Raw genomic sequence first — 288,358 nt, forward strand, 5'->3', positions numbered from 1 at the left:
CGTCAGACCGTCCGAGCGTGAGCGTCAGAGCGTGAGCGTCCGAGCGTGAGCGTGAGCATCCGAGCGAGAGCGTCCGAGCATGAGCGTCAGAGCGTGAGCGTCAGAGCGTGAGCGTGAGCGTCAGAGCGTTAGCATCCGAGCGTGAGCGTCAGAGCGTGAGCGTCCGAGCGTCAGAGCGTGAGAGCATGAGCGTCCGAGCGTGAGGGTGAGCGTCTGAGGGTGAGAGTCTGAGGGTGTGAGGGTAAGCTTGTGAGGGTGAGCGGGTGAGGGTGAGCGTGTACGGGTGAGCGTGTGAGGGTGAGCCGCTAACGGCCGCCATGTTTTTCTGAAATCCCGCGTCGCTGATTGGCCGCGGCCTGACCAGATTTCCTGGACAGACAGACATACAGACAGACAGACGGGATAAGACAATTATATATAGTAGATCGTCAGAGCGTGAGCATCAGAGTGTGAGCATCCGAGCGCGAGCGTGAGCGTGAGAGCGTGAGCGTGAGAGCGTGAGCGTCAGAGCGTGAGTGTCAGAGCGTGAGCACGAGCGTCTGAGCGTGAGCGTCTGAGCGTCAGAGCGTGAGCGTCAGAGCGTGAGCGTGAGAGCGTGAGCGTCAGAGCGTGAGCGTCAGAGCGTGAGGGTGAGCGTCTGAGGGTGAGCGTCTGAGGGTGAGCGTCTGAGGGTGTGAGGGTGAGCGTGTACGGGTGAGGGTGAGCCGCTAACGGCCGCCATCTTTTTCTGAAATCCCGCGTCGCTGATTGTCCGCGGCCTGACCAATCAGCGACGTGGGATTTCCTGGACAGACAGACAGACAGACCGAGCGTCAGAGCGTGAGCGTTAGAATGAGCGTCAGAGCGTGAGCATGAGCGTCAGAGTGAGCGTTAGAGCGTGAGCATGAGCGTCCGAGCGTGAGCGTCAGAGCGTGAGCGTCCGAGCGTGAGCGTCAGAGCGTGTGAGCGTGAGCGTCAGAGCCTGAGCGTCAGAGCATGAGCGCCAGAGCCTGAGCGTCAGAGCGTGAGCGTCAGAGCGTGAGCGTGAGAGCGTGAACGTCAGAGCGTGAGCGTCAGAGCGTGAGGGTGAGCGTCTGAGGGTGAGCGTCTGAGGGTGAGCGTGTACGGGTGAGGGTGAGCCACTAACGGCCGCCATCTTTTTCTGAAATCCCGCGTCCTGACCAATCAGCGACGTGGGATTTCCTGGACAGACAGACAGACAGACAGACCGAGCGTCCGAGCGTGAGCGTCAGAGCGTGAGCGTCTGAGCGTGAGCGTCAGAGCGTGAGCATGAGCGTCCGAGCGTGAGCGTCCGAGCGTGAGCGTGAGCGTCAGAGCGTGAGCGTGAGAGTCAGAGCGTGAGCGTCCGAGCGTCAGAGCGTGAGCGTCAGAGCATGAGCGTGAGCATCCGAGCGTGAGCGTCCGAGCGTGAGCGTCAGAGCATCCGAGCGTGAGCATCCGAGCGTCAGAGCGTGAGCGTCCGAGCGTCAGAGCGTGAGTGTCTGAGCGTCAGAGCGTGAGCGTCCGAGCGTCAGAGCATGAGCGTGAGCGTCAGAGCGTGAGCGTGAGCGTCCGAGCGTGAGCGTCCGAGCGTGAGCGTCAGACCGTCCGAGCGTGAGCGTCAGAGCGTGAGCGTCCGAGCGTGAGCGTGAGCATCCGAGCGAGAGCGTCCAAGCATGAGCGTCAGAGCGTCAGAGCGTGAGCGTGAGCGTCAGAGCGTTAGCATCCGAGCGTGAGCGTCAGAGCGTGAGCGTCCGAGCGTCAGAGCGTGAGAGCATGAGCGTCCGAGCGTGAGGGTGAGCGTCTGAGGGTGAGCGTCTGAGGGTGTGAGGGTAAGCTTGTGAGGGTGAGCGGGTGAGGGTGAGCGTGTACGGGTGAGCGTGTGAGGGTGAGCCGCTAACGGCCGCCATGTTTTTCTGAGATCCCGCGTCGCTGATTGGCCGCGGCCTGACCAGATTTCCTGGACAGACAGACATACAGACAGACAGACGGGATAAGACAATTATATATAGTAGATAGCTCTTTCAAAGACAAGTCCAGCAATAGCTTTACAAGGCCAGTCCATTCCTCTATTACTGAGCAATCTGCTTTTGCATTGCTATACAGTTCTATTCCCCACCCAGAGCTGCCTCCTTCTTGACTGTCGGCTTCTTTCCCTGAAGTCAGAAAGCATAGAGTCTGTCAGTCAAGCAAGAGGAGGCAGTGCAGGGAAGTGAATAGAGCTGGAGTGACAGAGGCTTCAGATTTTCAGCCTCATTTGCATATCAATTCCCACGCTGATTTTCAGTAACAAAGGAATTGACTGGTCATGTAAAGGTATTGCTGGACTTGTCTTTGAAAGAGCTACATGCGCATGTCAATAGTTTAATGTGAATGCACACCTATGCATTGCACTTATACCAACATATGTTTGATTTTTTTGTTTTTGTTTTAGTTTTTTGTGCTTTGTACAAACAGTGGTGTGGCTTCCCCTTTTTGATCTGCTTTTTTTTGGTTTATATAGCTTTCCACAGACAGGTGTCCGAACAGTCGGGACCCAATCCTTCTCTGCCGTTATCTACTTTTACATCTGCTGACAAGTAGTGAAGTGAACTACAAAAGCTAGAGACCATCCCGATTGCGTACACCTTGTCACGGTGGGATGGCTTTTAGGCTTTTTTGATCAAAACAGTGTTAACTAAGTAAGTACGCTATGTTATTTACATGTACTATTACTATTTATTCATTTACTTATTACAGGGTGTTTGCTCATTTTGTTTTTATCTTGGGTTCTAAATAGTTTGGGGGTGAAACCCTTCTGCAGATTTCCTTTGTCTGGCCACTTTCCGATAGGTCATGCCCCTTGTCGAAAATGTTGAAAATGTGTCTAAAACACATAATAAATGTAGAGCAAATAATGAAAGGCAATTTTTCAGAACAAATTAAACCAGAATTCTGGTGCATGTAGCTTAGTAAGGTATATATATATCTATATAAATCACTCTCTCTCTTTCTATGTATATACAGTGCCTACAAGTAGTATTCAACCCCCTGCAGATTTAGCTGGTTGACACATGCGGAATTAACTTGGCATTGTGACATTTGTACTGTAGATCAGCCTGGAAGTGGGAAATGCACTGCAGCAAATTTTTTTTTTTTTTTTTTTTAAAAACGTTAAAAGTTAATTCAGAGTGTCATTTATTATTCAACCCCTCAAGCCACAAGAATTCTGTTTGGTCCCCCTAAAGTATTAAGAAGTAGTTCAGGCACCAAGAATAATGAGCTTCACATGTGTGGATTAAAGATCTCTTTTGCCAGCCTTTTCTGACTATTTAAGACCCTCCCCAAACTTGTGAACAGCACTCAGACATGGTCAACATGGGAAAGACAAAGGAGCATTCCAAGGCCATCAGGGACAAGATCGTGGAGGGTCACAAGGCTGGCAAGGGATACAAAACCCTTTCCAAGGAGTTGGGCCTACCTGTCTCCACTGTTGGGAGCATCATCCGTAAGTGGAAGGCTTATGGAACTACTGTTAGCCTTCCACGGCCTGGACAGCCTTTGAAAGTGTCCTCCCGTGCCGAGGCCAGGCTTGTCCGAAGAGTCAAGGCTAACCCAAGGACAACAAGGAAGGAGCTCCGGGAAGATCTCATGGCAGTGGGGACATTGGTTTCAGTCAATACCATAAGTAACGTACTCCACCGCAATGGTCTCCGTTCAAGACGAGCCTGTATGGTACCTTTACTTTCAAAGCGTCATGTCAAGGCTCGTCTACAGTTTGCTCATGATCACTTGGAGGACTCTGAGACAGACTGGTTCAAGGTTCTATGGTCTGATGAGACCAAGATCGAGATCTTTGGTGCCAACCACACACGTGACGTTTGGAGACTGGATGGCACTGGATACGACCCCAAGAATACCATCCCTACAGTCAAGCATGGTGGTGGCAGCATCATGCTGTGGGGCTGTTTCTCAGCCAAGGGGCCTGGCCATCTGGTCCGCATCCATGGGAAGATGGATAGCACGGCCTACCTGGAGATTTTGGCCAAGAACCTCCGCTCCTCCATCAAGGATCTTAAGATGGGTCGTAGTTTCATCTTCCAACAAGACAACAACCCAAAGCACACAGCCAAGAAAACCAAGGCCTGGTTCAAGAGGGAAAAAGTCAAGGTGTTGGAGTGGCCTAGTCAGTCTCCTGACCTTAACCCAATTGAAAACTTGTGGAAGGAGCTCAAGAATAAAGTCCACATGAGACACCCAAAGAACCTAGATAACTTGGAGAAGATCTGCATGGAGGAGTGGGCCAAGATAACTCCACAGACCTGTGCCGGCCTGATCAGGTCTTATAAAAGACGATTATTAGCTGTAATTGCAAACAAGGGTTATTCCACAAAATATTAAACATAGGGGTTGTATAATAATTGACCCACACTTTTATGTTTAAAATTTAATAAAATTCAACTGAGCAACATAACTTTTTGGTTTGTAAGATTTATGCTTCTGTTCATAAAACCTACTCTCGTTTGCAGTTTGAAGGCTCTAACTTATTTGCATCTTATCAAACCAGCTAAATCTGCAGGGGGTTGAATACTACTTGTAGGCACTGTACATACAGTGTATGGACAAAAATAGTAGGACACATCTCTTAATCATTATATTCATTACATGGCCAGAGGTCTATAACATGCAGCCCATCGCCATGCAGTCTGCCTTTACTAACATTTGAGAAGGAATACCTCATTCTAAAGAGCTCATGGTCCTATAATAGGAGCTACCACAAGTCAGTTAGTGAAATTTCTTCCCTCGTAAATTTTCTATTATCAACTGTGACTGGTATTGTTGGAAATTTGTGTTTAGGAACCATAACAATTCAGCCATTAGGTGGAGACCACATAAAGTTACAGAGAGGGGTCTCCAAGTGCTGAGGTGCATGGTGTGTAGAAGTCACCAATGCTCTGCTGACTCAATAACTGCAGAGTTCAGACCTCTTCTGGTATTAAAGGGGTGGTCCACTACTTGGATAACCCCTTCTTGATCTAAATGTTTGGCCCCGATAAAATAAAAAAGCGCATACTCACCTCCCGTGCTGGCGCCACTCCAAAGGTGTCAGCACTCGCCGGGGCTCTGGTGCGGTTGTTGTGACACGTGACCCCGGCGCCCAATCAGCACTGGCGTCACTGCCCTCGCCTTCGGACAAATTGAACATGAAGGGGAAGTCCGGGCTGCAGCTGATTTCGGGCTTCCTCTTCATGTTCAATTCGACAGGAGGCGGGGACAGTGACGCCAGTGCTGATTGGGCGCCGGGGTCATGTGTCACAACAGCATGGGAGCGAGTGCTGACATAGTGGGAATGGTGCCGGTATGGGAGGTGAGTGTAAGCTTTTTTATTTTTTTCGGGGTCAAGCGTGGAGTATGAGAAGGAGTTGTCCAAGTAGTGGACAACTTCTTTAACTTTAGCACAAAAACTGTATACTGGAAACTTCATGGCATGGGTTTCCATGGCAGAGCAGCTTCATGCAAGCCTTATATCACAAGGCACAATGCCAAGTGTCAGAGTAATATAAAGCAAGCACTGGACTCTAGAGCAGTTGAAACATGTTCTGTGGAGTCTGATGGATGAGTCTGACATTGCAGTGGAGGAGTGTGGATTTTGACAAATCGCAGGAGAACATTACATGCTTGATTGCATTGTGCCAACTTTAAAATTTGGTAGAGGAGAGATATTGATATAGGTTTGTTTTTCAAGAATTGGTTTAGGCCCCTTAGGCTGTATTCACACATCTGTGTGACATGTCCATTTGCTTACTGTTTATTGATGGCCAGCACATGGACCCTTAGGGTGAGTGCCCATGATGTGTCCAGGCCTGCGGCCCAGGCGTTGCGGAGGAGCCACTGGTGGCTTCCGCTCATTTTATGCAAGCGGACTTTCCTCATAGAGGTTAGGTCTATGGGGAAAGCCCACATGCGGACCTGCAAGAGAAATTTACATGCTGCGGTCTGGAAAGATGCGCCACATGTCAGTTTTCGCGGGTAAGCCGCAGATGCATAGTGGACATGGGATATCTAGAAATCCCATGCACTGTGCTGTAACATCTGGCCGCTGCGGGTTTGAGGCAGCAAAAGTCCTCAGCATCAAACCCGCAGCGGCTCCGGATCGTGGGCACACATCCTTATCCCATGTTTCCATGATGAGCTTTTGGCGAGTTTTTGATGTTGCAGATTTTCTGGACCTATTAAGTAAAATAGGTTACTTGCATTCTTTTACAAATACGCAGCATAAAAAACGCAGCAAAAGCTGATCGTGGGAATGTAGCCTAAGTTAGAGTTTCATTGATCCATACACACATCTAATTTAAAAATGTATCTGTGGTTACACTCCATCCTTTTCTCATCTATTTTGTGGATTTTTAAACATAAAAGGAGTGAAACATGGAAGATATACTTTGTACTTCAGAGTTCCATCCAAGTGTCATCTGTTTTTAATATGCAAATTGCCTCTTCAGAGAGGAAGAGGACTTGAATTCTATAGCGCCACCTGTTGGAAGCAGCAATCCTACAAATCACTATTGACCCTTTAACGAGCCGTGCAATATGACTTAGGATAAAAGCTAAATCACAATCCCAATTTGCAGACACGGTGTTTCGGGCTGTTGGACCTCATCAGTGCAAAGTATGAGAACTGATTTGGCTAGGTGAGAGGCTCTGTACTGAGGTCTACGTTGTTTCTCTTTGTGGACAGTGACATACCGGCTCTGGCATACCAAGGTAAGGAGGCTTATTCGCCGTGCAATGCTCCTCTGGGAAATTGAACATGCAAGAGAGAGGGAGAGGAATAGAACTCTATAGCGCCATTTGTTTTTAACTAATTTATTGCTAAGAGTTAATGGATAAGTAAAAGCTCAGACAATCTACATGCTTCAGTGAAAAGAAAAAGCAGATGAAAAAAAAATCAGATACAAGTAAAATGACATCTGAGAAAATTTGGGCAGTTTCTCTCAGATGGTAACACTCGCATGGATGTGTGAATGAAGCCTTAGCTCCAGTTAAGGGAAATCGAAATTGTGGACAATTGTTTGCTTCAAACTTTTTGGGAACAGTTTGGGGAAAGACCTTTTCTGTTCCAACATGATGACTGTGCCCCAGTGCACAAAGTAAGGTCCATAAAGGCATGGTTTGGAAGAACTTATCTAGCAGCCCAGAGTTCTGAGCTCAACCCCATCCAACACCTTTGGGATGACCTAGAATGGAGATAACAAGCCACGCTCTCTCCTCCTACATTAGTGTCTGGCTTTACAAATGCTCTTGTGAATGAATAGGCAAAAGTTCCCAGAGACACACTTTAAAAGCTGCAAATGAAGGACCAACTCCATATTGATGCCAATGGATTTAAAAGGGGATGCAATGAAAGCTCCTGTAGGTATCTTTGGGCACTGGCACTTGGAATTGTTACCATTCGAGCCGTCACTATTGCTTCAGTACCGTTACTGTCAAACTTGTATGGCTGCTGCTGGAACTTGTGCTCCTCTTTAGGCACTTACACATGGTTAGCACTATTTTATAGGCACCACACTAGCAGCAAAAACTATGTGCCCTTGAAAATAATCAGGACTTTTGTTCCAGCCTTCTATGCGACTGATACTTAGTGGCTTATGGTACATAAATGCAAAATTGATTTAAATTGTGGATGAGAGGATCCAAACTAAATCTGCTCCCAGAATTAAAGAAAACTTAGCTTCATCCCTAAGGTCACTTTCTGTCAAGCACTACATGTGGGGGTACCATAGGGCATTATACAGTTTGACAATATTATTCAATTACTATATAACTCTGCAATGTGGTCACTGTATGGCAGTCTATTGACTTATGCTACACCTGATTCAGGCTGTGTGACTCATGCGCGCCTTCTGTAAGCCCTACCCTGGGAGATGGGGGACTCGGAGTCGGGTCCTGTGATGTAGAGATGGGGTGCAGCCGTGGCCCGGACCCACTCCGTGCTCAGGGTCGTCACACTAAAACAAAAGAGATGGTACGGGCTTATCCGGGTTGAGTGGCTGATCTTGACTACGCCACCTGTGGCACCTGGTGAAGGCCACCAGCGCTGCTGCAGTCCGCTGAGGCATGGTGTTATGGCAGTCGTCGTTGTTACTACTCCCCACAGGCGGAGCAGGGCCTCAGGGCAGAGAGGCAGGATGGAGGGGGTAGTAGTCTAGGAGGTCTGGTTGTCACTGTCACAGAATACTGGAGGTAGGGGGCCTAAGCTGACCCTAAGCTGGGGCCCTGACTAATCCCTCAACCTGGAGGTACTGTTAAAGGTACAGAGGTCCAGGCCGCCAGCGTAACCCCTACCTCCTGAGGATCCCTGCACCTCAGTAATCTAGTCCTGAGAAGGACCCCGATCACAACAATTGGGAACCAGAAATAATATGCCCACACACAGTATTTAGACGAACGAGACAGTACAAGGGAAAAACCAAAACCACCTTGCATACAACTTCTACACAACTACAACAGAGGGAACACCAACGGGAAAGGAGATAAATGATAAAGCGAGGAAAGGGAAAAAACACTTCCAAATACACTTATCTCAGCAACTCCAAACACCACGATCCGCTCTGTAAGTCTGAATGAAAAGCTTTCACCGACACCTCCCAAACAGACCTGCAGGAATATGAAGGAGTCTCACTAAAGAAGCATTGATTGCAGCTGGGCGAGGCTGGACCTCAGCTAGCCCAGAGAGAGAGAGAATTAACTCCTTCACTGCCGAAAAAACACAAAGCACCAACAAGTCAGCTGCGAGAAGTCAGGCTGTGTACTCGTGACGATCTTCGTGGCAACACACCCGTGACAGTACCCCCCCTTCTACGAGGGGCCTCCGGACCCTCAGGGCCAGGTTTATTCGGGTGAGTCGTGTGGAAGGCCCGAACTAATCGGTCTGCGTTAATATCCGACGCAGGAACCCACATCCTCTCCTCAGGACCATACCCCTTCCAATGAACCAAGTACTGAAGGGACCGGCGATTAAAGCGTGAATCAATGACCCTCGATACCTGGAACTCCAAGTTACCATTGACAACCACAGGAGGGGGAGGTAAAAGTGACGGTACCACCGGCGCCACATACCTCTTAAGCAATGATCTGTGAAACACGTTGTGAATTTTAAACGTAGGGGGGAGGTCAAGACGGAATGCCACCGGATTAATAATAGAACTGATTCTGTACGGCCCGATGAACCTGGGACCCAGTTTCCAGGAGGGAACCTTAAGTTTAATATTCCTGGTAGACAACCATACCTGATCGTTCACACTTAGGTCCGGACCAGACACTCTCCTCCTATCAGCCATACGTTTGTATCGGTTCCCCATAGTATTCAGATTCTTCAGCACCCCTCTCCATACTGAAGCGAGAGATGAGGAAAATCGTTCCTCCTCCGGAACCCCCGAAGAGCCCCCCCTACTGAAAGTACAAAACTGGGGGTGAAAACCATATGCCCCAAAAAACGGGGACTTACCAGTGGACTCGCTCCGCCTATTATTGAGAGCAAACTCTGCCAGAGGTAGGAAAGAAGCCCAGTCCTCCTGGTTCTCTGACACAAAACACCGAAGATATGTCTCCAAGCTCTGGTTCATACGTTCCGTCTGACCATTGGTCTGAGGATGAAAAGCCGACGAGAATGACAAATGCATCCCCCGCCGTGCACAAAACGCCTTCCAGAACTTGGACACAAACTGAGACCCCCGATCAGACACCACCTCGGAGGGTACCCCGTGAAGCCTCACAATCTCCCCAATGAACACCTGCGCAAGAGTTTTAGCATTAGGGAGAGCCGGAAGAGCGATAAAATGTGCCATCTTGCTGAACCTGTCCACTACAACGAGTATGACCGTTTTACCCGAAGACGGAGGGAGGTCCGTAATAAAGTCCATAGACAGATGAGTCCAAGGACGCTCCGGGATCTTCAAAGGTAAAAGGGCCCCAGACGGACGGGTATGTGAGGTCTTAGAGCGCGCACAAACCCCACAGGACGCGACAAAAGTTACCACCTCTTTATGTAAGTTAGGCCACCAAAACCGACGCGAGAGGAGATCCACAGTTGCTTTACTCCCCGGGTGTCCTGCAAAAACTGAGTTATGGTGTGCCTCGATCACCTTTTGTCGCAACTGATCTGGAACGAACAGTCTCCCCGGAGGTCTAACAGGGGCGTCCCCCTGAGCCTCCAATATCTCCTCCTCCAGCTCAGAGCATACTGCCGAAACCACCACCCCCTCCTGAAGAATAGGAATCGGGTCGTCCGTATTCCCGGCCCCAGGGAAACTACGAGATAAGGCATCCGCCTTTACATTTTTAGACCCAGGACGATATGTAACGACGAAATTAAACCTGGTAAAAAACAATGACCACCTAGCTTGTCTGGGATTCAGACGTTTAGCGGACTCCAGATATAGCAGGTTCTTGTGATCGGTGATGACGGTGACCGGATGAACTGCCCCCTCCAAAAAATGGCGCCACTCCTCAAAAGCTAACTTAATGGCCAAGAGTTCCCTATTGCCGACATCGTAATTCCTCTCAGCGGACGACAATTTTTTAGAGAAAAAGGCGCACGGATGCCACTTACCAGGGGACGAACCCTGTGACAATACTGCTCCCACCCCTACCTCGGAAGCGTCTACCTCTACAAAGAATGGCTGAGACGCATCAGGTTGAATGAGTATGGGTGCCGAGGCAAAACATTTTTTCAAGGAGGAGAATGCTTGACAAGCCTTGTCAGACCACCTAGAAAAATCCGTCCCCTTTTTAGTCATGTCTGTGAGAGGCTTAACCATGGACGAGAAATTACGAATGAACTTCCGGTAATAGTTAGCAAACCCCAGGAAACGTTGTAGTGCCTTAAGATTCTCCGGCCGATCCCACTCAAGAACTGCCCGCACTTTCCCAGGGTCCATACGAAAACCGGACGCTGAAACCAGGAAGCCTAAAAACTGGAGTTCCTGTACGGCGAACACACACTTTTCCCACTTGGCATACAGTTTATTATCCCGCAAGATCTGTAACACCTGTCTAACGTGCTCCTGATGAGACACCAGATCCGGCGAGTAAATTAAGATATCATCCAGATATATGACAACAAACTGTCCCACCAGGTGGCGAAAAATATCATTAACAAAGTGTTGAAACACCGCCGGGGCATTAGTCAGACCGAATGGCATGACAAGGTTCTCATAATGCCCCTCCGGAGTGTTAAAAGCCGTCTTCCACTCATCCCCCTCCTTCATCCTAATCAGATTGTACGCCCCCCTGAGATCCAACTTAGAGAACCATTTGGCGCCCACGATCTGATTAAAGAGATCGGGAATAAGTGGGAGCGGATACGGATCTCGGACCGTAATCCGATTAAGTTCACGGAAATCCAGGCAAGGGCGTAGGCCTCCATCTTTCTTCTTAACAAAGAAGAACCCCGCGGCCACCGGTGAAGATGAAGGTCTAATATGCCCCTTAGCCAGACTTTCAGAAATATAATCCTTCATGGCCTGCCTCTCAGGACCAGAAAGGTTATACAACCTAGCTTTAGGTAACTTGGCCTCAGGGAGCAGTTTTACAGAACAGTCATACTCGCGATGAGGAGGTAGTTCCTGACACCCATTCTCCGAGAATACATCCTCAAAGTCCGCCAGAAATGGAGGTAAGACCCAAGGAGTAACCGCACCGATGACCGTGTTCATGCAGTTTTTATTACAGAATTTACTCCATTGGCTTATCTCTCTGGTTTGCCAATTAATAACCGGGTTATGCTTAGCTAACCAAGGAAGGCCCAACACTATAGGAGTGGGAATACCCTCCAACACGTAGCAAGACAACAGTTCTTTATGTATTGCCCCCACTTGAAGTTTTACGCCATGCACAGCTTGCAAAAAACTTCCCTGACCGAGAGGCCTGGCATCGATCGAGAATATGGGGATGGGTTTAGCCAACTCACTCAATCGCATACCTTGAACCCGGGCAAACCGAGCATCAACCAGATTAGCCCCGGCCCCACTATCCAGAAGAACAGATATCCTCTCAGTTCTCGCACCCACCACCACCTCCGCCGGTACGAGAAACTGAGACGAACCTAGGGACGAAATACCTACTCCCAGATTGCCGTCCACCACACAACCTGGGATCAACAGTTTTTTCGACGACTCTTTACTCTGCAAGGGACGGGATGGACACCCCCCAATAAAATGTCCCTTTTTCCCGCAGAGGAAACACCTTCCTGTCTTATGGCGCTCCACCGGTCCCCTTCCCCGAAATGATGTCCCTCCTAATTGCATAGGCTCCTCCGGACTGACCAGGGGAACCACCATATGAGGGGACCTTGAAGGAGGTGGAGACATTACAGGGGGTAGAGTTATCCCGCACCTCTCCCGAAGCCGTCTGTCAACGCGAATGGCAAGGGCCATAGCGGCTTCCAGTGACGCGGGAGAGTCATACTGTGCCAACACATCCTGTAATTTGTCGGATAAACCATGACAAAACTGGCTCCTAAGAGCCGGGTCATTCCACTGGGTGTCCGTGGCCCACCTACGGAACTCCGAACAGAATTCCTCCGCCGGACGATCTCCCTGCTGAATCCTACGTAACTTAGACTCAGCAAGGGAGATCCGATCTGGGTCATCATATACGAGTCCCAGAGCAGCAAAAAACCTATCCACTGACTGGAGAACCGGGGAGCTTGGGGGAAGAGAGAACGCCCAAGATTGTGGGTCCCCTTGTAGGAGCGAGATGACAATTCCCACCCTTTGTTCTTCGCTGCCCAATAACCGAGGCCGCAGCCGAAAGTACAATTTGCATGCCTCCCGGAAAACAAAAAACTTGTCCCGCCCCCCAGTGAACCTGTCAGGGAGAGCTACTTTAGGTTCTGGTCCGGCTTGCTCCAGAGGATGCAAAACCTTGGACCTAACGTCCGCCAGCCCCATGGACAAACTCTGCAACTGCCGAGCTAGACCGGCTACTGGATCCATGGTAGCTGGAGAAAAACTAAGTTGGTCGGTGAAAATGTCACTGTCACAGAATACTGGAGGTAGGGGGCCTAAGCTGACCCTAAGCTGGGGCCCTGACTAATCCCTCAACCTGGAGGTACTGTTAAAGGTACAGAGGTCCAGGCCGCCAGCGTAACCCCTACCTCCTGAGGATCCCTGCACCTCAGTAATCTAGTCCTGAGAAGGACCCCGATCACAACAATTGGGAACCAGAAATAATATGCCCACACACAGTATTTAGACGAACGAGACAGTACAAGGGAAAAACCAAAACCACCTTGCATACAACTTCTACACAACTACAACAGAGGGAACACCAACGGGAAAGGAGATAAATGATAAAGCGAGGAAAGGGAAAAAACACTTCCAAATACACTTATCTCAGCAACTCCAAACACCACGATCCGCTCTGTAAGTCTGAATGAAAAGCTTTCACCGACACCTCCCAAACAGACCTGCAGGAATATGAAGGAGTCTCACTAAAGAAGCATTGATTGCAGCTGGGCGAGGCTGGACCTCAGCTAGCCCAGAGAGAGAGAGAATTAACTCCTTCACTGCCGAAAAAACACAAAGCACCAACAAGTCAGCTGCGAGAAGTCAGGCTGTGTACTCGTGACGATCTTCGTGGCAACACACCCGTGACACTGGTGCTGCGTAGTGTGGTGTAATGCAGAATAAAGAGTCCGGAGGCCATAGAGGTTAACTTCCAGGGTTTTTACTAACGTTGAAGAGTACAGCTGCAAGGCTTCTCCCTGCTCCTCGCAGAGTTCTGCGGTCACCAGAGACGGGGGGGGTCCGACAACCTCCGAGTAAGTCCAGTGTTCAATCAGGACCCCGCACCAGAGTGTTCCTAGACTTCAGACCGGGTCCTTTCCTGTCTGTGTGTGTGTGTAGATAGGCCGGGTCTCCCTCTGAACTTCACTCAGAAAAAGGGTACGGGTGGCAGCTCCGCTCCTTCCGATACCCGGTGGGATCCTCAGGGCCTACCGGGCTTCCCTGACCAGGACGTGGAGCAGCAAGGTCAGGTGTCGGGGGCTGGTACCCCTCTTGCAGCCGGAATCCCTCTGAATAGATCAGCATTGCGAGGACAGGTGGCGTATACCGCTCCGTCTGCATCCTCCCTGGGATCCATTTGCAGTGGAGCTACACTCTTAAGCTCCGGGCCTTCTTGGTCATGGTCCTTGACCGGGTTGAGACATCCATTATCTGCAACCTGCCCCTCGACCCAAGGCCAGGGTACGAGGGCCGTGTCTCCATCCTCTGCAGGTCCACACAGAATCCACGCTCAGGGAGGGAGATCACAATCAAAAAAGACCATGAACCAAGATGGCTGTGTGTTAAATATGAATTATTAAGTGTCACTAAAATGTGAGTCCTCCACCCTCACCCACTAAATGGTTCCCCAGTCTCCCGATTACCAGGAGGGGCAGCACCTAGTGCATTCTAGCCCCCTCTGGTGGGAGAAGTGTGGTGTTGGATGTGGAGGTGGGGTCCTGACCATCACACTGTTCTTACCTCAGAGGAGGAACACTACACTCCATTAGAGAAGTGCAGCATCCCTGTGGCGGTTGAACCCTCAGGGGCGCCACAAGGTCAACACTTTTTTTTGTAGTGTTTAACCTCTACCTTTAATTTGATTCATCACATCTATCTGAGGGGCCATGGGGCAATGCCTAGAAGCCCAGATGACCTCTCTGAGCTTGATCAGATATGTCTTAAAAAGCTTTGATTCTCACTGGTGCTGAAAACATTGGCAGCCTCAACTTCCAATACAGAGGTGACTGTAAATGTGCTTGTTTTTTGCCCCAGGAACGAATGGCATCGCTGAGTGATTGCCTAACTACAGTATATCTAGATTAGAGATGAGCGTTGTTCTACTCGAACTGTTCGCCAATCTCAAATTCGAGCTGTTTTGGGCGGTGTTCGAGCCGGTCGGCGAACACGAACAATTTGAGAAAAATTCGGCTGTTCGAGGTTATGTTCGATAACTGTTCGTGCACCAAAATCATAACTGGATTTTTTCTCAGTAATGATGAAAATTAATGTTAATATGCAGTTTGAGTGTACAGCGGGGTGGGGGGAGGGGCAGGGGATGGATCTCTGCAGGAACAATGAAGATCTCCATTTTTTTTTCTCTTTCCCGCATTTGCAGTGGGGAGGTGCAATCTGTCAGCCTATCAGCAGCGCACACACGGAGCGAAGTGCTTTTTTTCACACAAGCAAGGGCATGTGTCATTGGCAGTGTATGTCACATGTCCTTGCCCTATAAGACCCAGCCATTTTCCCCGTCGCCACCATTTTCTCACTGCTGCAGCTGCGTGTTAGACGGCACCGCTGTTGCTGTGTGCGCTATACCTTGTTAATTTCAAGCCAATTTTCGCACAAATCTACAGATCGCTTGGGAGTAGGGAATAGTTGTGATTGCAGTCCTTTTAAGGACTAGGTTACAGCATTTCCTACGACTTTTATCAGGCAGGTCTGTGCTCTTAAATAGATAGATTGTGGGAGTAAAGACTAATTGTAATTGGAGTCCTTTTCAGGACTAGGTTACATCAGTTCCTATCAGTTTTTGCCAGGCAGGTCTGTGCCAGTGCTGTGCAAGTTTTTTTCACAGCATTTGGCTGAATCTAGCAAAGCTAATCCTTTTTGGCCTATTGCAGAGTGTGTTAGTCAGTGGAGTAGCCTATCTGTGTTGCAAGATATACCACCTATGTATAGAATACCAATTTTTTTACTGCACCTAGTGAAGTAAAATCTTTTGGGCATAGCATCATTCTATTAGTCCATCTATACTGACCTCCATCAGGTTGCAAATTAAAACTAATTTTTATCTGCATCTACAGTACCTCTGAAAAAATATTTGGGCTTATAGCTGTGTGTGGGACTTGTTCTATTAATCCATCTATACTGACCTCCATCAGGTTGCAAACTGAATATATTTTTTTCTGCATCTACCTCTGAAAAAATATTTGGCCTTCTAGTAGTGTGTCGGACTTTCTCTATTAGTCCATCTATACTGACCTCCATCAGGTTGCAAATTAAAAATAATTTTTATCTGCATCTACAGTACCTCTGAAAAAATATTTGGGCTTCTAGCTGTGTGCGGGACTTGTTGTATTAGTCCATCTATACTGACCTCCATCAGGTTGCAAACTGAATATATTTTTTTCTGCATCTACCTCTGAAAAAATATTTGGCCTTCTAGTAGTGTGTCGGACTTTCTCTATTAGTCCATCTATACTGACCTCCATCAGGTTGCAAATTAAAAATAATTTTTATCTGCATCTACAGTACCTCTGAAAAAATATTTGGGCTTCTAGCAGTGTGTGGGACTTGTTGTATTAGTCCATCTATACTGACCTCCATCAGGTTGCAAACTGAATATATTTTTTTCTGCATCTACCTCTGAAAAAATATTTGGCCTTCTAGTAGTGTGTCGGACTTTCTCTATTAGTCCATCTATACTGACCTCCATCAGGTTGCAAATTAAAAATAATTTTTATCTGCATCTACAGTACCTCTGAAAAAATATTTGGGCTTCTAGCTGTGTCCGGGACTTGTTGTATTAGTCCATCTATACTGACCTCCATCAGGTTGCAAACTGAATATATTTTTTTCTGCATCTACCTCTGAAAAAATATTTGGCCTTCTAGTAGTGTGTCGGACTTTCTCTATTAGTCCATCTATACTGACCTCCATCAGGTTGCAAATTAAAAATAATTTTTATCTGCATCTACAGTACCTCTGAAAAAATATTTGGGCTTCTAGCAGTGTGTGGGACTTGTTGTATTAGTCCATCTATACTGACCTCCATCAGGTTGCAAACTGAATATATTTTTTTCTGCATCTACCTCTGAAAAAATATTTGGCCTTCTAGTAGTGTGTCGGACTTTCTCTATTAGTCCATCTATACTGACCTCCATCAGGTTGCAAATTAAAAATAATTTTTATCTGCATCTACAGTACCTCTGAAAAAATATTTGGGCTTCTAGCAGTGTGTGGGACTTGTTGTATTAGTCCATCTATACTGACCTCCATCAGGTTGCAAATTCAAAATAATTTTTTTCTGCATCTAACCCAGCCAATAGTTTTGGCCTAATACCACAGTTTGGCCACTCAGCTCTGCTCGGTTACCATCCATTGTTTTTTTGTGCAAACAACTCCAGAGTTGTGAATTAGTTAACCACCAAAATGAGTGGAAAAAGGCCTGCTGCTGGTGGAAAGGGGAATAGGCGTGTTGGGAAGGGGAAAAAAGGTTGTGTCCGTGGGGTAGGTGTTAAAGCAACAGTAACATCTGCAGAAGAAAGACCATCTTCCAGCCAAACTAAAATGTCTACTTCTTTTAGTGGACAATGTGATAAGATCCCTTTCTTACGGCCACGCCAATCGCTACAAATTCCAGATGAGGCACAAAAACAGCAGGTGCTTCAACGGATATCAAGTGCTCCTTTAAGTGGGCTCTCCTCCACATCAACTTCAACATCACAAATACTCCAGTCCTCAAAGGTGTCACCCAAATCGCACTTGCTTCCTCACAGCTCCCAAATCTCCAGCTGCCCGTCTGAGTATGAGGTAGAACAGATGGTTGAGTCTGCAGAGCTGTTTACTCATACTATAGCCTGGGAATCAGAGGTCGACTCCAGCGCTTCTGTGAATCCAGACGAGGAAATGATCTGCACTGATGCCCAGAATCTTTATGAGTCGGATCCAGGACCAGACGCAGAAGGTTCTGACCATAATGTAGACCCTCATTCCCAAACTGTAACTCCTGTTGGTGGAGACAATGAGGAAGACGATGATAAGACTCAAATACCTGATTGGAGCGACAACTTTAGTTTTTTGTCAGGGCAGGAACAGGTTGGCTCTGAGGACGACGGGTGTGATAACGCACAGGGTGATGATGATGAGGTCGGAGATCCCACTTACTGTCAACCCACAGTCAGCCAAGAGATGAGGTCAGCAGAGGAGGTGGAGGAAGATGCTAGTGACGACGAGGTCAGGTTGCGCCTTCCTGGACAGAGACGTAGTACTGGAAGCACGTCAACAACTGCATCCTCAAACACAACTCTGCCTCTCACCACAAGTCGTGGTGGCTCTTCAGGTCGCATGGGTGCTAAGCCTTGCATAGCCTGGGCATTTTTTCAGATCGATAAAGATGACCCAACTCGTGTTATCTGTAACATTTGTCAGCAAAAGCTAAGTAGAGGCCAAAAAATACATAGTTTGAGTACTTCATGCATGAACCGGCACATGGACATGAAGCATAAGTTGCAGTGGGAAGCTCAGTGTGCTACAATGCGGCCTAGCCGGCCGGGCCAACCACCGTCTGCCATATCTTGTGCATCCGCGGCCTCTTCATCCTCTGTGACTGGGGGGACAGCACTCACACCTGTTTTGGGGCGCAGACCTGCCACCTCTTTACCCGCAACAGCCAGCGTGATTGGCAGGTCATCATTTTCTTTGGAGGTGGTAACACCAGCTGGTGTTGAGCGCTGTCCGACATCGATAGCACCACCTTTGGATGAAGGCAACCTAACATGTCCGCCTGCATCTTCCTCACAGACCGGCAGTTTGCCGGGGACACCCTTATCAACCCCGTCTAAGCACAATAGCCAGCCCTCGGTCCCTCAGATGTGGACAAGTAAAAGACCATTTCCTCCTAGCCATGAGAAAGCTAAGAGGTTGAATTTCACCATCTGCAAGCTCTTGGCTACAGAAATGCTGCCTTTCCGCCTGGTGGACACAGAGGATTTTCGAGACCTTATGTCCGTCGCAGTGCCCCAGTACCAGATGCCCAGTCGGCACTACTTCTCAAAGAAAGGTGTGCCTGCGCTCCACCAGCATGTCGCACACAACATCACCGCTTCTTTGAGAAACTCTGTGTGTGACAGGGTGCATTTCACCACAGACACTTGGACGAGTAGGCATGGACAGGGGCGTTACATGTCGCTGACTGGGCACTGGGTAACTATGGTGACAGCAGGACAAGGGGCTGCTGTCCAAGTCTTGCCGTCCCCACGAGTTGTGCGTCAATCCTCTTTATGTCAAAGTTCCTCCACTGCTTCTGCCTCCTCAACCTCCTCTCGGTCTTCCACCTGCACCCAAAGCCTGTCTGGTCATGCCACAAGCTTTCTAACTGCGCAGAAGGGATCCTGCACACCTCCTTACTATGCTGGCAGTAGGGCTCAACGTCATCAGGTGGTTTTTACATTGAAATGTCTGGGAAATGTGAGTCACACAGCTGAGGAGTTGTGGTCAGCTCTGGAGAACCAATTTCATGAATGGTTGTCTCCACTGGACCTGAAACCAGGGAAGGCCGTGTGCGACAATGCTGCAAACCTGGGTGCGGCCCTTCGCCGGGGCAATGTCACACACGTGCCTTGTATGGCTCACGTGTTGAACCTGGTTGTCCAGCAATTTTTAGCCCACTATCCCAGACTAGATGGCCTTCTGCAGAGGGCACGGTCGCTGTGTGCTCACTTCCGCCGTTCGCATCCCGCAGCTCAGCGACTTACATCTCTACAGAAGTCGTTGGGCCTGCCACTTCACCGGCTAAAATGCGATGTGCCTACCCGGTGGAATTCAACTCTGCACATGTTGCAGCGACTGTGGCAGCACCGACAAGCCCTGGTGCAATACGTTCTGACGTATAGCCTGGGCCAACGAGATTCAGAGGTGGGGCAAATCACGCTGGAGGAGTGGTCTCAGATCAGGGACCTATGCACCCTTCTGCACAGTTTTGAAATGGCGACGAAGATGTTTAGTGCTGACGATGCCATTATCAGCATGACTATTCCGGTGATTTACATGCTGGAGCACATGTTAAACAGAATTCGGAGTCAGGTGGTGGCACAAGAGGAGGTGGAGGAAGTAGAGGAGGAGGAGTTGTATGCGGAAGGGCTAACATCTGCAAGGTCCAGAAGGTCGGCAGCACCAAGGCGGCAGGCATGTGAGGGTGGGGGAGATGGTTTTACCAGGGCGCATGGTAGCAGCCAAACTAGTGAGGAAGGTGCAGGAGCCCAGCAAGAAGTGGAGGACGAACTGATGGAAGACTCATCAGATGAGGGAGACCTTGATCACATTTCTGTTGTGCGAGGTTGGGGGGAGAGGACAGAGGAAGGAAGCATGATTGTTACCTCGCCACCAACACAACAGGGACTTGGTGCTCCTGGATGCGCAACACACATGAGTGCCTTCTTGCTGCACTACCTGCAACATGACCCTCGAATTGTGAGAATTAGAAATAATCCTGACTACTGGGTTGCCACACTGTTAGATCCCCTGTACAAAAGTAAATTTGCAGAAATTATTCCTGCCATAGAAAGGGATGCACGCATGCAGGAGTATCAGCAGAGACTGTTGCAGAATCTTACATGTGCTTTTCCACAAAATACCAGTGGTGCACGTAGTGAATCTCACAGTTCCAACTTGCCAACCGTGGGACCGTCAAGTGTTCAGCACTCAAACCGTAACAGAACCACAGTATCTGCTGGTAACATCAATTTTGCGGAATCATTTCACCACTTTTTTAGCCCATCCTTTGCAAGGCCACAGGAGACAAGAAGTCTGACACATAGTCAACGCCTAGAGACGATGGTACAGGAGTATCTCCAAGTAAACATTGAAGCCACGACTGTGTCACTGGACCCTTGCTCTTTTTGGGCTTCCAATCTGGATAAATGGCCGGAGCTAGCCACTTACGCCTTGGAGATCTTGTCATGCCCCGCAGCCAGCGTTCTGTCTGAACGTGTGTTCAGCGCTGCTGGTGGTGTGCTGACAGATAAGCGCACGCGGCTCTCCACTGATAATGTAGACAGACTCACGTTCATAAAGATGAACAAATCATGGATCCGAAACGACTTTTCTACCCCTGTGTCATCCTGGGGAGAGTAAAAGCTTGATGATTGGTTAAAATCACCCTACCAAACGTTTTAAGCTTTCAAATTACTAATCATGTTTATCTGTATCTTGACTGGAAAATAATTTGGGCTTTGTAGCAGTGTGCAGCACTGATCCTATTAGGCCATCTATAATAAGCTCCACCAGATTTAAAATTAAAAATAATTTTCAGCTGCATCTAGCCCGGAAAATAATTTTGGGGCTCCGAGATGCGCAAGACACATAAGTGCCTTCTTGCTGCACTACCTGCAGCATGACCCTCATATTGTCAGAATTCGAAGTAATCATGACTACTGGGTTGCCACACTCTTAGATCCCCCAAACTTTTCGATCAACCTTTTCATTTTAATAAAGACCAAAAAAATGGTCATTTTTGAAATTATAAGCATTAGCAGGTTGTTAGAAACTGAAATCAAACAGTTTTCAACTCAAAACTTTATTCTAGGTGATGTTACATTTTCACATAGGACCCCTTGTTCGAAAGGAGCTTCTGAACTCTCTCGTCCATTGAATTTGTCAGGTTTTGGATGGTTTCTGCTTCAATTGTTTTGCATGAGGACAGAATACCCTCCCAGAGCTGTTGCTTAGATGTGAACTGCCTCCCGCCATCATAGACACTCCTTTTAATGATGCTCCAAAGGTTCTGAATGGGGTAGAGGTCAGGGGAGCATGGGGGTCACACCATAAGTTTGTCCCCTTTTATGTCCATATCAGCCAGAGATGCAGATGTTTTATGTGCAGCATGAGATGGTGCATTATCATGCAGAAAAATGATCTTGCTGTGAAATACACGGTTCTTCTTCTTGAACCATGGCAGGAAGTGCTGTTTGAGAAAATCCACATACATTATGGAGTTCATCTTTAGCGCCTTCAGGGATCCTAAAGGGGCCGACAATCTCTCTCCCCATGATTCCAGCCCAAAACATTACTCCACCTCCTCCTTGTTGGCGCTGTAGCCGTGTTTGCGTGGGGTGTCCATCAACCAGCCATCCTCCACTCCATCCATCTGGACCATCGAGCGCTGCACGGCACTCATCCGTGAACAAAACAGTTTTGAAATCAGTCTTCATGTAATGTTTGGCCCACTGGAGCCGTTTCTGCTTGTGTGAAGTGGATAGAGGAGGTCGACAGGATGGCGTATGCACAGCTGCAAACCTCTGAAGGACCCTGCATCTTGTTGTTCGGGGGACGTTGGAGGCACAAGCAGCTTCAAAAACTTGTCTGCTGCTATGACAAGGCTTTTTTGCCGCTGCTCTTTCAACCTGACGTAATTGCCTGTAGGAAAGAGTCTTCAATTTGCCCTTATCAGCACGCACACGTGTGTACTGTGAATCAGCTACATACTTCTTGATTGCCAAGACACTTCATCCTGATCATCGCACAATGTTGATTGTAGTCATGCCTTGACCTAAACACTCCACAATTTGTTGCTTCTCAGCAGCCGACACATCCTTTTTCTTTCCCATTTTGGCAGAAAATGTAGGCTGCTGAATAATGTGAGAGAGCCTTCTTAAGTAGTCTTGCCTTTCATTGGACACACCTGCCAAACTAATTAGCACAGGTGTCTGCAATTGCTTACAGTGATATAAAGAGCCCTGACACACATCACCATCAATGAGTTTAACTGACAAACAAACAAATTCTTCCCTTATCACTCCTAAACACTTTTTGCATAATAATTTGGAACACAGTGTACATGTGCTTTTCCACAAAACACCAGTGGTTCACGTAGTGAATCTTACAGTTCTAACTTGCCAACCGTGGTCTGTATGGAGTTGTTCAATAAAGGGCCCAAAATTAAGATAACATAGATGGCAGAGGTCTCTATGAATAGGAATTCCTAAGTATTTGATACCCTGTGAGGGCCAGGCAAAGGGAAAGTTGGACTGGATGGAATCCTATATGGATTTGGGGAGGGAGACATCGAGGGCCTCAGACTTCGCTGCATTGATTTTAAAATTTGACCATGTAACAAAGTGATCTATTTCAGCCATAACAGCATGGATGGATATATGTGATTGAGTGATATATACTAGGACATCATCAGCAAATAGAGAGCACTTGTACTCGGTGCCTCCCACCTCAATCCACCTAATATTGGGGTTATGGCGAATTGATGAGAGCAGGTGCTCCGTCACTAGGATGTATAAGAGAGGGGACAGAGAACATCCCTGCCTTGTCCCATTGGTGATTGTGAAAGGTGATGAAAATGTTCTGACGCGCCCCCTGGGCCTTGGGACACCCGGAGCCGGACCCTTTTTGGTGGATGCTGGTGGTTGTAGTCTTCGTGGCGGCGACCCGGTTCCGTGGCTCAGGGCGGTCAAACCAGTGGCGGAACTATTTATGTGGTTTTGATGTTTAAATGTCCGACTACGCCACCCGTGGATTGCGGTCAGAGTGAACCGCCGCTACAGGGCAGACCGCTGAGGCTGGTGTTGTGGGTGCAGCAGAGCGTAGCATAACTCCCCACGGGAGGAGTATAGCCTCAGGGCAGTGTATGCGGAGGATGGGGGTGATGGTGCAGGGCAGCAGCAGTAACGACACGGAGTCAGTGATGCAGTCCAGGGCCTTTACTCACAGTTCTTATTATCCAGACCACGTCTGCAGGTAACGGCTGCCCACGTCGTACTGTGCTCACCAGGTGAGGGGCTCAGACAACTCCCAGATAACTTTGGAGCACTTCACAGGACCCCCTTTGTGTGTCCTTTGTCTGGCCTTTCTTACCAACACTTCTGTCCGGCTGCCTCGGGCCTCCTCTTGGTAAACTTGGCGCCAGTTTCCCTGACCCTATGTGGTGCCTTCCTAGCGGGTGTAGCGAGGGGCTGCGCCACATAAAATGTCAGAGCCTCCGGTTTCTAGCTGAGGGTCGTTTCCTGCCTCCACTAGTTCGGGGACCGGTCTCCCCCTTTGGCCTGACCCCTCCACGCAGGTGGATTCGGGCGTGCGGTGGCGACTCGCCCGTCCGCACCCCTGGGATCCCTTCATTCCTCGTTCCTGGAGCCTTCTCCGCTCCTCTTCCTTCCTTCTCCCTCTTCCAGGCCTGGGCCTCTGTTACTAGGCCCGCCTCTGGAGCAGAGCTCATGCAGAGCCCCTGCTCCCTCTCACTTCTGCTCAGGCTTCTCTGCACTGAACTAAGATGGTGCCCACCTTTTATACTCCCTTCTCAATGCACCCAGGAACTGCTTCCTCCCTGCTCCTGCACTACAGGGTTCCCCTTCCTCAGTGTTCCCTCCCCATACTCCAGCCAGGGACAGGGACTGTTGTGCCCATCTCAGGGGCATATTGGTCGCCCTGCCCCACGGCAATGTGGTGTAATGCATGCAGGTGTCGGGGTCCTGATCCACACTCCATCCTTACCTGAGAGTGAGATATCACACCTCTGGGTGAGGTGCAATACGTCTGTAGCAACCGAGCCCTCAGGGTGCTACAGTTCCATTTATCTTCAGCCTAGGTGACGTATTGCGATACAGGGCCGTGATTTTGGCTATAAAAGGGTCCCCTAGACCCCTACCCCAAGCTTTTTAAGAGAATCATATATGGCGTGCCAGGAGACTCTATGGAATGCTTTCTCAGCATCCAACGAGAGTATCTAATTACAAATTTTTAACTGCATCTAGCCCAGGAAATACTTTGTGCCTAGTAGCAGTGTCTGCTAGTCAGCGGATTATCCCGGCTGTTAAGCAAGCTACACCACCTGTAGTTTAGACACTTAATTTTTTCAAAGGAAATGCTTCGGGACCATGGGATACTCAGTGAAGAGCATCAGGAGGCACCCCAAGGCATAGGGGCTGGGACTGGCAGTAGGATGCCTTGCGGTGGACAGCCGAGCTCGATCCTTATAAAAGCTTTTTAACTGCAGCAGCTTTAGTGGACGCTACTGGAGCTGGAATTACGCGGCTGCTGGCATGAGACTTGCCCTCCAATAGATCCTTGTAAATGGATTTAAAGTGTATTCATTCAAATAAGAGAGACAATTTAAATTAAAAAGCTTAGAGCTGCCTCCACCACAGGGGGGCTCGCTTGACCCACCAGCGGACAGGCACCAGTATTGGGAGAGGGGGGCTGGCCGTCAGGGTTCACCGCGGCTCTGGCACAAATCCAGCGACACGGAGGTGGCACGGGCAGGAGCGGACTGGCCGTGTCGGCTTCTCGCTTTTTGGATTTTAGAAGGGCATGACATGCCTATATCTGTGTCTCCCCCTCCTTTTACTCCTCCACCTCTTTTCTTTTCGCATGACTATATGTACTTGTCACTTTTCCATGTGTTAGTTGTGTCTTCTGAGCAGTTTGTCAGCTTTTGGACACCTTTGAAGGTGTTTTCTATGTGTTTCTATGTGTTTTTGTTTGCCTGCCATTGGTTTTAACGGTGTTCGAAGGTGTTCGACGAACAGTTCGGCGAACACACGGGTGTTCGACGAACCGAACCGAACTCGAACACTACGGGGGTGGCTCAACACTAATCTAGATCGAATAATAGATGAAAAAAGTTGAAGAGAATTAAATATTACGATAAACAGATAGAAATAAATTACTGTTTTCTGCCTTAAAGCTGTTAATTGAATTCACAGATATACAGTATACGTACATTTTTCTTGGCACTAGAGGTATGTGTATTGGTGCTCGAGGTGGTAGCTATGGGCGGGGGACTCGTTTTCCGCACCCCGGCCCGCTACAGAAAGACGGGATCCGTCTTCAGTGTGTGTGTATTAACATATTACCACAATGAACACCAGCTCCTCTGGTCCACCACGTAACGATGCACCTGTGGCTGTCACTTACTGAGTATTCCCCCAGCCTTGCTGGCTCATCTCTTATTGGACCCGCAGTTTCCAAGACATGGCTGACACTTTTCCGTTCCCCAGAGACCCTTAGGGATCGTAACAAAGTTTCTGGCTGTACGTCCCCTTCCCCAACTCGCCTGCTATGAGTATCCCGCTGCCACCAATGGAGTTCTTCTAAGAAGCTTCCTCACTCTCTCTCTGCTTTTCTGCTCTCTTCATCCACACACACACCCCAGGTTATGATCACTTTGACCAGAGGGTGTCCTTTCTTTTTCACTCTTCTGTTTCTAACTGACTACAGAAAACATCACAGTAAAAGATAATGCCTTACCAACACCAGGTCAGATTACCAATGCACCGTAGGATGCAGCAAGCCTCCATGACAAAGGCGGGGGGAGCAAATGTGCAAAATACTGATACAGACAGCCAATCACTAACCTACCAATTCATGGAAGGGGTGGCTGTGTAGTATTATACATGCACACTGATGGAGTCTGCATAGGGCTCCAGTCACACAGATATGTGTGATGCACAGTGTCTGGCTTGCAGCCCATTGATGACGCCCATACTATTAGATCAGGCGGGTTGCCCAGGATTATATACGTGCACCCCCACAGGACAGACGCCCCAATTCACCCAGCCAACACTAAAGAGGCCAGGCCTCTTTACTGACTACAGAAACTGAAACTAACCCACAGATTTCCATTGCTCCGCCCCAACCCTGGGCTGGCTCTACAGTTAACTCTGGTCACACCTGACTAGGAGGGACTGCAGTACTGAAGTCTAACAGGGGGATGACAATAAAACACAGTAAAATACATTCTCATGCATTTAAACATCAGGAGTTGTCACAGGAGTGGAACACCATCCTCCCCACCCTCACACTCACTCATTCTTTAATGATGGTCGCACGCGACCATCCGGGACCTAAAAGAAGGGTTAGTGCATATAACATACAAGACGGTAAAACATCAGGAGAGAAGTCTTGCTCAGATGCCTTCTCCATTGACCGTCTGGCCCATCTCGGTTAAGCGCCCCAGAACAATAGACAACACTGTCCATAACCTTTAAGACTCCACTAAAACCGGTCCTTCTTGGTAAGGACCCTGGAAACCATCAGAGTGTCCATAAAAATAACAGTCTTTGTTATTGAGGGTATCAGACCCACACAGTTGCACCAGCAACAGGTGCAACAAAACAAAAACTGAAAACAAAAAGTTCAGCCTACTCAGTTATCACAGGCCCACCTGGCCTCGAGGGTATCTCGAACAGTCCCTCCGATTTCTTTTAGGAAAAACATACAGGCATTCCGGCTACAAAGGTACTAACAGTACTTTCAAAAATAATAAAGGTGGGACACATTAAACTTTGTTTCCTGAGACCCGAATGGTCTCCAGTCTTTAGATAGGGGTTTCTTGAAACTTGACCCCTCAAAATAGCCCGCTGAAACAACTGAGTAACTGCAACTGCCCAGACAGCACCTTGGTCACTGCTCAGGTTTCTCCTGGAATCTCTCCACCTTCTTCCAGACTCCTCTCAGGTAGAGCCAAGCCACTCCCAGATGAAGTCATCACTGGGACTACCTGTACATCTGCATCAGGCTTCCAGACTGAAGTCAAGGCCCAAAATCCTTCCCGGAGCCCCCTACTATCTTCCTCCCCTCGGCATACCACAGCTCAATGCTTCTGAGGAATTCACTGCGGCTTCTTTGGGTTGACAACTGAGCACAATGCAATAGTTGCTGGCCTGCGTCAGGCCTTACTGGACGGGATGGAGCTGAAGCTTGCATACCTTCTGCAGCGGACTCCGCCTCTTCTTGATACTCTGGAGTGGTCATGGACTCTCTGGTCCCCCGAGCAGTATACACTGAGTGTCTCCCTTAAGGCTGAACCACAATATCATTAATTTCACAGGAAAATACTTAATTGAGAGCATTATTTAATTAAACACAACCCGTATAGTCCTCACAATTTATTCCCAATAATAACTGGTGATGGTGGTATCTCTGGAACAACTTATTCGTGAAAATCAGGCCCCCAGGGTAGGCAAAAGACACCAACTCCTTGCCAGTACCCATATTGACTCCCACCGCTCATGTCCTTCGTATCTGTGGGACGATCCGCCATTGTGCTCTGGACGTTCTTCTTCGAACATGTGTGACATTGTTCTCTCTCCGGGTCCCAGCATACTAATGGCGCCCTCCTATTCTTTGACACGCCCCTCCAGTCACTGTTTTACCTTTTCCGAGGCCGGCCTTCTGACGCGTCTGCTGCGTCACGCATCACTCTCGGTAACTCCTCCTTCAGCCAATCCTTGCCATTCTCCATCCGCTGGGTCGCAGTACATTTTGAATCGTGCCCTCCTCCGACACGCACCTCCCATCTTGAGCCAGATTCTGTCTGCAGAGCACACACTCTTCCAGGCCGACACTCCAGTGGGCTGGGCACATTTTTGCACTCTTGAGCGCCATCCACTCCCATGATAGGCAGTCCTTCTTCTTCTCAGCTCTCCAGCCGTCACCAATTCTACACATAGAAAAATCCTTTTATAGGGCTCTTTTTTTAAAAAAAAAGAAAGAAAGAAGCTCAGTTACTGTCGCCATATACATGACCAGGGGTGGATTAAGAGTAGCAAGGGCCCCGGGCAGTTTAGAAGGCGCGGCCCCCCCCCCCCACGCACACACACCTGATGTATCACATGACATGTCACATGATCCCCTGTGATAGATCATGTGATAGTTCACGTGAAATTAATTTGGCACAATATTAATTCTAATAATTTTTTTTAGGCTGTGTGCCCACTATGCATTTTTTAAGCGTTTCCGCAGCGGCAATTCCGCTGCAGAAACACTTAAAAACGCTTGGTAGAAGGCCTGTCATGTTCCCCAATGATAATCCGCATGTGCTGTGCACATGCTGCGGAAATTTCTGCTGCGGATTATCATTGCGGAAAAATCCGCAGCACTACCAATTATTTTGCGGAAGCTCGGCGTTTTCGCCCCCATTGACTTGCATTGGAACACATGGAATCCGCATCACTGCATCTGTACATGCAGAATCCATGCGTTTCAATGTGCGGATGGTACCCGGGTTTGGAGAAGAGGAGACTCTCCTCCGGACCCAGGGTATCATAGAACCTGTAAAAAAAGAATAAAATAAAAAATAAATATTATACTTACCTTCTGATGGCCCCCGGTGTCTTTATTCGATGCGTCCTGGCTTGCCGGCAGCTCGCAATGGTCTGAAAAGGACCTGCCGTGACGTCATTTAGTCATGTGACGGGTCACGCGACCGCTGACGTCGGCAGGCCATCAGAAGGTAATTATATATTTATTTTTTACCATTCTTTTACGGTCACACTATATAAATCCATGCTGGTTGCATGGATTTATATAGTGTGACCAAGTTGTCAAGCACTTTGCAAGTGATGCTAAAATCGCTTGGAAAGCGCTTGTCAACCCGCATGCGGAACTGCAAGTGAAGAATGATTCACATCCGCATGTCCCTGGCAGGAAAAACGCATGTTAAATCTACATGTACAATCCGCATGTACAATCCACATGTGTTTTTTCTGCCAAGGAGATGCAGAAACGCTCAAAAAAAATCCGCAGCATTTCTGCATCGTGGGCACATAGCCTTACATTAATTGTATGACTCAATATTGAGCACACGTAGCCATCTATACACAGCAGGAGGCCGCACGTAGCCATCTATATACAGCAGGAGGCCGCACGTAGCCATCTATACACAGCAGGAGGCCGCACGTAGCCATCTATACACAGCAGGAGGCCGCATGTAGCCATCTATACACAGTAGGAGGCCGCACGTAGCCATCTATACACAGCGGGAGGCCGCACGGTGCCATCTATACACAGCGGGAGGCCGCACGGCGCCATCTATACACAGCGGGAGGCTGCACGGCGCCATCTATACACAGCGGGAGGCCACACGATGCCATCTATACACAGCAGGAGGCCGCACGGCGCCATCTACACACAGCAGGAGGCCGCACGGCACCATCTATACACAGCAGGAGGCCGCACGGCGCCACCTATACACAGCGGGAGGCCGCACGGCGCCATCTATACACAGCGGGAGGCCGCACGGCGCTATCTATACACAGTGGGAGGCTGCACGGCGCCATCTATACACAGCAGGAGGCCGCACGGCGCCATCTGTACACAGCAGGAGGCCGCACGGCGCCATCTATACACAGCGGGAGGCCGCACGGCGCCATCTATACACAGCAGGGGGCCGCACGGTGCCATCTATACACAGCGGGAGGCCGCACGATCCCATCTATACACAGCAGGGGGGCGCACGACGCCATCTATACACAGCGGGAGGCCGCACGGCGCCATCTATACACAGCGGGAGGCCGCAAGGCACCATCTATACACAGCGGGAGGCCGCACGTAGCCATCTATACACAGCGGGAGGCCGCACAGCGCCATCTATACACAGGGGGAGGCTGCACGGCGCCATCTATACACAGCGGGAGGCCGCACGGTGCCCCCCCCACAGAGACAGCAGGAGGCCGCACAGCGCCATCTATACTCAGCAGGAGGCCGCACGCAGTCACGCATGCACACAAACATATACAGACATATACATACACGCATAAACATATTTAAAACACAAAAATACATATAAACAGACATCACACAATGATATCTGCCTGCACACACATACACACACATACACACACACACACACACACAAACACACACACACACACAGACACACTCACCATCCCCCGGCTCGGCTCCAGTCCTGCTCCTTTCCGGTGCAGCACTGCAGGCCGGGTGCGCACTGCGTGACGTCACAGCTAGGAGACACGGCCGCGTGCAGGGCCGTGTCTCCTAGCAGTGACGTGGCCGGGCCAGCACAGGAAAGTTAACTGCTGCAGTGCTGGCCCGGCCGAAGAAGAAGCAGCGGCCATGCGCCGCTGCTGGGGGAGCGGTCCGGGGGCCCCCCGCCACTGTCTGCCGGTATGTGCCGCGGCGCCGCACATATAATGAGGACAATCTGGCCATAGACACCCCGGAGCCCCGGGCCCCCTGGAGGTTCGGAGCCCCGGGCGGTAGCCCAGATCATCCTCATTATAATCCGCCTATGTACATGACTGCATATGACAGGAAGCTATCAGTGTTTTCCTATTTATTTGAGGAATATATCCACAAAATTGTATAGTTTACATATAGACATGCAGAACAATATACTTTACATAAAAATTTACAGTACAATACTGTAAAGTCACAGTGATGATTCAGCTATCTGCAGTGTGATAGAGGCACTGCAGAAATTTAGGTTTAATTACTTATCATACTGATGTGTAGATATGTTTTAAGCTACGTTCACATGTTCAGTATTTGGTCAGTATTTTACATCAGTATTTGTAAGCCAAAACCAGGAGTTTTCCTCTGATTATTAAAGTATAAATCCGAGGTCACACTAGCATATAACACGGCTGAGTGGTATGCGATAAAACATCGCCAAGAAAACCAAAGAACACACCAGACGGGTCAGGGATAAAGTTATGGTGAAAAGTAAATCAGGGTTAGGTTATAAAAAAAATATCCCAAGCTCTGAATACAAATCACAATTTTCAGATTTATATGTTTAATATTTAGAAAACCATGTATCATTTCCTTTACACTTCAGAAATACTTGCTACTTTGTGTTGGCATATCATATAAAATCCCAATAAAATACATTTAAGTTTGTGGGTCTAACGTGAAAAAATGTGGAAAAGTTCACAGGGTATGAAAACTTTTTCAAGTTCAAACAGCTTTAAAAGACCTGTTTGCCTGAATATGCTATTTGGAGGGTTGGTCTTACTGACAGATTCCTGTTAAGAGAACAGTAACATTTCTCATATTTTGGGAAATAGCATGGATTCACAGCGTCCAAACACAGGCACGAGGTTGCAGTCCTGCTTTGGGGCTTGGTAGACATCCAGAAGAGAAAATCAACGCTACTCCACAATTTCAGTACACACTGTCCTTCCTGCACTTTCAGTATTGCAGAACATCTGGTGGCTCAGATGCACATAACCAAAAATATTAACAGTGACTTTTCGGATCACCCTTGTTTCATGCACAGCATTATCCTACAGTATGAGTATGGCCGGCTTTAGCTGTTCATTGACAGCAATACATTTCTTGTAGGATCAGTGATTTTAGGACCCAGTGGCAGAGTCTGCTCATTCTCGCCATTCAGCCAGCATAACTGACAGGTTGTGTCCCCACCCACAGGGCAGGCTGCATTCTGCATCTGTCAAGTACAGACTTTGGCAAAGGCACCGGCTCCTGGTGAGACATCTAACCTGCTCTGGGTGTAAAAGAAATAAGAGAGAGCAAAGAAGCTTTCTACCAAGTGCCCTATGGCATGACTGAGCTCAGGGTGCTCATGGGTGCTGAAGGATGACTTCATGAACTCTTCTGGGACTATATTCTATTCCACAAGTGCCTCTTCCAAACTGCACCAACAACTTTGTGAGTGTCTTACCTGTCTACCTCCTTGTGTTTTATCATCTCCCTCGCTTACTTCTAACGTTTTAGGTTTATTCTGCTTTGTTACATAAGTGATTCTTTGTGCCTATAGTATACAATGGGACACTAAGTACAACTGAGACTTTTAGTTCTACCTAAGATAAGAAATCGATTGTGTATCTGTCTAATAATTAGCTTTGGCAACCTATTATTCTCTGGTTGCTGTGAAACTACTAGTTCTAGCTGTGTCCTATTGAGCTGGGATTTGTAGTACTACAATGAGAGTTTTGCCACCTCTTCCTATAAAAGTCACATTTATATTAATATTGTATATAGGATTTTCAGTAATGTGTGATGTCCTGATTTTAATTCTGCATTAAGGGGTGATGACTTTAGTAACGTGTTTGTGCACCGTCCATTCTTCCCACAGATTTGTGTATCTGACGTTTTCCCAATGGGAGTTTGGGTTAAAAGTCACGTATTCCTGTGTGGGAAGCGGCTACTGTGCAGATCGATGAATGATGAGGAACAAGTGACAGGAGGTTCACTAGATTCATAGCTGTGGGAGTCTACACAGAGACCCCAGTAAGCTACTGTCGGATCCAGTAATGACTGTACAGTATATATTGTCTATACACTTTTCCATAAGAGTAATCGCACCAATGTCAGAATTATTCTATAAGTTTTAAATCACTTTCTTGTGGTATTCTCTGCCATTTTAGTGCCACATTGTTCAAAATGGGGCATGCAGATTCATGAATTTTGTGCAAAATCAAAAAAGCTTCTTATTTTTGGCTTTTTTTAAAGGACGCTTTTTTAAAGGAAAAAAAGTTGCAAGATCTGTTAATATGTCACATGCAACCCCAATTTTTGTTGCAAAAAATCCAGCTGCATAAAAAAAAAATCATTCCAGGGGGGGTACATTTGCCCAAAAATGACTCTTTAAAAAGTTACAAATAAAGAATTGTCTGCAAACATCTGGATTAAGAAAAAAAGTCAGATCAACAAGTGGAAAATAGACTTCAAAATAGATGCGAATTAAAGGGAGAATTTGGTGCAAAACAAAAAGTAGCCTTAAAATGGGAAAAACTAGATAAAAAATGGGTGAAAATGCAATAGTGAATTGGACCCATAGTGTTAATGATGCTGACTGCCCACAATGGAAATAATGTTTGTGTGCATTGACAATATTTATCACCATTTATTGGAACCACTCTCCGACAGGTATCTGCTGTTATTATTGGGACACTACCGGCTGCACTTTTGCATGGCCGACTTAGTGGCCGCACTATGTAAGTACTTGGCCGCACAGGACTTCTCCTGGGGTTTGATACTCCTTGATGCCAACCCTGAGAATCTGTGCATTCCGAGTGCTCCGGAAGTGGCAATGGTGTGTTTGCCACAGGCGCTTGTTTGGACTTTGTAAATTTATACTGCATCTTGTTAGTAGTGTATTTCCTGAGTTGTGCAATGAGCTACAAGTTACTGATCACCTTGTGACTCTAAAAGTAGTGTGGGTGAGAGCTGGGATATACCAGGTGTGTGGATACATAGCATGAAAGAGTGCAAATATATCCAGGTGTGGGGTACTAGATGGGTGAAATCAGGCATTGCTTGTACGTAAGTGTCCAAAATAATAGTATATGCAAGTACTGGATTACAGTTCAAAGGGAGACTAGCTCTAATTATCATATATCTGTCCTAGTCATGAAGATAAAGCAGTAAAATGACACAATGCCCCCCATTTCTGATCAAGTCCCGACAGTTGGTGCCTACAGCACAACCAACTATTCATCAACCATCTTGACAAGTCATAAGCACAAAAAAGCTCATGTGGAACTCAATGAAATATTTCACTCTACTAATTGGATAGAAACATTGTGTTATTTTACATTTTGTTTTAGCCAGACGCTATTTTGGGGCCATTAAGATGTTGAAAATGCATCCTTTAGTGTATCATTAAAACAGACAGAACAGGGCCGCCGTGGAAGATCAGTCTCATAGCAGATCATAATGCGCCCCTTTATGTGTCTGTGACAAAAGTTGCTATGGAGGTGGAAATGGGCCCCTTTACCTCTTTGGCCCCTGTGCTGCACAGGTTTCACCAATAATATGTCCACTTCTGCTATAAAGGAATCCTTGAGTAACAGGTCAATTAAAAGCAGGCTATTTTGGTTTCCTGGATTATTAGACCACTAGGGGGTGCTCTACTGTTGCAACGTTTGCAGATATTATAGCAGATTTCACCCTTCATACAATCTACTGTATTTCGAGATATCGAAGTCTTAGGAAAACAAGTAGTGAAAATGAGAAATGATCAGTTCAATAAAAATTGTGCATGTGAAAAGCAATTTTTTACAGGAAGCTAACTGTGCATTTAAATAATGTCAACTCCACTGAAAAAAAAGCCTAATGTGAGTTTGTCTAATGTTTCAGGATATTTTTCTCTAAAATCGTAATTCCACATCATATAAGTAGTCTTAATGTATGCTCAGCGCATAATGGGTCAGTGAAAAAAAATACACTTATCATCGGAAGAACCTGGCTGCTTAGTGGCTTCTAATTAGACAGGGTTCAATACAATCCTTTTAATCCAGCATCTAATATTCCAGGCAATCATACAGTCCACCACAAATTCCAAGTAATTCCAAATGTGAAAAAATGTAGAATCTAAGGGTCTGTTCACATGTATGCTTGTCTGATCAGGGAACAGACAAACGGAGTGTTCTCCTTTTACATTGCGTTCTTGCCCACGTTCAGTGGTAACGTCGGGGCTTGTGTCTTAATTCCCCGCAATTCGGGCATATATGATGACGGGGCCATTGCCTCTAATGGTGCTGACAGAGTCAATGTGTGCTCTGTTGTGCATCATTTTCAGACATGTTTTGCCGGAGGTTCAGACACAAGCCCCGATAGGACCACTGAACGATAGGACCACTGAACGTTGGACAGAACGCAATGTGAAAGCACTCTAAATGATCCATTACATCAGTTATGCAAACGGAGGGGCCCTATTAATTATTATGGGGTCCCTCTGTGTTTCTTTTTTTAGAGCAGAAGAAAAGTTCTACATGCAGGAATTTTTTTTCAGTCCTAAAAACTGGTGACCAAACGGACCCCATAATAATCAATGGGGCCCCTCCTTTTGCACAACTGATGCAACGGATCACTTATTCTATTTGTCTGTTCAGAAAACGGATAAGACAAATGGAATATCCAGACGGACACGTGAGCAGAGCCAAAAAATGAGGACAGAACAATCAATAATTTATTAAAGGAACACTCCAGGAAAAACTGATGCACCGTAATGTACCTTGTGCAGGGACTGAGGGGCCCTAGATAACAGAGGGATTCTGAAAATACCAGATATAATCCCTGTGTCATCCATCGCTCTGACACTATTGGCTATATTGGGGTCTGTTATTTTATCAGAAAAAAATTGCACTGCATGCTGTGTATTAGTGTTTTTTATAACGACTGGGTTCTGCACCCCTGCATGGACTGGTAGCTACGGTACTTTTCTGATTAACCAGTAGTACAGAATTTGATATTTGATATTGTGGCACTGGTCCAAACTGCTAGACTGCACAAACTTTTCTTTCCAAATTTTTTATAGAAATATAGTTAATTCTGTGTAGCTATAGCTGTCCATGTCTATTGACAATGTTTCATGTGGATTGTGGATTTTCAGACTGTGGACTTTTTGCTGGAGCATTGAGTAGGAAAAGTGTGTAGACTTATGAGGAGCAATGTGCACACTTAGCACATGCAGTAATATCTTCCATCATGCTAGTTTCAGTATCTGATTTAGATTTCTTTAATCATATGTGTGATGTTTTCTCAGCATGAAATTTTATATGATATAAGCGCTGGAGAAGTTTCTCTCCACTGGGGGTAATAAGCTCAATTCTCTACAGATTTCTAAGTACCTAAAACCATTTATGACGTGTAAGTTAAAAATCAGAAATCCAGCCACCCAAGAGTGTAAAACGAAGACCCCAAAATCAATTTTCAAATTTTCAGAAACTGTAGGGGCAAACAACCAAGTTCGCAATGTGAAACCATAGTTTTAATGGTCAAGATGGAAATCAGAGTTGCAGGTACCCCAAGGTGTAAACCAAGGATCCCAAAATCAATTTCCAACTAATTTTCAGGAACCATGGGAGCAAACAACCCAGTTTTGTAGTTGGATTTATAAGTGCCTGAAACCATAGTAGCCATTAATCATGTGTAAGATGGAAATCCGAGGGCTAATGGCAATGTCAGACTGAAGAACATTGGGCCCATCAGAGTATTTGATTCTGAGGGCTCACCTTTCTCCCCCACTCAAGAGCCCCATAACAGCTGCATGGTTTGCACTATGAACTCTCCTGAAGGAGAAGCCATTTGTCACGCCAGGTGTGGGAAAGACTTAGTGCAACACAGAGGGAAGAGGGAAAAGGAGCCCAGACACTAGGGAAAGGGGGAAGTGGAGACCTCCTAGTCTGGTCTAGTGTCACCCTGTCTCAACTACCATCCCTATATTGCCTCTTCAGCAATCGCCGCACGAGTGCCTCACCCTGTCTTTCCCTGGCGTATGGCTAGGGATAGGAGGAGATGAGCACTAGTCAATCTCCACTAAATTCTATAGACAACAAGGGTAGACAAACAGGGGCAATGCTTAGCTTTACACGCCTCCAGACAAATGCGAACTTGGCCTCAAGCTCCAGAGAGGACGAAGAAGTACTAGTCTTGCTAAGCCTTTACAAGTATAGATGAATATAGCCGGCACCTCCCTCTCAGATACACCAGGTATATATACACCCAGGCCATGGAAGATGTCTGTAATGCCAAACGTAGAGATCTCCTGCAACCAACTGCAGGGTGACTGTCTGTCACCTCTGATACACCCGTGACACCAGGGCCCACTGGAGGGTTCTCCAGTTCTCTGGTGGGCCTGTCCAACCCTGGCTAAGGGTGTAAACCGAGGTCCCCAAAATCAATTTTTTAAATCATTTTCCAAAACACTATGCAAGTACAGATCTATCCATGTTATGTGGCAGCGGGAGATGGCAACTGTTGAGTGAACCAGAGGGCAGGTTAATGGCAGGGAATCTAGCGCTAGGTGGATTGTATTTATTAGGCCCCCTGATAACACCAAGGTAGTGGGGGAAATTAGGTCAGTGATTTTGTACTGACTCATGGGTGGTTTACTAACTTCAAAAATGGCGACACCGGTGTGTTTTTTTACAGGTCATTCTATGGGTATTTGCCATTGCTTCACATACAAATAGTTCCTAGCAAAACTAGGGCAACAATTGCATGAAAAGTTGCAAGAGATATTGTGCGTAAATTGCTTGGCTGTTATCGTGCTGTGGTCTTGCATGTCTAAATAATGGGGAATTGTGGTGAACTGACCTTTTGTTCTGCACGAACAAGCATAGTTATAGCGGTTTTCTTTGTGATTAATATCAGTGTGGTTTTCCTGTTTAATTTGTATGAAATTTCAAGAACTAGGTGTATTGTTAAGTGAAATTAGTATACAAGCATATATGCATAGAGTATACCTGGTTATTTGTAAGTCCACCAACCCTGTAGGCATATCATTCAAGAAAATAACACATCCATATGAATAAGCCCTAATAAGAAGAGAAAAGCTTTTAGTGATTGTCTAATAGGAGTTACCAACTCTGGATCCTCATTGGTTAAAGTCAAGAGCTGCATCCAGTAGGTCTACTATCAACTCAATTGATGTCTGAAAGGGGCATTAGTGTTGGCATCCAAGGAGAGCACTAGAAGGATAAAAGTAAAGACTATCTCACAGTATCAAGAGTCACCTTATCGCCATCTGCTTATAAGAGAGGTATCTGCAATGTGAGGAGTCCATCTGTTAAATGGGGAGTGTAATGATCCAAAAGATCCACTGTTTGGTCCAGGCTCTGGACAAATATGTGTCCAAAAAGTCTTACATAAGACAACTCTATGTGGAGCTGACTTTGGAGAAAACCATACAAATTGCAGCATTCTCCAAAGTCAGGCTCCTTTTTTAAAAATTGTATACAAAACAGCAAAAAAAGTGCAATATTTTGTTTTTTCACAAGCCAAGCACAGCATAGGTTTTGACTAGTGATGAGCGAGCACTAAAATGCTCGGGTACTCGTTGCTCAGGTCGAGCAAATTGGAATACTCGCATGCTCGACCCGAGCAACGAGCCCAATGTTAGACTATGGGAGACTCAAGCATTTTTCAGGAGGCTCCCCCCAGCGGTCTGCAGAGGGCCTAAATATTGCCCAAATCGATGGGAACAGTGCTCAAATGACATGGGAACAGCATGAAGAAGACCCCTGAAAGCATTTCTGACACCCAGGTCACTGCTGTCAACAACGTTGTCACAGGTATTACGCCACTTTTACCAACTCACAATAAAACATACAAAAACAAAACCAAAATGGATATTCCTGGGAAATATGTTAAGGAACATCCTTTCCATGACATGTACAATTGATATAAAGCAAAATAAATAACCAAAGATACTCCTCCACACCTTGGGCTATGTTCACACGTAGCGTTTTTGATGCGTTTTTGCACTTTTGCATTGCTTTCAACAAAGACAAATGCATTCACTGGGAAATGTCATTTTAACATTTTACAACATGTGGTGTGTGATACATCATCAGACACATGCATACAGTGCTGAAAAGACATGGGAACAGCATGGGGAAGACCTCTGGAAGCATTTCTGACTCCCAGGTCACTGCCTAAAAGTGTGCCCATCATAAGTGAAGATGCCTCCCACCAGGCACCTGTCGTTGCAGACTTGCAGCAATCATCGTCCACGTCCTTGTCCCAGTGCAGCATTCAGTTGTCCCTACCCCATTCCTTGGAATGCAAGCGCAAGTATGCAGCCAGCCACTCATCCACAGGCTGCAATACTATACTGCCAAATTTTTGAGAGCTGCTTGCACTTGAAATGTGGCCTTTTAGGCTCGTGGAGGCGGAAGCTTTTCATAACCTCATGCCGGCGGTGGCCGGGTGTCCATATGTAGCAAAGGCGAGAGAGCTTGTAAGGGAACTCCTACATGATGTTTCAAAGATGGAGAGAGGCTGCCATCTGTGGGCCAGACACAGTCAAGCGGCACCAAGATATGCAAGGGAAATTGAAGGGAGAGCAGATTTAGACGCTGGACCCGATCAGGTGACTTCCAGGAAGGAGTTCCGTGAGATAAGAGGCCAGCGCGCCAAACCTGAGGGGTCTTTGGCGCCAAGCAGCAGAAAGGAGCAGACGTGTTCCCTGCGTGCTGGGAAGCCCCGCGTGACAGGCCTAAGCCAGAGGCCTGTGAGGTGACACAGCCGGGCACCGGTAGAAGAGCTCCGGATCCCTCACAGATGTGACCCGAGTGCTGTGCCTGCTGAGGAGCCTCGGAACCTGCTTGCGGTGCTGAGTGAGTTCGCGGAACCCGACGTCGCCCGCCGACACACGAGGTCTAGACCCCCCTATCCAAGGCTCGAGAGATTGCCTCCAACGGCCAAGCAGAGAGGACTTGAGAGACGGCTGCCCCAGGAAAGTCACGCCAGCGAAAGCAGAGGAGCTGCATACGTGAACAGGGCAGTCACTTCTACTGTTCACCCACGGTATCGGGGACAATTGGGTTTAGGTACTCAGGTTGGGAGGGGAACGGTTGGGGCTAAAGAAGCTCAATGTGATCTAATTGAATTTATCCGGAAAAAGACTCACGGCCTAGCGGGAATAACCGGTGACCCCCACTAGAGCCATATACACAGTTAAGGAACTCACGTGGTGTCTCCCATGATCGAGGGCATCACATTACCTTGAGAGACTTCGCATTTTGCTAATACTTCAAATTACTGTTTATTACCCTTGTTGCTATCCCTTGTTCGGCGTACCTTTTATATATATATATATATATACATATATATATATAAACTGTTTATATTCAACTCTTACTGTTCTCGCCTTGTGTCTCTGTGCGTTGCATCCCGACACCTGCATTACATTTGGCGTAGTCGGCAGGATGCAACATTCAGACACAGAGATGGCAGAGCAGCCTGTGACTGGGTCCGGCCGGAGCCATATACCTTTGGGGGCTATGCTCAGCCATCTACCCAAGTTTACAGGGGATGGCATGTCACTGTGGGACTGGGTAGAAACACTGAGAAGTATGCTACGTATGTATCCCCTCGATCCCCTAGCCCAGGCGGAGCTGGCCCTCCTAACCCTTGATGGAGAGACCCGGCAGACTGTGATGTACCGCCCACCTGGGGACCGTGACACTGTGGACAAAGTGATAAAAATTCTAGAGGACATGCACGGTGACACTACAGATTTGGGACACTTGCGCTTACGGTGGTTTCAGCGGGTCCAAGGGGAAAATGAGACAGTAAATCAGTATGTTAATGCATTGCAGGAAGTGACGGCCCATATCACCAAGAAAGCTCGAGATGGGAACCGAGGACTGGGACCATTGGATAAGGTGTTGCGTGACCAACTGATTGCTGGCTTGAAAGACCCTTCCCTGAGGCAGATCCTGAAGGAGCGGCTACGATTGAGCCCTGATCTGGGCTTCCTGGAGGTAGGGGCTGAAGCTAGAGTCCTGGAGAGAGAACTTCCTGTTATCAAAGCCACAGTTAGAAGTCATGAGGCAATTGCCCCTGAATTCACCAACAAAGAGCCTGATTGGGTATGGGAAATACGTCAGGAAATTCGAGACATTCGGGGTGAGTTGAATGCTATTAGAAAGACCCCTACTACCCCCTTGCCGACGGAGCGTACTGCCCAACGCGGACGGAGACCAGAGCGAGAAAGGCTTTCCTACCCGGCCCCAGCACGGCATGTACCCGACCTATCGATAGAACGAGGACCAGAGTGCTGGACCTGCGGAGGTAGGGGGCATATCTCCAAAGACTGTCCCAACTGAGAAAGGAGGAGGAGGGGACAGCCGTTAAAGTAAAATGCCCCACGGTTGTGGAGCATACCGTGGGGTTTCGAGCTTCAGAGAGTGGAAGAGGGAGCTCTGAAGACATTGTCTCCAAGAGGCCCATTATCTGCCTGAGAAGAATTTCAAAAGTCACTTTCCTGAAGTCGCTCGTTCCTGCCGGGAACCCACTGTCAAACTGGTGGCGGCTAATCAACTACCTATCCCAGTAGCGGGAGTAGTATGGATGTCCGTTCGGGAATGTGGAAAGGACCTCGGTCGGAAAGGGATCTTACTGACCACAGGGCCCGGAGTCGATGGGCCCATTGTAACCCTGGGCATGAATGTGCTGAAAGAGATCGGACAGTTCCTGGCTGAGGGCTGTAACAAAAACAACTAGACCTGTGCCACTCGGGACCCAGTTAACAAGAGAGTATTCCAGCATCTCTTGCATGTCAGTCAGATTCAAAAATTGCCCGCTACCTCTCAGTACCTTGGTAAGGTAACGATACCACCCGAAGCCACAATGACACTGCCAGTGGGACAGACTGTACTCACTCTACCGGTGCTGGCACATGTGTCCTTAGAGGGCGTGGACATTCAAATTGAACCAATGGAGGGAGAGGAAGCACCCTCTGGACTCCTGGTTGCTCGGACCCTGGCCACCGTGCGGCACGGTCGAGTACCCGCGCGTTGCATCAATTTAAGTGGCACAAGTTTACAGTTGTTGCCCCGACAAGAGGTGGCGCGAGTGTGTATAATGCCAGAAGCCCTTACTAGAGCTGATGCTATAGGGCTGGCACCTGTGGAAGGAAAGCCATGGACCCTGTAGGTGTCCCTCAATAGCCAAGAGAATGGAAGAAAACCGTTGGCTGGGCGCCACCTCTTGGTGGAAATGGAGGCTAATCTGACTGAGTTTTCTGCTGGACAAGTAAGTCAGATCAAACAACTTCTACAGCGATATCAGGGAGTGTTTGCACAGCATGAAGATGATTTCGGGTGCACTCGGGACATTCAGCACGAAATACCCACCGGAAATACTGCTCCCATCAGAGAGAGATATCGGCAGATCCCGCCTCAAATGTACCAGGAGGTATTGGCCCACATGTTGCGGAACGGTGTGATCCGTGAAAGTCAGAGTCCTTGGGCGGCTCCGATCGTGCTGGTCCGGAAGAAGGATGGTACCCTGAGATTCTGCGTAGACTATCGAAAGCTGAATGCCTGTACAGTACGGGACTCCTATCCACTCCCCCGAATTGAAGAGTCTCTATCTGCACTAGGGAGCGCCAAATTCTTCTCTTCCCTCGACCTGGCCAGTGGCTACTGGCAGGTCCCAGTAGCTGAGAAGGATCGTCCGAAGACAGCTTTTGTTCTCCCTACGGGCCTGTTTGAGTTCAATCGGATGCCGTTCGGGCTAACAAATGCGCCAGGAACCTTCCAACGGCTGATGGAGAGATGCTTGGGGGACTTCAACTTTGAAGCCACTTTAATATATCTGGACGATATAATTATCTATTCCTCTACGTTTGAAGATCATCTCCGCCGATTGGAGCAAGTGTTAGAACGGCTTCAAAGGCACGGCCTGAAAATTAAGCCTCGTAAGTGTCGTCTCTTCAAACGAGAAATTGAATATCTGGGGCACACTGTGTCCAGTGCAGGAGTGCACCCCACTGCGGAGAAAGTAGATGCGGTGCAGAAGTGGCCCATACCCGTCAATCTAAGGGAACTGAGGGCATTCCTGGGGCTTGCTGGATACTACCGCAGATTCATTAAAGACTTCGCTAAGATTGCGATCCCGCTCAATGAATTGCTGAGAGGAAAGGCTGGGGGAGCCAAGCGGCAGCCCATTCAGTGGGGCCCCCAACAAGAAGAGGCTTTCCGAGCATTAAAAATGGCGCTAACAGATGCCCCAATCCTGGCCTACGCTGACTTTTCGCAGCCTTTTATGTTGTACACTGATGGAAGCTTGCATGGACTGGGAGCAGTGCTGACTCAAGTACAAGGAGGAAAAGAGCAAGTGATCGCGTATGCCAGCAGGTCACTCCGAGACACGGAGAAGAATCCGGACAACTACATTTCGTTTAAGCTGGAGCTACTGGCACTGGTGTGGGCCATGACCGAGAAATTTGCGGAGTACTTGTCAGGGTCAGAAGTGTAAGTGTGAACAGATAACAACCCTTTGGCCCACGTGGGTCGCAAGGATGTCCAAATACCAATATAAAATCGCCTATCGGTCCAAGGCCCTGAACACTCATGCAGATGCCCTGTCCCGGGTCACTCAGGCGGGGCCGAAGAGGGACAGAGATGAGGAGCTCGAAGGCGATGAGATCCCGGATTTCAGCCAGTTCGCCGCTGCTGTGGTCGATGCCCAGGAGACCAGAGAGGAGCCGAGGCCCACTCAAATTCTTGGCCGTTCAAGAGACGAATGGATACATCTGCAGCAGTCTGACCCAGAGTTAGCAAAGCTGAGAGAATGGGTCGCCCTTAGGCAAAGATCTGACCAGGAATCCAGAGCCGCTTCACTTCCAACTACCCTACAAATCCTAGGGCAGTGGGAGAGGCTCTTCCTGAAGGATGGCTCGCTATGCCGAAGAATCCAGCTGCCTCGAGAGTTTGATGTTACCTGGCAGGTGGTAGTTCCAGGAGCGCTAGTAACGCAGCTAGCCCAAGAAGCTCATAGAAGAGGTGCTCACTAGTAGAAAAGACCTTTCGGTGGTTGCAACGGCTGGTGTATTGGCCTCAACTGCGGCAAGAAGTCGAGGGGGTCTGCCGAACATGTCGTCAGTGTGAGTTGAACAAGCCCCCGGAACTAAGAGCTCCCATTCAGACCATCCGAACTTCTGCCCCCTTGGAAGTCTTGATGATTGACTACCTGATGATAGGAACTTCATACAATGGTTACGGACACTGTTTAGTCATGCCTGATCACTTCACCAAGTTCGCAGTAGGGACGCCTACTAAAGACCAGACAGCAGAAGCTGCAGCCAAGGCCATCTGTCAGGATTTCATCTGGATATATGGGTGCCCGAAGCGAATACATTCTGACCAGGGGGCCTGCTTCTAAGGACAAGTGATGGATGAGCTATACCGCATCTATGGGATCGACCGATCCCGAACAACGCCCTACCACCCTCAAGGGAACGGCGCATGCGAGCTCTTCAACCGAACCCTGTTGCAAATGTTGCGAACGCTGGAAGCGGACAAAAAGATGAAGTGGCCCGAATTTGTGTCCGAGCTGGTGTGGGTGTATAATAATCGAATTCATGCGACTACCGGCTACACCCCTTACATGTTGCTGTTTGGAAGAAGTGGGCGAGAAATTACTGAACTGGAGCTAGACTCAGAAGACTCCGGCCCGGGCAGTAGCCCAAGTACCTGGATTAGAGAACACCAGCGTCGGCTCCATACAGTGAGAAGACTGGTTGCTCAGAAGTTTCAGGAAGTAGAGCATGCAGATCGGCCCCCGACCGCAGGCCGATCACTTCAACCAGGAGACCGAGTACTGGTAAGGGCCAAACGATTTGGGAGTAAACTGGACCATCGTTGGGAGGCGATACCATATCGGGTGGTGAAGAAGGTTCACTCAGACAACCCCGTCTATGAGGTTAGGCCCAAAGGGGATGACGCCGCGACACCCAGGGTGTTGCACCACAATATGCTGCGACCTTGCTCCTCTGAAGCAGAAATCTGTAACGAAGTTGGGCCTTCAAACGTATTGGCTGAAGTGCCACATGCAGGAACCTTCGGGGATGAAGAAGGATGGGCCACAATGCAGTTGGGCCCATCAGAACTATTGAGGCCAACCCCGAGTGGGACCCAGAATGAGTCGAGAAATGACTTGCAATCCCCAGTAGTTGATTCATCAGATCTCCCGGAGTCACCTCCGCAAGAGGAGCCCCACAGAACTGAGCGGGCTAATGCCGGAATTCCTCCTAACTGGTATGCTCAAGAAGAGTTTATCTGGTCTCAAATCCAGCAGAAAACGCAGGAGTGTTCCCACCTCCTGTCTGAACTTGCACTGCCTGGAAAGAGGCATCAATTCTGCGAGAAGTCCACACGCCCGAGGACTGGCGAGCAAAAAGGAGGGAGGAATGTAGCAAAGGCGAGAGAGCTTGTAAGGGAACTCCTACATGATGTTTCAAAGATGGAGAGAGGCTGCCATCTGCTGGCCAGACACAGTTAAGTGGAGCCAAGATATGCAAGGGAAATTGAAGAGAGAGCAGATTTAGACGCTGGACCCGATCAGGTGACTTCCAGGAAGGAGTTCCGCGAGATAAGAGGCCAGCATGCCAAACCTGAGGGGTCTTTGGTGCCAAGCAGCAGAAAGGAGCAGGCGTGTTCCCTGCGTGCTGGTAAGCCCCGCGTGACAGGCCTAAGCCAGAGGCCTGTGAGGTGCCACAGCTGGGCACTGGTAGAAGAGCTCCGGATCCCTCACAGATGTGACCCGAGTGCTGTGCCTGCTGAGGAGCCTCGGAACCTGCTTGCGGTGCTGAGTGAGTTCGCAGAACCCGACGTCGCCCGCCGACAGACGAGGTCTAGACCCCCCTACCCAAGGCTCGAGAGATTGTCTCCAACGGCCAAGCAGAGACGACTTGAGAGACGGCTGCCCCAGGAAAGTCACGCCAGCGAAAGCAGAGGAGCTGCATACGTGAACAGGGCCGTCACTTCTACTGTTCACCCACGGTACCGGGGACAATTGGGTTTAGGTACTCAGGTTGGGAGGGGAACGGTTGGGGCTAAAGAAGCTCAACGTGATCTAATTGAATTTATCTGGAAAAAGACTCACGGCCTAGCGGGAATAACTGGTGACCCCCGCTAGAGCCATATACACAGTTAAGGAACTCACGTGGTGTCTCCCATGATCGAGGGCACCACATTACCTTGAGAGACTTTGCATTTTGCTAATACTTCAAATTACTGTTTATTACCCTTGTTGCAATCCCTTGTTCGGCGTACCTTTTATATATATATATATATATATATATATATATATATATATATATATATATATATACATATATATATATATAAACTGTTTATATTCAACTCTTACTGTTCTCGCCTTGTGTCTCTGTGCGTTGCATCCCGGCACCTGCATTACACATACTTGATCCCCAGCCGCCACTGTTTCTCCCGGTGTCGCCTCCGCCTTCCACAAGCACGGGTCCCACAAACACGTGGACAGGTGAATGTGGCTAGGGACGGTACGGAGCCAGTCCACACCTTTTTTGCTGAGAGTTGTGTTTAGCTCGGTGAAAGGACTGGCATAGAGGGAAACCGTATCTACCCTGCGTGTTATTTCTCCCAGGAAGTCCTCTAATGCAGCTTGTTGCAGAAGCAATGGCAGCCTGTCCAACATCAACTCGCACTTGTTGGTGGTGCTTTGACACACACACATCTTTCTTTGTGCATTTAATTTCTTGAATACAGAGTTGGACAATGGCCTGATCTGTAATGCGGTTTAAGAAATAGCATGCATAAGCATGGCCAATCCACATTAAAAAAGCAGCCACAGAGTGTCCGGGAACCTTCTGCCACACTTTTCTTAGCCAGGGTTTCTTCTCGGCAGGGTTGGACGGGCCCACCAGAGAACTGGAGACTCCTCCGGCGGGCCCTGGCTTCTCCTTCAGGAGAGTTCATAGTGCCGAGGTGAGGCCATGATCAGGGCCGGCTCCAGGTTTTTTTGGGCCCCGGTCGAAAGAGTCTCAGTGGGCCCCTTTAACACATACCACGATTCATGATGCAGAGATACGGCGGAGAAATATATATATATAGTACAATGCAAAGATTTCACTTCTTACATTACATGAGTGATATCTATTGTAAATTCCACAATAGCTCAGAAACCGGTGAATCGCTCCACACAGAATACTGGCCCCCATATAAGGCTCCATACGGAATACTGGCCCCCATATAATGCTTCATACGGAATACTGGCCCCCATATAAGGCTCCATACGGAATACTGGCCCCCATATAAGGCTCCATACGGAATACTGGCCCCCATATAAGGCTACTTACGGAATACTGGCCCCCATATAAGGCCCCATACGGAATACTGGCCCCCATATAAGGCTCCATACGGAATACTGGCCCCCATATAAGGCTCCATACGGAATACTGGCCCCCATATAACGCTCCATACAGGATACTGGTCCCCTTATAAAGCTCCATACAGGATACTGGCCCCATATAACGCTCCATACAGGATACTGGTCCCCTTATAAAACTCCATACAGGATACTGGCCCCCATATAACTCTCCATACAGGATACCGGTCCCCTTATAACGCTCCATACAGGATACTGGCCCCCATGTAATGCTGCATGCAGGCTGTTACCCCCCACGTAAAGCCCCATACAGGCTGTCCCCCCCTTATAATGCTCCATGCAGGCTGTTACCCCCCACATAATGCCCCATACAGGCCCCCCCCTTTTAATGCTCCATGCAGGCTGTTACCCCCCACATAATGCCCCATACAGGCTGCCCCCCCCCCTTATAATGCTCCATGCAGGCTGTTCCCCACCTTATAATGCCCCATGCAGGATGTCACCCCCCCCCTCTCTTTATAATGCTCCATGGAGGATGCCACCCCCCCCTTCTCTTTATACTGCCCCATGCCTCCATACATTAAAAAAAAAATCAAATACTCACCTCCCTTCTCCTCACCTGCTACCTGCTGCCGCTGCTCTGGTCTGGACTCCAGCGACGCCGGTATCTTCCCGCTCTGCGCTCCCTGTGACAGCTCAGGGGAGGGCGCGGTGTAAAGACGTCACCGCGCCCTCTGACCTGAGACGTTACAGGGAGCGCAGAGCAGGAAGACAGCTGATCTGCGGAGGCACGGGGAGAGGTAAGTATCCAGCTGCCGGGGCCCTGAGCAAGCGGCGGAGAAGGGCGGGCGCTGACACCGCTCTCCTCTGCCCATAGCCCAGCGGGGTGCGCGACCGCCAGTGGGCCCCTCTGCCTGCTCAGGGCCCCGGCATTTGCCCGGGTGCGCCGGGTGCTGACGCCGGCCCTGGCCATGATGATGATAGAGGCCACTATTCTGTTACTTGGAATGCAAGTGCAAGTATGCAGCCAGCCACCCACCCACAGACTGCAGCACTAAACTGCCAGATTTCTGGGCAGCTGCTTGCACTGGAAATACGGCCTTTTAAGCTTGTGGAGGCGGAAGCTTTTCACAACCTCATGCCGGCGGCGGCCGGGTGTCCATACTCGGTCCCCAGCCGCCACTGTTTCTCCCGGTGTTGCCTCCTCCTTCCTCAAGCACGGGTCCCACAACATTACCCGTGCCCTCCCCAGTGCACTTACTGGGAAGGACCACCTAAACACAAACATGTGGACAGGTGAATGTGGCCAGGGACGGTACAGGGCCAGTCCACAACTTTTTTTGCTGAGAGTTGTTTTTAGCTCGGTGAAAGGACTGGCATAGAGGGAAACTGTATCTACTCCAGCTGTCATTTCTCCGTCACCAGGTTCCGCCCATTGTCACACACGACCATGCCTGGCTGTATGTTCAGTGGTGAGAGCCACAGATCAGGCTGCTGTGTTACAGCTTTCAACAACTCTGCAGCGCTGGGCGGTTTGTCAATTAAGCATTAAGCTTGTTATCTGATGTGGTCATTTCAGAGATGGAGGAGGAGGTGTATGAGCTGAACAATGTGATTACATTGAGGTTAAATTGGTGACGCTGATTTTTATACTAAAGAAAGATCCTATTGTTTTATTTTTTTACGTTATTTTTTAAGACAAATGCATTCACCGGGAAATGTCATTTCAACATTTTACAACATTATCTGGCAATGTGGTGTGTGACACATCATCAGACACATCCTGTTTTATTCATGATGGAGGGACTCTGAAAGTCATAAAGCCTATTTTTATAGGGACATCAGACGGCCCTTACTACTCTTAAAAGGCCAGCCGTCGGCCCTCGCTATTGTTAGAGAGCCATCAGTCGGCTATGCTTTGTTGTTCCCATTATTAACAAGTGGGTCTCCCACACTGTTATTGCGTATCCAGTGCCTGCAAGGGCTGCCAAAAATTTGGACGCAACCCAATACCCCTTTGAAGAGATATAGAGGAGGGTGTTAGACCGGTAAGCAGGAGAAGGGCTTTCTCGCGGCGTCCGGCCAGGCTCTTTCCTGCTGGTCAGTAATTGTGAGCATTTAGGTTCTGTTCTAGGGATTCTAAGTGTGGTTTCTGCGTTTCTGCTCATGTGTCGCTAAGCCACGCCCCCTTGCGAACATGTGCCGCAAAGCCACGCCCCATGCGGTCATGTGCTGCTAAGCCACGCCCCCTGCGGTCTGGTGCAGCGTGGTTGGTTGTCCCGGCGGCTGGGGCTGTCTCTAGTGTATTTAAGGGCTCCGCCACGGTGCCTAGTCTATCTCTTTCTAACCTGGGGTGAGGTCTCTGGCAGTAAATGCAGTGTGTGTCGTTGTCAAGAGTTCCTGCTGAAAGCTCCCTAGTCATCCTAGTCATCAGTTAGGGCTAGGGGAATGCTGTGAGCAGCACGCTCTACCATGTCGGTTCACCGGTTGGTGTCCACGCCACGGAGGCGTCCTTGCTACCGATCCAGTATTCCAGGGTCCGCCATTGTATGTGTGGTCACACTGCCGCTTTTACACCCTTGTGTTGGGTGCTGCAGAGATCCTCCTCCTCTTTAGGAACTTAGGTTCCAGGCCTTACCTGGCCAGCAGCTATGTGCAGCTTTGTACGCCGCCATCTAGTGCTCAGGCGTTTCATGCTGCCAAATCTTTCCTGCTCTGCACAGCGGTGTCTTGCAGTGCAGAAGTTTATTAGTTTCGTTTCTGGAGTGTTGCTAACTCCCAGCATTGTACCTTATTTAGTTACTACCAGTGTGTGCACTTAACACACTAGTTCATTTCTTTCTCTGTGCTTAGCTGAACATTCCTCTGGGACTCAGCTGCTGCAGCTCCTCTGCAGTCCGGTGGACCCCGACGTGTCCTTTAAGTTTTATTTTATTTTATTAAAGGACACGCCAGCGTAACAGAGGGTCTCAGTAAAAAAAATGTTCCCATTATAAAGGAGCGGGTCTCCTATAGTGGTAATGCCCATGCTGTGACTGCAAGGGCTGCCAAAATTTGGGAAAAACCCCACTAAGAATTTAAAGACACATAGAGCAGGGCCACAGTAACGACGAATTCCAATTAGAAAGGAGAGACTCTGCTATACAGTTCTAGGGTATGCATTGAGTCCAACGGCTGACAAATTTTAGGAAAAACCCCACTAAGAATTTAAAGACACACAGAGCAGGGCCACAGTAACGACAAATTCCCATAAGAAAGGAGAGAGTCTGCTATACAGTTATCGGGTATGCAGTGAGTCCAAAGGCTGACCAATTTTAGGAAAAAACCCACTAAGAATTTAAAGACACACAGAGCAGGGCCACAGTAACAAGTACGACATGTTCCCATTAGAAAGGAGAGAGTGTGCTATACAGTTATAGGGTATGCAGTGAGTCCAAGGGCTGATGAATTTTAGGAAAAACCCCACTAAGAATTTAAAGACACATAAAGCAGGGCCACAGTAACGGCAAATTCCCATAAGAAAGGAGAGAGTCTGCTGTACAGTTATAGGGTATGCAGTGAGTCCAACGGCTGACCAATTTTAGGAAAAACCCCACTAAGAATTTAAAGGCACACAGAGCAGGGCCACAGTAACAAGTGCGACAAATTCCCATAAGAAAGGAGAGAGTCTGCTATACAGTTATAGGGTATGCAGTGAGTCCAACGGCTGACCAATTTTAGGAAAAACCCCACTAAGAATTTAAAGACACATAGAGCAGGGCCACAGTAACCACAAATTCCCATTAGAAAGGAGAGAGTTTGCTATACAGTTATAGGGTATGCAGTGAGTCCAACGGCTGACCAATTTTAGGAAAAACCCCACTAAGAATTTAAAGACACATAGAGCAGGGCCACAGTAACGACAAATTCCCATTAGAAAGGAGAGAGTCTGCAATACAGTTATAGGGTATGCAGTGAGTCCAACGGCTGACCAATTTTAGGAAAAACCCCACTAAGAATTTAAAGACACACAGAGCAGGGCCACAGTAACAAGTACGACATGTTCCCATTAGAAAGGAGAGAGTCTGCTATACAGTTATAGGGTATGCAGTGAGTCCAACGGCTGACCAATTTTAGGAAAAACCCCACTAAGAATTTAAAGACACACAGAGCTGGGCCACAGTAACAAGTACGACATGTTCCCATTAGAAAGGAAAGGGTCTGCTATACAGTTATAGGATATGCAGTGAGTCCAAGGGCTGACCAATTTTAGGAAAAACCCCTCTAAGAATTTAAAGACACATAGAGCAGGGCCACAGTAACGACAAATTCCCATTAGAAAGGAGAGAGTTTGCCTATGCAGTGAATGCAAGGGCTGCCAAAAATTTGGAGGCACTTCAATGCCCCTTGGAAGAGACGTGGAGGAGGGCCTCATGAAAAAATGTTCCCATTAGAAAGGAGCAGGCCTCCTATACTTGTAATGCCCATGCACTAAGTGTATGGGCTGACAAACATTTACCCCTGGGGGGTATACATGAACATACTGTATAAAAAATTTTTTTTACGGGCATCATAAACACCCTTTAAAAACATGATGTGGGTGTTGCATCATGGACCACGGTCACCCTGGTGATATGGTGGTGGAGGATGAAGAGAAGGAGGAGGACAAGAGCAAATAGCCAAAATCAGGAAGCGTATACCCATGTGTGGGTGTGAAAAGGTGCATGGGAATACACCTCCCAAGAAAACTGGATTTGAGTTTATGTTACGCTGCTATCATTCGGTGGTGTTGAGAAGTCTGGCCCAATCCAGCCCTTGTTCATTTTTATAAGAGTCAGCCTGTCAGCATTTTCAGTTGACAGGCGGATGCGCTTATCAGTTATAATTCACCCAGCGGCACTAAAAACCCGCTCTGATAAAATGCTGGCGGCAGGGCAAGCCAGGACCTCCAAGGCATAGAGAGGCTGTTCATTCCACGTATCCAGCTTGGATACCCAATAATTATAAGGCACAACGGAATCACGGAGGACGTTGGTACGGTCGGCAAGGTACTCCCTCAGCATCTTCCCAAACTTTGCACTCCTTATGAGAGTACCCCGCACCTCAGGGCCTGTGCGAAGGGAGGATCTGAGAAAACTCTCCCAGAACTTTAACAGTGTTCCCCTGCCTCAGATGGATTGAAGTTGTGTCTCTCTCGCCTGTACTCCTTGGTTGTCCAACGAAGTGTGCCCTCTGCCGCCAGCGTTTTCAGATGGGAAATTTTTTAATAGTTCTGCAACAAGGGCCTTCTGGTACAGCCCCATTTTTGTAGACCTGTCCGCCTCAGGAATAAGAGATATAAAGTTCTTCTTGTAGCGTGGGTCTAGAAGTGTCACCAACCAGTAATGACTGTCACCCAAAATTTTGAGAACGCGAGGGTCATGGGAAAGGCAGCGTAACATAAACTCAGCCATGCGTGCCAGACTACTAACGGGCAAGACTTCCGTGTCCTCACCAAGAGGATTACTGACCATGCTCTCCTCCTCCTCCTTCTCTCTGTCCTCTGGCCATCCACACTGAATAGATGGTATGACAGCTGTGCAGGTAGTACTGTCTATAGTGCATGAAACTAGCTCCTGTCCTTCCTCCTCCTCCTCCTCTTACTCATTGTCACCCAATCCACGTTGGGATGAGATGCGGCTTGGCTGTGTTTAATCACCCTGTATGGTTCCTTGCTCCATCTCATCGTGCTCCGCCTGCAATGCATCCTCTTTGATTGTGAGCAGAGAGTGTTTGAGAAGACCGAGAAGTGGGATGGTGATGCTAATTATGGCGTCATCGCCGGTCACCATCTTGGTGGAGTCCTCAAAGTTTTGGAGGATGATACATATGTCTGACATCCATGTCCACTCCTGAGGTCTTATTTGTGGAGTCTGAACTGAACACCGACGGCCTTGTTGATGCTTTTACTCAACAACTGCCCCCTTCTGCTCACAAATCCTTCCCAACATCTGCAGTGTAGAGTTCCAACGCGTGGGGACATAACACACCAGTCTGTGAGCAGGAAGCTGCAAATGCTGCTGAAACACTGCAAGGGCGGCGGAAGCTGTGGCCGACTTTCTAAAATGGGCACACAGGCGGCGTACTTTAACACGCAGATCCAGCAGCTCCGGGTAGGATTTGAGAAACCGCTGAACCACGAGGTTAAGCACATGGGCCAGGCATGGTACGTGTGTGAGCTCGCCTCGCCTCAGAGCCGCCACCAGGTTCCGGCCATTGTCACAAACGACCATGCCTGGCTGTAGCTTCAGCATTGTGAGCCACAGATTTTCCTGCTCTTTCAGAGCTGTCCACAACTCTTCAGCATTGTGCGGTTTGTCACCGAGGCATATTAGCTTCAGCACAGCCTGTTGCCGCTTGGCCGAGGCTGTGCTGCAGTGCTTCCAGCTTGTGACTGATGTGGTCATTTCGGAGATGGAGGCTGAAAAGGAGGAGGAGGCTAAGGAGGATGAGGCGCAGGAGCGGTAGACCGTGGGGGCAACCCTGATTGACCTAGGGCCCGCAATCCTTGGCGTCGGGAGGACGTGTTCCGTCCCAAGGTCCAACTGGGTCCCGGCTTCCACTATGTTAACCCAGTGTGCCGTCAGCGAGATGTACCGTCCCTGCCCACAAGCACTTGTCCATGTGTCCGTCGTTAGGTGGACTTTACCGGTAACTGCTTTGTTGAGGGCACGGCTAATGTTTTGGGACACGTGCTTGTGTAATGCGGGGACGGCACACTGGGAGAAATAGTGGCGGCTGGGGACCGAGTACCGAGGGATGGCCGCCGACATCAGGTTGCGGAATGCTTCTGTCTCCACTAGCCTAAAAGGCAACATTTCGAGCACAAGCAGTCGTGAAATGTGAGAATTTAGTAGTGTGGCCTGTGGGGCGTTGGCTCCATATTTGCGCTTGTGTTCCAAGGACTGGGGTATGGACAACTGAATGCTGTGCTGGGACAAGGACATGGACGTGCTTCCTGATGCTGCTACTTGAGAGTGTGCAACGACAGGTGCAGGGCAGAAGGCATCTTCGCATGCACCATGGACAGGGTATTGGCTTGCATGCACAACAGCGGAAGAAGCAATGGTGCCACCCGCAGACACTGTTCCTGGACCCTGGGGTTCGGCCCACAAAGTCGGGTGCTTTGCTGCCATGTGCCTGATCATGCTGATGGTGGTCAGGCTGGTCATTTTGCCACCCCTGCTGATGCTGACCTGGCAGGTGGTGAAAATGGCCTTTTTGGGGTTATCGGCAGAGTCTTTAAAAAACAACCAGACTTGGGAAGACCTAACAGTTGTACTGGCAACTTCCTTAGTGTTGGTGTTACGGGGAGCAGTTGCCTGCCTTCTGTCTTCGGCCACCACACTGCTTCTTCCTGCTTGTTGGAGTGCTCTGCCTCCCTCCCCCTGTGTGCTGATGTCCTCGCTCTGCATGTCCTCCTGCCAGGTTGGGTCAGTTACTATATCATCCACCACCTTGTTTTCCACTTCTGCACCCTGGTCCTCCTCCTGACTTTCTGGCAATTGTGTCTCATAAACATCCACCACTTGTGACACTTTCCCACCGTCGCCTTCGTTTGACCATGGCTGCTCAAATATTTGGGCATCGCTACATGCTAGCCCCGCTTCTTCAAGAGGACCGGGCGAGAGGCCCGAATCTATAAATGGAAAAGTGAACAGCTCTTCAGAGTGTCCAAGTGTGGGATCAGTTGTCTCTGGGTACTCGGCATGGTGGGAGGAAGGAGGATCAGGGTGAGGAATATGTGGTCCAGACTCATGGCTACTGAGACTTGACCGTGTGGAAGACAGGGTGTTGGTGGTGGTGGTGGCAAAGTGACTGGAAGCATTATCCGCTATCCAATCAACAACCTTTTGACACTGCTCTGGGTTCAATAGTGGTGTGCTGCGGTCCCCTAGAAATTGGGACAGGAAGGTCAGGCGAGAAGATGTGGGTGTTTGTTGTGGCACAATTTTGGCTTGCCCACTGCCTTGTCCTCGGCCTCTGCATGCACCATTAGCATCACGTCCAGTTCCCCGTCCCTTGCCACGTGCCTTGCCCATTTTAAATGGAGGATAGTATCTTCCACGCTCACTACAAATGACTGCGTATGGAGCGAACTTATATGTGATCCGTGTGACGAAGAAATCAGAGTTTCAAATAGCTGGCCTGTAGGTAAGTAGTTTGAACAGCAAACTGCTGTGAATTGCTTCACTGACACACTAAAGGAAATTTTTAATGGAGGCCAGAAATGGCAGTATTTTCTGACAACGTATATGTGATCCGTGTGACGGAGAAATCAGAGTTTTAAATACCTGGCCTGTAGGTAACTAGTTTGAACAGCAAACTGCTGTCAATTGCTTCACTGACACACTAAAAGAAATTTTTAATGGAGGCCAGAAATGGCAGTATTTTCTGACAACGTATATGTGATCCTTTTTACGGAGAAAACACAGTTTTAAATAGCTGGATTTCTAGCACTCTAATATGGAAAGGACCTGGCTGTATTCTGTAGTACCAACAAGCAAATGGCGCAGAAAAACGGTGTTCTCTGGATTGCTTTTTAAGCAAATAATGAAATAATGAGGATTAAGATCTAAAGAAAAGTATTTCTGGCCCCTGAGACCTGGGCCTTTGTATAGAAATATCTAACAGCAGCAGAAGTCAGAATTGGAATGGAGCATCTTGTGCTATATACACCGCCTGCCTGATATCTCTGCAGATGGATTAGTCCTCAGAAGGACTGTTTGTTAAGATGGATATGTGTAATGTACGTTTTTTCTCCCTACACTACCTAATACACAAGCAAATCTCTCCCTGACTCAGCAGCAGCTCTCCCTACACTGTCTGATTCCGGAGTGACTGTGACGAGCATGGCGGCGGCAGGTCTGATATAGACCTGATAACGCTGTGCGGCCAGCCAAACACTGTAATGCCCACAACCAACATGGCTTACAGCATTACAGTGCATGGGAGGCAATCCCGGCATGTTCATTGGCTCTCTAAAGAGCGCCAAACATGCAGGGAGGGTACCCAAGTTCCCGCCCGAGCAACCCGGAAATACTCGGCGAGTGCTGAGCATCTTGAGCTGTGAGATGCTCGGGCGAGCACCGAGCAGTAGCGAGCATGCTCGCTCATCACTAGTTTTGACAATATGGAGGAAAAAGTACCACGTTGATCAGGGAGTGTCCCTGGACTGGAGGTTGGAATGGGCTTGCTCATTGCAAAAGAATTTAGTGGGTTGAATGGTTTGCTTTCCACAATAAATGTTGAGACTTTTAAGTAATAAGGCTGGGGTAGTCGTAAGGGGCATTTATACTGGTCGATAACCCATCGTTCACTGCCAAACAAAATAATCAGCTGTTGAAATGCCAATGACCGAATCCTTCTCTCCCTTGACATCATTTGCCTGGGGAGAGTTGGGAAGCCCACATATACATCAGACTGTCAGCTGGTCTAACCAATATCTGAGGTTTGGCCGACTTTAGTCGAATGTGTATGGGAGCCTTTAGCCATGTGAAGGTGCAGCTTGTAGAGCTATATGCAGGTTGTTGGTAACTTGGTTTTGGCTGAGTATACTGTCAGCCTTGGGAGGGGTGAGGTATGAGTCTGCTGAAGGTATAGTGGAGGTCAGCCTGGAAGGTAGCCAAGATTGGTTGAATGGCTTTATATTTAACCCGGTGGGAGGCTGCAAATTAGGTCTACTTGGCTGTGTATCTTGGAGGCCTAGAAGCAACTAGTGACCAATGTGTAGCCAAGAGGCCTGTAGAATGGCTTGGTTGGTTCCCTCTAGTGGTGCAGTGCACTGAATTTGAGTAGTAACAGGAAATGATTAAGGAAGGGCTGCTATGGATAAATCTGTGAAAATGACACCGATTTTAGGTCTCTATGAAGTTAATATTGGCCTGATTGTATTTGATTTGTGTGTGAAGTTCTAGAATATTCACGAGTCCTTATGTAAACTTTAGAATTCTAAGCAAAGTGGATAAATTCTGTTAAGACACATTTTCTTACCTCCAGTGTAAAGAGACTGTTTAAGAATAACCATTGTGAATATTCATATCATAGTAAGGGAATATTATTTATATGCTTGGAACTGATCTAGTTCCATATTGATTGGTTGAATCCTTTGGATCACTGACCAAGTATAAGAATCATGAACATAGTTTTCAGAGCAGTAGTTGCTCTGTTATTAGAGGAATTTATTTGCCATTATCACTCTCCAGTTACTCTATATCTCTTGCATAAGCAGAACCTGCACTGGATTACCTATGGGGACCAATCTCAGGTTCTTGCAATTTGTCCATTGGTGGATACAGCATTTTTCCCCATTTTTCGAAGTTTTTGCAAAAAAGCAAGAATAAATAAAGGTAAATCCCAATCTGTTGCAGGTGTCTTATAATGTATACCTAAAAGCCACAGCTCAAAGCACCTGCCCCATATACATCTAATCCATATCCCTGTTCTCATGTGTGACACTAAGGGGCATTACGGACAAGAGCTTTTATCTGTTACACTTGCATCCAATAGGAAAACTAATGGGTATTATTCTCGTCTTTGTAAACATAATCCTACATTACTCTTTGTACTAAGCTATGGACAGCTTTTCGAGGTGGTACAGCTTTATTTAACCTGAAATTTCTATGAAAGAAGGCAAGGTCTTATAGAAATATTTAACAAGCCCTCATAGGATGGAGTTAATAGGTACTAAGTACATACAATACACAATCCATAATCTGGAGCCACAACATAGAAAAACCTAAAGGGATTGTCCGGTGAAAACAAGTTATCACTTATCCCAGTAGGCGGACCCCCACCGATCGTTAACTTAGCGCATATTCTCAGGATAAGTGATATCTTGTTTTCACCAGACAAACACTTTAAGTACTTGTAAATATAGATACGTTAAGGGGTTAAGGCCATACCTTGCCATTAAATGGATATGAATAGCGGTACCAGAGCGCCAATAACAGGGCAAAAATATTAAAAGGACTGATTTATTAATATACACACAACGCGTTTCGGTGGACACAGCCACCTTCATCAGGTGATGAAGGTGGCTGTGTCCACCGAAACGCGTTGTGTGTATATTAATAAATCAGTCCTTTTAATATTTTTGCCCTGTTATTGGCGCTCTGGTACCGCTATTCATATCCATTTATTGTCCCTTTCCCCCTGTTGGGGTGCGGTAGAGCTGCCTTTAACTTATTGTTCTTTCACCTGTGGGAGGAATTTAATTAGAATCACTACCCTGGTTTTCCAAGCTGCGCTGCCCTAACCCCTCCGGAACGCTGCCGGGGGTGTTGGTGAAGCTGGGCGTCCATCTCGGCGTTACATGCAACTAACCTGACCACGTGATCCACCACCGAGAGATCAGGATCTGTGAACGCCGCTGGAAATAGATGACAGCCACCAACAGAGCGGAGCTTGTGGAGCTTTACACTGGGGTTGTGCAGAGGTGCACAACTTCATAAGGTTAGTAGCCATCCTCACACCCCTCTAACAATTGCAATACTGAGTCACCCATTGCGCCTTGTTCTCTCCTCTCTTTACATACCTTGCCATTAAACCTCCAAGAGCCATTTTACCTGTGAAGAACACTGGAAGGTCTAACATGTGGGACTCCCAGTGTACTACTCCTTAATAAAACATATCTTCCGAGCTTGAGCTCTTCATTGAACAGTTACAGGAAATTGGAACGTAGCCTCTTTTCTTACTGTTGGGATGTTGTTTTGGAGGTTTAGGCACTACTGATAGACACTGGCATGAAATACCTTTTACTTTCCAAGAAAAATGACCCTTTGCAATGATTTTCTTCCAACAGTTGGTCATTTAAGAATTCTATTTATAATATAGTCAGAGATGTGTCCTTCTGTCTGAAGCCTGTATAGACTGCGTAAGCGCACTGCACCTGCGTAGTGTGGATGCTGACAGAAGAACACATCCAGCCATTACAGGTGACAGGGAGGAGGACAAGGATGGAGGAATGAGACGCGGTATGCATAGGTGCTGACTGCATACCGCCATCTCTGGCGCCATTACGATATACCTCAATCTCCGGCGAGGCTGGAGGAGGAGTGTGGCACCGGAGTTAGCGCATAGCATGATCTCCGGCGCCATTTTACCGGGATTGGGAACCAGGATGGGGGAGCATATACCAGGATGGGGGGGCCATATACCAGGATGGGGGAGCATATACCAGGATGGGGAAGCATATACCAGGATGGGGGACCTGGATGGTGGAGTATATACCAGGATGATTGACCAGGATGGGGGAGCATATACTAGGATGAGGAACCAAGATGGGGGAGCATATACGAGGATGGGGGAGCATATACCAGGATTGGGGAGCATATACCAGGATGGGGGAGCATATATCAGGATGGTGGAGCTTATACCAGGATTGGGGACCCGGATGGGGGAGCATATACCAGGATGGGGAACCAGGATGGGGGAGCATATACCAGGATGGGGGACTCGGATGGGGGAGCATATACCAGGATGGGGGACTCGGATTGGGGAGCATATACCAGGTTGGGGGACTCGGATGGGCGAGCATATACCAGGATGGGGGACTCTGATGGGGGAGCATATACCAGGATGGGGAACCAGGATAGAGGACCAGGATGGAGGAGCATATACCAGGATGGGTAACCAGGATGAGGGAGCATATACGAGGATGGGGGAGCATATATCAGGATGGGGGAGCATATATCAGGATGGGGGAGCATTTGGTTTCAGTCATGGGGTCTGGGCCGGTAGTTATTGCTCTGAGAATACAGAGCGGCCGCTGTAACCCCGACCCTGAATGACAGCCGGCCTCAATGTAGAGCCAGTGTTAGTCAGGGCTGGGGGCACGGTTACAGCAGACGCTCTGTATACTCAGAGCGGTGACCGAACGCTGGCGGGGAGAATAAAGTTAATTTTCTCCCCGCTGCATTTGGCTGCGTGCAGGATCTAGACAGCATAATAACGCTATTAACCTGCAGATTAACCACATATCTGCAGGTTAGCAGTGTTGTTTCTGATGACAAGAGCCCTTTAATTTTATAGTACAATACTTCAATAAAATGGCGCCGGAGTCAGCGCATGCTCATACCTCTCTATACGGCGCTATTTTTTTTAAGGTAATGTACTACAACATCAATATAGCAGTGCACCGCTGATCACTATTATCCTTATGGCCGGCCCATGCGCTCTGCTATATTGATGTTGTAATACATTACTTCAATAAAATGGAGCTGGAGTCAGAGCATATGCATACCGCAATCTCCGGCACCATTTTATTGAAAACACTGTATATGCAAATTCACAAACACAGTGTCTTAAAAAAAATGACGCCGGAAATGTACCAATAAAAATGCTTGCCACCCGGCCTTTGAACGGGTTCAATAGCTAGTATTTATATAACAGGGACTGTAGTCATTCACTTATGTCTTTATGGACTCAGTTGACCATGCTTAATATTCCTTACTGGCTGTACGGGTTTGACTTGCTGCCATTGGATATCAACTTTTGACCCTTTTTTTCTCATTGGAAATAATTGTTAATACTTTGGACCAAAGCCATGCTTCCATTGAAGTAACAACCAAGATGCAGGTAAAGAACAGGGGGCACTGCTTGGGGGATGTTCTTTGTTGGCTTGGCAGTAGGGAGCTGTCGCTTCCCTACATAATACGCCTGAAATGTTTCCTGAACTTGGATCGTCACTCTTACTGCTCCTCTACAGGTGTCCTGGCTTCATGTTTTGGGTTAAGGAGCTCAAGTTATAGAGAGGTCACAGGTCACATCTAACACTGAAAACTCTTTAGCAATTATTTAGCAATTAGGAATGTTTCCTGTGTGCACTTAGGAGGGTAATGGCTTATGCCATGACCTTATATTGAACACTGGAGACTTTCTATGAAGTAGTTTCTCTTTCTATTAATACCTCCAAACTGGTCGGTGGTGCCTGTGGTGGAATCTGGTTTGAGCTGGCTGTGGAATGCTACCCCTGAGGGTGTATAAGAACAATATTACGTGTGTCAAATCTTCTCTCTAGCCGGATTAAACAAAAATGTGAAAGGGTTTAATCTGCCTAATGAACAAGTGTATTGTTTAAGCAAACTCTAAGGCTCTACCATGCGGTGCATGGTACCTGTGTAAGACTCAAACAATGAGCCAATGCCCAAATCAGATTAAAATGCATCCGGTTTAGTGCACACCTCTCTTCCTTGTGGCATGTCTCTCAAATTTCTTCAAACTTGAACAATTTACTTTTGATCTTTGGTTATTTATGCTATTTTCAGACAGGCCAATAATTTGGAAAGGAGCCTTCTTGGAACGCTTGTTCTCAAATATCAGGGCATCTAAAGAGGTCGGTAATCACATAAGCAAAATACTCGTTTTCTATTAAGTTAATTTTTTTATCCAGCTTAACCCCTTTACCCCCAAGGGTGGTTTGCACATTAATGACCAGGCTAATATTTGCAATTCTGACCACTGTCATTTTATGAAGTAATTACTCTGGAACGCTTCAACGGATCCCCCTGATTCTGAGACTGTTTTGCATCACTTATTGTAATTCATGGTAGTGGTAAAATTTCTTCGATATCACTTGCGTTTATTTGTGGAAAAATCGGAAATTTGGAGAAAATTGTGAAAATTTCGCAATTTTCAAACTTTTCATTTTCATGCCCTTAAACCAGAGTGATATGTAACACAAAATAGTTAATAAATAACATTTCCAACATGTCTACGTTACATCAGCACAATTTTGGAACCAAATTTTTTTTTTGTTAGGAAATTATAAGGGTTAAAAGTTGACCAGCGATTTCTCATTTTTCCAACAAAATTTACCAAACTATTTTTTTAGGGACCACATCACATTTAAAGTGACTTTGAGGGGCCTTTATGACAGAAAATGTCCAAAAGTGACACCATTCTAAAAACGGCACCCCTCAAGGTGCTCAAAACCACATTCAAGAAGCTTATTAACCCTTCAGATGCTTCACAGGAATTTTTGGAATGTGGAAGAAAAAAAAGAACATTTAACTTTTTTCACAAAAATGTTACTTTAGACATCAATTTTTTTATTTTCTCAAGGGTACCAGAAAAAAATGGACCCCAAAATTTGTTGTGCAATTTCTCCTGAGTCACTGAAAAACCACTGTTTGGGCTCACGGCAGGGTCCAGAAGGAAAGGAGCGCCATTTGACTTTTTGAATGTAAAATCTGCTGGAATAATTAGCAGACTCCATGTTGCGTTTGGGGAGCCCCTGATGTGCCTAAACAGGGACCTTATCTAGATGTGTGGAGAGCACCTTGAACCCCAGGTGCTGCAAAGAAGTTTATAACATTGAGCCGTAAAAATAAAGTTTTCACATTTTTCCCACAGAAATGTTATTCAGCCTCCAATTTTGCATTTTCATAAGGTTAACAGGAGAAATTGCACCATGCAATTTGTTGTGCAATTTCTCCTGAGTAAGCCGATACCGCATATGTGGCGGAAAACCACTGTTTGGGCGCACAGCAGGTTTCGGAAGGGAAGGAGTGCCATTTGACTTTTTGAATGTAAAATTTGCTTGAATAATTAGCGGACGCCATGTTGCGTTTGGGGAGCTCCTGATGTGCCTAAAAAGTGGAAACCCCCACAAATGAAACCATTTTGGAAACTAGACCCCTCAGGGAACTTATGTAGATGTGTGGTGAGCACCCTGAACTCCAGGTGCTTCACAGAAGTTTATAACATGGAACCGTGAAAATAAAAAAATCAAACTTTTTCCCACAAAAATGAGCTTTAGCCCCAAATTTTTTATTTTCACAAGGGTAAGAGGAGAAAATGGACCCCAAAAACTGTTGTGCAATTTCTCCTGAATACGCCGATACCTCATATGTGGGGAAAATACACTGTTTGGGCGCGTGGCAGGGTTCAGAAGGTAAGGAGCACTGTGTGACTTTTTGAATGCAAAATTGGCTGGAATCATGAGCGGACGCCATGTCGCATTGGGAGAGCCCCTGATGCGCCTAAGTAGTGGAAACCCCCACAAGTGACCCCATTTTGGAAACTAGACCCCTCAAGGATTTTATCAAGGGTTATAGTGAATATTTTGAACCCAGAGGTATGACATAGAATTTGATAACATTAGGTCATCATATTGAATAAGTTGTCATTAGTCTTGAGCGCAAGTGCTCACTACTTAAGTTTGCATCGGTTACTCGGATATGCACCATGTATCGCGGGTGCTTGAGTGACATGCTCGAGTCCCCGCCCCGCATGTTTCACGGTTATTAGACACCCAAATAAAAATGCGGGGATCGCTCGTGCATGGTGGGCAATCCCCTCAAGTTTTTTTTGGCCACGAAGCATATGGGGCAGAGACTTGAACATGTCACTCAAGCACCCGCATACCCAAACACCCGATGCAAACTCAAGTAGCGAGCACTTGTGCTCAACACTAGTCACCATATCGTCATCATTTTTTTTTCTTTACTTTTGAAAAAATCCCAGCTCAACACAACCCTAACCCCAACACAACCCTAACCCTAGCACAACCCTAACCCTAGCACAACCCTAACCCTAATCCTAGCACAACCCTAACCCAACCCTAACCCTAGCACAACCCTAACCCTAATCCTAGCACAACCCTAACACTAGCACAACCCTAGCTAGCCCTAGCATAACCCTAACCCTAGCACAACCCAAACCCTAGCAAAACCCTAACCCTAGCACAACCCTAACCCTAGCACAACCTTAACCCTAGCACAACCCTAACCCTAGCACAACCCTAACACTAGCACAACACTAACCCTAGCACAACCCTAACCCTATCCCTAGCACAGCCATAAACCTAGCACAACCCTAACCCTAGCACAGCCATAGCACAACACTAACCCCAGCACAACCCTAACCCTAGCACAGCCCTAACCCTAGCACAACCATAACCCTAGAACAACCATAATCCTAATCCAACCCTAACCCTAGCAAAACCCTAACCCTAGTACAACCCTAACTCTAGCACAACCCTAACCCTAGCACAACCCTAACCCTAATCCTAGCACAACCCTAACCCCAACACAACCCTAACCCTAACACAACCCTAACCCTAGCACAATCCTAACCCTAGAGTTTATTTTGTACGCCTTTCCTCGTGTGGTATAAGTGATTAGACGACTTTATTCTTCGGGTCGGTGCAATTACAGCGATACCAGATTGATATCGGGTTTTTATAATTGACTGCTGTCACACACTAAAAAAAACTTTTTTTTCCAAAGACTAGTTTTCGCATCGCCATATTTTGAGAGCTATAATTTTTTCATATTTCGGCCGACAGAGTCATGTTATGGCTTGTTTTTTGTGGGACAAGTTGACGTTTTTGTTTGTTACCCTTTTCGGGCACGTGACATTTTTTGATCGCTTTCTATTCCGATTTTTGTGAGGCAGATTAAACAAAACCCGATAATTCAGGAATTTTTTTTTGTTGTTTTTTTTGTTATGCCGTTCAGCGTGTGGTAAAATTGATAAGGCAGCTTTATTCTTCAGGTCAGTACATTTACAGCGGTACCACATTTATATATTTTATTATGTTTTAGCGCGTTTACACAATAAAAACTATTTTATAGAAAAAAAAAAATTGTATCGCTTTATTCTGAGAGGTATAACTTTTTTATTTTTCGGCTGATGGAGCTGTATGGCAGCTTGTTTTTTGTGGGACTAGATGACGTACCATTTTTATTTACATTCGTCTTTTTGATTGAGTTTTATTCCATTTTTTGTTTGGCAGTATAATGATAAAGCACCGCTTTTTTGCTTCGTTTTTTATTTATTTCTTTACTGTGTTCACTAAAGGGGTTAACTAGTGGGACAGTTTTATAGGTCAGGTCGTTTTGGACGTGGCAATACCAAATATGTGTACTTTTATTGTTTTTTTTCGACTTCGATCGCAGCATTTCGGGGGTTAATGTGTCGAGAGGGGTGCGGTACCGCTCCTTGCACATAGCCGCGGGTGTCAGCTGTGAGAATCAGCTGACACCCGGCGGCGATCGAGCCCGCACAGCCTGTGTACGGGCCCGATTGCCAAGGCGTAATAATACGTATCTGGTCCAATAGGCCCAGGGCGCAGATACGTATTATTACGCCTGATGTCAGAAAGGGGTTAAAAAATCATCATTCTCGCAGCACATTACCCTGTGTAAACAGTACTTTTGCTGCCAAGAACAACAATATGTTATACTGACTGATCATATTAGTCATTGATGTGTGCACATGGATTTGCTGGTGTAAGGAGATGGACTAACTGCTCACGTTCCCCCTTGAAGAAATGAGTATATTGTTGTAATGTGAACTGTGATGTGTATTGTGAATTGTGATGTGCGTTAAAGATGTAAGTAATATTGACGATGTGTGTAGTTTGACAGTAGGGATAGTGATAGTTAATATTTGGGATTAACCCAGAGTGGGAGGGGATAAGTTGAAGGAAAAGTGACAATTTCCTGGTAATGGGGCAGATCAGGCCTAGAATGCATAGAAAGAGAACCTAAGGTCCATTGTGAGCAGTGCCAAACTCTGGGGTGTCCCTAAAGTGAGAGGAGACCGAAGGAAAGAGATAGCAAGATCCGGAGCAGAAGTAACTAAGAGACAGAGTGATCTACCAGAGACAGGTCCTGGAAGAGGACGCCTGGCAGAAAGGCTCAGAGTTTATAACTCTTGAAGGTAACGGGTCTAGACAGGACTGAGTACGTGAGACGAGTAGATAGTTCCAAAGTGTCATCATTAGAGAAAATAAGTACCTGCCATACATGCACCATGAGGTAGAAGAAGATGCGGGTCGAGTAAAGGACTCTTGCTAAGCAGGATTGTAGAGTTGAGCTGGTTTGTGGTAAAGTAGTGAGAAACAGTAGAGACAGAGGGCAATTAGAGAGAATAAAGAGGAAAGGTGAATATAGAGAAAAGAATGAAGGAAACTGTGTGGAAAATGCTTTGATTTGTAAAGGAAACATTCATAAGACTGTATTTTTGTGATTTTTCCCAAGTTTACCATCTTGTCTTGGTCACCTGAGATGGCAGTTAGGATTAGTACAGTTTAATTAACTTAGTGATGCGTACAAATAAACATTGGCTGACTTAGGTGTGAGATTGAACAATACATGTGGCAGACCAAGATGTGAAATTGAACAATGCCTGAGCAACTCAATGGCAGACCACAGTGTGAAAGTAAATAGTGTCCTACAAACTCAATGCACTGCCAGTATCTTAGGTAAACTATTCACCTAACCAACTCTCCTTCACCCACTTACATTTATAATGTGTATTTTTACATGAACATATTTCTTGCATTGATGACCTGTGTTCATGCTTCTATGGTGGAAGTAAGGCTGAACTTTGGGATCCTGAAAAACACACCAAAAATGCAACAAAAACCGCCGCATAAAAACGCAGCAAAACCAGCATTTTTGACGCTACTTCTTTCCTTCCAACAGATCAGGTTTTTCTGCAGAAAAAAAAACGCTGAAAAACACCTAGTGTGAATGTAGCCTAATGGAAGCTGTATAGATTTATATGAAATGAGCTCCTTCTACTGGTAGCTGCTGGCAACAACAATTTTATCATTTAAAACTACCCACCTGCTCCCAATAAATAACTCCCAATAAATGCTAAATGCATATATTACATACCTGTTTCCCTCCTTTGTAATCTTTCTTGCAAGGTTCCTCTGATTTCCAGTCCCCTCTTCATTTATGTAAAATGGCTGCCAGCATATCAGACTATTCTGTTTATTGTGCTTTGGAAGTTTGAGACCCTCCTCGGACTCTTAGTTGAAAATTACACCTTTTAAGCCGGGGTCACACAATTGTATATTCTCTCTGTGAGAGAATCGGGCCGATTATATTAATGATACTCTACTCATACTCTTTTCTGAGTTTGAGCAGAGTGTCAGCTTAGTGTTATCTGATTCTCTCACATGAGAAAATCAGAGCACAGATGTGGAGAAGATGGAGAACTTAATTTCTCCATCTTCTCAATTGTCTGTGGAAATCGGATGACATCCGAGTGCAGTCCGATGTTTTACAAGATCCCTAGACTTTGTATGGGTGCATGTCATCCATTTAGCGGAGCCACTCGCGACATGCTGTGATTTTTTTCTCAAGCCGAATTAGCATTAGAAAAAGAATCGCAGATTGGCACTGCCCCATAGTATAACACTGGGCCCAGTGTTTTCCAATAAAACATCAGTTAACACTCAGCCATGTTATATGCCAGTGTGAGTGAGCTCCTAGGCTATGTTTACACATTGCATTTTAGCTGCATTTTTTTTCTGCAGCAAAACCTGATCTCTTGTCAGAAGGTTTGTTCAGGATTTTTCTTGCTTTTTTTGGTGTGTTTTTGCTGCGTTTTTTTTCACTGTCCTTTTGTCTCTTTATTCATGTACATAAAGTTTAGTGAAAAAAAATGTCATTCTAGTTTTGGCACAAAAAACACGGGGAAAACGCTGAAAACACTGACACTTGCTTTTTTGTGTGTTTTTTCAGCTTTTTTTCACCACACATTAGGCTATGTTCACACATTGCGTTTTTTCAGCGTTTTTTTCTGCAGCAAAACCTGATCTCTTGGCAGAAAAGAAGTTGCATCAAAAACACATGTTTTGGTGCATTTTTTGGTGCAGGTTCCCAAAGTTCAGCTTTGCTTCCACCACAGAAGCATGAACACAGGTCACCAATGCAAGACATATGTGAAACCATGTTAACCGGAATTTCAAATGTAACGGTGGGGGGAGGTGAATTGTTCAGGAATAGTTTATCTAAGACACTGGCAGTGCATTGAGTTTGTATGACACTATTTACTTTCACACTATGGTTTGCCATTCAGTTACACAGGCATTGTTCAATTTCACACCTCCCTGGGCCACAGGTATTGTTAAATATCACACGTAGCTCAGCCATTGTTTACACTGTACACATCAATAATTTAATTAAACTGTCCTAATACAAACTACCATCTCAGTGACCAAGACAAGATGGTGAAATCACAAAAATAAATGTGTTTCACATACTGTTTTTCTGGCTTATTTTCACTAAAAATGCAGCAAAACCTGATATAGCTATGTTCACACTAGGCATTTTTTCAGCGTTTTTTCACTATCCATTATTGCCAATGGGTGAAAAACATGAGTGACATGCTCTATTCTGCAAAAAAACATGCAAAGCACAAAATATTGATCAAACAAAAACCAAGGTGTGTGCATGAGATTTCTGGAATCTCATAGACTGTAAAACACGGCAGAAAATTTGCATAAAAAACGCATCAAAAAATGTTGAAAAAATGCAATGTGTGAACATAGCCTTACTTCCAATGGGTGAAAAAAACACTGAAAAAAACGCTGAAAAACACTGAAAAAAACGCTGAAAAATGCTGAAAAAAACGCTGAAAGAAGTGACATCCTCTATTTTGTAAAAAAAATACAAAGCACAAAATCCTGAACAAACAACAAAATAAGATGTGTGCATGAGATTTCTGGAATGTCATAGACTTTGCTGGCACTGTAAAAAACAGCTGAAAATTTGCATAAAAAAAGGCAGAAAAAAACGCAGAAAAAAACAAGATGTGTGAACATAGCCTTACAGTCAATAAAACAGCATTGGTGCTCTGTTTGAGGTCAAATGTATGACACGATATTAGTGGCAATCTGTTAAAAGAGTGTTATTAATGGAGGTGCTTTGGTTATATCATTGGGGGATTGGCCATACTTTTGATTGGAGTTTCCAAAAAAATTTCACAGGACATGTATGATATACTGTATATTTGTTGGGTAAATACCACTATTATTCTTTCAGTGGATGTGTCTACTTCTGTAATTGATGACTATATGCGTGTGATGACTTGTGAATGTGACCAATTGAAAACCACTATGTGTGCATATACAGGTGCATCTCACTAAATTAGAATATCATCAAAACGTTAATTTATTTCAGTTCTTCAATCCAAAAAGTGAAACTCATATATTATATATAGTCTTTACAAACAGAGTGATCTATTTCAAGTGTTTATTTCTGTTAATGTTGATGATTATGGCTTACAGCCAATGAAAACACAAAACTCATTATCTCAGTAAATTAGAATACTTTATAACAACAGCTTGAAAAATGTTTTAAAATCAGAAATGTTGGCCTACTGAAATGTATGTTCAGTAAATGCACTCAATACTTGGTCGGGGCTCCTTTTGCATCAATTACTGCATCAATGTGGCGTGGCATGGAGGCGATCAGCCTGTGGCACCGCTGAGGTGTTATGGAAGCCCAGGTTGCTTTGATAGCAGCCTTCAGCTCGTCTGCATTGTTGGGTCTGGTGTCTCTCATCTTCCTCTTGACAATACCCCATAGATTCTCTATGGGTTTATGGTCAGGCGAGTCTGCTGGCCAATCAAGCACAGTGATACTGTTGTTATTAAACCAGGTATTGGTACTTTTGGCAGTGTGGACAGGTGCCAAGTCCTGCAGGAGAATTAAATTTCCATCTCCAAAAAGCTTGTCGGCAGAGGGAAGCATGAAGTGCTCTAAAATGTCCTGGCAGACGGCTGAACTGACTTTGGTCTTGATAAAACACAGTGGACCTATACCAGCAGATGACATGGCTCCCCAAACCATCACTGATTGTGGAAACTTCACACTAGACCTCAAGCAGCTTGGATTGTGTGCCTCTCCACTCTTCCTCCAGACTCTGTGACCTAGTGTCACGGGTGTGTCAGAGGTGACAGACAGTCGCCCTGCAGTTGGTTGCAGAAGATCTCTACATTTGGCATTTCAGACATCTTCTTAGAGGCTGGCTGTCTCTAGGATCCAGAGACTACCTCCCTCTGGCTAATTAGTTCCCTGGCCTGAGTGTATAAATACCTGGTGTGTCTAAGAGGGAGGTGTCGGCGATATTCATTACTACTTGTGAGACTTTAGCAAGAGCAGTACTTCGTCCTCTCTGGAGCTTGAGGCCATGTGCGCATTTGGCTGGAGTCATCTAAAGCTAAGCAATCCCCTCCCTTTTGTCTACCCTTGTTGTCTATAGAGTTTAGTGGAGATCGCCTAGTGCTTATCTCCTCCCTTCCCTAGCCTTAGCCATACACCAGGGAGAGTCAGGGCAAGGCACGCGTGCGGCGATTGGTGAAGAGCCAATATAGGGACGGTAGTTGAGACAGGGTGACACTAGACCAGACTAGGAGGTCTCCACTCCCCCCTTTCCCTAGTGTCTGGGCTCCCTTTCCCTTTTCCCTCTGTGTTGCAGTAAGTCTTTCCCACACCTGGCATGACACCTTGATTTCCAAATGAAAATTGGAGCTCTGTGACCTTGTGGAGTGTGTCAATGACTGCCTTCTGGACATCTGTCAAGTCAACAGTCTTCCCCATGATTTTGGAGCCTACTGAAACTGAATAAGGGACCTTTTTAAACGCTTAGGAAGCCTTTGCAGGTGTTTTTTGCTCATTATTTTAATTCACTGAGATAATGGCTTTTGTGTTTTCATTGGCTGTAAGCCATAATCATCAACATTAACAGAAATAAACACTTGAAATAGATCACTCTGTTTGTAATGAATCTATATAATATATGAGTTCCCCTTTTTGTATTGAAGAACTGAAATAAATTAACTTTTTGATTATATTCTAATTTAGTGAGATTCACCTGTACATTGAGACCTTACTATTCTGTGACCTGACATTGAACTACATGCAAGTTAACCCCTCCATGGCTGGAGTGTTATCCTTCTATTTTGACTTAGGCTCACACCTTCCTTAAAATCCTATGCATATTGTGGATTTTCTTTAAATTATATATTTATTATTCATTATACTGTACTCGTCTATTGTGTATGTGTGTATTTGCATGCATACATACTGGTACAGTACTGTGCAAAAGTTTTCGGCAGGTGTGGAAAAAAGTGCTGCAAATTTAGAATACTTTCAAAAATAGCAGTGTTAATTGTTTATGTTTTATCAATTAACAGAACGCAAACTGAATGAACAAAAGAGACATCTAAATCAAATCAATGTTTGGTGTGACCACCCATAATGTATGACATGTGACACAAAACTGTCTTCTACAACTTCACCTTTATAGCAGAGTTTGTCTGTTTCTCACAAAGTTTTAACCCTCCTTCGCAGCCGTTTCTGTTTCAGTTAATCACTGTGCTTGAACCTACATATGAAAATGATGATTATTATTACCTGTTTGCTACAATTGGTTATTCACACACCTGATTATAATCTTAGAAAATCTTGACTTTCTGCAAGTGGACATAGAAGAATTGATGCTGTTTTGAAGGCAAAGTGTGGTCACACCAAATATTGCTCTTATTTAGATCTCTCTATTGTTCATTCATTTTGCATTTTGTTAATTGCTAAAAAAAACTATTAACATTTCTATTTTTTAAAGGATTCTTACTGTACCTGACCTTTCCACAGAAGTGTAAATGGTAAGTCTAGCTGTATGTACCATGCATTAATCCAGAGAGGCTATGTCTGACTGGAGCCCCTTGTTACCACCAGAGAAAACCATTCTTGGAGCCCACCGTGCTGCTCTGTTGAAATAATCGAAGATCTACATACAGTTTACCATGCCATAGACACAAAGTTTAAGTAAATCCCCATTATATCCCTATTAAATGTCCACTTAGACACACCAAGTATCATCCTGATTATCTCGGTTTTTGAGCAATCCTAATGAATTGGCCAGTGGTAACAAGGGAGGAGACCAATGATAAAGGTATGTCTGACATAAATGTTTGATGGTGTGTACAGGTGGAATAGGTAGGTATTGTAGAATACAGGACACATTATACTGCACCAGAATCTGAAACCGTTAAAAGGAAAAAAATAATAATATATATGTATAATATATAATTGATTGGAAGCAGCACCAGGGGAAATCAGTGAAAATAGTGGACTTTATTCACACAGATACACGCAATGTTTCAGCTCCTCATTTGAAGCCTTTCTCTTACTTGAGAAATCCTTCAAATGAGGAGCTGAAACATCACATGTATCTGTGTGAATAAAGTCCACTATTTTCACTGATTTACGTTGGAGTGCTGCTTCCAAAATATTTTTTCTACATTTGGATGCTTCTTGGCTGGTTGCTTTATGTATATGGTACGTATATGTGTGTGTGTGTGTGTGTGTATGTATATATATACAATTGTGCTCAAAAGTTTACATACCCCGGCAGAATTTTTCCTTTCTTGGCCTTGTTTCAGAGAATATGACTGATAACCAAAGAACTTTTTCTACACTCATGGTTATTGGTTGAGTGAAGCCATTTACTGTCAAACTACTGTGTTTTCTCTTTTTAAATCTTAATGACAACCAAAAAACATCCAAATGACCCTGATCAAAAGTTCACATACCCCATTTCTTAATACAGTGTATTGCCCCCTGTAACAGCTTGAAGTCTTTTGTAGTAGTTGTGGATGAGGTTCTTTAATTTCTCAGATGGTAAAGCTGCCCATTCTTCTTGGCAAAAGGCCTCCAGTTCCTGTAAATTCCTGGGCTGTTTAGCATGAACTGCACGCTTGAGATCTCCCCACAGTGGTTAAATGATATTGAGGTCAGGAGACTGAGATGGCCACTCCAGAACCTTCACTTTGTTCTACTGTAACCAATGACAGGTCGACTTGGCCTTGTGTTTTGGATTGTTGTCATGTTGGAACGTCCAAGTACGTCCCATGCGCAGTTTCCGGGCTGATGAGTGCAAATTTGCCTCCATTGCTTATAACGTGCTGCATTCATCTTTCCTTCAACTTTTACCAAGTTTCCTGTGCCTTTGTAGCTCACACATCCTCAAAACATCTTCGATCCACCTCTGTGCTTTACTGTAGGAATGGTGTTCCTTTCATCATAGGCCTTGTTGACCTCTCTCCAAATGTAACGTTTATGGTTGTGGCCAAAAAGTTCAATTTTGGTTTCATCACTCCAAATTACCTTGTTCCAGAAGTTTTGAGGTTTGTCTCTGTGCTATTTGGCGTATTGTAGGCGAGATACTTTGTGGCATTTGCGCAGTAATGACTCTCTTCTGGCGACTCAACCATGCAGCCCATTTTTCTTCAAGTGCCTCCTTATTGTGCATCTTGAAACAGCACACCGCTAGTTTTCAGAGAGTCTTGAATTTCAGCTGATGTTATTTGTGGGTTTTTCTTTGCATCCCGAACAATTTTCCTGACAGTTGTGGCCGAAATCTTTGTTGGTCTACCTGACCGTGGTTTGGTTTTAACAGAGCTTCTGATTTTCCATTTGTTAATCACAGTTTGAACGCTGCTGACTGACATTATCAATTCCTTGGATATTTTTTTATATCCCTTTCTTGTGTTATACAGTTCAACTAAATTTTCCCATAGATCCTGTTATGCACACGCCCGGGCTGAGCGGCGTGTGCATGTGATTGTAGTGATTCCACTGGACCGTGCCGGAGAGTGAATGCCTGGAGGGGCGTAACTAGGTATTCACCCGATCCGACCAGGGTCGCACGACGGCATACGACGCCAGTGCACCAAGGAGGAACCGAGCAGAGGGACCAGGTGCTACTCCAGGACAGACCCCGGACACGGCTGTTGACCCACACAGGGGAATACAGGAACAGACTGGTAGGCTGGCACACAGACTGGTGGGTATAGGCAGGCACGACTGGTATGCAGGCAGGCGGGTATGCAGGCAGGGGGGTACAGGCAAGCACAGCTAGAGTGCAGACAGGGAAGCACTAGCAGGTAGGAACACAGGCGGGATAGGACCCAGTACACACTGGGACTCAGGAACAATACAGGCAGAGGGGTACAGGCAAGCACAGCTAGAGTGCAGACAGGGAGGCACTAGCAGGTAGGGACACTGGCGGGATAGGACCCAGTACACACTGGGACTCAGGAACAGAACCACAGATGTGGCGGACAAACACAGCAGAGTGAGGCCGCCCAGAGAGGTGAGCGAGAACAGGGCAGGACAAGGCCGCCTGGAGCGGTGAGCAAGAGTAGAGCAGGACAAGGCCGCCAGGAGCGGTGAACAAAGGGTCAGAGCTGAGCGAGACTGCCGGAGCAGTGAGCAAGAGTAAAGCAGGACGAGGCTGCCTGGAGCGGTGAGCAAGAGTGGAGCAAGACTGCCGGAGCAGTGAGCAAAAGGATAAGAGCGGAGCGAGACTGCCGGAGCAGCGAGCAAAAGGGTCCGAGCGGAGCAAGGCTGCCGGAGCAGCGAGCAAAGGAGTCAGAGCAGGCTAGAACCGCCGGAGCGGTGAGCAAAGGAGTCAGAGCAGGCTAGAACCGCCGGAGCGGTGAGCAAAGGAGTCAGAGCAGGCTAGAACCGCCGGAGCGGTGAGCAAAGGAGTCAGAGCAGGCTAGAACCGCCGGAGCGGTGAGCAAAGGAGTCAGAGCAGGCTAGAACCGCCGGAGCGGTGAGCAAAGGAGTCAGAGCAGGCTAGAACCGCCGGAGCGGTGAACAAAGGAGTAGGAGCAGGCTAGAACCGCCGGAGCGGTGAGCAAAGGAGTCAGAGCAGGCTAGAACCGCCGGAGCGGTGAGCAAAGGAGTAAGAGCAGGCTAGAACCGCCGGAGCGGTGAGCAAAGGAGTCAGAGCTGGCAAGGCTGAGCAGGGGGGACAGGGCTCTGTTCACACGGAACAGACAGGAAGGGAAAGGCAGAGCCAGATACTCACAGAGTACTTGCAGAGAAGTAGCGAGTGGACCACAAACTCACAAACGGGAGTACAGAGACAACAAGCAGGAGTTAGGTACGAGTTCAGACTCTGCAGAAAAAGGAAGGGAACGGACATAGAGGCAAAACAGGTAAAGGATAGGAGAGAGTTCAGACTGGAACTGAGTGTACGGAGGAGACCGACACTGCAGCGGAATACAGGAGCGGGTCTGGGAATACGGCCCCCAGAGAGGCAGGACGAACAGGCAAGGAGCGTGTTCAGACAGGACAGACAAGATACAGGAGCGGGTCTAGGTAATCGGCCCCTAGAAGGCGGGAGGAACAGGCTAGGAGCGTGTTCAGACAGGTCAGACAAGATACAGGAACGGGTCTAGGTAATCGGCCCCTAGAAGGCAGGAGGAACAGGCTAGGAGCGTGTACAGACAGGCCTGGAAATACAGCCTCCAGGATAGGCAGACAAGAGAACACAGAACGGGACCTGGCACCTTCAGAGTGCAAGCACACACTGAATGAAACACTATGCTCAGGCAGGGATAGATGGGAGCAGCTGAGCTATATACCAGGTGACAGACAGCAATAGGCTGAGGACGCACAAGGGGTGTGACCCACAGCAGGTACAAAAAGCAGGAAGTGATCGGGCGCCGCCCTTAAGCAGCAGAAACAGACACAAACAGACAGCATGGAGGGAAGCCAGAGAGACATTCTGGACTGGAGATCAAGTGCGCGCTCTTGCACAGTGGGAGATGGACCACCATGCAAGGACGCCGCCAGGTATGTTACAGATCCGTTGACAATTCTTTCTCTTTCCCCTTGACTCACAATCCAGAAATGTCAGTGGCTGGATGAAAGATGCAAGAGTCTGTCTGGATCCCAGAAACTCACTCATCTTTTATGCACACACACTGATTGCAATCAAACAGATCACAGGTGAGGATGTTACCTTTAGTAGCCATTCAAACCCATTTGTGTCAAATTCTGTACATGTTATCAGGCCAAAATGACCAGGGTATGTGAACTTTTGATCATGGTCATTTGGATGTTTTTGGTTGTCATATTTTTCAACTATTTTGGTTCTCAAATCCTCAGACAGTTCTCTTCTCCTCTTTCTGTTCTCCATACTTAGTGTGGCACACACAGACACACAATGTAAAGATTGAGTCAACTTCTTCCCTGTTTATCTGGTTTCAGGTGTAGTTTTTGCCACAGGTGAGTTTGAACGATCATCACATGCTTGAAACAAAGTTGTTTACCCACAATTTTGGAAAGGTGCCAACAATTTTGTCCCCACCACTTTGGGGGTTTTGTGTGAAATGATGTCCAATTTGCCTTTATTTCTCTGTTTTTTTGTGCTGTTCCAATACACAGAAAGGAAATAAACTTGTGTATGACAAAATATGTGTAATTGCAATAATTTTCTGGGAGAAATACTTCATTTTCTGGAATAATTTCAAGAGTATCAACACTTTTGACCATGACTGTATATGTTAAAGGGAATCTGTCACCAGGTTTTTGCTATGTAATCCAAGAGCAACATGTTGTAGGGGCAGAGACCCTGATTCCAGTGTTGTGTCACTTGCTGGTCTGTATGCTGTCATTTTGATGCAACCACTGTATTCTCTGCTGCACATCTAGCTGAGCACTGTATAACTCTGCCCTTCACCACTAATTGACAGCTCTCTGTGTGCACTGTACATTGACAGAAAGCTGCTAATCAGTGGTGGGGGTGTTTTGACACAGAGCAGTTGACAAGGAGGCACAGGACACCTAGTCATCAATTGATAATATCCTGCTGATGAGACACTGATTTTATTAAAAAAAAACACACAAACTAGTAAGTGACACATTGCTGGAATTAGGCTCTCAGCCCCTAAATCATGCTACTATGAAATTACATAGGAAAAAACAGATCTTTAAAATCACCCACTGTCTATATTAGCTATCCACAAGTATGACATTTCAGAATATAACATTATTAATCAATTTCATGAACACTGCAAACAAAAACTATTGGAATTGCCTTTCTCTATCACCTCACCTCCCCAAAACAGATGGATAAAAAAGTGATCAATAAGTCACATGAACCCCTAAATGGTCCATCGATGAAAAAAAAAAAGTTATGACTCTTAGAATATGGCGATGCAAACCATTTTTTTCTCAAACCAAACAAACAGCCCATACATATATTTGGTATCATTGAACTTGTATTAAGGCTTTGCTCTTTTCTGCGGAAAAAAACACACTGATGTTGATACATAAAAGTAGGATGAGTGTAATTTGAGTGTCATACAAGTGCAATGCGATTTTTCTCACCTAGCATCTGTATGACATCCGTATGCAATGCGTTTTTAACATCATTTTTTACATACTGTAATTCTCTATGTAATTTAAAGCTAGTTTTCAAACTAATAAAGCAATCTTATATACAGATATATATATAGACAGAAGAGATAAATACAATAGATAGAATAGATAAATAGATAGATAGAATAGGATAGATGTCCTGTGGATATTTAATGTCACAAGCTCCCTAAATATAATAAACTAGCATCCTTTAGTGCCTTTTATATGTAATTAAAGGGTGTTTAGCCTTATTAATCCTATTAAATAAATAATTAAAAAAAATATATATATTTGGGCCCCCCCCCTTAATTTTCATAACCAGCAAAGGTAAAGCAGAGGTAAGCTGCGGGCTTATATTATCAGGCTGGGAAGGTCCCTGGTTACTGGGCCCTTCCCAGCCTAAAAATACCAGCCCGCAGCCCTTCCAGAATTGGCGCATAGCATGAGATGCGCCAATTCTGGCGCTGAGCCTTGGCTCTTCCCAATTGCCCTGGTGCGGTGGCAATCGAGGTAATGGTTTATGGGGTTGATGTCAACATTGCTGACATCAAGCCCAGGGGTTAGCATTGGGAGAGGCGTCTATCTGTGCCCCCCATTACTAACCCAGTAATTTAAAAGAATACACACACACAAAAACTATTTTATTTTTAAAAACACTCTCCCACACCTCATTCACCAATTTAATAAACAGCAAAACAAAAAAACCATGAAGATCCACAGTAGTCCTGCGAATTCAAAGTATTCCAAAAATGGGAACCTGAAAGACAATAAAATAATTTAAATAAATAAAGACAAGAAACACTCCCTCATTCACCAATTTATTATTTAAAAAAAAATCCCCACAGCTGTGACATAATCCATCACGATGTCCAGCGATTATGTACAGCAAGCAATGGAGCGTCGTTCTGAGAACGACGCTTCATATGTCACTCTCAGTCATGTCTCACGCTCGATGACATCAGTAACGTCATCGCATGTGAGACATGACCGGGAGTAATCTATGAAGCGTCGTTCTCAGATCAATGCCCCATAGGTTATAGTACTGACTTACTGCTGCTGGCTCCCTCCAGGCCCCGCAGGTCTGAACAGCAGTGACATCAGTAACAACATTGCTCATCAGAGTCGCCGAGTCACATAGTTATCAAAAATGAGGGGGACCCCACGTCATTGTTTTAGGGTCCCCCAATTTTTTATTACCAGCAAAGGGAAAGCAGACGGCTGTGAGCTCATATTAATAAGCTGAGAAAGTCCATGGTTATCTGGCCCTTCCCAGCCCGATAATATAAGCCTGCAGCTGTCTGCTTTCCCTTAGCTGGTTATTAAAAATACTGGGGACCCCACCTCAGGATATCTATCTATTCTATACAGTATATCTATATCTATCTATCCAATCTATCTTTTCTATATATCTATATTATCTACCTGTTCTGAGGGTTCTGACTGTACTTGAAATTTTCTGGTTCCTTTGAGATGTGTGCTAGAAAAAAACGGACAGCACACACATGGCCCGTGTGTCGTCTGTTTTTTTTTTCTCACACTCATTGGCGAGTTTTGTCCAATACACGAAGCGACACGCAGCATGCTGCAGTATTTTTCTTCTCATCCAGATTCCATCTGAGAAAGAAATCACAGGTGAGCACTGAATAACATTGGTACAAGTGCAATCTGATTTTTTATTGTATTTGCACTCGTTCGATTTATACGCTGATATGAGTGAGGCCTAACATGTAGAATAGACTTATAACGTCTTTTTTTCTTCGCCCTGAATGCTGTAAAGCGCAACCCTAGCAATAATAACGGATTTTTTTTCCATTATATCAACCCACTAAGAATGTTTTTCCCCATTTTTCAGTTTATTATATGATAAATGAAATGGTGGGATTCAAAACTATTAGCTACCGGTATCAACACAATACTAAGTATCCTTAGGATAATGTGAACATTTTTTGTTGTTACCTATTTATTGTGTTGTATCTCCAGACATGGTGCACATCAGGGTCTGTAGGGTCATTCATCCTTTCATTCACCATTTCGACTAATCTAGGGTGCTAACCTCTACGGTTAGGTAGGGCATTCTAGGGATATATAGGGACATTGCAGTTTTGTCCCTGTCCATCTTTACATTACGACCCTATTATTACAATTAATAATTATTCTCTTTTGGCATTATGCTCTTCTAGTGATGTGTACTTCTCTGTGGTTTTTTAATCTTGGAGTAATTTTTCTGTTTAATCCCTTCATTCCCAACCTGTTTTTTTCACCTTCCTGACCAGGCCAATTTTTTCAATTCTGACCAGTGTGACTCTTTGTGGTAACCACTCTGGAACGCTTCAACTTATCCCAGTGATTCTGAGATTGTTATTTTGTGACATGTTGTACTTCATGTTAAATTTAGTTGATATAATTTGCATTTATTTATGAAAATATCAAGAATTTGAAAAAAAATTACTAAATTTTGCAATTTTCAAACTTTGAATTATTATACCTTTAACCAGATAGTTATACCACACAAAAATAGTTAATAAATAACATTTAACACATGTCTACTTCACATAATCTTTTAAACATAATTTTTTTTGTTAAGAAGTTAGAAAAGTTAAAAGTTTATCAGCAATTTCTCATTTTTCCAACAAAATTTACAAAACCAATTTTTTTAGGGACCACATCCCATTTGAAGTGACTTTGAGGGGCATATGTGACCAAAAATGCCCACAAATGACACCATTTTCAAAACTACACGCCTCAAAATGCTCAAAATCACATTCAAGAAGTTTATTAACCCTTTTAGGGGCTTCACCGCAATTAAAGAAATGTGGAAGGAAAAAATGAAAATTTTACTTTTTCCCACAAAAATGTTGTTTTAGACCCAATGTTTTCCTTTTCACAAGGGTAACAGGAGAAAATAATAATCTTTATTTTTATATAGCGCTAACATATTCTGCAGTGCTTTACATACATTATCATCGCTGTCCCCATCAGGGCTCACAATCTAGATTCCCTATCAGTATGTCTTTGGAGTGTGGGAGGAAACCAGAGGAAACCCACACAAATACGGGGAGAACATACAAACTCCTTGCAGATGTTGTCCTTGGTGGGATTTGAACCCAGGACCCCAGTGCTGCAAGGCTGCAGTGCTAACCACTGCACCACCAGATAGTACAATTTGTTGTGCAATTTGGCCTGGCAGGGCTTGAAAAGGGAAGGAGTGACAATTGTCTTTTGGAGTACAAAATTGGCCAGAATAGATAGTGGATGACATGTCGCACTTGCAGAGCCCCACATGTACCTAAACAGTGGAAACCCACCACAAGTGACCCCATTTTGGAAACAACACCCCTCAAGAAATGTATCTAGAGTAGTGGTGAGCACCTTGAACCCACAGGTATTTCAGACAATTTTATAACTTTGAGCTGTGAAAATAAAAAAATACATTTTTCCCACAAAAATGTTGCTTCAGCCCCAAATTTTTCCTTTTCACAAGGGTATGAGGAGAAAATGGACCCAAAATTCTGTTGTGTGATTTCTTCTGAGTACGCAGATTCCTCATATGTGGTGGTAAACTACTGTTTGGGCACAGGGCAAGGCTCGGAAGGGAAGGAGTGCCAATTGAATTTTGGCAGGAATAGATTGTTGATGCCATGCCACATTTGAAGAGCCCCTGACATGCCAAAATAGCAGAAACCCCCACAAGTGACTCCATTTTGGAAACTACGCCTCTTGGGGAATTAATCTAGGGGTGTAGTGAACATTTTTTACCCTCAGGCGATTCACAGATTTGTATAACATTGGGCTGAGTCAATGTAAAATTACCATTTCGTTTGCTAAAGTGTTGCCTTGGCTCCAAGTTTTAAATTTTCAAAAGGAGAAATAGGAGATAATAGGAGAAAATGGAAATTTTGTTACGCATTTTCTCCTAAGTAGGCGGTAACGTTTATGCCGGCGTCCCAGCATGGCTCTCCTTCTTCCCCCATGCAGGGACGCCGACATACTCACCGCCACAGCCGCGCGGTCACCTCTCCATCTGATGTCATGCTCCCTGCTTGTGCACATTGCACTTCCTGGCAGCTCACCTAGGGGCAGCGTACGCACATAGTTAAATGCCCTCAGCCAATAGCTTGGAGCCATTTAGTATCTGAGTACACCTGCAAGATGGCTCCCAGCAAATTGCTGGGAGGCATCTTGTATATAAGGCGGCCTCCCCCATAGGGAGTCGCCAAAGCACCAGTATTCATTAGTGTGTTGTTTCTCCTAGTAGTGAGTTGTTAGGTCCCCTGGTCCTTACGTGGCCAGTGTCCTGAACCCGAACCCCTTGCCCTAGCGTGGCTACTGTCCGGAACCCTTGGTCCTTGCATTTCCAGTGTCCTGAACCCAAACACTTCGTCCGTGGCAAGTCCTGAACCCAAACCCATGGTCTTTGGGTGGCCAGTCCTGCATCCGAACCCCTGGTCCTTGTGTGGCCAGTCCCTGAACCTTGTGTGTGGCCGGTGCCAGTATCAGTATCCGAGACCAGTGTGTCTGTACGTGTGCCTATCCGAGTATTCTGTGTAAAAGGACTCTGAATCTGCCCAGTCTAAACGTAGCCCAAGTCTGTGTCAGCGAACCTGACCCCTCGGGTCAGCAGCTGCAGTACCGGGGACTGCCCAGGAGTAGTACCTGACGGCTACCTGCAGCCCAGCCTGTCTCCACCATCAGAAGCTCCAGTGAACACCAGGAAGCCGCTTAGCTATGCCCCTTCCTAGGCTACGCCTGGTGTCACAGTGGGTCCACGAACCACGTGTGCCACCTGTGGGCGTGACATACGCTAATACCCCATATGTGGTCAAAAACTACTTTTGAGGCACAGTGCTAAGCTCAGAAGAGGAGGAGCGCCATATTGGAGTTCAGATTTTGCTGGAATTGATTGAGGGTGCCATGTCACATTGGCAGAACCCCTGAGGTGCCAGAGCAGCAGAAACCCCCATTAGTGACCACATTTTACAAACTATACCTCTCAATGAATTCATTAAGAGGTGCAGTGAGCATATTGACACCACATGTGCCTCACAGAAATGTATGCCATTGAGCGGTGAAGAAAGAATAATTATATTTTTACCACTAAAATGTTGTTTTAGCTCCAAGTTTTTAATTTTTATAAGGGATAATAATAAAAAATGGACCTCACAGTTGGTTGTGCAATTTCTCCTGAGAGGGCCAATACCATACATGTGATCGGGAACTTCTTTTCAGGCGCAGTGGAAAGCTCAGAAGTGAAGGAGCGCCATTTTGTAGCGCAGATTTAGCTGTTATATGGTTTGCGGGGGCCATGACCAACTTGAAGAACCGCAGAACTCTCACAACAGCAGAACCCCCATAAGTGATTCCATTTTACAAATTACACCTCTCAATGAATTAATTTAAGGGTGTAGTGATCATACTGACACCAAGGGTGTGTCACAGATTTTTATACCATTGGGCAGTGAAGAAAAAATAATTACACTTTTACCACAAAAATGTTGTTTTAGCCCCAGATTTTACATTTTCACACTGGGATAATGGATTAAAATGGCACCAAAATTTGTCGCACAATTTCTGCTGAACGTGACAATACCCCATATGTGGCTATACAGTACTGCTTAGCCATACCGCGACACTCGGGAGGGACGAGCGCTATTTGACTCTTGGAGAACAAATTATCATAGAATAGTTAGCGGACTCCATATACAGAGCCCCTGAGTGCTAGAAGAGCAGAAATCACCCTCAAGTGACCCCATTTTGGAAATTACACCTCACTGGAAATGTATCTACAGTTGTAGTGACGATTTTGACTCCATGAGTGTTTTCCAGAAACAAGCAGTAGTGAATGTTCTTGAGTGAAAATTTCAAATCTGTGATTGTATTGCCCATACATTATGCCCTTATATTCTGCCCAGCTCGTGCTTCTGGAGACATGGACCCTGTAAATTAAGCGGGCTCTTATCGCTACAGAAATGTCAAACGTGGACACTAAAGCCACAGCCCCACTATCAGTATTTGGCCACGGCACCACTATCAGTATTTGGTCAGTATTTTTTCTCAGGAGTGGGAACCAAAACCAGATGAGGAACAATCAGAGAAAAGGTAGAAAAGAAACAAGTCACCAATTCTGCTTTTATCACCCACTCCTGGTTTTGGCTCCCACTCCTGAGAAAAAATACTGACCGAATACTGACCAAATACTTATAGTGGGGCTGTGGCCTAAATGTGGTTTAGACACATTAGGGCTCAGAAAGGGATGGAGGCATTTGGATTTGGGAGTGCAGAATTTGATGAATTTCTTTTGGGGGGTGAGGAGCCCTAGCGCTTTTCCAGAGCCTTTGTGCTACCAGTAAGGTGGAAGCCCCCTATATTTCCATCAATAGATGACAGACCTGAGTGGGGAATTGCTTTTTTTGTGGATTGAGTTGAAGTTTTTATTGGGAACATTTTATATAACCTTTTGGATCACATTTATTCTGTGCTCTATGCTGAGTACTTATATCAGAGATTTAGTGCACAGCCCCAGTATCAGTATTTGGTCAGTATTCGGTCAGTATTCTTTCTCAGGAGTGGGAGCCAAAACCAGGTGAGGAACAATCAGAGAAAAAGTATAATAGAAACAAGTCACCAATTCTGCATTGATCACCCACTCCTAGTTTTGGCTCCCACTCTTGAGAAAAAATGCTGACCGAATACTGACCAAATACTGATACTGGGGCCGTGCACTAAATCTCCGAGTGACGTGATTCAAATTAAACCCCCGAGGGATCTATTCACTATAATGAGGCAGCAGAGTTACTCTGGACTCCGTCTGGTCTCTGTTCAGCGGTGTCCTTCTTTTCAGAAGAACACAAAACTGTGGCTGTACGCGCTTTTGTGCACACTTAAAAAGATGGACACTGCCGGATCACAGGTCATACAGAGTCCACAGTGTCTCCATCTGCCTCATTATAGGGAATCTTCCGCTGGGGGTTCCATCTGAATCACGTATTTCAGAGATTTGTACAGAAATCCCGCTGCAAGTGCTCAGCGCAGAGCGCAGGATAAATGTGAGCAGAGCCGTACTGCTATCTTTGGGAGACAGAATGAAAAAATCAACAGCAAGTGAAGAATTGGTTTTATTTATTTTTCGCGACATTCTTTGTGCGGTATAAGTGATTAGACGACTTTATTCTTTGAGTCGGTGCGATTACAGCAATAACAGATATTTATCGGGTTTTTGTGTTTAGCTTCTATCACACAATAAAAAACGCTTTTTATTTCTTTCAAAAACAAGTTTTTGCATCGCCATATTTTGAGAGCTATAATTTTTCTAGATTTCTGCTGACAGAGTCATGTGAGGGCTTGTTTTTTTGCAGGACGAGAAGTTTTTATTGGTACCATTTTCGGACACATAACATGTTTTGATCACTTTCTATTCCGATATTTGGGAGGCAGAATGAACAAAAACCAACAATTACATAGAAACATAGAAAGGTAGAGTTGGAAGGGACCTCCTGGGTCATCTGATCCAACCCTCCGCTCAACGCAGGATTCACTAAACCATCTCAGACAGATGTCTGTCCAGCCTCTGTTTGAAGACTTCCATTGAAGGAGAACTCACCACCTCTTTACGGCAGCCACTCATTAATCACCTTCACTGTCAAAAAGTTTTTTCTAATATCTAATCTGTATTTTCTCCCATTCAGTTTGTGCAAATGAGAGTAAGGCTACGGCCCCACTATCAGTATTTGGTCAGTATTCGATCAGTCAGTATTTTTTCTCAGGAGTGGGAGCCAAAACCAGGTGAGGAACAATCAGAGAAAAGGTATAATAGAAACAAGTCACCAATTCTGCATTTATCACCCACTCCTGGTTTTGGCTCCCACTCCTGAGAAAAAATACTGACCGAATACTGAGCAAATACTGATAGTGGGGCCGTGGCCTAAAGCTGATTTTTCTACAGTGTGACAGCCCTTGAGATATTTGTAGACAGGTATTGCATCTCCTCTCAGTCTTCTCTTTTGCAAGCTAAACATTCCCAAAGATTCCCAAATCTAATCGTTCCTCATAGGACATTGTTTTATTTGGTGACATTGACCGGTCACCATTCTGGTCGCTATACTCTGAACTTGCTCCAGTTTTTCAATGTCTTTTTTAAAATGTGGTGCCTAGAACTGGACGCAGTATTCCAAATGAGGTCTGACCAAAGAGGAGTGGAGGTGGATAGTTACTTCACGTGATCTAGACTGGATGCTTCTGTTAATGCAACACAGGACTGTGTTTGCCTTTTTTGCTGCTGCATCACACTATTGACTCATGTTCAGTCTGTGGTCTATTAGTATACCCAAGTCTTTTTCAAATGTGCTGTTGCAGATTCAGATTGTTGCAATTCAGGAATTGTTTTGACTTTTTTCTTTTATGCTGTTAACTGTGTGGTAAAAGTGATACAAAAGTTTATTCTTCGGGTCAGTACGATTACAGCGATACCACATTTATATAATTTTAGATTTTGCAGCTTTTACAAAATAAAAACAATTTTATAGAAAAAAAAAATTGTTTTTGCATCACTGTACTTTGACAGCTATAGCTTTTTTATTTCTCTGCTGATGGAGCTGTTTGGTGGCTTGTTTTTTTTGGGAGGCAAGATAACGAGTTCAATGATATCCATTTTATTCCCATTTAACTTTTTGATTGTGTTTTATTCCACTTTTTGTTCTGCAATATGATGAAAAAGCATTGTTTTTTGTCATGTTTTTTTTTTTTTTTTACGGTGTTCACTGAAAGGGGTTAATTAGTGTTATAGTTTTATAGATCAGTCCCAGACTCGGCAATACCAAACGTGTACTTTTTTGTTTATTTTTGTTTTTACATAAATATACAATAATATTATTTGTATAATATTTTTTCATTTTTTTAAGTTTATTTTGTGTTTTTTTTTATATTTTTATTATTTTTTTAACTTTTTTTACTTAGTCCCTTTATGGGACTTTAACTTTTATTACTCTGATCGCTGGTTTAATGCATTGCATAACCTGTTAGTACTGCACTGACAGAAGTCTCTTAGGCTATGCTTCTGGCATGGTCTAACCAGGCTACTGTAGCCGTAGCTGTAGCTGGCGGACACAGAGGTCGTCATGAAGACTTTGGGTTGCCATCACAGCAATTGAAACCTCACAATGACTTAGTGGGGGCGCTGATCCAAAGGGAGAGGGAGCCCCCTCCCTCTACTAGCTGCCCAAATGCTGCAATTGATATAAATCCCAGCATTTAAGGGGTTAAACAGCCAGGGGTAGTGCAAGCACTGCTCCTGGCTGTGACAGCCAGTGCTCAGCTATTATGTAAGCCGAGCTCCCAGCGGCGATCGCCATGGCGACAATCGCCATGATGTACCTTGTAGGATTTGGTACTCACTCAGCCGCTTTAGAGGTAGACACAGGATACTGTTTCTTTAAAACGTCCAAGGCAGGTTTATTATGCCTGCATAAACCGCACTTTAAGACGTAAACAAAAGACAGCCTTGTCCGACACAGTGTAACAAAACAGAAAATAAACAGTCCATACAATATGGCGCGTTCGCCCGCTCATGGTCAGTGTCCTGTAGCACAGACACTCTGGAGGTCTCCACAACTCCAGCCACAGACACTTGAATGAGACACTTGGTCTCCGTTTTATACACCCGCCCTGGGGTGGGGATATGTGAGCAGAAAATCCCACCCATCTCTTATGACTGCTCGTAAAAACCGGCCCAATTAACCCTCTCAGCACTATGTGAGCTGGAGCATGTTTTCCCGGTTTTGCATCACTGAAGCTGCCAACCTCAGCGATACACATCTCCCCTCAAGGACATGTCCGGCAGCCATCTTACATACCCCCCCTCTTCCCAAAGCCGGGGGGCTTGGCACCTTCTGCTAACATACAGTGGACCCTTGACAAAGCGTCAGCACTGCCATGCAGTTTCCTGGGCCTATGCTCTACATAGAAGCTAAAGTCCTGGAGGGCTAGGAACCACATGGTCACTCGGGCATTGTTCCTATTCTTCTCTCTCATCCACCTTAGTGGGGCATGGTCTGATACCAGCCTGAACTTTCTGCCTAAGAGGTAGTATTTTAGCGTGTCCAATGCCCACTTGATGGCCAAACATTCCTTCTCCCCTATGGAGTAATTCTTCTCATAAGATGTCAGTTTCCGGCTTAGATACATTATGGGGTGCTCCTCACCGTTCACCTCTTGTAATAGGACAGCCCCAAGTCCGACATCTGACGAGTCCGTCTGGACCACAAACTCCTTTGAGAAATCCGGTGCCACCAGCACTGGCTTTTTACACAATGCCTGCTTTAGCTCCTGTAAAGCCGTCTCAGCTTCTGGAGACCACTTAGCCATAGCCGACTTTGTCCCTTTCAGGAGGTCTGTCAAAGGGGCGGCTATCATGGCGAAGTTAGGGATGAACCGGCGGTAGTAGCCCATGATGCCCAAGAAGGCTCTGACCTGTTTTTTTGAGAGAGTTTGTGGCCAACCCTGGATCACTTCAATTTTATTTATTTGGGGCTTTATCATGCCTCTGCCTATGATATAGCCCAAATATCTAGCTTCCTCCATGCCGATGGCACATTTCTTCGGGTTGATGGAAAACCCCTCCTTCCGTAGAGCATTGAATATTGCCTGGACTTTGCTCAGATGGCTTCCCCAATCTTGGCTGTAGATCACGATATCATCCAGGTAAGCCACTGCATACTACTTGTGGGGAGTTATGATCCGGTCCATGGCTCTCTGGAAGGTAGCTGGAGCTCCTTGCAACCCAAACGGCATACTGGTGTATTGGAAACACCCATCCGGCATTGCAAAGGCTGTCTTCTCCTTGGCTTCTTGGGACATGGGAATTTGCCAATACTCTTTTGTAAGGTCAAGAGTGGTAATGTACCTGGCCAGCCCTAGTCTTTCAGTTAGTTCATCTACCCTTGGCATTGGGTACGCATCAAACTTAGAGACCTCATTTAGTTTCCTATAGTCATTGCAGAACCGCCATTCTCCATATGGTTTCGGCACTAAGACTATGGGACTGGACCAGCCACTCTTGGACTCTTCAATGACACCTAGACTCAGCATGCGCTTCACCTCGTTCAAGATTACCTCTCGGTGGGCTTCAGGAATCCTATATGGCTTTAGGTTCACTCAGACATGAGGCTCCGTAAGCACCTCATGTTCTGCGATCTGAGTACACCCCAGTAGATCCGAGAACAGGTCCTTGTTCTATTGCAGTAACTCTCGGCATTGTTGCTTCTGGGCACGTGACAGCGATTCTGCCACCTTGACGTCTCCCACATCGACTTCCGACTTCGCCACCAAACACGGAGCTTCCACGAGCTTCCTATCTCGCCATGGCTTTATCAGGTTGACGTGGTACACATGGTAGGGCTTCCTTCTCCCAAGTTGGTGGACCCTATAGTTGACATTGCTAACCTTTTCAACCACTTCATAGAGGCCCTGCCACTTGGCCAGGAATTTGCTCTTCACCGTAGGTACCAGCACCAGTACCCGATCCCCAGGGTTGAAGTGTCACACCCTCGCCGATCTATTGTACACCCTCGACTGTGCCTCTTGTGCTTTGAGGAGGTGTGCTTTCACAATGGGCATCACCTCTGCAATCCTCTCTTGCATCTGGGCCACGTGTTTGATTACGCTCCGGTAGGGTCTAGATTTCTCCTCCCAGGTCTCCTTCACTACGTCCAGGAGTCCGTGGGGGTGTCGGCCATATAACAACTCAAACGGGGAGAATCCAGTAGAGGCCTGTGGGACTTCTCTAATGGAAAACAGAAGGTATGGCAGTAGGCAGTCCCAGTCCCAGCTGTCTTTCTCCATGACCTTCTTCAACATGGCCTTCAAGGTGTTATTAAACTGCTCCACCAAGCTATCTGTCTGTGGGTGGTAGACTGAGGTCCTGAGTTGTGTGATTTGCAGGTGTGGCGCCCCTGCGGGTTCAGAGGTACTGCATCTCACCCAGAGGTGTGGTACCCCACTCTCAGGTAAGGAGGGAGTGCTACCCGGGACCCAAACACCCACATCCAACACTACACCACTCCAGACCAGCAGGAGGGGCAAGATGCACTGATTCACTGCTGAGCCCTGTCCCTGGTTGGAAGGTAGGGAACCGAGAGAGGGGGAACCATGTAGTGGGTGTGGGTGGAGGAAGTAGTTCAGGGGAGCACCTTCAGTAAGAGTATAAGAAGGGAACCATCTTGAAGGAAGTTAGTCAGTCTGAGGAAAGAGAGTTGTAAGCAGGAGCTCTGGAGGAGCTCTGCTCAGGAGAAGTGGAGGAAGGAGCAGAGCCTAGTCTGAGAGGCCCAGGAAAAAAGACTGAGAGAGGACGGGAGCAGAGGGAAGGCTCCAGGAGGATCACAGGGGATCCCAGGGGCACGGCGAGTGCGGAAGCCACCCGTGTGCCCGAATCTACACGGACGTGGAGGAATCAGGCCGCAGAGGGGACTGGCCCCTAAACTAGTGGAGAAGAATCAGGCTGAGCTAGATAACCGGACGCAACTGTACTTTCAAGGTGCAGCTGCCCGCTACCACAATTACATCGCCAAAAAGGTGGCTGCATAGGGTCCAGGGGACTGCACGTCGCCCGACAAGATCTGAGGCTACTGGCTTGGGACACTGATTGTGAGGCGCAGGGCAGGAGGGAGAGAGACAGCGCAGGAAGACGACCGAGGAAGGAACATAGAACGGGGTCCTGTTTAAATACTCCTGAAATACCTGAGAGCTGCTGAACCCCTTTCTTGGTGAACGCAGGACGACGTGGGTGGTTATAAGCTGGCAGTTGTAACCTGGAGCAGCGTGATAACTGTGAGTAAAACCTTAAAGACTGCACCCCACTGTGTCCTAAAATTATTGCTGCGCCATCACCAGCCCTGTACTACACAGCATCAGCAACATCTACCTCATAAAATCACCATCTACTGCACTGGGGCAAAGCTCTGCCTGTGGAGAGCTGAACCAACTGTGCTGCGTCACCACCAGCTCCAGAGGATCTGCACCACAGCGGCGGCCCCATATAGCCGCATACCACAGGTGGCGTCACAAACATTATCTCTATAAAAACTTAATTCCCCTTTTACTTTTCCCCTTTTATTGACTGCCCTGGGTCACTGCCACCGTGACATCCGCCAGCATCAACCGGCCCGGCTACCGAGTACCCCACGGCCCAGGGGGCGCGTCACAGGCTCCTGCACAACTCCCTCATCACCTTTGACATAAACAGAGTGCCTTGGTCCGTTAGAATCTCTTTGGGCAACCCGGTCCTGGAAAAGACATGGACCAACTCCAGGGCTATACACTTGGAGGAGGAGTTTTGTAGTGGCACAGCCTCCGGATACCACGTAGCATAGTCCAGTACCACCAGGATGTACTGATGTCCTCTGGCAGACTTGTCCTGGGGTCCCACTAGATCCATGGCGATGCGCTCGAACGGGATCTCAATGACAGGCAGAGGCACTAAAGGGCTATGGAAGTGAGCAACCGGGGAGGTCAGCTGACAGGTGGAACATGACCTACAATAATTCACTATCTCTCGGTGACACCCGAGCCAGTAGAACCTCTGGAGGATCCTTTCTTGGGTTTTTTCTACCCCCAGATGACTACCTAAGACATGTGCATGGGACATATCTAACACCCTGTGTCTGTACGGCCCTGGTACTAGTAACTGCTCGATTACCTCCCCTCTGAGCTTGGTGACCCGATATAACAGCTCCCCATTTACTGCAAAATGCGGATATCGGGTGTCAGCCCCGACTCTTGAGCAACCCCATTAAGAACAGAACAGTTACATTATCAAATGCCCCTTTTAGAGTTAAGTCCCTGAGCTGGGCAGTTCCAAAGTTTCCCCCGGACACCTCCAGTTCAGGGATGTTGGCCTCCAGGGATGCTGCCTCATCCTAATCCCCAATCAGCACACAAAAAGGAAACCCGTTGGCGGCAGCCTTCGATGAGGTTTCTTCAGGAGCGACCTGGTTGCTGTCCAGGCAACCTGGCATCCTCCCTTTCTCCCACAAGTCCCAAAACAAGGCAAAGTCCCGCCCTATTATCACTCGGCACCACAGTTTGTGTCTATGACCACTGGGGCCACAGAGTAGTCCTTAGCGTCCCCATGGATACAACAGACGCCGACCTTTTTCCCCGGAACCAACCGGTGAGGAATTGTAGCCCTCACTAGTGTTATTGACGCGCCCTCTGGGCCGTGGAGTACTCGGCAGCCGGGCCTCTGGTTGCTGGGGGATATCACGGTGGCTGGCCTGGTCCATGACCCAGGGCGGTCAGTAAAAAGGGGGAGACTTATAGGGGATTTGGGAAAGTGTTCGTGAAGCCACCTGTGGATTGCGGCTAGAGGGAGCCGCCGCTGCGGAGCAGCCCTCTGGAGCTGGTGTTACGGCAGCAGGGATGGTGTGGCTCTCCACAGGTAGAGCCAGCTCCAGGGCAGAGTGGGGTGTAATGGATGGTGGTGCAGGGGAGAGACGGCAGGACGGTCCCGGAGGAAAGACGGACACTCACACGGGGGTAAGCTTCAGTACCTTTACTGGTGATGGTGCAGGCACGGTCCAGGGTACTCCGGACGAAAGGCGCACTTTTGGACTCTCCCCAGTGAGCGGGTATAGGGCCTCCTGATCCGTGGCTTTACTTGTTAAGCTTCTGACCTGCCTGGAGCTAGGTCTAGCTTGGTTACTGTCTCTCTTTGCACCTGCTGACCTGGTGGTAGGGCCTTCTCTTGGAGATCACTCTCCCTGGATGCTGGGGCCTCCGTGACTCCTAGCCCTGGTACTGTAATCAGCGTTTGGTGAACCTGGGACCTCTAGTCCTCCAGAGGTTCCAGTGGTTCCTACTGGGTGTAAAGGGTCCCTGTAGGCGCGGACCCGGTGTCCTGTATATATATATCAGGGTGAGCCTGGTATGCTCCTCTGACCCCTTGCTACTTCTTCCTTCTCCTCTCGCCTTCGACCCACTCAGGGCCCTCACTAGGCCTTCACACGTGCTGTAGGCCTTGGCTCGCCTAAGCACAGCAGCCAGCTTGCTGCCTCTCCGCTGCTTTCTGAACGTCAGCATGCTCTCTGCTCGACTCTGAGCTCTGTCCCTCTCTGTGTCTGAGAGACTAACTGCACTGCATTGCTCCACCCTCCCTATATATATCCCTAACAGGCTCCCTCTACTGGTTTGAGGTGGTAGGGTGGAGGTGTGTGAATGTGTGAGGGCCTCTTGTGGAGAAGTCCATCCATGCACCCTTCTGGGTTCTGTGGCACCAATGCGCAGCAGGGCGCCACATTTCCAAACTCCCTGAGTCTAACAGAGCAGTCACTTGCACTCCATTCACTGACACAAGGCACGCCTGCGGTCCCTCGCCTGGTTTAGGGACAGCACTGCAGGCAGGATATGCAAAGTATGAACAGCGCCGTCCTGCGCTGCAGTCCATTGGCTCATTTGTCACGGGGCAACGGGCGACTATGTGACCTGGGGTGTGACATCTCCAACATACTATGCTATGGGACGGGACCCCTCCTGGGCTCTAGGGCGCCCCCCAGGTGTGGCTCTAGCTCCCCTCTTTTGGGTGCCCCAGTTTAGAGACGCTACAACCCCTTGTTTCCCCAAGGAACTCTCAACCACCTGGTATCTTTCCACCAACCCCACCAAGTCATCAGCGTTATGGGGATCTCCCTGTGCAACCCAGGATTGCACCCACCTCGGAAGAGAATGTATGAACCTGTCCATGACGACCCTCTCCACCATCTGTGCTGGGGAGGGAGATTCAGGTTGCAACCACTTTTGGGCCAGGTGTAGGAGGTCGAACATTTGGGACCAGGGAGGTTTGTCATTGCAATAGGCCCAGTGGTGCACCCGTTGCGCCCTGACAGTCAGAGTCACTGCCAAGCGCGCCAAAATCTCCGTTTTTAATTTGGCGTACTCCTTCGCGTCCTGCAGGGCCACGTCATAATAGGCTTTCTGCGGCTCGCCCGTTAAATATGCACCTCCGCCCACTGCTACCCGGAGTCATCTTTTGCAATGCTCTTCATACTGTCTTCCTGACGTGCGAATCATCACCTGGGGTTGGGGGAGGGATGGCCTCTCTGCTGCGAACTTCCCCCGCTAGAAGTTCCATCTGCCATTGTTGCTGCTGAATCTGCTGCATCAGGAGTTTATTAGTCTCTTGCTGCATCTTTTGCTGCTCCCGGTGCTGCTGTTGTAGGCTCTGGTGGGACTGCAAGTGCTGCTGGTGTTGGCTTTGCAGCAGGTGTTTGTGACTCGCCCCCTGGGCCGTTGGGTACTCGGTAGCCGGGCCGGTCATTGCTAGGGGAGATGTCACAGTGGCAGTGACCCACTCCGTGACCCAGGGTGGTCAATAAAAGGGGATTTATAGAGTTTTTATATTTAATGTTCGTGACACCACCTGTGGTATGCAGCTATAAGGAGCCGCCGCTGTGGAGCAGGTCCTCTGGAGCTGTTGGTAATGCAGCAGAGTTGGTTCAGCTCTCCACAGGTAGAGTTAATCTCCAGGGCGGTGCTGTGGTGATTATAGATGAGATAGATGTTGTTGTGTAGTGTGGTGCAGGGGGATGATGGCGCAGCAATCAGAGACAGTGGGGTGCAGTCTTCAGGGTTTACTCACAGTTGTTAAGTTCCTCAGGCTACACTTTCCGGATTATAACCGCCCACGCCGTCCTGTGTTCACCATGGAAGGGGTTCAGCAATCCCTCAGGTAATTCAAGAGCACTTAACAGGACCCCATTCTGTGTGCCTTTCTCAGTCGTTTTCCTGTGCTTGCTCTCACTCTCCTGCGCTGCGCCTCACAATCAGTGTCCCAAGCCGGTTGCCTCGGATCTTGTCGGGCGACCTGCAGTCCCCTGGACCCTCTGTGGCCACCTCTTCGGCTATGTAATTGTGGCTGTGGCAACTGCACCCTGAAAGTACAGAAGCCTCTGGTTTCTAGCTGAATATTGCAATTCTCACTAGTTAGGGGCCAGTCCCCTCTGCGGCTTGATCCTTCCACGTCCTGGTAGATTCGGGCGTACGGGTGGCCTCCAGCACTTCCCGTACCCCTAGGATCCCCTCTTTCCTTCTGCAGCCTTCCTTCCTGCTCCTCTCCTCTCTTCAGTCAGTCTCTCCTCCTGGGCCTCTCTCGCTGGGCCCGCTCCGCCTGAGCAGAGCTCCTGCTCCCACTCACTCTCTCCTCACTGTTCCCTCAGACTGTTTTCACCACTCCCAAGATGGCTTCCCTTTTTATACTCCTACTGAAGTGCTCCCCTAAACTACTTCCTCCACCCACACCCACTACATGGTTCCACCCTCCAGCCAGGGACCAGGGACTGTGCTCTCCCTTAGGAGCAATCTCGCCCTTCCCTCTGAAGTGGAGTGTAATGAATGCAAGTGTGTGGGTCCCGGGCAGTACTCCATCCTTACCTGAGAGTGGGATACCACACCTCTGGGTGAGATGCAGTACCTCTGTGGTGACTGAACCCGCAGGGGCACCACATTTGAGTAGCTCCTCCATGGTGCCGGACATCTCTGGCTGGCGGGCCTTTACCCAGGACATCCACCGATCTCTGTGGCAGGTACAAGTATTCCTGGAATCTTTCCCGCACTTCTAGCACCAATTGTACGATTTGGTGCTCACTCAGCCGCATTAGAGGTAGACACAGGATACTGTTTCTTTAAAAACGTCCAAGGCAGGTTTATTATGCCTGCATAAACCGCACTTTAAGAAGTAAACAAAAGACAGCCTTGTCCGGCACAGTGTAACAAAATAGAAAATAAACAGTTCATACAATATGGTGGGTTCGCCCACTCATGGTCAGTGTCCTGTAGCGCAGACATGCTGGAGGTCTCCACACCTCCAGCCACAGACACTGAATGAGACACTCGGTCTCCATTTTATACACCCGTCCTGGGGTGGGGATATGTGAGAAGCCAATCCCACCCGTTTCTTATGACTGCTCATAAAAACCGGCCCTGATACGGCCAATTAATCCTCTCAGCACTATGTGTGCTGGAACATGCTTTCCCGGTTTTACATCACTGAAGCTGCCAACCTCAGCGATACATATCTCCCCTCAAGGACCTGTTCGGCAGCCATCTTACAACGTATATGTTAAGGGTTGAGAACCCCTATCTGACCATCATGCATAGGTACCCAAAAGGTCATGAAGGGGTTAATGCATATCTAATAAAAGTATATTTTTAGGGGATTTGTTGATAATGGTAGGTAATTGTAATTTAAATCCCTTCTTTGTATATATTTTATTTGAGATAACATTGAAAACCTCAATCCGCCTCATAATAAGCTCTCATACAGCTATGTCTATGGAAAAATAAAAAGAGTTATGACTTCTGGGAGAAAGGAAGAAAAAATATGAAGCGAATAAATTAAAAATGTCTCCAGCCGTAATTAAAGGGAACCTGTCATCAGTTATTAATCTCCTAACCTGACGCCCGCCGTAGTATTACATGGGACAATAACCATAAACTTGGAAATATGAAACTAACCAAATGACTGTGGATGATATTGTTTATGGGGGCAGCTGTGGTTTTTACTGTAGAATGTGCTGGTAAATTGTTTCTGTCACTATATATAGGTGGGGACTCTATGGCTATCAACTTATACAGTATATGCGTGTGTTGGTATAACTATCATTATCTATGGAGAAGGATTATATGACTATGCTTGTATATCGAGGATGACCTTGTGGATTTTGAGATTTCTTCTCTGATCGTACGTGTGAATTGACACTGTGTATGGATAAGGGGTATGGCTATATGTGGCACCCCAGGGGTCTGGTTTCCACAGTAACGGCAATGTTATGTCTGAGAGCAGGTGGGAGGTCTCTTGGTCAGGGATCCTGTGCATGCCACACCTCCTGCCCAGTCCTGGGAGGGGAAGAACTTCCCCTATATAAACCTAGGGCTGAGGCAGGGTTAGTGAGTAGAGAAGAAGTAGAGACAGAGAAGCAGATATAGGAAAAGAACATCAGGAGCTCTGTGGGAGCAGTGCTACAAGGAGTCAGGGGCTGGCAGCTGCAGAGCTCGCCCTGACTGAGAAGTTATCACCGGACCCGGAGTCCGAGGCTGTGGGGACTAACTCCTATCCAGCAGCAGAAACCGACCGGCAGGGGATTGCAGGTCCTCTGGCCCAGAAACCCGAAGGCACGGTCACACGCGTGGGACCAGCACCGCCGTCGTGGAGCGGAAGCTACTAGAAGGCCCCGAGTCACCGGCCATACGGGTGAGCACCACACGGTACACTCAGGGACGTGGGCTACTTATACTCGCTTCTAGCAAGGTAGCCAGAAGAGTATCGTTAGTTTGGGAGGCCTACAACTCCGCCTGGCCAGGGGAGATCCCATCTGCTCAAGGACTGACCAGGCCCCAATCGCTAGCCAGTACTCCGGGAGGGTCTATCTTTATCACCAGTAAAGACCCTGAACTACACCGTACCGTCTCCGAGTGGTTCCTGCTACCCCCATCATCCACGTCGGCTGCCCTGAGGCCATACCCCTCCCGTTGGGGGTTATACTATCACGCTGCACAATCCTACCACCGGCCTCAGCGGTCTGCCCTGCAGCAGCAGCTCCTTAGCTGTACTCAACGGGTGGCGTAGTCGTCCAACATCTACCACTAATACAGCGCCACTTAGTCTGACTCCCTGGGCACGGACCGGATCACCGCCACGAGACTACAACCCTCAAGAGATCTGGCTCCGGGTAAGCTCCCGTGTGCGCAACGCAGCGCGACACAGGCCCAGGGGCGCGTCAACTTTTGGCGTAGTCGGCAGGATTTTGTGCCCGCAACCACCGGGTACTGCGTGCCTGAAAAAGACTGTTCAAACTTACCTGTGGTGAAGATTCCCGCCATCCGGCGCCATCTTCCGCTTCCTTCCCGCCATCGGTGGAGTTTTCCCGCCATCCGGCGCCATCTTCGGCCTTCTTCCCGCCATACGTGGAGTTTTCCCGCCATTGGACGCCATCTTGAGGACGCCGCGCGGGAAGAAGAGGGGCGTGGACTCCGAAAGCGCGCGAGAACTGAAGCCCCGCCTCACGTCCGGACGTTGCGTAAGGTCCTGGAAGGAGCCCAGCAGACGCCGACGTCACAGGAGCGCGACGGAAGGTCCTCAACCCTGACGATCCACTGCGGAGCCGCGGCCTACGGAAGAGGATCATCGCAAGGTAGGCCACGGTCCACTAGGGGGGAGAAGGATGTCGGATACGGAGGAGAGCTTCACCGCTTCAACCCCCGCCAGCGCCACCGCTGTTGCGGTCATGCCTTTCACCATGCCCTATATCCCGGGGGCAGCCTGGCTACCCCAGTACTCAGGGGAGTCACATACCCTGCATGACTTTAAAGAAAAGCTGGATAGCCTCTTCCAGGTGTACCCCCTCACAGAGGAGCAAAAAGTGAGCATCCTGGTGGCCCAATTAACTGGGGCAGCCCAAAGGGAGGTAAAGTCCTGGCCACCTGGGGGGAGGACTGTCGCAGGGATACTAACCCGGCTGAGGGACACCTTTGATACCCGCACCTCAGCCGAGATCAAGCTTAGATTCTACGGGTGCAAACAGCGGGCACATGAGAGTATAAGGGACTATGCCCTGAACCTACAAGAGGCCCTGAGAGCCATTAAGCAGATCGACCCTGACGGCGTGGGAGACGAGGACAGGCTGTTGACTGAACAATTTATAGAGGGTTTATATTGCAATGCCCACCGAACCCAGTTGCGGGCAATGGCCTTACAGGACCCTCATCTGGGATTTGCACAGTTCAAGGACAGAGCCATCCGGGTGCTTCGAGAACCGGCACCAGGTGGCGTTGTGACCCCCAGACGCCCCACTACCACTTACCACCAGGAGGCGGCGCCCTTGTCGGCAGGGCCTGTGGGAGCTGATGCGCAGGCTTTGAACAATGACCCGGCTCCAGACCTGCACCATCAGGTCCAAGAGCTAGCTAAAAGCGTTGCTGCGCTAACCCGAACTGTGCAGTCTTTACAGGTTTCCACTCCAGGGAAGATCCAGCTGGCATCCGGACCGGAGGACATCCCGTGGCGTCGACCAAGGAGGACCCCACCGGCCAGAGGAAGACCCAGCGACCGATACAACGAGGACGGACGACCCATCTGCCGCCGCTGCAATCAACCCGGACATATGGCAAGGTACTGTCCTTTAAACTGGCACAACCTGGGGTAGAGGGCCAACCCCCAGGAAAAAGATCACCAGGCCCATCGAACTGGCGCGACAAATATGTGGGAGGACGTCCAGTCTTACCCGTGGTACTGGATGGCATTCCTATGAGTGCCCTACTGGACACCGGGTCACAGGTCACCACCATCCCGTACGTGCTCTTCAAGCAGTACTGGAATGACTCGGATATCACCCGCTACCCTGACGACGACTTGAGTATCATCGCCAGCAATGGTCAGCCCGTGCCACAGATTGGATTTAAAGAGGTGACCATTAAAATTGGTAGAGTCGAACTGGCAGCACAGGGACTGATCATTGTAGACATTGACAAACACGAGAGTCACCCAAAGATAACTCTAGGAACTAATGTAATTGAAAATTGTCTTGCAGAGGTGATTTTCCTTTTACAGCAGGTTGCCAAGAACGCCAGCTCCGGCCAGCAGCGAGTGCTCCAGAAAGAGATCCGGGCACTGATGCGACGGCAACAGCTAGAACTCTTCGGTGGTGAGATTGGTAGCGTGCGAATGTGTGACCCTTTCCCTATTGCCATGCCCCCGAAAAGTGAAATGATGATTTGGTGCCGGGCAGCTATTGGTCTGAGAGGTAGAGATTACCAGGCAATGGTAGAACCAGTTTACTCAGACAGTAGGCCCACCATTTTGACAGCACGGGGGGTGGTCAATGTACGCCATGGGAGGGTGCCCGTTCGCATAATAAATATCGGGAAGAGGGAAGTGTACCTGCCCCGGTATGCCACGCTAGCCAAATTGTATACCATCAATCAAGATTCCATACAGTCCGTAGAACCCTTGCCTCCATCTTCCCCGGAGGAAGGTAACGGCTCTCAGAAAACAATGGAGGACTGGTGTCAGCAACTACATTTGGGTACTGACTCCACTCCCTCACACCAGAAACAGGGAGTCTATCGGGTGGTTCAAGAGTACGAGAGAGTGTTTAGTAAACACCCGTTAGACTTCGGGCGAGTCAAGGGGGTAGAACACCACATCCCCACGGGAGACCATCCTCCCATAAAAGAGAGGTATCGACCCGTACCCCCTGCACACTACCAACACGCCAAGGGGATGCTTAGAGACATGAAGGAGGCTGGGGTGATCAGGGATAGCTGTAGCCCCTGGGCAGCTCCACTAGTCTTAGTCAAAAAGAAAGACAACACCATGAGGATGTGTGTAGATTACCGGAAAATCAACCGTATCACACACAAGGATGCGTACCCCTTACCAAGGATAGAGGAGTCTTTGGCTGCTTTAAGATCTGCTAACTTCTTCTCTACCTTGGATCTCACTAGTGGGTACTGGCAGGTTCCTGTAGCAGAGGCGGACCGGGAGAAGACCGCATTCACCACCCCGATGGGACTTAGCGAGTTTACCTGCATGCCGTTCGGACTCTGCAACGCACCAGGAACCTTCCAACGATTAATGGAGTGCTGTCTGGGCCACAGAAACTTCGAGACGGTCCTGCTGTACCTGGACGATGTCATCGTATATTCCAAGACGTATGAGGACCACCTGAAACACCTGGCGGAAGTGTTCGAAGCTCTGGCAAGCTACGGCCTAAAGGTAAAACCCTCCAAGTGTCACCTCCTGAAACCAAAGGTGCAGTACCTGGGACACGTGGTGAGCGCTGATGGAGTGGCTCCCGACCCTGATAAGATCACCGCAATTAAGGAATGGCCAAGTCCCTCCAGTGTAAAGGAAGTGCGGCAGTTCCTCGGGTTGGTAGGCTATTACCGCAGATTCATCCCCGGTTTCACCAAAAAGGCAGCTCCTATGCAGGACCTCCTGATAGGCCAGTCCCGGAAGGCCAAGAACCAGAAGCCACCCTTCAGATGGGAGAAGTTAGAAGAAGAGTCCTTCCGCCAGCTGAAGATGGCCCTCACGGGGGATGAAATCCTGGCGTACCCTGATTACAGCCAGCCCTTTATCCTCTACACCGACGCAAGTAACATCGGGCTAGGAGCCGTGCTGTCCCAGATCCAGCAGGGGAAAGAACGAGTAATCGCTTACGCCAGCCGAAAACTGCGACCCACCGAGAGAAACCCTGAGAATTACAGCTCATTTAAGCTAGAGTTCCTGGCAGTGGTGTGGGCAGTCACCGAACGCTTTAAGCACTACCTCGCTTCTTCCCGGTTCACCGTGTACACGGATAACAACCCGTTGACACACCTGGACACGGCAAGACTCGGTGCCCTAGAGCAGAGATGGATGGCCCGTCTGTCCAACTACGAGTTCACAATCAAATACCGGGCAGGACGCTCCAATACCAACGCGGACGCCCTGTCCAGGATGCCAAACCTACCGGACGTAGGAGAAGATCCAGAGGGACTGGAAGAAGTCGAACTCCCCGCGTTCCACCGTCATGGGACTATCCAGTATTCCCATCGGGTAAGGAGTAAGCAAGCCGCTACGTTTAACCCCTTGCCTCACTACAACTGGGAGGAAACGCAGGACAGTGACCCTGCCGTCCGGCTGGTGAAGGAGATGCTGACTCGGCCAGAGGCTCGCCTTGACCCAGACGCTCCGGAGGAAGCCAAGCAACTGTGGGCTGAGAAGAGTCGACTGTTCCTTTACAAGGGGAAGTTGTGCCGCAGAATGGTTAACTCCCGGACGCATGAACTAATCTGGCAAGTAGTGGTGCCACGGAGAGACGCAGCCATGGTGATGGAAGCATACCACGACGGGGCTGGACACTTCGGATGGAAGAAGCTGGTGTTCCTGCTGCGTGGGCGGTTCCACTGGGTAGGCATGAGGGGAACAGTCGAGAGGTGGTGCAGAGACTGTGGCCCGTGCAACCTAAGAAGGAAAGACCGTGCCAGCCAGAAGACTCCCCTGCAGTCCATCGTCACCCGGCAGCCGTTGGAACTGGTAGCCTTGGATCATGTAAAACTGACCCCAAGCAGAAGTGGCTACGTCTACGCGTTAACCATTGTGGATCATTACTCCCGGTTCTTGGTTGTCGTCCCCGTTAAGGACTTAACGGCTCAAACAGCAGCTAGAGCCTTCCAGCAGCACTTCTGCCGTCCACACAGGTACCCGGACCAAGTGCTGACGGACCAGGGACCTGCCTTTGAAGCGGAGGTCTTCCAGGAATTCTGCAATCTGTATGGCTGCCGGAAGATAAGGACGACACCCTATCATCCGCAAACTAATGGACTTTGTGAGAAAATGAACCAGGTGGTAATGGATCTCCTGAAAACGTTGCCCCTGGAAGAACGCAGTCTGTGGCCTGAGAAGCTGCCCGATCTAGTGGACCTATACAACCACATCCCGGTAGGTTCCACCAACTGTTCCCCGGCTTACCTCATGAGGGCGAGACCTGGTAAGTTACCTGTTGACCTGGAAATGGGAGTCCTGACACCCGAGGACACTTCACCAGAAGCAGACTGGGACACAGAGAGGCAGCAGCAGTACCGGAAAGTACAGGAGAGCGTGGAGCGAAGTCTCTGTCAGGCTAGGGAAAGACAAGAGAAAACTTACAACCAGTATGCTCCCGCTGTTCCCCTGGTACCCGGAGAGCAGGTCTTGAAGAGGAAAAGACGGCTCCACAAGTTGGACGACCAGTGGGAGAAGGACCCGTACACCGTACTGCCCTCAAGCCACGAGAACCCGAAAGTCTGTACCATCAGTAAAGACGGAGGGGAGACCATAGCCATTGTATCCCGGGATCACCTGAAGAAGTGTCCTGAACAGCTACGGAACCCTGAAGAGGAACAGGAAGACCATCAACCCGTAGAGGAAAGGGAAGATATGGTTAGTACTGTGCTCGGAGACTTCCCTCGGTCCTGGACTCAAGTCAATGGTGCAGTTGTGGTACCCGTCCTCACGTTCCTCCAACCAGCATCCCAAGTGCCTACGGAGCAACAGGTAGAGCTGGAAGAGCAGCCGGTCCAGGAGTCAGAAGACTCCACACAAGCAGAACAGGAGGATCAACCCTCTGCTTATAGTGAGCCTGCCGTACCCCTAGTGAGTCAAAGAGCCGGTAGACAGCTGCCCAGTTTACCCTTGACAGCTCCTACACCCTGTAGTTCAGGGCTAGACAGTCAGCTCCATAGGTCCACTAGGGCCACTAGAGGCCAGTTACCCGCACGTTGGAGGATTTGAAGTGTATAAATTGTTTTATTTGTGGTTACCTGTTTTTCTTGTTGCTTGTGTATAATTATGTGTTTCTAGTTATTTTTAGGAGTCCTTGGTGGATTTACCGGGAATCCTTTGTGTATAGTTGGAGCGTAACCCAGGACGGACTAAAGACTGTTAAGGACTCGGGGCAGGACAGACCCCTACCTGGTTACGTCTCCCTGTTTTGGTGAAATGGACACCTTGCTTTTCTTCAAAGACTGCGCCCGGTTGCGGACACGCCGTAACCATCTTTATGTGTTTTTCTTATTGTATTATTATTGTTATTATCTTGTTATGTTTTTCTAAAAATATGTTTAGTCCCGGAGTACTAAATTTCACTAGGGGGGAATGTGGCACCCCAGGGGTCTGGTTTCCACAGTAACGGCAATGTTATGTCTGAGAGCAGGTGGGAGGTCTCTTGGTCAGGGATCCTGTGCATGCCACACCTCCTGCCCAGTCCTGGGAGGGGAAGAACTTCCCCTATATAAACCTAGGGCTGAGGCAGGGTTAGTGAGTAGAGAAGAAGTAGAGACAGAGAAGCAGATATAGGAAAAGAACATCAGGAGCTCTGTGGGAGCAGTGCTACAAGGAGTCAGGGGCTGGCAGCTGCAGAGCTCGCCCTGACTGAGAAGTTATCACCGGACCCGGAGTCCGAGGCTGTGGGGACTAACTCCTATCCAGCAGCAGAAACCGACCGGCAGGGGATTGCAGGTCCTCTGGCCCAGAAACCCAAAGGCACGGTCACACGCGTGGGACCAGCACCGCCGTCGTGGAGCGGAAGCTACTAGAAGGCCCCGAGTCACCGGCCATACGGGTGAGCACCACACGGTACACTCAGGGACGTGGGCTACTTATACCCGCTTCTAGCAAGGTAGCCAGAAGAGTATCGTTAGTTTGGGAGGCCTACAACTCCGCCTGGCCAGGGGAGATCCCATCTGCTCATGGACTGACCAGGCCCCAATCGCTAGCCAGTACTCCGGGAGGGTCTATCTTTATCACCAGTAAAGACCCTGAACTACACCGTACCGTCTCCGAGTGGTTCCTGCTACCCCCATCATCCACGTCGGCTGCCCTGAGGCCATACCCCTCCCGTTGGGGGTTATACTATCACGCTGCACAATCCTACCACCGGCCTCAGCGGTCTGCCCTGCAGCAGCAGCTCCTTAGCTGTACTCAACGGGTGGCGTAGTCGTCCAACATCTACCACTAATACAGCGCCACTTAGTCTGACTCCCTGGGCACGGACCGGATCACCGCCACGAGACTACAACCCTCAAGAGATCCGGCTCCGGGTAAGCTCCCGCGTGCGCAACGCAGCGCGACACAGGCCCAGGTGCGCGTCACTATACATGCTTCCAAAAGTTTTGAGACTGACACAAATTTTGGTTTTCACAAAGTCTGCTACTTTAGTGTTTTTATATCTTTAGTCAGATGATTCTATGGTCACTGAAGTATAATTATATGCATTTCATAGGTTTTTAAACTTTTAGTGACATACATAAAGTTTATGCAAAGCCTCAATATTTACAGAATTGACAATTATTTTTCAAGACGTCTGCAATTTGTCCTGGCATGCTGAATACCAGCTTCTGGGCCAAATCCTGACTGATGACAACCCATTCTTGTCTGGTTAGTGTTTGGAGTTTATCAGAATTTCTTTGTTTTTGTTTCTCCTCCCGCTTTTTGAGGTTTGACCGCAGTTTCTCAATTGGGTTGAGATCTGGTGAGATTTTTGGCAATGGACCCAAATTTCAATGTTTTGTTCACCGAGATACTTAGTTATCAGTTTTGCCTAGTGACATGTTGCTCCATCATGCTGGAAAAGCATTGTTCATCACCAGATTGCTTCTGGATGGTTGGGAGAAGTTGCTCTTGGAGGATGTTTAGATCCCATTTTTTAATCATTGCAATGTTCTTGGGTAAAATTGTGATTCTACTCCCTTGGATGAAAGCAGCCCCTCACATAAATGACCTCAGCATGCTTTACTGTTGGCATGATTCGGGACTCTTGGTAGCACTCACCAAAACAGCCAGTGACTGGAGTATTTTTTGGTCATAACTGACACCACATTTGTTGGGTAAATTATGATAAATTTGTTAGGTGTGGTTGGCCATGCTCTCTACACATGAAGCTAAAACTTCTATTTGAAAAGTTTCCAGATATGGCTACAACTATATTATAAACGCTGAAAGTGGCAATATGTTGGCAAGATGTTTGCAAAACTACGAGTCGCGCAAACATTTTGTGACATTTCAAACAGTTTCACACCAGAATTATGGCAAAAACTGTTTGGTGAATCAGAGCCAGTGTATATAATTTTTATTAGCAGTGGCTAGCACCACAAAAATGGTCCTTGTGCCGGTGTCTGAGCCCTCTGGAGGATTCTCCCGTCCTCCGGTGCGCCAGTCCAGCACTGCATAGAAGCTGCTACTGGCTTATGCTTTGTTATTGTACCTTTAGACATCAGTGGAAAGCATGTACTCCTTTTATTGGCAACCATGGCTGTTCACAATTTGTTTAACCTAGTTTTCTAGCTGTTGCTACTTTTCGTTTGCACCATCTGTTGTTTACTATCACTGTTTGTTCTTCATCAAAGAATTGCTGAATTTTGTACCTCCTACCATCTACACAGCCCAGGAAACTTTGCACAGTATTTCATCTCATTTGTCCAAATTTCTGCTGACATTAAATATTCAGTACTGAAACACTAACTTGCACAATGCAGAATATTTTCCATTGAAATTGTACTGTACTTAGAAGCCAGATATTGCATTGTGAACTTTCTATACATTTGTCCCTGAGTGCTTTTTTATAACTGTGCTTGTCTGCATGTACTTACCATGATAGGTTATCCTATCCAAATCCTAATCTAACATATAGTGGTTTGCGATATGTATTCACCCCTCTTGGCATTTTTTGTGTTTTGCTAACTCGCAACCTGGAATTTCACTGTTTTTTTAGGGTTTGCATCAGTTCATGTAAAGAACATGCCTATAACTGGGAACATTTGGTTTTCTTTTTATTGTGACGCAAACAACAAATAGGACAAAATAACTGTAAACTTCAGTTTTCATAACTATTTACCCCCCCCCTAAAGTCAGTGCTTTGTAGAGCCTCCTTCTGCGACAATTACAGCTGCAAGTCGTTTTGGATAAGTCTCTATGAGCTTTCCACAATTGCCATTGGGAATTTTGCCCATTGTCCAATTCAAAACTGCTCCAGCTCCTTCAAGTTAGGGCTCTTTCACACGTCAGTGTCTCCAGTAGGAGTGGTGACAGTTTCCTCACGTACCGGAGACACTGACACACGCAGACCCATTCAAATGAATGGGTCTGTGCACATCTCAATGTGTTTCCATAGACCATGTGTGTCCATGTGCTCCACACAGAGACAAGACAAGTTTTTTCGCAGATACACGGTCCGCAAAACATACCACACGGATGACATCCATATGTCATCCGTGTGACACGTACCTGCGCCTGGGTATCAGCGCTACAGTTAGCGCTGTTCCCAAGTGCCGGTGCTGAACACTACCCTCATCATGGTTCCCTGCCGGCGCTGCGATCAGCACCAGCAGGGACAATGAGAGTAGAAGTGTCTGCTCCCGCAGTGTCCCCACCTGTAAAAATAAGAATAAAATAATAAAATCCATGTACTCACCTCTCCTAGGTGTCCCCCGATGAAATACATGCGACCGCTGCAGCCGAGGAGCTGGGGAGAATGTTGTGCGAACATCTGCTGAAAACAAAAAACACCGTATTACTGCAACGTGTGAACACGGCCTTACAGACACATAAAAGCCAGATGTCGTGAATTCAAACTACATAAAGATGAGAAAGTTCTCCGACTGTGCATGAAGGAACAAAAAATAATTCACAGGTCCCAACTAGAGATGAACAGGACGCACAGATGACATCGTGCTGCCCCGGGAGATCAAAAGCCGCGCCGGCGATGCTGGAAGATAAGAGATCTGCGGCCTCCTGTCCAGCCGCCAGGTAGCACTGATCTGGACGCTGGACAGAGACCCGGGAATCCATCAGCTCATCTCTAGTCTCAATTGTCCTGGATACAGGGGACAGTCCTTGATTTTGGTCTACACCCTGCAGTCTCAAGCGCCTGCTGTCTGGGAGGTATTCATATACCACTGACAAGCTGCAAAAGACACTTAGAGTATCCAGGTTGTGCCATCTGCAGCCCATGTAAATAGAAGCATCAGAGACGTGGCACTGGAGATCTGCCACGGCCCCACTATCAGTATTTGGTCAGTATTCGGTCAGTATTTTTTCTCAGGAGTGGGAGCCAAAACCTGGTGAGGAACAATCAGAGAAAAGGTATAATAGAAACAAGTCACCAATTCTGCATTTATCACCCACTCCTGGTTTTGGCTCCCACTCCAGAGAAAAAATACTGACCGAATACTGAGCAAATACTGATAGTGGGGCCGTGGCCTTAGGATGACTATATATTGCTGCCTGTGTGTATCATTTTCATTATTTTGCACAACCCCATTATAGTTTTTTTTTGTATACAATGTACTTTTGGGGCTATAAGACACAATTTTTAGCAAGAAAAAAAATGTTGTTTAAAAGTGTACTCCTAAGGGTACATGCTACATGCCCGTGATCAGGAATAGCAGCATTTTGGATGCAGTGTATTTTAGCTGCGTCCAAAAAGCTGCATTCTAATCACGCACTTAAATCCGCATGTGTTTAGGAAACTACCGCATCTAATGACTGGCTATGGATGAAACTATGCAGCGGAGTCTAGCGTCTTCGCTACATAAATTAACATGCTGTGGCCCGTAAATACCGCTGGTTCCCAATTGTACCTGTGAGCGGCGCTATCGCTGTGCGCTCAGTCCGCACCACATGACCCTGTCTGAAGCAGCCGCTGATGTCCGTTGATGTCACGCACCCCCCCTGATTGACTGTGCTGTGTGACGCCATGACCCAGCCTACTCCGCCGAGAGGGAAAGGGGGGCCCATTTTTGTATAGATCTCTCCAAAAATAAAAGCTCATATCAGGTTCCTAAATTTGACTTGGTCAAATAGCTTGACCAAGTTAACACAACTTTTATTTTGCACTGTTACAATGCACTCAAGCGGGTTCAATATGCCTCTATGCGCATCCTAGGGGGACACATAACGGCCCTCGCATATGATTCCCCTTACGGTCTCACAGTATACATATACATACGTGTGTGTCTAGTTTTTTTTTCTCAATGTTGTATTGGAAAAAGCAGATGAGAATCTAGTCAGCATGTGACCACCAATATACAAATCGTACACCAGCAGTCGAGTAACTGCCCATCAATCTGGCTATTGAGGGGAATCCTGACAGTGTGTGTAATGCAGATACGCTAATCTGCAGTTGACTCGCCCCCTGGGCCGTGGGGCACTCGGAACCGGGCAATAGGGAGACGATGGGGGTAGTAGTGGCGACCCGGTCCCGTGGCTCAGGGTGGTCAGACCAGTGGCAGTCTTTTAGATGTTTTAAGAGATGTCCGACTACGCCACCCGTGGATTGCGGTTATTAGGAACCGCCGCTGCAGGGCAGACCGCTGGGGCTGATGATATATGCAGCTGGGATGGTGTGACTCCCCACGGGAAGAGTGCGGCCCCAGGGCAGTGTAGTGGATGGTGGGAGTGATGGTGGTGAGAGTCCCAGTACCGGTAGTGCCGAAAGAGCGAAAAAGCACACAGACAACGTACTGCAGTCCAGGGTCTTTACTCACGGTTAATATCCAAGTCACTTCTGCAGGGAATGACTGCCCGAGCCGTGCGGCGTCCACCAGGTGAGGGGCTCGGTCAACTCCCAGGCAGCTCAGGAGTATGGTTCAAGACCCCCTTTTGTCCTTTCTCTGGCCTGCCTCACCAGTGACCCACTTTTGTCCAGCTGCCGCGGACTTGTGCGGTTAAACGTGGGCCCCGTCCTCCGCTGTCCTATATGGTGCCTTCCTAGCAGGTTTGATGAGGTGTCGCACCAATAAATGATCACGACGTCCGGTCTTTGGCTGAGGGTAGTTTCTCCTCCACCAACTTGGGATCCGGCACCCTTAATCTGCCTGACCCTTCACCCTGTATTCTCGTGGGTTCTTAGGGTCCCTTCTGCCTTCTTGTTCCTGAGCCCTTCTGTTTCTCTGTCTCTCCTCCTTCTTTCCTGTTCCTTCTTCTCCTCCCTTCTTGTGGAGCTGGGCTGAGGTGACACCACAGCTCCCCTTCACCTCCTCCTCGGCCTCTCACTAAGCTCCTACAGAGCCTCTACTCCCTGTCTTCTCCTCTCTGGACAGGACTGAACTGAACTCAGATCTAAGATGGTGCCCACCTTTTATACCTCCCTCTAGCCATGAGCCCAGGTGACCAGCAACCAATGGGCTCCTTCCTACGCTCAGGAACCAACCCCTATCTGCCCCTGCAGCACTGGGTGTTCCACCCCCCTCCCCACTCCAGACAGGGACATAGTCGGTCGTGCCTGCACTTCTGTCTAGTGGGAGCACCGTTGAGCTGTCCCTCGGAAATGGGGTGTGTGTGCTGTATGCAGCTAACTGAGCCCTGATCCATACTCCATCCTTACCCGGGAGTGGAATATCACACCTCTGGCAGAGGTGCAATACCCCTGTAGCGGCCGAGCCCTCGGGGCGCTACATTCCCCCCTGGTAAACCACAGCACGTCCTCGGGCTGGAAAAGAGCAAAAACAGTTGATTACAGGACATGCAAAACTTTTTAAAACTTTTTACATTTAGAAACGGACGACATTGTTCAATTCCCTTTATGGGACACACTTTTCTTTTCACTAGACATTATGAAAACACTTTCAATACTTCCGGAAGTCTTTTGTATAAAACATCTTATAAAACTCTTGCATTATCACCTAGCAGCATATAAAACTTTCTCATGTCAAACATTTTTTTAAGTAAAGCACATTCTTGGATTCTTGGATCATGGCCGCGGTGCAACTTGCGACCAGGTAAAGGTGCAACAGTCCAGTAAACTTGTCTTGAGGTAGACGTTGCGTTTTTTTGTATAAAACCAGTAGGGGGCGCTTTAGGAAGCGCAACTATATACAAGGGATTGGCCGTTCCCAGTCCTCGGCCGGTTTTGGGGAGGGGAGTGGCTGCTCACAGTCCTCAGCCTGGTAAAGGGAAGAGGGATGGCTGCTCTCAGTCCTCAGCCAGGTTACCTAGGGGATAGGGCAACAATCAAACAGTCCTATATCAGTCCCAACGGGGACCACACTTTATCCTGGAAACAGTCCCAAACAGTTCCTTTGTACCCCGACTGGTAACTATTTACATTGGCGCTTTTTCTTACTCTCTACAGTCGTCCTCCATACTCGCCTTGCTCCTCCTGGTCATCTTCAGGCCCATCCGGGTCCTCTTGGTACTCAGAGTCCGAGTAGTGCTGTTCCTCCTCCTCTACTACTCTGTGAACGTGGAGGGCGTACCATCCCTTCACGCCTTGGTGCCGGGTGTAAGACACCACATCCCCTGGAAATAGATCCCGCCCTCGATGACCTTCCGGCAGGTGGCTCTCCACATCCCTCCTCGTCACGAACACGTCGCTGATGGTCTCAGGGTCTCGGATGAAACCCCAGCCGCGCTCCATCTGGAACTTCACAACAGTCCCGGTGACTCGGGGACTGCGGGCAGTTCGGGGATCTCGCCGGGCCTTCATTTTCTGCTCCGCGCTCCGGACCTGCAGCTTCTCTTGTTTCAGGCGCCGCTCTCGCTGCTCCCTCTCAAACATCTCCAGCTGTTGGCGGCAGGCCTCCCGCCGTTTGGCTGCGTCCGCCCGTGTTTCCTTTGTGAACCCCATTAGGTCCTCCCCAGTGGGATCCCATTCAAACTGGGCGTCCTCCAACGGTAGCTGGGGGGTTTCCTGAGGCGCCGGAGCAGGTATGAGGGGCTCAGATGGTACTCCAACCTCCGCGGGCGGGCTCCTCAGAAAGCGGGGGTTGACATACTCGGGGGGCCAGATGAAAGGAAGCCCATCCGGACTGGTATGTTGGGCGAAGAGATCTGCGCCCAGTGGTAGTACTGCAGAGGCAGGGGGCGCGAGCGGGTTGGCGGCGCCCGGGGGCACGTTGCCTTGCGACCAGGCCCGCTCTGGTCGTTTCCTAGTTGCTCCCAGGGGTGGTACAGCGGGTGCAGGGGGTTCCGTCGGGGCAGCGGCGCCCGGGGGCGCTAGGCCTTGCGGCCGGGCCTGCGATGGTGGTTTGCTGAGCACGCCCGGGGTCAGAGGGCACGGCGTGGGGCGGGGCTCACTGGCAGCGTCGACGGCCTGGGGGCCGGTTGATGGCGGTGGAGGCACGGTGTCGACGGCGGGTCCAGGTGCGTTGGGCTCCCCAACAGGGTGCAGGGGCAGGTCGGCAGCCCCAGGGTTCGGGGTAGGGGCGTCTCCGTTACCTGCCTCTGCTGTCGCGGCCTCCTCCACGGCGGCGTCTTCAGCCTCCGCTCTGTCTTCACTGCCCTCGGTGGCTGGTGTGCTGCTGGACGTCGACAGCGCCTCCTGCTGCAGGGTCACAGCCCGCCGGGCCATTTCTTCTTTCCACCCGGCTATCACGTCCTGCCGCGCCCGGACCATCCTCCGGTCCAGCTCCTCCAGCGCCGCCCGCGCATACTCGGGGTCCTCCTTGGGGAGATGGGCTAGCAGCTCTGTGAAGCTGCATGGTGGTGTGGCTTGCAGCAGGCCCCTTGCCAAAGTGCTGGAGCTGGTTCCTTTCTCCATCTCCGGGTGCGGCCTGGCCAGACTGATCCAGACCACCCCCTGCCCCGCAGTTTTCTTCTCTTTCCGCCCCCATGGGGGGTGGTCCTGGGGCATTCTGCTGACAATCACTCTCAGGGGCAGCCCCCCCACGTTGACGGACATTTCTACAGCCGTGCTCATGGTTGTTGGGGGCGGGCTTCCTCTTTGGCGCCATTCTGGGACCCGGCCCACGATGGGAGGCGGCCTCCTGTGGTCTTTTGGCGCGCACATTATGGCGCTCGTTCTTCTGGGGCGGGCGCCATCTTTAGTATAATGAAACAGTCTCTTTTCAGGCGCGCAGTACCCGTTGTTAGCGGGCACGAAATCCTGCCGATTACGCCAAAGCTGACTCGCCCCTTGGGCCGTGGGGCACTCGGAACCGGGCAATAGGGAGACGATGAGGGTAGTAGTGGCGACCCGGTCCCGTGGCTCAGGGTGGTCAGACCAGTGGCAGTCTTTTAGATGTTTTAAGAGATGTCCGACTACGCCACCCATGGATTGCGGTTATTAGGAACCGCCGCTGCAGGGCAGACCGCTGGGGCTGATGATATATGCAGCTGGGATGGTGTGACTCCCCACGGGAAGAGTGTGGCCCCAGGGCAGTGTAGTGGATGGTGGGAGTGATGGTGGTGAGAGTCCCAGTACCGGTAGTGCCGGAGGAGCGAAAAAGCACACAGACAACGTACTGCAGTCCAGGGTCTTTACTCACGGTTAATATCCAAGTCACTTCTGCAGGGAATGACTGCCCGAGCCGTTCGGCGTCCACCAGGTGAGGGGCTCGGTCAACTCCCAGGCAGCTCAGGAGTATGGCTCAAGACCCCCTTTTGTCCTTTCTCTGGCCTGCCTCACCAGTGACCCACTTTTGTCCAGCTGCCGCGGACTTGTGCGGTTAAACGTGGGCCCCGTCCTCCGCTGTCCTATATGGTGCCTTCCTAGCAGGTTTGATGAGGTGTCGCACCAATAAATGATCACGACGTCCGGTCTTTGGCTGAGGGTAGTTTCTCCTCCACCAACTTGGGATCCGGCACCCTTAATCTGCCTGACCCTTCACCCTGTATTCTCGTGGGTTCTTAGGGTCCCTTCTGCCTTCTTGTTCCTGAGCCCTTCTGTTTCTCTGTCTCTCCTCCTTCTTTCCTGTTCCTTCTTCTCCTCCTTTCTCGTGGAGCTGGGCTGAGGTGACACCACAGCTCCCCTTCACCTCCTCCTCGGCCTCTCACTAGGCCCTCCTGGAGTAGAGCTCCTACAGAGCCTCTACTCCCTGTCTTCTCCTCTCTGGACAGGACTGAACTGAACTCAGATCTAAGATGGTGCCCACCTTTTATACCTCCCTCTAGCCATGAGCCCAGGTGACCAGCAACCAATGGGCTCCTTCCTACGCTCAGGAACCAACCCCTATCTGCCCCTACAGCACTGGGTGTTCCACCCCCCTCCCCACTCCAGACAGGGACATAGTCGGTCGTGCCTGCACTTCTGTCTAGTGGGAGCACCGTTGAGCTGTCCCTCGGAAATGGGGTGTGTGTGCTGTATGCAGCTAACTGAGCCCTGGTCCATACTCCATCCTTACCCGGGAGTGGAATATCACACCTCTGGCAGAGATGCAATACCCCTGTAGCAGCCGAGCCCTCGGGGCGCTACACAGTCACATAGAGTGATTGAAGAAATTTACCTCAAGCTTGATGAACTACCCGAAAAACAGTGTTGGTACAGACATCAAGATCAGTGTAAATAGATACTTAGGGTTCGCTCACATCTGCTTATAAAAAATCGCTCCAATGTTCATCCCAAACAGTTGGACGAGTGTCATGCGTGTGTCACTCCGTATGCCATGCGAGTGCTATGTGAGTGTGCGATTTTTTTTGCCTAGCATCTGTATAACATGCGTTTTAACATAATATTGTACATATTATGATGCTCTATGTAATTTAAAGCTAGTTTTCTAACTAATAAAGCAATGTTACATAAAGTATTTATACATAGATGATAGAAAGATATTAGATAAATAACAGATAAATAAATTGATAGATAGGTGATAGTTAGAGAGATATATAGCTGATAGAAAGATTTATAGATAGATAGATGATAGAGAGATAAATAGATAGATATTAGATAGATAGATGATAGGTAGAAAGATATGTAGATAATAGACAGATATGTGACGCCTCTACTCAGAAAGCCCATGTTTTACCCTGGGTGTTGGAGGACTCGGTGTCAGGCCCTGCGTTAAAGAGATGGGATGCAGCCGTGGCCCGGGCCCGACCCGTGCTCAGGGCCGTCACATTAGAAAGAGATGGTGTGGGCTATCCCGGGTTGAGTGGCTGATTAACGACTACGCCACCTGTGGTGTCTGGTGAAGGGCCACCAGCGCCGCTAGCTGTCCGCTGAGGCCCGGTGTCATGGCGGCTAAAGTTCTCGCTGCTCCCCACAGGCGGAGCAGGGCCTCAGGGCAGGGCAAGGCAGGAAGAAGGGGGGTAGCAGTAGCGCGGGAGAGTGCGGGCACCGCGTCGCGTGGTATGGCGCGTAATGAACAGTCCGGAGGCCATAGGGGTGAACTTCCAAGGTTCTACTCACTCAGAGATGTTAGCGGGAAGGCGACTCCCTGCTCCTCGCGGAGTACTGCGGCCACCAGGGACGGGGGTCCGACTACCTCCGAGGAAGTCCAGTGTTTGGTAGCAACCCTGCACCAGAGTGTTCCTGCACTACAGACTTCACCCTTTCCCGTCTGTGCGTGTGTAGATAGGCCGGGTCTCCCTCTGAGCTCCTCTCAGGTATAGGGGTCGGGTGGCAATTCCTCTCCATCCGACGCCCGGTGGGATCCTCAGGGCCTAACCGGGCATTCCCGTCCTGGACGTAGAGTACGAGGTCGGGTATCGGGGGCCGGTACCCCTCTTGCAGCCGGAATCCCTCTGAATAGATCAGGTAGGCGAGGACAGGTGGCGTGCTCCGCTCCGTCTGCATCCTCCCTGGGACCCATTTGCTAGGGAGCCACACTCTAAAGCTCCCGGGCCTTCTTGATCCTGGTCCTCGGCCGGGTTGAGACATTCCTTGTCTGCAACCTACCTCTCGTCCCATAGATCGGGGTACGAGGGCTGTGTCCCATACCGGTGCAGGCCCACACAGGATCTGCGCTCCCGGAGGGAAGTCACATTACACACAGTATTTTGGACAGCACAGTGACAGCCGACAGACTAGCAAGGGCTAGACTGATGGACCACAGAAGAACCAGCTAACGAGGACCAAAAAGACGACCAAGAGGACCAAGATCAAAGATGGCATTCTATTAAATATGAAATCTAAAGTGTCACTATCTAGTTGTTCCTCCACCCACACCCACTAACTGGTTCCTACTACTTTGTGTTCCCCAGTCTCCCTGTAACCAGGGGAGCAGCACCTAGTGCATACTAGCTCCCTCTGGTGGAAATGTGGTGTTGGATGCAAAAGGTTAGGTCACCATCATCACACCGGCCTTACCTCAGAGGAGGAACACCACACTCCATTAAAGAAGTGCAGCATTCCTGTGGCGGTCGAACCCTCAGGGGCGCCACATTCCCCCCTTGTAAAACACAGCACGTCCGCGGGCTGCAATGGAAGTAACACCCAGGAAATTTTATTTTTCTAAGAACACAACTATCATCTCTTTATGGGAGGCACATTTCTTAAACGTTGCATAACAAGGTATAAAAGTGCAAAAGTGCAAAAGTACAAAATTCTAAAAGTATAAAGCATAAATTAGGACAAGAGACTTTTGACAATGGCAGCAGACTGGTTAAAAGTGGGGACGGTCAGTTCAGTAGCAAGAGGGACCAGCCCCTAAACCCTCTACGTGGGCCCTGGGGTGGCTTCAGGGCAAGAAGATCCGGGGTTGGACCTCCACAAAAGCCACTCCAGACAGGTTTTGCTTCTGAGGTCTGAGGTAGAAAGAAAGGCACGGTTTTGCATAAAACCAATAGGAAGCACCTAAATAGATGCATAACTATATACAATGCACAGTCCGCCGCCTGCCATAGTCCGCAGGGACCAAAGTCTCTGTAAAAGGAGAAAAAACACAAGAATAGCAGCATAGAACTTAAACTTCAACAGCAACAGCAGCAGCCGGGGGCTACTTTAGACTTCAGGCTCTCGTCTTGGGAAAGGCTCATTCCTCCCGACGGAGGCTAGCCAGTCACCTGAGGCTGAGGGCGGGGTGGCGTCGCTCCCAGACACTTTGTGGACGTCCAGGGCGTACCACCCACGCTCCCCCTGGTGGCGAGTGAAAGTCACCTTGTCGCCTGGGAGGAGGTTCCGACCGGGGTGTCCCTTTTTGAGGCGCGGCTTGACGTCCCGCCGGCTGACGAGCACATCGTCCTGGAACAGGGGACACCGGATGAACCCCCACCCCGCCTCATGATGAAAGCGGACGACTTTGCCTTCATACCGGGGGCTGGGACGGGTGGCCTCCTCCTGACGCGCCCGAGTCTTTGCAGCCTTGGTCCTAACCTCGAGTCGCTCGCAGCGCTGCTCCCGCCGACGTTGCTCCCTTGCGAGCTGAAAGATCTGGTCGCTGCACCATTGGCTCCTCCTTCGCGCTTCAGATCGGGGCTCCCGAGGGAAGCCCATTAGGTCGCCCCCCTGGTTTTCCCAGACCCACTCTTCGGCCTCGGGCCAGGTTACTGCCGGTGCAGGTAGCGGGGTGAGGACGGGTTGCTGCGAGTCCTCGATTGATGCGGACCAGTCCGGGTTGGAGCCGGTAGCCTCCTCCGCAGCTTCAGGCACCTCCTTATCTGAGCTTGGGCGACATCGCAGGTCCCCACCGATGGCTGCCGATTGAAGCACAGGAGCTAGCGCTTGCTTCCAGGTGACCGCGTGGGGAACTATGTACTCCGCCATGAGGTCCAGGATAGTGTCTGTTGGCTCTGCAGCCGGGGCAGGGGTTGCACACTCACCCGCCGCGAGGTCATCCTCGACCTCGGTCACCGAGTCGACTGGTCCTGGAACCTCTACTCCTCGGCGGCGGTCTCGAATACGCAGCAGCATCTCTTCTTTCCACGCTGCCGTCGCCGCCTCCTGGGCCTCTTTCTGCCTCCTTGCAAGTTCCAGAGCTTCTTTATGGAGAAATTCAATATCTCCCGGGGTTAACACGCTGCCGCCTTGCTCTCTGCCGGGTGAAGGGCCTCAAACGGGTTCAGTAATTGCATGGACTTGCTCCCCAGAGGCATCCATGTCTGCCTCCGTTGACTGCCAAGCTCCGACTGCCATGGCCGCACCTTGTTGCTTTTCTTCTTCCTCCTCTTTCGGGGCGGTTCCTGGGCGGAATGCTGACAGGCCCGCCTTCGTTCCGCCCATCCAGTTTGACGGGCATTACCCAGCGGACAGTTTCTGATTGAAGGGGCAGTCCACATTTTTGGCGCCAAGCGGGAGCTCAGCCCACGATGGAAGGCGTTCAAAGACAGTCTTTTTACAGCGTTATGGCGTCTGTTCTTCTTGGGCGGGCGCCATTTTAAGTGTAAAACAACAGTTCAAGGTGTAAGGCACACAGTACCCGATAGCAATGGGCACCCTTCTCCGTTGCTGCGGGCACGATATCCTGCCGACTACGCCAGGTTGTGACGCCTCTACTCAGAAAGCCTGTGTTTTACCCTGGGTGTTGGGGGACTCGGTGTCGGGCCCTGCGTTGAAGAGATGGGATGCAGCCGTGGCCCGGGCCCGACCCGTGCTCAGGGCCGTCACATTAGAAAGAGATGGTGTGGGCTATTCCGGGTTGAGTGGCTGATTAACGACTACGCCACCTGTGGTGTCTGGTGAAGGGCCACCAGCGCCGCTAGCAGTCCGCTGAGACCCGGTGTCATGGCGGCTAAATTTCTCGCTGCTCCCCACAGGCGGAGCAGGGCCTCAGGGCAGGGCAAGGCAGGAAGAAGGGGGGTAGCAGTAGCGCGGGAGAGTTCGGGCACCGCGTCGCGTGGTATGGCGCGTAATGAACAGTCCGGGGGCCATAGGGGTGAACTTCCAAGGCTTTGCTCACTCAGAGATGTTAGCGGGAAGGCGACTCCCTGCTCCTCGCGGAGTCCTGCGGCCACCAGGGACGGGGGTCTGACTACCTCCGAGGAAGTCCAGTGTTTGGTAGCAACCCTGCACCTGAGTGTTCCTGCACTACAGACTTCACCCTTTCCCGTCTGTGCGTGTGTGGATAGGCCGGGTCTCCCTCTGAGCTCCTCTCAGGTATAGGGGTCGGGTGGCAATTCCTCTCCATCCGACGCCCGGTGGGATCCTCAGGGCCTAACCGGGCTTTCCCGTCCTGGACGTAGAGTACGAGGTCGGGTATCGGGGGCCGGTACCCCTCTTGCAGCCGGAATCCCTCTGAATAGATCAGGTAGGCGAGGACAGGTGGCGTGCTCCGCTCCGTCTGCATCCTCCCCGGGACCCATTTGCTAGGGAGCCACACTCTAAAGCTTCCGGGCCTTCTTGATCCTGGTCCTCGGCCGGGTTGAGACATTCCTTGTCTGCAACCTACCTCTCGTCCCATAGATCGGGGTACGAGGGCTGTGTCCCATGCCGGTGTAGGCCCACACAGGATCTGCGCTCCCGGAGGGAAGTCACATTACACACAGTATTTTGGACAGCACAGTGACAGCCGACAGACTAGCAAGGGCTAGACTGATGGACCACAGAAGAACCAACTAACGAGGACCAAAAAGACGACCAAAGAGGACCAAGATCAAAGATGGCATTCTATTAAATATGAAATCTAAAGTGTCACTATCTAGTTGTTCCTCCACCCACACCCACTAACTGGTTCCTACTACTTTGTGTTCCCCAGTCTCCCTGTAACCAGGGGAGCAGCACCTAGTGCATACTAGCTCCCTCTGGTGGAAATGTGGTGTTGGATGCAAAAGGTTAGGTCACCACCATCACACCGGCCTTACCTCAGAGGAGGAACACCACACTCCATTAAAGAAGTGCAGCATTCCTGTGGCGGTCGAACCCTCAGGGGCGCCACAGATAGATAGAAAGATGGAAGGATAGATAGATAGATAGATAGATAGATAGATAGATAGAGAGGTAGATCGGTTCAATTGGCTACACATAGAGGTAGACACAGGCACATTGTCTCTTTAACCCCTTCGCAACCTTGGGTTTTGTCGTTTTTGCTTTTTCGTTTTTTGCTCCCCTTGTTCCCAGAGCCATAGCGTTTTTATTTTTTGGACAATATGGCCGTGTGAGGGCTTATTTTTTGCGCGACGAGTTGTACTTTTCAACGCCATTACTATTTTTGCCATATCGTGTACGGTAAAACGGGGAAAAAATTCCAAGTGCGGTAAAATTGCAAAAAAAAGTGCAATACAACAGTTGTTTTTTATTTTTATTTTTTACCACGTTCACTGAATGCTAAAACTGACCTGCCATTCTTATTCTCCAGGTCATTATGAGTTTGTAGACACCAAACATGTATAGGTTCTTTTATATTTAAGTGGTGAAAAAAAAAATCCAAAATTTGGTATAAAAAAATAAAAAAAAATAGCACAATTTTCCGAGACCTGTAGCGTCTCCATTTTTCGTGATCTGGGGCTGGGTGAGGGCTTATTTTTTGCACGCCGAGCTGATGTTTTCATTGATAACATTTTGGGGTAGATCCAATGTTTTGATCGCCCTTTATTGCATTTTATTGCAATTTTGCAGCGACAAAAAAACGTAATTCTGGCGTTTAGAATTTTTTTCTCGTTACACCGTTTACCGATTGGATTAATTCTTTTCTTATATTGATAGATGGGGCGATTCTGAACGTGGCGATACCAAATATGTCTATGTAGGTTTTTTTTTATATATTTTATTTTGAATGGGGTGAAAGGGGGGTGATTTAAACTTTTATATTTTTTTAATTTTTTTAATATTTTTAAAAACTTTTTTTTTTCACTTACTGCATGCTTCAATAGTCTCCATAGGAGACTAGAAGCAGCAGTTGTCTGATCGTCTCTGCTACATACAGGGGACGAGCAGCTCATAGCAACCAGATCATGACAACCACAGGCGTCTGCTGCAGACCCTGGGTTGTCATGCCCACCCATCTGTGACCCGCGATCACGTGACGTGGTTGCCAATGGGCGGGGCTTATGACGCGCAACCCAGAAGCGCGTGTTAAATGCCGCTGTCGGAGATTGACAGCGGCATTTAACATGTTAACAGCCGCGGGTGGATCGCGATTCCACCCGCGGCTGTTGCGGGCGCATGTCAGCTGTAAGAATCAGCTGACATGTGTTCGGTTCAGTGAGGGCTCAGTGCAGCAGCCCTCACTGAACGGGGGGTACGCAAATGTGCGTACTAAGACGTCATGGGTTGGAAAGGGGTTAAATCTTCCTTTGTGGTTTATTAAGAGTTCGGCATAAACCACAGCAATGTTTGCAAAACAAACATGGCCTTCCCAGCCTAGCAGGAAAACAAAAGATAATGTATGGCACAGTCCTTGTTGCTACGGGAAACTGCCCGCTTCAGGAACAAACAACCCAATGTTTGTCTTTCCTTCACTAGACAAAACAGCTCAGAGCTTTCACCTCCAGACTCACCCCACACGGAATGCTCTAAAAGGCTGGGAATTTATCCTCTGACCTGCTCCCACTCTACAGGTATTTAATCACCCTAGCAGTAAACATGGCTGATTAACCCCTCTCTAGACTTCGTGTGCTGGAACATTTTTTTTGTGTTTATACTAATGGAGCTAACAATCTCAGTGCTACATATCTCCCCTCCAGCACTTTGCCAGTGACTTTGTCACAATAGATAGATAGATAGAGCTTCAGAATGAGGCTCCATAAGCTTAATATGATGTAATTGGGGAACATCATGTGGGAAGCTGTGGACTACATCACACCTACATGGGACCTTTTTTTTTATAATAAATTGGTGAGTAAGGGACAGTCTCTTGTTTCTATTTCTCTATTTTTTATGTTTTACAGGTAATCATTTGTGAACTACGTCGGATTCCCATGACTACGTCGGACCTGCATGTTTTTTTTTAAATAAATTGCTCTACCAGGAAAAGTGTCGAGGAGTGTTTATTCAAATAAAGTATATCACTCCCCTTCCCTAAAAGAGATGTGGGCAGTCAAATTTCCATGCTACATTTTTTGTTCCCATTGTGGTCAGGTAGCTGCTAAACCCTTCTTCCTATTTATACCACTTACATATTAAGTCAAGCTGAGCCTGCATGTGTATGGTGACAAGGGAAGGGGGCAGAGATAGTTTGGGCTAACAGCTATCTGATGTGTGTGAACAGATATTAATTGTGTCCCCCGCACATTTGCATCCTCAGTTCAGGCAAGAAGTTCATGTGTTCTGTATAGGGCAAGGGGAGTAAACTGTTGTCCTCTGGCAGCAACTTATCTCCCATGAAAGATTGCAAGGATTTGTCAGGTTTGGCTGACATTTATCTAGTGTGTATGGCCAGCTTTTTTCCAGGTTGTAGTGTTCAGCCGTTTATGGCACGGCTTGGTGTGTGGCGGGAGGACCACCCAATCATGGACAATTATGAATGAAGCTTGTGAGGTCATTTTCCCGCTGCAGGTGACCAAAATTTCGGCTACATGGCCAGCTCACTGTGTGGCCACATTTATAGTTCTTTTCCCTCTACCATTGACATTACTTTTTACTGCCTATTGCCCCTTATTCTAAGTCTTCAGTAAGTCCATTGCCCTGTTATCTTCTGAAAAGTCCTATGACTAAATAGAGATTAAGATTACAACATGTGAATTGAGGAATTGCTATTCATGCAGTTCCCTAATCTAGCCTATAACGTTGGCTACATAGGTGGAGTTTAGAAAAACCGAACATGTCTGCAAATACCGTACAATTAAGCATTGTGTAATTCTGACATTTTTTCCGAGCAAATAGAATTCTGTGTATTGGGCACAATGGTCATGGAGCTATATATAGTGGTGTCCCCTATTTATCTACTGCTGAAAGAACGTTTTCTACAAAAGAACTTATGTCATTGATTTGTGGCACGTGAAGGAAGTGATATTTCATTTATTAATTGCTGAAAAACAATTGTCTTCATTGTAAATCATGATGTCTGATTGTGTAACTGAGGATTATATAAGAGAACACTGTGTTACCTGCAGGACTACCTCATCATAACCTGGGAATGCATTATATATGTTTGCTTTCTGTGTGGATTTATTTCATTTAACAAGAAAATCAGGGATCACTTCGATATGATGGGGTGTATGAGATTAGAAAAATAGGTCTTAAATGTGACCCATCTGCAATGATAGACACAGTTTGTATTCCTATAGAACCCTTGAAAGAATAGCATTGTGGGGCAAAAAGGGATTGCATCCTAATTATTATGAAAAAAACCCTCAGTAAATAAAAATCTTTTATTTTTTTCCCTGGCTGTATTATAAATGTCATATTGTCATTTGTTGTATATTTTTCCCCAGACTCCTGATGTACCCAGATCCAAACCAGTTTGACTGCCTAATTAAAATGGGACGTCTGGAAACAGTCTGTAACAGCGCCTGTAAACGTTTCATTGATGTGCAAATTAGTTGAATAAGGTATTTTTGTTTGGGCTCTAGACACCTTTTACATGAAAAAATAATAATTTTTACATACAGTATGTTAGTGGTTACTTTTAATTAATAAAATTGCACTAATTTTCATTTTGCAATCTTCCATTTTTCATTCATTTTTAGACCTCCTGATAGATCAGAGTTTGTCTTGTGTTTGTCCAGGGTGCTGCTGTCTTCACTTGCTTTCATATGTCAGCACATCTTCTATCTTGCACTTAGTTTCTTTTTGCGTGTTTTCCTACTTCTCTATAGATCATTTTCTCTGCTCTCCCTGAGACTGTAGATGGTTTATCCCCTCTCCAGTAGAGATCTCCCTCTCCCCTGTCTCTAAGGGTATGTGCGCACATTCAGGATTTGATTGCAAAAATTTCCGCAAGGTTTCTGCATCTCTTGGTAGGAAAAATGCTGCGGCAAAAACGCGTGTTTTGCCACGATTTTGGTGCGTTTTTGATGCGTTTTTGTACAGCAATGAATGCTTTTTGGAGCTAAATAAAGATATTTGAAAAAAGAAATGTGGACATCGCTTTAACCCTTGGATTACCATCAGACTTGGGGTGAGTATATTGGTTAATTTAAATGATTAAAGAATGTGTCTGTTGTATTTCAAATAAAGTATTTTATTCTCAGTGTGTGTGTTCATTTAACTCTTTACTTTACTTAGGTTTAGTAATAAGGGTGTCTGATTGACACCTCGTCATCACTAAACAAAGATCTTGGTGTCAGCTAGTCCCCTAAACCTTTATCCCATTAGCAATCCCATTCCCCTTACTGGGGGCTGATATTACCAGCCGGGGAAGGGGCCATTTGCCAAAAATTTTCCCTGGATATTAATAACAGCCCACAGCTGTTTGCTTAACCTTTACTGGCTAGATTACAGTGGGACCCTAGAAAAAAATTGACGTAGGGTCCCCCTATAAAATCTAAGTAGCAAAGGCTAAACAGACAGCTGCTTATATCAGCTCTCAGTGACCCCAGAACTGGCGCCTCCATAAGATTCACCTAATCTGGCGCTTAACCTCTGCTCTTCCCACTTGCCCTGGTGCTGTGGCAAGTGGGGTAACAGGGTTGGGGTTCATGTCAGCCTTGTATTGGCAGCTGACATGAAGCCCAGGTTAGTAATGGAGGGAGTCTATAAGATGCTCCCATTACTAACCCCGTAGTAAGGTTTTTTAAATAAACACACGGCCAGAATAAAGTATTTTATTTAAATAAAATTCCACACGGTTTTAATCATTTATTTAAAAATAAAAAACACTGTATACTCACCTAATGCCTAATCCCCAAAGCCCTCGTCTCCTGTAAAAAAGGAAAAAATAAAAAACAACAATATGCCTCACCTGTCCGCTGTCATGACGTGTCCCACGATGATCCAGGTCACTTCTACAGCAGCCACATCAGCAATCACTGATGTGACTGCTGTAGAGACAGCACTCTATACACTGACAGGAGTGTAATCACTCCTGTCAGTGTATAGCGTTGTGCTGCAGGAGTGAAGTCACTGCAGTTCAAACAGCTGAAGATCAGCTGATAAGCTCTGGTGCCCTCACTTAGTGAATCAGTGCTGTGTGAGAAAATTCTCACACAGCATCAGTGCCACAAGTGAGGGCACCAGAGCTATCATCTGATCTTCAGCTGTTTGAACTCCAGTGACCTCAGTGTTGGCAACTCAGCGATGTACACTGTTGGGAGCGATCGCACTCCCGTCAGTGTATTGTCAGCTGTCGGGTGATCGGATCGCCGTGGGGCATCGGGATGACGGCGGACTGGTGAATATAAGGTGTTATTTTAACTTTTTTTTTTTTTACACAGCGCATAGACGCCGGCTGAGGAGACTACTTCTCCCCTCAGCCGCGCCTGCTCCCGTTATTGTCAGCAGGAGCAGCCGTCGGATGATGGGAGGAATAATCTCCCGCTGTCAATTCTTTGTGCGTTTTTGCTGCGTTTTTGACTTATTGACTTGAAATGAGTCAGTCAAATAAGCAGCAAACATCCGCAGCAAATACGCAAATATTGTTAAACCTACTTTTTTTGCTGTGGATTTAACTGACTCAATTAAAGTCAATGGGTGAAAAACGCTGCATAAACGCGCAAAGAATTGACATGCTGCAGATTTAAACGCAATGAGAATCCTGACAGGAAAATTCCTGATCATGTGTACAGCACTTCAGGATTGTCATTGCATTACCTGGAACATGGATTACCTAACGTTTTTGGCCCATTTCCGCGTGGAAAAAACGCAGCGAAAACGCACCAAAAACACACAGTGTGCACATAGCCTTAGACCTCATTCAGGCGTCAGGGATTTTTCTTGTAAGAAACAATCAGCCCGATTTCCATCAGTGTGCTGTTTCAGATTTTTATCAGTGTTTGGTCAGTGTGTCATCAGTTTTTACAATTATTATTATTACATTATTATTATAGTTTTTACATCATTAGTTTTTTTTTACTGCAAAAAAAGGCTCATGAAGGTTTCTCAACTGTCTCTTTTGTAAGTAAGTGAAAAACAGACAGCAATAGGAGGATGCACCTAGTATGGCATCCAAGTGCTGCCAATTTTTCATCATCCATCATATGTCCACTTTTATCATCATGTAGCATCTGTTTTTCTCACTTGCAGAGAAAAAAAAAGATGAAGGATTCAATGCTCATAACCATTAGATGATAAAATATGGAAATCACACAGATGCAACACATATGGTGTCAGTGTGCTGCTTTTTTCACAAACACATTGACTTGAATGGGAAATTTTGATCCAAAACTGGATCAATATCGGACACGTCTCCATATTTTTATTGGCTGACTTATGGTCCGCAACATAAACAAGAAGATGTGAACAGCCACATAGACTTTAACAGGTAATGTTCTATCCATGAAAAACAGACATATGAACAAGCCCTAAGGGTACGGTCACACGGACGTATATTCTGTCATGCAAAAGAATCAGGCCGATTATACTAATGACACTCAGCTCAAACTCTGTCACAGTTTGAGCGGAGTGTCATGAGAGAGTCTCACATGAGAGAATCGCAGCACAAGTGCCAAGAAGATGGAGAACTTAATTTCTCCATCTTCTCCATTATCTCTGTGCACGTACATTGGACTGCACTCAGATGACATCGGAGTGCTGTCCGATGTTTCACACGTACCCATAGACTTGTAAGGGTGTGCATGGTCCGATTATCAGATGCCCTTGTTGCATGCCGTGATTGTTTTCTCATGCCGAATCGGCACTGCCCCATAGTATAACATTGGACCGAGTGCTATCCAATAAAACATCACAAAGCACTAGGTCGTGTCATACTCTAGTGTGAGCAATCCCTTACACTGACAGAAGCAGGTGCTCTGAAAGATTTGTATCTTTTTTTCTAGATAATAGACATATAGATCTCTAAAAACAAAGAGAAATACGGAGTCTTTTTAAAGGTATAAAAGAGGTAGATTTTTATTAATTCATATGATACAAAAAGGGGGAAGGGGTATATATCATAAATCGAACATGAATGGACAGACGAATAATGAGTGGCAATAATGTATTACAAACCTCCCTAAGGATGTACATATAGTGAAGTATCCACACACGTTTATAAATACAAGTGGTTTGGCAGTCAAGCCCTAAATAAATGGTCATTTAGTACAATGTCAAGCATAGCAGTAATATACAGATACTGTATAAATAAGGCTTCCTTACCGCCAGTTAAAGATCGGGTATGGCCAGGTTAGGGAGGAGAAAGTGGATGTTTAAAGTGCAGGATAGCGCCTCGACGCGCGTTTCGCCGCCAAGAGACCGGCTTTCTCAAGAGGCGATATTACAAACCTCCCTAAGAATGTACACATAGTGAAGTATCCACACACGTGTATAAATACAAGTGGTTTGGCAGGCAAGCCCTAAATAAATGGTCATTTAGTACAATGTCAAGCATAGCAGTAATATATATTGTATATTTAAGGCTTCCTTACCGCCAGTTAAAGAACGGGTACAGCCAGGTTAGGGAGGAGAAAGTGGATGTTTAAAGTGCAGGACAGCGTCTCGATGCGCGTTTAGCTGCCAGGAGACCGGCTTTCTCAAGAGGCGATAAAACAATAAGGGAAAGGACCTGAATTTATGTAAATTGACTGATCATGTGACCAACACGTGATGGGTCACATGATCGTAATACAAACTGCCTAATAGGTGTATTGCGGCGCATGAGCCGGGGACTCGCCCACCGGCCGTCAGATCCACCGCGCGTGCGCAGAGTCCGTCAAGGGCGGGTCCCGGGAACGCGGGGCGGATGGCCGGTGGCGCGTGCGGCCGGGTGAGCCCCTAGCGCACGCGCACCTCACCCGAAGAAGGAAGTGGCAATGGACCGGCAAGAACCGCAGCATTAAGAACAGGGTAAGTATACATCAAACAGATAAAAAATCTCTCATGTGCCCATTAAATACAATCTTGCAATGGATGAGCGGTGGTTGCTGTCCACCCATAGTCGGAAATTGATGATATGAAGAATACGCCACAAATATTAATGAGAATGGGGAGGTAGAGGAAAAGGGGGGATCCATCACCAAACTGAACCCTATATGATTATAATGACAAAAGAAGCAAATTAAAAACAATACAAAAAAGCATTAAACATCAATGTATTAATGAGGGTGATCGTAAATACACCTAAGAGGTATAAAGTAGCAATGTCACATGAAGGGGGGAGGGGGGGGGGGTCAGTCTAAGGGGCGGGGGTTTAACACAACCCTAGAAAAAAGTCATTTATAAGAAAGGAGAGAAACTTAAACATTCATTCAGTCCCCGGGTAGTCATTGTGTCCAAGGTGGTAATCCACCTGGTCTCCTTCTGTGCCTGAATTTTTTTGGCATTACCACCACGGGCGCCCAGGTGCAGTACATCAATACCCCGAAAACGTAATGACTTCGGGTCAGAGTTGTGCACAGTCAGGAAATGATGAGGCAGAGTCTTGAGATCACGTGCAACAATGTCCCGCACATGCTCATGTACCCGTACTCTGAATTCCCTAGTAGTCAGTCCAACATAAATTAAATTACAGCCACAAGTGGCGTAATAAATAATATTTGAGGTGCCGCAAGAAATATTTTATTTTTATGGCGTGGCACAGTGACGTTGAGTCCCTGTATACCTGCATTAGCCACAAGTTAGGTTTGGCAGCGTTCCGCCTCTTCCGTGGTGCCTCCAACCTGGACGGCCCCTTCTGTGACTTTCTTCTCGAGTTCCTCCACTTTGCCCTTACACACAATTATTTTTTTTAAGGACGTGGTATACCTGTGTAGCATCGGCGTCTCTGCCTTCTTCCAGGCAGAGACGCCGTCCCTCTCACCTCCTCGCTCCCCGCTCTCCTTCCCAGCCTGCTGTCGGCGCGCGCAGCCCTGTAGCTTCGGCGTCTCTGCCTCCTGCCGGGCAGAGACGCTGTCCCTCTCACCACGCTCCCCGCTCTCCTTCTCAACCTGCTGTCTGCACGCGCAGTCCCCCGGGCACTGTGCTTAGTGCCACCTGCTCTCTTACAAGGTCGTCCCCAGAGTAGCACCTGGTCCCTCAGCCCGGATCCTCCCTGGTCACAGGGTCGGTTCGGGTTGATACTTAGTCACACCCCTCTGGGTCCCTCTTTGCACCTCGGCACAGAGGTTCCACCACCCGGACCCGTAACAGTTTGCTCGGGCCATGGAACCCGGTGGCACCCAAGCTCACTCGCTCTCTGACCTATACCACGAAGTCTCCCGTCAGAGATCCCAACAGGAATCCATCCTGAACCACCTGCGGAGTGTCAACTCCCGCCTGGACACACTGAATGCTCCACCAGTAACCACCGCTAGTCGCACGACTCGCACTCCGTCAGCGCCGCTGCCCACCAATACCATGGCATCCTGCCCCGGACCCCGGCTTTCTGCACCTCCTCGTTTCGGAGGCGACCCTGCTCTAGCTCGGGGCTTCATAAACCAGTGCACCCTGCACTTTGAACTCTTGCCTCATTAGTTTTATCTCCGACCGGGCCAAAGTAGCATTCATCATGTCCCATCTCACTGGGGAGGCACTGGCATGGCTTAACCTCCTGTGGGAGAAAGGGGACCCCCTGGTGTCCGACCTGTCGTCTTTCCTCACTGCTTTCTGGAGAGTCTTCGATGAACCGGGACGTAAGACCTCATCAGCCTCCTCTCTGCTACGTCTCCGCCAAGGGAGTCTCACCGTGGGCCAATATGCCATATGGTTCCGCACCCTCGCTTCTGAGCTTGCCTGGGATAACGAGGCCCTGGTGTCCGTCTTCTGGGAGGGCCTTTCCGGTCGGATTAAAGACGAGCTCGCTGGTCGGGACATTCCTACCACCCTGGATGACCTGGTGTCGCTGGCTACCCGGATTGACATCCGGTTTCAAGAGCGCACCAAAGAGACCACCCGTGAGAGAAGGTTTCCCCACCTTGCTCCTACTTTCCAGAGACCTGTCTCCTCTTCTGTCACTCCCCGGGCGCACTCACCCGAGCCCATGCAGATCGACCAGGCCAAGATGGTCAAATCTCGCCAAGAGTCACGCCGAGCCGAGGGGAGCTGCTTCTATTGTGGCAGTAAGGAACACCTGATCCGTTCCTGCCCGGAGAGGCCGGGAAACTCCCGTGTCTAGGACCGCTTGGAGAGGTCGCCCTAGACAAAAGTAAGCCCTCTCCATCCCTGACTTTGTCTGTCTCTATCTCCTGGGGAGAGAACCGTCACTTTGAACTCGCCCACCTGGATTCTGGAGCCGCTGGAAACCTCATTTCCCAGTCCCTGGTTGAGAAATACCGGATTTCCACCAAGTCTCTGGCTGAACCATTGTCAGTCGCCTCCGTGGATGGAAGACTCCTTCCGGTGACCATCCTGCTCGTCACGGAACCCATAACCCTGCAGGTGGGAATGCTGCACTCTGAGGTAATCTCCTTCCATGTGCTACCCGGACTCTCCCACTCCCTATTGCTAGGCCTACCTTGGCTCCAGACACATGAACCCGTGTTGAACTGGCAATCCGGTGAAGTACTCCGGTGGGGGCCGGCCTGCCATAAGACCTGCCTGGTTCCGGTTCGTCCGGTTTGTCCACCACCTACCCCAGCTAATTTACCCGGTCTTCCGGCTCCTTACTGGCCCTATGCTGACGTCTTCGGTAAAAAGGAAGCAGAGACATTGCCACCTCATAGGCCATATGATTGCCCGATCGACCTGGTACCTGGCGCCACTCCACCCCGTGGGCGTACTTATCCGTTGTCTGCGGCTGAGACCCGGGCCATGTCTGAGTACATAGAGGAGAATCTGGCTAGGGGATTCATCCGGAAGTCTACTTCCCCGGCTTGAGCCGGATTCTTCTTTGTCAAAAAAAAGGATGGCTCGCTACGCCCCTGTATTGACTATAGAGGACTCAATCAGATCACGGTTAAAAATAAATACCGCCTGCCGCTCATCTCCGAGTTATTTGATCGCCTTAAAGGCGCCAGGATCTTTTCCAAGCTGGATCTACGTGGAGCGTATAACCTGGTCCGTATCCGCCAAGGAGACGAGTGGAAAACGGCATTTAATACCCGGGACGGACACTATGAGTACCGTGTGATGCCCTTCGGCCTCTGCAATGCTCCCGCCATCTTCCAAGAACTGGTCAACGACATCTTCCGTGACCTTCTTTACTCCTGCTTGGTGGTATACCTGGATGACATCTTGGTCTTCTCTCCGGATCTTCCCACACACCGGAGAGATGTTCGTCAGGTCCTGCTTAGGCTCAGGCAGAACCACCTCTATGCTAAATACGAGAAGTGCCTTTTTGAGCAGACCTCTCTTCCATTCCTGGGCTATGTTATCTCCCAGACAGGCATGCGTATGGATCCCGAGAAGCTCTCTGCTGTCCTAAAGTCGCCCCGTCCGGAGGGGTTGAAGGCAATACAGCGATTCCTGGGCTTCGCTAATTACTATCGTCTCTTCATTCCACACTTCTCGTCTCGGACTGCTCCCATATCTGCGCTCACCCGTAAGGGAGCAAATCCAAAGGTATGGCCACCCGAAGCTGAGGAGGCCTTCCTTTCCCTGAAGCAAGCCTTCTCCTCTGCCCCTGTGCTGCACCGTCCGGACTGCAACAAACAGTTCTACCTGGAGGTTGATGCTTCCTCCTCTGGAGCCGGAGCGGTGCTCACCCAAAAGTCTTCATCCGGGAGAATGGTAACCTGCGGCTTTTTCTCCAAAATCTTCTCCTCCTCTGAGCGCAATTACTCCATAGGAGACCGCGAATTGCCATCCATCAAATTGGCGCTATCTGCTTGAAGGGGCTCTATACCCGGTGATCATCTACACAGATCACAAAAATCTGGCATATCTCCAAAATGCCCAGAGACTTAATCCACGTCAGGCCCGGTGGTCTTTGTTTTTTGCCCGCTTCGATTTCATCCTTCATTTCCGCCCGGCGGACAAGAATGTCAAAGCTGATGCCTTGTCCCGATCCTTCCTGTCCTCTGATCAAGAGGAGGAGCCTATGCACATTATCAACCCCTCCAAGGTGATGAATGTGGCCCCCTTGGATTTGACTCGCCTTCCACCCGGCAAGACGTTCGTAGCGGTTCCTGACCGTGAGAAGGTTCTTCGCTGGGGTCATTCTTCTAAACTAGCTGGCCATGCCGGTCAAAAGAAGACCTTCCTGCTCATTTCCCGGCATTACTGGTGGTCTACCCTGCATAAGGATGTGGTAGACTTCGTCTCTGCCTGTTCATCTTGTGGCCGCAACAAAGTTCCCAGACACTTACCAGCCGGTCATCTCCTGCCGCTTCCCATACCTGTTGCCCCGTGGCAACACATCGCTATGGACTTCATTACCGGTCTCCCTGTTTCTGCCGGGTGTACTGTCATTTGGGTGGTCACGGACCGCTTTTCTAAAATGGCCCACTTCATTCCCCTGCCTGGTCTCCCATCTGCACCTGAGCTGGCTAAGGACTTTATCCGCCATATCTTCCGTCTCCATGGCTTACCCCTCCACATCGTGTCGGATCGAGGGGTTCAGTTCACCTCACGCTTCTGGAGAGCCACATGTAAATTGCTGGATGTCACCGTGGATTTCTCCTCCGCTTACCACCCTCAGTCCAATGGTCAAGTGGAGCGGATCAATCAGATCCTTACCAGCTACCTCCGGCACTTTGTTAATGCCCACCATTCTGATTGGGTGGACCTCCTTCCTTGGGCCGAATTCTCTTATAATAACCACGAGAGCGAATCTTCTTCCAAGTCCCCGCTCTTTATTGTCTATGGCCAACACCCCCGGATTCCGTTTCCCGTCTCTGCTTCTGTGGACAACCCTGCCGCGGAGTCTCTTGTCAGCGAGTTTTCTACCATTTGGGAGAGTACTAGGTCCGCACTTCTTCAGTCCTCCGAGCGGATGAAGAGACATGCTGATAAGAGACGTCTGGATCCGCCTCAATTCCGTCTGGGAGACAAGGTTTGGCTCTCCTCCAAACATGTGCGTCTCAATATACCCTCCTACAAGTTAGGTCCTCGCTTCATCGGCCCTTTCGAAATCCTCAAGCAAACTAATCCAGTGGTCTACAAGTTAAAACTCCCGGCCACCTTACGGATTCCCAACTCCTTCCACGTATCTCTCCTCAAACCCGTTGTCTTTAACTCTTTTTCCAACAATCCAGGTACTTCCCCTGCTCCGGTTTCCGCTGAGGACGTCTTTGAGGTAGAGAGTATTCTGGCCACTAAGAGGGTAAGAGGGAGAACTTTTTTTCTGGTGGATTGGAAGGAGTTTGGCCCTGAGGAGAGAACTTGGGAACCCAGGGAGAACATCCACGCCCCGCTTCTCCTTGAAAAGGACAGGGCCTGTTACCTGCCCTGTCTGTCTGTCCGCTCACCTGGGAGCATCCGTCTGTTACCTGCAGAGTCCGTCAGCCCGCTCACCTGGGAGCGCTCACCTGTTACCTGCTGTGTCTGTCATACCGCTCACCTGGGAGCACCCGCCTGTTACCTGCTGTGTCCGTCAGCCCGCTCACCTGGGAGCGCCCACCTGTTACCTGTCTGTTACCTGCCTTGTCGGTCTGCACGCTCACCTGGGAGCGCCCGCCTGTTTCTTGCCAGCCTGCCTGGAGGCTCTGTCGTTACTTGCTGTGACCACCTGCCTGGTAAACCTAGAGACTACTACCTGCTCTGCTGTCACGTACCGTGACCACCTGTCAGCTACCAGAGACTTTTGCCTACTTGCCGTGTCCATCCGTCATACCGGTCAGTCCCAGCCATCTGACCCGTGGGAGCCACCTGCTCTCTTACAAGGTCATCCCCAGAGTAGCACCTGGTCCCTCAGCCCGGATCCTCCCTGGTCACGGTGTAGTTTGCTGCCGTCCGACCAGGGTCGGTTCAGGTTGATACTTAGTCACGCCCCTCTGGGTCCCTCCTTGCACCTCGGCACAGAGGTTCCACCACCCGGACCCGTAACAACCTGCAGCGACATGGCACGGCCATGGGGGCGGCCTGAACTCCCTCGTACGCCAACCTCTTCCTCGGGGGTTGGGAGAGGGAGATCTTTGGCAGCGAGGGGACAGGGGCCGCGGACCTGGTCGTGTCATGGCTCCGGTATATTGATGATATTTTATTTTTTTGCCGTGGCACGGTGGAGGAGCTTGACAAATTCATGGCTTCATGGCTCACTTGAATTCCAACTCGCATGGAATCAGGTTAACGTACACCTATCATGCGTCCAACATTGATTTTCTGGACATCGCCCTGGAGGTCGATTCCCGTTCGACCCTCCAGACCGATGTCTTCAGGAAACCGACGGCAGTGAATTCCCTGATCCACGCGAGTTCGGCTCACAACTGGTCTACGATTGTGGCCATCCCAGTCGGACAGTTTCTGAGGGTGAGGCGGATCTGCTCCATCTCTGATCGATTTGAAAAACAGGCCATTGACCTCACGAATAGATTTAAGCAACGCGGATACAGTGGGCGTACTATCAGGCGTGGCTATGAGAGGGCACGTCATACGTCTTGTAGCTCTCTACTATATGGACAACCACATAAATCTAGGGACAGGTGTGACAAAGTACGTTATATCTCCACTTTCAACCATGAATGGAGTACTATACGGGCAATTCTTTCAAAACATTGGAATGTCCTTAACACGGAGCCCTGCCTGCGTGCCGCCCTTGGTGACCATCCACTTATGACCGCAAGACGGGCAAAAAATCTGGGAGACTTGCTGGTAAACAGTCACTACGTTCTCCATCCCTTAAACCCATTTGGGTCTCGGGGACCCGTCTGCGGCTCTTTTCCTTGTGGTCACTGTCTGGCCTGCAGCAATGTCCCACGCTGCACTACCTTTTTAACCTCTGACGGCACCCGTCAATTTAACATCAAGCACCATATTTCTTGCGGCACCTCAAATATTATTTATTATGCCACTTGTGGCTGTAATTTAATTGATGTTGGACTGACTACTAGGGAATTACCAACTATGGCTGGACAGCAACCACCGCTCATCCATTGCAAGATTGTATTTAATGAGCACATGAGAGATTTTTTATCTGTTTGATGTATACTTACCCTGTTCTTAATGTTGCGGTTCTTTCCGGTCCATTGCCACTTCCTTCTTCAGGTGAGGCGCGTGTGCGCTGGGGGCTCACCCAGCCGTGCATGCCCCCGGCCGTCTGGCGATCCGCCCCGCATTCCCGAGACCCGCCCCCGGCGGGCTTTGCGCACGTGCGGCGAATCTGATGGCCGGTGGGCACGTGGTGGCCGGGGAGCGGGTCCCTGGCGCATGCACCGCAATACACCTATTAGGCAGTTTGTATTACGATCATGTGACCCATTACGTGTTGGTCACATGATCAGTCAATTTACATAAATTCAGGTCCTTTCCCTTATTCCTTTATCGCCTCTTGAGAAAGCCGGTCTCCTGGAGGCGAAACGCGTGTCGAGGCGCTATCCTGCACTTTAAACATCCACTTTCTCCTCCCTAACCTGGCCATACCCGATCTTTAACTGGCAGTAAGGAAGCCTTATTTATGCAATATATATTACTGCTATGCTTGACATTGTACTAAATGACCATTTATTTAGGGCTTGCCTGACAAATCACTTGTATTTATACACGTGTGTGGATACTTCACTATGTGTACATTCTTAGGGAGGTTTGTAATATCGCCTCTTGAGAAAGCCAGTCTCTTGGCGGCGAAACGCGCGTCGAGGCGCTATCCTGCACTTTAAACATCCACTTTCTCCTCCCTAACCTGGCCGTACCCGATCTTTAACTGGCGGTAAGGAAGCCTTATTTATGCAATATATATTACTGCTATGCTTGACATTGTACTAAATGACCATTTATTTAGGGCTTGACTGCCAAACCACTTGTATTTATAAACGTGTGTGGATACTTCACTATGTGTTTATTCTTAGGGAGGTTTGTAATACGTTATTGCCACTCATTATTCTTCTGTCCATTCATGTTCGATTTATGATATATACCCCTTCCCCCTTTTTGTATCATATGAATTAATAAAAATCTACCTGTTTTATACCTTTAAAAAGACTCCGTATTCCTCTTTGTTTTTTGATGCCTTTTCAGGAGTTGTTGTTCATTAGCAACCTGCACCTTTATTTCCCCTCCAGGGCAGAGTTGCTAATTTGAGTACGCTGTGGGCCTTTTGTTTGTCACATATAGACATCTGTAGCTGCAAAATGGTAGAAATTTTTTAACGAAGGCTATTTAGAAAGTTGCTTAATTTCATATTTCGGAAGGAAATGAACAATGAAATAAATTCTGAAAGTGTACTAACCTTTAGAGTAGTTTCCAACCAGGACAATGTTTTTTCTTTATTGCTGATTGAGAGTCCATATGACCTAACAGGGCATAAGATGGACAATAGGGATGAACGGACCTGTGGAAGTCCAAAGTTCGGTTCGGGTACCAGAACTGTTCCCAAATTCGAACCTGGACCCGAACCCCATAGAAATCAATAGGGACCCGAACTTTGGAGCTGGAAAATCAATCTCTCTCTCTCCTCTTAGAACTCCCGAACTGTAAAAAGAACTTCCATGAGAAGTTCATGTTCGGAGTTCAGCTAGGTTTCTGGTACGAACCCCGAACTTTACAGTTTGGGTTTGCTCATCCCTAGTGGACAACTTTTTTAAGTAAACCTAAGATTTAAAGGTAACCTGTCAGGTCCCCCATACCCTCCAATCCAGCAGCAGGCAGCTATGTATGATTAAACTCCCTGTCTAACCATCTCTGTATAACATAATTCAGTTAAATAAATGCTTTAAAAAAGCATTTATAATCTCCGCTTTCCCTATGCTAATGAGGGTTTTGACTAGTTGATGGGACGTTAGTTCCCCAGACTAGTCAGCCCTCGTTCCATATTATTATTACCCTGTTGGCGTGATAACATAATTTGCACGAACAGTGTCATCGCCGCTCATACAAATCTGCGCAGCGTCACTGAAGCCAGGTGCACTGCGCATGACCGGATGTTCAGAAGATTGCTTCCGGTCATGCGCAGTGCGTACCTCTGAGGCTGGGAAGCGTACACCTGGCTTCAGAGACGCAGTGACGCTGTCGGAATGATCAGCATGTCTGCGCAGATTTGCATGAGCTGGCGATGAGGCCGGCTTGTACAAATTATGTTATCACGCCCACAGGGGGGTGATAATATTGAACGAGGGCTGACAAGGCTGGTGAACTAATGCCCCATCGACTAGTCAAAGCCTTCATTAGCATAGGGTAGGCGGAGGTTATAAATGCTTTCTTAAAGCATTTATTTAACTGAATTATGTTATACTGGGATGAGTAGGGAGGGTGTTTTATCACACATAGCTGAATGCTGATGGATTGGAGGTTATCGGGGACGTGACAGGTTCCCTTTAAGAAACCCAGTTGAAAGTACTGTTCCATCTGGACATATTATAGGGAATCTGGCAGCAGGATTTCACACCTCAAGCTATTTATATATGCATGTAACTCTTTCATAAACTAGTCCAGCAATACTTTTGCATTCGCAGTCCGTTCCTCCATTACTGAGAAATAAGCGATTGAATTGATATGCAAATGAGGCTGTAGATTTGAATCCTTTGTCACGCCAGCTCTATTCCCCACCCAGCACTGCCTCCTCCTGCTTCACTGATGACTTTTTTGTCTAAAGTCACACAGCATAGTGGCTCTCAGTCAAGCAGGAAGTGTCTCTTGCCGGGGAAAAGAGCTGGAGTGACAGAGGCTTCAGATCCACATCCTTATTTGCATATCAATTCAATTGCTGATTTCTCAGTAATGGAGAAACGGACTGGCTATGTAAAGGTCTTGCTGGACTTGTTTTTGAAAGAACTATATATGCATATAAATAGTTTGGTTGGTGAAATACTGCTGACAGATTCAGTTTAATAGGTAGTTTTGTTGGAAAACATTTGGTATAACTTGTTATTGGAAGTTGCACCCAATAAATGCAACTTATTTTACTGGGAGCAAATATTGTACTAATTCCAGCTGGGTGGACATATTGATTGGTCAACCTGCTAGCATTTTCTTTCATGGGGCATTTTATTATTCTTTAGAAGATGAGGGTCTGAATGGTGACAGATGCAAGAAAAGCTACAGCAGAAAGTATTGAAGAAAAGCTGAGAGTGATATTTATCTAGTGAAGTATGCACTTTATATCTCCTCTTCTTAGCTCAGCCTCTGTTTTGTGCACTTCTCCCGAAAGCTCCATCAGAAGAGATCAGAAGATCCTCCAGATGAGGTTACCAGTGCCCAGAGATGTCCCAGACTGCCTTCCTCCGTGTCTTGCTGGTACTAATAGTGCTTTGCCAGGTACAGGAATAAATGAAATATATGATTCTGCTTCTTTCATATATACCCAGTGATCGTTCTAAAGACACGGATTGACCAGTGTTTCCTGGAAGTCCTCCAACTGTGCTCATGAGGGAATGACCAGGAGTGCAGGTCACATCCTCTGTGTGAGAGGGAGACGTGCACACACAGCGACATGTATCATACATGGATGTAAATAAGAGTGACAGTTCACAGACAATGTCTTTCTAATGAATTGCAGGCCTCATGAAGAAGCCACATTAAAGTGCATTGCTGTTCACAATTAATATTAACCTTCCAAATTTAAATGGTGAAGATGTCACTCTCATCATAAGTCAAAATGGAGCAGATTTCCTATTCTTTATAAAGGGTGAGGAGCCTTCTACTCTGCTCATTGTCACTCCTTACTAAGTAATGATTTTTTATTTCAAATAGCTTGATTCATTTTCTGGTTGGACTTATTAATGAATTAACTAGCAAAATCATGAAGTGTTTATTCAAAGTTGCAGTTACTACAGAAAACCTGCGTAAAGAAGCATACATTTTCACCAGAATTTGTAACGGTTTTGCAATATGGCAATAGCATTTTTATCAAAGTTTAGCTTACCTTTGGCATGGTCATAAAACAGCATAAAATAATTCAGAAGAGAGATAAGGCATCAGGCTCACTGACAGATTCACTGTTAACTCATTCTCTGATACATAAAGGCTGTAGACGCCAAACAAAATTTTTCAACATTTTTATTGACACCCTATTTCAAAAATTATTTGCGTAAAGAATGTATGCTTTAGACAAAGAAAACAAATAATTCAATCTTTTAATGAATGAAGATGATGTACATGTTAATTACCAGTGATAATTGGTGTTATAGATTGTGCCAAACTTAAAACATCTGTCCAGTTGCCCAATTGCTAAAACATGGCAACAAAAATCATTATTAAATGGCAAACCAGTGAGATAGTGAGGGAAGCCATGTACTAGCAATAGCATTTTTAGCATAATAAGGAGTTTCTATAAGAAAGGTATGTGACTAATGAGTAATATCAGAGTCCGGAAGAAACACTACCCACATAATGTCAGTATAACTGTCTTGCAAATGTATGGATATCTTGAACACTCAAAGAGAATAAGAAATAAGTTGCCTATGCATGTTAAAAGGAAAGAATTTTTTTTTGTATTTTTCCATACAATCCTCATTTGCTTTCTCCCCTATCCACCATAAAAGTAGAAATTTGACCCAGCATAGATTGACTGGGTGTTCAGTCATCTGATGTTTCTTGTTGGCTTAAAGGGAATGAGTCCTACAACATTTAACTATTGTGGCAATCAAGTTTTTAGATTAAACAGAATAGCTAAGAATTTTTGGTAATTTTTTTTCCACTACAAAAATTCATAAATCTTGACATTTTATCTCTAGCCACTGAGTCTCAGAAAAGACTGGTGCTTCCTGACTTGTAGAGATCATTTTTCGGCAATCGTCTCATTATTGTCAGAGGCAGAATCATAACAGAAGGTGGCACCTATATAGATAACAAAGGAGCAGACATTCCCAATAGGTGGTTACAGATCACCTCTTCGTCCTCTCTGCATAATGACCTCTGCACAGGTCACAGAGCATGCCTAGAAAAACCTCCCATAGAAGTCAATGATCATCTCCAGTCTACAGATTCACCAACCTCTTATTAAGCTCTCCCAATTGGCTCCTAATGAGTAGAGATGAGCGTTGTTCTACTCGAACTGTTCGCCAATCTCAAATTCGAGCTGTTTTGGGCGGTGTTCGAGCCGGTCGGCGAACACGAACAATTTGAGAAAAATTCGGCTGTTCGAGGTTATGTTCGATAACTGTTCGTGCACCAAAATCATAACTGGATTTTTTCTCAGTAATGATGAAAATTAATGTTAATACGCAGTTTGAGTGTACAGCGGGGCGGGGGGAGGGGCAGGGGATGGATCTCTGCAGGAACAATGAAGATCTCCATTTTTTTTTCTCTTTCCCGCATTTGCAGTGGGGAGGTGCAATCTGTCAGCCTATCAGCAGCGCACACACGGAGCGAAGTGCTTTTTTTCACACAAGCAAGGGCATGTGTGATTGGCAGTGTATGTCACATGTCCTTGCCCTATAAGACCAAGCCATTTTCCCCGTCGCCACCATTTTCTCACTGCTGCAGCTGCGTGTTAGACGGCACCGCTGTTGCTGTGTGCGCTATACCTTGTTAATTTCAAGCCAATTTTCGCACAAATATACAGATAGCTTGGGAGTAGGGAATAGTTGTGATTGCAGTCCTTTTAAGGACTAGGTTACAGCATTTCCTACGACTTTTATCAGGCAGGTCTGTGCTCTTAAATAGATAGATTGTGGGAGTAAAGACTAATTGTAATTGGAGTCCTTTTCAGGACTAGGTTACATCAGTTCCTATCAGTTTTTGCCAGGCAGGTCTGTGCCAGTGCTGTGCAAGTTTTTTTCACAGCATTTGGCTGAATCTAGCAAAGCTAATCCTTTTTGGCCTATTGCAGAGTGTGTTAGTCAGTGGAGTAGCCTATCTGTGTTGCAAGATATACCACCTGTGTATAGAATACCAATTTTTTTACTGCACCTAGTGAAGTAAAATCTTTTGGGCATAGCATCATTCTATTAGTCCATCTATACTGACCTCCATCAGGTTGCAAACTGAATATAATTTTTTTCTGCATCTAGCTCTGAAAAAATATTTGGGCTTCTAGCAGTGTGTGGGACTTGGTCTATTAGTCCATCTATACTGACCTCCATCAGGTTGCAAATTAAAAATAATTTTTTTCTTCATTTAGCTCTGAAAAAATATTTGGGCTTCTAGCAGTGTGTGGGACTTGTTCTATTAGTCCTTCTATACTGACCTCCAGCAGGTTGCAAATTGAATATAATTTTTTTCTGCATCTAGCTCTGAAAAAATATTTGGGCTTCTAGCGGTGTGTGGGACTTGGTCTATTAGTCCATTTATACTGACCTCCATCAGGTTGCAAATTAAAAATAATTTTTTTCTGCATCTAGCTCTGAAAAAATATTTGGGCTTCTAGCAGTGTGTGGGACCTGGTCTATTAGTCCATCTATACTGACCTCCATCAGGTTGCAAATTAAAAATAATTTTTTTCTGCATCTAGCTCTGAAAAAATATTTGGGCTTCTAGCAGTGTGTGGGACTTGGTCTATTAGTCCATCTATACTGACCTCCATCAGGTTGCAAATTGAATAAAAAAAATTTCTGCATCTAGCTCTGAAAAAATATTTGGGCTTCTAGCGGTGTGTGGGACTTGGTCTATTAGTCCATCTATACTGACCTCCATCAGGTTGCAAATTAAAAATAATTTTTTTCTGCATCTAGCTCTGAAAAAATATTTGGGCTTCTAGCAGTGTGTGGGACTTGGTCTATTAGTCCATCTATACTGACCTCCATCAGGTTGCAAATTAAAAATAATTTTTTTCTTCATTTAGCTCTGAAAAAATATTTGGGCTTCTAGCAGTGTGTGGGACTTGTTCTATTAGTCCTTCTATACTGACCTCCAGCAGGTTGCAAATTGAATATAATTTTTTTCTGCATCTAGCTCTGAAAAAATATTTGGGCTTCTAGCGGTGTGTGGGACTTGGTCTATTAGTCCATCTATACTGACCTCCATCAGGTTGCAAATTAAAAATAATTTTTTTCTGCATCTAGCTCTGAAAAAATATTTGGGCTTCTAGCAGTGTGTGGGACTTGGTCTATTAGTCCATCTATACTGACCTCCATCAGGTTTCAAATTAAAAATAATTTTTTTCTTCATTTATCTCTGAAAAAATATTTGGGCTTCTAGCAGCGTGTGGGACTTGTTCTATTAGTCCATCTATACTGACCTCCATCAGGTTGCAAATTAAAAATATTTTTTTTCTGCATCTAGCTCTGAAAAAATATTTGGGCTTCTAGCAGTGTGTGGGACTTGGTCTATTAGTCCATCTATACTGACCTCCATCAGGTTGCAAATTAAAAATAATTTTTTTCTTCATTTAGCTCTGAAAAAATATTTGGGCTTCTAGCAGTGTGTGGGACTTGTTCTATTAGTCCTTCTATACTGACCTCCAGCAGGTTGCAAATTGAATATAATTTTTTTCTGCATCTAGCTCTGAAAAAATATTTGGGCTTCTAGCGGTGTGTGGGACTTGGTCTATTAGTCCATCTATACTGACCTCCATCAGGTTGCAAATTAAAAATAATTTTTTTCTGCATCTAGCTCTGAAAAAATATTTGGGCTTCTAGCAGTGTGTGGGACTTGGTCTATTAGTCCATCTATACTGACCTCCATCAGGTTGCAAATTGAATAAAAAAAATTTCTGCATCTAGCTCTGAAAAAATATTTGGGCTTCTAGCGGTGTGTGGGACTTGGTCTATTAGTCCATCTATACTGACCTCCATCAGGTTGCAAATTAAAAATAATTTTTTTCTGCATCTAACCCAGCCAATAGTTTTGGCCTAATACCACAGTTTGGCCACTCAGCTCTGCTTGGTTACCATCCATTGTTTTTTTGTGCAAACAACTCCAGAGTTGTGAATTAGTTAACCACCAAAATGAGTGGAAAAAGGCCTGCTGCTGGTGGAAAGGGGAATAGGCGTGTTGGGAAGGGGAAAAAAGGTTGTGTCCGTGGGGTAGGTGCAGAAGAAAGACCATCTTCCAGCCAAACTAAAATGTCTACTTCTTTTAGCGGACAATGTGATAAGATCCCTTTCTTACGGCCACGCCAATCGCTACAAATTCCAGATGAGGCACAAAAACAGCAGGTGCTTCAACGGATATCAAGTGCTCCTTTAAGTGGGCTCTCCTCCACATCAACTTCAACATCACAAATACTCCAGTCCTCAAAGGTGTCACCCAAATCGCACTTGCTTCCTCACAGCTCCCAAATCTCCAGCTGCCCGTCTGAGTATGAGGTAGAACAGATGGTTGAGTCTGCAGAGCTGTTTACTCATACTATAGCCTGGGAATCAGAGGTCGACTGCAGCGCTTCTGTGAATCCAGACAAGGAAATGATCTGCACTGATGCCCAGAATCTTTATGAGTCGGATCCAGGACCAGACGCAGAAGGTTCTGACCATAATGTAGACCCTCATTCCCAAACTGTAACTCCTGTTGGTGGAGACAATGAGGAAGACGATGATAAGACTCAAATACCTGATTGGAGCGACAACTTTAGTTTTTTGTCAGGGCAGGAACAGGTTGGCTCTGAGGACGACGGGTGTGATAACGCACAGGGTGATGATGATGAGGTCGGAGATCCCACTTACTGTCAACCCACAGTCAGCCAAGAGATGAGGTCAGCAGAGGAGGTGGAGGAAGATGCTAGTGACGACGAGGTCAGGTTGCGCCTTCCTGGACAGAGACGTAGTACTGGAAGCACGTCAACAACTGCATCCTCAAACACAACTCTGCCTCTCACCACAAGTCGTGGTGGCTCTTCAGGTCGCATGGGTGCTAAGCCTTGCATAGCCTGGGCATTTTTTCAGATCGATAAAGATGACCCAACTCGTGTTATCTGTAACATTTGTCAGCAAAAGCTAAGTAGAGGCCAAAAAATACATAGTTTGAGTACTTCATGCATGAACCGGCACATGGACATGAAGCATAAGTTGCAGTGGGAAGCTCAGTGTGCTACAATGCGGCCTAGCCGGCCGGGCCAACCACCGTCTGCCATATCTTGTGCATCCGCGGCCTCTTCATCCTCTGTGACTGGGGGGACAGCAGTCACACCTGTTTTGGGGCGCAGACCTGCCACCTCTTTACCCGCAACAGCCAGCGTGATTGGCAGGTCATCATTTTCTTTGGAGGTGGTAACACCAGCTGGTCTTGAGCGCTGTCCGACATCGATAGCACCACCTTTGGATCAAGGCAACCTAACATGTCCGCCTGCATCTTCCTCACAGACCGGCAGTTTGCCGGGGACACCCTTATCAACCCCGTCTAAGCACAATAGCCAGCCCTCGGTCCCTCAGATGTGGACAAGTAAAAGACCATTTCCTCCTAGCCATGAGAAAGCTAAGAGGTTGAATTTCACCATCTGCAAGCTCTTGGCTACAGAAATGCTGCCTTTCCGCCTGGTGGACACAGAGGATTTTCGAGACCTTATGTCCGTCGCAGTGCCCCAGTACCAGATGCCCAGTCGGTACTACTTCTCAAAGAAAGGTGTGCCTGCGCTCCACCAGCATGTCGCACACAACATCACCGCTTCTTTGAGAAACTCTGTGTGTGACAGGGTGCATTTCACCACAGACACTTGGACGAGTAGGCATGGACAGGGGCGTTACATGTCGCTGACTGGGCACTGGGTAACTATGGTGACAGCAGGACAAGGGGCTGCTGTCCAAGTCTTGCCGTCCCCACGAGTTGTGCGTCAATCCTCTTTATGTCAAAGTTCCTCCACTGCTTCTGCCTCCTCAACCTCCTCTCGGTCTTCCACCTGCACCCAAAGCCTGTCTGGTCATGCCACAAGCTTTCTAACTGCACAGAAGGGATCCTGCACACCTCCTTACTATGCTGGCAGTAGGGCTCAACGTCATCAGGCGGTTTTTACATTGAAATGTCTGGGAAATGTGAGTCACACAGCTGAGGAGTTGTGGTCAGCTCTGGAGAACCAATTTCATGAATGGTTGTCTCCACTGGACCTGAAACCAGGGAAGGCCGTGTGCGACAATGCTGCAAACCTGGGTGCGGCCCTTCGCCGGGGCAATGTCACACACGTGCCTTGTATGGCTCACGTGTTGAACCTGGTTGTCCAGCAATTTTTAGCCCACTATCCCAGACTAGATGGCCTTCTGCAGAGGGCACGGTCGCTGTGTGCTCACTTCCGCCGTTCGCATCCCGCAGCTCAGCGACTTACATCTCTACAGAAGTCGTTGGGCCTGCCACTTCACCGGCTAAAATGCGATGTGCCTACCCGGTGGAATTCAACTCTGCACATGTTGCAGCGACTGTGGCAGCACCGACAAGCCCTGGTGCAATACGTTCTGACGTATAGCCTGGGCCAACGAGATTCAGAGGTGGGGCAAATCACGCTGGAGGAGTGGTCTCAGATCAGGGACCTATGCACCCTTCTGCACAGTTTTGAAATGGCGACGAAGATGTTTAGTGCTGACGATGCCATTATCAGCATGACTATTCCGGTGATTTACATGCTGGAGCACATGTTAAACAGAATTCGGAGTCAGGTGGTGGCACAAGAGGAGGTGGAGGAAGTAGAGGAGGAGGAGTTGTATGCGGAAGGGCTAACATCTGCAAGGTCCAGACGGTCGGCAGCACCAAGGCGGCAGGCATGTGAGGGTGGGGGAGATGATTTTACCAGGGCGCATGGTAGCAGCCAAACTAGTGAGGAAGGTGCAGGAGCCCAGGAAGAAGTGGAGGACGAACTGATGGAAGACTCATCAGATGAGGGAGACCTTGATCACATTTCTGTTGTGCGAGGTTGGGGGGAGAGGACAGAGGAAGGAAGCATGATTGTTACCTCGCCACCAACACAACAGGGACTTGGTGCTCCTGGATGCGCAACACACATGAGTGCCTTCTTGCTGCACTACCTGCAACATGACCCTCGAATTGTGAGAATTAGAAATAATCCTGACTACTGGGTTGCCACACTGTTAGATCCCCGGTACAAAAGTAAATTTGCAGAAATTATTCCTGCCATAGAAAGGGATGCACGCATGCAGGAGTATCAGCAGAGACTGTTGCAGAATCTTACATGTGCTTTTCCACAAAATACCAGTGGTGCACGTAGTGAATCTCACAGTTCCAACTTGCCAACCGTGGGACCGTCAAGTGTTCAGCACTCAAACCGTAACAGAACCACAGTATCTGCTGGTAACATCAATTTTGCGGAATCATTTCACCACTTTTTTAGCCCATCCTTTGCAAGGCCACAGGAGACAAGAAGTCTGACACATAGTCAACGCCTAGAGACGATGGTACAGGAGTATCTCCAAGTAAACATTGAAGCCACGACTGTGTCACTGGACCCTTGCTCTTTTTGGGCTTCCAATCTGGATAAATGGCCGGAGCTAGCCACTTACGCCTTGGAGATCTTGTCATGCCCCGCAGCCAGCGTTCTGTCTGAACGTGTGTTCAGCGCTGCTGGTGGTGTGCTGACAGATAAGCGCACGCGGCTCTCCACTGATAATGTAGACAGACTCACGTTCATAAAGATGAACAAATCATGGATCCGAAACGACTTTTCTACCCCTGTGTCATCCTGGGGAGAGTAAAAGCTTGATGATTGGTTAAAATCACCCTACCAACCGGTTTAAGCTTTCAAATTACTAATCATGTTTATCTGTATCTTGACTGGAAAATAATTTGGGCTTTGTAGCAGTGTGCAGCACTGATCCTATTAGGCCATCTATAATAAGCTTCACCAGATTTAAAATTAAAAATAATTTTTAGCTGCATCTAGCCCGGAAAATAATTTTGGGGCTCCGAGATGCGCAAGACACATAAGTGCCTTCTTGCTGCACTACCTGCAGCATGACCCTCATATTGTCAGAATTCGAAGTAATCATGACTACTGGGTTGCCACACTCTTAGATCCCCCAAACTTTTCGATCAACCTTTTCATTTTAATAAAGACCAAAAAAATGGTCATTTTTGAAATTATAAGCATTAGCAGGTTGTTAGAAACTGAAATCAAACAGTTTTCAACTCAAAACTTTATTCTAGGTGATGTTACATTTTCACATAGGACCCCTTGTTCGAAAGGAGCTTCTGAACTCTCTCGTCCATTGAATTTGTCAGGTTTTGGATGGTTTCTGCTTCAATTGTTTTGCATGAGGACAGAATACCCTCCCAGAGCTGTTGCTTAGATGTGAACTGCCTCCCGCCATCATAGACACTCCTTTTAATGATGCTCCAAAGGTTCTGAATGGGGTAGAGGTCAGGGGAGCATGGGGGTCACACCATAAGTTTGTCCCCTTTTATGCCCATATCAGCCAGAGATGCAGATGTTTTATGTGCAGCATGAGATGGTGCATTATCATGCAGAAAAATGATCTTGCTGTGAAATACACGGTTCTTCTTCTTGAACCATGGCAGGAAGTGCTGTTTGAGAAAATCCACATACATTATGGAGTTCATCTTTAGCGCCTTCAGGGATCCTAAAGGGGCCGACAATCTCTCTCCCCATGATTCCAGCCCAAAACATTACTCCACCTCCTCCTTGTTGGCGCTGTAGCCGTGTTTGCGTGGGGTGTCCATCAACCAGCCATCCTCCACTCCATTCATCTGGACCATCGAGCGCTGCACGGCACTCATCCGTGAACAAAACAGTTTTGAAATCAGTCTTCATGTAATGTTTGGCCCACTGGAGCCGTTTCTGCTTGTGTGAAGTGGATAGAGGAGGTCGACAGGATGGCGTATGCACAGCTGCAAACCTCTGAAGGACCCTGCATCTTGTTGTTCGGGGGACGTTGGAGGCACAAGCAGCTTCAAAAACTTGTCTGCTGCTATGACAAGGCTTTTTTGCCGCTGCTCTTTCAACCTGACGTAATTGCCTGTAGGAAAGAGTCCTCAATTTGCCCTTATCAGCACGCACACGTGTGTACTGTGAATCAGCTACATACTTCTTGATTGCCAAGACACTTCATCCTGATCATCGCACAATGTTGATTGTAGTCATGCCTTGACCTAAACACTCCACAATTTGTTGCTTCTCAGCAGCCGACACATCCTTTTTCTTTCCCATTTTGGCAGAAAATGTAGGCTGCTTAATAATGTGAGAGAGCCTTCTTAAGTAGTCTTGCCTTTCATTGGACACACCTGCCAAACTAATTAGCACAGGTGTCTGCAATTGCTTACAGTGATATAAAGAGCCCTGACACACATCACCATCAATGAGTTTAACTGACAAACAAACAAATTCTTCCCTTATCACTCCTAAACACTTTTTGCATAATAATTTGGAACGCGGTGTACATGTGCTTTTCCACAAAACACCAGTGGTTCACGTAGTGAATCTTACAGTTCTAACTTGCCAACCGTGGTCTCTATGGAATTGTTCAATAAAGGGCCCAAAATTAAGATAACATAGATGGGAGAGGTCTCTATGAATAGGAATTCCTAAGTATTTGATACCCTGTGAGGGCCAGGCAAAGGGAAAGTTGGACTGGATGGAATCCTATATGGATTTAGGGAGGGAGACATCGAGGGCCTCAGACTTCGCTGCATTGATTTTAAAATTTTACCATGTAACAAAGTGATCTATTTCAGCCATAACAGCAGGGATGGATATATGTGAATGAGTGATATATACTAGGACATCATCAGCAAATAGAGAGCACTTGTACTCGGTGCCTCCCACCTCAATCCACCTAATATTGGGGTTATGGCGAATTGATGAGAGCAGGTGCTCCGTCACTAGGATGTATAAGAGAGGGGACAGAGGACATCCCTGCCTTGTCCCATTGGTGATTGTGAAAGGTGATGAAAATGTTCTGACGCACCCCCTGGGCCTTGGGACACCCGGAGCCGGACCCTTTTTGGTGGATGCTGGTGGTTGTAGTCTTCGTGGCGGCGATCCGGTTCCGTGGCTCAGGGCGGTCAAACCAGTGGCGGAACTATTTATGTGGTTTTGATGTTTAAATGTCCGACTACGCCACCCGTGGATTGCGGTCAGAGTGAACCGCCGCTACAGGGCAGACCGCTAAGGCTGGTGTTGTGGGTGCAGCAGAGCGTAGCATAACTCCCCACGGGAGGAGTATAGCCTCAGGGCAGTGTATGCGGAGGATGGGGGTGATGGTGCAGGGCAGCAGCAGTAACGACACGGAGTCAGTGATGCAGTTCAGGGCCTTTACTCACAGTTCTTATTATCCAGACCACGTCTGCAGGTAACGGCTGCCCACGTCGTACTGTGCTCACCAGGTGAGGGGCTCAGACAACTCCCAGATAACTTTGGAGCGCTTCACAGGACCCCCTTTGTGTGTCCTTTGTCTGGCCTTTCTTACCAACACTTCTGTCCGGCTGCCTCGGGCCTCCTCTTGGTAAACTTGGCGCCAGTTTCCCTGACCCTATGTGGTGCCTTCCTAGCGGGTGGAGCAAGGGGCTGCGCCACATAAAATGTCAGAGCCTCCGGTTTCTAGCTGAGGGTCGTTTCCTGCCTCCACTAGTTCGGGGACCGGTCTCCCCCTTTGGCCTGACCCCTCCACGCAGGTGGATTCGGGCGTGCGGTGGCGACTCGCCCGTCCGCACCCCTGGGATCCCTTCATTCCTCGTTCCTGGAGCCTTCTCCGCTCCTCTTCCTTCCTTCTCCCTCTTGCAGGCCTGGGCCTCTGTTACTAGGCCCGCCTCCGGAGCAGAGCTCATGCAGAGCCCCTGCTCCCTGCCACTTCTTCTCAGACTTCTCTGCACTGAACTAAGATGGTGCCCACCTTTTATACTCCCTTCTCAATGCACCCAGGAACTGCTTCCTCCCTGCTCCTGCACTGCAGGGTTCCCCTTCCTCAGTGTTCCCTCCCCCCACTCCAGCCAGGGACAGGGACTGTCGTGCCCATCTCAGGGGCATATTGGTCGCCCTGCCCCACGGCAATGTGGTGTAATGCATGCAGGTGTCGGGTCCTGATCCACACTCCATCCTTATCTGAGAGTGAGATATCACACCTCTGGGTGAGGTGCAATACGTCTGTAGCAACCGAGCCCTCGGTGCTACAGTTCCATTTATCTTCAGCCTAGGTGACGTATTGTGATACAGGGCCGTGATTTTGGCTATAAAAGGGTCCCCTAGACCCCTACCCCAAGCTTTTTAAGAGAATCATATATGGCGTGCCAGGAGACTCTATGGAATGCTTTCTCAGCATCCAACGAGAGTATCTACTTACAAATTTTTAACTGCATCTAGCCCAGGAAATACTTTGTGCCTAGTAGCAGTGTCTGCTAGTCAGCGGATTATCCCGGCTGTTAAGCAAGCTACACCACCTGTAGTTTGGACACTTAATTTTTTCAAAGGAAATGCTTCGGGACCACGGGATACTCAGTGAAGAGCATCAGGAGGCACCCCAAGGCATAGGGGCTGGGACTGGCACTAGGATGCCTTGCGGTGGACAGCCGAGCTCGATCCTTATAAAAGCTTTTTAACTGCAGCAGCTTTAGTGGACGCTACTGGAGCTGGAATTACGCGGCTGCTGGCATGAGACTTGCCCTCCAATAGATCCTTGTAAATGGATTTAAAGTGTATTCATTCAAATTAGAGGGACAATTTAAATTAAAAAGCTTACAGCTGCCTCCACCACAGGGGGGCTCTCTCGACCCACCAGCGGACAGGCACCAGTATTGGGAGAGGGGGGCTGGCCGTCAGGGTTCACCGCGGCTCTGGCACAAACCCGGCGACACGGAGGTGGCACGGGCAGGAGCGGACTGGCCGTCTTGGCTTCTCACTTTTTGGATTTTAGAAGGGCATGACATGCCTATATCTGTGTCTCCCCCTCCTTTTACTCCTCCACCTCTTTTCTTTTCGCATGACTATATGTACTTGTCACTTTTCCATGTGTTAGTTGTGTCTTCTGAGCAGTTTGTCAGCTTTTGGACACCTTTGAAGGTGTTTTCTATGTGTTTCTATGTGTTTTTGTTTGCCTGCCATTGGTTTTAACGGTGTTCGAAGGTGTTCGACGAACAGTTCGACGAACAGTTCGGCGAACACACGGGTGTTCGACGAACCGAACCGAACTCGAACACTACGGGGGTGGCTCAACACTACTAATGAGCTTAACTGGCCAGTTCAAAACATGGTTAGGTGGAGTAAGAGACGCCCCTACTCCAACAACCAGGTCCTAATCCAGTTTTTAGATTCAATGGAAATCTAAAAGAAAATGCCTCATTTTGTTGCACACACCCCGATTACTTAAATGTTGACACTTTAGAAGCAGGGCCGGCCCGAACGTATAGGCGAACTAGGCGGCCGCCTAGGGCGCCGACCCTAAGGGGGCGCCAGAGAAAAAATAGAAAAAATTATAAAAAATCTTTTCAAAAGGCAAAAAGTTTTAGGGATGGAAAGAAAAGTGTACATAAATTTTTTTACCATAAATTTAAAAGAAAAAACGTTGAGCTTCAATTTACGCACGGAAAGGAGGCGCTAAACTACGGACGTGAGTCGTTTGCATCGTCTGCTGACAGGTGTTTGATCCCGCGCGTTTATTTTGCTCCTAAGTTTTCAAATGTTGGCAAAGCAAAGCAAACAACCAAAAATGCACACACTACACTAAGGGGGCGCCCGAGAGAAAAAAATACGTATACTTAAAAGGTAGGTGTACCATATGGCCTATTTATACATAATTTGGACTTTAGGTACTAGGTACTAGTTGGCGATTATATTGATAGATATCATCAGCAGTCGATGCGGCTAGTGGGAGGAGTCTGTTTTGACGCATTGGCGTAGACTGCCTGGACTGCCAGTCAGGCCAGCTAAGGCAAGGGAGATAGTATCTACGTTTTTTGCATATCGGCGCGCGCGATTATAATATTTTCGAGGTATGTCTCTACTGTTTGCATGCTTTATCATGTGAGCCATTGCTGTTATTTTGTATATTCATTAGATTCATTGTTCCATGAGGTTTCATGAATGCAAATAGAAAATAGGAGGGTTTTAGTAAATTTTTGGCCTAGGTTCTAAAGTGTTAGGCGCTGCGAGGTAGGTATATTGTTTTGATTTTCAAAAATATTGGAAACATTGGAAATTGTTAAAGAAATTTGTGGTTTTTGTCTTAAAAGTAAAATCGTATTATATAATGTTCAGATAACAATTTTAATCGGCGCGTTAACTTTTAGGTAAATGCTGTGTGTTGTAACGAGTCATGGCTGATAAGAAGAAAAAACTTTCGGGGTTTCAGAACCGTAAAAGAAAAGCTGAGGAGGAGAAATCACTTTCAAAAATCAAAGGGTCATTTTTAAAATATCTAAGCAATAGAAATGAAGACGCGGAATTCCAAACGTTGGAACAACAGGCTTCTGTTGCCTCGGAAATATCGAATGTGGGAATAGAATTTGTTTCTCATGCTGAAAATAGTGAACTACAACCATCAATATCTGGTGGTAGATCTGATCAAAGTACCAGTATTGACATGGAGGCTGGTACATCTATAGAAATACTACGCAAAGACTATTCGGACGATCCCGCTATGTGGACCGTAATCAATGATTACTTACGCCTAGATGTAGTAAAACTCGGCCCCACACAAGTTAAAGATTTCGATTTTCTTTTGGACACTAATCGTAGAAAATTTTCTTGTATTCACTATAAACGTCGTCTTGTCAATGGTGAAAGTCTTGAACGCAATTGGCTAACTTATTTTATTCAGAAAAATTCAGTTTTTTGTTTTTGCTGCACGTTGCTTCCAGACTCATCACTTCAACTAGGAATCATCAAACGCTCAGCCTTAGGTACTGATGGTGTAAATGACTGGAAAAACATATCTGCTATTTTAGCCAGCCACGAAAAAAGCTAAGATCACATGATTAGCTTTCAAAATGGGAAGGAACTCGAAAATAGACTTAAGATGAACAAGACCATTGACGAAGAACACTTACGCAAAATTGAAGAGCAAGAAAAATACTGGCATCAAATTTTAGAAAGGTTGATAGCTCTAGTGAGGGTACTAGGTACGCAAAACTTAGCGTTCCGTGGATCAAATGATGCATTGTTTGCATCTAATAATGGGAACTTTTTGAAATTTGTGGAGTATTTGGCTATGTTCGATCCCGTCATGTGGGAGCACATTCGGAAAATCCGGGACAAAGAGATTCATGCACATTATTTGGGAAAAACAATACAGAATGAGATGATTCAACTGCTAAGTAATGGTATTCAGGAAAAGATTCTTGACGATGTCAAAACTGCAAAATACTTTTCTGTAGTGCTGGATTGTACTTCTGACGTGTCTCATGTTGAACAAATGACTATCATTGTTCGGTTTGTTTCCGCATCAGAAGACAAAAAGTTTGAAATTAAAGAGCACTTCTTGGGATTCATTCCTGTTTCTGATACAACTGGAGGTGGTTTGACAGCCGCTGTCTTGAACAAATTTGAAGAACTGTCGCTCTCTGTGGACAACTCACGAGGGCAAGGCTACGACAATGGGAGCAACATGAAGGGAAAAAACATTGGACTACAAAGACGAATTTTGGACATAAACCCACGTGCATTCTTTGTGCCTTGCAGCTCCCATTCTCTAAACTTAGTCGTCAACAATGCCGCTAAATGTTGTTTTGGAGCGACAACTTTTTTCCTGTTAGTTCAAAATCTCTACGTATTTTTCTCTTCGTCAACTCAGCATTGGGAAGTACTCGTGCGTCATTTGCCATCTCTGACTCTAAAACCTCTAAGCGAAACAAGGTGGAAAAGTAGAATTGATGCTCTGGCCCCCCTCCGTTACCAATTGAGCGAAGTCCATGATGCCCTAATGGACATAGCAGAAAATATTAGTCTCACAGGAAGCTCTGGAAATGTCTCCCGGCTAGAAGCTCAAGGTCTTGCTAAACAAGTTGGAACCTTTTCTTTTGTTACATCTGTTCTAGTATGGTTCAACATTTTGTACGAAATCAATTTGACAAGTAAGTTACTTCAGTCACAAGAATTCGATTTAGCTGCTGCTTCTCAACACCTTGACAAAACAAAGAAATATCTGCAATCATTAAGAAGCGATGAAGAGTTTGAGAAGCTGTTAGTTGATGCGAGGGAAATCGCAGAAGAGCTTGGCATACCAGCTAATTTTGAGTCAAGTTCTGCGCCAAAACATTTAAAGAAAAAAAACAGACAGTTCTCTTATGAAGGGAAAGATGAGCCCATAAGAGATGAGAAACAGAGTTTCAAAATTAACTTTTACTTTGCGATCTTAGATACTGCTATAAATTCAGTTGATGAGCGGTTCACTCAGCTGAAAGAAATGGAAATGAAATTTGGATTTTTGTACCACATCCGTTCACTTGAGGGAAAACCAAGCAAATTTGTTCTGGATAAGTGTAAAGCTCTGGAAAAGTCTCTTACACACAACGAAGTAAAAGACATCGATGCCATGAAGTTATGTGGTGAACTGCAGGCAATGTCAAGACGTGTTCCTGAAGATTCATCACCAAAAGACGTTCTTGAACTTTTGCTTAAATCTGACTTGAAAGAAAGTGTCCCCAACCAGGTGGTGGCTCTAAGAATTCTTTTGACTCTGCCTGTGTCCGTGGCCTCAGGAGAGAGAAGCTTCTCAAAACTAAAGCTAATTAAAACATATTTAAGGGCAAATATGACGCAAGAGAGGTTGGTTGGGTTGGCAACAATTTCGATAGAATCTGAAGTTGCTAAACAAATTAATCTCGGTGACTTAGTGTCATCCTTTAAAAAAAAAAAAGGCAAGGAAACAAAAATTTTAATTACCTATGGTCGTTTTTGTTTTATGTTATTGATTACTTTGTATATATTTGTCCTATACAACTTCTCAGAAGATTAAAGACTTAGGAGAGAGTTAATTAATCATTGTTGTTGTGGTTTATTTTGCTCCTAAATTTATATCCCAAGTTTTCATCTACTGCCAAGAATAGTAGGGGCGCAACAAAATAGTTTCGCCTAGGGCGCTGTAATCTCTCGGGCCGGCCCTGTTTAGAAGTAGCACTGACACAATATACATACAGTATAACATTATTTCATATGACTTTATGAAGCTGTAGCAGAACTCTTGTCTGAATCATTAGAAGCTATGTAAGCTATGTGCATGAAGTAAGCCGTGCATCAAGTTACTGCCATTTAGGAAGCAGTTTTGGATGCTGTACTTAGCCTCTGCACAACATCACTTTTCCATGTCTGTTTTCTTCACAGGCCGTCTCAGCTCAGGTAATGGATTACCTGTATGACAGCTGGAGGAAGTATGAAACGGAGTGCCAACAGAATATGTCCATGGAGCCCCCTCCAACAGGTGAATTACATGTCTTTATCATATGCTTTCGAAATGTAGGCTCACTATGTATTAACGTATTAGCAATCAGTAACAGAAGACTTTATAGAAGAATAACAAGATTAGTTTTTAGTTTAACTAGTCCAATATATTTAACCAAACTGGTCTTTCTTGGTTTTACAGCTGTATCTGCAGGTTTGAGTGTAAGGGCTTGTTCACACGACCTTATTTTTTGTCCAAGTGCTGTCCGTGAACAGCATTCTGACCAATGTAAGGGTATGTGCACACGATGCAGAAATGAAGCAGAAAATTTCTGCATCATTTCTGCATCTCCCTGGCAGAAAAAACGCATGCGGATTGTACATGCGTTTTTCCTGCGGAATACATGCGGATTCACATGCGTTTCTGCATGCGGATTGACAAGCGCTTTCCAGGCGATTTTAGCATCACTTGGAAAGTGCTTGACAACTAGGTCACACTATATAAATCCATGCAAACAGCATGGATTTATATAGTGTGACCCGAGAGAGTGTATATACTTACCTCTGATGGCCCGCGCTGTCCTGCTTTACAAAGTTCCCGGCTGCCGGCAACTTTGAATTGAAAGACCTGCCGACGTCAGCGTCACGTGACCCGTCACATGACTCTGACGTCACCGCAGGTCCTACAACTCACTGCAAGTGCCGGGAACCAAGCGGGAGCGCTGCGCGGGCCGACAGAAGGTAAGAATACATTTATTTTTTATTTTATTCTTTTTTTACAGCTTTTTTAATGGTACCTGGGTGTGGATGAGACTCTCCTCTCCTCCACACCCGGGTACCATCCGCATATTAGAACGCGCCAATAACGCAAGTACAAATGCTGTCTTGCGGAATTGGCGCGTTCTAATGCAAGTCAATGGCGGCAAAATCGCCGCGTTTCCGCAAAATTTATTGACATGCTGCGGATTTTTGACCGCAGCGTTAACGCTGCGGAAAAATCCGCATCATGGGCACAGCACATGCGGATTTCCATTGGGGAACATTGCTTCCCTTCTACCATGCGTTTTTCATGCGTTTCCGCGGCGTTTACGCAACTGCAAAAACGCCGCGGAAACGCATGAAATACGCATCGTGTGAACTCAGCCTTACTCCATGTGGCAATGAAAAAAAATGTGAAAAAAAATCGCAACATGCACTAGATTCTTCCGTGCATCAGATGAGACTCGCACATTCAAGTCTATGGAGGCACAAAAAAAATTGGATGCCATACGGAGCCGCAGTACAGCATCCGATTTTTATGGATACATTGCAAATCTGTAACATTGGAAACTGTAAATTATCCTGTAAATGATTAATAGCTGCTGCTATAAAAAATAAAGACTGCACACGGATGACAAGTGTGAACCTACCCTGCCAGGACTAAAATCAGTCCCCCCATTTGACTATCAGATTCTAAAGGCAGACATTTGGGAAGTTGTTTAGCAGAGTCCAGGACTGATGTCACATAAGTAGAACAAAGTGGTTAACAGAGATTCTCCTTCCTTGGCTAAAAAAATAATAGCCCTGCAAGAATAGGAATGTGGTCAAAGAGCACTCTAACAAATGGAAGGACAATTCATTTGTTGCCCCATCAAGTTCAACGCTGAGTTCTTTTTTCTTAAAAGCTTCACGAAAAATTGAATTTTTCTTTAATGTAATTAATTTCTATAATTGAAATTGTGGTGTTCCCTTAGGATTGGTCTGCAACAGGACATTTGATAAGTTCTCCTGCTGGCCAGATGCTCAACCTAATACCACTGTCAATGTCTCTTGTCCCTGGTTCCTGCCTTGGTACAAGAAAGGTAAGACATCTTCAGTAAGTTTCATTAGCAATAAATGAGTCCTGCAGTAACAAGATTGTCCCCTCTCAGTGCAGCATGGCTCAGTATACAAACACTGTGGACCAGATGGGCAATGGGCACCAACGGTGCATGGCCATCCTTTACGCGATGCCCGGGAATGTCAACTTGACCAAGCAGATGTGGAGGATCAGGTACAATTATATGGAGTTCTCTACAAACATCGATTGCTGATGTTTTATATGTTCTACAGAGCCATTATTGTCGGTTGGAGCTCCAGTCCCTTATGAGGTGTCATTACACTAATTGCATAGCTCATTTCTAATAAGGGATTGGATCCATGAGACTCATTGTTCCTCTAGCTGGTAGTTCCTGATGTGTGGTGGGCTTTTTGCCATGGCATTCCTCCACCCATTTCCACTCACTGACTTTAGGTTGGGTCCTGAGCTTGCCAAAAAACTAAATGTATGAATATTGTCTTGCCAAAAATCTAAGTTGTTTGAATTGTTATATCCGGCTTTCTTACATAAGAAAATGTAGACATAAGCAAGCAAATCATTTTGGAACCAGAATTGTGGTTCTACTGGTGTTTCATTGGCATTTAGAGTGTTTCTTTAAGAAGGTATCGTGACAATACTAATTAGGGAACCAGGATTCTAATAAGCTCCATATTCAAAACCTTCCACAGTTTCTCTGTATTCAAGACTTTTCTCATGCTGCACCAATTCAATGGAATGCGTTACTCAATTAACTACCAACATCCATAGTTCCTCAGATAAACTTTTAAAGCACACTTTTTTTCTTTTGGCCAGGCTTACCACCCAATCTACATTTTTCAGAACACACACGGATACTGGCTAGGTGACTGACTGAGCCATCTTTATGTATACTTCCTTAATGTTTTTTTTAAATAAAAGATGACTACATAAATATAATCACTTCTACCATTTAGCTCACTCCTAAGCTCTTGCAAGTAGGATCTTCTTGCCTCTTGAATTGTTAATTAGTTTGTTGTATGTAATGTCTAAATCTAGTTGTACATGTACCATCTGCAAGGTGCTGCTAATTATGTTGGCAATGTATAAATCAATATTATTATTATCGCCTGATTTCCTCAGTTAAGGTTCCTGGTAGAGGTTAATTTAATACATCCTCAAATTCTATTGAAGATTAGAGACAACAAATATTCTTAACTTTAAGGTCCAACATATAGCTAGGAAAAAAGTGGTCTTGTAGGTTGGATATTTTTGGGAGTTTGTTGTTCATATTCTCAGGTGTATGAACTTATCAAGTATTTATTTGCTTATATAGCACCATTAATTCCACCAGCACTTTTACATCATCACTGTCCCCACTGGGGCTCTCAATCTACATTCCCTATCAGTATGTCTTTGGAGTGTGGGAGGAAACTGGAGGAAACCCACGCAATCATGGGGAGAACATGCAAACTCCTTGCAGAACTTGTCCTTGGTGGGATTTAAACCCAGGATCCCAGCGATACAAAGCAACAGTGCTAACCACTGAGCCACTGGGCTGCCCTAAGTCCAGTGGATCAGTTTCACTGGCCATCATAAGCAGACAACAGAACATTATGTGTATGGGTTTTTAACCTCAATGAGTGGACAAATAGACAAATGTCCATAAATTTCCAACTATACAGTAATGTCTATCACAGAAGTAATATATCTTTTCTGCTTAGTTGGTGACGTAACATATACAGAACGCCAGGTTACTTTTAAAGGTAGGGGTACGGATAATGCATTGACAGTCCACATATGAAGATTAAACACTGCAAAGCAACTACAACAGAGTAATACAAGCTAATACGGAGGATGTCTGTTTCTGTCGGATTATGTTATTGGGTGATTGATGTCTTATGACTTAGGTTGTATAATGGAAAATTACTTTAATAGGTAATGTGATCTGAGCTAAGTCAGAGTGCTTCAGTAAACAGTGATGGTAGAAGCTGAAGCTCCATGTTGATGGAAAATGTACATGGTGATTTTTTCCTTTTTCTTTCATTTTTGATTAAAATGTGATTGTGCTTTTTGTTATCGATAACAGATCTGTTGTTCTTAATTTACAGGAAAGGTTTGCCAAGACCTATGAAAGCTTTAAGGTCATGTACACTGTAGGATATTCTATGTCTGTGGGGGCACTCATACTGGCACTTGCTATTCTTGTGGGATTCAGGTAGGTGGATGTTAAGGTGGAAACAATTGCTCACCCCTAACATATTTATCTGGAAAAATCTCTTTAAATCCAATTCTATCCCCAATCTCTCCTGATCTCTGGGATTTTCCCTAAATATGGCCTGACACATTAGTTAATTTAGGTGGAATTTTGACAGTTGTGTTTACGGACTGGCCAATGGTCCTTTGACATCTTCTGTTGGTGGAAAGAAACATCTGACAGGATAGATGTCAACACTATTGAAATAACATGCATTCTTCATTAATCTGAACAGGAATATGGATAAGTCAAGGCTAATAAACAATGTGCAAGATCAGTTTAAAGGAGGCCAGTGGCCATAGACATGAGATATTAGTTGGTAAATCCACCAGTTTGGGTGGGAACTGCAAGCAGTTCAACCAGTACTCTAACAGCTAAGACTATCTGTACTACAATAGTGCTGGAAACGGTTATGGATTGATTGTTGACCATTAATCTTACCCTCAAATGATTTCACAGTTCTAATGTCTGATATCACACTTTTTTGCAGTAAACTCCATTGTATGAGGAATTACATTCACATCAACCTGTTCATCTCATTCATTCTGAAGGGAGTGTCTGTGCTAGTGATTGACGCCATGCTGAAAACCCGCTACAGTGAGAAGATTGAGGAGGAGTATCTACATGTCTGGCTTAGTAGTGAGGTGAGGGGTTATATGCCTGCATGAAGTCATTCTGTAAACACATATCATCGGGAAATAAAAAAAGAAGATCCTCTGTTGTTGACCTCTGTTGTTGCTATTGGGTTTTAGCATCTCTTTGGAATCTTTATACCTGTATGATCCATGTAGTTTGTCATGTATAATCCTCGATGGTTCTTAGATCTCATTCAGTTTTCAGGTGCGTGTTCTATCCATGGTTTTCTCAAATAGGACGCATACCCATTGATGTCCCTGTCCTTTTTTCGCCCATGTGTCTGCAAAAATCATGGAAACTTGTCCATTTTGATCTGAGTCATGGATTAAAATCATCCTTATCTGTGGATCTATCCATGTGTTGTCCATTTTTAACTTTGTAATGGATAGGAGATGCTAAGCAAGCCTGTCTCAGTTGGATGAGATAAAGAGAACAAAGCTGGAGAGTTGCTGCACTGACATCATGGTAGGGTAACCAGAACATTCCTTATGACATGTGCAATATTAAAAACATCCTCTTAAAAAATATATTTAGGTAGATAATCTCATTAAAGGGTTGGTCTGATACCTAAAATGTTCTGTCAAAATATCTATTTTTACACACTTACCACTTTTGTAACTAGTTTCATTATAAAATACCCTACACCTCTCCCTATCCTGCTAATACCTAAATGTTTTATATTTATTTCACTTCCTGTGATGTTTTGTTTAAGAGGATTCCCAAACAAGGAGTCATCAGGAGGCTGGAGCTGCATTCACTTCCCCACACAGTCTATCAAACCAACTGAAACAGGATGTCATCAGTGGGAGGCACTGTAGTCACTTGCCACAGGTTCTTTCATTGCCATGGATTCAAGACATCTTCAGATGGGAACTATGAAAAAAACTGTGGTAAGTGACCACAGCGCCATCCCATGATGACATCCTATTTCAGGTGGAAAGTGATCGATGCTGTGGAGAAGTGAGTGCAGTCCCAGCTGCCTGATGATGCTTCATTTGAAAATCCTCTCAAAAGAAACATCTCAAGAAGTGAAGTAAAAAAAAACACTTAGAGATTAGCAGGATAGGGAGAAGTGTTGGGTGTTGTATAATAAAGCAAATTACAAAAATGCTTAGTTTGTAAAAACAGTCATTTATTAAGGTTATTATAGATATCTGGCCACCACTTTAATGAGCAAAGGAAAAAAATATTAAGTATTTTGAGGTTTAATAAATGACCTCTAATCAGAGATGGATCAAATCATGGGAGATAATTGGAGTGATTCCCATTCTCCAAGATGGTACCATATCAGACAGAAAGTGTGGATGATGATTAGTGTTGAGCCACCCCCGTAGTGTTCGAGTTCGGTTCGGTTCGTCGAACACCCGTGTGTTCGCCGAACTGTTCGTCGAACTGTTCGTCGAACACCTTCGAACACCGTTAAAACCAATGGCAGGCAAACAAAAACACATAGAAACACATAGAAAACACCTTCAAAGGTGTCCAAAAGCTGACAAACTGCTCAGAAGACACAACTAACACATGGAAAAGTGACAAGTACATATAGTCATGCGAAAAGAAAAGAGGTGGAGGAGTAAAAGGAGGGGGAGACACAGATATAGGCATGTCATGCCCTTCTAAAATCCAAAAAGTGAGAAGCCGAGACGGCCAGTCCGCTCCTGCCCGTGCCACCTCCGTGTCGCCGGGTTTGTGCCAGAGCCGCGGTGAACCCTGACGGCCAGCCCCCCTCTCCCAATACTGGTGCCTGTCCGCTGGTGGGTCGAGAGAGCCCCCCTGTGGTGGAGGCAGCTGTAAGCTTTTTAATTTAAATTGTCCCTCTAATTTGAATGAATACACTTTAAATCCATTTACAAGGATCTATTGGAGGGCAAGTCTCATGCCAGCAGCCGCGTAATTCCAGCTCCAGTAGCGTCCACTAAAGCTGCTGCAGTTAAAAAGCTTTTATAAGGATCGAGCTCGGCTGTCCACCGCAAGGCATCCTAGTGCCAGTCCCAGCCCCTATGCCTTGGGGTGCCTCCTGATGCTCTTCACTGAGTATTCCGTGGTCCCGAAGCATTTCCTTTGAAAAAATTAAGTGTCCAAACTACAGGTGGTGTAGCTTGCTTAACAGCCGGGATAATCCGCTGACTAGCAGACACTGCTACTAGGCACAAAGTATTTCCTGGGCTAGATGCAGTTAAAAATTTGTAAGTAGATACTCTCGTTGGATGCTGAGAAAGCATTCCATAGAGTCTCCTGGCACGCCATATATGATTCTCTTAAAAAGCTTGGGGTAGGGGTCTAGGGGACCCTTTTATAGCCAAAATCACGGCCCTGTATCACAATATGTCACCTAGGCTGAAGATAAATGGAACTGTAGCACCGAGGGCTCGGTTGCTACAGACGTATTGCACCTCACCCAGAGGTGTGATATCTCACTCTCAGATAAGGATGGAGTGTGGATCAGGACCCGACACCTGCATGCATTACACCACATTGCCGTGGGGCAGGGCGACCAATATGCCCCTGAGATGGGCACGACAGTCCCTGTCCCTGGCTGGAGTGGGGGGAGGGAACACTGAGGAAGGGGAACCCTGCAGTGCAGGAGCAGGGAGGAAGCAGTTCCTGGGTGCATTGAGAAGGGAGTATAAAAGGTGGGCACCATCTTAGTTCAGTGCAGAGAAGTCTGAGCAGAAGTGGCAGGGAGCAGGGGCTCTGCATGAGCTCTGCTCCGGAGGCGGGCCTAGTAACAGAGGCCCAGGCCTGCAAGAGGGAGAAGGAAGGAAGAGGAGCGGAGAAGGCTCCAGGAACGAGGAATCAAGGGATCCCAGGGGTGCGGACGGGCGAGTCGCCACCGCACGCCCGAATCCACCTGCGTGGAGGGGTCAGGCCAAAGGGGGAGACCGGTCCCCGAACTAGTGGAGGCAGGAAACGACCCTCAGCTAGAAACCGGAGGCTCTGACATTTTATGTGGCGCAGCCCCTTGCTCCACCCGCTAGGAAGGCACCACATAGGGTCAGGGAAACTGGCGCCAAGTTTACCAAGAGGAGGCCCGAGGCAGCCGGACAGAAGTGTTGGTAAGAAAGGCCAGACAAAGGACACACAAAGGGGGTCCTGTGAAGCGCTCCAAAGTTATCTGGGAGTTGTCTGAGCCCCTCACCTGGTGAGCACAGTACGACGTGGGCAGCCGTTACCTGCAGACGTGGTCTGGATAATAAGAACTGTGAGTAAAGGCCCTGAACTGCATCACTGACTCCGTGTCGTTACTGCTGCTGCCCTGCACCATCACCCCCATCCTCCGCATACACTGCCCTGAGGCTATACTCCTCCCGTGGGGAGTTATGCTACGCTCTGCTGCACCCACAACACCAGCCTTAGCGGTCTGCCCTGTAGCGGCGGTTCACTCTGACCGCAATCCACGGGTGGCGTAGTCGGACATTTAAACATCAAAACCACATAAATAGTTCCGCCACTGGTTTGACCGCCCTGAGCCACGGAACCGGATCGTCGCCACGAAGACTACAACCACCAGCATCCACCAAAAAGGGTCCGGCTCCGGGTGTCCCAAGGCCCAGGGGGTGCGTCAGAACATTTTCATCACCTTTCACAATCACCAATGGGACAAGGCAGGGATGTCCTCTGTCCCCTCTCTTATACATCCTAGTGACGGAGCACCTGCTCTCATCAATTCGCCATAACCCCAATATTAGGTGGATTGAGGTGGGAGGCACCGAGTACAAGTGCTCTCTATTTGCTGATGATGTCCTAGTATATATCACTCAATCACATATATCCATCCCTGCTGTTATGGCTGAAATAGATCACTTTGTTACATGGTAAAATTTTAAAATCAATGCAGCGAAGTCTGAGGCCCTCGATGTCTCCCTCCCTAAATCCATATAGGATTCCATCCAGTCCAACTTTCCCTTTGCCTGGCCCTCACAGGGTATCAAATACTTAGGAATTCCTATTCATAGAGACCTCTCCCATCTATGTTATCTTAATTTTGGGCCCTTTATTGAACAATTCCATACAGACCACGGTTGGCAAGTTAGAACTGTAAGATTCACTACGTGAACCACTGGTGTTTTGTGGAAAAGCACATGTACACCGCGTTCCAAATTATTATGCAAAAAGTGTTTAGGAATGATAAGGGAAGAATTTGTTTGTTTGTCAGTTAAACTCATTGATGGTGATGTGTGTCAGGGCTCTTTATATCACTGTAAGCAATTGCAGACACCTGTGCTAATTAGTTTGGCAGGTGTGTCCAATGAAAGGCAAGACTACTTAAGAAGGCTCTCTCACATTATTAAGCAGCCTACATTTTCTGCCAAAATGGGAAAGAAAAAGGATGTGTCGGCTGCTGAGAAGCAACAAATTGTGGAGTGTTTAGGTCAAGGCATGACTACAATCAACATTGTGCGATGATCAGGATGAAGTGTCTTGGCAATCAAGAAGTATGTAGCTGATTCACAGTACACACGTGTGCGTGCTGATAAGGGCAAATTGAGGACTCTTTCCTACAGGCAATTACGTCAGGTTGAAAGAGCAGCGGCAAAAAAGCCTTGTCATAGCAGCAGACAAGTTTTTGAAGCTGCTTGTGCCTCCAACGTCCCCCGAACAACAAGATGCAGGGTCCTTCAGAGGTTTGCAGCTGTGCATACGCCATCCTGTCGACCTCCTCTATCCACTTCACACAAGCAGAAACGGCTCCAGTGGGCCAAACATTACATGAAGACTGATTTCAAAACTGTTTTGTTCACGGATGAGTGCCGTGCAGCGCTCGATGGTCCAGATGAATGGAGTGGAGGATGGCTGGTTGATGGACACCCCACGCAAACACGGCTACAGCGCCAACAAGGAGGAGGTGGAGTAATGTTTTGGGCTGGAATCATGGGGAGAGAGATTGTCGGCCCCTTTAGGATCCCTGAAGGCGCTAAAGATGAACTCCAAAATGTATGTGGATTTTCTCAAACAGCACTTCCTGCCATGGTTCAAGAAGAAGAACCGTGTATTTCACAGCAAGATCATTTTTCTGCATGATAATGCACCATCTCATGCTGCACATAAAACATCTGCATCTCTGGCTGATATGGGCATAAAAGGGGACAAACTTATGGTGTGACCCCCATGCTCCCCTGACCTCTACCCCATTCAGAACCTTTGGAGCATCATTAAAAGGAGTGTCTATGATGGCGGGAGGCAGTTCACATCTAAGCAACAGCTCTGGGAGGGTATTCTGTCCTCATGCAAAACAATTGAAGCAGAAACCATCCAAAACCTGACAAATTCAATGGACGAGAGAGTTCAGAAGCTCCTTTCGAACAAGGGGTCCTATGTGAAAATGTAACATCACCTAGAATAAAGTTTTGAGTTGAAAACTGTTTGATTTCAGTTTCTAACAACCTGCTAATGCTTATAATTTCAAAAATGACCATTTTTTTGGTCTTTATTAAAATGAAAAGGTTGATCGAAAAGTTTGGGGGATCTAAGAGTGTGGCAACCCAGTAGTCATGATTACTTCGAATTCTGACAATATGAGGGTCATGCTGCAGGTAGTGCAGCAAGAAGGCACTTATGTGTCTTGCGCATCTCGGAGCCCCAAAATTATTTTCCGGGCTAGATGCAGCTAAAAATTATTTTTAATTTTAAATCTGGTGAAGCTTATTATAGATGGCCTAATAGGATCAGTGCTGCACACTGCTACAAAGCCCAAATTATTTTCCAGTCAAGATACAGATAAACATGATTAGTAATTTGAAAGCTTAAAACGGTTGGTAGGGTGATTTTAACCAATCATCAAGCTTTTACTCTCCCCAGGATGACACAGGGGTAGAAAAGTCGTTTCGGATCCATGATTTGTTCATCTTTATGAACGTGAGTCTGTCTACATTATCAGTGGAGAGCCGCGTGCGCTTATCTGTCAGCACACCACCAGCAGCGCTGAACACACGTTCAGACAGAACGCTGGCTGCGGGGCATGACAAGATCTCCAAGGCGTAAGTGGCTAGCTCCGGCCATTTATCCAGATTGGAAGCCCAAAAAGAGCAAGGGTCCAGTGACACAGTCGTGTCTTCAATGTTTACTTGGAGATACTCCTGTACCATCGTCTCTAGGCGTTGACTATGTGTCAGACTTCTTGTCTCCTGTGGCCTTGCAAAGGATGGGCTAAAAAAGTGGTGAAATGATTCCGCAAAATTGATGTTACCAGCAGATACTGTGGTTCTGTTACGGTTTGAGTGCTGAACACTTGACGGTCCCACGGTTGGCAAGTTGGAACTGTGAGATTCACTACGTGCACCACTGGTATTTTGTGGAAAAGCACATGTAAGATTCTGCAACAGTCTCTGCTGATACTCCTGCATGCGTGCATCCCTTTCTATGGCAGGAATAATTTCTGCAAATTTACTTTTGTACCGGGGATCTAACAGTGTGGCAACCCAGTAGTCAGGATTATTTCTAATTCTCACAATTCGAGGGTCATGTTGCAGGTAGTGCAGCAAGAAGGCACTCATGTGTGTTGCGCATCCAGGAGCACCAAGTCCCTGTTGTGTTGGTGGCGAGGTAACAATCATGCTTCCTTCCTCTGTCCTCTCCCCCCAACCTCGCACAACAGAAATGTGATCAAGGTCTCCCTCATCTGATGAGTCTTCCATCAGTTCGTCCTCCACTTCTTCCTGGGCTCCTGCACCTTCCTCACTAGTTTGGCTGCTACCATGCGCCCTGGTAAAATCATCTCCCCCACCCTCACATGCCTGCCGCCTTGGTGCTGCCGACCGTCTGCACCTTGCAGATGTTAGCCCTTCCGCATACAACTCCTCCTCCTCTACTTCCTCCACCTCCTCTTGTGCCACCACCTGACTCCGAATTCTGTTTAACATGTGCTCCAGCATGTAAATCACCGGAATAGTCATGCTGATAATGGCATCGTCAGCACTAAACATCTTCGTCGCCATTTCAAAACTGTGCAGAAGGGTGCATAGGTCCCTGATCTGAGACCACTCCTCCAGCGTGATTTGCCCCACCTCTGAATCTCGTTGGCCCAGGCTATACGTCAGAACGTATTGCACCAGGGCTTGTCGGTGCTGCCACAGTCGCTGCAACATGTGCAGAGTTGAATTCCACCGGGTAGGCACATCGCATTTTAGCCGGTGAAGTGGCAGGCCCAACGACTTCTGTAGAGATGTAAGTCGCTGAGCTGCGGGATGCGAACGGCGGAAGTGAGCACACAGCGACCGTGCCCTCTGCAGAAGGCCATCTAGTCTGGGATAGTGGGCTAAAAATTGCTGGACAACCAGGTTCAACACGTGAGCCATACAAGGCACGTGTGTGACATTGCCCCGGCGAAGGGCCGCACCCAGGTTTGCAGCATTGTCGCACACGGCCTTCCCTGGTTTCAGGTCCAGTGGAGACAACCATTCATGAAATTGGTTCTCCAGAGCTGACCACAACTCCTCAGCTGTGTGACTCACATTTCCCAGACATTTCAATGTAAAAACCGCCTGATGACGTTGAGCCCTACTGCCAGCATAGTAAGGAGGTGTGCAGGATCCCTTCTGCGCAGTTAGAAAGCTTGTGGCATGACCAGACAGGCTTTGGGTGCAGGTGGAAGACCGAGAGGAGGTTGAGGAGGCAGAAGCAGTGGAGGAACTTTGACATAAAGAGGATTGACGCACAACTCGTGGGGACGGCAAGACTTGGACAGCAGCCCCTTGTCCTGCTGTCACCATAGTTACCCAGTGCCCAGTCAGCGACATGTAACGCCCCTGTCCATGCCTACTCGTCCAAGTGTCTGTGGTGAAATGCACCCTGTCACACACAGAGTTTCTCAAAGAAGCGGTGATGTTGTGTGCGACATGCTGGTGGAGCGCAGGCACACCTTTCTTTGAGAAGTAGTGCCGACTGGGCATCTGGTACTGGGGCACTGCGACGGACATAAGGTCTCGAAAATCCTCTGTGTCCACCAGGCGGAAAGGCAGCATTTCTGTAGCCAAGAGCTTGCAGATGGTGAAATTCAACCTCTTAGCTTTCTCATGGCTAGGAGGAAATGGTCTTTTACTTGTCCACATCTGAGGGACCGAGGGCTGGTTATTGTGCTTAGACGGGGTTGATAAGGGTGTCCCCGGCAAACTGCCGGTCTGTGAGGAAGATGCAGGCGGACATGTTAGGTTGCCTTCATCCAAAGGTGGTGCTATCGATGTCGGACAGCGCTCAACACCAGCTGGTGTTACCACCTCCAAAGAAAATGATGACCTGCCAATCACGCTGGCTGTTGCGGGTAAAGAGGTGGCAGGTCTGCGCCCCAAAACAGGTGTGACTGCTAATCCCCAGTCACAGAGGATGAAGAGGCCGCGGATGCACAAGATATGGCAGACGGTGGTTGGCCCGGCCGGCTAGGCCGCATTGTAGCACACTGAGCTTCCCACTGCAACTTATGCTTCATGTCCATGTGCCGGTTCATGCATGAAGTACTCAAACTATGTATTTTTTGGCCTCTACTTAGCTTTTGCTGACAAATGTTACAGATAACACGAGTTGGGTCATCTTTATCGATCTGAAAAAATGCCCAGGCTATGCAAGGCTTAGCACCCATGCGACCTGAAGAGCCACCACGACTTGTGGTGAGAGGCAGAGTTGTGTTTGAGGATGCAGTTGTTGACGTGCTTCCAGTACTACGTCTCTGTCCAGGAAGGCGCAACCTGACCTCGTCGTCACTAGCATCTTCCTCCACCTCCTCTGCTGACCTCATCTCTTGGCTGACTGTGGGTTGACAGTAAGTGGGATCTCCGACCTCATCATCATCACCCTGTGCGTTATCACACCCGTCGTCCTCAGAGCCAACCTGTTCCTGCCCTGACAAAAAACTAAAGTTGTCGCTCCAATCAGGTATTTGAGTCTTATCATCGTCTTCCTCATTGTCTCCACCAACAGGAGTTACAGTTTGGGAATGAGGGTCTACATTATGGTCAGAACCTTCTGCGTCTGGTCCTGGATCCGACTCATAAAGATTCTGGGCATCAGTGCAGATCATTTCCTCGTCTGGATTCACAGAAGCGCTGGAGTCGACCTCTGATTCCCAGGCTATAGTATGAGTAAACAGCTCTGCAGACTCAACCATCTGTTCTACCTCATACTCAGACGGGCAGCTGGAGATTTGGGAGCTGTGAGTAAGCAAGTGCGATTTGGGTGACACCTTTGAGGACTGGAGTATTTGTGATGTTGAAGTTGATGTGGAGGAGAGCCCACTTAAAGGAGCACTTGATATCCGATGAAGCACCTGCTGTTTTTGTGCCTCATCTGGAATTTGTAGCGATTGGCGTGGCCGTAAGAAAGGGATCTTATCACATTGTCCGCTAAAAGAAGTAGACATTTTAGTTTGGCTGGAAGATGGTCTTTCTTCTGCACCTACCCCACGGACACAACCTTTTTTCCCCTTCCCAACACGCCTATTCCCCTTTCCACCAGCAGCAGGCCTTTTTCCACTCATTTTGGTGGTTAACTAATTCACAACTCTGGAGTTGTTTGCACAAAAAAACAATGGATGGTAACCGAGCAGAGCTGAGTGGCCAAACTGTGGTATTAGGCCAAAACTATTGGCTGGGTTAGATGCAGAAAAAAATTATTTTTAATTTGCAACCTGATGGAGGTCAGTATAGATGGACTAATAGACCAAGTCCCACACACCGCTAGAAGCCCAAATATTTTTTCAGAGCTAGATGCAGAAAAATTTTTTATTCAATTTGCAACCTGATGGAGGTCAGTATAGATGGACTAATAGACCAAGTCCCACACACTGCTAGAAGCCCAAATATTTTTTCAGAGCTAGATGCAGAAAAAAATTATTTTTAATTTGCAACCTGATGGAGGTCAGTATAGATGGACTAATAGACCAAGTCCCACACACCGCTAGAAGCCCAAATATTTTTTCAGAGCTAGATGCAGAAAAAAATTATATTCAATTTGCAACCTGCTGGAGGTCAGTATAGAAGGACTAATAGAACAAGTCCCACACACTGCTAGAAGCCCAAATATTTTTTCAGAGCTAAATGAAGAAAAAAATTATTTTTAATTTGCAACCTGATGGAGGTCAGTATAGATGGACTAATAGACCAAGTCCCACACACTGCTAGAAGCCCAAATATTTTTTCAGAGCTAGATGCAGAAAAAAATTATTTTTAATTTGCAACCTGATGGAGGTCAGTATAGATGGACTAATAGACCAAGTCCCACACACCGCTAGAAGCCCAAATATTTTTTCAGAGCTAGATGCAGAAAATTTTTTTATTCAATTTGCAACCTGATGGAGGTCAGTATAGATGGACTAATAGACCAAGTCCCACACACTGCTAGAAGCCCAAATATTTTTTCAGAGCTAGATGCAGAAAAAAATTATTTTTAATTTGCAACCTGATGGAGGTCAGTATAGATGGACTAATAGACCAAGTCCCACACACTGCTAGAAGCCCAAATATTTTTTCAGAGCTAGATGCAGAAAAAAATTATTTTTAATTTGCAACCTGATGGAGGTCAGTATAGATGGACTAATAGACCAAGTCCCACACACCGCTAGAAGCCCAAATATTTTTTCAGAGCTAGATGCAGAAATTTTTTTTATTCAATTTGCAACCTGATGGAGGTCAGTATAGATGGACTAATAGACCAAGTCCCACACACTGCTAGAAGCCCAAATATTTTTTCAGAGCTAGATGCAGAAAAAAATTATTTTTAATTTGCAACCTGATGGAGGTCAGTATAGATGGATTAATAGACCAAGTCCCACACACTGCTAGAAGCCCAAATATTTTTTCAGAGCTAGATGCAGAAATTTTTTTTATTCAATTTGCAACCTGATGGAGGTCAGTATAGATGGACTAATAGACCAAGTCCCACACACTGCTAGAAGCCCAAATATTTTTTCAGAGCTAGATGCAGAAAAAAATTATTTTTAATTTGCAACCTGATGGAGGTCAGTATAGATGGACTAATAGACCAAGTCCCACACACTGCTAGAAGCCCAAATATTTTTTCAGAGCTAGATGCAGAAAAAAATTATTTTTAATTTGCAACCTGATGGAGGTCAGTATAGATGGACTAATAGACCAAGTCCCACACACCGCTAGAAGCCCAAATATTTTTTCAGAGCTAGATGCAGAAAAAAATTATATTCAATTTGCAACCTGCTGGAGGTCAGTATAGAAGGACTAATAGAACAAGTCCCACACACTGCTAGAAGCCCAAATATTTTTTCAGAGCTAAATGAAGAAAAAAAATATTTTTAATTTGCAACCTGATGGAGGTCAGTATAGATGGACTAATAGACCAAGTCCCACACACTGCTAGAAGCCCAAATATTTTTTCAGAGCTAGATGCAGAAAAAAATTATATTCAGTTTGCAACCTGATGGAGGTCAGTATAGATGGACTAATAGAATGATGCTATGCCCAAAAGATTTTACTTCACTAGGTGCAGTAAAAAAATTGGTATTCTATACACAGGTGGTATATCTTGCAACACAGATAGGCTATTCCACTGACTAACACACTCTGCAATAGGCCAAAAAGGATTAGCTTTGCTAGATTCAGCCAAATGCTGTGAAAAAAACTTGCACAGCACTGGCACAGACCTGCCTGGCAAAAACTGATAGGAACTGATGTAACCTAGTCCTGAAAAGGACTCCAATTACAATTAGTCTTTACTCCCACAATCTATCTATTTAAGAGCACAGACCTGCTTGATAAAAGTCGTAGGAAATGCTGTAACCTAGTCCTTAAAAGGACTGCAATCACAACTATTCCCTACTCCCAAGCTATCTGTATATTTGTGCGAAAATTGGCTTGAAATTAACAAGGTATAGCGCACACAGCAACAGCGGTGCCGTCTAACACGCAGCTGCAGCAGTGAGAAAATGGTGGCGACGGGGAAAATGGCTTGGTCTTATAGGGCAAGGACATGTGACATACACTGCCAATCACACATGCCCTTGCTTGTGTGAAAAAAAGCACTTCGCTTCGTGTGTGCGCTGCTGATAGGCTGACAGATTGCACCTCCCCACTGCAAATGCGGGAAAGAGAAAAAAAAATGGAGATCTTCATTGTTCCTGCAGAGATCCATCCCCTGCCCCTCCCCCCGCCCCGCTGTACACTCAAACTGCGTATTAACATTAATTTTCATCATTACTGAGAAAAAATCCAGTTATGATTTTGGTGCACGAACAGTTATCGAACATAACCTCGAACAGCCGAATTTTTCTCAAATTGTTCGTGTTCGCCGACCGGCTCGAACACCGCCCAAAACAGCTCGAATTTGAGATTGGCGAACAGTTCGAGTAGAACAACGCTCATCTCTAATGATGATAAACCTCCCAAACACCAGTAATTCAACAGCTTGGTAAACTACCTCCAAAATGAAAAAATACAGCTTCCCACATGAGCAAGCACTTATGACTCTTAGCTTCTATATGTACTCCATCCAGATAATGTTTTCCCTTTCTACCATCTCCCAGGCTGGGTGTCGAGCTGCTTCTGTTCTCATGCAATATGGAATAATCGCTAACTACTGCTGGCTGTTGGTGGAAGGGATATATCTACACAACCTGCTGGTCTTATCTGTGTTTTCAGAGAGAAGCTACTTTACTCTGTATGTTTGCATCGGATGGGGTAAGTAAGGAAGTCATGCAGAAGAACTATTGATTCGTCCTACAAGACTACAAAGCTACTAGCATAAAAAATGTAGTATTGAAGTAACCTTCCTATGTGGTGACTAGATGTCATGTGTAATACAGACGGCAACATCACCACTCTCTGAGAAGTTGTAGTCACTTCTGGTAATGGTAGGTGGGGAGGTCTACGGGTTTTGCTGGGTTATCCAGCTGCCATCACATGGGTGCTCACATGGATTGCCATCACAGATCCTACTGGGAAAATAACCAAACTTAAATAACAGTGCGGCAGATTCATAGTGAGCAAAAAATATTTAGACACTCAAAATCATATCTCTACGAGATTCTTGATGAACGTCTTGTTTCTATACTGTGGAGACAGACTTCATGCTTCTGTAATGTCCTTCACCACCACATTTTGGAACATGACTATGGGGATCCATTCAGCATGAATGAGGTTAAATAGTTTGGGTAAGACATAGTTTGACCAAGTAGCATACATTTTTTATGGCTTTCACTTTGTGCAAAGGTGTACTGTCATGCCTGGAAACACTGCCGTAAGGCTATGTTCCCACGATAAGTATTTGGTGAGTTTTACACTGATTATTAGGTAAATTAGATTACTTGCGTTTTTTACATGTGTTTTTATTTTGTTTTTAACTCTGCAGTCTTTGTCTTTTTTTGACATGTCATCTTTTACATAAAGCTGCTTTGTTTTTTTATACTTCATGGTATTTTGATTTGATAAAACTTTATTGTTACTATCATGTGCGGATTACATGTGTTTTTTACCTGTGGATTTTTAGCATGATCACATCTAATGCAATTTTATGGGGAAAATCTGCACATAAAACTCAGCGTACAGAGGAATTGGCATGTTGTGGATTTGAGACACGCACCGCAGGTCAGTTTACGCTGCGTGAAAAAATAAACATAATGGACATGAGATTTCTATAAATCCCATCCACTTTACTAGAAATATAAGAAGCTGTGTTTTTTGCGCAGTGAAAATACCCAGTATCAAAAACTCAGCAAAACTCATCATGGGAACTTAACCTAAGGCAACTTGATATTGCATGATGTGTTTTTAAGATATTCTATTGCTTATGTTTTCCTATGAAGTCCGCATTGCTGGGTGCTTGATTTTATGAATTTGCCAGCAATGCATTATAGTTAAAATGGCTGAACAAACTAATTAGAAAGGGTACACAAACTTTAAGCTTTGAATTCTTCTATTTCAATAAAATACTCTTTGTGAACTTTAAGTAATTCACATGTCAATTCACCCTGGACTTGACCTATATTTCAGCTGCACCCCAGAAGAGAATCACACACAGCAATGATCTGATATAAATCTACTGTGTGTATCATTCTACAGCCTAAATAGGGCTGCCATAAAGATTGCTGGAGGCTTCACAGAGCAAAGAACAATATTGTTTTATGTCTAGTACTGTAAAGGTATAAAAACATACGAACATCATGGAGTTGTCCTGCTGGGACCTAGGACAGAGAAGTAGCCCTTCTGTCGGATTGGTGCTTATTCTCTTGTATATGAGTTGCCCCTATATCACATCATATATAATACTTTATTTTCCTGCAGTAGCCGCTGCAAAGGGAAATGCTTTACAGCTACAAGGATCATGCGGCTTTGGGAACATGACCTGTGTCTGTCTATGGTGAAAGACAAACCCTTTAACTTGGCTGATCTCTCATCAACTAACACCATCTATTGATAGGACACTTGGCCACCCCAGAACAACCATGAAAATAACTTGATTTAAGGGAATTAAAAATAAATCCTAGCTAAATCTTCTGGATTTATATTACTCATTTAGTCTCATTGTCTCTTATACAGGCGCTCCTCTCTTATTCATCATTCCTTGGGTGGCTGTGAAATATACCTATGAGAATGTAATGTAAGTACATTTATTTTTTGGAAAATAGCAAAAAGGCAATGGTAGTTACCAGCCAAGATGCTCAAGGAAAATGCACAACAAGATGCAGCAAGCCCCTTTTGTAAGAAGGAGGTAACACTGGTGCAGAATGCTGATTAACAACCACTCTCAACCTCTTCCTCCATGGAGGGGGTGATTGCTTAGCACTAAAACTGCACACAGATGAAACTTGCAATAGAGTGTGAATTGCGCCCTATTGCAAAAGGGGCTTGCTGCATCCTGTTGTGCATTTTCCTTGAACATCTTGGCTGGTAACTACCATTGCCTTTTTGCTATTTTCTATTTGAATTTTGGAATTTTTTTTAAAAAGATTCCATCTATTGCTTTGGCTGGGCTGTTTACATTTATTTTTTGCTATGATTTTTTTCTGAAAAAAAGATATTGTTTTAATTTGATCTGAACTGAATTAAAAAAGTTTAAAGTTACTATATAGTATTAAAGTGTAAATGTTTTACTTAAATAGTAAATAAAGTAAACTAAAGTTGTGCTAACATAAGATGCTAAAAAAGACACCAATAATACGTTTGTTAAATATGGCCTGCAAAGTATATAAATAGATGCGAGCAAAGGTTAAAAATCAGGGAAGGATGTGTGTTCACAGGTACGAAGTGTTACCTTCGCAGCCCCCATAGTTACTCAAATATGTAAGAACTTGTATGAGCAGTGAAATAACATCAGCTGAGACATAGTGCAAGGATCACAGGTAATGCTGATGCAAGTTGATTCTCATAAAATGAGCTCTGTTTATTTAAAAGCTGTTGCGGATGATAAGACTCATTACTGCTTGTCACAGGGACTGGCCAATTTCCTGGAGTTCTGGAGCAGAGCCAAATGTCAGCAAACGTCTTTGAAACCCATGAATCTGTAGTACAGCTATTATCTAGCACTTCTCTCCACTGCAAATCTTCATTATGCACTGGATTTATAACAATTCTGCATTTCCCCAAGAGTAGTGGTATTGGAATATTTCACTTTTCTCACTAGCCACAAAATAAACTGACTTTCTTCACCTAATATTTCAGCTTTGCTGTGTAGACTGGGACAGAATGAGCACATTGATCTCAGAAGGAAACAGCTGTTAGCCAATATTGTTTTATGTCTATGACTAGCCCAAAGTTTACTCAGAAATAAGTGTTAATACAAGATTACCTAGAAAATATTTTTAACTATAGTGGTGTGAAAAAATGTTTGCCCCCTTCCTGACTTCTTATTCTTTTGCATGTTTGTTACACTTAAATGTTTCAGATCACAAAACAAATTGAAATCTTAGACAAAGATAACACAAGTAAACCCAAAATACAGTTTTTAAATGAAGGTCTTAATTATTAAGGGAAAAATCCGAACCTACAGGGCCCTGTTTGAAAAAGTGATTGCCCCCACCCTCTTAAAACATAAAGTAACTGTGCTTTATCACATCTTTGGGAAGTTGAGTTGAATTTCCCTAGCCACACACAGGCCTGATTACTGCCACACCTGTTCTCAATCAAGAAATCACTTAAATAGGACCTGCCTGACAAAGTGAAGTAGACCAAAACATCCTCAAAAGCTAGACATCATGCTGCGATCCAAAGAAATTCAGGAACAAATGAGAAACAAAGTAATTGAGATCTATCAGTCTGGAAAAGGTTATAAAACCATTTCTAAAGCTTTGGGACTCCAGCGAACCACAGTGAGAGCCATTATCCACAAATAGCGAAAACATGGAACAGTGGTGAACCTTCCCAAGAGTGACTGACTGACCAAAATTATCCCAAGAGTACAGCGACGGCTCATCCAAGAGGTCACAAAAGACCCCACAGCAACATCCAAAGAACTGAAGGCGTCACTTGTTTCAGTTAAGGTCAGTGTTCATGAATCCACCATACGAAAGAGACTGGGCAAAAATGGCATGCATGGTAGAGTTCCAAGACGAAAATCACTGCTGAGCAAAAAGAACATAAAGGCTCATCTCAGTTTTGCCAGTAAACATCTTGATGATTGCCAAGACTTTTGGAAAAATACTCCGTGGACTGACGAGACAAAAGTTTAACATTTTGAAAGGTGTATGTCCCATTACATCTGGCATAGAAGTAACACAGCATTTCAGAAAAGGAACATAATACAACAGTAAAATGTGATGCTGGTAGTGTGATGGTCTGTGGCTGTTTTGCTGCTTCAGGACCTGGAAGACTTGCTATGGTAAATGGAACCATGAATTCTGCTGTCTACCAAAAAATCATGAAGGAGAATGTTCGTGACCTCAAGCTGAAGCGCACTTGGGTTATGCAGTAGGACAATGATCCAAAACACACCAACAAGTCCACCTCTGAATGGCTTAAGAAAAACGAAATTAAGACTTTGTAGTTGCCTAGTCAAAGTCCTGACCTTAATCCGATTGAGATGCTGTGGCATGACCTTAAAAAGGCGCTTCATGCTCAGAAACCCTCCAATGTGGCTGAATTACAACAATTTTGCAAAGATGAGTGGGCGAAAATTCTTCCAGAGCGTTGTAAGACTTATTGCCAGTTATCGCAGATGCTTGATTGCAGTTGTTGCTGCTAAGGGTGGCCCAACCAGGTATTAGGGTTAGGGGGCAAACACTTTTTCAAACAGGGCCCTGTAGGTTTGCATTTCTTTTTCCCTTAATAATAAAGACATTCATTTAAAAACTGCATTTTGTGTTTACTTGTGATCTGAAACATTTAAGTGTGACAAACATGCAAAAGAATAAGACATCAGGGAGGGGGAAAAAACATTTTTTCACACCACTGTAGTGTTGGAGACTTTTATTCTTGCACATATATATGCAGTACACATACTGTATATACAGTTTGTATATATGTATAGTTGGTTAATTGTCCTGCAGAAAGTCACATGGTCCTAGCAAGGCATATTAAACATACTTGACAACTCTCCGGGAGCAAATCTGGTCAGTAAATCTTCCAGGCCCCACTGAACTTGCTCCAAATCTCCAAGAAATAGTGTTGCTGCAATATTTCCTCATTCAAGGAGGCAGCAAAAGGAACGTATGGGGGAGGGGAGTTCATGACTTTGGAATAGTGCATGACTACATAAAAAATAGCTGTGTGCTTTGCGTGCGGCAAATAATGTTTTCTCCCAGTTGTTTGCCTTGGAAGGTTGACAGGTATGATATTCAGCATCTAAGAAAAAATATGTAATTGTATCGATAAATTAAAGTTGTATATCTATTTGTATAACAGTTTTCAATTGCTATTTTACACTAGAAGAGCCATTCTCCAGGATAAGATTATACAAAATTTGTAATCAAAATAAAAAGGGTTAATGTTGATTTAGTAGCAGATTTGATCTTTCATTAAAATTCTTAAAGCCTTTAGGAGCCAAATGAAATCAATAATAAGTGGCCTGTGGTCAGTATAGAAGGAATGACCATTGGATGATTAAGAAAAATCTTGGAGACATATTCAGTGCTATTAATGACTATTGTACATCACAAAGAAGTCGGTGTCGAAATGCATTCTGTTTGACTCTTGAAGAGCAGCTCTTAATCATGATATTCATGTTTCCGTATAGGTGTTGGACCACAAATCACAACATGGCATTTTGGTGGATCCTACGGTCTCCTGTGTTCCTTGCTATACTGGTAATTCATGGTAGAAATTATACTCCATACAATTGCCATATTACAAAACAGTGTGCAGCTTACTATTAAAGGGTTAAAAAAGGAATGTACATTATTGAGATAGTGCCCTATTTGGGACTTCTAAAGAAAAGGCTACTAAAGAACTATAAAAGAATGCCAGAACATACCACAAAAGTACCTATTTTACTTGAGTCTTTGAGGCACAAGAAATTGGGTTCACTGAGCTTACTGATTTCAGTGGTGTGTCATGCATGCTCCATTTGGCTGAGCATGCATGTGTTTTCAATGGGGAGAGCGTGCATGTGTTTTCATTTGCCAGGGGAGAGTTGGTAGGCCCCCATACAAATAAGATAGATGGACATATTTAAAAGATCCAAATTTGGAGACATGACTGAGAGACTTCTTCACCTGTAGCAAAGATTCATTTTACTGCCCAAGTCTTATTTCTCTGCTGCCTTGCTAGCACCCAGCTATGACCAGCATGGTAACCCAGTGACCTATTAACCGTGACCCAGAGATAAAGTGCTCAAACACTGGGATGTAAGATGGCACAGCTCCAAGTTATCTAGTAGTTACTACTCCTCTTACTAGAAGTACTCCATCTACGTACAGTAATCTTGTGATTTAGAACATGGAAGTGATGATACCATTTTTTTCACATACAATTCATTTCTAATTTCAAAAGACAAGTGTAACATTTTTTTAGAAACCATAGAAAATACATTGAAAATTACAGGGTTATTCCCACAATATCAATCATTATTCAGTGGCTTAAAATCACAACATAAATAAGTTGTCAAATGCAATCAATTTCCAAAAAGGCGCGCTTCTCCTGATATCATCGACTGAAAATCTGCATTTTAGATGCTTTTGCTTCCCTGGTTTCCCATATGTACATGCTGTGACAGGTCGCACATGCTCAGTATATTCCTGCTATTCTTCCATACTGGGTATCCTTTTACTTTCCAGTGACACAGCTGATTGTGTAACATGGCGTGGGGCGGTAGCCATGAGAGTTACCAGTGTGAGATATGTAGATCAGCAGAGCAGACTGTCAGTCATTACAAGTCTCACACTGGTAACTCCCCCTTTCATTTAAAATAAGCTCTGGAGGCAGAATCTCAGAGAGATCTATGTTCAGAATGCCTGTGTTAAAAATAATAGAAACAGGCAACATTGCGTCTCTGCCGCTGATCTGGTAATTGTTCACCGGTTGCAGCAATGACATCGTGTCAACAGCGTGCCATCAATAACTGTGCCTGGGTTGTTGGTCCTGGGAAGGGTGAATATCAGTTGTATTTATTATTTTTAACATTGCCACACTGATAGCATGCAGAATGATGACAGGGAACCCCCCCATTAATAATTCAATTGGAGAAATCTTGATTTTTAGTAAATTTACACGACTGTTGAACTCATTATGCAAGGGGAGCTATTACTATTCAAAACAGAAAAGAGGGATAGATGGTAGCCCTCTCTAATATTATGTTTTAAAATATTTGTCATGGATACAAGGCCCTTTATGATCATTTTAAATTTTGGAAATAAATGCAGTAACTTTACCCAGTTTTAAAAAAAACTGTGCCAAAGCCCTTCTTAATAATCACTGCCTACAAAAAAATTCAGTTACTACAATCGAAGTCCTTGGAGGCATTAAGTGCCATAATGGACCTCTATCCTCTCCTTCCTATTCTGTAAGTTCTTAAAGTCTTTTAAAATGATCTGAAGTCGAACAGCTTCTCATAAAACCACAGAACCCTAGCACGTACCTTCACATCAGAATTCAGGAGGGAGATCAAATGGTAAGAAACCAATGTCATTATATCCATCCTTGGGGATTGGGCTAATTCTGGCTTTCCTCATTGAGGAGGAAGAAGATCTCTTTTGCAATGTATCAATAATGACATTCAGTAATGGCGCCACTAGAACTTCACAATATATTTTTTAAAAATCTGCTCCTCTAATCTATTATTACCAGATGAGAAGATCCATTGCTTATATACTTCAGTTTTACTGTTGTATTGTAGCAGATCATCAGGATGGTAACCTGGTGACAAGGTTCCCTGGTCAGCTAGGTCCATTATATTTGTGTGACATCCTTTTCAGTACCAGTTCCCTTTGTTCTGCTTCAGACACTGGGAGACGTTGCACCTTTGTCGCAGGCCACATGAAGCCACAATTTTGTGGTCCTATATGATTCTCTGGGACTTCTGGTGCTGTCCTGGCTGTGAGCTGTCTTTGGTTTCCGGCTGTTAACCCTGGATGTCCTTGCTGGCTATTTATGTTCCATAATTCCTGTTCCCCATTGCCAGTTATAGTTCTCCTAGACCTGGTTCGCATATGTTTGTCTGCCCCTGTCCTGCTAATATTTCCTTTTATTTGACCTTGGCCGATATTCTGACCATCCACCTGCCTCCAGGTTTTGACGTGGCATTCCGATAACCCTTTGCCTGCCAGATCCACGAGCTAGGCTACCACACACACTGCCCCATGACAATTTGCTGGTCTTTTAAACTAAACAAATAAATTGATGTGCACATGTTCTGCATAGATGGAGAATATGCTCTCACAATCCTTTAATTCTTGTATGTCCAAGTAACCTCAATGACACCATTCACCTGTCTGACTATGTTCTCCTATTTCTTTCAGATCAATTTCTTAATATTTATGCGGATTATCCAGATACTGTTGTCCAAGATGAGAGCTCATCAGATGAGGTACACAGACTATAAACTCAGGTGAGAGACATGTGAGCTCAGCAGGATGATAGCAATGCTAAGACACTACGGGACATCACGTTCACAACTGAAGGACTAGGTATTATGGGAAAACACCTATGTGTGTGAGGTACAAATCCACATTTCATGCAATGTTTCTCCTCAGATTGGCCAGGTCCACACTCACCCTGATCCCTTTGCTCGGAATACACGAGGTGGTATTTGCATTGATCACAGATGAAACTGCACATGGGACTCTGAGGCTGGTTAAACTCTTTTTCGACTTATTCTTTAGTTCATTCCAGGTAGGTAGGTTCTCTAGATCTTGTTTGGTCTCTGATTCCCAGCAGAATCTCGCAACATTACTCAATGTTTTCTCCACAGGGTATGCTGGTAGCAGTGCTGTATTGTTTTGTCAACAAGGAGGTAAGTGAGGGTATTTTAGAATGGATGGTGGGACAATTTAGCCTAAACAGACAGCAAAATTTCCATAAATAACTCTGTTCAATGTTTTGCCAACAATATTGTGCATTGTAATGTTTTTTTAAAAGAAGAACTGTCAATCAATAAGACCAGGTCTAAGTGAATATATCTAATCCCTATGACATAACAGGTAGCGTATGTCTATTGCCAGCTTAGTGGGCAACATACTGGAATTTAGATTTCTTCACAACTTCTAAGGTTTTCATCAAAACAATCTCATGGCTAAAGGAAGCGATCCTGTAAATAACATAAGATTAAAGCATAACTACATTTGGAAAGCTTTTTATAAAGATTAAAACTGATGGCAGGAGATGCAGTTAGAATCGTAGGCTAGACCAGAAGAAAAGAAGCATCAGATGCTGAAGGCTCTTCTGCAAAGGAAAACAGTTGTCAAAGCAGAGGTAAAAGTTGTTTTCAGAGCACCATATCATTTGGATTATAGGGGTTGTCCTGGCTTGAAACAAAGTCAGCAGTCACATAGAGTAACTGAAGACTGCCGAATCCCAGAGAGTCCGGCAGACTTTTGTCCCAAGCCCAGGATGCCTCTTTGAATTCAAGTGAAAACCAAAACTTCAGGCATAACTTTCGTTAGCCCCTTGTTCAGAGCCACTGAAACTGAGCAGCAAAACAGCACAGTTTAGATGTTAAAGAAGTTGTCCAGTACTTTATATTACCCCCCCAATATATCCCCCCGGGGCCCCTAAGACTTTTTGTAAATACCTTATGTTGCTGATAATGCCTGTGAGCGGTGCTATCGGTGGCTGCTCACAGGCATCACGTGACCCCACGCTGACGTCACGACAAGTGAGGCGTGACTCAGCACTGGGGTCCCCACAGTGGCTGCTAGGTTGTGGGCGGGGTTACCCCCGCGTCACATCCAGCATCCACCGCGCGCTTTCCCAATGAATGGGGAGAGGCAGAGCGCGCTGTGGATGCCAGGTGTGACGTGGGGGGTAGCCCCGTCCACAGCCTGGCATCCACCTGGAACGCGGAAGACAAAGACCCCCGGCTGCTGCCAGCATTTGTCGTGACATCAGCGGATGTCAGAGCCGACTGCAGTCGGGGGTCACGTGATGCCTGTGAGCAGCCAGTGATAGTGCCGCTCACAGGCATTATCTGCGAAGTAAGGTATTTACAAAAAGTCTTAGGGGCCCCGGGGGGTACATTGGGAGGGGATATAAAGTAGTATACAACCCCTTTAATTACTTAATCCTACCTTTCAACATTACCGGCCAACAACCTAATGTTCACGGAGACCTGCCGATACTCCACCGACAGATGATGTTAGAGTAGAGTCTGGAGACCCCCATACACATTAGGCGAGTTCTAACAAGTTTAATGTGTATGAGTACCTTGACAACAGTGTGTTCACTGGGGATTTTATCATCGTGACAAAACAGTGAGGCCTTGAGTCCTTATGACATGGAAAAAATAGGGTTTAACACAAATCTACATTTTCAATTTTCAGTAAGTTTGGCTTTACAGATCTATTAATCTAATACTTACAAAGCTAAACATTACAGAGAAAACCCGAATAAAGTAAATAAAAATGTTATAAAATTAGAAATCCTTCTGGCACCTTGCAATTAATCTTCATAAACTAAGATTAGTATACTAAGGCAAATATTTTCATTATCCTGAGAGTTACACATTAGTAGGGCTGCTTCCTAAAAGCGGGATGCCAAGGACTTGGATGCTCAGAGGATTCCAATGGGCACGCTCCACCACATGCTCTACACTATATATGCAAGTCATATATGTATTTTCTTTAAATTCAGTGATCCATTCACTGTAATAACTGTCTATGGCTTCCACTTGCGGCGCGGACTCCTGCTTCCTGCTCAGGACATCTGCATCTTTATTTATAGAGAAGATATGTAAATCATTGTCTATCTGTAAACACAATCTTCTGCCAAGCTTTAATGGAAGATCTGTACAGATGTGAGACTTGGAGACAGCAGTCTCAATAATGGAGCAAACATGCATAATAATATGAAAGGAGATATGGGGGAGGCCTGGCCTTATCAGTCATGTAAATCTGCACACATAGCCCCAAGGCCCAGAGCTGTATGTGCAAAGAGTTCTAAGTGATGGGTAAGTGATGTACTTCTACATAAAGATGCTGAGCTGCGAAGGCCACCAATGTATTCCTTTATTTCAGAAGATAGTATTCTAAAGAAGCACTCCTCCTCCCAACAAAGTTTTTATCCTCTTATTATATTGTGTGACGCCCAGCTGCGCTTGGTATCACAGATCCTAGAAGGGTGTATTGATGGATTCCTCCACAAGAGGCCCCCATAACCATTCACACATCTCCACCTTCCACCTCAGACCAGCAGAGGGAGCCCGTTAGGGAGATAAATAGGGAAGGTGGAGCCAGGCAGCAGTCAGTCTAGGCTGGAGTCGACAGAGAGTAAACCTGTTGAGAGAGAGTTCCTGCAGAGTGAGACACAGAAAGAGGTCAGTCTGCAGTGGAGCACAGTCCAGATTCAGTTGTAGCTCAGAGCAGTGAGCTTTAGGTGTGCCGGCGCCATAAGATCGGTGAAGCGCGGCAAGCTGCCGTTGGTGTGAGTAGCTTAGTGAGGGCCCGAGTAGGCCGAAGGCGAGTGGAGAGTTAGTACATAGGGGGCAGAGTAGCTTAACTTGCTCACCCCGAAGAATTTACCGGACACCGGGTCCGAAGTTTACCGGGATCTCTATGACCCAGTAAGACATAACCGGAATCCCTGGAGAACTACAGGTCCCAGGATCGCTAAAGTGCTGATACGTAACAGAGCCAGGAGACACATAGGCCCGCAGCTAAGGTGCGTGTACTCCAAGAGAAGGCCCTACCGCAAAGTCAGCCAGCGCAGGACAGAGACAAAGTTAGGCCTAGCTCCAGGCAGGTCAGAAACTTACTACGCAGAGGCAAGAAACAGGAGGCCCAAAACCCGCTCATTGGGGAGGATCCTGACATGCACCCTTCACCCTACAGTGCTCCGGGATGTGCCTGAATTTCCATAAGTAAAAGGTACTGAAGTGACAATCGTGTCTGTCCCTGTTCTTGCTCTGACCCGGCTGGGTCTCGTCTGTCCTGCATACCCCTTCATACACTGCTCCACTTGTGGGGAGCCATACCATCAAGCTGCCTTATCACCGGCCTCAGTGGACTGCGCTGCGCTGGTGATCCTCACCAGAAGCTACAGGTGGCGTCACGAACTCTTTTATAAACCTAACAAATTATCCACCCTTTTTAAGGAGAGACCCCAGGATACGGGCCCGGGAGCCAACCACCGCGACATCCCTAAAGGCCAGGCTAAAGGCCCGGGTACCGAGTCATCCCCATTCCCCTGGGCGAGTCAATTGCAGTCATCATATTATATAGCACTGTGTACTTACAATTGCTCATTTTACCTTTCTACTCAGTAAATTCTTCTCTCTTCCATTAGGTCTATAACATCAAGTGATTAAAAACTGCCAACTGAATACTTCTAAGCTCTGTGTAGAAACAGGAAGTCTCTTTTCCCTGCATTTATCATCCCCCACTTCAACTCCTGATCCAGCTGCTCTGCTCTTCCACCCTGAGAGGGACTTTGCAGTGAGTCAAATTGTAGTTCTAATGATAACTCATGCAGGGAACATTGACTTCCTGTTTCTACATAGAGCACAGGAGGATTCAGATAGTCAGTTTTTAATCAAGTGATGTCATAAACCTAATGGAAAACAGAAGAATTAGCTGGGTAGAAAGGTAAAATGAGCTGTTGTAAGTACACAGTGCTATATAATATGATGACTGCAATATATTAAGAGGATAAACATTTTGATGGGAGTACTTCTTTAATTTTTTTATATGTTTGCCAGATGCTAGTATTACCATTACCTCCCCAAAATCAAGAGTGTTAAATATCTTTACATAGAAGACATATATATTTTTATAGTTTGTAAACCAAACAAAGAAAATGTAGACAGAATTCGGGGAAAACATCACCATAAAGTGACTAAGAGAAATGAAATAAGGATTTTAAAGAGCATACCCTCCAGGGAGAAGCATGAGAAGAAAGAGACAGGAAGGACGGCACATATAATACCAGTACAGACATAGTAGTGCTGGATTGCATGCAGTCTACTACACTATTGATTTGTGAGGAGGCTAGCACACGGCAAGTGACATATGTTCTTTCTCTTTATCCGCCTTCTCTAACAGTCGCTCAATCTGTCCACCCACAGGTCCAGTACGAGCTTCTGAAAAAATGGAAACTTTGGAAACTTGGGAAAGATATTGAAGAGGAATACAAGCATACAAACAGCCAAGCCCCTCGAGCCGGACTCGGAAGCATCTGTGAAAAACACAAACTGGTCGATAGCTGTAACAATGGTGCAGGAAAGTCACAAAACAGTGAAAGCACATGGTACCATGAAAAGATGGGCAGCAGTACCACAGAGCAAATCACCCTGAGTGAACGCCAGCACAGCTTTGAGTATCCTGACAGCAGCTCAGAGCATGTCCTCTAGACCACGCTAGGTCCCCGTGTATCCTGAAGAAGGGATCTACATGAGGGAATGAGGACATTTTAGACCGTGCCGTAGAAATGCTTGTGCAGATGGAAAGAAACCATGAACAAGTTCTACCTTGGATTTTGAGATACGTTGTAGAGAAGATGACAGGTATCAGCCATTTTAGCAAAGAACTATACTGACAAAGAACAAGAGGAGAAAACCTGAGGTGAAGTAAAGTAACTGGCTCTTGGACATAAGCTTTAGGTTCTATGATTTTCATAGCATTTGAGCAGTATTATATGACTAGACTGATGTTGTGAGGTGTCTTGTCAGAGAACCTGATCTGGATGCCCACCACATGCTATTACTCAGACATACCTCTGTCCACACAACATGGCTCTCAGTCCTCATTGCCCAGAAGCGGGAGGCATCACGACCTTCTAACAAATGAAGACTTTTTCGCTCTATGAACTAGTCGATATAGAGAAGACACTGATTGTAGGTATGTTGACTCCTAAACAAGAACAACAGAACCAAATGAATATATGAATATAACAAATACATTTCTTCTAAAAAAAGTTGCACAAAAGTCATAGGAAGTTGTTTTATTTTAACTTAAAAATACATTTACGTTGCTGTGATTGTCAGTAACCCAAAGGTCGGTTTGTGAGCTTCTGTAACCATTTATTTGAGCTGCTCTATAAGTTTTATGCTTCCTTGTGTATCTGTTTCCACTTTCTCCTCTTTAATACTTAAAGGGGTTGACCGGTACTTGATGACTTATCTTTATGATAGGTAATAAATGCTAGATTGATGGGGGTGTGACACATGCCACCCCCACGATCAGCTGCCGAGGGAAGATGTGCTCAGTTGTTGAGCAGAACAGCGTCAACTTTATAGTGGCCGTGGGTGAGTACTGCACATTCCCCTCTATTCGAATAAATAGGGTACCCCGCTGCAGCTACTATGCAGTTGACAAAGCTGTGTGCTGTTCTCTGCAACTAAGCTCTTAAAGCCAGCACTGGGAAGAACTGATCAGTGGAGGGCCTTGGTGTTGCACCCCCACCCATTTTGTATTGATGACCTATCCTAAGGATAGGCCATCAATATCAAAGTACTGGACAATCCCTTTAGATGACTACTATGCCCCACTGGTCTTTAGTCAGCTCTTAACCATAAAGCAACATATTATTACATAGCATTTAAAGGGTCACTTCAATAAAGTTGGGCTGACCCGATGTCCAAAGCAATGACTAACAAAATTACAAAGTGCTGTATTTACCCAGAATTACAATTTAAGTCTGAAAAATCACTTTGAGGTGCAGGAGTTTCCTAGGTGTTTACATTCTGTGAAAATTGCTATCTAATACCCATTGTCAATTGTAATCCGTCTTTTCCAGCAGAAATTCTCATACAGATATGGGTGGAGGTAGGATGGAGGGAGGGTATTTGTCTTTGCTCCTGCTTCCCGATCTGTCAAACATACAGGCATAATCCGACAATCAGACCATGAAAAAAAGGACATGTGAACAAGCCATTGGACAATGGCAGGTGCAATGATTGGTGGAAAATGAGGAAAAGAAAGTCCCATCACCCCTGGTGCTGGCAGAATGCGGATGAAGAGAAAATTTGGACTCATAAAGAATTAATGTCACATTACCGAACTAGAGAATCTAGAAAGTTTCTGGACATACTAGAATGGTTTGCGCCTCATGGGGAATTTAACTTGTGGGGAATTAGGACAGCAAGACCATACTCTGATTTTAGGTGAAAGGACAAGAATACTTTAAGACCTCTAAAGCAATACTTACTAATGCTAGATGGTGTTCACATGTGCCATGTACAAGAGAAGAAGAAGCTAGTTTAATACTGAATTGCAGCACTATGTAAAAGCAAAGTTAAAGGGTTATTCCCAACAGGGGACATGATCACATATCCACGTGATAAGTGATAACTTAACAATTTCTTGGGTGGACTGATCACTAGGACTGCCACTGATCCCAAAACAAAGGTATTAAAATACCCTGTGAAAATAGAGCTACCGCTCCTCTAAGAGCTCAAGCTATCTCAGGCAGTCTTATAGACAATGAATGGAGTGTGGGTCCCAGCAGGCAGATCCCCAGCGATTAACACAGGATAGGTGATAGCTTGCCAAGTTGAGAGTAACCCTCTAACACAGAAACTCAGTTCAGATAGAAATAAAGATATAATCAAACAGTCCAGCACTAAAAAGTCTTTAGCCTGAAAAATTAGAAAAGCAAGATTATAATTAGTGATGAGCGAGTATGTTCTGTTAGCCCTTTCGGTGAGCATGCTCGGGTGCTCGCCGAGTATCTTCAGCGTGCTCGGGCGTTAAGTTTTCGTCGCTCTGTGCACATGATTTGCGACTGTTTGACAGCTTTAATGCATATGAGGAATGCATAAGAAACAGGCATTCCTCACATGTATTAAAGCTGTCAAACAGTTGCAAATCATGCTCAAGGAATGACTAAAACATAACACCCGAGCACGCTGAAGATACTCGGAAAAACCCGAGCATGCTCATAAATCTCGAGTAACGAGCATGCTCACTCATCACTAATTATAATACTAAAAAAAAACATGATTTTATTAAGAAATGTAATTAGACATGATATTTCAGACAATAAAAACATGTACAGAAATCAGAAACACAATAGATAATATGAGAAAAAATCCAGAAGAAAAAAAAAGTGAAAATCGTCAATCTGCATAGAAAGGCATAGTATAGAGATTAATAGCTTGATGTCAGTAAGACAAATTAAAAGGATAGTAATGGACCTATAAAAAGTGCCCCAAATACAATGTATAGTGTGAGTGGAATAGACATCAGGAGAAGATAGATCATTATAAGTATTAACACAAAAAATCCCTACAATGTAGGCAGTGACCCTCAACTCACACAAGTTTCACATTCACCACTTTATCTGGGGTTTTTAAAATTTATTAATAAAATCATGATTTTATTATTGTTGTAAATCTTTCACCTATTGCTTTTTTTTATTTTTACAAATTCAAACATTAAGCGCAGTTGTTTTCATCTATGCCAACTGTCCTGAATTTGCCAGGACTGTCACAATTTTCCTGAAACAATGACATTTTAGACGAAGAGTGTCAGAGTTTGCATAAACTCCTCTCAAAAATGGGCGATACCTGGGCTTGGATAGGAAGGGGAGGATGGGGCAAAAGTCTAAAACATCCATAAGTTACTAACACAAATGTTAGTAAGTACCGTACCAGTCAAAAGTTTGGACAAATACATACAATAGTTCTCCTTGTTCTTATTGGAATATACATATTGTAAATTCAGAAAGCATCAAAACCATGAAGGAACACGTGGAATGTAGGAATCTAAGGTTTAACACATATTCTGGTTTGTTTGACGCAAGTTTCTTTATCCCTTGTTTCCATATGTGTTCTTTTCAAAAACTTTTGACTGGTACTTTATGTATTTGGTACAAAATAATATGGTATTGATACATGTTATATGTTATTACTATTATTGCACGTAAACCTACTAAACAGTTGTAATCAGAATTATTCAACTTTCATTATTAATTAGGTTTATTGGCTAAATTTTCAAACCTTCTGCTGTTTGGTTTATTGCAATCTAACAGGAGCAGCTAATATAACAGGTGGTTTCTCCAAATTCATCACAAAATGCCACTACTGACTACTGCAGTCTCAGAATTATTTAACCACTTACATGAGTGGTACTCACCTGTCCTTGCTCCAGTGCCGGACTTTGCTCCCTTTGTCCCCCTCCATTTGAAATACTCCATGCCGCTTTTATCCTCTGAGTCACGCTTACTCTCCGCCAAAGAGGAAGAGTGACTTTCACGCAAAGTAAATGTCAGCCACATTTGTGTCCACCATCCCTGTTTTATGGAACGCTATAAAGTAATTTTTGCAAGTTGTAAGTGCCCCATTTTTCATTCCTTCTTATAGATTTATTACTCATTCAGGTAAATATTCCCTGAAACGTCATCAAATTTTACCAACTAAAGAACTCACAAATGAAGATTTAATCTAATGGTTCATCTGCTGCATCACAAGAGTAGAATCAGTTATTCTGTCTGGGAAGTCCCCTCTAAAATGTAAAGTGCTGCGGAATATGTTGGCGCTATAGAAATAAAAATTATTATTTTTATCTACTTTGCTGTAATATGTTCAGTCTTTGGAGCCATCAGCTTTTGAAAAACGCATGGTAGAAAAAAGAAACCTACGTCTTTTGAGGAATTCAGTAGGAATCGGCTCCACAGTTGAAGTTAAAAGATTGCAAAAAAATTATGTTTCAGGAAAAAAAAGATTAACAAAATACTCTTCAAAATTCTTCTGGAAAATAAAATCTCCTAAAAGCTCATAGTTTTTGAAGGCCTCAAAAAAACTCCATTTAAACATAGCCTTTTAACCCTGTGAGGGTGGTTGAGAAGTTGGTATTTAACAGCACTAGAATCCTAGTTATTATTTTATGGTGGAGCAGCTGGTCCTCAACACTTTAGGAGCCATGTTCATCTGCATAATAATGCAGTGTTTTATAAAGAGGTGGACTAGTGTTGCAATGACGTCTAAATATACAATAATTTCACCATGCTAGATGGAGCTATATATTTAATCATATGAATGTATGTAAAATTATATACAGTACTGTGTAAGTTTTAGGCAGGTGTGGAAAAAATGCTGCAAAGTAAGAATGCTTCACAAAGAGAAGTGTCATTAGCTTATTCTTAACAATTAACAAAAGAGTGAATGAGCAAAAGGGAAATCTAAATAATATAAATATTTGGTGTGACTACCTTTGGCCTTTTTAAAACAGATTTAACCGCTTCCCGACAGCCCACTGTAGATAAACGTCTGCGCTGCCTGGGCTCTGTGCAGCGCGGACGTTTAAAAACGGTGGGTGGTCCCGCAGCGCTCAGGACCCCCAGGGTCCTGCAAGCGCTGCAGGAGCGGTGCAGAGCGATAGCTCTGACAGGGAACATCATCGGGACCTGATTGAATCAGGTCCCAGTGATGTTAACCATTTGCTGTCTTCTATATGCCGCGATCTATAGTGATCGCGGCATATAGAAGACAGCAGGAGGAGAGGGGGTCGTCCACTTACCTCTCCGACGACCCCTGATAGCTTCCAGGACCTTGGGTTGCTATGGCAGCTGGAGGTCACATGACCGCCTCCAGATCTGCCATATATGGTGTCCTGCCTGGCTCAGCCTGCAGCTGAAGCCTGGCAGGAGACTCTGACTGTGAAAGTCAGTGAAGATCTCATGTAATGTAATATATGTCTATTACATTACATGAGATCAGGGATCAGAAAAATAAAAATTAATGTCCCATACAGGGACTAAGTAAAAATGTAAAAAAAGGTTAAAAAAAATGTTTTGAAACTGTTAAAAAAAAATACAAAATAAATTAAAATAAATAAATAAAATATTAAACCGATAAATCCATATATTTATGCAAAAATAAAAAAAGTACACCTATTTGGTATTGCCGCGTCCGAAACAACCCGAGCTATAAAACTGTCACACTAATTAACTCCTTCTGTGCACACCGTAATAAAAATAAATAAAAAACGGAGCAAAAAACTATGCTTTTTCCTCATATCGCCAAACAAAAAGTGGAAAAAAATGCGATCAAAAAGCAAAATGAAAATAAAAATGGTACCGCTGAAAACGTCATCTTGTTCCGCAAAAAAAAAGCCGCCATACAGCTCCATCAGCCGAAAAATAAAAAAGTTATAGCGCTCAGAATAAAGCAATGTAAAAAAAATATTTTTTCTATAAAATAGTTTTATTGTGTAAAAGCGCCAAAACATAAAAAAATATACAGTAAGTGTAGTATCGCTGTAAACGTACTGACCCGAAGAATAACGCTGCCTGATCACTTTTACCACACGCAGAACGGCATAAAAAAAAAACCCTCAAAAAACACTTCCTGAATTGTGGGTTTTTGTTAATTTTACCTCCGAAAAAACGGAATAGAAAGTGATCAAAAAATGTCCCGTACCCAAAAATGGTACCAATAAAAATGTCAACTCGTCCCGCAAAAAAACAAGCCGTCACATGACTCTGTCGGCCGAAATATGGAAAAATTATAGCTCTCAAAATATGGCGATGCAAAAACTAGATTTTGCAAAAAAAAGCATCTTAGTGTGTGACAGCTGTCAGTCATAAAAACCCGATATAAATCTGGTATCTCTGTAATCGCACCGACCCGAAGAATAAAGTAATCTAATCAGTTATATCACACTTGGAACGGCGTAAAAAAATAAATAAAACCAATTCTTCACCTGCTACTGATTTGTTTATTATGTCTCCCAAAGATCGCAGTGAGGCTCTGCTCACATTTATCCTGCGCTCTGCGCTGAGCACTTACGCCAGAGTTTCCGTGTAAATCTCTGAAATATGTGATTCAGCCGGAACCCATGACGGAAGATTCCCTGTAATGAGGCAGATATAGGCCACTGTGGATGCCGTCTGGCCTGTGATCCCACGGTGTCATTTGTTTTAGGCGTGCATAAAAGTGCGGTTGGCCACAGTTTTGTGCACTTCTGAAAAAAAGGACACCACTAAACAGAGGCCAGGCGGGGTCCAGAGTAACTCTGCTGCCTCATTACAGTGAATGGATCCCGCAAGGGTTTCATCTGAATTACATCACTTGGAAATTTATATGGAAACCCCGATGTAAGTGCTCAGCCTAGAGCGCCGGATAAATGTTACGTAAAATGTTCCCAATAAAAGCTTCAACTCAGTCCTCAAAAAAAGCTAGTCCCCACTCAGGTCCGTCATCCGTTAAAAATATAAGGGACTTCCAAGTTACTGGTAGCAGAAAGGCTCTGGAAAAGCGAAATGGCCCTTGCCCCCCAAAAGAAATTCAGAAAATTTTGTGCTCCCAAATCCAAATGCCTATTCTATAATAATTTGTTCTCCAATTGTCAAATAGCGCTCCGTCCCCCCCAGATCTCGCCGTATGGCTGAGCGGTACGATACAGCCACATATGGGGTATTGCCACTTTTAGAAGAAATTGTGTGACACATTTCGGCACCATTTTAACCCATTGCCCTATGTGAAAATGGAAAATCTGAGGGTAAAACATTTTTTTGTGGTAAAAATATAATTATGCTTTTTTCACTGCCCAATGGTATAAATTTAAAAATTAAAAAATACTCACTACTTCCCTAGATGAATTCCTTGAGAGGTGTAGTTTACAAAATGGGGTCACTTGTGGGGGTTTCTGCTGTTTCGGCATGTCAGCGACTCTTCAAATGTGACATGGTGTCTGCTGCCTATCCCAGCCAACATAGCGCTCCTTTCTCTTCCGAACCCTGCCGTACACCAAAGCAGTGGTTTTCCCCCACATATGGGGTATCAGCGTACTCAGGAGAAATTGTACAACAAATTTCATGGTGCAATTTATCCTGTTATCCTTATGATAATGCAAAATTAGGGAATGAAAAACATTTTTTGTGGGAAAATATTATAAACTTCTGTGAAGCAGCTGGGGGTGCAAGGTGCTCACCACACATCTAGATAAGTTCCCTGAGGGGTCTAGTTTCCAAAATGGTGTCACTTGTGGGGGGTTTCCACTGTTTAGGCACATCAGGGGCTCCCCAAATGCAACATGGCGTCCGCTAATTATTCAAACAAATTTTACATTCAAAAAGTCAAATGGCGCTCCTTCCCTTCCAAACCCTGCCGTGCGCCCAAACAGTGGTTTGCCTCCACATATGGGGTATCGGCGTGTTCAGGAGAAACTGCACAACAAATTTCATGGTGCAATTTATCCTATTACCCTTATGATAATGCAAAATTAAGGGATGAAAAACGTTTTTGTGGGAAAAATGTGAAAATGTTATTTTTACAGCTCAATATTATAAACTTCTGTGAAGCACCTTGGGGTTCAAGGTGCTCACCACACATCTAGATATGTTCCCTAAGGGGTCTAGTTTCCAAAATGGTGTCACTTGTGGGGGGTTTCCACTGTTTAGGAACATCAGGGGCTCTCCAAACGCAACATGGCGTCTGCTAATTATTCAGACAAATTTTACATTCAAAAAGTCTAATGGCGCTCCTTCCCTTCCAAACCCTGCCGTGCGCCCAAACAGTGGTTTTCCCTCACATATGGGGTATCAGCGCGCTCAAGAGAAATTGCACAAAAAATTTTGGGGTCCATTTTTTCCTGTTACCCTTGTGAAAATAAAAAAAATTGGGTCTAAAGTAACATTTTTGTGAAAAAAGTTAAATGTTAATTTTTTTCTTCCACATTCCAAAAATTCCTGTGAAGCACCTGAAGGGTTAATAAAGTTCTTTAATGTGGTTTTGAGCACCTTGAGGGGTGCAGTTTTTAGAATGGTGTCACTTTTGGGTATTTTCTGTCATAAAGACCCCTCAAAGTGACTTCAAATATGATATGGTCCCTAAAAAAATGTTTTTGTAAATTTTGTTGGAAAAATGAGAAATCGCTGGTCAACTTTTAACCCTTATAGCTCCCTAACAAAAAAAAATTTGGGTTCCAAAATTGTGCTGATGTAAAGTAGACATGTGGGAAATGTTATTTATTAACTATTTTGTGTGACATATCTCTCTGATTTAAGGGCATGAAAATTCAAAGTTTGAAAATTGCAAAATTTTCAACATTTTTGCCAAATTTCCGATTTTTTCACAAATAAACGCAAGTGATATCAAAGAAATTTTACCACTATCATGAAGTACAATATGTCACAAAAAAATAATCTCAGAATCAGGGGGATCCGTTGAAGCGTTCCAGAGTAATTACTTCATAAAGTGACAGTGGTCAGAATTGAAAAAATTGGCCCGGTCACGAAGGCAAAAACAGGCTCTGGTGCGAAGTGGTTAATCATCAATTCTTCTAGGTACACTTGAACATAATTTTTTTAGGAACTTGGCAGGGAGATTTTTCCAAACATCTTGGAGAACTAACACAGATCTTCTGTAAATGTAGGCTTGTGCAAATCCTTCTGTCTCTGTAATCCCAGACAGACTCAATTGTATTGAGATCAGGGCTCTGTGAGGGCAATATCACTTCCAAGACTTGTCCCTTACGTTAAAGACTCCTTATGATAAACATAATTGTTAATGTCATTGGCTGTATTTTTGGGGTAATTTTTTGAGCCAATCAGGCATCTCTCTGACATTTTTGCATGATGGAAAAGTATCTGCATGTTTTTATCAGCAATGAGGACTCTAAGAAATGGGCAAAGTTGAGGGCCATAGACTCAGTGGTCGGACATGGAAACTTAGTCCAGCAGTGTGATCAGTTCAGAACTGGTAGCAATCAGTAGGACCCACTACTCTCATCTACTATTCAGAGATCTGGTCAAAATGGGTCTTAAAGGAAGAATTGCTGGCACAGAATTGAGTCACTGGGCACATGGAAACAAGGCCAATTGATTCAACTAGGACAAAAGCATAGGAACTGGGGTGCAGAAAAATGTCAGAAGCTGCTCTGGACTGATGAGTCAAAATGTGAAATATTTGGTTGTAACAGAAGGCAATTTGTTCACCGAGGAGCTGGAGAGCGGCACAATAATAAGTGTCTTCAGGCAACAGTGAAGCATGGTGGAGGGTCCTAGCAAGTTTGGGCCTGCATTTCAGAAAATGGAGTTGGGGATTTGGGCAGAATTAATAGTGTCCCCAATGCTGAGACATACAAGCAGATACTTATCCATCATGTAATACCATCAGGGAGGCGTCTGATTAGCTCCAAATTTATTCTGCAGCAGGACAATAACTCCAAACATACAGCCAATGTCATTAAGAACTATATTCAGTGTAAAGAATAACAAGAAGGTTGATATGGCCCCCAACAGAGTCCTGATCTCAACATCATCGAGTCTGTGCGGGATTACATGAAGAGACGGAAGGATTTGCACAAGCCTACATCCGCAGATCTGTGGTTAGTTCTCCAAGATGTTTGGATCAAAGTCCCTGCCGAGGTCCTCCAAGAACTGTGTGCAAGTGCACCAAGAAGAATTGATAAAGCCAGTGAGGTCACACCAAATATTGATATGATTTAGATTTCCCTTTTAATCATTCACTTTGCATTTTGCATGTGTATATTGATAAAAATAAGCACTTCTATTTTTGAAAGCATTCTTACTTTACAGCATTTTTCCACACCTGTCTAAAATGTTTGCACAGTACTATACATTCCCATCTTGCCTAAATATAGTTACAGGTCATTGATGGTTAGGTGATGAGGCCAGGTATGGCTTTGCATCACTTAATGGGGCATCCAGCTATGCCATTGTGATCAGCATGTCTGTGTAGTGGTTAAAGGGGGACATCCAGGGAGCCCCTTAGACTGTACTAAATAGAGTGGCCATAACAAAGTCACATCAGTGAAATCAACTTTGAGATGATGAATTGTTACAATGACTACATGATCAGATTATATACAAAGTGTTTGTAGTCTGCATCAATAGAGATACATAAGTCTACCACTAAGTTGTATACACTAAAAAGGCGTAATATTTTTGGGGGATGAACAATAAAAGGCACACAACTAAGCCTCCCACACTGCACTCAGCACACTGTTTCAAATCAACCACATTACTGTTGTCTAGTATGCTTTATTAATGGACCCTGGATGCCGTTCCTCTATTGGGGGTTCTAATCTTTCTTTTCCACTGTCCGTCCCATGTCTGATGATGCTCGTGTCTATTTCCAGATCTGTTCGATATGATAAATGAAGAGCATGTCTGTATATCTTGTCAGCATAGTGTAAATATAAGGGGTGTACCCCCCAAACCTCATAGAGTTGATAGTTTGGGGCAGGGGAGACATATGTTGGGGGGGATCGTCTGTAATGTGTGGCTTTGTGGATGATGCTTTGTACTTCGATCTTACATTTCGGCCTCTGGAGGAGCAGCTCTGTGTCCCACTACCCAACAAGAATCTCACACTCCTAGTCTGCTCTTCCTCTCCTCACATCCCACTCCAAGTTGTCTGAGATAATCTCTGCTTTTTCCATCAGTCCCACTATTCCAGCGCTGGCTTGTCTCAGAGATGACCCCCTCCCCCATGGCTATTTAGTCTCCCAAAGTTACATTCTGTCACCAGCTTCTGTGCAGACCTTTTTGTGAAGAGTCCAATCTCCCAGCCACAAACCCTCCCCTTATGACCATGACCCTTTCCTGGCATGTTATTTGGTTTAGGATCCACAACTTAGTACATGATTAACCCTTTCCTGGAAGCAGAAGTGAAGATGAACACCAGAGATAAATACTGGAGATACAAGCCACCTGATTTATTGTGCGATCTGTACAGCTGGGCTTAGACTTAAACATTTTTTCCACAAAAGATAAATTATCTGATGCACACGCTATCACAAACAGATGTAAATTTGTCTTAGCTGAGGTTGCCAAACATGTAGCAGAGATGACTTTGTCAGGTGTTGCAGAACTGAGGCATAACCCTTCATGCTCAAAGTGTGTTATTATCTATGTCTTTACATAGGACTGCAGGTAAGCTTACTTATCCGCTTTGGAATTGCCGTGCAGATTTTGGATTTTCTCATGGATGTTGTTGTGGAAATATGAATTTACACATTGCGAAGGGTAAAATCGACAGTGAAAATACAAAGCCTGTATTGACTTGCTGCCGATGTTAAAGGGGTATTCCCATCTCCAAAATTCTATCCCAACATGTAGTAGGTGTACTAATATTATTATTATCACATACCTCCAATTAGAAATGTAGTATAGTTCTTCTGATTCGTTATGTCGCTTACCACATGTGCAGGGTATTGCAGTTGCTTAGGTATCCATGGTTACGATCACTCATATAGTGACAGTTAGTTAGTTGCTAACAATGCTCTGCGCATGGGGTAAGCAACATAGTGAATCAGAAGAACTATACTACATTTCTAATTAGAGTGATTTGCTAATCGTATTATTATTAGACCTACTACATATTTGGAAAGGATCTTTTGATATGGGAATACTCCTTTAAATCATGTGCATTAGGTTATATAAAATGTCATCCACAATGCTGGTCAAGTTAGTGGAAAAATCTGGCAGATCTGCTTCTACCAAGAGATGAAACGAGCATTTAGCTTCAGATGGTGGTTGGGCCCATGGGATCCACACCTAAAAAGTCAGCCTCAAAGTGGGTAGCAGGGAGTATAGAGCGCTATTAAATGCTGCGCCTGCTGTACACACAGTAGATGCCAGCTATATTGCACAGCCAGCATCTGTCAACAATGAGCTCCGATTTTTACTGTTTACCAATTAGATACTGGCCATTAGTACAATTGTGCGGTTCCCTTTGGGCTACCATTACAGGGCGGCCTGCTCAAAACCCCATTGTTGCCATTTTGGCTTTCCTGTGAAGCTAAGCCACAGGCTTGACTCCACGGAAGACCACGAATAGCCCTATGCACTGTTGCATTGCAATGTACAGTATAAGTTATCAGATGATAGCAGCTTCCAGTCCCCTAAGGGGACTCAAAAATAGAGTAAAAAAGTTTTTAAAAAATATCAAATAAAATTAAAAATATATATTATATTGTAATCACCCCACTCCTCCCTCAATTAAAAATCTAGAGAAAAAAAATTGGTATCATCACATCCATAAATGTCCAGTCTATCAAATATAAAATGAACTAACCTGAACAATTAGTTCAGGTTATGTTAAATGCTGTGAAAACATAATAAAAATAAAAAAAAAACGCCCCAATTTGGTTTTGATTTTTTTTTTTGGTTACCTCATCACCCTAAAACAATGCAATGAAAAGCAATCAAAATGTTGTATATACCCCAAATTGGTATCAATACAACTGTCAGCTCACTGCACAAAAAGCTCACAGCTGAAATAAAAATAAATCTATGCAAGTTTGGGATCACTATAATCGTTCTGACCTGGAAAATCATGTTTACCATACAACAGATACCATAAAAGCAAAATAAAAACAATGGCGGAATTGCGTTTATTAACATAAGATTATATTATGCTACAGGAAGGGGCGCCATTTCAGTTTTCGCCTCAGGCAGCATAAAAGCTAGAATCGGCCCTGTGTGGAAGTCACCCTTCTGGACATTCCCTACATTTTTTTTGCCCACTTGATTATTTTTATAACTCCGAGCCATCACTCTGGCCACTGGTATTGCATTGCAATACCAGACACAACCCATGGTCAGGAGTCTAAAAGAAAACAACCATATTTTCCTAATCATGGACAAGCGCTCTCAAAGCCGCCCTGTTTTTCCAATCTTGGACAGCCCCTTTAATGACAAATTCCCCTCCTCTGCTTCTGTATATGTCATGATATTCTGAAAATGACCAATCTATTTCAAGGACATTGTTAGTAAATAGATACATTTTACCATTGGTTTGGTTTTATTATTTGTTAAACAGAACAGTCAGAGGAAAAGCTTGCTATGTCTATGGAGGTATGTACCATTGCATTGTTCATTAAATGGGATTTTTTTTTTTTCGTTCGTTTAGGGGTAAGTTGCCAAAGATAGCTTCTCAGGTTTACTCATTGTTATGTCAGTTCTAAAACTGTAAATATGTATATATGAAGTATATAATGTAACGATTTCTATGTGTCAGCGTGGTAACCTACAGAATGATGTTAATAAATCTCTCTCCGTGCCGTACATTCCTCTGTATTCTGCGCTGTTATTTGTGAGGCATTATCCCACTCCCCTTATATACAGCCTCATACAGTCACCTACAGCATGGTTTCTCAGTAAATCATGTAGATTACCTGGTTTTACGGAAATGAATGAACATATTTTAACTTTGAGAACTATTCTATGTGAAAAGATGTAAAGAATCCAGCTCTAACCGAAAGGATGTCTTACATTTAGTATGTGCTACTGCTTTTTCCTAAGACAACTAAGAACTTTCAGTTTAAGACTAGTAGACTTCCGTTTATAATACATTTTCATGTTTTTTCTAACTTACACCTCGCCTTAAACAAATTATTCATCTAAAGTGCCTCCTTTTACATTCCTAATGTACTCTTATAAAGAGTGATGGGCAGAGACTGCCAAAATGAATAGTGCAAATTGGTTTCTTTGAAAATCTGCAAAAAAACACTTTCTTGTAAGGGTACATTGACACTACCGCACTTTTTGTTTCAGTGTTTTCTTTGAGAAAAACTAAACCTACACAGACAGCGCGTGAACCAATGTTACTCAATTAGGTTGTTCAGATGACCATTTTTGCACGCAGACTGAATGTCCTTCCATATTTCAGATGAAACTCGCCTATTCAAGTCTACGGGAGCAAGAGAGAAAAATCGGATCCCATACGAGTCAACAGTATAACTTTCAATTTTTACGGATACATTGCAATTTTTAAGACTATGTGCCCACGATGCAGATTCCAAGCAGAAATTTACTGAGCGTTTTTTTCCTCTCCCTGGCAGAAAAAACGCATGCAGATTTTACATGTGTTTTTTCTGCCAGGGAGAAGCGTTTTCTAAGCGTTTTTACATGCATTTATGCATGCGTTTTTTCAAGCGCTTTTCTAAGCGATTTTGAGCATCACTTGGAAAAGGGCTTGACAACTTGGTCACACTACATAAATGCAAGCAACCGACATGGATTTATATTGCGTGACCAGAGAGTTCTGCTTGCAAATGCTGCATCCATAGTAAAAAAAAGAAATAAAAAAGTTAAAAATAAAAAAAACTTTATACACACCTCTCCGGCGGCCCCCGGTCTCCTCCTGGCGACGATCCTCTCTCCTCAGCGTCCCGCAGTGTTCTGGCAGGACCTTCGGTGACGTCATTTAGTCAGCTGATAGTCACACGACCATCAAACTTTGTCAAATTTTTGATATTTTCATAAATAAATGCAAATTATATCAGCGAAGATTTACCACTAACAAAGTTCAAGATGTCATGAAAAAAATCTCAGAATCACTGTGATATATTGAAGTGTTCCAGAGTTTCCGCTGCGGAAGCACATCAAAAACACATATAATCCGCACATGACTGTATCAATAAAGTTTTGTCAACACCAAATACCAGTATCAAAAACAAAGCAGCTTTGTTTAAAGCATGACATAACAAGAAAAAACATGTCAAAACGCTATAAAAACGCAGGTAAAAAAAAAACACTCAAAAACACAGTAAGAAAATGCAAGTAAGATAATTTACTTAGTACAGAAATTATGAAGAAAATCTGTAACATCAAAAAAGCTAACATGGGAACGTAACCTAAGGCCACGTTCACATGTTCAGTTTTTTACATCAGTATTTGTGAGCCAAAACAAGGAGAGGAACAATCAGGAAAAGTATAATAGAAACACGTCACCACTTCTGTATTTATCACCCACTCCTGGTTTTGGTTTACAAATACTGATGTAAAATACTGAGCGTGGGAACGTGGCCTAAGAGATGTGTACACATACCTTGAGGTAATACAAAGATGGCCAAAAAACGCTGAAAAAAACGTTAACCAAAAAAGGTGTCAAAAAGCTGTCAACAAAGCCCTGCAGGAAGCTATTGAAATATTCTAACAAAAATGCTCATGCTTAACAAATGCCAGATAAGAAGCGATTCCTGAAGCAGACGCAGTGTGAACATACCCTTAGACAGCTCCAAGATTACGGATCATAACTTCATGCTCACACATATCTCCACAAATTCATTGCATGCATGTTACACGGGCAGTAAATATAAGGGGGGATTTATTGACGCTTTAGTACAATTTTTTGAGCCAAAAAAATGATTTACTAGCACATCGGTTTTGTGTAAAAATTTGTTACGTTTTCATAGTTTTGGTGCTTTTGCAACTTTTAAAAAATGGCTGAGAGTGGATATGGTTAGCTATACAGTATAAGCCACATTTATTAAATTAAACTTAAAAAAAACCCGCAAAAATAATATCAGGTAATGACTGGAAAATGGTAACAAAAAATGCTCAGGCATACAAAACATCAAGAAAACGCCAGAAACAAAGAAACAAGGAGTGATTCCTACAGCAGCTTCTGCTTATAAAATGGACATTTTTGACCACCGGGAAAAAAAGCTTTTTATGGAAAAAATGTGTGATTTTTTTTCTACTTATTGCATTTTTAAAAAGTGGGTGTCTGAGATGACGTGGTTAGTTATTTAAATACGGTTTAAGCCTGATTAATGTATTGAAACTTTGAAAAAAAAACGCAAAAAAACTTTAATATGCAGCTTATAACAGTCATGAAAATTGTTAACCTGGCTCTGGTTGGAGCCGGTGATATGGAGGTGTTTGGAAGTGGGTAGGCTCAGGTCCCAGAGGTGGCAAGATAAGCTATTCTTGAGCTGGCACAGACTGTAGAGACCAATATTTTAACCCTTACCAATGATGGGCCTCTCGCTGCCATTGGCCCAATAACACATGACACACATGAACTCTTCTCTTAGACGGGGGTCGGCCACAGTTTTTCTTTAAAATTCAACTATATGCCAATCACTGGACTCCCAGTGAGCAAGCCTGCCTTCAATTCCACCACCACATTTCCACAGTAACCATCGACCACCAGCTGTGACTTGTCTTATGGAGTTATCAAAAGAGCACCACAATCAGAAAACAATTAGCCATAAGAGCATATATAACCAAACACAAAGACATCTCAATAAGAGCGTAGGCCGGGCAGCTCCAGAGAAGCCAAGTGGAAAAAAACAGCTCAAGGTATGCGTGGGCCATAGAGCTTATTATTAACCCCCTAAGGACCTAGCAATTTTTTGTTTTTGCACTTACATTCCACCCCCCGCCCCCTTCTTCCAAGAGCCGCAACTTTTTTTTTATTTTACTGCTGATAAAACCATGTGAGGCTCTGTTTTTTAAAGGACTGGTTGTTCTTTTGAATGATAACATCCATTTTATCATAAAAAATGGAAAAAAAAATTCCAAGTGAAGTGAAATTGTGAAAAAAAAGTGTGGTTCTACAATAGCTACAGTATCACCAATTATAAACAGATTAAAAAATATCTTTATTGGTATGTCTTAAAATGAGAGAAAAACCCAAAACACATAAAAAATAAAACTTACAAATAGAAAAATGCAAAAGAGGGTGCCAACCTCCGCACCTTTTTTGTGTTTTGGGGTTTTCTCTCATTTTAAAACATACCAATAAAGATATTTTTTTATCTGTGTATAATCGGTGATAGCTTGAGCTTAACAGTATACACTAATCAATTTTCGGTGATTTTTCACAATTCTACAATAGCTTTTTTTTTGGGCTTTGTTTTCTCTGCGTTCATTCTGCAGCAAAAATAACCTGGAAATATGATTGTCCAGGTCAGTACAATTACAACGATACCAAATTTGCATACTTTTTTTTATTTAAGAGGTGAAAAAAACTTCAGAAATTTGTAAAAAAAATTCACCATTTTCCAAAACCCATAACATTTTAATTTTAAGGTCAATGGAGCTGTGTGAGGCCACATTTTTTGCGTAGCAATCTGATGTTTTTATTAAAACTATTTTGGGTTATATATGACGCTTTAATTGCTTCTTAAAGCTGCCTTTAAGTAGAGGATGATGGTGGTGATAGTAGTTTATGCAACTAAGCCCCAGTCATGAAGAAGCCGTGTGAACTTAAACAGAGCAGTCTCTTTACTAATAATAAAGGCGCAAATAATTATTTACAAACAGTAGTGAATTGGTGTTCAGGGTTACACTCACAGTTGAAGATTGGCTTATACCTGCAGACAGGCAGATCTCTGTGGGACACTTGTTTAATCAAATCATAATATTTCTTCCTTAGAGCTGTGCTTTGCCTCTGCCCTGAGGTAGTTTTTCCTCTTAGAGGTGCAATAGGAATCTTCCTAGTATGAAGACTGTCAGCTTCCCTTATTTTATTAGACCCTTTTTGACCCAGCAGTCGGGGAGGAAACTCCTCCTCTTACAAAATGGCTTCCTCTTCTCATTCCTCTCACAAAATGTCTGACCTTCAACTGCTGCCTCAATTCTTAACTACATCACAGGATTTTGCTCCTCCCACTCTCATGTGACTCTTACAGCTGCAGTCATTGGCTGACTTCCCAGAGGCTCCAGAAGCTTCTGCATACTAAACAGAACTGGGTCACATGCATATGAGGGGAAGATTAACCCTTTTTGTGCTGCCTGTCAGCAGGTCTCACAATGTATTTACAACTGTACAGTTTACACACAAATCACAGTATTTATATGGAACACATTATACACCCAGTACCCAATAGAAATAGCCACTTTGTGGGATACCACATACAGTGGGTACGGAAAGTATTCAGACCCCTAAAAAATGCACCCCATCTTGACTGAAAAAAACAGAAATGTAGACATTTTTGCAAATTTATTAAAAAAGAAAAACTGAAATATCATATGGTCATAAGTATTCAGACCCTTTGCGCAGACACTCATATTTAAGTTACATGCTGTCCATTTCCTTGTGATCCTCCTTGAGATGGTTCTACTCCTTCATTGGAGTCCAGCTGTGTTTAATTAAACTGATAGGAATTGATTTGGAAAGGCACACACCTGTCTATATAAGACCTCACAGCTCACAGTGCATGTCAGACCAAATGAGAATCATGAGCTCAAAGGAACTGCCCAAGGAGCTCAGAGACAGAATTGTGCCAAGGCACAGATCTGGCCAAGGTTACAAAAGAATTTCTGCAGTACTCAAGGTCCCTAAGAGCACAGTGGCCTCCATAATCCTTAAATGGAAGAAGTTTGGGACCACCAGAAGTCTTCCGAGACCTGGCCATCCAGCCAAACTGAGCAATCGTGGGAGAAGAGCCTTGGTGAGAGAGGTAAAGAAGAACCCCAATATCACTGTGGCTGAGCTCCAGAAATGCAGTAGGGAGATGGGAAAAAGTTCTACAAAGTCAACTATCACTGCAGCCCTTCACCAGTCTGGCTTTTATGGCAGAGTGGCCAGACGGAAACCTCTCCTCAGTGCAAGACATATAAAAGCCCGCATAGAGTTTGCTCAAAAACACATGAAGGACTCCCAGACTATGAGAAATAAGATTTTCTGGTCTGTTGAGATGAAGATAGAACTTTTTGGTGATAATTCTAAGCGGTATGTGTGGAGAAAACCAGGCACTGCTCATCACCTGCCCAGTGCAATCTCAACAGTGAAACATGGTGGTGGCAGCATCATGCTATGGGGGTGTTTTTCAGCTGCAGGGACAGGACGACTGGTTGCAATTGAAGGAAACATGAATTCGGCCAAGTACAGAGATATCCTGGATGAAAACCTTTTCTAGAGTCCTTCGTACCTCAGACTTGGCCGAAGGTTCACCTTCCAACAAGACAATGACCCTAAGCACACATGTGGCACCCCGAGGTCTGGTTGCCACAGTGGCAGTAATGTCATGTCTGAGAGCAGGTGGGAGGTTCCCTGGTTGGGGACAATTAGCATGCAGCACCTCCTGCCTCAGCCCAGGGAGGGGAGAATTCTGCCCTTTATAAACTGGATCTGGGGCGGGGTAAGAACAGAACAGTGAGAGTCCAGAGAAGTTGCAGATAGGGACAGGTCAGCAGCAGGCTGAGGAGTCCCTGTAGGCAGAGGAGGAACACGAGGCCAGGAGGGGAACTAGCAGTGTTCGTCCTGACCTGAGACTTACTAAGCCGGACACTGGAGTCTGAGGCTGTGAGGGTTATAAGCCCAGCAGCAGAAAACCACCACGCAGGGGACTTCAAGTACTTTGGGCCAAGGAAGCCCGGAGGCTCAGCCACACGAGAGGGACCACTACTGCCCTGGAGGGGTGAGAAGCACGGAAGGCCCGAGTCGCCAGTCATACGGGTGAGAACAACACGGTACACTCAGAGATGTGGGCTACCACTACACTACAGCAGGATAGCCAAGAAAGAGTGAAGTCAGCAAGGTAGGCCTACAAACTCCCCCTGACCAGCAGGATTTCCCATTTGCTCTCAGACTGACCAGGCCTCCATTGTTAACCTGTATTCCGGACGGGTCCCTTAATACCACCAACAGTAAAGACCCTGACTTGCATCACAGACTCCGTGTGGTTAATGCTGCTCCCGAGTACCATCACCACCAACATCCATATACACTGCCCTGAGGCTACACTCCTCCCGTGGGGAGTTGTACTACACTCTGCTACACCCAGAACACCAGCCTCAGCGGTCTGCCCTGCAGTGGCGGTCCACTCTGACCGCAATCCACGGGTGGCGTAGTCGGACATTTAAAATACAACAAACAGACTGCCATTTCAGTTGACCACCCTGAGCCATGGGACCGGGTCACCGCCACGGTGACTACAACCCCCAGCATCTACAAAAAGGCCTGGTTCCGGGTTCCTCACGCGGCCCAGGGGGCGCATCACACAGCTAAAATAACAAAGGAGTGGCTTCAGAACAACTCTGTGACCATTCTTGACTGGCCCAGCCAGAGCCCTGACCTAAACCCAATTGAGCATCTCTGGAGAGACCTGAAAATGGCTGTCCACCAACGTTCACCATCCAACCTAATGGAACTGGAGAGGATCTGCAGGGAAGAATGGCAGAGGATCCCCAAATCCAGTTGTGAAAAACTTGTTGCATCATTCCCAAGAAAACTCATGGCTGTACTAGCTTAAAAGGGTGTTTCTACTCAATACTGAGCAAAGGGTCTGAATACTTATGACCATGTGATATTTCAGATTTTCTTTTTTAATAAATTTGCAAAAATTTCTACATTTCTGTTTTTTTCAGTCAAGATGGGGTGCAGAGTGTACTTTAATGAAAAAAAAATGAAGTTTTTAGAATTTACCAAGTGCCTGTAATGAAACAAAGAGCGAAAAATTTAAAGGGGTCTGAATACTTTCCGTACCCACTGTATGTCACACAATATAGTTAATAAATAACATTTCCCACATGTCTACTTTACATCAGCACAATTTTGGAACCACATTTTTTTTGTTAGGAGGTTATAAGGGTTAAAAGTTGACTAGCGATTTCTAATTTTTCCAACAAAATTTACCAAACCATTTTTTTTAGGGACCACATCACATTTGAAGCGACTTTGAGGGGCCTTTATTCACAGGAATTTTTGGAATGTGGAAGAAAACAATGAACATTTAACTTTTTTTCACAAAAATTTTACTTTAGACCTCAATTTTTTTTATTTTTGCAAGGATAACAGGAAAAAATGGACCCCAAAATGTGTTGTGCAATTTCTCCTGAGCACGCCGATACCCCATATGTGGGGGAAAAACACTGTTTGAGCACACGGCATGGCTTGGAAGGGAAGGAGCACCATTTGATTTTTTGGAATGTAAAATTTGCTTGAATAATTAGCAGACGCCATGTCGCATTTGGGTAGCCCCTGATGTGCCTAAACAGTGGAAACCCCCTGTGACAACACAGCTTCTTATATTAATTAGCCAGACATCTAGCTTTGTTAGGCCAAGCGAAATACACTATTGTGTATTCTGTATTGTTTGTGTTGACTTTTGAATGTATGTGTTTCTTTGGCTGGTCAAGAAGGACAGTGACTTAGGGTAGGACAATAGTGTTTGTTAATATGCTAATTACATATTGTACTAAGCCAGCTAGTTGTTGATTTACAGAGCAGGGAGATACCAACTATGTGAACTAACTAAATGCTCAAACAATGAGACCTGAGCCCTGCACCTTCCCCGCTGACCTGTGAATGATGACCTTAGCCACATATGTAACTATAAGGCTATGTGCACACAAAGTGTTTTTGATACATTTCCGTGGCGGTTATCCTGCCCCGGAAACGCTGCGAAACCGCTTTTCAATTGGTCTGCCAGTTATAGCAATGGTAATCCTGATGTGCTGTGCACATGATGCAGAAATTTCCACTCAGGATTACCATTGTGGTAAAAACCGCAGTATGACCATTGCGCGGGCGTTTCCGCCGCAAATTCGCACCCATTGACTTGAATTGAAGCGCAGCAAAACCACAGGTATAATATTTATACCAGCAGATTTGCTGTGTTTCAATTAAAGCCAATGGCAAATTCGCGGTGGAATTGCAGTGCGGGTGGTACCCGGGTCGGGAGAAGAGTACTTCTACTCCTCTCATCCGACTGACGCACCAGCTGATAACAGTGAGAGCGGCGCAGCTGGGGGGAACAGTAGTCTCCCCAGCCAAGCCGGCGTGCCCGCTGTTAAAAATAATACAAAAAAATCCTTATACTCACCTGTCTGGCGCCCCCCGGTGTCCTTCTTGTCCAGGTCCCCGGCGATGCCCTCACCGTGAGAGCATTCTGAAGAATGCTCCCAGGGTGATGGTGGTGAGAGCTCACCGGGGCTGATCAGCTGATCTTCAGCTGATGAACCCCAGTGACCTCCTGCACAGCAATGTATACTGATAGGAGTGATTTTACACTCCTGGTAGTATACATTGCTGTCTTCTACAGCAGTGACATCAGTGATTGCTGATGTCATTGCTATAGAAGTGACCCGGATCGCCGTGGGACAATCATTGGCGGTACATGGACTGCGTCGTGATGGCAGATAGGTGAGGGATATGGTTGTTTGTTTTTTTACTTTTTTTTTCAGAAGATTGATTGCTTCGTGGACAGAGTACAATAATAAAAAAAAAATTGTGTTTTTTATTTCATTAAAATACTTTATTCTGGCCGTGTATTTATTGAAAAAGCGGCTACCATTTTACTACGCAGTTAGCAATGGGGGCGTCTTATAGACACTCTCCATTACTAAGCTGGGCTTCACGTCAGCTGCCAATACAAGGCTGATGTGAACCCCAATCCCATTACCCCACTCGCCACGGCTACAGGGCAGTGGGAAGAGCGGAGGCTAAGTGCCTGATTCATCTATGGATGCGTCATTTCTGGGACTGGTGAGGGGTGATATTAATAGCCGCAGAGGGGGCTAGTATTCATGGCCCCTTCCCTTGCTATTAATATCAGCCCGCAGCTGTCTAGTTTAGCCTTTTCTGGTTAGATTTTATAGGGGGACCACACGTCAATTTTTTTCTGGGGTCCCCCTGTAATCTAACCAGTAAAGGCTAAACAAACATCTGTGGGCTGATATTAATAGCCAGGGAACATTTTTGGCTAATGGCCCCTTCTCCGGCTACTAATATCAGTCCCAGCGGTCGGCTTTCCCTCTGCTGGTTATAAAAATGACGCGGGAGCCCACGATCCGGATGTAGCAGCACTTTGGACGCATATTTTTGCTGCGTCCAAAACATTGCATTCTATTGAATGCAGGTAAATCCACATGTGTTCACTGAACCTTGCTGATTTACCACATTCAATACATTCTAAAGACAAATTTCTGTTGTGGAGACTATCGACTCCACAAGAGAATTTGACATGCTGTGGTCCTGAAAGACGTGCGGCATGTCAGTGTCCATGGGTGATTTGCAGCCTCAGATGCACGCATAGTGGACATGGAATTTATAGAGATCCCATCCACTATGCTGTACCATCTGGACGCTGCGGGTTTGACGCTGTATAAACACGCAGCATCAAACCTACAGCGGCTCCTGATTGTGGCCACGTACCCAAACTCACCCTCAGCATGTCAATTTCTGCAGCAGACACGCTAGTCTCTGCTGCAGATTTTGACCGATTGAATTGTCTAACTGTAGCGCTGATTTCCAGGCGCAGGTACGTGTCACACGGATGACACATGGATGTGTCATTATATGCGATGGATTCACATGTACCAGCAACAAGAGTGCGGCATTAGAACACCATGTTTTGGATGCAACAAAAATACGCTGTGTCCAAAGCGCTGCTGAGTGCTGATCAGGGGGATGTAGCGCCTAACAAACCAGCTGTGAGCTGTTATTAATGGCGAGGGAGCATGTTTGTAAATGCCATCTTACCAGGCTAAAAATAGCAGCTCACAGCAGCCGCATAAATTACATGAATAGAAATCCTAATGAAGATTGGGTGAATGGGACTAGCTGACACCTAGCTCTTTTGTTTGGTGATGTCAAGGTGTCAATCAGACCTTTTCATGACCAAACCTAATTAAAGTAAAGTAAAGAGTTAAATAAACACAGACAAGGAGCAAACACTTTATTTGAAACACAACAGACACATTATTTAATCATTTAAATTAACCAATATACTCACCCCAGTTCTGATGGTAATCCAAGGTTTAAGCAATGTCCCACCAAATAACTTTATTTAGCTCCAAAAAGCATTCATTGATGTACAAAAATGCTTACAAAAACGCATCAAAAATGCACAGAATTTCTGCAGCGTGTTTCCTGTCAAGGAGATGCAGAAACGCTCAGGAAATTTCTGCTTCAAATCCTGATCATGCACACATAGGCTAAAAAGGGTTTTCTATCTTGCTGCAAGGAGAATGAAAGAATCAGAAAGACTCTTCAGGACAGTACTTTAGTAGCATGGCCCCATCCAGAGAGACACATATTTGGATTCTACAGGATTCCAGCATAAGGGTACACGGCCCTGGATGGAAAGATACAGATCTGCTCCATTGACCATCAGAGAACCCATGGATACATTTGGGGAAACCAAGTTGGGACAATGAAGTCACCTGGCCCCATGGATATGTTGTTTGGGGTTGCCAGGTTAGGACCACCTGGTCACCTGGAACCAATGGAGACACTCGGAGAAAGTCAGGTTGGGACAATGAGGTCACCTGGAATCCATGGAGTTGTTCGGAGAGGCCAGGGTGGGCCCCTCGGGTCTCCTGGCCTTGTACCTCAAAGTACTGTCAACTTCCTAAGCTTTCCGCTACCTCCTCTCTGTGGGTGTCCAAGCAAAAGGGTGAGACTGTGTAATTTTACACGATCTTGGGTATTTGCGGGTGCTATTCTATATGTTTATTGTCTGTTTGGTGGTTCAATAAAATATTGCCACACAGTTTTACCCTCACACTGTGTTGTCTGAGTAGTATTATGCCCACGGAAAACCGTGGTGAGCACTTTTAACCCCCAAGTGTTTCACAAAAGTTTATAACGTAGAGTCGTGAAAATAAAAAATAATTTTTGTGGAAAAAAGTGATCTTTTAGCCATAATTTTTTTATTTTCACAAGGGTAACAGGAGAAATTGAACCCCAAAAGTTGTTGTGCAATTTCTCCTGAGTACGCAGATACCCCATATGTGAGGGACAAACTATTGTTTGGGTGCACGGCAGGGCTCAGAAAGGAAGGAGTGACATTTTGGAATGCAGACTTTGATGGAATGGTCTGCGGGTGTCATATCGCAATTGGAGAGCCCCTGACAGAGGTGTATCTAGGTTTTCTGCCACCCGGGGCAAGAGGTCAGTTTGGCGCTACCCCCAGCACATATGAGATTTTCACACTTAGTCACGTGTCGACGAACTGCTCTCCCTAATTCTCTCAATGTTCCGTGAAAAACAGAGAAGCAGGAAGAGAAGGTAGTTGTCACGTGACCATATGTATGAAAATCGTATATGAATGAAGTGGCCATGTGATGACTGCTGGAACCAGCAAGCAGAGCTGAATCCTGACAATGAGTATATTACACACTGTTAGGATTGGCTACAGGGCTTCATTTTGTAATTAAAGGGCTTGTCCAGGTTTGAGATGAAAGTCTGCAGCTACTGTGACTGCAGGCTTCTGAATTCTCACAGCGCATGCACTGCACACTTTTAGAATTCTCCCTTGCACAAGTATGTGCTTTGTATACCTCTGGCTCAATTCATTTTCATTGAGTGAGGCCACGCATGTCTATTCGGCACGTGACCGCATGTATGCAAATCGCCCGCGTGAGAGAATCCTGACACTGTGCAGTGCGCACTGTGAGCATTCAGAAGCCTACAGTCAAATAGAATGACTGCAGACTCATCACATACTTGGACAACCCCTTTAATGTTCATAACATAAATAAAAATATGAACATTAGTCAGTATCACAAAAAACATTTACATTGAGGTACCTGATAGAGGACGTTGTCTCTGGAGTTGTTCTCTTTCTTTTCGTCTTCATCTTGTCCAGACTCGATGATGACTTCTCTCATCCACAGCTCGTCTCTGCAGACTTCCATCTTCTCCACACGATGCCCTTAAAGATACCTCTTATGGTACATGCCCCCCACACTGCACTCTCCTTTCATACTGGGCCCCCTCTTCACACTATCCTCTCACACTGTGTCCCCCCTAAGGGGGCCCAGTCTGTATGCTGTGCCCCCTCATTACACTCCCCCTCCTTGGCTTACTATCCCTTCCTGGCTGTGCCCTTACACTGTCACGCCATGCTACTCCTGCACACACACACTACTCAGTCTTTATTCTGAGCCCACTCACACTTTTCTCCCCCCCTACTGTCTCTTCATACTATTCCCCTCAATAGTCTCCTCACACGTTTTCCCCCTCCCACTTTCCATACTGCCTCCTCACACATCCCCCCTGACTCCACATACATGCCCCCGTCTCACTCCTTGCCTCTCATATTGCGTCTTCAAATTTCTCCTGCTCCCCCTATTGTGTCTGCACTGATCCCTCCTTTGCTCCCTTGTGTCCTCAAATCATTCCCAACCCGTTACACTAACTCTCCCCCACACAGTAAATCTCCCCCACCCCGTTACACTAAATCTCCCACACACACACTAAATATACCCCCCACACAAAGTAAATATACCCTCCTCCCACACACAGTAAATATACCCCCCACACACACACATACATACAGTAAATTCCCCCCTTGCAGTGTATTTACCCCACACACACAATAAACCCCCCCAACATCAAATATCCCCCCAGCTTTCCGTTTTATTTAATTTTCAGTGTCTTCAGCTCCAGTCTGGAGCATTTTCCACTTGTTCTTCGCGCTGGGCTCCGGCGAGTGACGTCAGAAGCGTGATCACATGAACTGTTCTCGCTGCTGACTTCGCTCTGACACGGAGGTCAGAGCTTCAATTGTACCCACATCTGAGAGACGCGAGTACAATCGAGAGCCGGCACACTGTAGCTTCTGTGAGCCAGCTGTCAGTTTGACAGCCGGCTCAGAGAACTGCCAACTCTCAGTCCGGGGGACGGCAGAATGCAGGTGCCGGGGGAGACACATCAGGCATTAGGCGATCCCACTGTGCCCCCCTACCAGCTGCTCCCAGGGCACATGCCCCGGCTGCTCCCCCTAGAAACACCTCTGGCCCCTGATGTGCCTAATCAGTGGAAACCCCCCACAAAGTGACCCCATTTTGAAAACTAGACCCCTCAAGGAATTTATTTAAATGTGTGGTGAGCACCTTGAACCCACAAGTGCTTCACAGAATTTTAGAAAAAAAATGAAAAAAAAATTATATTTTCCCACAAAAATGTTGTTTTAGCCCCCAATATTTTCATTTTCACAAGGATAGAGGGAGAAAATGGACCCCAAAATTTGTTGTGCAATTTCTCATGAGTACGCTGATACACCATATGTGGCCGAAAACTACTTTTGAAGCACAGTGCAAAGCTCTGAAGGGAAAAAGCGCCATATTCATATTTTGCTGACTCCACATGTACCTCACAGAATTTTACACCATTGGGCGGTGAAGAAAGAATAATTACATTTTTACCACCAAAGTTTTGTTTTAGCCCCAGAATTTACATTTTCACACAGATAGATTCAGTTGCTGACCAGACATATCTAACAACAGTTTTCATAAACGGTAGAACAGTAACATTTAATGAGGCACAGCCAGTGCAATGCAAATGTCTCTTTGAGCAACAGGCTCCAGTATTAACAGTACAGTCTCCTTTGCAGCACAGCAGTACATAGTCTATTATCCGATAGCACAGTACAGCGCAGTTTTAATGCATACACAACCACAGGCTTTTCCTTCACAAGGACTCAATAGTACACAGCATTCTTTATCCTGCATGGAGATGGAGGGAGGAGGGGGGAGTGATGAGGGAGATGATCTGTATGACAGGCTTCCTTCCACTCCTTATCTTCCTGTCCTATCATACTCGGCACTGTTAGCTCAGGGAGTCTATCTGACCTGTGTTTAGCTTCCCTCCTGACCTGAATTCTGTTCCCTTGACTTCTGTGAGATACAGATCTTAAGCCACCTTTCTCTTCGGATTCAGCCAGACAGCAAACAACTTCCCCAAAATCCCCCTGGGGCTTTACTAAAACACTCCCCTTCTCCTGTGACTGTGTTAACCCCTCTAGTTGCTGGATGCTTCTGGAGCACAACACTTCCTGTCTCCTGTGCTTGTGTTACTTCTAATTGTTGCTGAATGCTTTTAAAGCAACAGCACTACTTCTGCATGTCACACTCTGCAACAGCACTACTTCTGCATGTCACACTCTTCCCTCCTTTTTGAATGTCGTCCTCGACATTCGTCTTAATTGGTCAATCTGACCAATTCTGAGACAGTGGTGAAAGTTGGATAACTTGATATACAAATTGGCATTGTGAAATTGGAATAACATTCATAAACATTGATAACAACCTAATCTTACAACCTTTTTCTTGTAGGATGCCTGTAAGAATTAAAAAATTAACACAATTAAAACAATCAGCATCTCTTCAGCTTGAGCTTTTCGTACATCTTCAACCAACTCTCCCTCTCTATGCTTTAACAGTTCTTTGTTTCTACACAGTCTTTAAAGGAAAATCAAAGCATGAAAACAAGTCTTTCCATCAGGCATCATCTTCCATACTGCCTCTCGGTGGTGAATACCACTCAAGTGGGCTTACCTGGTCTGCAGGCAGAGATACCTGTTTCCAGTCGACAGTCCTTGGCACTTGACTCGGTTCACCAAGTGTCTCATAGGTCAGCATCACGGGCCTCCGCACTTCTCGAGTCGACATCCTCCTGGTGGGTTGTTCCTCAGAGACCACGGGTTCTTCGGTCACAGATTTTTCTTCCGCCGCACTCATTTCCCGTTCTTCCTCAGATGCTCTTGGAGCTGCCACTGTAAGTTCCTGTACTTCTCCTGAGTCGCTTGTTTCCGCACGGTCTGGTAATTCCGCTCCTCCTGAGTGTCGATCGGTCTCTTCAGGGGCCGGTGTTCGATAATCAGATCTGAATTGGACTTCATCTATACTCTTTGGCATGAACTCTGGAGTCTCAGGACTTAGTTCACTCTCCTGAGGATGGTACATCCCTCTCCTTGCCGGTCCGAGACATACAACGGTGTGTTCTTCTCCATCGGAACTTTCAAGGTCACTATCCACCTCCGGAGCTTCAGTCTGTGGTGGTCCCTCAGTTAATCTCAGACGATGTCAGTCTACTTCTGGGGAGTTCTGTTGTGGTGGGAGATATCACAGGGTAGTAGTAAATTACCGATGGACTATTCTGGTTTTCTTGTCTCCCGTTTCCAATAGGATTTCATACACTGGGCTGTCATCAGCTTTCCTCCTTACGACCACATACACCTTGTCTTCCCAGTACGAACGAAGTTTTCCTGGACCGCCCTTCTCACGTACGTTCTTGACTAACACCAGGCTTCCCGGTTCCTATTCTGCTCCATAACATTTTCGATCATAGTACTCCTTACTCTTGCTCTGTCCTTGCGTAACCACTTTGGACGCTATGTTGTATGCCTCTGCCATCCGTTCCTTTAATTTCCGAACATACTCCGGATACGTTCTGTAAGTCTCTGATAATGGAGTATTGAACATGATGTCGATTGGCAGTCTTGGCGATCATCCATACAATAGGAAAAAAGGTGAGTAACCCGTTGCATTGCTCTTTGTACAGTTATAGGCATGTACCACTTTTGACAGAGAACTCTTCCAGTCTTTCTTCTCATCAGCTGTTAAAGTTCGCAACATTGACAATCATGTTCAGTTAAAACATTGCACTTGTCCATTACCCTCTGGGCGATAGGGCGTTGTGTGGGATATCTGAATTTTACAGTACTTTCCTAGCTTGGCAAAGAGCTGGTTCTCAAATTCTCTTCCTTGGTCATGGTGTAAGCTCGTAGGGAACCCAAACCTCAAAGCAAAATCATTGAAGATTTTTTCTGCCGCTGTTCGACCCGATTTATTGGTGGTGGAATATGCTTGAGCAAATTGAGTGAAATGGTCCATCACCACCAAGATGGCCCTTGCACGTCTCGAGATGTAGAAAGTCTATTGAGACTATCTCAAACGGATACATAGTTTGGATGTTGGCCATAGCTGCCTGGGTTGATGTGTTGGGACGCTTATCTTTCAGACACCCACACTCCCTGGTCACGTACCTCTCAATATCTCTCTGCATGTATGGCTAGAAGAAACGTTCACGGGTCAAGTTGGTTGTCCTTTCCACTCCCAGGTGTCCCATGTTTTCATGGAGTTCTTTGAAGACCAGCCTACGGAATACTCTGGGTAGTACCAAGTGCCGGTTTTGTCCTCCTTTACGTTACAGGATACCGTTTTCACTGAGGTAGAGCTTTGTCCACTCTTTAATTAAAACAGATACTGCTGGTGACTCATTGTCCCTCTCCCGTTTACTTGGAAGCCGATTTTGGTCCCCATAAAGTAGTATTCTACCAATTATCTGATCATCCCATTGTGCTCTATGGATTTTCCCTTTTGGTAATTGTTGAATAGACCGGGGGTGATCTTGTTCTCTCGCTTTTATGGTGGTTTCCACCGTCAACGGACACCACAATGGTGTGTCTTCTCCGATAAGCTTGTACTGCTTGGGTAGTGCTCTCAATTGCTTCCAGACTGACTTCCTCCGAGCATTCTTGCATGAACTCCTCAGGCTCGAGTGACATTCTTGACAATCTGTCAACATCCGCATTGCATTTTCTTGGCCTGTACTTGATGCTGAAATTGAAGTCAGCTAGTTCAGCGACCCATCTCTGACCTATTGCATTCAGTTTGTCTGTAGTAAGGACATAAGTCAAAGGGTTGTTGTCAGTGTATACCTCCAGCTCTTTGCTGCAGTAGAGATAATCTGTAAATCGTTCACAGATAGCCCATTTCAAAGCCAGGAACTCCAATTTTCCGGAATGTACGGTAGATGGTAATTCTTCTCAGCGTCAGTCAATGTTCTAGAACCGTAACTGATGACTCTCATTTTTCCATCTTGATGCTGATACAGGGCAGCTCCCAGTAAAACTTGAGAAGCGTTACAATCAAAAACAAATGGTAAATTGAAATCAGGATATCCCAAGATGGGTGGTTTTACCAAGTAGTCTACTAGTTCTTCCAATACCTCCTGGTGGTTTGCTGTCCAGAGAATGGGCAATTGGGATGAAACAGCATTGTTTCTTTTAAGCCCGGTCCTACCCGCATTCTTCTATTTCTCCATGGGTGTTGTTGTCTCTGTCTCCCCCCCAAGAGGAAGCATAGTGGGGCGGCAATCCAGGAGAAGTTCCGAACGTAAGTACAATAGCAGGAGAGGAATCCTAATATCTGCCTCAACTCCCCGATGGTAGAGGGCCGCTTGTCTTTTAAGGCCAGTACCGGAGCGATTTCTGCTGGGTCGATGGTATATCCTTCTCCGGACACAATTTTCCCTAGAAATCAGACTTGTCTTTTGAACAGTTCACACTTCTTTGGGGTCAACTTAACTCCGTGTTGTTGATACCGTTGTAATACGGTCCTCATGTGTTCAACATGCTCCCGGAAGGTTTTGCTGTGTACCACATTGTCATCCAAGTATGGCTGGCAGATATTGTCCCTCAATCCTTCTAAACATGTCTCCATGCTCCTCTGGAATTCTGCTGGAGCTGAACTGAGCCCAAACGGTATGCGAATCCACTCATATAATCCCCACGGTGTGATGTATGCTGTCAAGGGTCTACTGGACTGTTCGACAAACCCTTAGTGGTATGCCTTACCTTGATCGAGGACAGAGAGCCAGGTGCTTCCTGATAGGCTATCCAGCATATCTTGGATCTTTGGTATCGGGTGTCGATCATGTACTGACTTTTGGTTTAGTTACCGGTAATCACAACAGAGTCTCAACGTACCGTCCTTCTTCCTAACACAGACAATAGGAGAGGAATAAGACGACTTCGACTTTTGGACCCAACCTCCGTTGATGAGATCTTGTAAATATTCTTTCACTTCACAATGTAATGGTTTTGGCATAGACATGTAACTTCTGGTTACTGGGGTTGTGCTTTTCAAATTTTCAAATGCAACGACGGGATACAGCCTCTATCAGAGTCATCTTTGGAGAACGCATGACACTCTTCTCTCAGCATCTGTTTTGCTACCGCTAGATCTTCAGCACACAAGTGTTCTAGGTGTACTGGGGGATCTCAGGACCCCGAGGTGGGTTGCACAATTTCCTCCCCTGGGCAACTCCTGTTCCTTGGTGGGGAGACTGAATTCACTGTAGACCCCTGGGCTGGTCTCACACTGGCTGGATATACCATTTTAACAGTTTCGATGTGACCTAACGCAGTCTTTGGATCCAGCTTAATTTCATGTTTCGTAGTATTCATCACCAGTATTGTCACTCGAGCAAACCCACCAGTAGGAATCGTAAGCACAGTCTCACCTTGAACTAGGCCTTCCAGAAGTTCTGAGGAGTCTTTTGGCACGAACAGTCTTTTCTGCACTTTTCTTCCCGGTTCTACCCGAACTCCACACCTCACCCCCACCATTTGGTTTGCAGGGATGATGGTTGGGCGCAAGCCTACCTTGACTTCTTTTAGGTCCATTGTATTCTGTGCTTTCTTTACTCTATGAATCACGTTTTCCGCCACAGTGTTGAGTATGGCGAGCGATGTGGCGATTGCATCCACCACAAGTGCTCTTGCCTTGTGTTTTGTGAAGACCTCACTGATTACATTATAACCCAGGAAAGGATCCTCTGCCACGTCCTGATCACTGGTCACTAGAAAAGATACCAAAAGCTCGATGGTGTTGCCGTTCTTCGTGGCCCTGAGTTGGAAAGTCACTTCCACCCAGTCTATGAAAGGGATTTTGGTCTGGTTGACAGCTTTGCCGTGGAGTTCCAGTGGTCCCAAGAGTTCTTTTAGTGACCGAAGGCAAGTGTGTGGCAGGTGGTTATAGGAAGTTTCGCACGAAGCAGTTCGCCCCCATCAGTTCACCCCCAGGTACATTTCGCCCCGGCACATTTTGCCCCTATCATTTCGCCTCCAGGAAGATTCGCCCCCGCACATTTTGCCCCCGCACATTTCGCCCCCGGACCAGGGCGAACTGGGGGCGATATGTGCGGGGGTGAAATGTGCGGGGGCAAAACATCCTGGGGGCCAAATGCTGGGGACGAAATGTGCAGGGGCGAAAGGTACCTGGGGGCGAACTGCTGGGGGCAAAACATCCAATTCCCGTGGCAGGTAGCGCCTTCTCCATTCTTAATTTAAAAGGCTCACTTGGGCTCCGGTGTCCCACAGTGCTTTTACTAGGAGTCCATCTAGCTGGCACTGCATAAAGCATCTTTCACCGATTAGGCTGATGAGGCTATCTTTACTAACCGAGGAATCCTCCTCCCAGGAGTACATCGTTTGACCTCCGCACTGGGCATTAAGTAACTGATGCCTCTGTCTCCCTTGCAGCTGTTGTAGACGGGAACACACTTGGGTATAGTACTGATGCAGCCATTTTACCTCATGTGCCATTTTGGAGTTTGGTGAGATTTGGATTTGCTTCTGGGGCCTCCTCCGTGTCACGGTTACCAGTTGCCTGGCACTGGTTACCTCCTGTCTTTTAACCCAAACGACTGTGACCATTGGCATTCCTTGGCATAATGTCCTTCCTCACCAAATCTTAGACAGTGGACACACACCGTACTCTGATTTGATGAATGGCATGCTTCACAAGCCAGGTATCTTCTGTTTTGGAACCCACTCCTGGGTCTGAGGAATACAGGTTCTGGCCTGGAACAAATCAACTTTTTCACCTCAATCAACTTGGCTCTCAGTTCTCCTATTACTTCCTCCCAGTCAGCACTAGCGGTCCTCTCTTTTGTTGGTGATTTAAGGTTCCCTCTCGGAGGTGGCACTGGAGGGTCTCTATGATGATCTTCGGACTTGCCACCGGTGGTCTCCAACTTCAGCTGACTCATCTTGGTGATTTTAGGAGCAGAGCCTTTCTTTAACTTCTGTTCGCTCTCTGACTCCAAACTAGCTGCCTCATTCATTTTTTCAATTAGGACTTCGTCCAAAATGCCAGCTGCAACTTGATATCTTTGCTGATTAATCCCGTTCCCAAAGATCTCAAGAACTTCTTCTGGACTAGTCCAGCATCAAACTTCTCTTCCGCTTCTACATCTCTGGATGAAAACAACAGTCTATCCTTCAGTTCAATTACTTTGAACAAGAAACTTTGGGGTGATTCATTATTTTTATGTGAGAGGTTAATGAGTCGGTGGAACAATTCTGAAGTACTCTCTTCTTCATAGTGCCCTTTTAAAATCATCTTCAGCTGTTGCAAGGTCAATTGACTTTTCATTTCTAGCATACTACGGAGGTTCAGTCCTGGGCTGATCGCTTTCACCACCCCCTCAACGATCTCATCTGGCTGGTAGCCTTTCTGTAAGCCTGCATCGATCTGGTGCAACAAGTTCCTATAAGACAATTTCTCTTTCTGTTCACACTCTCCAATCTGTTCCAGGATCTTGAATTCTTTCCTTATGGTGATTTGTGGTGTTTGAGAGGACTAGCTCCCTGATTTATCTAACCAGAGCAGGTTAAAGGTTCTGACTGAGTCTGTCACCCGTTCAGAGGTTTTGGTCGATTCCTGCAGGGCTGTTGTCAGGGCTTTGAATTGTTCTTTCAATTCCTGTAGTTCAGTCTGTGGATGGAGATTCCCACTTTTGGTAATTGTGCCGCCCCTCCATCCTCTAACTTCAAGCTGGTTAGAAACTGTGTTAGTTACTGGAGGAATGTCCCCATGACGTCTTCAGCTTCTTTCTCCCCCAGCTCATCTATTTTTGCATTAATGGCAGCTAATAGTTGCCTGCGGTTGTGTGTTTTGGAAATCTATTCTACTGACCTCTTTATATGTTCTGCTACTGTTCTCAATTCTTCACAGGTTAACTGAAGAAGCAGCTCACTAATTCTGTCCATTTGTATTTCCACATCCATTGCTGCTAGTGAGTTTTTCTTTAGGGCTGGTCCCCTTTAACTAGTGTAGCAGAGGTTATTTGAGGTGCTGTGCTGCTGTCTTTTTCCAGACACTTTTCCTCTTCTCCCTCTACACACTAATTCCCGCTCAGGATTCCCCATACGGGCCACCAATGTTACACGCACGCCGCCTAAGTTCAGATAGGAGCGAGACCTGTTACATGAATTCGTTGAATCCTGGGGGAACCGTTACTCAGGGCGACCATAGGCTGCAGCTTCTCTCAGGCACACGATAGATTCAGTTGCTGACCAGACACATCTGACAACAGTCTTCATAAACGGTAGAACAGTAATATTTAATGAGGCACGACCAGTGCAATGCAAATGTCTCCTTGAGCAACAGGCTTCAGTAATAACAGTACAGTCTCCTTTGCAGCACAGCAGTACACAGTCTATTATCCGGTAGCACAGTACAGCACAGTTTTAATGCATACATAACCACAGGCTTTTCCTTCACAAGGACTCAGTAGTACACAGCATTCTTTATCCTGCAGGAGATGGAGGGGGGAAGGGTGTGTGAGGGAGATGATCTCTATGACAGGCTTCCTTTCAGTCCTTATCTTCCTGGCCTATCATACTCGGCACTGTTAGCTCAGGGAGTCTATCTGACCTGTGTTTAGCTTCCCTCCTGACCTGAATTCTGTTCCCTTGACTTCTGTGAGATACAGATCATAAGCCACCTTTCTCTTCGGCTCCGGCCAGACATTAAACAACTTCCCCACAATCCCCCTGGGGCTCTGCTAAAGCACTCTCCTTCTCCTGTGACTGTGTTAACCCTTCTAGTTGCTGGATGCTTCTGGAGCACAACACTTTTTGTCTCCTGTGCTTGTGTTACTTCTAATAGTTGCTGAATGCTTTTAAAGCAACAGCACTACTTCTGTATGTCACACTCTGCAACAGCACTACTTCTGCATGTCACATAAGTGCGGTTTAGGCACACTGTGAGGCTCAAAAGGGAGGTGGGCATTTGTATTTGGGAGTACAGAATTAGCTGAATTTCTTTTGGGGGGCAAGGGCCATTTCGCTTTTCCAGAGCATTTGTGCTACTAGTAACGTGGAAGCCCCCTATATTTCCATTAACAGATGACGGACCTGAGTGGGGACTTGTTTTTTTTTGTGGATTGAGTCGAAGCTTTTATTGTGATCCAAAGTGCTATGTAAAATGTTCCCATTTATCCTGTGCTCTACGCTGAGCACTGATATCGGGGTTTCCATTTAAATCTCTAAGTGACATAATTCAGATGAAACCTCTGAGGGATCCATTCAGTATAACGAGGCAGCAGAGTTACTCTGGCCTCTGTTTAGCGGTGTCCTTTTTTTCAGAGGTTCACAAAACCGTGGCCTATGGCACTTTTATGCACGCCTAATAAAAAGATGGACACCGTGATGTCACAGGCCAGACGGTGTCCACAGTGCCTCCATCTGCCTCATTACAGGGAATCTTCCGTCGGGGGTTCCGTCTGAATCACGCATTTCAGAGATTTACATGGAAACCTTGCTGCCAGCGCTCAGCGCAGAGCGCAGGATAAATGTGAGCTGAGCCTTACTGCAATCTTTGGGAGGCAGAATGAACAAATCATCAGCAGGTGAAGAATTGGTTTCATTTATATTCTACGCCATTCTTCATGTGGTATAAGTGATTCGACGACTTTATTCTTCGGGTCGGTGCGATTGCAGCGATGCCAGATTTATATCGGGTTTTTATGATTGCCAGCTGTCACACACTAAAAATCTTTTTTTTGCAAAGACTAGTTTTTGCGTCGCCATATTTTGAGAGCTATAATTTTTCCATATTTCAGCTAACAGAGTCATGTAAGGGCTTGTTTTTTTGCGGGATAAGTTGACATTTTTATTGGTGCCATTTTCGGGCACGTGACATTTTTTGGGAGGCAGAATAAACAAAAACCCACAATTCAGGAATTGTTTGTTGTTTTTTTATGCTGTTCCACATCTGGTAAAATTGATAAGGCAGCTTTTTTCCTCTGGTCAGTACATTTACAGCAATACTACATTTATATTTTTTTTTAAGTTTTGGCGCTTTTACACAATAAAAACTATTTTCTAGAAAAAAAAAATTTTTTTGCGTTGCTTTATTCTGAGAGCTATAACATTTTTGCTTTTCATCTGATGGAGCTGTATGGCGGCTTGCTTTTTGCGGGACAAGATGATGTCTTCAGCGGTACCATTTTTATTTACATTCGTATTTTTGATCGCGTTTTATTCCATTTTTGTTTGGCGGTATGATGATAAAGCATTGTTTTTTGCTTTTTTTTTATTTTTTGCTGTGTTCACTAAAGGCTATTGTTTTTTTTTTTTTTCTTTTTTTCATAATATTTATTTATGGGTACAGTATATTTTTATTTTATTTTTATTTTTTTTCACTTTCTGATATTTTCTTTCACTTTTATACTTTGTCCCACTATGGGACTTTAATTTTTTGCAGGCTGATCACTTGTATAGCATAGAGATACAGCAGCATCCCTGTGCTATGCAGGCTGTCAGCTCTGCACTGGCACAAGTTAGATAGATTGTGCACTGCGCAACTTCCTGATGCCTGGTGACCCATATGTCGTCATGACGACATCAGGTCACCATGGCAACGATCGGGACCCTGCGCACACAGCGCGGGGTCTCCGATCTAAGGTCAGAGGGGCTCTCTTACCTCTGCTTGCCCCGGAAATTATGCGATCGACTTAGATCGCAGGATTTCGGGGGTTAATGTGCCTGGAGCGGTGCGGCACATAGTACCAGATGTCAGCTGTTAGAATCAGCTAACAGCCTCTGTGCAGGCGCAATCGCCAGGGCGTAATAATCCATACCTGGTCATTAAGGCCCAGGGCGCAGGTACGTATTATTACGCCCCACGTCAGAATGGGTTTAAGGTGCAAGCAGTTCTTAAGTGGGTTCAATCGAGTAACCTGAAAGCATTGCAGAGATTTTTTCGCTTTGCAAATTTTTATTGAAAGTTCATTAAGAACTTTTCAATCATAGCCAAGCCTTTAACTAACATGACTAAGAAGGGAACAGATTTGTCTTCTTGGTCAGCCAAGGCGATAAATGCTTTTTCGGCTCTCAAGACAGCTTTCTCTAAGGTGCCTGTTCTCAGTCAACCCGAGGTCAATCTGCCTTTCTTTGTTGAGGTAGACGCTTCCTCTATTGGGATGGGAGCTGTTCTTCCACAAAAAAAGTGGGTATCTACATCCTTGTGCTTTTTACTCCCAGAAGTTCACTCAAGCGGAATCCAATTATGATATTGGTGGCCAAGAACTTCTGGCAGTTAAAAGAGCCTTTGAGGAATGGAAAGATTGGTTGGAGGGGGAAAGACAAAAGGTGACTGTCTTTACTTATCATAAGAACCTGTTATATATTGATGCTGCTAAGTGCTTAAACACCAAACAGGCTTGGTGGGCCCTTTTTCTTTTTGCCCAATTTGATTATGTCGTAACTTATCTCTCCAGATTTAAGAATTTCTACGCTGACGATATATACCCTAGCTTTGTCACAGAGTTGAGGGATGAAAATCCAGTCAAAATTCTTAGTGAGGGAGTGGTACTAGATCTCAGGCAGCGCATTCAGAATGCTCAGGACAGTACTCTAGAAGGGTTACTATAAACAAACTTTATGTACCACTCTCTTTACGCGTTGATCTTCTTAATGAAGTGCATGATTCCGTTTTAGCTGGGCATCTGGATTCTCCTGGTGGCAGAATGCTCATAGGGATATTGAAGAGTATGTCTGTAGATGCAGAGTATGTGCCAGGGCTAAAGCTTCTCGTCAACAGGTTATCTCTTGCCTAACGATGTTCCGTCACAGCCCTGGACCCACTTTTCCATGAACCTTGTCACAAATTTGCCTAACTCTGGCGGTAATACAGTCATGAGGGTGGTGGTGGACCGTTTTAGCTAAATGGTTCATTTTGTCCCACTCCAAAAGTTGCCAACTGCTAAGAGTTTAGCAATTTTGTTGATTTCTCATATTGTTAAATTGCATGGTGTTCCCAAAAACATCTGATGGATGGCCACCATTTTCTAGCTAGCGTTTGCAACAGTTTTTGCTCCAGATTGGGTATCAAGCTGTTTTTTTCCTCAGGTTATCATTACAAGAGTAATGGGCAAGCAGAAAGGATGAAGCAAGAGGTAGAACAGTATTTGATATGTCTTGTTTCCTCTAATCAGGAAGACTGGGGGGAGTTTCTGCCCCATGCCAAGTTTGCTCTAAATAACTGTACCTCTATGGCTACTGCAACCTCGCCTTTTTTTGCGGGGGTTTTCATCCAGTGTTGGGAACTTTTCAGGGTTACCATCCTCCGTGCCAGAGGAGGAGAGATTTTATTCCCGATTAAGGTCTGGAAGGAGGTCGAAAGGAGTAGCTACTGACAGGGCCAAAAGAGGTGCTCCCCGCAGACATAGGAAGGCTCCTGTCTTTAGGGTGGGAGATTTTGTGTGGTTGTCCTCAAAAAAATCTACACTTAAAGCTCACATCTAGGAAATTTGCCCCTGAATTTGTAGGTCCTTATCAAATTATTAAAATATTAAATCCTGTGACTGTTAAATTGCAACTTTCTATTGCCTGGCGTATCAATAATTTATTCAATTCTTCTCTTTTAAAGAAAATTGGAGGGGACACCTGGTTCTCAAGACATAATTGAGGTGGATTTGGAAGGGGAACGGGAGTATGAGGTAGAGTGAGTTTTGGTTCCAGGAGTGTCAGGCGCCGTCTGCAGTATTTTGTTGAGTGGAAAGGTTATGGCTATGATCCGGAAGATAACTCCTGGGTTAATTCAGAGGATCTTATGTGGATCTTCTGGTAAGGAAGTTCCATTAGCGAAGTCAGAGTGGAGCGGTTTCTGAGGGTCCGGTGATCCCTCGTGAAAGGGGGATACTGTCATAGCTCGGTTTGGGGATTCGATCTGCAGACTTGTTGCTCCTTGGTTGGTTCCTCTGTCTGCTGAGCTATTGCCTTTTCTTCCCTGTCCAAATGCTGATGGGTCCAATTGTCTTTGTTCCCCCTTCTTAGTTTACTCCTCTCCAGGTGTTTTCCATTTTCCCATTTTGGTCTGCCCTATCACATTATGTGTTAGGTTTTATATGTTCACCCTTCACTGCACTTCCTTGCTGGGTATTCCTCTAGATGGACTTGGGTTTAGGAGTTCAAGCCCTTCAGCTAAGGGGTTTACCTCACATTGAAAACACCAGTTGAATTCCTGCAGTAAGTCTTTATTTTCCTTCCCGGTTCCTCTTCCATTCACCTATTTAGGTTTCTGGGAGGTTATACTTGTTCTGTTTACTTTTGGTTCTCCTTACCTTTCCCTCTCTACCTTATATGAACATGTTTTAATTTTCTCACCCTGGGTTTTCATATCTCCCTGCACATTTTCCTCTCCTCCTATTGGCAGTGTGTTGTGGCCTCCCCTCTGGAGGTATTAGAAACCCCTCGATGGCCTTTTAGGGAGCCAGGTCTGAGGTGTTGTTTTTGACTTGTGCGGCAAGGGTTTTTCCCTGTAGTAGGGCTTCCCATTTTCCGTTACCCATGAGTGCGTGTTACATTCATAACAAAATGTTAAACTTTGTCATTTTTTAAATGAGGAAAATTAACCAATATAACATGTCTATGAGTGGCAAAAGCATGTGAATCTTTGCTTTCAGGATCTAATGTCAGCCTCTTGTGTAGCAACAGCTGCATCTAAACATTTCACGTAATTGTTGATTAGTTCTGAATATCGGTTTGTAGGAATTTTATCCCATTCCTCCATATAAAACAGCTTCAACTTATGTTGGTGGGTTTACTCCCATAAAGTGCTTAATTCAGTTTCTTCCACAACATCTCTATATGATTCAGGTCAGGACTTTGACTTGGATATTCCAAAACTTTAGCTTCATTCTTCTTTAACTATTCTTTCGTAGCACAACTTGTTGTCTTTGAGTTGTGTTGCAGCATGACTCACGTTCTCTTCAGATTCCGCACATGGAAAGATGTCCTGATATTTTCTTGCAGCATTTGCCTGTACAATTGAGAATTCATTACTCTATCAATGATGGCCCAGATTCAGTAAAATAGGCCCAAACCATGACACTATCATCACTGTGTGTCACAGATGGTATGAGGTTTCTATGCTATAGTACAGTATTTTTCTTTCTCCAAACATTATTTTTATTTAAACCAAAAAGCTCTATGGTTGTCTCATCCATCCACAAATCATTGCTCCAGTAGCCTCTTGGCTTGTCCAGGTGTTTTTTATCAAACTGCAGATGAACAGCAATGTCTTTTTTTGAAGGGCAGTGGCTTTCTCCTTGCGATCCTGCAATGAACACCATTGTTATTCTATGTTCTCCTGATGTTGGACTCTTGAACATTAACATTTGATAAATCCTTGTTCTTTAAATAAATCAGGTCACCCACTCCCAATTGATTGTCGTCACCATTGACTTAAAACACAACTGTAATTTCACCTTTTAAATTATCTGCTGACCAAAACGGTTCACATACTTTTGCACTTATAGGCAAATTTAAGGACTAATCAACAATTACTGGAAATGCTTAGATGCAGGTGTTGCTGCACAAGGGGTCACACTAGATACTGAAAACAAAGCTTCACACACTTTTGCCACTCAGACATGTGATTGTTGGAAAATTTTCCTAATTTTAAAAATTACAGTCAAGTTTTTTGACTCATTTATTTTATTTGATTCTCATTATCTACTTTTAGTACTTGTTTGAAAATTTAATGTAGAATATAGGTCAAATTTATACAGAAATAAGGAAAATTTTGAAGAGTTCACAAACTTTTAATCACCATTGTATATCATCTAATGGATTTGTCAACCATTCTGCTGTGCATGAAAAATAAATGTTGTTAAAATTTAAAAAAAAAAAACCTGTACCTGTTCTCATGCATTTTTTTTATGGATTCTTGTCTTGCCTTATTCAAATCTTCAGGTGGTAAACTGCTCTTAGAAAGGCGTTATTAAAGTAGTGGTCCGAAACCAAATTTGAATTCCATCCTAAATGTCTATCCGTATAATTAAATAATCTAATCACTTTTCTAATATACTTCAATTAAAACTTCCCAACTGCTCCAACGCTATTCTACCTTCCTGCTTATTTTTCTTTATTTTCTTTACTTCCATTCTGATGACATTTCATTTGTGAGCCACAATGGAGACAGTGATGATAATGTCTGTAAAGGGCTGTGGAAATTAATCGCACTATATTAGCGAATAAAAATAATTACTCTTCACTCTAACCAAGAGATGAACTAACCTTGGGACAATCCTCCATTAATTAGGAATTCCCTTGTAAGAAAATTGGTTTTCTGATCTGGACAACGCCTTTCAAATGTCACTGCTTATAGACATGTGAAACTGGTCTAAATGTTCCTAAATGTAGATGTGAATTTCTGAGCCTAAAGACTTAATTTACTGCTGAAGAAGACGCTTACATTCCATACATACAATATAGGAATTTTATCTACACCCGAGACACAGGTTCATGGATCCTAGTTCAACAAATTATAGAACCCCTTCTAAAGTGTTACAAAAAACAATATATTTACAACTCTTTACATATAAACTTAAGCTGGACTTTAAATCTATCAGACCTGTGATTTGTGTAATGTTTCCAGTACAGAGTTATTCTCCACTCCTTGAGGAACGTGGCAAAAAATATGTGTTAATCAAAGTGACATAAGTTTATAACCGTCTTATCTCTGCCTATGAGACAATGGGGCTGGAGAGATGTTCAACATTTGTGGATCGATTGTGTAAGTTATGTGTTTTTTTACTTAGACCCTGTGCATGTAGGAACACATCCTAACAATGTAAAGATTTATTGCACATTGCCACCTATGGATGAATAACGTCATCCATATCAATAATTAACTATGAATGGAAAATGTTCCTCCTGGGAAGAAAGAAAATAATTGCGCTTAGAAAGATTATGTAAGCAAAGCTTAATTATTGTATAGTGAAATACTGTATATCTATTTGTCAACTTGGTAATATACTTTGTGTCTCAGTTCCTTACTAGTTTCTGCTTGCTGTACGTGAACGACAAGTTTTCTTAAATCCTTTTTTTTTTGCCAAAACTAGAAATGGATCAGGGATGCAAACGAAAACAAAAGTACCTGATTGCTACTTTTGGCAGAATCTCCAAACTTTGGTTGCTATGAAGGGCTCCTCCATTTTTTCCAAACCAGATCCAATTTCAACTCTCAGTTTTCAGCTTTGGCATTTACTTTAAAGGGGATCTGTCAGTATTATAAACCCTCCTAAGCTATCTTATATGGGAATGTAGGTCATAGAAAGTTGGATAAAATGAGAACTTGATATCTGCGAACCAATGACTTATTCCAGAGAAATACACATTTTTCTTAGTATGTAAATGATCTATGGGTCACACACAGATCTCCTTGAGAATCTGCCTCCAGAGCTTATTTTATATGAGAGAGGGTGTTACCAGTGTGAGACAATAATGACTGTAATGTAATGACTAAAGGTCTGCTCTCCGGCTCTACATGTCTCACACTGGTAACACTCCTTCCATTTAAAATAATCTCTAGAGGCAGACACTCAGGGAGATCTGTGTCCGACCTATAGATCTTAACAGCTCATTTACATATAATGAAATGTAATAAGGCATCGGATTGCAGATATCATGTTGTCATCTTTTCAGGTACAACCCATACGATCTATACAGGAAATTATGCTACTAATTTTTGTTACTTCAGTAGCAACTGATTTACTCCATTATCAGCTTATTTAAAAGAGGCTGCCCATTGCAGGACATGGATCCTGTTATCACTAGCTGACTGGTGGACCACTCCAATTTTAACTTCCTTTACAAATTTCTCATAACACTTTCTAGATACATCGCATTCATTGGATGTTTGCCAGAGCAGGCATTATATCTCATTGTGACACTGACTAAGGTGCTGCATATTTTATCTGTCAATTCATAAAGCTGTGTATCCACAGATATGGTGCTGATAACCAATTTACTGCCATCCTGATAACCTTTGGAAGCGCACAGGCTGACACATTAATTACAACACGAGATAACTCTCCCAGTGACAAACACCTTTATTCCAAAATGGCAATTACTTAGATCATTAGACTGAAAAAAGGTATAATTGCTACAGTAATTGGTTGCCAAAGGAATTAATGAGTCCCCAGCTCATGATACCAGATTGAGAATAAAGGAAACTATAGAAAAATATCAGGATTACAGGAATGTCTGACTTATAAACAGCTCCTTATACAACTTTCCAAACCTCAAAGATAACAGTACATTTATTGTACCCTATTTGTTACACGCACTCTAGATCTACTAACACACATGGTGTGTGTGTATATATATATATATATATATATATATATATATATATATATATATATATATATACAGTACAGACCAAAAGTTTGGACACACCTTCTCATTTAAAGATTTTTCTGTATTTTCATGACTATGAAAATTGTACATTCACACGGAAGGCATCAAAACTATGAATTAACACATGTGGAATTATATACTTAACACAAAAGTGTGAAACAACTAAAATATGTCTTATATTCTAGGTTCTTCAAAGTAGCCACCTTTTGCTTTGATGACTGCTTTGCACACTCTTGGCATTCTCTTCATGAGCTTCAAGAGGTAGTCACCGGAAATGGTCTTCCAATAATCTTGAAGGAGTTTCCAGAGATGCTTAGCACTTGTTGGCCCTTTTGCCTTCACTCTGCAGTCCAGCCCACCCCAAACCATCTCAATTGGGTTTAGGTCTGGTGACTGTGGAGGCCAGGTCATCTGGCGTAGCACCCCATCACTCTCCTTCTTGGTCAAATAGCCCTTACATAGCCTGGAGGTGTGTTTGGGGTCATTGTCCTGTTGAAAAATAAATGATGGTCCAACTAAACGCAAACCGAATGGAATAGCATGCCGCTGCAAGATGCTGTGGTAGCCATGCTTGTTCAGTATGCCTTCAATTTTGAATAAATCCCCAACAGTGTCACCAGCAAAGCGCCCCCACACCATCACGCCTCCTTCTCCATGCTTCACGGTGGGAACCAGGCATGTAGGGTCCATCCGTTCACCTTTTCTGCGTCGCACAAAGACATGGTGGTTGGAACCAAAGATCTCAAATTTGGACTCATCAGACCAAAGCACAGATTTCCACTGGTCTAATATCCATTCCTTGTGTTCTTTAGCCCAAACAAGTCTCTTCTGCTTGTTGGCTGTCCTTAGCAGTGGTTTCCTAGCAGCTATTTTACCATGAAGGCCTGCTGCACAAAGTCTCCTCTTAACAGTTGTTGTAGAGATGTGTCTGCTGCTAGAACTCTGTGTGGCATTGACCTGGTTTCTAATCTGAGCTGCTGTTAACCTGCGATTTCTGAGGCTGGTGACTCGGATAAACTTATCCTCAGAAGCAGAGGTGATTCTTGGTCTTCCTTTCCTGGGGCGGCCCTCATGTGAGCCAGTTTCTTTGTAGCACTTGATGGTTTTTGCAACTGCACTTGGGGACACTTTCAAAGTTTTCCCAATTTTTCGGAGTGACTGACCTTCATTTCTTAAAGTAATGATGGCCACTCATTTTTCTTTACTTAGTTGCTTTTTTCTTGCCATAATACAAATTCTAACAGTCTATTCAGTAGGACTATCAGCTGTGTATCCACCAGACTTCTGCACAACACAACTGATGGTCCCAACCCCATTTATAAGGCAAGAAATCCCACTTATTAAACCTGACAGGGCACACCTGTGAAGTGAAAACCATTTCCGTTGACTACCTCTTGAAGCTCATGAAGAGAATGCCAAGAGTGTGCAAAGCAGTCATCAAAGCAAAAGGTGACTACTTTGAAGAACCTAGAATATAAGACATATTTTCAGTTGTTTCACACTTTTTTGCTAAGGATATAATTCCACATGTGTTAATTCATAGTTTTGATGCCTTCAGTGTGAATGTACAATTTTCATAGTCATGAAAATACAGAAAAATCTTTAAATGAGAAGGTGTGTCCAAACTTTTGGTCTGTACTGTGTATATATATATATATATATATATATATATATATATATATATATATATATATATATATATATATATATATATATATATATATATATATATATATATATATATATATATATATTGTAAGATGGCCGCCGGACAGGTCCTTGAGGGTAGATATGTATCACCGAGGTTGGTAGCTTCGGTGATGTAAACCCGGGAAAGCATGCTCCAGCACACATAGTGCTGAGAGGGTTAATAGGGCATACCAGGGCCGGGTTTTATGAGCAGTCATAAGAGATGGGAGGGAATGGCTGCTCACATATCCCCACCCTGGGGGTGTGGTTTTTGTTAATAAAATGGAGACCAAGTGTCTCATTCAGTGTCTGTGGCTGGAGGTGTGTAGACCTCCAGCGTGTTTGTGCTAAAGGACACTGACCGTGAGCGGGCGAACCCGCACTACTGTATGGACTGTTTATTTTCTGTTTTGTTACTCTGTGTCGGACAAGGCTGCATTTTGTTTACTTCTAAAGTGCGGTTTATGAAGGTATAATAAACCTGCTTACCTGTGCCTACCTCAAACGCAGCTGAGTGAGTAAAACCTTACAAAAATATAATACTTTTCCAGTGGGTACGGAAAGTATTCAGACCCCTTTACATTTTTCACTCTTTCTTTCATTGCAACCATTTGGTAAATTCTAAAAAGTTCATTTTTTTCTCATTAAAGTACACTCTGCACCCCATCATGACTGAAAAAAACAGAAACGTAAAATTTTTGCAAATTTATTAAAAAATGAAACTGAAATATCACATGGTAATAAGTATTCAGACCCTTTGCTCAGTATTGAGTAGAAGCACCCTTTTGAGCTAGTACAGATGTTATCTGCGTGACAATGTGGCAAATCAGGGATAGAGCCGATTTTTTGGTGTGAACAAGCCGGAACCCCGAACACGAATTTGAAATGCAGAACAAATTCGTTCAAAGCTAATTGAGACCACCATTGATCCTCGTCAAGTATCCAACGCCTTTGGCTGCGAAACAACCCCATATCATGAGGTTCCTCCACTGAATTTGACAGTTCCTTCAATTTCTCGATCCGTTAGCCCCTTTTTCCTTTGTTTCTTTCAGAGTTTCATCTCATCTCTCCAAATCACCCGTGTCCAATCTTCTACTGTCCGCGTTTCGTACTTCTTTGCAAACTTGAGTCAACGCTTCTTATCCACGCGCCCCCAGGGCCGTGGGGTACTCTGCAGCCGGGTCTCTGGCTGCCGGGGGATATCACGGTGGCTGGCCCGGTCCGTGGCCCAGGGCGGTCACTCAAAAGGGGGATTATTTAATAGGTATTTTAAGTGTTCGTGACGCCACCTGTGGAATGCGGCTAAGGGGTGCCGCCGCTGCGGAGCAGTCCTCTGGAGCTGGTGTTACGGCAGCAGGGATGGTGTGGCTCTCCACAAGTAGAGTTAGCTCCAGGGCAGTGTAGGAATTGTAAGGTGCGCTGGGCGTTGTAGTGCAGGGAGGGAAAGATGGCGCAGATGAAAGAAGGGACGGAGGCGGTGCGGTGCAGTCATCCGAGTCTTTACTCACAGTTCTTATGACAGTTCCACTGGTACACTGTACAGTTGTCGGCCTCCCACGTCGCGCTGCGTTCACCAGGCAGGGGTTCAGCACTTCCTCAGGTAGATCAGGAGTACCTGGCAGAACCCCACTTTCTCGAGTTCCTAACTAGACCGTCTTCTCGCTGGGTCTTTCTCCCTCCTGCCCTGCGCTTCCCACTCTCAATCCCGCTCGGGTGCTCTGAAGTCTCTCCTGTCTCATCGGAGTTCCCGGACCTGCTTGACCCTCACGGGGATTAGAATGAGGCTTCGGCAACTGACTATACAAGCCAGAGGCCTCCGGTTTTCCCAGCCGAGACGTAGAGTAGCACAGCTGGACCAGGGGCCGGTCCCCTTCTTGCGGCCTACGATCCCTCTGTCTTCTGACAGATGCGGGGCGTACGGGTGCCTTCCTGCACTCGCCGTACCCCCTAGGTTCCCTTCTTAGAACGGAGCCTACTCCTCCGCTCCCCTCCTGGGCCTCAAGGACTGCGCCCTACTTGTGGAGCAGAGCTCCTAAAGAGACTCTGCTCCCTGACTGTTCTCACTCACTTATCTGAACTACTGAACTGCCACCCTAAGATGGCTTCCCTTTTTATATCTCACTCTATAGTGCTCCCCTAAACTACTTCCTCCACCCACACCCACTACTAGTTCCCCCTACCTCTGGGTTCCCCCCACTCCAGTCAGGGTCAGGGCTCAGCAGCTTCGCTCATGCATGTTGCCCTTCCAGCTGGCCTGTGTTGGATGCAGGTGTTGGGGTTCCGGACAGCACTCCCTCCTTACCTGAGAGAAGGAGACACCACACCTCCGGGTGATGTGCAGTACCTCTGTGGCGACTGAACCCTCAGGGGCGCCACATTATGATGATATTGAAGTCAGGGATTCTTCACCTTTTTTCAGGCCACCATTCCAGACTTGTGTAACATGTGTCGCACGGTGCTTGTATGGATGTCTGTGATCTCACTACTATGAAGTATACAAGCTTACATACAGTTTGGCCGTTTTCTTGGCCAAAAGACCGCTATCGATGAGCTTGATGATGCTGTTTCTCTTTTCTTGGGAAATCTTCTTCATGGCTGCTGCTCAATTCGAACCAGTGACCTTTCGCTTGGGAATCAACCTAATAACACACTGAGCTATTAGGGAATGTGAGAACAGGTTGTAATTTGTAGTATACAGGAAGAAAAAGATTTTTCCACTACCAGGAGCAAAACAGTAACAATGCAGTGACATGACAAGAATCTATATAAGTAATCATATGCAAAATAGTTGCAAGTCAAATTTATGTATGAGATAGTCAAGATGATTGTCTATAAAATGATGGTAGTCTCAAGTTCTAATCAGTAGTGGAAGGTGAGATATGGAGCCTGAAAGTCAAAAGTTCACAACATTGTTTTCTTTTTGATCGTCAGTGTATATATGCCTGTTAAAAGTTGCTGTCAATCTTTAATAGTGGTATTTATAGCACACTGGGGTTTTTAATTTATGTGCCCATTGGCGCCCTCGTGACACAATCACGGGGCGCCAATTCGTTGCCGTGACAGCCAGTGGGTCTGCAGAAGATCCCTGTGCCTGTCATGATAGTACTCCTGTGAACGCCAGCTTCTGGCTGGTATTCAAAAGAGACCGTGATTTTTCTATATATAGCAATACTAGAGTATTGCTGTACACAGCACAATGTGATCATCGCCGGATCAAGTCCCCTAAGGGGACTAAGAAGTACAGTGAAAAGTGAAAAAAAACTTTTTTTAATATAAAAAATCTAAAAGTTCAAATCACCCCTTTCCCCCCTGAAAATCAATTAAAAAATACCCATATGTTGTATTGTTATTTCCATAAAAGTCAGATCTATCAAAATATAAAATTAATCAAAAACCAATTGGAAAACGGCGTAATGAGAAAAAAAATCTAAACGTCAGAATTAAGTTCTTTCAGCTGCTGTAACACTGGAAAGAAATGTGATAAGTGGCAATGAAAACATCACATCTACTCCATAATGGTATCAATAAAAACAATTTTTATAGCTTTACATCCTTAATTATTTATGTGAAATTAACTACGATTGAACAGTTGCAATCATTTCAGCTAAAGACAATTGCAATTTTTAACGATCTTTGTTTTATTATGATTCTTTTATTCTGTTTGGTTAGCTATTGCCAAATTCAGGAGCATTCACAGAACAATGACGCCACATTGTAAATTGGGGACACTATGATGCAGTCCTCACTATTATTGAAAGAAATATATTAGGACGTTATATCTCCAAAAAAATAGTCATTAAAAATATTCAAAGAAGAAAAAGGGGGAAAGGAAGAGGTTAATTGTGTGAACTCATATAACCCCTATATATCACTACAACACTCCATAATCCTTGAAAATTGCTGTGAAGTTTTTTAGGGGAAAATATTGACTGTACTATAATTTTGTGAGGAGTCAGACTACAGTCATTTCCCCTTTAGCAGTGTAACACCCCTGTGACGATACAGCCTATAATGTTAATCAGCCAGACGTTTAGATTTGTTAATCCAAGAGAAATACACTATTATCTTTGTGTTGACCAGATCAGTATTTGTATAACCCTAATTGTTGTCTCCTCTTTGATTCTGGAACAATGAATGTTTGCTAATTATGTTGATCAACCTTTGTGGACCCTGTGGCTTATTGACTCACAAGACAGGAGGACAAAATAAGCAAATTCATTAAATGCTCAAACAATGAGACATGAGGCTGCCCTTTCCCCCCAACCTGTGAATGTATACTTAAAAAGGACATGTGCTTCTGTAGCAGGAGAGACTTGAAACGGAGATTGACAAGAGACTTGACAAGGAGAAGCAAATATCAGACTCTTACACCATCAGCTTGGAAGGATGGTTTTAACCAGAGAGACACAGATTTGGACTCTACATGATTCTAGCCTAAGGGTATATAGCCCTGACTGGAAAGATACGGATCTGCTCCATTGACCATCAGAGACCCCATGGATACATTTCGGGAGACCAGGTTGAGACCATGATGTCACCTGGCCCCATGGATATGTTTTTTGGGTTTGCCAGGAGGGACCGTCCGGTCACCTGGAACCATTTACCAGTCTGAGGCTTCAGTATTCAATCCCTTAAGAATGGGAGGCAGAATTCTCCTTTCTGTGAAGCCAGGGGAAGGAGGGCATTCCCGGATCATCTGGCTAGTCTGGGGTTCTGGTGCAATTACAAGGCTTCCAGTCCTTCCACAGGGATTACTAGAAGCCTCAGTCTGCACACTGGGCTCTACTCCTGCAGTGTTCTTGTCTCTGCTCAGTAATGGCTGACCGCCCTCATGTGCACTGGTCTGGACTCCGTCTCCCTTCTCCTCCAGCTTGCTCTGCCAATCAGTCTCTTCTTCTGCTGCTCCTCCTCCGCCATGATGTAGAGAGGAGCAATATCTACTGGAATTTGTAGTCCAGGGTAGTGCAGGAAGAGATTCATTAAGGTCTGCTGCTGTGAATGTCTTTACAGAGACTGGATCTGCTGGAATTACACACATGGGTCTCACTTCAGGTGTTACACTCGTCTAAGTATCATAGACCACAAATTGAGCACCAGTTTCCAATTTTATCACAATTATAACAGTTTTATCATAAAAACTAACTCTTATTAATTATATTAGTTTATGCTCTTTCACTCTTCCTTTCCCCTCTTTTTCCCCACTCAGTATATATATACTTGAAAAAGGTTGCATGAACCGAAACGTCGCCATTTTGTCTCAATAAAGTCCATTTTGTGTGTATGTGTGTGTGTGTATATGTATATATATACATACACTGCTCAAAAAAGTAAAGGGAACACTCAAATAACACATCCTAGATCTGAATGAATGAAATATTCTCATTGAATACTTTGTTCTGTACAAAGTTGAATGTGCTGACAACAAAATCACACAAAAATCATCAATGGAAATCAAATTTATTAACTAATGGAGGCCTGGATTTGGAGTCACCCCCAAAATTAAAGTGGAAAAACACACTACAGGCTGATCCAACTTTGATGTAATGTCCTTAAAACAAGTCAAAATGAGGCTCAGTATTGTGTGTGGCCTCCACATGCCTGTTTGACCTCCCTACAAAGCTTGGGCATGCTCCTGATGAGGTTGCGGATGGTCTCTTGTGGGATCTCCTCCCAGACCTGGACTAAAGCATCCGCCAACTCCTGGACAGTCTGTGGTGCAGTCTGTTGGTGGATGGAGTGAGACATGATGTCCCAGATGTGCTCAATCAGATTCAGGTCTGGGGAATGGGCGGGCCAGTCCATAGCTTCAATGCCTTCATCTTGCAGGAACTGCTGGCACACTCCAGCCACATGAGGTCTGGCATTGTCTAGCATTAGGAGGAACCCAGGGCCAAATGCACCAGCATATGGTCTCACAAGGGGTCTGAGGATCATCTCGGTACCTAATGACAGTCAGGATACCTCTGGCGCGCACATGTAGGGCTGTGCGGCCCTCCAAAGAAATGCCACCCCACACCATTACTGACCCACTGCCAAACCAGTCATGCTGAAGGATGTTGCAGGCAGCAGATCGCTCTCCACGGTGTCTCCAGACTCTGTCACGTCTGTCACATGTGCTCAGTGTGAACCTGCTTTCATCTGTGAAGAGCACAGGGCGTCATATGCGACTTTGCCAATCCTGGTGTTCTGTGGCAAATGCAAAGTTTCCTGCACGGTGTTGGGCTGTGAGCACAACCCCCATCTGTGGACATCGGGCCCTCATACAACCCTCATGGAGTCCGTTTCTATCCGTTTGTGCACACACATGCACATTTGTGGCCTGCTGGAGGTCATTTTGCAGGGCTCTGGCAGTGCTCCTCCTGTTCCTACTTGCATAAAGGCGGAGGTAGCGGTCCTGCTGCTGGGTTGTTGCCCTCCTATGGCCCCCTCCACGTCTCCTGGTGTACTGACCTGTCTCCTGGTAGTGCCTCCAGCCTCTGGACACTACGCTGACAGACACAGCAAACCTTCTTGCCACAGCTCGCATTGAAGTGCCATTCTGGATGGGCTGCACTATCTGAGCAACTTCTGTGGGTTGTAGAGTCCATCTCATTCTACCACGAGTGTGAAAGCACAACCAATATTCAAAAGTGACCAAAACATCAGCCAGAAAGCATTGGTACTGAGATGTGGTTTGTGGTCCCCACCTGCAGAACCACTCCTTTATTGAGTGTGTCTTGATAATGGCCAATAATTTCCAGCTATTGTCTATTCCATTTGCACAACAGCATGTGAAATTGATTGTCAATCAGTGATGCTTCATAAGTGGACAGTTTGATTTCACAGACGTTTGATCTACTTGGAGTTATATTCTGTTGTTTAAGTGCTCCCTTTATTTTTTTGAGCAGTGTTATGTTTGTTATTTTTATATATATTCTTATGAGTATTTTGTGTCTTGTTTTTTACATGTATACCCATTGACTGATATACAAGTGTTTCTCACTAAATTAGAATATCATCAAAAAATGTATTTATTTCAGTTCTTCAATACAAAAAGTGAAACTCATATATTATATAGAATCATTACAAACAAAGTGATCTATTTCAAGTGTTTATTTCTGTTAATGTTGATGATTATGGCTTACAGCTAATGAAAACACAAAAGTCATTATCTCAGTAAATTAGAATAAATAACAAAAAAAACCTGCAAAGGCTTCCTACGCGTTTAAAAAGGTCCCTTAGTCTGTTTCAGTAGGCTCCACAATCATGGGGAAGACTGCTGACTTGACAGATGTCCAGAAGGCAGTCATTGACACACTCCACAAGGAGGGTAAGCCACAAAAGGTTATTGCTAAAGAAGCTGGCTGTTCACAGAGTGCTGTATCCAAGCATATTAATGGAAAGTTGAGTGGAAGGAAAAAGTGTGGTAGAAAAAGGTGCAAAAGCAACTGGGAGAACCACAGCCTTGAAAGGATTGTTAAGAAAAGGCCATTTGAAAACAAGGAGTGGACTGCTGCTGGAGTCATTGCTTCAAGAGCCACCACACACAGACGTATCCAGATCATGGGCTACAAGTGTCGCATTCCTTGTGTCAAGCCACTCATGACCAATAGACAATGCCGAAAGCGTCTTACCTGGGCCAATGAGAAAAATACCTGGACTGTTGCTCAGTGGTCCAAGGTGTTGCTTTCAGGTGAAATAAAATTTTGTATTTCATTTGGAAAGTCAGGAGGAAGAGTGGAAAGGCACACAATCCAAGCTGCTTGAGGTGTAGTGTGAAGTTTCCACAATCAGTGATGGTTTGGGGAGCCATGTCATCTGCTGGTGTAGCTCCACTGTGTTTTATCAAGACCAAAGTCAGGGCAGCCGTCTACCAGGAGATTTTAGAGCACTTCATGCTTCCCTCTGCCGATAAGCTTTTTGGAGATGGAAATTTCATTCTCCGGCAGGACTTGGCACCTGTCCACACTGCCAATAGTACCAATACCTGGTTTAAAAACAACAGTATCACTGTGCTTCATTGGCCAGCAAACTCGCCAGACCTTAACCCCATAGAGAATTCAAGAGGAAGATGAGAGACACCAGACCCAACAATGCAGACAGCTGAAGGCTGCTATCAAAGCAACCTGGGCTGCCACAACACCTCAGCAATGCCACAGGCTGATCGACTCCATGCCACGCCGCATTGATGCAGTAATTGATGCAAAAGGAGCCCCGACCAAGTATTGAGTGCATTTACTGAACATACATTTCAGTAGGCCAACATTTCGGATTTTAAAAACATTTTTCAAGCTGTTGTTATAAAGTATTCTAATTTACTGAGATAATGACTTTTGTGTTTTTATTGGCTGTAAGCCATAATCATCAACATTAACAGAAATAAATACTCGAAATAGATCACTGTTTGTAATGACTCTATATAATATATTACTTTCACTTTTTGTATTGAAGAACTGAAATAAATTAACTTTTTGAAGATATTCTAATTTAGTGAGAAGCACTTGTATATTGTCCTGCTGGCCTATTACAATTTTTGCACAGTGTCACGCATTTACCACTAGCCCATATAAATGACTGGAAGAAGTACGCATGCGCCGCCAGTGGTCTCGTTGTCTCCTGGCATCTGCGTCTCCATGTGTGCCTGCTTCATTGGGTCATATGATGTGGCGCCAGTCAACTTCCGGATCTCCCTGGTGATGGATGCGTCACAGTGCTTCAGGTCTATATTTATTGGCTGTGGTACCCTTTTTAATCCTACGCCCCTAGTCTGACGCCACCCCCTGATGAAGGTTTACACTGAAACGCACGTCGGGGTGGGCGCCACACGTTCACTGGACCGTGTAACATCCCTGGCGGCGTGCTTGCATGGTGCACCACCTCCCACCATGCAAGACCGCAATCTTACCCATCAGTCCAGCCTGCAAAACTTGCTCCAGTTCATGCTGTGTGAATGTCTCTTGTCTGATTGCTTAGGGCAGCGGCCCGGTTACTTCCTGATTCTTATAGCTGCTGTGGGCACGCTCCTAATGCGTCCTCAGCCTATTGCTGTGAGTCATTGGATATTTAAACCCCCTCCACCCAGAAGGAGGTGCCTGAGCAACACTAACTATCAATGTGCTCCTTGCCTCTGAGTTGCCAGGTCTTGTCCTGTATCTTGTCTGTTTCTGCCACACTGGGGGCTGCATACCCAGGCCTGTTATCTCTGACTTCTAGTCTGTTTCCGCCACTCTGGGGGCTGCATACCCAGGCCTCTTATCGCTGACTTCTAGTCTCTTTCCGCCACTCTGGGGGCTGTATACCCAGGCCTGTTATCTCTGACTTCTAGTCTGTTTCGGCCACTTCTAGTCTGTTTCCGCCACTCTGGGGGCTGCATACCCAGGCCTCTTATCGCTGACTTCTAGTCTCTTTCCGCCACTCTGTGGGCTGTATACCCAGGCCTGTTATCTCTGACTTCTAGTCTGTTTCCGCCACTCTGGGGGCTGTATACCCAGGCTCGTTCTTGTATCTCATTGCAGTATCAGTTCCTGTTTGAACTGTCTCCTAGCCTGTTACCTGTTTGTCTCTATGTCCGTACCTTCCCTTTTCCTGCAGTGTCTGAACCTGCACCTAACTCCAACTCGTTGTCTCTGTACTTCTGTTTGTGAGTTTTGTGTCCACTCGCTACTTCATTGTAAGTACCTTGTGTGTATCTGGTTCTGCTTGTCCCTTTTCCCTTCCTCCGTATCTACCTCCTGTGTTCTAGCCATCTTCCTGTATTTTCCAGTCTGTTCCATGTGAACAGAGCCCTGTCCTCTCTGCCTGCACCTTCAGCCCTGTTCTGCTCTGCCTTGCCCACCGCTCCGGCGGCTTCTCTCTGCTCTGCCTTGCCCACCGCTCTGGTGGTTCCTCTCTGCTCTGCCTTGTCCACCGCACCTGCAGTTTCGCTGTGCCCCGCCTGCTCACCGCACCAGCGGTTTCGCTCTGCTCTGCCTTGTCCACCGCACCTGCGGTTTCGCTCTGCTCTGCCTTGTCCACCGCTCCGGCGGTTCCTCTCTGCTCTGCCTTGTCCACCGCTCTGGCAGTTCCGCTCTGCTCTGCCTTGTCCACCGCACCTGCGGTTTCGCTCCGCTCTGCTTGCTCACCGCACCAGCGGTTCCTCTCTGCTCTGCCTTGTCCACCGCTCCAGAGGTTTCACTCTGCTCTGCCTTGTCCACCACACCTGCAGTTTCGTTCTGCTCTACTTGCTCACTGCACCGGCGGTTTCTCTTTGCTCTGCCTTATCCACCGCTCCGGCGGTTCCGCTCTGCTCTGCCTTGTCCTCTGCTCCGGCGGTTTCACTTTACTCTGCTTGTCTACTGCATCTGCGGCTCTGTTCCTGTCTCCCAGTCTGTACTGGACCCTCTCCAGCCTGCGCTCCAACCAGCTAGTACCTCCCTGTCTGCACTCCAGCCGTGCTTGCCAGTATCTCCCTGTCTGCACTCCAGCCGTGCTTGCCAGTACCCACCTGTCAGCATACCAGCCGTGCCGTGCCTGTCTGTATGCCAGTCTAACCTGCCTGTTCCTGCATTCCCCGGTGTGGGTCAACAGCTGTGACCGGGGTCTGACCTGGAGTAGCACCTGGTCCCTCTGCTCGGTTCCTCCTTGGTTCACGGAGTTGACTGAGCCGCCGTGCGACCTTGGGGTTGATACTTAGTTACGCCCCTCCAGGCACTCCTCGGTTCATGGTACAGTGGGATCACTAATCACGCTCACGCCAGTCAGTCCGGGCGCGAGCGTAACAGACCGCACAGGTATTGCGTATCCTTATATGAAGCGTTTGTCTACCGATCAGACCCTGATGCTTCTATTATCAGCATGCGTTTCAAGCATACAGCCCTCCATATCTCTAATTGTCACTTATGGTAAATATGACATGCTCAGCACTGAGAGGTTGTAATTTCTGTCTTTGGGGATTTTCTAGTATTGCTACATACATACTATTCTAACAGATAAATATATACATATTTCCCCTTTACCGCGGCTTTTATCCTTTAGGCTGCGTGCCCACGATGCGTTTTTCATGCGTTTCCGCATCAAAAACGCTTGGTAATCCACACCCCATGGTCCCCAATGGCATTCCGCAATGTCAATGCACATGCTGCGGATTTTTCCTCAGCGTTTCTGCGGCGCTCATAAATCCGCAGCATGTTCATTAATTTTGCGGAAGCGCAGCGGAATTGCCGTCATTGACTTGCATTGAGATACATATAATCCGTGTCTGTACATTTGTACACGCGGATTATATGCGGTTCAATGTGCGGATGGTACCCAGTTCTGGAGGAGAGGAGACTCTCATCCAGACTTGGGTACCATTGTACCTGTTAAAAAAAAGAATAAAATAATAAATAAAGTTTATCTTCACCTGTCTGGCGGCCCCTGCAGCGCTTATCTTCCAGGACCTGAGATGACGTCGCGGTCATGTGACCGCAGGCTGTCTCGCGATAGCCCGGCAACCAGGAAGAAGCCAGGACGAGTGTGACAGCACACGCGGCGGGGCATCGAAGGTAAGTATAGCTTTATTTTTTTATTTTTACGGTCACACTATATAAATCCATGCCGGTTGCATGGATTTATACAGTGTGACATAGTTGTCAAGCACTTTCCAAGTGATGCTATCGCCTGGAAAGTGCTTGTCAATCTGCATGCGGAAACACATGCGTTAACGCATGTGGGTACGCATGTGAATCCGCATGTATTCTGCAGGAAAAACGCATGCACAATCCGCAAGGGAGATGCAGAAACGCTGCAGAAATTTGCTGCTTCATTTCTGCATCGTGGGCACATAGCCTTATAGTTCGGTATTCATCCATGTACACTTTGTCTTAATTTATGTAGTACCTCTTGATTTGTGGACATCTCGTCCTTGTATTGGCTTGTCGTGACCAGTGATTATTACATTGAATTTGTGCTCTTTAGATTGTATAATTTTATTGTATGTGTGTGCACCTTTCTCTACAGTGCCACCAATTTCCAAACCATGTATTCAATAAAGGTTTTTAATTTTATTAATTTTTGTAATATCTTTGACTTTACAATTTAGGCTTTCATTATTGGTATTTGTATATTTCCGAATGGTCGTTTTCTCATATAGTCTGGCAGATATATGTATTTTGGTATTTATTTTGAGAATTTGTTCTTCATTTGAGCTAACCCATCCTAACATTTTCAGGGCCCAGAAGGTATACCGTATTTTTCAGATTATAAGATACACTCCCCCCCCCCCCCCCAATGGTATATGGGTGTGCATCTTATAATGCGAACTGCATAATCCGAAGCGCTTACCGGCGTTGGTGGAGCGGGGTCCCAGGATCGCTGCTGACGGAAACTTCTGCCTTCCGGTAGAGGCAGCAGTCGGAGGATGGCTGCGGTCCCCATGCTGCACTCCCCATGCTGCGGTCCTCATGCTGCGGTCCTCATGCTGCAGTCCCCATGCTGTGGTCCTAATGCTGTGGGCCCCTTGCTTGCAGTAGGTGTCTGGTGGTGTGGAGGCTCCACCAACATTTTGTAAAAGCCGGAGCCCTGCACCTTCCATACTGTTCTATGCGGCTGTGACGCCCCTGCGGGTCCAGTTGCCACAGAGGTACTGCATCTCAGCCAGAGGGGGGGTACCCCACTATCAGGTAAGGAGGAAGCACTACCCAGGACCCACACACTCACATCCAACACCACACCACTCCATTAGGGAAGGGCAAGATTGCTCCTGAGGAAGAGCACAGACCTGGTCCCTGTTTGGAGGATGGAACTAAGTAGAGGAGGTGGGTGGAGGAAGTAGTTTAGGGGAGCACTAAAGGAAGGACTGAAGGGGACCACATAGAGTGACAGTTGGTGACATGGGTCACATGACAGAGAGTATAAAAAGAAGGGTAGAAACATCTAGAAGAGTTCAGTAAGTGAGGACCATGGAGGAGTAGGGTCCAGGCGGAGTGAGGGCCCAGTCAGAGGGACCCAGTAGGAGAGTGAGGAGAGAAAACCGGAGCAGTGAGAAGGGCTCCAGAGAGAGAAAGGATCTTAGGGGCACGGGAAGTGCGGAGTCCACCCGTGAGCCGAGTTCACGCTGACCGTGAAGAGATCAGGTCGCATTAGGGGACCGGCCCCAGACTAGTGGAGGACTGCAAGACTCAGCTAGCAAACCGGAGGTTGCGGTATCTTCAAGTGCCGTAGCCAAAAACCACACTAATTCGCTGAAAAGGTGGCCATATAGAACAAAGGGGACAGAAAGGACGTCGCCCGACAAGTCCCACGGCCACTGGCTCGGGACACTGTGTGAGGCGCAGGGCAGGAGGACGAGAGCCAGCGCAGAGAGACGACCTGGGAAGGTAGAAAAGAAGGGGGTCCCGTTCAAGTGCACCCAAGTTGGCTGGATCACTTCTCCGGAGGACACAGGACTCGGTGAGCTGTTATAACCTGCTGGCAGTTGTAGCCTGGAACAACATAAGAACTGTGAGTAAACACTTGAAGACTGCACCCCACTGTGTCCTTGACTTAATTGCTGCATCACCTGCCTTGCACTACACCAACAACATCTAAATTCATCTATTTAACTGCCCTGAGGCCTAGCTCTACCCGTGGAGAGCTGAACCATCTCTGCTGCATCACCAACAGCTCCAGTAGATCTGAAGAGCAGCGGCGGCCATCTATAGCCGCATACCACGGGTGGAGTCACAAAACATTATTTCCGCAATTGACTTTCCTTATTGACCGCCCTGGGCCACGGACCGGGTCACTGCCACCGTGACTACTCCAAAAATGACCAGCCCGGCTACCAAGTACCCCACGGCCCCAGGGGGCGCATCACGGCGGTCTCCGGAAAAATGGCCACTAGAGGCAGCGCATGCGCAATTGAGATCTCTGGAGCCGAGATCTCGGAAGCTGAGATCTCAATCTGAGCATACGCCACCTCCGGCGGCCATTTTCCCGAAGACCGCCGCATGGAACAGTATGGAAGGTGCGGACACCGGACACCTACTGCAAGCACGCAAGGGGCCCGCAGCATGGGGACCGCAGCCATCTTTAGACTCCTGCCTCTGCCGGAAGGCAGAAGCTTCTGGCAGCAGCGATCTCCCGACTCCTGCCTCGACCCTGCCACCTGAGACCCCGCTCCCCCAACGCCTCAGTCCCCTAGGTAAGCTGATTATAACACACACCAGTTTATTAAAAAAAACAAAAAAACATTTTTTCCTATTCTCCTTCCCAAAATTTGGGGTGCGTCTTATAAATGGTACATCATTTTAATTTCGGTCATATTACGACTAGAAGTCTCAGTGTGGTACATCTTAATAAGACAAACACATTTTGCACTGTATTATCCAAAGAGAAAGCTATGTTGAATACAGTACAGACCAAAAGTTTGGACACACCTTCTCATTTAAAGATTTTTCTGTATTTTCCTGACTATTAAAATTGTACATTCACACTGAAGGCATCAAAACTATGAATTAACACATGTGGAATTATATACTTAACAAAAAAGTGTGAAACAACTGAAAATATGTCTTATATTCTAGGTTCTTCAAAGTAGCCACCTTTTGCTTTGATGACTGCTTTGCACACTCTTGGCATTCTCTTGATGAGCTTCAAGAGGTAGTCACCGGAAATGGTCTTCCAACAATCATCTCGATTGTGTTCAGGTCTGGTGACTGTGGAGGCCAGGTCATCTGGCGTAGCACCCCATCACTCTCCTTCTTGGTCAAATAGCCCTTACACAGCCTGGAGGTGTGTTTGTGGTCATTGCCCTGTTGAAAAATAAATGATGGTCCAACTAAACGCAAACCGGATGGAATAGCATGCCGCTGCAAGATGCTGTGGTAGCCATGCTGGTTCAGCATGCCTTCAATTTTTAATAAATCCCCAACAGTGTCACCAGCAAAGCACCCCCACACCATCACACCTCTTCCTCCATGCTTCACAGTGGCAACCAGGCATGTAGAGTCCATCTGTTCACCTTTTCTGCGTTGCTCAAAAACACGTTGGTTGGAACCAAAGATCTCAAATTTGGACTCATCAGACCAAAGCACAGATTTCCACTAGTCTAATGTCCATTCCTTGTGTTCTTTAGCCCAAACAAGTCTCTTCTGCTTGTTGCCTGTCCTTAGCAGTGGTTTCCTAGCAGCTATTTTACCATGAAGGCCTGCTGCACAAAGTCTCCTCTTAACAGTTGTTGGAGAGATGTGTCTGCTGCTAGAATTCTGTGTGGCATTGACCAGGTCTCTAATCTGAGCTGCTGTTAACTTGCGATCTCTGAGGCTGGTGACTCGGATAAACTTATCCTCAGAAGCAGAGGTGACTCTTGGTCTTCCTTTCCTGGGGCGGTCCTCATGTGAGCCAGTTTCTTTGTAGCGCTTGATTGTTTTTGCAACTGCACTTGGGGACAATTTCAAAGTTTTCCCAATTTTTCGCACTGACTGACCTTCATTTCATAAAGTAATGATGGCCACTCGTTTTTCTTTACTTAGCTGCTTTTTTCTTGCCATAATACAAATTCTAACAGTCTATTCAGTAGGACTATCAGCTGTGTATCCACCTGACTTCTGCACAACACAAATGATATTCCCAACCCCATTTATAAGGCAAGAAATCCCACTTATTAAACCTGACAGGGCACACCTGTGAAGGGAAAACCATTTCCGGTGACTACCTCTTGAAGCTCATCAAGAGAATGCCAAGAGTGTGCAAAGCAGTCATCAAAGCAAAAGGTGGCTACTTTGAAGAACCTAGAATATAAGACATATTTTCAGTTGTTTCACACTTTTTTGTTAAGTATATAATTCCACATGTGTTAATTCATAGTTTTGATGCCTTCAGTGTGAATGTACAATTTTCATAGTCATGATAATACAGAAAAATCTTTAAATGAGAAGGTGTGTCCAAACTTTTGGGCTGTACTGTATGTAATTGATATCATTGGGTGGTTTCTTTTGTAAAATGACGTAACGAATATGGAAAAGAAAAGCGAAGGACACAATTTTTTTGCATTTTTTGATGGAGTCTTGAGCAGCAAAAGAATGATGAGACTTGTAGAATTACATTCAGTAAAGTTGCAGGACTTGTGATACATATGGGGAAGAACCACAGCTCTGTAATAGAGATTTTGCTGATGATTTATCAAAATTTGTCTAATTAAAACAAGCTGTAGCAACCAATCAGCATTCATCTTTCATTAATAAAAGGGAATCTGTTACCAGGTTTTTGCCGTCTAATCCGAGAGCAGCATGATGTGGAGACAGAGATCTGATTACAGTGATGAGTCAATTACTTGTCTGCATGCTGTAGTTTTGAAAGAATCACTGGTTTATTAGCAGGAGATTATCACTAGAAGACTAGTAAACCTACTTCCATGTAATTCTTCATATTCATGAGACCTGTATATCCCCGCCCCAACCACTGATTGGCAGCTTTCTGCCTATGCACAGTGTACACAGAAAGCTGCCAATTAGTGGTTGGGGCGGGGATATACAGGTCTCATGAATATGGAGAATATGGAGAAACTGATGACAGATTTACTTTAAAGAAGTTGTCCATTACTTTATATGAACACCCCAATGTATCCCCCCGGGGCCCAGAAGTGTTTTTGTAAATACCTTGCGGTGCCTTTTCTTCCTCTGAGTGGAGCTATCACTGGCTGCTCAGAGGCATCACGTGACCCATCACTGATATCACGTCAAGTGAGGCGTGACATCAGTGATGCGCGTGGTGGATGCTGGGCTGTGGGCAGGGTTACCCCGTGCGTCACACTCAGCATGCACCGCGCGTTTTCCCAGTGAATGAGGAGAGGGAGAGAGCGCGGTGGATGCCGGGTGTGACGTGCGGGGTAACCCCGCCCACAACCCAGCAGCCACCAGTGGAACGCGGAAGAAGAGACCCCCGGCTGGCATGGACTTGTTGTGACATCAGTGGATGTCAGAGCTGACTGCAGCCGGGGGTCACGTGATGCCTGTGAGCAGCCAGTGATAGCGCCGCTCGCAGGCAGAAAAGGCACCACAAGGTATTTAGAGAAACATTTATGGGCCCTGGGGGAATACATTGGGGGATCATATAAAGTAGTGAACAACCCCTTTTAAGTGGCTGTGGAAAAAAGAAAGCTGGGCTGTAATTGCTTGCTATTGGGAACAATGTTAGTTTATTTTGATAAATCTGCCCCAGTATAACCTAGAAAACAACCAATTTTCAAAACACACCATAACTTTATCCAGTTTCTGATTCTGCTTCTTGGTTTTATATCAGTTTGTGAATTCTTGTCTATTTTTTTTTTCTTCAAACATCTTCCGGAACATTGTTGGTATATACTGGGTCAACACAGTATTTGTCGACTATTGATAGATAGGATTTAATTATTATAATCCTATGACTGGGCAGTACTAGATTCTGTATATAGATATGCCCTAAAATAAAGGGAAGCACCTGTAAAAACTGAGTTTCATGTTTTCAGGCTTCCGATGTTCCGAAACTTTGGTATAAGTTAAAACTAGCTGGATATGATGTCCTCTAGTGTTGAGCGATCATGCTCGACACTGCTCGGTACTCGCCCGAGCATCACGCTACTCGGATGTTCGGCGAGCACCGAGCATTTCCGGGCTATTCGGGCGGGAGCTCGGGTCTCCGCCCTGCATGTTTGGCGCTCATTACAGAGCCAATGAACATGCAGGGATTGCCAGCCAGTCACTGTAATGCCGCAGCCATGTTGTTTGTGGGCATTACAGTGATTGGCTGGCCGCACAGCATCACCTCAGGTATTTAAAACCGGGCGCCGCCATCTTGGACACAGTTGCTCCGGATTAGACAGTGTAGCAACAGCGCTGCTGAGCTAGGGAGAAATTTATCCTGCAAAATAGTTAGTGTAGGGTCTGTAAAGGCTGCCAGATCAAACAAACAGTCCTTTTCAGGACTAATATCCATCCCAGATATCAGGCAGACAGGCTGTATAGGAGACGCAGTGGGGTTATACCAGCAAATGCTGCATTACAGTCCTGTGTGCTCCTGTTTCTGAAATTGCTGGACTTAGCACCAGGTGTCGGGGGCCAGGAAAAATCCTTTTTTTTCCATCTAAATCTTGTTTTTTTTTTCCTCCTTCACACTGTACAAATACCCGTCTTATTAACCTATTGGTGTCCCCCCCCCCCCCCAAAAAAAAAGTGTGTCTCTGATTTTTCAGACACAAATACATCTGTTGAAAAGAGTCTGGTATACACCAGTAAATTATAACTGTGGTTTTGCTGTTCCACGGTAAAAAATCTCTATTATCCTGCTTTTGGCATTTTTTGCCATAAAAAATAAATAATAGTGTCTCCTGATTGTTCAGACACAAATATATCTGTTGAAAATAGTCTGGTATACACCAGTAAATTATAACTGTGGTTTTGCTGTTCCACTGTAAAACATCTCTATTATCCTGCTTTTGGCATTTTTTGCCGTAAAAAATAAATAATAGTGTCTCCTGATTGTTCAGACACAAATATATCTGTTGAAAATAGTCTGGTGTAGGCCCGAGAAATTCAAGTGTGGTTTTGCAGTTCCACGGGTCAAATCTCTGTATTATCCTGCTTTTCGCAATTTTTAGACGTAAAAAAATAAATAATAGTGTCTCCTGATTGTTCAGACACAAATATATCTGTTGAAAATAGTCTGGTATACACCAGTAAATTATAACTGTGGTTTTGCTGTTCCAAGGTAAAAAATCTCTATTATCCTGCTTTTGGAATTTTTTGCCGTAAAAAATAAATAATAGTGTCTCCTGATTGTTCAGACACAAATATATTTGTTGAAAAGAGTCTGGTATACACCAGTAAATTATAACTGTGGTTTTGCTGTTCCACGGTAAAAAATCTCTATTATCCTGCTTTTGGCATTTTTTGCCGTAAAAAATTAATAATAGTGTCTCCTGATTATTCAGACACAAATATATCTGTTGAAAATAGTCTGGTGTAGGCCCGAGAAATACAAGTGTGGTTTTGCAGTTCCATGGGTCAAATCTCTGTATTATCCTGCTTTTCGCAATTTTTGGCCATAAAAAATAAATAATAGTGTCTCCTGATTGTTCAGACACAAATATATCTGTTGAAAATAGTCTGGTATACACCAGTAAATTATAACTGTGGTTTTGCTGTTCCACGGTAAAAAATCTCTATTATCCAGCTTTTGGCATTTTTTGCCGTTAAAAATAAATAATAGTGTCTCCTGATTGTTCAGACACAAATATATCTGTTGAAAATAGTTTGGTGTAGGCCCGAGAAATACAAGTGTGGTTTTGCAGTTCCACGGGTCAAATCTCTGTATTATCCTGCTTTTTGCAATTTTTGGCAGTAAAAAATAAATAATAGTGTCTCCTGATTGTTCAGACACAAATATATCTGTTGAAAATAGTCTGGTATACACCAGTAAATTATAACTGTGGTTTTGCTGTTCCATGGTAAAAAATCTCTATTATCCTGCCTTTGGCATTTTTTGCCGTAAAAAATTAATAATAGTGTCTCCTGATTGTTCAGACACAAATATATCTGTTGAAAATAGTCTGGTGAAGGCCCGAGAAATACAAGTGTGGTTTTGCAGTTCTATGGGTCAAATCTCTGTATTATCCTGATTTTCGCAATTTTTGGCCGTAAAAAATAAATAATAGTGTCTCCTGATTGTTCAGACACAAATATATCTGTTGAAAATAGTCTGGTATACACCAGTAAATTATAACTGTGGTTTTGCTGTTCCACGGTAAAAAATCTCTATTATCCTGCTTTTGGCATTTTTTGCCGTAAAAAAATAATAATAGTGTCTCCTGATTGTTCAGACACAAATATATCTGTTGAAAATAGTCTGGTATACACCAGTAAATTATAACTGTGGTTTTGCTGTCCCATGGTAAAAAATCTCTATTATTCAGCTTTTGGTATTTTTTCCGTAAAGAAAAATAGTAATATTTTCTCCCTGATTGTTCAGATTGTTTAAAAGAGTCGGGTGTAGGCCAGAGAAATAGAACTGTGGTTTACCTCTTCCACGGTTCTAATCTACTTTTTATTACCCTTTTTCCATTGATAGTGTGAATGTAAGCTATTTTACTTCCTTTACAATGGGCAAGGCGCGTGGCAAGGGACGTGAACTGGACGTTCTGGTGATGGTGCGTGCAGAGGACGGGGCCGTGGCCAAGGTGAAAATGTGCCACAACCATCAGCCACATCTTCTCGCTCCCACTCCTTGACCAAATTACTAGGGAAGCACAGAACAACACCAGTATTGCGAACTGATCAGTGTGAGCAGGTTATTAATTGGATAGCAGATAATACTTCCAGTTACCTGAGCACCACCACCTCCGGCCTGTCTTCCACACGGTCGAATCTTAGTAGCCGTGAGTCTCGGCCGCATACTCCTCCTCACCCTGATGCTCCTTCCTCCCACCATGCCGAGTGTCGTCAGACAGCAACTGATCCCACACTTAGACACTCTGAAGAGCTGTTCACTGGTCCATTTCCAGATTTGTGCCCCTCGCCTGCTCCGCTTGAAGTAGTGGAAGAGGAGATCCCATGTAGCGATGCACAAATATTTGAACAGCCACGGCCACAGGAAGTCCCCGCTGGCAATTTGTCACAAGAGGTGGACGATGACGAAACACAATTGCTAGGAAGTGAGGAGGAGGATCGTGGTGCGCAAGTGGAATAGGAGGAGGTGGTGGATGATCTAGTAACTGACCCAACGTGGCAGGAGGACATGCAGAGTGAGGCCAGCAGCACACAGGGGGAGGGAGGCAGAGTACCCCAACAGGCAGGAAGAAGCAGTGTGGAGGCCGCAGACAAAAGGCGGGCAACCGTTCCCCGTAACACCAACACGAGGGACGTTGCCAGTACAAGCGGTAGGTCTTTCAGAGTCTGGAATTTTTTTAAAGACTCTGCTGATAACCCCAAAAAGGCCATTTTTACCACCTGCCATGCCAGCATAAGAAGGGGTGACAAAACTACCAGCCTGACCACCACCAGCATGATCAGGCACATGGCAGCAAAGCACCCGACTTTGTGGGGCGAACCCCAGGGTCCACGACCAGTGTCAGCGGGTGTCACCACTGATTCTTCCGCAGTTATGCGTGCAATAGAACCCCCTGTTGTGTGTGCAAGGCAATCCCCTGTCCATACTGCGTGCAAAGATGCCCCCTCCTCTCAGTCTTCACTTGTTATGGCAGTTTCTCAAGAAACAGCATCAACGTCCACGTCCACGTCCCACCACAGCGTTCAATTGTCCATATCCCAGACCTTTGAACGAAAGCGGAAATTCGCAGCTAACGCCCCACAGGCCACAGTCCTAAATTCGCACATTTCACGACTGCTTGCGTTGGAAATGCTACCTTTTAGGCTGGTGGAGACGGAATCCTTCCGCAACCTTATGGCGGTGGCCATCCCTCGGTACTCGGTCCCCAGTCGACACTATTTTGCCCGGTGTGCCATCCCCGCACTACACAAGCACGTGTCCCAAAACATCTGCCATGCCCTCAACAACGCAGTTACTGGGAGAGTCCACCTGACAACGGACACGTGGACAAGTGCTTGTGGCCAGGGACGGTACATCTCCCTGACGGCACACTGGGTAAACATAGTGGAAGCCAGGACCCAGTCGGACCTTGGGATGGAACACATCCTCCCCACACCGAGGATTGCGGGTCCTATGTCAGTCAGAGTTGCCCCCACAGTGTACAGCTCCTGCGCATCATCCTCCTCCTCATGTTCAGCCTCCATCTCAGATATCAACACATCAGTTACAAGCTGGAAGCACTGCAGTACTGCCTCCGCCAAGCAGCAACAGGCTGTGCTGAAACTCATAAGCTTAGGTGAGAAACCTCACACTGCTTGTGAGTTGTGGACAGCTGTGAAAGAGCAGGCAGATCTGTGGCTGAGACTGCTGAACCTACATCCAGGCATGGTCGTGTGTAACAATGGCCGTAACCTGGCGGCGGCTCTGAGGCGAGGTGAGATCACACACGTACCATGCCTGGCTCATGTGCTTAACCTCGTGGTTCAGCGGTTTCTTAAATTGTACCCCGAGTTGCCAGATCTTCTCGTCAAAGTATGCCGCCTGTCAGCTCATTTTCGCAAGTCGGCTACAGCTTCCGCCGCCCTTGCTGTGTTGCAGCAGCATTTGCAGCTTCCGTCACACCGACTGGTGTGTGATGTCCCCACACATTGGAACTCTACCCTCCACATGTTGCAAAGGATTTGTGAGCAGAAGAGAGCAGTTGTGGAGTACCAGCTGCAACAAGCCAGTCAATATTCAGGTCAGACTCCACACATAAGACCTCAGGAGTGGACCTGGATGTCTGACATCTGTACCATCTTGACAAACTTTGAGGAGTCCACCCAGATGGTGAGTGGTGATGATGCCATCATTAGCGTCAGCATTCCACTTTTCTGTCTTTTGCAACGCTCTCTGCAGAGAATTAAAGAGGAGGCATTGCAGCCAGAGTATGATGAGATGGATCAAGAAGCCGTAGCGGTCTATTACACACAGCCCAGCCTCATCTCATCCCAACGTGCATTGGGGGACAATGAGGGAGAGGAGGAAGAGGAGGAAGAAGAACAGGAGCTTGTGTCATGCGCTGTAGACGGTAGTACCTGTACAACTGTCATACCATCGGTTCAGCGTGGGTGGCCTGAGGACAGTGGGGAGGAGGAGGAGGAGGAGGAGGAGAGCATGGTCAGTCGTCTGTAGCACCCTGAGGATTCGGCTGCTACAGGGGTATTGCACCTCAACCCAGAGGTGTGATATTCCACTCCCGGGTAAGGATGGAGTGTGGAACTGAGCTCAGTTAGCTGCATGTGACGCACCCCCTGGGCCATATTCTTTAGGGGAATACCCGGAGCCGGATCAGATGGGGGTTGTAGTCTCCGAGTGGCTGTGACCCGGTCCGTGCCCAGGGTGTCAAGCTCAGAGTATGTGGCAGTCCTACAGATGTTACAAAGTTCGTTATGTCGACTACGCCACCCGTTGGATTGCGGTCACTACGGCCGCCGCTGCAGCAGGGTCCGCTGAGGCTGATGGTGTTGGTGCAGCTTTAGATAGTATAACCCCCAACGGGAGGGGTATGGCCTCAGGGGGTCAGGTGCAGAGGATGGGGGTTGTGGTGGTGCAGCATAGATGGTAATTAAAGACAGAGTCGGGTTGTGCAGTTTAGGGTATTTACTTACTGCTGATGTTCCGGTCACTCCAGCTTCAAGTGACCACCCGAGCCGTGCTGCGTCCACCAGGTCCTGGATTCAGCCAACCCCCAAGCAAGTCCGGAGCGTGACCCTGAGCCCTCCTTCCTGTCCTGTCTTCTGGCCGTCCCCACCAGGGATCCACCTAGGTCCAGCTCCCTCGGGCCTTCTGTTGGGAGACCCTTGGCCTTGGGTTCCCTGACCCTTCACGTGGTTTGCCTTCAGGGTGGATGTGGTGGGTGGCCGTGGCAGATCCTGCCCACGGCCTCCGGTCTCTGGCTAGGGTGTGCTTTAGCCCCCACCAGTTTGGGATCCGGTACCCAGTTGCCAACTCTTCACCCGGTGATGGACTTTGGGTTCTCAGAGTCCTTTTCTTTCACCCCCTCTGGGTCTTTCTTCCTTTCTCCTCTCTCTCTCTCTGGGGCTGCTCTGCTCCTCTTCCTCTGACTTCTCACAGACTGACCGACTGTGGCAGACTGACCTCACTCTGCAAAAGACTGACCCTGATCTTAGATGGTGCCCACCTTATATACTCCCTCTATGTGTGAGCTCAGGTGACCAGCACCCAATGAGCTCCTATCTTTACCCAGGCTGCTCCCCCTATCTGCCCCTACACTACTGGGATGTACCACCCCCCTCCCACTCCAGCCAGGAACAGACTCGGTCGTACCTGCACATTTCTAAGTGGGAGTACCGTTGGTCTGTTCCTCGGAAATGGGATGTGTGTAGTGCATGCAGCTCTCTGGGCTCAGTTTCACACTCCATCCTTACCCGGGAGTGGAATATCACACCTCTGGGTTGAGGTGCAATACCCCTGTAGCAGCCGAATCCTCAGGGTGCTACATTCCCCCCTGGTAAATCACAGCACGTCCTCGGGCTGTAAGAGATAAACATCCACAAACATACATTTTTTTTTTTTTTTCATATAAACAACATAATAAAAACATATAAAATATCATATATATATCAGCATCATCATAAAACTTTTCATATTAATAACATTCTCGTCGCCTCTGGCTCCTCCTCCGGTCACTGTGCAACGTGTGACCGGGTAAAGTGCGACAGTCTTTGGAACTCGTGGCTTTCCTATAAAACCGGTAGGGGGCGCTTTAGGAAGCGCAACTATATACAAGGGATATGGCCGCTCTCAGTCCTCGGCCAGGTATTTAAGGGATAAACGGGTAAACAGTTCACACTTGCTGGTCCCAACGGGGACTATATTATCAGCAACAGTTCACTGTGCCCCGACGGGCAACTATATACAGCTTGTTCTCTGCTGTACTTAACGACGACGTCCTCCTGCTCTTTCTTTGTGGTTACCTTTATCTTCAGACCCGTCCGGGTCCTCTTGTTCTTCCTCCTCACACCGCAGCTCTTCCTCCGTCAGGCGATGCACATGGAGGGCGTAGGGTCCTTTGGCACACTTGTGCCGGGTAAAGGTGACCTCGTCCCCGATGTAAAGGTCACGACCTCTGTGTCCCTCCGGTAGGTGGGACTCAACGTCTCTCCTGGTCACGAAGACGTCGCCTAGGGTGCGGTGGTCTCGGATGAAGCCCCACCCATGCTGCATGTTAAACTTGATCACAGTCCCGGTGGTGCGGGGACTATGCGCTGCACGGGGGTCTCTCCTGGCCCGGCTCTTCTGCTCCGCGCTCCTTATCTGGGCTTGTTGTTCCCGGACCAGCCTCTCTCTCCGCTCCCTCTCAAAGACCTCGAGCTGCTGGCGGCAGCACTCTGCACGCTCCGCTGCGGCTGCCCGAGTCTCTTGAGTGAACCCCATGAGATCTTCTCCGGTGGGGTCCCACTCAAACTGCGCTTCTGCTAGCGGGGGCGAGATCCTCTTAACGGGCTTTGGAGCCGGGATCAGGGGTTCACACATGGGCCTTGCCCTCTTTTGGAGCTCTTGTTCGTAGTACTCCCTGGGCCAGACAAAGGGCTGCCCGTCCGGCCATGTGTGTTGGGCGAACAGATCTTCTCCCAGATGCGGCACTTTAGGTTTTATGGGCGCGGTGGTGGTGGCGGCGCCCGGGTTGCCCAGGCCTTGCGGCCAGGCCTGGGGCACCTGGAAAGTGAAGGGCACCGTAAGGACGGCGGCGCCCTGGGCTACTTGGCCCTGCGACCAGGCCGGTGGCTCCGCGGAGGTAGGGGGCGCTGTTGGTATTGCGGCGCCCGGGGGTACTAGGCCTTGCGACCAGGCTGGTGGTACTTCCTGCTTGGTCACGCTCGGGGTCGAGGCGTGTGACGTCACAGGGGTCGCGGCTGCGGCTTCCGGTTGAGGCCTAGTCTGTGGCGGTGACGTTGCGGTTACGGGCACGGCAGGGGGTACTTCGGGCTCTGCGACGGGGAGCTGGGGCAGGCACGCGGTTTCCCGGCTTGGGGTAGAGACGTCCCCTTTACCTGCCTCCTTTCGTTCGGCTCCCTTCTCGGCGCCGTCTCCGGCCTTCAGTCCTCCTGCGCCATCCTCAGAGGCGGTCTGTCTCCTCGTCTTGGGTGGCGTGCTCCGCTGACGGGTCTCGGTCTGCTGGGCCATCTCACGGCTCCACTCCGCCAACGTCTCTCGCTGCACCCGGGCCATCCTCCGTGCGAGGCCCTCCAGCGCAGTATGTGCACACTCCCGATCTCGGGGGAGCTGTGCCAGGACCTCCACTAAGCCTAGTGGGGTCGTTGCTTCTAGCAGGCTCCTGACCAACGGGTCGGTGCTGCTCTGCTCTCCTTCTGCTGTTTCCAGCAGGCTCCTGGCCAGCGGGCCGGTGCTGCTCTGCTCTTCTCCCATCTCCGGGTAAGCTTCTTCTGGACTCAGCTCTAGGCTTCTTGTCTCCGGGTGCGCTCTCTCCAGACTGCTCCAGGCGACACCCATCTTTGCTCTCTTCTTCTCAGTCCTCCCACTTCGAGGGCGGTCCCGGGGCCACTTGGTGATTGTCAGCTCCAGGGGCAGTTCTTTCACGCTGACAGACACCTCTAGCATCACAGTCTCTGTTGGTGGGGGCGGTTTCCACTTTTGGCGCCATGTTCGGTCCTGGCCCACGATGGGAGGCGGCCTCTTGCCATCCTCTGGCACGCCCATAATGGCGTCCGCTCTTCCAAGGCGGGAAACCTTTGGAAATGGCGGGAATCGTCTCCCAGTGGCGGGAAACTCTGCAGATGGCGGGAAAAAGCTGTTAATGGCGGACAACCGGCGGGAATCGACCTGTGATGGAGTCCGATGGCGGGGACCCTCCGGAACCGGCAGGAGACTTCTTTTTGAGGTAAACTTGTTCTTTTCTTCAGGCACGCAGTACCCGGGTGTTGGTGGCTGTGACCCGGTCCGTGCCCAGGGTGTCAAGCTCAGAGTATGTGGCAGTCCTACAGATGTTACAAAGTTCGTTATGTCGACTACGCCACCCGTTGGATTGCGGTCACTACGGCCGCCGCTGCAGCAGGGTCCGCTGAGGCTGATGGTGTTGGTGCAGCTTTAGATAGTATAACCCCCAACGGGAGGGGTATGGCCTCAGGGGGTCAGGTGCAGAGGATGGGGGTTGTGGTGGTGCAGCATAGATGGTAATTAAAGACAGAGTCGGGTTGTGCAGTTTAGGGTATTTACTTACTGCTGATGTTCCGGTCACTCCAGCTTCAAGTGACCACCCGAGCCGTGCTGCGTCCACCAGGTCCTGGATTCAGCCAACCCCCAAGCAAGTCCGGAGCGTGACCCTGAGCCCTCCTTCCTGTCCTGTCTTCTGGCCGTCCCCACCAGGGATCCACCTAGGTCCAGCTCCCTCGGGCCTTCCGTTGGGAGACCCTTGGCCTTGGGTTCCCTGACCCTTCACGTGGTTTGCCTTCAGGGTGGATGTGGTGGGTGGCCGTGGCAGATCCTGCCCACGGCCTCCGGTCTCTGGCTAGGGTGTGCTTTAGCCCCCACCAGTTTGGGATCCGGTACCCAGTTGCCAACTCTTCACCCGGTGATGGACTTTGGGTTCTCAGAGTCCTTTTCTTTCACCCCCTCTGGGTCTTTCTTCCTTTCTCCTCTCTCTCTCTCTGGGGCTGCTCTGCTCCTCTTCCTCTGACTTCTCACAGACTGACCGACTGTGGCAGACTGACCTCACTCTGCAAAAGACTGACCCTGATCTTAGATGGTGCCCACCTTATATACTCCCTCTATGTGTGAGCTCAGGTGACCAGCACCCAATGAGCTCCTATCTTTACCCAGGCTGCTCCCCCTATCTGCCCCTACACTACTGGGATGTACCACCCCCCTCCCACTCCAGCCAGGAACAGACTCGGTCGTACCTGCACATTTCTAAGTGGGAGTACCGTTGGTCTGTTCCTCGGAAATGGGATGTGTGTAGTGCATGCAGCTCTCTGGGCTCAGTTTCACACTCCATCCTTACCCGGGAGTGGAATATCACACCTCTGGGTTGAGGTGCAATACCCCTGTAGCAGCCGAATCCTCAGGGTGCTACACATGCACTACACACATCCCATTTCCGAGGAACAGACCGATGGTACTCCCACTAGAGAAATGTGCAGGTACGACAGTGTCTGTTCCTGGCTGGAGTGGGAGGGGGGTGGAACATCCCAGTAGTGTAGGGGCAGATAGGGGGAGCAGCCTGGGTAAAGCTAGGAGCTCATTGGGTGCTGGTCACCTGAGCTCACACATAGAGGGAGTATATAAGGTGGGAACCATCTTAGATCAGGGTCAGTCTGTCAGAGTTTAGTCAGAGGAGCAGAGCAGAGAAGCTCAGCCAGAAGGGCTGACAGGGAGTTGTGGTTCCGGCTGGGCCCAGCTCCAAGGCCAAGAGAGAGAGAGGAGTCAGAAGTACCCAGAGAAAACAAGCAGGAACCCCAAGACCCCAGAATACAAACAACAGGGTGAAGGGTTGGCACCTAGGGTACCGGATCCCAAGCTGGCAGAGAGAAAAGCACACCTTAGCCAGAGACCGGAGGTCGTGGGCAGGATCTGCCACGACCCTCACCAAATCCACCAGGAAGGCAGACCAAGTATAGGGTCAGGGAACCCAGAGGAGGTGTACCCACCAAGAGACCCGAGGGAGCCGGACATAGGTGGATCCCTGGTGAGAACGGCCAGAAGAGAGGGAAAGTCAGACAGGAGCTCAGGACCACGCTCCAGAACTGCCTGGGGGTTAGCCGAGTCCAGGACCTGGTGGACGCAGCACGGCTCGGGTGGTCGCTTCAGGCCAGAGTGACCATAAGAACACCCGTAAGTAAAAACCCCTGAACTGCACAGCCCGACTCTGAGTCTTCTTGCTGATTCATCCTGCACCTTCACAACCACCATCCTCTACATCTGACCCCCTGAGGCTATACCCCTCCCGTTGGGGGTTATACTACCAAAGCTGCACACATACCAACAGCCTCAGCGGACCCTGCTGCAGCGGCGGCCTTTTGACCGCAAATCAACGGGTGGCGTAGTCGACACAAAGAACTCTAATAACATCTGTAGGACTGCCACACACTGAGTTTGACACCCTGGGCACGGACCGGGTCACAGCCACTCGGAGACTACAACCCCCATCTGATCTGGCTCCGGGTATCCCTAACAACATGGCCCAGGGGGCGCGTCAACTTTGGCGTAGTCGGCAGGATAACGTGCCTGCAACAACCGGGTACTGCGTGCCTGAAGAAAAGTTCACCGTTACCTCAAAAAGAAGTCTCCCGCCGGTTCTGGAGGGTCCCCGCCAACGGACCCCATCACAGGTCGTTTCCCGCCGGTTGTCCGCCATTTGCAGCTTTTTCCCGCCATCCATGGAGTTTCCCGCCACTGGGAGACGATTCCCGCCATTTCCGAAGATTTCCCGCCTTGGAAGAGCGGACGCCATTATGGGCGTGCCAGAGGGTGGCAAAAGGCCACCTCCCATCGTGGGCCAGGTCGAAGAATGGCGCCAAAAGCGGAAACCGCGCCCACCAACAGAGACTGTGATGCTGGAAGTGTCCATCAGCGTGAGAGAACTGCCCCTGGAACTGACAATCACTAAGTTGCCCCGGGACCACCCTCGATGTGGGCGGAGAGAGAACAAGAGAGCAAAGATGGGTGTCGCCTGGAGCAGTCTGGAGAGAGCGCACCCGGAGACAAGACGTCTGGAAGAGAGTCCAGAGAGAGCCTACCCGGAGATGGAGGGAGAGTCAGGCAGCACCGACCCAGTGGTCAGGAGCCTGTTGCAGGTCGCCACTCCAGAAGGCCTGCTGGAGATCCTAACACAGCTCCCCCGAGACCGGGAGTGTGCACAGACCGCGTTGGAGGGCCTCGCACGGAGGATGGCCCGGGTGCAGCGAGAGACGTTGGCGGAGTGGAGCTGAGAGATGGCCCAGCAGACCGGCACCCGTCAGCGGAGCACGCCACCTGAGACGAGGAGACAGACCGCCTCTGAGGATGGCGCAGGAGGAATGAAGGCAGGAGACGGCGCCGAGAAGGGAGCTGAACGGACGGAGGCAGGTAAAGGGGACGTCTCTACCCCGAGCCGGGAAACCGCGTGCCTGCCCCAGCTCCCCGTCGCAGAGCCTGAAATTCCCCCTGCCGTGCCCGTCGCTGCATCGTCACCGCCGCCGACTAGGCCTCAACCGGAAACCGCGGCCGCGACCCCTGTGACGTCACACGCCTCGACCTCGAGCGTGGCCAAGCAGGAAATACCACCGGCCTGGTCGCAAGGCCTAGTACCCCCGGGCGCCGCTATTCCAACAGCGCCCCCACCGGCCTGGCCGCAGGGCCGAGTAACCACGGGCGCCGCCGTTCTTACGGTGCCCTTTTCCTTTAGCGTGCCCCAAGCCTGGTCGCAAGGCCTGGTCAACCCGGGCGCCGCTACCACCACAGCACCCATAGCACCTAAAGTACCGCACCTGGGTGAGGACCTGTTCGCCCAGCATACGTGCCCGGATGGGCAGCCCTTCATATGGCCACCGAAGTTTCACCATCCCCGACTCCGGAAAGAGAGACCCCTAGATGAACCCCTGATTCCGGTTCCGAAGCCCGCAAGGAGGACCTCGCCCCCGCTGGAGGAGGCACAGTTCGAGTGGGACCCCACTGGAGAAGACCTCATGGGGTTCACTCAGGAGACTCGGGCGGCCGCAGCGGAGCGTGCAGAGTGCTGCCGGCAGCAGCTCGAGGTCTTCGAGAGGGAGCGGAGAGAGAGGCGGGTCCGGGAACAGCAAGCGCAGATAAGGAGCGCGGAGCAGAAGAGCCGGACCAGGAGGAATCCCCGTGCAGCTCATGGTCCCCCTTCCACCGGGACTGTGATAAAATTCAACATGCAGCATGGGTGGGGCTTCATTAGAGACCATCATACCCCCGGCGACGTCTTTGTGACCCACAGAGACGTAGAAAGCCATCTGCCGGAGGGACACAGAGGTCGTGACCTGTATGTAGGGGACGAGGTCACCTTCACCCGGCACAAGTGTGCCAAAGGACCCTACGCCCTCCATGTGCATCGCCTGACGGAGGAGGAGCTGCGGTGTAAGAAGGAGCAGGAGGACGCCGTCGTTGAAGTACGGTAGAGAGAGACTGTATAAAGTTGCCCGTCAGGGTATAAGAACTGTTCTAGTTAAAATATAGTCCCCGTTGGGACCAGCCGATTGAACTGAAACCCGTGTGTCCCTATTCCTACTGACCGAGGACTGAGAGCGGTCATTCCTTTCCTAATACCTGGCCGAGGACTGAGAGCGGCCATATTTCCCTTGGATATAGTTGCGCTTCCTAAAGCGCCCCCTACCGGTTTTATAGGAAACTGTTTTCTTCCAAAAGAGACTGTCGCACTTTACCCGGTCACAAGTTGCACCGTGGCCGGAGGAACAAGAATGTTTCCAATGAAGAGTTTTATATGAAAAGTTTTATAATATATATATATTGTTTTATATGTTGATGTTTATGAAAAAAAAAAATTGTATGTTTTGGATGTTGTTTATATCTTACAGCCCGAGGACGTGCTGTGATTTACCAGGGGGGAATGTAGCACCCTGAGGATTCGGCTGCTACAGGGGTATTGCACTTCAACCCAGAGGTGTGATATTCCACTCCCGGGTAAGGATGGAGTGTGGAACTGAGCTCAGTTAGCTGCATGCACTACACACATCCCATTTCCGAGGAACAGACCGATGGTACTCCCACTAGAGAAATGTGCAGGTACGACAGTGTCTGTTCCTGGCTGGAGTGGGAGGGGGGTGGAACATCCCAGTAGTGTAGGGGCAGATAGGGGGAGCAGCCTGGGTAAAGCTAGGAGCTCATTGGGTGCTGGTCACCTGAGCTCACACATAGAGGGAGTATATAAGGTGGGAACCATCTTAGATCAGGGTCAGTCTGTCAGAGTTTAGTCAGAGGAGCAGAGCAGAGAAGCTCAGCCAGAAGGGCTGACAGGGAGTTGTGGTTCCGGCTGGGCCCAGCTCCAAGGCCAAGAGAGAGAGAGGAGTCAGAAGGACCCAGAGAAAACAAGCAGGAACCCCAAGACCCCAGAATACAAACAACAGGGTGAAGGGTTGGCACCTAGGGTACCGGATCCCAAGCTGGCAGAGAGAAAAGCACACCTTAGCCAGAGACCGGAGGTCGTGGGCAGGATCTGCCACGACCCTCACCAAATCCACCAGGAAGGCAGACCAAGTATAGGGTCAGGGAACCCAGAGGAGGTGTACCCACCAAGAGACCCGAGGGAGCCGGACATAGGTGGATCCCTGGTGAGAACGGCCAGAAGAGAGGGAAAGTCAGACAGGAGCTCAGGACCACGCTCCAGAACTGCCTGGGGGTTAGCCGAGTCCAGGACCTGGTGGACGCAGCACGGCTCGGGTGGTCGCTTCAGGCCAGAGTGACCATAAGAACACCCGTAAGTAAAAACCCCTGAACTGCACAGCCCGACTCTGAGTCTTCTTGCTGATTCATCCTGCACCTTCACAACCACCATCCTCTACATCTGACCCCCTGAGGCTATACCCCTCCCATTGGGGGTTATACTACCAAAGCTGCACACATACCAACAGCCTCAGCGGACCCTGCTGCAGCGGCGGCCTTTTGACCGCAAATCAACGGGTGGCGTAGTCGACACAAAGAACTCTAATAACATCTGTAGGACTGCCACACACTGAGTTTGACACCCTGGGCACGGACCGGGTCACAGCCACTCGGAGACTACAACCCCCATCTGATCCGGCTCCGGGTATCCCTAACAACATGGCCCAGGGGGCGCGTCACGTCATCTTGGTGAGGACACAGAAGTCTTGCCCGTTACCAGTCTGGCACGCATGGCTGACTTTATGTTACGCTGCCTTAACCGTGACCCTCGCGTTGTCAAAACGTTGGGTGACAGTCATTACTGGTTGGTGACACTTTTAGACCCCCGCTACAAGGAGAACTTTCACTCTCTTATTCCTGAGGTGGAGAGGTCTACAAAAGCTGGACACTTGGAATGAACTCGCTCTGTACGCCTTGGAGGTCCTGGCCTGCCCTGCCATTAGCGTGTTATCGGAGCGTGCTTTTAGTGCCGCTGGGGGAATTATAACTGATAAGCGCACTCGCCTGTCAACTGACAATGCTGACAAGCTGACCCTTATCAAAATGAACAAGGACTGGATTGGGCCAGACTTCTCATCACCACCAAATGACAGAAGAGTAACATAAAGTCAAATCCACTGTGTTTTTTCGGGAGGTGTATTCACATGCACCGCTTCACACCCACACATGGGTATACGCTTCCTCGTTTCGGCTGTTTTATGTTCTTCTCCTTATCCTCAGCCTCCACCACCACTATACCACCAAGGTGACCGTGGTCCGTGTTGCCATTATTGAAAGTTCCTCCGTCCTTATTTTTGTCAGCTTTTGCTTGGAAGGCATAAGCAAAGACTGTGGGAGACCCACTCCCCAATAATGGGAATAATATTTTTAAGATGCTGTACTGTATGGCTCTTGTAAGCGGCATTGCAAGTTCCTCCATCCTAATTTTTGGCAGCTTTTGCTTGGAAGGCATAAGCAAATACTATGGGAGACCCACTCCCCAATCATGGGAATAATGTTTGTAATATGCTGTACTGCATGGCTCTTGTAAGGAGCATTGCAAGTTCCTCCATCCTAATTTTTGGCAGCTTTTGCTTGGAAGGCATAAGCAAATACTATGAGAGACCCACTCCCCAATCATGGGAATAATGTTTGTAATATGCTGTACTGCATGGCTCTTGTAAGGGGCGTTGCAAGTTCCTCCGTCCTAATTTTTGGCAGCTTTTGCTTGGAAGGCATAAGCAAAGACTATGGGAGACCCATTCCCCAATAATGGGAATAATGTTTGTAATATGCTGTACTGCATGGCTCTTGTAAGGGGCATTACAAGTTCCTCCGTCTTCATTTTTGGCAGCTTTTGCTTGGAAGGCATAAGCAAAGACTATGGGAGACCCACTCCCCAATAATGGGAATAATGTTTGTAATATGCTGTACTGCATGGCTCTTGTAAGGGGCATTAAAAGCGCCTTGTTAAGCTACTGCAACCTCCACCACTTTTCCGAGGGGCATTAAAAGCGTCTTGTTAAGCTACTGGGACCTCCACGTCTCTTCTGATGGGCATTAAAAGCGTCTTGTTAAGCTACTGGGACCTCCACCACTTTTCCGAGGGGCATTAAAAGTGTCTTGTTAAGCTACTGGGACCTCCACGTCTTTTCTGAGGGGCATTAAAAGCATGTTGTTATACCACTCTGACCTCCACGTCTCTTCCAAGGGGCATTAAAACCGTCTTGTTATACCACTCTGACCTCCACGTCTCTTCTGAGGGGCATTAAAAGAGTGTTGTTATACCACTCTGACCTCCACGTCTCTTCTGAGGGGCATTAAAAGCGTCTTGTTATACCACTCTGACCTCCACGTCTCTTCTGAGGGGCATTAAAACCGTCTTGCTATACCACTCTGACCTCCACGTCTCTTCTGAGGGGCATTAAAGTGTCTTGTTAAGCTACTGCGACCTCCACGTCTCTTCTGAGGGGGCATTAAAACCGTCTTGTTATACCACTCTGACCTCCACATCTCTTCTGAGGGGCAATAAAAGCGTGTTGTTATACCACTCTGACCTCCACGTCTCTTCTGAGGGGCATTAAAAGCATTTTGTTATACCACTCTGACCTCCACGTCTCTTCTGAGGAGCATTAAATGCGTCTTGTTATACCACTCTGACCTCCACGTCTCTTCTGAGGGGCAATTAAAGCGTCTTGTTAAGCTACTACGACCTCCACGTCTCTTCTGAGGGGCATTAAAAGCGTGTTGTTATACCACTCTGACCTGCATGTCTCTTCTGAGGGGCATTAAAACGGTCTTGTTAAGCTACTGGGACCTCCACGACTCTTCGAACGGGCATTACATTTCCTCATAATTTTTGGCAGCTTTTGCTTGGAAGGCATAAGCAAATACTATGGGAGACCCACTCCCCAATAATGGGAATAATGTTTGTAATATGCTGTACTGCATGGCTCTTGTAAGGGTATTGCAAGTTCCTACGTCCTAATTTTTGGCACCTTTTGCTTGGAAGGCATAGGCAAAGACTATGGGAGACCCACTTCCCAATAATGGGAATAATGTTTGTAATATGCTGTACTGCATGGCTCTTGTAAGGGTATTGCAAGTTCCTACGTCCTAATTTTTGGCACCTTTTGCTTGGAAGGCATAGGCAAAGACTATGGGAGACCCACTTCCCAATAATGGGAATAATGATTGTAATATGCTGTACTGTATGGCTCTTGTAAGGGGCATTAAAACCAACTTGTTAAGCTACTGCGACCTCCATGACTCTTCTGAGGGCATTAAAAGAATCTTGCTAAGCTACTGGGACCTCCACGTCTCTTCTGAGGGGCATTAAAAGCGTGTTGTTATACCACTCTGACCTCCACGTCTCTTCCAAGGGGCATTAAAACCGTCTTGTTATACCACTCTGACCTCCACGTCTCTTCTGAGGGGCAATAAAACCGTCTTGTTAAGCTACTGCGACCTCCAACACTTTTCCAAGGGGCATTAAAAGCGTCTTGTTATGCTACTGCGACCTCCACGTCTCTTCCGAGGGGCATTGAAACCGTCTTGTTAAGCTACTGCAACCTCCATGTCCCTTCCAAGGGGCATTAAAAGCGTCTTATTAAGCTACTGTGACCTCCACGTCTCTTCCGAGGGGCATTGAAATTTTGTTTTAATTACCTCTAACCTCCACGACTCTTCCAACGGGCATTGCATTTCCTTCTAATTTTAGTCATCTTTTGCTTTTCAATGCAAAGGCGAAAACTAACGGAGACCCACTCCCCAATAATGGGTAGAAGGTTTTTAGTACTCTGTAATCCAAGTCTATTTCAAAGGGCATTGCAGTTCCTCATAATTTTTGGAAAGCCTTCCATTCACTGCTTAGGCCAACAGTGTACAGGAGACCCAGTAGCTATAAATGGAAAAAACGGTTTAGTCAAGGCCCTCTGACCTCCATGTCACTTCCAAGGGGCATTGGAGTGCCTCGAAATGTTTGGTAGGCATTGCACTCACTGTATGCCCTATAACTGTGTAGCAGAACCGCTCCTTTTGTTACAGAAACATATCCTACAAGACATGTGTGGTTGACTGGCCTGATATTGATGTGAATGGTCCCTGTTCCTCCTGCTCTTTCTCCTTTGCCACCACCTCATCCATCATTTATCACCTGAAGCTTTGTTTTAACAGGAGTCATAGAACTGGGATAGTAGCAGGAAAACATCCAGCAATCCTTGTAGGAGGTAGGATATGCACCAAAACGCTGACCACCTAAGGCCTAGCCGCTACTACATACATGTGCTTGCATTCCAAAACAAAGCAGATGCTAACTTCTATCATCATCATGCTCCTCACCTTGGCACTCTCAACTCCCCTGATGGAGAAGCCAGGGCCCACCGGAGGAGTCTGGTTCTCTGGTGGGCTCGTCCAATGCTGCCCTAAAGCAGGCCAGTCTAAGAAAAGTGTGTGGGTCGGTAACAGGAGAAATCGGGGCGGCTGGGGACCGTTTATGGACACCCGGCCGCCGGGCAGCTGGGGACTGAATATGGATAAAAGGGTAGCCATGACATGGTGGCCGGCGTCTGCCTCCACATGCCTAAAAGGCCCAATTTCAAGTGCAAGCAAGCTAGCACTATGGTATTGCAGCCTGGGGGTGGGTGGGTAGCAGGTTGCACACTTATGCTTGCATTCCAACAAAACAAAGCAGATGCTAACTTCTATCATCATCACCATGCTCCTCACCTTGGCCCTCTCAACTGCCCTGATGGAGAAGCCAGGGCCCACCGGAGGAGTCTGGTTCTCTGGTGGGCTCGTCCAATGCTGCCCTAAAGTAGGGCGGGCTAAGAAAAGTCTGTGGGGATGTTCCGTGGAGAAATCGGGGCGGCTGGGGACCGTTTATGGACACCCAGCCGCCCCCATGCGGCTGGGGACCGTGTGTGGACACCCGGCCGCCCCCTGGCGGCTGGGGACTGAGCGTGGACACCCGGCCGCCGGGCAGCTGGGGGCTGAGTATGGATACCTCGCTGCCGAAGCAGCCATGAGTTAGTGGCCAGCTTCGGCCTCCTCAAAACTAAAAGGCCCCATTTCAAGTGCAAGCTAGCAGTATGGTATTGCAGCCTGCGGGTGGGTGGGTGGTTGGCTGCATATTTGCGCTTGCATTGCAAGGAAAGGGGGAGGTACAATTGAACACTGCCCTGGGACAAGGACTTGCACGGGGATAGTTGCAAGTCTGCATCTTCTGATGCAGCAAGGATCACTTCTGATGGGCACACTTTTAGGCAGTGACCTGGGAGTCAGAGATGCTTCCAGGGGTCTTCCCCAGGGCCGGCGTCAGCACCCGGCGCACCTGGGCAAATGCCGGGGCCCTGAGCAGGCGGAGGAGCCCACTGCCATTGGGCACCCGCCGCGCTATGGGACCCGTGAGCGGTGCGGTGGAAGTGTCAGCGCCCGCCACCCCCCCGCTTGCTCAGGGCCCCGGCAGCCGACACAATACTTACCCCTCCCCGTGCCTTCGCAGCGTCTTCCACGTCCTCTGACTGTGACGTCTCAGGTCAGAGGGCGCGGTGACGTCTTTACACCGCGCGCGCTCTCTCCTGACCTGTCACAGTGCAGAGCGGGAAGACGCGGGCGAGGTAAGAAGTGAGGTGAGTATTGGATTTTTTTTTTTTTTTCATGTATGGGGACATGGGGCATTATATGGTGGGGGTGTGTGTGACATCCTACATGGGGCATTATAAGGGAGGGGGGGTGTGACATCCTGCATGGGGCATTAATTATAAGGTGAGGGGGGGTGCGACATCCTGCATGGGGCATTATAAGAGGGGGAGGGGGGAAGTGACATCCTGCATGGGGCATTATAGGGAAGGGGGGCGTGACATCCTGCATGGGGCATTATAAGGAGGGTGGGTGGGTGACATCCTGCATAGGGCATTATAAGGAGGGTGGGTGGTGGACATACTGCATGGGGTATTATAAGGGAGGGGGTGGTCTGACATCCTGCATGGGGCATTAAAGGGGGTGAAGTGACATCCTGCAAGGGGCATTATATGGGGGGGGGGTGACATCCTGGATGGGACATTATATGGAGGGGCGAGAGGTGACTTCCTGCATAGGGCATTAAAAGGGGGGGTGACATCCTGCATGGGGCATTATAAGGGGGGTGACATCCTGCATGGGGCACTATAAGGGGGGAACAGCCTGCATGGAGCGTTATATGGGGGCCAGTATTCTGTATGGAGCGTTATATGGGGGCCAGTATTCTGTATGGAACGTTATATGGGGACCAGTATCCTGTATGGAGCATTATATGTGGACCAGTATCCTGTATGGAGCGTTATATGGAGACCAGTATCCTGTATGGAGCTTTATATGGGGACTAGTATCCTGTATGGAGCATTTTATGGGGGCCAGTATTCTGTATGGAGCGTTATATGGGGACCAGTATCCTGTATGGAACGTTATATGGGGACCAGTATCCTGTATGGAGCGTTATATGGGGACCAGTATCCTGTATGGAGCATTATATGGGGACCAGTATCCTGTATGTAGCATTTTATGGGGGTCAGTATCCTGTATGGAGCATTATATGGGGTCCATTATACTGTATGGAGGACTATACTGTCCGGTCTGCACTGTGCGCTGTGAGGATTCGCCAGTTTCTGAGCTATTGTAGAATTTACAATAGATATCACTCATGTAATGTAGTAAGTGAAATCTTTGCATTGTACTATATATATATATATAAATGTAGCACCCTGAGGATTCGGCTGCTACAGGGGTATTGCACCTCAACCCAGAGGTGTGGTATTCCACTCCCGGGTAAGGATGGCGTGTGGAACTGAGCTTAGTAGGCTGCATGCACTACATACATCCCATTTCCGGGGGACAGAACTACGGTACTCCCACCAGTAAATGTGCAGGTACGACAGCGTCTGTCCCTGGCTGGAGTGGGAGGGGGGTGGAACATCCCAGTAGTGTAGGGGCAGATAGGGGGAGTAGTCTGGGTAAAGCTAGGAGCTCATTGGGTGCTGGTCACCTGGGCTCACACATAGAGGGAGTATATAAGGTGGGCACCATCTTAGATCAGGGTCAGTCAGTCTGTCAGAGAGCCTGAGGAGAAGCAGAGCAGAGGAGCTCAGCCAGGAGGGCTGACAGGGAGCTGTGGCTCCGGCTGGGCCCAGCTCCAGGGCTGAGCCTGCAGTGAAGCAGAGGAGAGAGGAAGAGAAGAAGGACCCAGAGAAAGAGTCAGAAGGAACCCTAAGAACCTAGTCTTAAACCAAAAAGTGTGAAGGGTTGGCGGACACGGGTACCGGAACTCGAACTGGTGGAGGCCACTAATCCTCAGCCAGGAACCGGAGGTCGTGGTCAAGATTTGCCACGACCCTCACCAAATCCACCAGAATGGCACACCAAGCATAGGGTCAGGGAACCCAGAGGAGGTTTGACCACCAAGAGACCCGAGGGAGCCGGCCAAAGGTGGATCCCTGGTGGGAACGGCCAGGAGGAAGAGAGAGAGACAGGGAAGCTCAGGACCATGCTCCGGACTGCCTGGGGGTTAGCCGAGTCCAGGACCTGGTGGACGCAGCACGGCTCGGGTGGTCACTCCAGGCCAGAGTGACTAAAGCAACATCAGTGAGTAAAAACCCTGAAACTGCATCTCCTGACTCTGCCTCTCCTTCCTGCATCATCACAACCCCCATCATCCACACCTGCTGCCCTGAGGCCATACCCCTCCCGTTGGGGGTTATACCATCACTGCTGCACATATACCACCGGCCTCAGCGGACTGCTCTGCAGCGGCGGCTTAAAAGCCGCACTCAACGGGTGGCGTAGTCGACACTTAACAACATCTACTGCCATAGACTGCCACTTAGTTTGACACCCTGGGCACGGACCGGGTCACCGCCACAAGGACTACTACCCCCATACAGATCCGGCTCCGGGTATCCCCTTGAACATGGCCCAGGGGGCGCGTCAACTTTTGGCGTAGTCGGCAGGATAACGTGCCCGCAACCACCGGGTACTGCGTGCCTGAAGAAAAGTTCGCATTTACCTCAAAAAGAAGCCTCCCGCCGGTTCCGGAGGGTCCCCGCCATCGGACGCCATCTCGGATCGGTTCCCGCCGTTTGCCCGCCATCTGCAGTCTTTTTCCCGCCATCCACAGAGTTTCCCGCCATTGGGAAGCGGTTCCCGCCATCTGAGAAGATTTCCCGCCTTGGCAGAGCGGACGCCATTATGGGCGTGCCAGAGGGTGGCAAGAGGCCACCTCCCATCGTGGGCCAGGACCAAGAATGGCGCCAAAAACGAAGACCGCCCCCACCAGCAGAGACTGTGATGCTTGAGATGTCCATCAGTGTGAGAGAACTGCCCCTGGAACTGCCAATCACCAAGTTGCCCCGGGACCACCCTCAGTGTGGGCGGACCAAGAACAAAAGAGTGAAGATGGGAGCAGCTTGGAGGAGTCTGGAGAAGCCGTACCCGGAGATGGAGGGAGAGGCAGGCAGCACCGACCCAGTGGTCAGGAGCCTGTTGCAAGCGACAACCCCAGAAGGCCTGGTGGAGATCCTGGCGCAGCTCCCCAGAGATCGGGAGCATGCACGGACCGCACTGGAGGGCTTGGCTCAGAGGATGGCCCGAGTGCAGCGAGACGTACTGGCCGCATGGAGCAGAGAGACGGCCCAGCAGGCTGGAACCCGCCAGCGAAGCACACCACCCGCAACGAGGAGCACGCCTGCCCCTGAAGAGGATGCAGAAGGGACGGAGGCCGGAGACGACGCCACAGAGGGAGCTGAAGATACGGAGGCAAGTAAAGGGGACGTCACTACCCCAAGCCCGGCCACCGTAAGCCTACCCCCGCTCCCCGTCGCAGAGCCCGAAATCCCACCGATCGTGCCCGTTGCCGCTCCGCTACCGCTCCAGACTAGGCCTCAAGCAGGAGCCGCGGCCACGCCTCTTGTGACGTCACGCGCCTCAATCCTGAGCGCGGCCAAGCAGGAGACGCCACCGGCCTGGTCGCAAGGCCGAGTGCCCCCGGGCGCCGCAGTACCAACAGCGCCCTCTACCTCTGCCGAGCCACCGGCCTGGTCGCAAAGTCAAGTACACCCGGGCGCCGCCGTCTTCACGGTGCCCTTCACCTTCAGGGTGCCCCAGGCCTGGTCGCAAGGCCTGGTGAACCCGGGCGCCGCCACCACCACCGCGCCCTCAACTTTCACTGTGCCGCACCTGGGTGAGGACTTGTTGGCCCAGCATACTTGCCCGGATGGGCAGCCCTTTGTGTGGCCGCCGGAGTTCGTCAATCCCCGACTCCGGAGGGAACGGCCTCTGGATGAGCCCCTGATCCCGGCTCCGGCGCCCGCCAAGATCACCCCACTCTCGTTAGAGGAGGCGCAGTTCGCGTGGGACCCCACTGGAGAAGACCTCATCGGGTTCACCCAAGAGACCCGGGCGGCCGCAGCCCAGCGTGCAGAGTGCTGCCGGCAGCAGTTAGAGGTCTTCGACAGAGAGAGGAAAGAGAGACGGGTCCGCGAGGAGCGGCTGCAGGTAAAGAGTGCAGAACAAAAGAGCCGGACCCGAAGGAACCCCCGTGCAGCCCACGGTCCCCGTGCCACCGGGACTGTAATTAAATTCCAACTGTAGCACGGTTGGGGCTTCATCAGAGATCATCACACCCCCGGCGACGTCTTCGTGACCAGAAGAGATGTCGAGTCCCACCTACCGGAGGGACACAGAGGTCGTGACCTGTACCTGGGTGACGAGGTCACCTTCACCCGGCACCAATGTGCCAAAGGACCCTATGCCCTTCATGTACACCGGCTGACAGAGAAAGAGCTGAGGTGTCAGGAGGAGCAAGAGGACCCGGACGGGTCTGAAGGGTACACGGAGGAAGCATCAGGAGGACGTCGCCACTGATGTACAGTAGGAGCACTGTAAAATAGTTACCCGTGAGGGTACAGGAACTGTTACCATTATAGTCCCCGTTGGGACCAGCAAATTAAACTGTTACAACTGCTGCTAATTTAAATATGTTCCCCGTTGGGACAAGTGTGAACTTAAACCCGTGTGTCCCCTATCCCTTAACAGGCTGAGGACTGTGAACAGCCATTCCTTTTCCCCACTGGCCGAGGACTGAGAGCGGCCACCTCCCCTTGTATATAGTTGCGCTTTCTAAGGCGCCCCCTACTGGTTTTATAGGAAACTGTTGTTTTTTTCTACCAGAGACTGTGGCACTTACCTGGTCACAATTTGCACCGTGGCCGGAGGAACAAGAATGTTTATAATGAAAAGTTTTTATATGAAGAGTTTATTGCTGCTGATAATATATATAGTGTTTTATATGTTTATGATGTTAAAAAAAAAAAAATTGTATGTTTTTGGATGTTTATTCTTTTACAGCCCGAGGACGTGCTGTGATTTACCAGGGGGGAATGTAGCACCCTGAGGATTCGGCTGCTACAGGGGTATTGCACCTCAACCCAGAGGTGTGGTATTCCACTCCCGGGTAAGGATGGAGTGTGGAACTGAGCTTAGTAGGCTGCATGCACTACATACATCCCATTTTCGGGGGACAGAACTACGGTACTCCCACCAGTAAATGTGCAGGTACGACAGCGTCTGTCCCTGGCTGGAGTGGGAGGGGGGTGGAACATCCCAGTAGTGTAGGGGCAGATAGGGGGAGTAGTCTGGGTAAAGCTAGGAGCTCATTGGGTGCTGGTCACCTGGGCTCACACATAGAGGGAGTATATAAGGTGGGCACCATCTTAGATCAGGGTCAGTCAGTCTGTCAGAGAGCCTGAGGAGAAGCAGAGCAGAGGAGCTCAGCCAGGAGGGCTGACAGGGAGCTGTGGCTCCGGCTGGGCCCAGCTCCAGGGCTGAGCCTGCAGTGAAGCAGAGGGGAGAGGAAGAGAAGAAGGACCCAGAGAAAGAGTCAGAAGGAACCCTAAGAACCTAGTCTTAAACCAAAAAGTGTGAAGGGTTGGCGGACACGGGTACCGGAACTCGAACTGGTGGAGGCCACTAATCCTCAGCCAGGAACCGGAGGTCGTGGTCAAGATTTGCCACGACCCTCACCAAATCCACCAGAATGGCACACCAAGCATAGGGTCAGGGAACCCAGAGGAGGTTTGACCACCAAGAGACCCGAGGGAGCCGGCCAAAGGTGGATCCCTGGTGGGAACGGCCAGGAGGAAGAGAGAGAGACAGGGAAGCTCAGGACCATGCTCCGGACTGCCTGGGGGTTAGCCGAGTCCAGGACCTGGTGGACGCAGCACGGCTCGGGTGGTCACTCCAGGCCAGAGTGACTAAAGCAACATCAGTGAGTAAAAACCCTGAAACTGCATCTCCTGACTCTGCCTCTCCTTCCTGCATCATCACAACCCCCATCATCCACACCTGCTGCCCTGAGGCCATACCCCTCCCGTTGGGGGTTATACCATCACTGCTGCACATATACCACCGGCCTCAGCGGACTGCTCTGCAGCGGCGGCTTCAAAGCCGCACTCAACGGGTGGCGTAGTCGACACTTAACAACATCTACTGCCATAGACTGCCACTTAGTTTGACACCCTGGGCACGGACCGGGTCACCGCCACAAGGACTACTACCCCCATACAGATCCGGCTCCGGGTATCCCCTTGAACATGGCCCAGGGGGCGCGTCATATATATATATATATATATATATATATACATATATATATATATATATTTCTCTGTGGTATCTGTGCATCATGAATCGTGGTATGTGCTAAAGGGGCCCACTGAGACTCTTTCGCCCAGGGCCCACAAAAACCTGGAGCCGGCCCTGGTCTTCCCCATGCTGTCCCCATGTCTTTTCAGCACTGTATCCATGTGTCACACAGCACATGGCCAGATAAGGTTGTAAAATGTTAAAATTACATTTCCCGGTGAATGCATTTGTCACAGTTGAAAGCAATACAAAAGTGCAAAAACGCATAAAAAATGCTACTTGTGAACATAGCCCAAGGTGTGGAGGAGTATTTTAGTTTTTGGTTATTTATTTTACCTTATACACAAGTCTTTACCCTGGAAAGGAACTTCCTTAACATATTTCACAGGAAAGCAGTTTCCGTTTCGTTTTTGAACGTTTTATTGTGAGCCCTTAAAAGTGGCTTAATACCTCTGACCACGTTGTTGACAGCAGTGACCTGGGGGTCAGAAATGCTTCCTGGGGCGATCCCCATGCTGTCCTCATGTCATTTGAGCACTGTCACTATCGTTTTGGGCACTTGTTAGGCTTTTAAAAGACTGCCGGGGGTGCCGCCGCAAAAATGCTCGGGTCTCCCATAGACTAACATTGGGCTCGTTGCTCGGGTCGAGCACCCGAGTATCACCGTGAGCTTGGCCCGAGCTTCGAGCACCCGAGCATTTTAGTGCTCGCTCAACACTAATGTCCTCACATGGGGGAAAATAGATTTTTTATTTTATGAGTGATTCCGACTCGATAAAATAAAGACTCAGTTGATGAAGAGTTACTGGAATTATTTTTTCTTTTTTATCATGGTTCACATTTTCCGTAGTAAATTGTTATTCAGTACATTCTCTTTTTTATACATCCCCTCTAAAAGCGTAAAATTGAAGCCAATTAGCTACTTGTGCACATTAATAACATAAAATCAATTTGGAGATTATCAGAAAGTATCATTCTAGGAAAAAATGCATTTTTCTGAAACAATAGTAAGCCAGTGTCCTATTGTGTAAAATGCTACAATTATATGTTTTGTGGTGCTCTTGTGTTATAATGTCTGGATATGTAGTTTGCCGATGCTTTTAATTACCATTAGTCCACTCAATGCTGAAAGCTGAGGAATTATTCTTCAGTATCCTTTTATGTGTGGTGTTTTCATACTGGTTATCAGCTTATATAAAGGGGAACATTATCCACATCTACTGTATTAAAAAGGAGTGAATGAATATCCAATTTTAAGCTTCTCCATGGTGATTAAGAAAGCCTGCACTCCCACTAAGAACATTGGCTGAGGAACTTTGCACTTGTACCCAATCATGCTCCATTCACATCTGCTGGATTTTCATTGTTCTTCTCCATCAAACCAGTAGAACAGCAAAAATGATAGAAGTGCCAGATCCATCAAATGATGGGCATCAACATCATCCAACAGACTTGGTCCATTCGATTTCTGTCTTGGTGCCCATTTCTTTATTTATACGGTAGTATGTTGTGCCAGTTTACCAGCAGTGTTTACAGAATCTGCAACCAAGCCTTCAACGCAGATTTAAATAGAGCTTTATATTCGGCACAGAATCTCAGTATATTTGTCTTTTTTCTGTAAATGGTGACCCTAAGGACGACACTGCACAACTTCGTATTGAATGAAGTGGAGGAGCACATGCTCGGCTTCTGCTCCATTTATTGTCTACGGAATTCTGTAGAAAGTTGAATGCAGTGTTCGGCTATTTTGGCAGTCTTATAGCCAATGAATGGGACGAAGGTTGAGCACCTCCACTTCATTTAAGATGAGGGTTTGCAGAGCCCATTCTCAAGCTCCAGAGCTCCATTCTCAGAATTATTGGGGGTCCCAGTAATTGGATCCACTGCCATTTGGGAATACCCCTTTAGGGTACGTCAGGAATAGCATAGTTTTGGACACAGCTCATCTATGCTGCATCCAAAACGCTGCGTTTTACAGTACAAGCACAGTGGATGGGATTTCTAGAAATCACATGCCCACTGTGCCTATTTTTGACGCTGCGTAAACTCACTCGTGGCGCGGCTTTACGAGCCACAGCATGTCACTTTCTGTAGCGGACACGCTAGACTCCGCTGCAGATTTTGAACTATTAGAATGTCATATGCGGTGGATCAGCATGTACTGACAAAACAAGTGCGGCAGTGCATGCAGTTTTTTGGACTCGGCGAAAAGGCGCTGCTGGTTCCTGATAGTGGGGACATACCCATAGTTTTTAAAATGTATTTTTAAAAAATATGGAAAAATCTACTATATAATTGCCTTATCCCGTCTGTCCGTCTGTCTGTCTGTCTGTCTGTCCTGGAAATCCCGGGTCGCTGATTGGTCCGGCCGCGGCCAATCAGCGATGCGGCATTTCTGAAAAACATGGCGGCCATTAGCGGCTCATGTGCGGCACGGAGGTCAGCGGCGATGCAGCCGGCTACTCGCAGCATAAGTCCCCCGACCGCAGGCGCCGCTGACCTACATGCGGCTATCGTCGGGAGATCAGCGGCTACGGCCGCTTATCTCCCGAGGACAAGTGTGACGCCCCTCCTCTCCCCTCCTCTCCTCTCCCCTCCCCTCTCCTCCCGTCCCTCCCCCCACTCGATCAGGTCCCCGGCATCATACTTACCCCTCCTCTCCCCTCCTCTCCCCTCTCCTCCCGTCCCTCCCCCCGCTCGATCAGGACCCCGGCACCGGCGTCATACTTACCCCTCCCCGTGCCTCCGCAGCAGCTCCTGTGTCTTCCACTGATGCTCTGTGACATCTCAGGTCAGAGGGCGTCTTTACACCGCGCTCTCTCCTGACCGGTCACAGCGCACAGCATCAACATGCCGGCTACGCTGTAGTCCAGAGAAGCAGCTGAGAAGGGAGGGGGGTATTGGATTTTTTTTTTTTTGTATGGGGCCGTAGGGGACCTGCATGGGGCACTATGGGGGGATGGATATACAGGGGATATGACTTCCTGCATGGGGCATTATATGGGGGGAGAGGTGACATCCTACATGGGGCATTATATGGGGGAGAGGTGACTTCCTGCATGGGGCATTATATGGGGGAGAGGTGACATCCTACATGGGGCATTATATGGGGGGAGAGGTCACATCCTAAGTGGGGCATTATATGGGGGGAGAGGTCACATCCTGCATGGGGCATTATATGGCGGGAGAGGTGACATCCTGCATGGGGCATTATATGGGAGGGGGAGAGGTGACATCCTGCATGGGGCATTATATGGGGGGAGAGGTCACATCCTGCATGGGGCATTATATGGGGGGAGAGGTCACATCCTACATGGGGCATTATATGGGGGAGAGGTGACATCCTGCATGGGGCATTATATGGGGGGAGAGGTCACATCCTGCATGGGGCATTATATGGGGGGAGAGGTTGACTCGCCCCCTGGGCCGTGGGGCACTCGGATCCGGGCAGTGGGGGAACGATGGGAGTAGTAGTGGCAACCCGGTTCCGTGGCTCAGGGTGGTCAGGCCAGTGGTAGTCCGTTATGTGCTGATGTTTATGTCCGACTACGCCACCCGTGGATTGCGGTTATTAGGAACCGCCGCTGCAAGGCAGACCGCTGGGGCTGATGATGTATGCAGCTGGGATGGTGTGACTCCCCACGGGAAGAGTGCGGCCCCAGGGCAGTGTAATGGATGGTGGGAGTGATGGTAGTGAGAGTCCCAGTGCTGATAGTGCTGGAGGAGCAAGGAGCACACAGACAACAGGTTGCAGTCCAGGGTCTTTACTAGAACAGGTAAATTGACCCACAAACATTCCCGGCTAGGAAGGGACCTGGATGTCTGAGAGCAACGGGGAAATTGGCCCTGGTCAGGGTGAGGGTGTAGGCCTACCGTGCTTTCTGTGCTCCTTCTGGCTATCTCCTCGTTATAGGGTAACAGCTCACGTTTCCGAGCTTTCCGTGTATTCTCACCTGTATGGCCTGCGACGTGGGTTCCTTTCTGCTCCCAGCCTTGTACGGCTTTGCTGGTCCCTTCTGTTGTGGCAGAGCCTCCAGGCTTCTTAGGCCAAGGAATATACAGTCCCCTGCGAACTGGTTATCTGCTGGGGGATGTGGAATCCTCCCAGCCTCAGACACCAAAGTCTGGTAGATTAAGTCCTCTATCTGCCAAGACAGGCTCACTTCGCCTCTTGTCTCTGGCTTGTGGCTCTCCTCCTGCCACACTTCCTCTTAGGTGCAATACAACTTTCTGTCCCTGCTCTGCTCCGGGACACGTCTCAGTGCTGAGACAGGCCATCCAGTTCTCTCTAACCCTGCCCCCAGCACCAGCTTTTATAGGGGCAGCCTGCTCCCCCTACTGGTCTGAGACAGGAGGTACTGCTTGCTAATGTTCCCCTGACTAGAGAACCTCCTCCTTGCTCTCAGACACAGCTTTATTACATTTTGTGGCATCCAGGCCAGGGTGACACAAGGTCACATCCTACATGGGGGAGAGGTGACATCCTGCATGGAGCATTATATACGGGGGATGTGACTTCCTGCATGGGGTATTATATACGGGGGATGTGACTTCCTGCATATGGCATTATATATGGGGGATGTGACTTCCTGCATGGGGCATTATATGCGGGGGATGTGACATCCTGCATGGGGCATTATATGCGGGGGATGTGACATCCTGCATGGGGTATTATATATGGGGTATTATATACGGGGGATGTGACTTCCTGCATGGGGCATTATATGCGGGGGATGTGACATCCTGCATGGGGTATTATATGCGGGGGATGTGACTTCCTGCATGGGGCATTATAAAGGAGGGTCGGGAGACATATGCTAGAATACCCGATGCGTTAGAATCGGGCCACCATCTAGTGTATATATAAATCCCTTTTCTTTCATAAAAGTAAAGCTGGGTGAGAGTGGACAACGTGTATACCATCAATGTGATATAAACCTACACTGTGTGCACAATTATTAGGCAATTTGTATTTTTGATGATTAATTTCATTATTAAACAGTTACAGAGCTGTTGTTCAATCCAAAAGGTTAATAAACCTGAATATTTTAGGCTGTGTGCCCACGATGAGGATTTTATGCGTTTCCGCGGCCCCATTTCCGCCACGAAAATGCATTAAAAATGCATAGTAAGTTGTCTGCCATGTTTCCCAATGATAATCTGCATGTGCTGTGTAACGCGCCCCCGGGGCAATGGGGTACTCGGCAGCCGGGCCTATGGATGCTGGTGGGGGATATGTCACAGTGGCTGGCCCGGTCCATGGCCCAGGGCGGTCAACCAAAAAGGGGATTGTAACTTGGATAGAAAATAAAAATAAAGTAAATAGTTTGTGACGCTACCTGTGGTACCTGGTAAGGTTTACCAGCGCTGCTGCAGACCTCCGGGGGGTGATGGGATGGCAGTTTAGGTGTTTCTGCTCCCCACAGGTGGAGCGGGCCCCCGCCGCAGTGTGGAGTGTGATGGTGGTGATGCTGGGGCTTGTAGTGCAGGTGGTAGTGATGGCGCAGCTGACATAATGGACGGAGGGAGTACGGTGCAGTCATCCGAGTCTTTACTCCCAGTTCTCATGTACGTTCCACTGATACACTGCGCGGGTGCCAGCCTCCCACGTCGCGCTGCGTTCACCAGACTGGGGATTCAGCTCTTCCTCAGGTAGGTTAGGAGCACCTGACGGAACCCCGCTTTCTTATGTTCCTCTCTAGACCGACTTCACGCTGGGTCTTCTCCCTCCTGCCCTGCGCTTCCCCACTCACAGTCCCGTTCGGGTGCTCTGAAGTCCCTCTGGGCAACTTGGAGTTCCCGGACCGGCTTGGCCCTCACGGAGACTAAAATGAGGCTGTGGCAACTGCACTATAAAAGCCAGAAGCCTCCGGTTTTTCCAGCCGAGACCTGGAGTAACACGGCTGGTCCAGGGGCCGGTCCCCTTCTTGCGGCCTGATCCCTCTGCCTTCTGACAGATTCGGGGTGTACGGATGCCGTCCTGCACTCACCGTACCCCCTGGGATCCCTTCAATAGAACGGAGCCTTCCTCCTTTGCTCCCCTCCTGGGCCTCTATCACTAGGCCCCACTTGTGGGGCAGAGCTCCTAAGGAGACTCTGCTCCCTGACTGTCTTCACTCACTGACCTACTGAACTCTCCTGCCACTCTAACATGGCCTTCCTTTATATACCTCCTACTTTGGTGCTCCCCTACTCTACTTCCTCCACCCACACCCACTACTGGTTCCCCCTACCTCTGGGTTCCCCCCACTCCAGCCAGGGACAGGGCTCAGCAGGAAAACACATTGCATGTTGCCCTTCCAGCCGGCCTGGAGCAGTGTAGTGTTGGATACAGGTGTTGGGGTTCCGGGCAGCACTCCCTCCTTACCTGGGAGAAGGAGATACCACACCTCTGGGTGAGGCGCAGTACCTCTGTGGCGACTGAACCCTCAGGGGCGCCACATGTGCACATCACATGCTGCGGAAATTTCCGCTGCGGATTATCATTGTGGAAAAATCCGCAGCACTACCATTTCTTGAGCGTAAACGTGGCAAAATCGCCGCCATTGACTTGCATTGAACCACATAACATCCGCATGTATGCAAGTGGATGTTATGCGGTTCAACGCGCGGATGGTACCCGGGTCTGGAGAAGAGGAGACTCTCATTCAGACCTGGGTACCATTAGTAAAAAAAGAATGAAAACGTAAAAAATAAAAAAAAAACATTATACTTACCTCTCCAGCAGGCCCCGGTCTCCTCTCCGGTGGCGTGCTCTGTCCTTGGCTTCCCACAGTGTTCTGAAAGGACCTGCGGTGGCCTCATTTAGTCATGTGATGGTTACGCGACCGCTGACGTCGAGGACAGAGGACGCCATCGGAGAAGGAGACCGGGGGCCACTGGAGAGGTAAGTATAATGTTTTTTTTTTATTTTTTACGTTTTCATCCTTTTTTTTACTATTGATGCTGCATTTAAAGCAGCATAAATTGGTCACACAATATAAATCCATGCCAGTTGCTTGGATTTATATTGTGTGACCAACTTGTCAAGTACTTTTCCAAGTGATGCTCAAAATCGCTTGGAAAAGCGCTTGAAAAAACGAGTGAGGAAATGCAAAAACGCTTAAAAAACACTTCTCTCTGGCAGGAAAAACGCATGTAAAATCCGCGTGCGTTTTTTCTGCCAAGGAGATGCAGAAACGCTCAGGAAAATTTCTGCTTCATTTCTGCATTGTGGGCAAATAGCCTTAGAAAGTAAAAGTGAGGTATTATCTTTCTAAGGGCTTGTTCACAACATCGTATTTTGGGTCTGAGTGCTGTCTATGAGAAAAGAAATGGACATTTGGACCAATGTTATTCAATGGGGCAGTGCAGATAAACGATTTTTTTCACTGACCGAATCTGCATGTGAAAAAAATCAGAGCTTGCACTATTTTTTTCTGTAAATCTATGGGCGAGAAAAAAAACTTGGATGCCATACTGAACCACAGTACAGTATCCGATTGTTACGGATACATTTCAATTTTGTAAAATAGAAATCTGTAAATGGTCCTGTAAATGATTAATAGCTGCTGCTGTAAAAAAACATTGTATATGGACTGCACTTTTCTGGATGAAACTCTGACCGATTTTTTTATACACTTTTGTGAACCTACCCTCAGGAGAATATCCATGCGTGCAGAATTATTATGCAACTGAGTGAAAAATGAAAATGTTCCCATCTTAATTGTTTATTTTCATCTGTTAGACCAAACAACTCAAAATGTACAAAATATATATTTCTGACATTTCTATAAAAAAATATCAGTGACCACTATAGCCCCCCTTCTTTCCAAATAACAGTCATAAACCTTTCATCCATAAAGTCTGTTAGCTTCTTAATCTGTTGATGATCAATTTTTTGGGCAGCACCAACCTCATCCTCCCAGACACTGTTCAGAGAGGTGTACTGTTTTCCTTCACCATAAATCTCCCATATACGAAGGACCCACAAGTTCACAAGTTTTAAGTCAGGTGAGGAAGGGGCCATGTCATTATTCTTTACTCTTTACCAAGCAGTGCAGTACTTCAATGCATACGATGGAGCATTGTCTTGAATAGAAATCATGGTTTTCTTGAAAAATGCTGATTTCTTTCTGTACCTCTGCTTGAAGAAAGTGTCTTCTAAAAACTGACCATAGATCTGGGAGTTGATTTTGAGAGGTCCAACTACTTCATCTTTAATAATACCAGCCTATAGCAGTACCCCACCTCCAGCTTGCTAAAGCTGGAGGTCCAGCCACAGGCCCTTCCATCAAGTCCATCAAGAGTTACCCATCCCATCAGTCCATAAAACCTATGAAAAATCTGTCTTCAAATATTTCTTGGCCCAATCTTGATGTTTCAACTTGTGTGTCTTATTCAGTGATGGTTGGGTTTCAGCTTTTCCTACTTTGGCCATGTGTCTGAGCACTGAACATCTTGTATTTCTGGGCACTCCAATGAGGTTATAGCTCTGGTATATGATAGCACTAAAGGATAATAGGTTCTTGGTCACTTCACATTTGGTTCTTCTCAAATCTTTGGCAGTTAAAAGGTGGACCCGGTAAAATGTCTTTTCTGAATATCTGCCTTTTCACTCTAACCACTTTTGTAAATAGCTTTATTATAAAATAACCTACACTTCTCCCTATCTATATAATCCCAAAATGTGTATTTTACTTCACTTCCTATGACGTTTTGCTTGAGAGGAGTCTCAAACAGGACGTCACAAGAGGCTGGAACTGCACTCACTCCTCGCAACGTCTATCGCTCCTCCTGGAACAGGACATCATAAGAGACAGTGCAAAAGTTACTTACTACAGTTTCTTCCATTGCCGCCCTCTGAAGATGTCCTGTATCCATGGTAATATACGATTTGGAAGAAGTGAGTGCAGCACCGGCACTCTGCTTCTACCTCCGCCACTGTTGTGTCGCGCCCCCGGGGCCGTGGGGTACTCGGCACCGGGCCTTCAGAAGCTTGGGGGGTATCACGGTGGCTGGCCCGGTCCGTGGCCCAAGGCGGACAACTGAAAAGAGGGGAATGTATATTGGGATAATAGGTTTGTAAATGTTCGTGACGCCACTTGTGGTGTCTGGTGAGAATCACCAGCGCTGCAGCAGTCCACTGAGGCCGGTGTTGTGGCAGCTTAGATGGTATCGCTCCCCACAGGTGGAGCAGGGCCTCAGGGCAGCGTAGGAGGGGGGATGCAGGACAGAGGGAACCCAGCCGGGTCAGAGCAAGAATAGGAGCACACACGAAAGTCACTTCAGTACCTTTTACTGATGGAAATTCAGGCACATCCCGGAGCACTGTAGGGTGTGGGGTGCACGTCCGGATTCTCCCCAGTGAGCGGGTGACCTGCCTGGAGCTAGGCCTAACTTGGTTTCTGTTCTGCACCTGCTGACTTGGTGATAGGGCCTTCTGTTGAAGATCACTCTCCCTATTCTCTGGGGTCTCTGTGATTCCTGACCCTGGTACGTATCAGCTTTTGGTGATCCTGGGACATGTAGTTCGCCAGGGGTTCCGGTTGTTTTCTACTGGTCATGAAGATCCACGTAGACTCGGACCCGGTGTCAGGTATATGCTTCTGGGGTGAGCTTGTAAAGCTCCTCTGCCCCCTATGTTACTCTCTTCCACTTGCCTTCGGTCCCGCTCGGGCCCTCACTAGGCTACACACACTGCAGCCGGGACGCTGCTCTTCTTCGCCGCTCTCAGAGTGTCGGCACACTCCTAGCTCTCTATCCTGAGCTCTGTGAGTTCTAGTCTGGACTCACTCTACAGTCTATACTGAACTCTTTCTGCAGGAACTGCTAGGCTCTGGCTTGACTGCACTGACTCCTTCTGTGTCTGAGCAGGAACTGTTGAATCACTCAGCTGCCTAGCTCCACCTTAAATATTTATATCCCTATCAGGCTCCCTCTGGTGGTCTGAGGTGGAAGGTGGAGGTGTGTGTATGCTGTGAGGGCCTCTTGTGGAGAAATCCGGTAATGCACCCCTCTAGGCTCTGTGGTACCAAGCGCAGCTGAGCTCCACAGTTGCTTCTAATTCTGAAATAAAATATCGTCAGTGGGTGGAGATAGAAGCTGTGGGGCAGCGCTGGTGTCACTCACTGCTTCTATCACCACCCTCATAACGAATTGTCATCAGGGGGCGGCGCTGGTGTCACTCACATAACTTCTATTACCGCCCCCTTATGATGATTCGCTTGAGGGCTGTGATAGAAGCTGTGGGGTGGTGCTGGTGTCACTCTATGTTTCTATCTCCACCTCCTGATAAAGATAGAAACAGAAGACTACAACTGCTGAGTATGTTACTGCACTCATTACACATACACACACCACTGATACTTAAGGGAGAAATAAAAAAAACACTGGAGTGCTCCTTTAAAGGTGTTGTCCCAGATTTGAAAAAACATTGCTGTTCTCTTTTAAAAACAGCACCCTTTGTTAATCTGCAATACCTCCCACAATCAGTGGACTAGTGTGGTAATGTTTCTGAAAGGAGGCTGCCATTGTTTGCTAACCCCTAACAATGCTTTCAATGTTTCCCTGAAGATATTTCTTAAAACTATGCAAGTACAATAAAGGCAGTCTTTATACAGTATAACATATCCTATGGAATAGGCTCCCCAAATTTAGAGTCTGTGGTCAAGACACTATGCACTATATTCAAATTAACTTATTTTCAGTCTGTTTGATGACTGTAGAAAACGGATAGCACACAACCCAATATTAATCACTTGCTAGCACACATGGGTTATTTTTCACATGGACACCGGGTCTGTGTAAAAAAAAATTGCAGCATGCACTAGTCTGGCCCTATTTAAAGGATAACCGTACTTTCTAATAACTTTTCAGAATACTTATAGATCCATATTCAAAAATAAATGGACCCAGTAATTGTATATATATTTATTCATAACTACACAAATGACAGCACAGACATGTTAAAGGCAAAAATACACAAAACACATTAAAAATACATAAAAAAAAACTTTTCAGCATAAGCTGTACTGTGTGTGTACATGAGACGCAACAGTATTTCTGGCCATTTTATGCATTGTTGCCAGTTTTCCCCTCTGCATGTTCTATCTGTAATTTGCAATGCACTGAAAGTGGGGGAAGGAAACTAGCTACAGTGATTTCTCCCATACACAGCACTGCACACAGACAGGGATTTACTCATTTTGTGCATCTTTAAGCTCACAGAGATAAGCAGTGTGGAGAAAATTACACAGCAGCTCTGAGTTGTCTGTATGTGAATCATATCTGGGGTGAGGCAAATGACTTGTTAGAAAGCTCAGTGTGAACTTTGTTTCTCCCTCTGATTGTTTCCTCTCCATGCTCTTTACTCTCACTCCCCTCTCCACAGAGTATAATATGCTGTGCCCCATGACACTGCAGTGAGCCTTCAGTCTGTAACGTCTGAGCAAGATTTGATTGGATTTGAGCTATTTTTTTCTGGGTGGATGACAAGATCAGGAGATGGGTGGGGGGGGGGATAAAAAGTGTCTGATCAGTGAGGAAGGAAGCTGATTTTCTCTGATTAGATACATTACAAAGTTCTTATATTTGCCTCTACTTTTGAATTCTGCAAAGATTGTTGAAAGTACATTTCCATTTTAAGGACCAGATTAATATACGTAAGTAATAGGCAACTCCTGCGTTCATCATGTTGAGTGGCACATGGAGCTACACACAAAGCCAGTCATGTCCTCAATTTGCAGATGTGAATGGTCCAAGTTTTGCAATAGCCATCTGTCATGCCAGGTGTGGGAAAGACTGCAACAGGGAAGAGGGAAAGGGAGCCCAGACACTAGGGAAAGGGCGAAGTGGAGACCTCCTAATCTGGTCTAGTGTCATGCAAGGTAGCGGAAGAAGAGTACCAGACGGATGGGTATGCGAAACCTCAGAATGCGCAAATACTACAAGCAGCTACGTGTTCAATCACATCCCGATGCAACCCCGGCCTCCAAAAACGATGAGAGAGGAGGTCCGCGGTTGCCTTACCACCTGGATGCCCAGCAAGCACAGAGTTAATGTTCTTTAATTACCTTGCGGAGCAGATCAATTGATACAAATAACTTTCCTGAAGGGCAGGAGGCAGGGGCGTCCCCCTGTGCCTCCAACACCTCACCCTCCAGTTCAGGATAAAGTGCCGAAATGACTACCCCTTTTTGTAATGTAGCGCCCCGAGGGTTCGGTCGCTACAGGGGTATTGCACCTCAACCAGAGGTGTGATATCCCACTCCCGGGTAAGGATGGTGTGTGGACCGGGACTCAGTTAGCTGCATGCATCACACACACCCCATTTCCAAGGGACAGTTCAACGGTGCTCCTGACGCGCCCCTGGGCCTGTGTCGCGCTGCGGTGCGCACGCGGGAGCTTACCCGGAGCCGGATCCGTGGAGGGTTGTAATCTCGTGGCGGTGACCCGGTCCGTGCCCAGGGAGTCAAACTAGACGGCAGTCTATTAGTAGTAAATAGTTGATGACTACGCCACCCGTTGAGTGCAGCCAGGAAGCTGCTGCTGCAGGGCAGACCGCTGAGGCCGGTGGTAGGATTGTGCAGCGTGATAGTATAACCCCCAACGGGAGGGGCATGGCCTCAGGGCAGCCGACGTGGATGATGGGGGTAGCAGGAACCACTCAGAGACGGTACGGTGTAGTTCAGGGTCTTTACTGGTAACAACGACAGACCCTCCCGGAGTACTTGCTAGCAAACGGGGCCTGGTCAGTCTTTGAGCAGATGGGATCTCCCCTGGCCAGGCGTAGTTGTAGGCCTCCCAAACTGACTGTACTCTTCTGGCTACCTTGCTAGAAGCTGATGTAAGTAGCCTACGTCCCTGAGTGTACCGTGTGGTGCTCACCCGTATGGCCGGTGACTCGGGGCCTTCTAATGGCTTCCGCTCCACGATGGCGGTGCTGGTCCCACGCGTGTGACCGTGCCTTCGGGCTTCTGGGCCAGAGGACCTGAAATCCCCTGCCCGACGGATTCTGCTGCTGGGTAGGAGTTAGTCCCCACAGCCTCGGACTCCGGGTCCGGTAAAGAATCTTCTTAGTCAGGGCGAGCTCTGTAGCTGCCAGCCCCTGACTCCTTGTAACTCTGCTGTTTCCTATGCTGCTTCTCTTCTCCACTCTCCTTGTCTGACTCACCCTGCCTCAGCCCCGGGTTTATACAGGGGAAGTTCTTCCCCTCCCAAGACTGGGCAGGAGGTGTGGCATGCACAGGATCCCTGACCAAAGGACCTCCCACCTGCTCTCAGACATAATATCTCTATCACTGTGGCAACCAGACCCCTGGGGTGTCACACTCCCATTAGACAGAAATGCAGGCACGACAGAATCTGTCCCTGGCTGGAGTGGGGAGGGGGGAGGAAAACCCAGTGATGTAGGAGCAGATAGGGGTTGGGTCTCTGGGCATAGGTAGGAGCCCATTGGTTGCAAGTCACCTGGGCTCATACACAGAGAGGGAGGTATATAAGGTGGGCACCATCTTAGATCAGTAGTCAGTTCAGTCTGAGAGAGGAAGTGACAGAGCAGGGCCTCTATGGAGCTCTGCTCCGGAGGCGGGCCTAGCCTGTGAGGCCAGAGCCAGCAGAGAGGACAGAAACTGAAAGTAACAGAAAGGAAAGGAAGAAAGGAACAGAACACCAAGAGAGGCCCTGAGACACGAAGGCAGAAGGAACCCCAAAGGCCCAGGAGATTGCGGGTGACGGGTTGGCAGAACAGGGTACCGGATCCCAAGTTGGTGGAGGCGACTAATCCTCAGCCAAGGACCGGCGGTCGCGATAATATCTTGGTGCGACCCCTCACTACACCTACTAGAAAGGCATACCACATAGGGTCAGGGAGGTGAGCACGAAGCCCTCCCAAGAGAAGGCCCGCGGGAGCTGGACAGACGTAGTGTCACTGGTGGGGCACGGCCAGAGAAAGGAGTAGAAGGGAGTCCTGTGACACACTCTGGAATTGCCTGGGGGTTGACCGAGCCCCCTGCCTGGTGGACGCAGCACGGCTCGGGCAGTCATTGCCCGCGGAATGACTTGGGACATAAAGAACTGTGAGTAAAGAACTTGAACTGCAACCCCACGTCTCTGTGCTTCATCGCCGCACCAGCACTACTAGTGCTGGAACGCCCGCGCACCATCACTCCCATCATCCACATTCTCTGCCCTGGGGCTGCACTCTTCCCGTGGGGAGTCACACTACCTCAGCTGCATACACCATCAGCCCCAGCGGTCTGCCTTGCAGCGGCGGTCCGCACTGACCGCAATCCACGGGTGGCGTAGTCGGACAATTAACCTAAAATCCCCCACAAAATACCGCCATTGGCCTGACCACCCTGAGCCACGGGACCGGGTCACCGCCACGGATACTACAACCCCCCCAGAAGCCCGGTTCCGGGCGCCCCTCGGCCCAGGGGGCGAGTCAGTAATATCGGGGCAGGGTTCTCATGGTCTCACTACCACCAGGGAAGCTCCGGAACAAAGCAGCAGCCTTGACATTTTTGATCCCTGGACGAAAAGTGACAACAAAATTGAACCTAGTAAAAAACAGGGACCATCTGGCTTGCCTAGGGTTGAGAAGTTTAGCTGACTGGAGATATGACAGGTTCTTATGGTCAGTAATAACAGTAATAGGATGGACAGCCCCCTCCAACCAATGTCGCCATTCCTCGAACGCCAATTTGATCGCCAAAAGTTCCCTATTACCCACGGCATAATTTCTCTCAGCCAAAGACAATTTTTTAGAAAAGAAGACGCATGGATGCCATTTACCAGGGGACAAACCCTGAGACAACACAGCCCCAACCTCAACCTCCGACGCATCAACCTCCACAATAAAGGGTTGAGAAACATTGGGTTGACTGAGTATAGGTGCAGTGGCAAAATGATTCTTTAAGGAAGAAAAAGCCTGGAGGGAAGCATCCGAACATTTGGAAAAATCAGACCCCTTCTTAGTCATGTCAGTAAGGGGTTTAACAATAACAGAGTAATTTTGGATGAATTTCCGATAAAAATTAGTAAAGCCCAGAAAACGTTGTAGAGCCTTCAGGTTCTCGAGATGTTCGCAGTCAAGGACTGCACGGATTTTCTCCAGATCAATCCGAAAACCTGAAGATGACAACA

General features: G+C 46.6%; 1 protein-coding gene across 3 annotated transcripts; it reads left to right on the top strand.

Moving 5' to 3' along the window:
• Nucleotides 1-31,881: 31,881 nt before the first annotated feature.
• On the top strand, nt 31,882-197,575 carry GCGR (glucagon receptor). 3 transcript variants are annotated; one of them, XM_073684205.1, is made up of 16 exons: nt 31,882-32,150; nt 121,554-121,670; nt 124,303-124,540; nt 136,337-136,476; nt 153,302-153,398; nt 155,092-155,199; nt 155,269-155,390; nt 157,283-157,389; nt 157,919-158,072; nt 170,546-170,699; nt 172,557-172,617; nt 176,188-176,257; nt 178,907-178,995; nt 179,141-179,279; nt 179,359-179,400; nt 183,664-197,575. In XM_073684205.1, the coding sequence occupies exons 4-16, from the start codon at nt 136,423-136,425 to the stop codon at nt 183,946-183,948; spliced, it is 1,482 nt and encodes a 493-aa protein (XP_073540306.1). In that variant the 5' UTR covers nt 31,882-32,150; nt 121,554-121,670; nt 124,303-124,540; nt 136,337-136,422; the 3' UTR covers nt 183,949-197,575. The 3 variants fall into 3 exon arrangements, with proteins under 3 accessions (XP_073540306.1, XP_073540305.1, XP_073540307.1); XM_073684204.1 differs by lacking the exon at nt 124,303-124,540; XM_073684206.1 differs by lacking the exon at nt 124,303-124,540 and having other exon boundaries at nt 136,370-136,476.
• The last annotated feature ends 90,783 nt before the right edge of the window (nt 197,576-288,358 follow it).

This window comes from Phyllobates terribilis, unplaced genomic scaffold, assembly GCF_046119375.1.
Source record: "Phyllobates terribilis strain yellow unplaced genomic scaffold, ASM4611937v1 Scaffold_5__5_contigs__length_657084704, whole genome shotgun sequence".
Taxonomy (NCBI): domain Eukaryota; kingdom Metazoa; phylum Chordata; class Amphibia; order Anura; family Dendrobatidae; genus Phyllobates; species Phyllobates terribilis.

What these genes read in the sequence shown, in the direction of transcription:
- GCGR (XM_073684205.1), top strand. Translation starts at nt 136,423, where the DNA reads ATGTCCCAGACTGCCTTCCTCCGTGTCTTGCTGGTACTAATAGTGCTT. An exon ending in GTATGTTTGCATCGGATGGG is followed by an intron (nt 170,700 to 172,556) that starts GTAAGTAAGGAA and finishes TCTCTTATACAG; the next exon opens with GCGCTCCTCTCTTATTCATC. An exon ending in TACACAGACTATAAACTCAG is followed by an intron (nt 178,996 to 179,140) that starts GTGAGAGACATG and finishes GTTTCTCCTCAG; the next exon opens with ATTGGCCAGGTCCACACTCA.